Raw genomic sequence first — 252,617 nt, 5'->3', positions numbered from 1 at the left:
CACATCTTGGTATACCTTTGCCATACCACCCACTGGCTGATATACCACCCCGCAACACCACCATACTCCTTGGGGAATTACCACATCACCAATTACACCACCGTACCACAGCCACGCTGCCACACCCCTAACACACCTCCACACCACCACATCCAAAGTACGCCATCAAACCACCCCAATCCTAACCACACCAGTACACCCCAGTAACAGCGCCAAACTATCTGCCACACCATCACGCCCCCTTCCAACATGCCTTATCCATATCGCTATGATGGCGTATTAAGTTGTTTTTATGTTGTTACCGCCAGATGATAGTATTCACTTTGGAGACATTCTTCGACCTGGAGCAGTTAGAGATTGTCTTCATGAACTTCTCTCGTAGGATGCTTGCTTATGATGTGTTTGATAGCAACAGAATCTCTCAGCAGACAAAGCTATTGGTCCAGATGAAACTCCTTCAATAGTACTTAAAAATTGCTCCTTAGTGTTGGCTCCTGTCTTGGCAACATTTTTCCGCTTATGAATCCGTACTTCAAGTTTTCCAGCCTCTTGGAAAGAAGCAAATATCCATCCTGTTCCTAAAAATGGGGCAACGTCTGATCCACCAAACTATAGACCAATTGCAGTAACTTCCATTCTCGGTAAAGTTTTTGAGACACTAATTAACAACACATAATCAAGCATCTAGAAATCAATAAATTAATCAATGATCGGCAGTATGCATTTAGACAGGAACGTTCAGCTGTAGATATTCTTTGCCTTCTTACCCATCAGATTAACAAAACAATAGACCAACATGGTGAAACACACACAATAGCACTTGACATATCAAAAGCATTTGACAGAGTATGGCACCAGGCCTTATTGTCTAAGATGTCACGCTATGGCCTTGGATCACTGGTTCCTCAAATTTCTTCTTACCTTCATAGTAGAGAAATACGGGTCTTGGTAGATGGAATTTATTCTCAGTTTCATTCCATAAATGCTGGCGTACCTCAGGGATCAGTTTTGGCGCCAACCTTCTTTCACATTCATATAAATGACCTCCTATGTGTCACGCACAACCCAATACACTCTTATGCTGATGACTCGACCCTTCATAGTTCTTTCACATTTAGTACCTCCTTTACACAATTTGGTGTTATAAATTCCCAAATAAACATAGCAATTTCTCTGAACCAGGACCATTCTTAAATTAATCAATGGGGACAAACAAATTTGGTCTCATTTAAATACATTAATTTCTCCAACAGAAAGAATCCCTCAGACTCTTACATAATTTTAAATGATATCAATATCCCCATATCCACTACTGATATCCTAGGTGTTACTCTAAACCTCAACCTAAGCTGAACAGGTTATGTTAAATCCCTTGCTAAAAATGCTTCCATAAAATTGGGACATGTACAGAGTTTGTGAGTTCTTCACTGACGAGCAGATGGCCACAATATACAAAAGTCATGTGTGTTCTCAGATCGAATACTGTTCACCACTGTGGAGTGGATGTGGAGCGGTTGCACTGAGGCAGCTGGACAAAATTCAGAATAAAGCCATTAGATTAATCAATAATCCTGCCATTACGCAGGACCTTCCTCCATTACCAGTATGTAGAGATGTTGCTTCTTTAGCACTATTTTATTGATATTTTTACTGTAAGTGCTCTAACGAACTGGCTTCAATTGTGACCCCTTCACATTTTCTCCCGAAATACTCGGGCAGCTGGGAGCGCCCATGAACTCACACTCTCTCCCCCGCAATGCATAACCTCTGCTTATCAAAATTCATTTATCCCCAGAACTACATCTCTCTGGAATTCACTTCCTGGGAGTTGTTTCCCACAGACATTTAATCCACTTCAATTTAAATCCAGTTGTTATAAATATTTTATGAATGAAGGATGCCTTTAGGCACATGAACTTATTTTTTTTCCTTTGTTTTTCCTTCCTCCATTCATTATATAAAATAAAAAAAACATATAAAGAAAACATCCACTGTGTAATGTGGTTACCAAATTACTCAGTCTGATGTGAATTACAACATGTGAATTATCTAGGGATATTATTCAGGGGATATAAGACAGTTAAATATATATATATATATATATATATATATATATATATATATATATGTATATATATATATATATATATATATATATATATATATATATATATATATATATATATATATGTATATATATATATATATATATATATATATATATATATATATATATATATATATATATATATATTATTAGAAAGAATTATGTGATTACCAGATTAAATAAAGCCAAATTCAAGTAAACAAGGTGCTTCTTAACCCTAAATGGCAGCCGTGCATAAGCCTATCAATACGATAGCTATAATTTTCATTTTACTGGGACTATCAAGAGACGAATTTACTCTCTCTCTCTCTGTGTGTGTATATATATATATATATATATATATATATATATATATATATATATATATATATATATATATATATATATATATATATATATATACCTATCTATAATATGTGTATGTATGTATGTATGTATCTATCTATCTATCTATCTATCTACCTATCTATATCTATCTATCTATCTATATCTATCTATCTATCTATCTATCTATCTATCTATCTATCTATCTATCTATATATATATATATATATATATATATATATATATATATATGGTGAGTGTAGCCTATACACTGTATATACACTGTATATGGCTAGTGAGGGAGTGATCGCCCTCTACCTACACAGATCAAAAGCCCTCGGGAGCAGGGGGGTGGTTGCTTTCTCAGGCAGAGGAACTCCTTGAGAGTGAAATGGCTGGGAAGCATGCCGGCACGTGACTGGCTACAGCATAGTTGGGTCTTTCGGGTGTGGGCAATCAGGCAAGTTAGCTGCCTACTGCGACTGCAACACAATGGCGAGGTGTTCAGGAAGTTAGCCAAAGAAACCTTGATGGACTCTGAAAGAACAATAATGGCCCCCCGTCCCGTGCAGCCCTTAAGTGGGCAGGGGGTGCTAGGAATCTCACGGTTGCCTCAATTACAATCTAATTTCTTTGTTAATGCAAAAAATACAATTAAAATTGGTAACTGGAATGTGAGAACGCTAAATCATGACGGTAAAATCGATGAGTTAGTGAAGGTTTTTCAAAATTACGGACTTGATATTTGTGCTCTGACAGAAACTAGATTAACTGGAGTCGATAAGTTGGATTTGGAGGATGGTATACGTTTATTGATATCTGGCCGACAGGATGGAATGCATTATCAGGGAGTAGGATTGTTGCTGGGTTGTAAGGCAAATAAGGCTTTATGTGAGTGGGATCCTATAGATGAGCGATTGTTATACGCACGGTTTAAATCAAATCATGGCAACATCAGTCTGTTTGTGTGTTATGCACCTACTAATGATGCACTCGATGAAAGGAAAGACACATTTTATGAAAAGTTGCAAGAAGGAGTAGGAAGAGTACCTAGGCATGATGTTTTGATCTGCGTTGGAGACTTTAATGCAGTAATGGGCTGTTCAAATGAGGGATTTGAGGCATGTATGGGTAAGATGGGAGTTGGTAGTAGGATGATTGAAAACGGAGTGAGGTTTGGAAGCTTCTGTCTAGCAAATGACTTAGTCATCGGGGGCACACTCTTTCAGCATTGCAATATACACAAGACAACTTGGGTGTCGCCGTGTGGAAAATATAAAAATCAGATTGATCACATCGCTATCAGTAGGAGGCATAGAAGTTCTCTGCTAGATGTTCATGTTAAACGGGGAGCGGATATTGGTAGTGACCATCAACTCAGCATTGCAAAAATAAGGTTTAAACTTAAAAATCAGAAGAAGGAAAAATCTGGTGTTGGTAGATACGATATTGTTAAGCTTAGAAGGGAAGGAGAAGAAAAGGAGGAATTCAGATTAGAATGCAGAAATAGGTTTTTGGTGTTGGAAACGTTGGAAGAGGGGAGAGAAGTGTAGATGAGATGTGGGAGGATGTGAACAAAGTTTTGCATGAGACTGCTGAATGTACGATTGGAAGGAGACATAGATTCAGGAGAAAGAAATGGATATCAGAGGAAACGTGGGATATGATAAAAAAGAGAGGTGAGGCTAAATTGAGGAGTGAGATGCAATGCGTTGATGAACGAGAGATTGAATTAGTAAGAGCTGCGTACTGGAGTTTGAATTCAGAAGTAAGAAGGTTAGCTAGGAGAGATAAAAGAAGATGTGTGGATGAAAAGGTTGCAGAGACTGAAATCTTAATAAACAAAAATGATGGACAGAGTCAAAGAATAGCATATGAATCGATTAGAGAACTGAGTGGTAATGCAGGTAAACGCAAGGAAATACCAGTTAGAGACAGGGAAGGAAGTTTATTGACCAAAGATGGAGATATTAAAAATAGATGGAAAGAGCATTTTGAGACAGTTCTTAATAGACCAATACCACCAGAAGAGGATATACCGTCTGCTCAGGAAGATTTAAATATAGAAACAGGAGACTTGAGGCTTGCAGAAGTGGGGAAAGCAGTAAAACAGTTAAAGAATAATAAGGCACCAGGGGAGGATGGTTTATTTCCGGAAATGTTTAAAGTGGAGGGGGATAGATTAATAATGATCTTGACCAAGCTATTCAATAAGATATGGGTGACGGGGTTACTACCATCAGTTTGGAAGAATGGTGTAATTGTTAAAGTTCCGAAGAAGGGAGACCTGAGTGAATGTGGTAATTGGAGGGGAATCTCTTTGTCACCGATAGCTTTGAAAGTTTTCAGTAGAGTGTTGTTAAATAGGTTGGACCCGGTGGTTGAGGGTATTCTGAGGGATGAACAGGCTGGTTTTAGAAAGGGACGTGGTTGCAATGATCAGATCTTTATAGTTAGGCATTTGATGCAGCAAGTTAATGAAATGAGAGTACCGTTAAGTCTTTGTTTTGTTGATTTTGAAAAGGCTTTTGATAGTGTTTCGAGAGAGGCTATGGGGAAGATCATGAGACATTATGGAATACCAGAGGAGTTTGTGAGGGTCATTATGAACATGCATGAGGACACATTTTGTAAAGTGATGGTTGATGGTTGTCTGAGTGATTCGTTTGAAGTCAAGTCCGGAGTAATTCAAGGTGGTGTTCTATCGCCTTTACTATTTATATTGGTCATTGATTACATTATGAAATGCGTTGGAACAGAAACCGGTGCAGGTATACTTTGGGGAGAGAACAGGAAACTTTTGGATTTAGATTATGCAGATGATATAGTTTTGATTTATGATGGGCCAGAAGAGATGCAGAGAGTGTTGGACTGTTTGGTGAGTGAAGGTCGCAAGGTGGGTTTGGTTATTAATTGTGGAAAAACTGAAATAATCAATATGAATATGGAAAATGCGCAGGAATGTGTAATTGGAGGTATGGTTGTAAAGCAAGTTGATAGGTTGAAATATTTAGGTACTTATTTAGCCAAGGATGGTTCTTTGAACTTTGAATTCGAGGAAAGGTTAAAGAAGGCTAATCAGGCAATGGGAATGCTTAAAAATATTTGGAATAATAACAATTTTTCTTTGCATACAAAAATCAAACTTTATAAGGTAATGGTTAGGAGTATCTTAATTTATGGACACGAGTCTTGGTACAGCACAGTGACTATGGAAAATAAATTCTTGGTGTTTGAAAACAAAGCACTTAGAAGAATATTAGGAGTTAAGTGGTGGGAAAGGATACCAAATAGTAGAATTAGAGAAATAACGGGAGTGCAGCCGGTCGATGAATATGTTAGGTTCTCACGATGGAAGTGGCTAGGACATGTGTATAGGAGACAGGGAATAGTACGAGGTACACCAGGGTGGGTGGCACTTGGTAGGAGAGGTAGAGGAAGGCCAAAAGAGACGTGGGTGAGGACAATGAGACGGGAAGCTGGAGATGAGTGTTGGGAGATCTTGAGGAGTTAGCACAAGATAGGATGTGGTGGTGTGAGTTCATCGAGGCCCTATGCATCGCCGAGGGTGCCACAGGAAATGATTGATTGATATATATATATATATATATATATATATATATATATATATATATATATATATATATATATATATGTGTGTGTGTGTGTGTGTGTGTGTGTGTGTGTGTGTGTGTGTGTGTGTGTGTGTACACCTTCCTTATTATTCTTTCTCCACAGTGACTTGGTCGAAAGTTACTTTCCATCTTCAGTACTGAGTTGTACCGTAACGCAAGAATACAGTTCAGACGGTTCTCTGAAAATGTCGTTAGTCATGGAGAAGTTTTATGGAATGGATGTAATGTCGCATTGATATGTTATTCTGACAACGGAAAATAAAGCTGGAAAATGGGAAAAATCTGGAAAATCGAGGTGTGACCTCATCTTGGGGATTTTTTTTTCTTTTTTTACTGCCTGCAGACAAAAATAATAATGCATACGCTGCCTAAATAATAAGGCTGCATTCATGCCGAATTTTTGCTGGGCAACGTTTGTTTTGCAGCACACTAATCCACACGAGTGTGTGTCGGTGAAAACTTAGTGATGCAGAACCCCCGCCTGCAACCGTCTGCAACAGGAAGCACTTACTGTCGATGCTCCATTAGGTTTGGATGATCATTGGCTAAAATGTCATTATTATTGCCTGCCTTTAGCAAGGCGGAGCGATAATGTTTTTGTCTTCGTCTCTGTGTGTCTGAGTGTGTGTATCTGTTCCCATCATATCTCGAAAAGTTGTGGACAAATTTTCACCAAACCTTAGAGAAACAGCAACTATGTGGATGTGCAGAAGCCAATTACCTTTGACGTGGATTTGATAAATGATGGCTGAATACCAGCCGCCTCATGTTTTTTTTTAATATGGACTCACATTTTACGATGCACGTGACTGAATTCCTTAGAGTTTTGCAAATTTTCTTCAAGAATTCATTTTTTAGGTATTTTGTACCATAACCAGACATATTTTGGGAAGTGATTACCATTCTGCTGCCGAATGCTTTTGCTTTTTATTTATCATTATGAAAGTGATTTAGTATTCATGTCTTGTTAGGTACCGGCTGCAGGACTTTCCTTCACGCAATACCACCAGCAGCACGGGATAGGGATCGTTTGGCGGAAGTTATTGCTGAGGTTGCAGGCCCAAGCTCATTTTGATGTGAACCCGGTGGACTACAGGTTGAAACTGACTTTCTCCTTCTGTCATTCAACTTCCTTTCATGGGATAGGGAGGAAGGTGTGGGATGCTGGTATAAGCGGGCAACTCCACTTGCCGATTTTATCGGTGACACCACATGGAAATATTCCTCTGCCACACCTTTGACTGTAGTCAGAGTAATATACAGCAATGTTCCTCTTGGTGAAGGATTAAACCTCTTCAAACCAATGGCGTTCTTCCTGCTTCATTCTTGTTGCCTTTACACGACTTTATTCTGTCTAATATCTACTGCAGGAATTCAAAACAGCCTTAGCTAACACTGTCACGATTAACCCTTTCAGATGTAAGGCGTCTTATATCTTCTTGCTACTGCTAGAGGCTTAAGCCCGCTTGGGGAAGACTAAGAAATAGCGGATGATTTGACTCCAGTAACCTCTCTGAACTGCAGCACATGATGAGTTATTAATATATTTCATGGGATTGATGGGTCAAGGGCCTTTCCATGTTAAATAACATCGTCTGTGGGTAGCAAGAATGAAAGAAACAAATGCTTCTTTGTAGTCATAGGTTAACACTAACTGTGCTGAAGTCACTGGTAGCTGATGGTGAGAGTACCAGATAATGTGACCCTTAGCTCCCTTATCTGCACACCCGGGTACACTTATGTAAGGCGACGAAAATATTTGTGTACCAGATACTACTACTACTACTGCTACTACTACTACTACTACTACTACTACTACTACTACACTGCTACTACTACTACTACTACTACTACTTTTTAATATCACCTCCATCCATTGGGGAATTATATTGTGAAGATCAAAACCAACCTTCCTAATACAGTTCACCATTTGGAGTTGCAATGTGAAGGTTAACACTAACCCTCATATTACAATCCGTTGGCCCCAAGCACGCCAACTACTACTACTACTACTACTACTACTACTACTACTACTACTAATAATAATAATAATAATAATAATAATAATAATAATAATAAAAGATGATGATGGTGATATGACGATGATGATGATGAGGATAATAATAATAAGGGTAATAATAATAATAATAATATTAATAATAATAATAATAATAAAAATGATAATAAAAATAATAATAATAATAATAATAATAATAATAATGATAATGATGATGATGATGATTATTACTATTATTATAAAAAACAAATAAAAATAGCAATAATAATGATAACAGTAATAAAGATGAAAGAAAACCATTTGGGATCCGAATACTAATCGCCTGCCAGGTCCAAGATTTAGGCGATATCTTGATACCCTGAAGGTTTCATGTTGATAGCTCAAGCTGTTCGTGAGACATAATGGTGCTAAAGGCTAGCGATAAAAAAACTAGTTGACCTTTTGCAGCTATTTTGGTGACCTTCACCATGACCCCGAGTATCTATTTTCGAACTCGGCCAAGATTTTGGCCATATCTTGATACCCTGAAAGTTTCATGTTGATAGCTCGAGCCGTTCATGAGATATAATGGGAACACACACACACACACACACACACACACACACACACACACACACACACACACACACACACACACACACACACACACACACACACCATGTCATGACAAGTATATAAACAAGATGATAAAGTTCTATCTATCTATCTATCTATTGCCAGACGCCTCAATCCCGTTTGGGGTGGCCACAAACAAATCGCCTCCAAGTCGCCCTGTCCCCCACCATTTCACTACCCTGCTCCCAACTCACACCCCCCTCTCTCATATACCTCTCCACCCCATCCCTCCATCTCATCCTCGGCCTCCCCCTCCCTCTTCCCCCCTCCACCTCACTCACATACACTCTCTTCGTCAGTCTTTCACCCTCCATCCTCTCCACATGGCCAAACCACCTCAGTGTGTGTTCCTCACAACGCTTCCTATCACATCCACATCAACACCACAACGTTCCTTTATATCCTCATTCGTCAGCCTATCTCTCCATGTGACTCCACAGGCTCCTCTTAAAAAACTCATTTCCACTGCTCTCACTCTTGACTTGTGTCCTTCCAACAACGTCCAAGCTTCACTTCCGTACGTTAGAGTTGGTATCACAATACCGTCATGTAGTAACTTTTTCACTTCCATGCGCACTTCCCTGTTTCTTATCACTGCTTTCAAAGAACCAGCAACCTTTCTTCCCAGCTGTACCCTTTCAAGCACTTCACCCTCCAAACCTCCATCCTTACTCATCACACTACCCAAGTACTTAAACGTACTCACATTTTCCAATTCCTCACCATCCAACCTCGCTGTACATTCACTGACTTCACCTCTCTCAAAGACCATCACTTTACTCTTCCCTACATTCACCTTCAGATTCCGTTTCTTACACACTCTCCCAAACTCAAGTTGATGTACTCAAATGTGGATGGAATGGTATCTAAATTACTAGAGATGAATGATTATGTCAGAGAAAATGAACCACAAATAATATGCCTAACTGAAACAAAATTAACACAAAGGATATCCAATGACATACTAAACTTAGAGGAATACAATATATGGAGAAGAGACAGAAATTTAGAAAAAGGAGGAGGAATTATAATATTAACTAAGAAAAATCTAAAAGTCAAGGAAATAAAACTAGATATACCATCACAAGCAGAACTGATTGTAATAGAGATCGACACATCTGAAGGTAAAGTAATTGTAGCCAATTTGTACATGCCACCCAGATCAAACACATGGGAAAGAGACGAATATGAGGACCTGGTAGAGAGTACAATTCAGAGTATAAGATCATTGCTACATAAAATGGAAGAGAAATCGGAAAGAATTATACTAACTGGGGACTTCAATACAAATATAAATTGGAATACTCTAGATATAAATAGCCAAGAAAGCTGTTGGGACCAAAAGCTCCTGGATCTCGTACAAGAGTTTTTCTTAACGCAACATGTGAGGGAAACCACCAGAAAAAGAGGACTTGATGTACCTTCAGTGCTAGATCTAATATTTACTAGGCAAGAAAATGATATTGACAGTTTAATATATCACCCTCCACTCGGCAAAAGCGATCATGCAGTACTAAATTATAACTTCAGGATAGCATATGACATAGTAAACAACAATGACAGTTTCAAAAAGAGCCTAAACTATAAAAAGGGAAATTATCAAGACCTAAAGAAGTATTTCTTAGAAGTTGATTGGGAAAATGAGCTTAGAGGACAAGATTTAAATGCTGTATATAAAAATTTTTGTGAATTTTATGAAATAGGAGTCCAGAAGTACATCCCACAGCACAAAGAAGAAGATAAGAAAATACAGAAATGGTTCAATACAGAATGTAAAAAATCAAAAGAAAGAAGAGATTTGTTGTGGAATAGATACAGAAGACACAATAGTGAAAGGGCGTATAATAATTACAAACAGGCAAGAAACGACTATACAAGAATAAGGAGGGAAGCCCAAAAACAGTTTGAGGATATAATAAATAAAAGTAGTGATCAACCAAAGCTGTTTTACAGCTATATCAGAAGCAAAACCAAAGTAAACGATATAATACAATCCATTACGGACGAGGGAATCACTTATACACAAGAGAAAGATATTTGTGAAGCACTAAATAAGAATTTCCAATTAGTTTTTACTGAAGAAAAAATTTTTGAGAGGGACAATGTGGAACACCCACATACTACCAGATATACAAATAGCAGAAAAAGTAATACAGGAGGAGTTAAGTAGATTAGACAGAGGAAAAGCAAGTGGTCCTGATGAAATTTCATGTTGGGTATTACGAGAATGTGCAAAGGAGTTAAGCAAACCATTATTTTTAATTTTCAAGAAATCCTTGCGTCAAGGTAAACTACCTGATATTTGGAAAAAAGCAAATATTGTCCCCTTATTCAAGAAAGGAAATAGACAAAATCCACTCAACTACTGACCAGTATCACTGACCAGTATTGTAAGCAAGGTATAAGAAAAACTTATAAGAAAAGCTTGGGTAAATCATCTAGAAGAACACAGTATGATAACAGAAAGACAGTTTGGTTTCAGAAAAGGAAAATCATGTGTTACTAATCTGTTGAGCTACTATGACAGAGTAACAAACACAATACAGGAAAGGGAAGGATGGGTGGACAGTATCTATTTAGATTTCAAGAAAGCTTTTGACACTACCACACCAAAGACTTTTATGGAAACTGTACCATCAAGGAGGAATTCGAGGCAAACTGTTTTGTTGGATGCAAGACTTTCTCATAAAAAGATAAATGAGGACAGTACTAAGAGGAAACTACTCGTCATGGAAAGAAGTGATTAGTGGAGTACCACAGGGTTCAGTGCTGGCACCAATCATGTTTTTAGTGCATATAAATGATATAAACAGTAACACTGGAAATGAGAGCTATCTGAATATGTTTGCAGATGATGCAAAAATACAAAGGAGAATTACTAACACAGACTCTTGTAAAGAGCTACAAGAAGAATTAAATAAACTTCATGAATGGAGTAGTACATGGCAAATGGAATTCAATGTGGACAAGTGTCATGTAATCAAGTTTGGTAAAAGTGGAAAAAGACCTGATTGGGATTATAAGTTAGGAAATAAAACCCTATACACATCAGAAAGAGAGAAAGACCTAGGTGTGATTATCAATATCAGACTATCTCCGGCTGACCACATCAGCGAGAAGGTACGGAACATGTATACACTGCTTGCAAATATGAGAATAACATTCACATACATAAATGAAGACATGCTAAGAAGGATAATAACATCATTCATTAGACCAACCCTGGAATATGCATCAGTAGTCTGGAGTCCTCATCTCAAAAAGCATATAGACAAGATTGAAAAAGTTCAAAGGGCCGCTACAAGATGGATACCAAGCTTAAGGGACCTAAGCTACGAAGAAAGACTAAATTAACTGAATCCACCAACACTACAGGAGAGAAGGAAAAGAGGTGACATGATAATGCTATATAAGTGCATATCAGGAAAGGAGAAAATAGACATAAATGATTACTTAACATATGGAGAAGCATCAGCAAGAGGACACTGCAAAAAACTGCATAAGAAGAGAGGTGATAAAGACGTAAGGAAATTCAGTTTCCCAAACAGAGCAATTGATCAATGGATTGCACTACCGAATGAAATAGTGTGTGCCAAAACAATTCACAAATTTAAGGATATGTATGATAAATATGGTTTAAGACACGGGACAGTACGAGCTTGACTCATTCCTGTAAAGATACAATTAGGTAAGAACAATTAGGTAAGGTAAGAACAGAGGCAGGCAAAAACATTATAGCTCCGCCATCTAAAGGCGGCCGAAAATAAAGCATAAATTCCCGACGGACATTGTATATGAGAAAAAAAAATCTAGAAACATTTTCTACGGACCAGTATTCGAATGTCATGAAATCGTTTTGGTTACTGAACAATAAACAGCTGCAAGTTGACGATCCAGAATGAGCTTCTCCAACCAAGAATGTGTGTTTTTTTTTCTTCTTGCAGTCAGATTATTATTATTATTATTATTATTATTATTAATATTATTATTATTATCACGTAGTTTAGCACAGCACCGTATATGTGAAGGAACTCAGTGAAGTGAACAGAAGAGTCCGTAGGTGATAAAAATAAAATAAGATAAAAGGATGTCAAGGCGGTGAAAGTGTTAACCCTCACGTGGTCAGATATCTGTTTCAGGTTGCGTCAAAGCAAATATTTCCCTGAGTGAACATAGTTACCCGAAAACGTTGACACGGGTACAATTAACCCTCTCTTAGTAGGGGCAGCTCTAGAACATTCCATCTATCGTCAAATGATTTGATTTTGCGAAGAGTACGTCACACAAGCCTGCAAATATCAATTTTAAACATATTTCGAATCTTCAAAATGTAAACTGGGTTTAATGGCTGGGGTTTTATTTTTTCTGTCGTCTGTTTTAACCCCTGACGAAGTTCATATCTTATTCTCACTACAGCTAAAACATTTCCTCGGCTTAAGTGAGGCCTCTTGTAGTACTGAGGTAAATGAAGACTAAACACTAATAAGAAGAGTCACACGCAATCTGAATAAGTTCATCAGAGTATAGCGAGGGGAATTAAAAAAAAAAAAAGTCTTCATATTAGTTAAATAAAAAGAAACATTACTAAACTAGAAGGGCACTCAATAGAGCGCATACCTCCGCCATCAACACCCATGCAATATTCACTGAAAAATTTACGAAAATGTCGAAAAGCGCCCTATATCGCAATGTTAAAGAGAACGAAAAAAAAAAAAAAATCCTGGATCCGCACCTTTATCCGGACCGGCAACAAAATTTAATGGAGTGTATTCTGGGCAAAAACCCATTCTTCTACTAAGTCTCATGGAAATCCGTCCAGTAGTTTTTGTACAATCTTGCTCACAAACTAACCAACAAACAAACGGACAGGGGTGAAAACATAACCTCCTTGGCGGAGGTAATTAGATTTTTTTTTTTTTGTTCGGTCCAAAACAAGATAGACAGATTTTTTCAAAATTTTCTCAAGCACATGGAACGAGGTCCCTAACAATATCGTGATCAGTAGGAATTCGAAATCGTGAAGAATGTGGTGCAGAGACTGATATTGTGGGGATGATAAAAATAAACACTTTGTGGTGGTTCCAACATGTGGAACGGATGTCAAATAAGAGGTTGACTATTCTCCGTCCATTTTAAATTGGGCCAAAATTGTCATCTCTACATTTGTAACTGTAAGTTGTAAGAGATTTTCTCTAGAATACGTATATTGCTAATCACGAGGAGGAGCTATGGACAGGATGTAGAGCCCATGATCTACGTAGGGGTAGAGCCATAATACCGTCTTACTCCGTCAATGAACCATGGGAAGTTAGCCGTAAAGAGGCGAAAATTCCCCCTAACCCCCGCTCTCTCTCTCTCTCTCTCTCTCTCTCTCATATATATATATTTAAATAACAGAACGGAGGAAGGAAAAACAAATGGGTAAAAAAAAATAATCCATACACCAGATTACTGGTGTCCTCTGTTCATAAAATATCTGTAACAGTTAGACTTGAACAGTTGTGGGTTGAAATTTGGAGGAAAACAACTCTGGGGAAGCGAGTTCCAGAGAGATGCAGTTCGGGGAATGAAAGAATTCTGATAGGCAGAAGTTCTGCAATATGGTTGAGTGACATTCCAATCATGATCGCTACCAGATGCCCGTGTAGCACAAGGGAAGGCATGGAGAGGTGGCACCATGGACGCAACTTCGTCTGAGCATTTGCCAAAAAAATATCTGTAAAATAATGCAAGGGAGGCAACATTCCTTCTTACTTGCAGGGGAGGTAGTTTATATGTAATGGCAGGGTTGTTAATGATTCTAACAGCTTTATTCTGAATTTTGTCTAGTTGTCTTAATGCAACCTCTCCACAACCATTCCACAAGGGTGAGCAATATTCAAGCTGAGAGCGCACATGACTCTTATAAATTATAGCCAACTGCTCATCGGTGAAGAAGTTACGGACTCTGTACAATAATCCAAGTTTCTTTGAGGCGGTTTTAGCAAGTGATCTGACATGAGAGGTCCAGCTGAGGGCACTGTTAAGTGAGACACCAAGAATTTCAATACTTTTGAAGATGGGAATATTAGTAGCACTGAAGGTAATGTACGAATCTGGCAATATCTGTCCATTAGTAAACTGTATATATTTAGTTTTACTAGCATTAAAAGAGACAAGGTTATTTTGTCCCCATTCACTGATTGTAGATAGATCTTGATTTATGGAGATGGCTGTACTGAGTTGAGAGGTAGAGATATTAGACTTTGTAAATGGATGTCTGAGTGTGAATGAACTATGTAGTGTTGAGTCATCTGCATATGAGTGAATGGGATTGTGAGTGACAGATAAGAGATCATTAATATGAACCAGAAATAGGGTTGGCGCCAGAACTGATCCCTGCGGCACGCCGGCGTTAATTGAGTGGAAATTCGAATATACGTCATCTACTTTTACTCTTATTTTCCTGCCACTAAGATAAGAAGAACTCAAAGGAACAAAAGACGTTAGTCCATAGCATGGGAGTTTGGACAGCAGGGAACGGTGCCATACACTGTCGAAAGCTTTAGAGATATCAAGAGCTACTGCATGAGTTTCTCCAAAAAGATCAATTGATTGATGGATGGTATGAGTTAAAAGATTGAGTATGTCAATGATTGATCTTTCGTGGCGAAAACCGTATTGTCTATCACTAATTAAGTTGTTGGATTCAAGATGTTTAACAATATGCTTATTAATTAAAGTTTCAAATACCTTACCAAGAGAAGATGTGACAGCTATTGGTCTGTAATTGGAGGGGTCAGACGAACTCCCTTTCTTCGGAACTGGGTGGATATTGGCTTCTTTCCATATATATATATATATATATATATATATATATATATATATATATATATATATATATATATATATATATATATATATATATATATATATATATATATATATATATATATATATATATACATATATATATATATATATATATATATATATATATATATATATATATATATATATATATAAAACCAGTGATTTCATGAAACCCCAGGGAATTCGTGAAATCAATTAAAACCAGGAAGGGTTAATTAAGATTAGGTTAATTTTGGCTGCAGTTAGGTTAGATTGGGAAAATCTAGGTTAAGATTAGGTTAAGTTAGGCTTGGTTAGTTAGGTTAGGTTAGGTGCGGTTAATATAGATGAACGCCTAACATAACTTAGCATTCATATAAATTAACTTAACCTAGCCTAACCTACTTAACCTAGCCAAACCTAACCTAAACATAACATGAATTATCCCAGAGTATCATAACCGCAGCCTGACTTAGCCTAATGTTAATTAACTCATCCTAATTTAAACTCGTTACGAATTCCCAAGTGAATTCATGATATCAGTGGTTCCATAAATTACCTGTAAAATATATATATATATCATCATCAGCCGTTTGAGTATCCACTGCAGGACCGGCCTATTCCGACCGAAGTCGGGATAATACAGCCAATGTATCTCTACCAAGTGGCTTAGGCTGTCTAGTAGAGATTTATGTAGGGTGAGAAGTGCTTGTTAGTGTAACTGTCGTGTTGGAGTGGCTTTGGATGTGTGTGTAGTCTGTGAACCAAGTGTAATCGGCTCGTGCAAGCCGACTGGGTGCATGCATACTTTATAATAAGCGACACTGGTTCAACCACAGCACCCTGGTGTCCGCCAATGCAGTACGTGGCCGGGTGAACACTCCCAAAGTTTATTACTCTGGCGGGGCGCGAACCCTGGCTCACCCGTGTACGAAACGCACACTCTACCACTGTACCACAGAGGCTCCATATATATATATATATATATATATATATATATATATATATATATATATATATATATATATAATTTCCTGTGGCACCCCACGGGATGCATAGGGTCTCAATGAACTCTCTCCACAAATATCTGTCTCTTGCCATCTCCTTCAGATCCCACCAACACTCCTCTCCTGCTTCTTTTTTCATTGTCCTCAACCAGGTTTCCCTCGGCCTACCTCTACCTCTTCTTCTTCTAGCAATCCACTCTGGCACATCCTGTATTAAACAACCTTCTTTTCTGTATATGTACCCCAGCCACTTCCAGCGAGACAGTCTCACATATTCATTAACTGGTTCCACTCTCGTAATATCCCTTACTCTTTCATTTGTAACTCTGTCTTGCCACTTTACCCCAAGAATCCTTCTCAGTATTTTATTCTCAAATCCTAATACTTTCTGATCTGTTGCAATTTTACTGTACCATGACTCATGCCCGTAAATTAAAATTGGTCTAACCATGGACTTGTAAATTTTCACTTTAGTATGTACCGAAAGCATATTATTATTCCAAACAGATTTCAACATTCCAACAGCTCGCCAAGCCTGTCTAATCCTCTCCTCAATTTCATTGTTTAATGATCCATTAGATGATACAATCGTTCCCAGATATTTAAAGTCTACTACATTCTTCACCACATTATTTCCAATTACACAATCGATTTGGTTCTCCACGTTCATATTAATAATTTCAGTCTTTCCACAATTTATTACCAATCCCACTTTTTCTCCTTCCTCCACCAGACAATCGAGCACCCTCTGCATCCCGTAAATACTTCCGCAAATCAGTACAATATCATCAGCATAGTCCAAATCCATCAGCTTCTTATTTTCTTTCCAGTTAATTCCTGCACCTGTTCTCCTTACAACCTTTTTCATAACATAATCCATAACCAAAACAAACAACAATGGCGAAAGAACTCCTCCTTGAATCACTCCTGACCTAACTTGAAATGGATCACTCAAAGAACCACCCACCATTACCTTACAAAAAGTACCTTCATGCAGGCTTCTAATAATATTTACAAACTTTTCTGGTATACCATAGAATCTCATAATTTTCAACATAGCTCCACGTGAAACACTATCAAACGCCTTTTCAAAATCCACAAAACACATGTTAAGTGGCATTTTCATCTCATTAGCTTGTTGCATCAGATGCCTTACAATAAAAATCTGATCATTACAACCTCGACCCATTCTAAATCCCGCTTGTTCTTCTCTTAAAATTTTATCAATTACTGGCTCTATTCTGTTCAACAAGATTTTGGAAAAGACTTTTGCAACTACAGGTGTCAAAGTTATCCCCCTCCAATTGCCACACACACTTAAATCTCCCTTTTTTGGTATTTTTATAATCACTCCATTTTTCCACTCTTCTGGAATTCCACCATTATCCCAAGCCACATTAAAAAGTTTCAAAAGCGCATTCATCAACTCGTCATTTTCCACCTTAAGCATTTCAGGGAATATTCCATCCTCACCTGGAGCCTTAAAATTCTTTAACTCCTTTATAGATTTTGCTACCTCTTCCAAAGTTATATCCCCTGTTTCTATTTGCAAATCTCTCTCGGCTGGCAAAATGTCCTCTTCAGCTGGGATTGGTCTATTTAGAACAGATTCAAAGTGCTCTTTCCATCTTCCTTTTATATCCAAATCTTTAGTCATCAAATTACCATTTCTATCTCGTACAGGTATTTCCTTCCTTCTCTTTTCAGTCCCAGTTAACTCCTTTATGGCCTGATACGCTGCTCTTGTGCTCTGACCGTCATTTTTACTTAATTTAATTTCTGTCTCTGTCGCCTTTTCATCATATAGTCTCCTCTTATCACGTCTAACGAGTCTTTTTACTTCAGAATGTAAACTCCAGTACTTTGCTCTAAGTACTTCAACTACCTGGCCATGAACATGTTGTTCTTCACTTCTTAACTTAGCCTCTTTCCTTTTCTGAATTGCATTCCATGTTTCATCTGACATCCACTTTTTCCTTCTCGCTTTTCCCTTTTTCTTAATAGTAACCTTAGCATATATATATATATATATATATATATATATATATATATATATATATATATATATATATATATATATATATATATATATATATATATATATATATATATATATATATTATACAGTACCATCATCATCATCATCAACCATTACAAGTCCACTGCTGAACAAAGGCCTCCCCCAACCTCCACCACTAATTCCTTGATTGAGACAATCTTTGCCACGTTTTCGCTGCAAATTTCTCTATCCCATCTCTCCACCTCCTGTGTGGCCTTTTTCTGGTGCGATTACAGTCTCTTTGTGATCAGGCAGTCAGCCTCTTGCTCCATCGGTTAACCCTTATTCTTGCTACATGGCCCATGGCCTACCAACCTCCATTTCTGCTCTTTTATTTAACTTCCATAACATCTCTGACTTTAGTCTGCTTTCTCACCGAAGTTGAACTTTTCCAGTGTCTTGAAGATATTCGTAACATTAACCTTTCCATTGTCCTCTGAGAGCGGATAACTTTATTTTCCATCGATAATGTCAGTTTCCAGGTTTCGCAGCCATACACCATACCTGGAATTATACATTCATTATTCACTTTTCGTTTCATACAAACTGGCAAGCTACTTTTCATAATGTCTCTATGTTTACCGAAAGCATTCCATCCAATTGTGTCTTTTTATTTCGCTATCATGGTCTTTCGTTAATTTTAGTATTTGCCCCAAGTAATTGTACTCCTCGTTTTCTTCAAGAATTTTTTCGCTTATTCTGATGACACTCTTTGGTGTTTATGGATTAAACATTAGTTTTACTCCTATTCATCTTCAGCCCTACTTTGAAAGTTTCTCTGGTCAGGTTATTTAGCATTTCATTCAATGTCTCTGCTGTTTCTGAGATTAGCCGAATGTTATCTGCAAATCATAAATGGCTTAGCTTTTCTCCATCTATGTTCGCTCTTTAGTTTTACAAACTTAGCTTTCTGAAAATACTTTCTAGGTATGCTGTAAATAATTTTGGTGAAATTGTATCTCCCTGACGCAAACCCTTCTCATTCTTATTTTTTTTTTTCCCGAGTCCTTATGTAATTTAACAAGAGCAGTTCTATATACAGTATATGTTTTCGAGCAGTTTTACAGTTCCCATTCACTCCTTGTTCTCGCAGTGAATTTATAATTGCTATGTGCTCCATTGAGTCGAAAGCCTTCTCGTAATCAACAAAACCCAAGCACAATGGTTTCTTACATTATGCAGTTTTCTCATTTAGCTGACACTGTGTGTAGATGATCAGTAGTCGAATACCCGCTTCGGAATCCTGCCTGCTCACGAGATTGGTATTCCTCCAAATTTGTTGTTGTTCTGTTCGTAAGGACTTTAGAGAAGAGTTTGTAAATAACTGATAATACGCTAATGGGTCGATAGTTACTAAGATCTTTTGAGGCACCTTTTTTGTAAAGTAAAATAACTATTGCATTACACCATGTTTTGGGAATTTTATTCTTTCTTATACATTGAGTAAATGAGTGTGGAAGCCTGTTTTGTACTTCTACTCCTGCATCCAACAGTAAATCTGTTACTATTCCGTCTTCTCCCGGAGCCTTCCCGTTTTTCATATTTTTAAGAGAAATATTTACTTCGTCTGGTGTTACCTCAGGTATTTCACTTGTGTCAGCTGAAAAGTTAGCTATTGGTACGACTGTCTTTGATGCATACAGTTCTTTGTAAAATTCAACTCTCTGCACCATCTCATCTCTGCATTTAATGGCTTCACAGTTTTGGTCTTCAAGTGATGTAATTTGTTGCTTTCCAAGTGCCATTTTACTTCGGACCTGTTTCAGACTTTTACTTTTCTGATTGTTTATATCTGGTACAAGTTTCTCTTTTTCTCTTCTCTTTGTCACTTGCTGAGAAGCGTATTTAATTCCGCTCATTCAATTTCATCTTTCTTTTTTATTTTCATTTCATTTATTTTCTCATAAGCTCGAATGTCTTTTCTGAATATTTCTTGGCTTTGATTGTAATAGGTTTTCTTGCTACCTCTACTTATTAGCACTTTTGTTAGTTGTCATTCAGCTCATCAATGCCACATTCAGCATTACTTAGAGCCTGAAATCTGTTCTTTATTTCCAACTGAAAGGTCTCTTTGTTTTCGTTTACTTTTCTTGGACATATATTTTTATCTTTAATCGTCTTCTTTCTTTCACTTCTGAAGTTGAATCTGGCTGTGCAACCCACAATTCTGTGGTCACTCCCTATATTTACTTTGTTGAAGACTGTAACATTTGTGACTGTGTTTTTCTTACTTGATATATATATATATATATATATATATATATATATATATATATATATATATATATATATATATATATATATATATATATATATATATATATATATATATATATATATATATATATATATATATATATATATATATATATATATATATATATATATATATATATATATATATATATATATATATATATATATATATATAGATATATATATCTATATATCTATATATATATCTATATATATATATATATATATATATATAGAGAGAGAGAGAGAGAGAGAGAGAGAGAGAGACAAGGGGTGCTGTGGTTGAACCAGTGTCGAATACTAATATGCTTGCACCCAACCGGCTTAAGGCGGGCCGATTACACTTGATTCACACACTACACACACATTCAAACCCACTACAACACTACAATTACACTTACAAGCACTTCTCACCCTACATACAGTCTCTACTAGACAGCCTAATCCACTGGGTAGAGATACATTGGCTGTATCGTCCCTGCCTCGGTAGGGATAGGCCGGTCCTGCAGTGGACCTCAGCGGCTGATGATACATACATATATATATATAGTTTACGTGTCCGACTCTGGGCAAAGGCTCCAGGGTTTATTTCTCGGGGGCAGTGACCTATCCCAAGGCCCAGTAGTCCTCCTACACCTTCACATGTCACCACTTCGGCGCTAACACCAACCATCCATATTAAATACATGCTAGGGCTGTCTCATACAGGACTGGTGTATTGGTATTAGCGGAGGTATTTTTACAACATGTCGGCGGGTCATCTGGTAGATCAGGAAAGTCTGCTTTTAGGAAATTCAAATCCTTAAACTGTTCCCTGCCCCAGCCGGGATTCGATCCTGGGTCCATCAGGACCACAAGTATATATATATATATATATATATATATATATAGTTGTAGGTGGAGGCGCCCATCATACACCCACTTCTAGTGGGTGAACATGCTAGGGGTTTCGTTCACTCGGGATTTATCTTGGAAAGATCGTATTACATCTCTGGTAAAATCTGCTTCCAAGAGATTAGGTGTGCTAAGCTAACTCCGTACCTACTTTAACCCAGCACAGTTGTTGACTTTATACACGGGATTTATTCGTCCTTGTATGGAGTACAACTCTCATGTGTGGGGAGGCTCCCCACATACAGCTCTTCTTAATAGGGTGGAGTCAAAGGCATTTCGTCTAATTAACTCTGCTCCTCTTACTGGCTCCCTTCAACCTCTGTCTCATCTCCGCACTGTTGCCTCTTTATCTCTTTTCTATCGCTACTTCCATGGCCATTGCTCCTCTGAACTATCTGCTTTCATCCCTCCACCTCTACGACGGGTGAGTAGCACCCTTCTCGCAATAAACTCTCATCCTTTTTCTGTCCAACTCTCTAATGCAAGAGTTAACCGATACTCTCAATCCTTCATTTATGCAACAGGTCAACTCTGGAACTGTCTCTCTGTATTTCCTACTTCCTATGATCTCCAGCCTTTCAAACGCAGTGTGTCCAGGCATCTTGAAATGAACAGATCTTGAATTTGGCTCTCTTCTGTATTGTTTTTGTTTATTTTTCTTAGAAGAAACTGTTTTGCCGGCTTGTAGCCTTTGGTGTTTTCTTCCTCGCATAAAAAAAAAGTGGTACTCTGTTTTTTTTAGGGTAGCTCTATGCCGAGTGGCAAGCCAAATGATTTCCTGTGAACCGGGAAATCATTTACAACGCTGGGTGGTTACCTTATAACCAAGTGACTCGTGTTCCCTACGTGAAAGCAAGTGGGCTGGCGGGGGGCTAGTGCCCCTCCCCGGAAAACAACTAACTAAAAATACGAACAAGAAGCCTCGAACCAGGACTGGCCAAAAGATGACGACTAAGGACCGAACAAAGGATATGATATGGATGGCGACGTGGAATGTAAGGGGTACAAATGATAAGGTGAAAGTGAGAGAGATTGTCCTGGTGCTTGAGGGTGCGAAAGTGGATATATGTGGATTAAGTGAAATTAAATGGAGAGGTGAGACTGTGAGGGAATGGGAGTATGGATGGGGTATATGTGCAGGAGTAGGTGAGAATGAGAGGGCAAAAGAAGGAGAGTGTATTGTTGTGAGTAACAGATGGAAGGAGAATATAAGAGAGTATGGATCAGTTGGCTCAAAGATTGTGTGGGTAAGACTGAAAGTTGGGGTACAAATGTGGGCGATTGTGTGCGTGTATGCGCCAACTCAAGAACGTGCAAGCAGAGTGAGAGAAGAGTTCTGGACAAGTGTGGAAGTGTGCATGAAAAGTTTGAAAGGAATGGGAGAGTGTTTTTGATTGGTGATATGAATGGTAAAGTAGGGAATGTGAGGGTGGATGGAGTAGTTGGTGAGTGGGGTGTGCCTGCTGAGATAGATGAGAATGGTAGTGCTTTAGTGGAAATTTGTGCTGGGAGGGGGTTGGTGATAGCCAATACCCTTTCCAGGCACAAAATGATCCACAGGTATACATGGCGAGTGATGAGAAGGGTGGATGGTGAACTGAATGAAAGGAAGGCAATGATAGATTATGTGTGTGTGGATGAAAGGATGCGAAGATGTGTAATGGATGCAAGAGCATATAGAGACTGGGGGAGTGGACTTTCTGATCACCACTTGGTGGTGGTCAGAATCAAGGTCCAAATAAAATGGAGAAATAGAAGAAGAGAAGGGCGGGAGGAAGGAGTAGATGCAAGGCGAATGGAAAGGTTACAAGAGGATCAGAGAAAGGCAGAATATAAGAGAGAATTGAAGGAACTATCGGGTAAATGTGAATTGGAGCAGATGGGGGACGTGGAAGGTGTGTACAAGATATTCACAAAAGAAATATGTGCATCATGTGAGGTGGTGTGTGGGGGTGAAGAGAAGACGAAAGGGGGAGCAAGGAACAGCTTGGTGGAATGAAGAGGTGAGACAGGTTGTGGCACAAAACAAAAAAGAATATAATGAATGGATGAGAAATAAGGGCGTGGAAGAAGTTGAGAGACGGAAGACAGAGTTATATGTAGAAAGGAAGAGAGAGGTGAAAAGATTAGTAAGAGAAAGTAAGAAGAGAGTGGATGAGGAATTTGGAAGGAATTTGAGTGTCAAGTGGAGGGAATGTAAGAAAATGTTCTGGAAAGAGGTAAAGAGAGTCAGACAGGGTGGCAATGAAGTTAGCAGAGAAGTGAAAGATAAAAATGGTAGATGATTAGTTGAGAAGGGAGAAAAAGTGAGGAGATGGAGAGAACATTTTAATGAATTGCTGAACATGGAGAATGTAAATAATGTGAGTATAAGTGGCTGGGGAATGGCTGGGAGAAGTAGGGAGGTGAGAAGACAGGAAGAAATCAGTAGGATGGAAGTTGTGGAAGCAACGAAGAAAGTCAAAATAGGGGAAGCCCCAGGAATTGATGGAGTGTGTGGTGAAATGCTGAAGCATGGGGGGGAGACAGAAGTAGAATGGATGTGGAAGATGTGCAGATTGGCCTTTCAGAAAGGTAGAGTCCCAGAGGATTGGAAGTCAGGTACAATTATTCTCTTATACATAGGAAAAGGGGAAAAAGAAGTGTGTGGTAACCATGGGGGCATTTGTCTTCTTAGTGTAATAGGAAAAGTATGCGGTAGGATATTTATTGAAAGAGTTAGGGAAATAACAGAAGAATTAGTTGGAGAAGAACAGGGAGGCTTTAGGAAGGGAAGAGGTTGTGTAGATCATATATTCATTCTTAGATCTTTAGTGGAAAAGTCTCTAGAGAAAGGAAAGAAGTTGTATGTCGCCTTCATGGATTTGGAGAAACCATATGACAGGGTGGATAGACAAGGATTGTGGAAAGTATTAAGAATATATGGAGTAGATGGGAAGTTGTTGAATGCTGTGAAGAGTATGTATGAGAGTGCTAAGGCTGCAGTGCGTGTGGATGGTGAACTGAGTGAGTTTTTCTATTTGAAGGTTGGGTTGAAACAGGGATGTGATATGTCTCCATGGTTGTTCAATCTGTATATGGATGGGGTTATAAAAGAGATATAAGGTAGGGCAGTGGATGTTGGAGTGGCCCTAGTGAAAGAGGGCAATGTTTGGAAACTCTCTGAACCGTTGTTTGCAGATGATACTGTGTTGTTAAGTGAAGACGAAGGGGAACTGCAGGGCTTGGTGGATGAGTTTGGGAGAGTGTGTAAGAAACAGAATCTAATGGTGAGTGTAGGGGTGAGTAAAGTTGTGGTCTTCGAGAGAGGTGAAGTCAGTGAATGTACAGTGAGGCTGGATGATGAGGAAATGGATAATGTGAGTACGTTTAAGTACTTGGGTAGTATGATGAGCAATGATGGAAGTTTGGAGGGTGAAGTGCTTGATAGGGTACAATAAGGAAGAAAGGTTGCTGGTTCCTTGAAGGCAGTGATAAGAAACAGGGAAGTGAATATGGAAGTGGAAAAGTTACTACATGACAGTAGTATGATACCAACTCTAACGTATGGAAGTGAAGCTTGGACGTTGTTGTGGGACTCAAGTCAAGAGTGGCAGTAGAAATGAGTAATTTTAGAGGAGCCTGTGGAGTCACATGGAGAGACAGACTGAGGAATGAGGATGTGAAGGCGTGTTGTGGTGTGGATGTGGATGTAATAGGAAGTGCTAGGAGAAACACACTGAGGTGGTTTGGCCATGTGAAGGGGATGGAGAGTGAGAGACTTACGAGGGGAGTGTATGTGAGTGAGGTGGAGGGGGAGAGAGGGAGGGGAAGGCCAAGGATGAGATGGAGGGATGGAGTGGAGAGGTATATGAGAGAGGGATGTGTGAACTGGGAGCAGGGCGGTGAAATGGCGGGGACAGGGTGACGTGGAGGCGATTTGTTTGTGGCCACCTCGTATAAGGGATTAAGGCGTCTGGCAAAAATATATATATATATATATATATATGCATGCGCATAAATATGGATGAACCGAAGTCTATAAAAGAATGAGCTGATTTAGGGCAGAAGAAGAAAGAGACCAGGAACGAGGCGGAAAAATATGGTGCCTCATGGGATAAGAGGGTTATTAGCGAGTAGGAACAAACGCAACTAGAGACCATCACAGGACCTCTCATAGGATGGTGGCCGAGGTAAAAGGGCGTAACTCTTTGACACTGTATCCTGCCCTCGGCTTTCATCCAATTGTCTTCAAAGTTTTGGGGGGTCCATTACCTGATTCCTCGTTTCTTGCTTAAAGGTTCATAAGTTTGTGGTTCTGGCCCAGCGATATTTTGCCAATCCGATTTGGATTAATTTAGATTAATTCCAAATAATTTTGAAGTGAACAAATCGAAACTTTGGTGAGAAGGGGAGGAAAAAGTGAGGAAGGGAGGAGAAAAGAAGGAGAGGAGTGAGACTTAAAGCCTCCTCCACCGTACGTGGGCAAAGGCATCATAATAATAGTAATAGCTACTACTACTACTACTACTACTACTACTACTTCTACTGCTACTACTACTACTACTACAACTAACAACAACAAGAAGGACGATGACGACAACAGCAGTAACAAGAACAATATGATTCTTTGAATAAACTCATGGATCCTTTTGTCATTTTCTTTTCACGCAGCTCAGTGGATGTAAAAGACAATGCAATGGCTCTACATACGCTCGAGTGCACTTCTTTCGGTCCAACACTCTAGTGTTTACTAAAATCGAATACCTCCTGCATTGTGTCCATCAGTCTTGTCTTCATTTCACAGAGCTCTGAACTATTGATATGAATAATGTCCAGATTGTGAAAGTGCAGTTAAAGCAAGAATATCTTATATTCAAAATACACACAGCTTCTGTATTTTTTTTCGTTTACAATGGCTCCAACATTGTTGTATGCATCGACATTGGTCACCTAATGGCGGCTCTTCATGCTGCCCAATCCCTGGCAGCCTTCCTATTCAGTCCTATATTCCTAAGGTCACACACTGTGGCCTCGTCCCAGGTCTTTTACGGTCTGTCTCTCGCAACCCCACCCCCGAGAATCACATTACTCACTTTCCACACCCTTCATCCTCCATCCTGTTCACATGCCCAGAACATCTCAATTTACCCATCCTCATCACAACACCAACACACTCCAGCCCCATCCTTCCTCTTAACTCTTTATTCCTAACCCTAGTCCAACCGAGCTTAGCATTCAAGGACACACTACACATCCACCTAATCATTGTTATTACTGTACGTTAGAGCCTACGAATACCGTCTTCCTTTACTGCCCAGGTCTCACTACCATACAGCATTACACTCCTGACACAAGCCGCATACAAAGATCCCTTACCATGGAGGGAGAGCCCTTTCAATGTCAGGAGAAGCAAACACTCCCTGAACTTCCTCCAACCACTCCTTACCATAGCCACCTCCAGCCCTACCTCCAGTGATGTCCCAGAAATAAGGAAACTCTTCCACACACTCAAGAAACTCACCAGTAAATCAATCTTTTCACGTATGACAATCGCTACACTCTCTCCGTGACACACTGCACACACAAAAACAGCACCATCTCGCAGTCTACCTCTCATACCACTACATACTTTATGCACCCATTTATCACAAATATTGAACGAGATGGAGTTACTTCCCACACCCTTGTGGCAAACTACACATGGCCACACTCCCTTTGCTTTGACAGCACCACCACCAGCCTTAGACGCCATCACTTTATCCCCATTTTCTCCCAGACCCTTATGCCAATTTAGTCTCTCCATTTCTTAAATCTTATTGCCGCCTCCCTTTAATTCTCTGCAGTTAACACCAAGTCATCAGCATACATCTCCCATGGGAGTCCATTTCTGAAGTCACGTGAGAGAGCTTCAAGCACCATGACGAATAATACGGGGCTCAAGACTTATTGTGCACGGTCACATTCACGGAAAACTCGGCACGCAAATCTCCATTTACCCTCACCTGGGTGCAAGCACCCACATACATAGTCATTACCACTCATAACCAGCCACACCTCGATCTCAAACTTCTCATTACCCACTTCGCCAACTCCCTAGAGACTTCGTCAAAAGCCTTCTCCAAGTCAGTAAAAAAGAAACAAAGCTCCCTTTTCTTTCATACATATTTTTCATGAAGCTGTCGGAGAATGGATATTGCATCAGTGGTTCGTTTGACTGACATAAACGCAAACTGTATTACATCAGTATTCACTCTTTAACAAATCATACCTTCTAGGACTCCGTCACCTTCATTATTTGCTCCAAAAGTTTTATATCTCTATAAAATCCTCTTTTCAGAGAATCACCCTTCCGCTTGTACACATTTACAGTCATACTCTTCAGCCAGTCATCTGGGACAACACACTCATATACAATCTAATTTATCATATCAGTAGCCAAACCCACTCCTATATCTCGTGAGATGTTTAACATTTCAGCAGTCAACCCAGACACATCATTCTCCTTCCCCAGCTGCATCCTGTTTGTTGTCTTGCTTACAGATGCAGCATCAACCAAAAGGCCAATGGCCAAACATTGGATCTGCTAACTACAAACCTTCCCTGTTCCTGTCAAATTCCTTATTAAACAACCGATTTTAATGCTCTCTCCGGATGTCATTAATATCTTCGTTGTCCACTACCACCTTTCATTCATCATTCTTCACACATTACTCACCTATGGTATCATTGTTTTCCTTCCTTATACGATTTGCCACCTTAAAAACCATCTTCTTCCTTTCGACAGTTTTTAGGTTATCCAGTAAAAGTATCAGATTTTACCCTGTATGTGGAGGTAATTTTTCTCTGTATGTTTACCAAGACTTTTTTCACATGGACATATTATCTCAGTGCCTGCATGTAGTGCCTGCATGTATAATTGATTAAACACATTTTACTTACTAGCTTACTAAAGCCAAAAACATTTATTTACAAACAGCATCAAATCGCTGTGTCAACTAGCTATGACCTATGTTTACAGGAAGGAGAGGTCACAACCTTTGGAGAACTTTTTTTTCCTGCAAAAATCAATCGGGGCTGAAAGATGACACCAATTGCATGGTATTTTGTATAAATCTCAGCCCTGCTTATTTTTACCACATAATTTCATAGAAAGGTTAGTAATTTGCACGTAGTAGTCCGTGCACTGGATAACAGGAAAAGCAGATGACAGAATGGTAACAGCGTGACCAAACTATAATTAGCAGATGATACATTAACACATTTTGATAATTATCACTTCCTAAGGAATGAATACCTTTCCATTTTATTATGATAATCCCGATATGATTTGAACCACTGAAAAAAAAAAAAAATCTAATCTCTTCATTGTGAGGGGTACCATTTTGGTTAAATAAGATAATTTGCAGTAGCAAGAATATGCCTTTTTAAAAATTTTGTGCACTAAACTTAATTTTCATTCATTCATTGCCAGACGCCATGTATCCCAAACAGGGTGGCCAAGGGCTTAGAGTTAATTGTTTTACAGGGAGGGGCACTAATCCTCCACCAACCCCACTTGACACGTAGGGATGCCAACAGCATCTGGTGTTCCCAGGCGGTCACCCATCCAAGTACTAACCAGACCCAACGTTGCTTTAAAATAAGGAATATTTAGTAACTTTTTAAATCCTGAAAAAACGACTTGGCGTCGACTAAGTGTACTGGAGACATCAGTCTTAAATTCTGAAAAATGTCAAGAGAAAGAACCCAATTGTTATCAACAAATGCAGGTAAACATACAAATATCTTTTAAATAACAGTACTTAATAAGCTGTGTAACAGAGAGTTTTATGTAATCGTACTAGAATATCTGTCAGATCCTGTCGCTAATCTCAAGGAGGCAAATGTCTTTGTCACGAATTTGCGCAAGCGTATTTATAAATTCGTGACATAGTACCTAAGTGGGAAAACCACGAACTCTACTGGAATTCCCACTGGGCATCACTCAGTTCAACCGTCCTCGTATTTACTCCGATCGGATGGTTTTCAGAACATTTTTCACTGTTTCACAAATGATCATTCTTATGCACGACATTAGTGCCTTCACTGAGTGATTTATTGTGAGCGTATATCGCTCACTTTCTCTCCGTTCACCGTTGAAGCTAGGCCACGCCCTACTTCCGGCAAACACGGCCAACCCCTGCCTCTTTCATACAGTAGTTTGAAGTAAGTCAGGTTTGGATTGTCGCGAGAGTAAGATCGGTTGTGCCCAGTGTAAGGCAGTGCCGCCGTTGTACAGCAAGTTCCTGAAATCTCCACCTAGACGGTGAATTGGCGAAGAGGGTTTAGTAATTGCAGCATCTGATGTCCTGCACAGGTGCCCAGTTCATTTCGCTCAGCTCCCCTCCATTGACCAGTATTTCTTTTCGTTTTATTTCTAGGTTTAAGTGTTTAGCTTTTGAATGAGGAAGTGAGTGTTTTCTCCTTGTTATTTGAATTCATTTTTGAGACTCATGTAACGTAAATTTATTTCATTGTAATTAATAAATTTACAGTTCTTCTTCTTTGAGCTTAACGTAGTTAAACTCTTGTTTTATTTCTCCAACTTAAGCTTATTTTAGCTGCCGCTCCTAGCTTGCACAAACGCTTTACATTATTCATAACTGGTACTTAGGCCACTTCTTTTGTATCAACCTTAAATCCGTTGTGCCAGCCAGGAGTTAATGGATCAGCAAGAACCTGTTTATTATTATTAGCATTAGTTATTGATTGTCAGGGATGGAGTCACTTTCTCGAGAGGCTAACAGTACTAACAAAGAGCACACGTGAGTAATTTGTTTCTGCTGTGTACTGTTGAGAAAGTATATAAATTCTCGTCCTTAGAGAATCAGCGAAGTAAGCCGGCATAAAGTAAAACTTACTGCTTGATTTTCACAAGTCAATTCCTTGTCTCTATTTTCAAGCAACATCTAAGTTATTATTAATTCTTAAATTCACATCCCGTGACAGTCTTGGTTTGTCTTTTGACACTTGGCCTTCGTATGGAAAGTCTTGTGGATGACCATCTTTCTTTGCACAGAGTTGCAGAATTGTCAGAAGTTTGAGATTCTCTGGTTATTCCACTCAATATTACTCTTCACCTTGTAGACTATTCTCTAATATTATATTCTAGATAATGTTAAATGATTCTGTTACGTTATTAGTCCGTCATGGAAACCTGAGAGTATTAAACAGTTGTGCTGAATGCAAAACGATGGCTCAGACGTTTTATGCGTATTTGTTCAATCTGTACATGGATGGGGTAATAAAAAAGGTACAAGGTAGGGTAGTGGATGTTGGAGTGGCCCTGGTGAGAGAGGATAGTGTTTGGAAACTCCCTGTACTGTTGTTTGCAGATGATACTGTGTTGTTGAGTGAAGACGAAGGGGAGCTGCAAGGCTTGGTGGATTAGTTTGAGAGAGTGTGTAAGAAACGGAATCTAAAGGTGAATGTAGGGAAAAGTAAAGTGATGGTCTTTGAGAGAGGTGAAGTCAGTGAATGTACAGCGAGGTTGGATGGTGAGGAATTGGAAAATGCGTGTACGTTTAAGTACTTGGGTAGTGTGATGAGTAAGGATGGAGGTTTGGAGGGTGAAGTGCTTGAAAGGGTGCAGCAGGGAAGAAAGGTTGCTGGTTCTTTGAAAGCAGTGATAAGAAACAGGGAAGTGAGCATGGAAGTGAAAAAGTTACTACATGACAGTATTGTGATACCAACTCTAACGTACGGAAGTGAAGCTTGGACGTTGTTGTAAGGACACAAGTCAAGAGTGAGAGCAGTGGAAACGAGTTGTTTAAGAGAAGCCTGTAGAGTAACATGGAGAGACAGGCTGACGAATGAGGATATAAAGGAGCGTTGTGGTGTTGATGTGGATGTGATAGGATGCGTTGTGAGGAACACACTGAGGTGGTTTGGCCATGTGGAGAGGATGGAGGGTGAAAGACTGACGAAGAGAGTGTATGTGAGTGAGGTGGAGGGGGGAAAGAGGGAGGGGGAGGCCAAGGATGAGATGGAGGGATGGGGTGGAGATGTATATGAGAGAGGGGGGTGTGAGTTGGGAGCAGAACAGTGAAACGGCGGGGGACAGGTCGACTTGGAGGCGATTTGTTTGTGGCCACCCCAAGCGGGATTGAGGCGTCTGGCAATGGATAGTTAGATAGAAATATACTGAATATAAGTGCCTGGTATAAAAAGGAGCACGGTGTCTGACAGTGTCCTGATAGGCACATAAGGTTTAAGGAGGGAAGGTTCTGGAGCGGCACTGATATTTGTAAAAGGTTAAAGGAGGGAAGGTTCAGGAGCGGCACTGATTTTTATATATGGTTTAAGGAGGGCAGGTTCTGGAGCGGCACTGATATTTATATAAGGTTTAAGGAGAGAAGGTACTGGAGCGGCACTGATATTTATATAAGGTTTAAAGATGAAAGGTTCTGGAGTGCCACTGATATTAATATAAGGTTTAAGGAGGGAAGGTTTGGAGCCTCTCCCTATCATCCCTTGATATTCCTCTTTGCAGCTTATAGAGACACTGGAAAAACATATGAATGCATATGTTTGTACAATAATATAAAATATAAAGACAGTGCCTGGAAAAAAGTTAATGAATAGACAGAAGGTAACTTGAACGGCTTTTCCTTCCGTAATAAACGTGTGGAAAAATTTGAACACAAGAAAGAGGAAATTAAGGCATACAATATTAGTACATTGTGACTTACATCTATCCAATTATCCATCTATCTATCTATTCTGTCTTTCCGTTCATCTATCTGTCACTCACTTTGAATATATACCGGTATATATATATATATATATATATATATATATATATATATATATATATATATATATATATATATATATATATATATATATATATGGAATGTAAAAGGTGTGAATGAGGAGAGCAAGAGGGTGGAAGTGGTGAATGCGTTCAAGAGTACAAGATATGCTGTGATGGCATTGTGTGAAACAAAGATGAAAGGGTGTGAAGTGGAGGAGTGGGAGGGTGTGAAATGTTTAAGATCGGGCATGAATGGGCGAGGAACATGCAAGGAAGGAGTTGCTTTGTTGATGAATGAGGTGTGGCAGAGTGGAATGAGAGACTACAAATGTGTCAGTTAGAACATGTATGTCAGTTTCATGTTTGAGATGCTGAAAATGGCAGTGATTGTAGCGTATGCACCGTGTGAGGACAGAAGTGAGAGACAGAAAAGTTTTGGGATGAGCTGTATAAAGTAGTGGAAGAAATGCCCAGGAGCTATGAAGTGATCGTAATGGGCGATATGAATGGAAGAGTAGGCACTGCTCCTGAGGATAACATAATGGGTTGTAATGGATACCAGGAGAAAATGATAATGGGAAGCGACTAAAGGAGATGTGTCAGGAAAGGAGGTTGTGCATTTGTAACTCGTATTTCAAACACAAAGATGCACATAAATATACGGCATAGAGAGAACAGGGATCGTGTGGAGAGGAGCTTGATTGATTACGTGCTCGTAGAGAGGTCGACACTGGAAACGGTTGCTGATACGAGGGCCGTGAGAGGACGATGTGAAGGTCTGTCAGATCATATGACTGGTATGCAAGATCAAACTGAGAAGAGTGAGGTGGACCAGGAGAGAGAGAAGCAGTCAGGGAGAAAGACTGAAAGTCGAGAAGCTGAGGATCAAAGAAATGGCAGATGAATACAGGACCAAAGTAGGGGAGGAGTTAGAATCAGTGAATTGGAGTGGAATGCATCTGGACAGCCTGTGGAATGCATATAGGGATTGCTTAGTTAGAAATGCTAAAGCAGTGTGTGGTGTGGCAAGAATAACAACAAAGAAGAAAGGTAGGGCATGGTAGGATGAAGAGGGTAAGACAGCAGTGGAGGAAAAGAGGAAATGGCTAGAGTGATTACAGGACAGCAGTTCATTTGAAATAAGAACTGAATATATTGAATGCAAGAAGCACGTAAAGCGACTTGTGAAGAGGAAAAAGAAGGAGGTTAATGATGATCTAGGAAGAAAAATGAATACAAACTACTTTTATAATAGGAAGTTATTCTGGAAAGAGGTGCGGAAATGCAGAAGTGAAAGAGGAAAGAAATGTTAATTTGTGAAGGATGTAAGTGGCAGATTATCAACCCACGGGGATGAAGTAAGGACTAGATGGAAAGAATATTTTGAAAGCCTGATGAATAGGAGTAGTGACAGCAAAGCCATTGTAAACATGACTGGTTCTTGGGGTGTGCAGAGAAGGAATGCAGTGCCATGAAACGTGACACTCCCAAAAGTGAAGAACGCTGTGAAACGGATGAAAAATGGGAAAACAGCTGGGGTTGATGAGGTGTATGCAGAGATGATTAAGTGTCGTGGAGAGAGTGGAATGAAGTGCTTGTTGGAGATATGTAAGAAGGCATAGTTGAATGAAACTGTGCCAGCAGAGAGGGAAAAGGCTGTGATTGTACCCTTGTACAAAAATAAAGGTGAGCAAAGTGACAGCAAGAATTACTGTAGGATAAGTTTATTAAGTGTAGTAGGAAAGGTATATAAAAGAATTATTATAGAGAAAGTAAGAGAGATATCATAAGTCCTAGTGAGTGATGAATAGGGTGGCTTTAAGATTGGCAGAGGGTGTGTGGATCAAATATTTGCAGTGAGACAGATAGTGGAGAAGGCTTGTGAGAATTACTAAAAGGTGTTTAGGGCATTCATGGATCTGGAAAAAGCATACGTCAAAGTGGACAAAGAAGGCTTGTGGAAGGTTTTGCGCAAGTACGGAGTAGATGGTAAACTGCTAGGTGCTGTCAAGAGTTTTTATGCTGTTAGTGAAGCATGAGTAATGGTTAATGGATATTTAAGTGAATGGTTCCCAGTTGGTGTGGGCGTCTGACAAGGTTAGGTGATGTCCCCATGGTTGTTCCATATATACATGGATGACGTGATGAGAGAAGTAAAAACACGAGCACTGGAGAGAGGGATTGCGTTGGTAATGAATGGTGATGGATGGAATATCTCAAATTTGTTGTATGGTGATGATGTAGCACTACTTGCAAATGCCGGACAACAACTTGGTAGACCAGTGCAGTGTTTTGCTGAGATCTGTGAGCGTCGTGCCTTGAGAGTAAGTGTAGAAAAGGGTAAAGTGAAGGTTATTGAGAGAGAAGGTGACTCCAAGTGTGATGTTACAGTGAATGGAGAGAGACTGGAACTAATGAGTGTTTAAATACCTGGGTATAGTGATGCAAATGAGAGGAAATGTGCAAAAAAAGTGGAAAGTAGAGTGACACAAGGAAGGAAAGTAGCTGGTGCAATGAAGGCCTTGGTAAGAAACAGAGGCTTGAGTGTTGCAGTTGCACGAGGCTTACATGAAGGAGTGTTAGTGCCAACTTTAACATGTGGATGTGAGACTATGGTGTGGCACGAAAATGAATAGTCAAGAGTAAGAGCAGTGGAAATGGGACTGCTAAGGAGTGAAGAAGTCTGTGGACACCGGAACTGAAGAGAGTATACTGAAATTGTATGGTCATTTGGAGAGAATGGATAACAACAGAGTGGTGAAAAGAGTATATCTGAGCGAATTTTAAGGAGGGAGGAGGCGAGGTAGACCAAGGAGAAGGTGGAGAGATATGGTGGATGAGTGTGTGAGGAAGAGAGGTTTGAAAGTCGGTGAGGCTGGGGAACTGATAAGCGATTGAGCTGGCTGGACAAATATTATGAGGAGAAGTGCATGATCATGGATTTGGCACCCCGTTTTAACGTGGCAGCATCCGGCCTGACTCTATCGGATACGTTTTTGTGAAGCTACAGAACGTGGAGAATGTCTTTGGCATATCCGACAGAGGCAGGATTCCGGGGGCTTGAATGATGAGTGAATGAAAGCATGGCTGATTGGATTCAGCAAATTTTGGGTGTCTGAACATTGTTACTCCTCACCCTTCCCTAGGTGGGAAAGGAGGTCTGGATGATAATATATATATATATATATATATATATATATATATATATATATATATATATATATATATATATATATATATATATATATATATATATGTATATATATATATATATATATATATATATATATATATATATATATATATATATATATATATATATATATATATATATATATATATATATATATATATATATATATATATGGAGCCTCTGTGTTACGGGGGTGAAGTTTGCATTTTCAGACATGGACGAACGAGAGTTCGCTCCCCACCATGGTAATAAACACTGGGGGCGTTCTTCCTGCCACGTACTGCTTTGGCGGACATAAGGGGTGCTGTGGTTGAACCAGTGTCGCTTACTATAAGGTATGCTTGCACCCAGTCGGCTTGCGTGGCCCAATTACATTCGGTTCACATACTACACACACATCCAAAGCCACTATAACAATACAATTACACAAACAAGCACTTCTCACCCTGCATACAATCTCTGCCAGACAGTCTAAGCCACTTGGTAGAGATACATAGGCTGTAATGTCAGAATTTTGGTCGGGATAGGCCGGTCCTGCAGTGGACACTCAAACGGCTGATGATGAATATATTTATTATTTACTTCATATTTAGCCTGTTTCATTCCACTGAAGGACATATACCTCTCCCAAACCTTTAGCATTACTTTATTTAGAAGGAAAACAGCCACAATTACCCATCCGGTATGGTTTTATGACTCAAGTGAGGTGACTGTTTTAGTTTGAATGCTGTTAAAAGGCTTTTCTACCATGGCTGCACCCACGTAGTCTGGCCCTACTAGGTCGAAGCAGTACTCACGTCTGCTTCCCATTGTATTGTAGTATTCCACGAACAGGCTCATCTCCAACCCCGAAGAGGGATGGAGTATGGGGTGGCCTGGCAGACCTCTGTGCCCTTCCCGTCCCTACCCTCAAAAGGCCATCAGCACTTTTTCCTGCTGGGATTTGGCTCAAAAGAGTCTCAGGAGAGGTAGAGGTTGATGTGACCTCCACCCTCCTCAGTGCCCTCCATGTCCCTACTGTCGATGGGCCACCACTGACATGGGGCTCTGGCTGACGAGGGTCTGAGAGAATGTACAAAGGAGTATTGTACAAAGGAAAGCACAATAAATAGGAACACACCTGCTGATGTTTTCGTGGCTGTTTGATACAGGGAAGATTATAACAAAAACAACAATTTTATCAGCTAGAGTCAAGGACAAAAAAGCAGGAGGATTTGGAGAATAAAGTGACCTTGCCACCCTCCTCCGTGCTCTCCTCGACCCTATCCCAGAAGGTCAACAGGTGAAGGGGGGGGAGTAAGCAGCCAATACACCCATCCTGGCTGACCTGCAACTCAGATGGGGGGGAAGGGTGCTTTTACTCTGCCGCTAGTGGGCCCTTCTAGCATGGTTGCATCAATCTAGTCATATGTGGTCTTATATATATATATATATATATATATATATATTTACACATATATATACACATCTATCTATCTATCTACATATATATACACTATATATATATATATATATATATATATATATATATATATATATATGGAGCCTCCGTGGTACAGTGGTAGAGTGTGTGTTTCGCATGCTTGTGGACGTGGGTTCGTCTCCCGCCAGAGTTGTAAAAACTTTGGGAATCATTCACCAAGCCACTTGCTACTTTGGCGGACATAAGGGGTGCTGTGGTTGAACCAGTGTCGCATACTAGTATGCTTGCATCCAGTCGGCTTAAGGCGGGCCGATTACACCTGGTTCACAGACTACACACATATCCAAAGCCAGTACAACACTACAATTACACTTACAAGCACTTCTTACCCTACATACAGTCTCTACCAGACAGCCTAAGCCACTGGGTAGAGATACATTGGCTGTATCGCCCCTGGTTCGGTAGGGATAGGCCGGTCCTGCAGTGGACCTCAACGGCTGATTATATATATATATATAAACTGTAGGTTTAGTTGGTGCTGTAATGTTTAATATATGAATGAGCTTACTGAAACTGTAAGTGTATACAGATAACATTATACATACCGTACTTAGTACTGATTGTGTGTGTGTGTGTGTGTGTGTGTGTGTGTGTGTGTGTGTGTGTGTGTGTGTGTGCATTCATTCCATCTATGTGTTCTGTTTACCCGTCCCCGCCCCGAAGGAGCTCAGAGACCCATATTGTTTTCACTCTAATCGTCTGTTTGTTTATTTGTTTGTCTGTCTGTTTGTTATTACGCGAGAAGTTCTGGTGCGATTTTGATTAAGATTACAGGGGTGATGGGCTATGACCTTCTGATCACCTGATTAAATCTGGGGCCAAATTGGGCCAAGGCCCAGGCTGTAATGTAAAAAAAAACTGGAACGGATAAAATAGTTTTTTTCGTCATAATTCCTTTCATATTCGTCATATTGACATGAAACCAAAACGCAAAGGTGCATCTTTCAAATCTGCATCCTGTAACATGCCTCATTACATCAGGGTTGTCACCCCACACTTAGTGGGAGGAGGGCCAGTGTCAGGTGGATCGGGCCTAAAATTTCAAATGGGCGTAAAATCGTCATTTTTCACCCGATTTACTCCAAACTTTAAATGCTCCATCTTTGCTAGATATTCCGTTGTGTTTATACGTCAGCACTAAAATGACTGCCGGGGACGAGTTTGCTGTGCCTTGGCACCGCTTCTTGTTGCATTATGTTTTCCCACATGATTTCAGATTTACCCATTACTGGGATATAAAAACTAACACCTGTATATGAAACTGATGAGTTCTGCTTACAGCAAAGAGGGTAGTATCATGTGAGTGGACCGGTGGTACCAGGGGATGATATAATGACGTAAAATAGATAACTGTTGTATTGACACATGACAATCAAAGAAGAAAGCGAGCTGATAGCTGGAAGCCGTTCACCTGATCCCGTGACATCATGAGAGTGAGAACTGTAGCTATCTAGGTGGCCTTGGACCAACTTGCTGCCAGTCCCAAGCCCGGATAAACTGGGAGGATTACGTCAGGAAGGGCATCCGGGGAAAGAAAAAAAAAAAAAAAACTCAGGACGACGCTGTATGACGAAGACTGGTCAAACACATCGACCCTGTACAGAAGTCAGAGTAGATGGACGCTAAGAAGATTGTGTGGAACAGTGAATGAAGGCCAAGCAGGAATGGGTATAATGTGGGAGATAAGTGTAAGTTATCACCACCGGGCGAAAAACAAAACGCCCATTGGCACAGTTGAGGATAATGACCAACGACTTTACACTATCTGATCCTGAAAGCCTAACATATCATGCTGACAAGGAAGGACGTACTTGTGGATGAGGATATTGGTGTTTGCCATAATTTACCATCCAACATCTCAGGCTCGCATAGAGTACTCCGATTTCTATTTCGTTATCCCCTCCGTGACGCAAGTCATGTTTCTTTGCTCTATGTTAGAGGTTGTCAGAGCTTTTCTTGTTTTCTTTATTTTGTCCCCTTAAATTCTGATGACGTATTTGATATTATATATTTGCTTCCAGACAATTTCGTTCAACCTCTGAATGATCTCCCTTTGTGTAAGTTAGTAGTTTATCAAAGCGTGTATGAATTCTCTAATGAGCAAATTCTCTGCTAATCAAAATAAAATCATATGGGCCCCTACTCTCACCCTCTCACTCTTTTCCGCCAGTCGCCCCCATTTTCTTTTTTTCCTGTTATATCATTTGCACAAATTTTAGCAGCCCCCCAACAGTATCCACTTTTAAAATCAGCCAATGGCCAAGTATAGATTGGAGGATCAATTTGTTAACAAAAAAGAAAAAAAAATCATCGTACTTCATAAATAAACTCACTAGTCATGTAAACACAATTTAGAATTCAGTTTGTGGGAGCGGCCAAGTTCTTCCAGATGCAAATAGGCTACAGCACACCCATAATCACAGGCTCAGTGCTTCCCACCATCCCAGCCCATGCCGCCCACTCTAAACTCACCCCACCTATTTCTGCTCTGACATCTTGAACTACTATCTTAGCCCATCTCAATAACTCCTCTCAACCCACACTACATATATTTTCTCTGATCTCGTGAATGTAATAAATCTGATTGCCTCTACTACCTGTTAACCTACAATATCCACAGCACAGGGTGTTCTCCTGACATACTGCATCGCCTACCGTCATTCTAGCTCACTGTGTCTTTACAGATATCTATATATCTCTGAAAGTACTTAGCTGATTTTTTTTAAGGGGGGGGGGTATAGCCTAGGCCTTCGTTTTTACAAACACACACACACACACACACACACACACAAAGAAAAGTATTATGATTATCACTTAAGCCGCGTTTTTGTCGTTCAAGCTGACGGATCGGATTCGAAGCCATCTTCGGTGAAATCAAGCTGCGCCGTTTTTGTCTGCCAAAGTGATACGAATCCGTCCCAAGCATTTGTCATCGAAACCAAGACCATCTCCGCATCTCACCCAAGCGTGGTCGAGAGCAGTCTTCGTGCAGCTTGGTGAGAATGGCCAGCAAGGAGAAGTACAGTAAGTGATAAATATCATCAAATTAGAACGATGTGCATAAAATTAGGGTCCAGATGACTAATATTAACGACATAAAGAGCCAGTTCACCACAAATTAGGGCTACGTGTAAATTGCATATTCATCATATGATCTTCTTCGGCGAACCCTGTTTATGTTGCTGTCGGCAAGTGTAGTTTTTCGGTTCTACGCATTCCGGACTGTTTTTGTGGACAGAACCCAAGCGCCCCAAGAAGCTCTTCGAATCCCAAGCTCCTGCTTGGAAAACAAACACGCGGCTTTATATACATACACATAATCACACATGTTCATCCCTAAGAACGTCTCTACTGCATCTCATCACTTTAAAAACTGATTCATGCCAGTATTTCATGTTCCTGATTTGTGGTATTGATCTTCAGTAAGGCATGAAAAGCATAGTTTACTAAGCTGATCATGATCCGCATGATCATAATCATAACTATTATAGGGTTCATTAAGCTTTTGCCTGATGTACTTTGTATTAGACGTGGTAATCCTGAATTTTTTTCTTAGGTTAGGAAATACTTTTCGTACCAAGAGTGTTCGATATACCTTTCACTGACCCTTCCACGACCGTAGGTCTCCCCTAAGATTAATAAAATCGTCTGTGGGCAGCACAAGTAAACCAATGCAACACCTTACCTGATTCATGGGGTTACTTTGTGGAAAGTCACTGGCTCGTATGCTGAAACCTGTCACTTAGATGACGGACATTTATACGTGGTGATTCACTACTGTGGGATCGCAGAATAATTTCAGTATCATTGCTAGAAAAAAATAAATAAATAAACCACGAGAAACAAATTGTCGCGGTTAGCTACCCAGTACGGCATGTGTGATCACTGTATCAGTCCAGTAGAGTAACTGGTCCCCACTCAGCACCACGCAGGTGAAAATATTTCAGGTCTGGCATATGTCTCTTTTATTAGAAACATCGGAGAATTTCTCAGATGCAGCGTATGATTGCCACAGACTGAATAGATTATGTATGAGTTTCATAAAAAATAATCCATTAACAAAGGCGTTCCTGATGTCATTCAGGGTTCTCAGAGTAGAGAATCAGCCTGTATTTTATTCTTGCTATCTCCAAGCAAAGTATTCAGCTTCGGAATGTTGTCGTCCAGTCAAGAGGCTGATGAAGATTCTATCTAACCCTTTCAGTTGGAAAAATGTCCCGAGCAGATTGAAATAGTTTTGTGGAAGCAAAAATAAAAGATAATACGTCATCAGCCTGAAAGTGTTAGTTACTATAATAGGAAGAGGAATACCAGCCCCCATTTTTAGACGATAATTTCTGAGGCAGGTGACGAAGACCGAGTGTGCTTGCCTTCCTCTGTGATTACTGACTACAGTTACTAATGTGAAATGCAGACTGACCATATTACGGCTGTCAAAAATTAGGTCCTTGCATCCCACTTTGCAGTATAAAGTTTATGCATACAGCCCATAGTGACATAAATATCTTTTGACTAACTAATCATCTCTGTCCCTTTACTACCATGACGGATTATACAAATTAGTCGGACCATTTCCAGACGATTTTATTAAACTTGGGAAGGATTCCTGAATATAATAGGGTCACTGAAGGTTATATCATTCCTCTCAAGTTCAGTAGGTCCCACTTCGGGTGAATATAATCGCCTGGCAGCAAAGGTAATATTGGGAGCAGAGGTTATGAGGCTTTTGATTGCGCTGCTTAACTCCTTAACTTGGGCTTTTTGCTTTTTAGTGGGTTATTCACTTACTGTTCTGTGACAGAAGACCACTGTATCACTCAGACCATTACAGTTACCTACTCCATTCTGGTTAACGCTAGGTACGTAGTTTACTTCCCAACCCCTAAAGAATGAATGGACACCTGAGTCGAGTCGAATGGGTCAGGCTGCCCGCACCAGGAATTAGGTACTAATGAGTCGGCAGCTTCATAGCTAGCAATATTATCCACGCCATCGTAGTAGTTGTTGTTCTCGTTGTTGTGACCCCATGCTCATCTGGACGTAAGTCCGATGGAAAACAAGATGAAATTATCCTTTTCCTGCAGTCCACCAAACTGTTTTCCGATAGTAATTGGAGAAGTGAGAGGCGTTTGTATAACTATTGAGCGGGGTTGTCCGGGTATCTCGTTGCCACCAACAGAAAGACCCTTGTATAATCATGTATAACCACGATATCGCAGTAAAGGGGATTAACACTGACGGTTAAAAACATTTGGTAAGACATACCTCCTTTGGTTACTTAAGCCAGATATGATTATTGAATTACCTGCACTCCTTTGAGTGTAACGTTGGAATATGAACTGTGGTAATATTTTCTCCCTGCAAGGACTTTTCGTAACAAGAGGGTTCGATATACCTTTCACTGACCCTTCCACGACCGTAGGTCTCCCCTAAGATTAATAAAATCGTCTGTGGGCAGCACAAGTAAACCAATGCATCACCTCACCTGATTCAGGGGGTTACTTTGTGGAAAGTCACTGGCTCGTATGCTAAAACCTGTCACTCAGATGACGGACATTTATACGTGGTGATTCACTACTGTGGGATCGCAGAATAATTTCAGTATCTTAGCCAGCGGTTAGTTATCCAGTACGATATGATTAATCACTGTACCTGTGCAGTAAAGCAACTGATCCCCACTCAGCACCACGCAGGTGAAAATATTTCAAGTTCGGCATGTGTACCGGGTATCTTTTATTTTATTTGAGGAATTTCTCGGATGCTGCGTATGATTGCCATAAACTGAATAGATTATGTATATATGGGTTATATTTAATTTAATTCATTAATAAAGGCCATACTGATGTTATTCAGGGTTCTCAGAGTAGTGAATCAGCTTGTATTTTATTCTTGCTATCTCCAAGCAAATTATTTAGCTTCGGAATGTTTTGTAGTCAAGAGGCTGATGATTTTATGTAATCCTTTCAGCTGGAAAAATATCCCAGCCAGATTGAAATCGTCTAGTGGAAGAAAAATAAAAGAAAGTATGGCTTCGAAATGGAAGTATTAGTTATTAAAATACGAAGTGGAATACAAGTTCCTAATTTTTTACGATAATTTCTGAAGCAGATGACGAAGACAGAGTGTGCTTCCCCTCCTCTGGCTCCTGACTGCAGTCTGTAATGTTAAATGCAGACCCATCATATCACGCCCGCTAAATATTAGGTCTTTGCATTCCACTTTGCGATATAAAGTTTATGCTTATGGCCCACAGTGACATTAAATATCTTTTGACTAGCTAATCATCTCAACCCGTTTACTACCATGAGGGATTATTTAAACTTACCGGGACCATTTCCAGTCGATTTTAGTAACCTGGGAAGGATTTCTGAATATAGAAGGGTCATTGAAGTTCAGTAGGTCCCTCTTCGAGTGAATATAATCGCCTGGTAGCAAAGGTAATGGTGGGAGCAAAGGTTATGAGGCTTTTGATTGCGCTGCTTAAAGGCCGTTTCACACCGGCTGCGATGCTACGCGAGCCACGTTATGCTGGCGATGCCGAGCCACGTGACTTTCAATCGCTTGCTTTGTTTTAAATGAGGCAGTTCACACCGGATGCGAAGCTACGCAAGCGATGCCTGCGACACCGCTCTCATAGCTTTCCTGATTGCCGGGCCGGCGATTTTTCCCGGCATAGCTTTGCTCACGCATGTGCACTTGGTCACTTTGGGACTCGAGCCAGCAGCCCCGAGCTCCCCCTTCCCAGTCCCCAGATGTCAGTCTGCTGTCTGTCACATGCACTTGAACAAGACGTATCGTCAGAGGGTCCATATGCAGATTGGAGCAACTGATAGAGGAGGTACAGAAATATCCGTGCTTATATGATATGACCTCGGAAATATTGTCTAAATTTCTCTTCATCCATTTCCAGCTCTTGAACAAGATGATGATATTCACCACATTCTAGTCTTTTCATATTTGTTTCATGTGCCCACTTCTTTTTTCTCTTATTGCTCATGGCTAAAGTTAACATTAATAACTCCTCTTCCTCCTCCTCCTCCACGTCAGGGGACCACAGAGTACCATCTCCCATCGCTGCAGCCAAGAAACTGAGTGTGTGTTAGCAGACATAGCTTCTGGTGTGAACACTCGCATAGCAAACATCGCGAGCGTGCGTCCGCAGCAAAGCGTGGCTCGCGTAGCATCGCAGCCGGTGTGAAACGGCCTTAACTCCTTAACTTGGGCTTTTCGCCATTTAGTGGGTTATTCACTCATTGTTTTGTGACAAAAGGCCGCTGCATCATCCAGATCATCACAGTTACCTACTCCTTGCAGGTTAACGCAAGGTACCGGTATGTAGTTTACCCATCCAATTCCCATAGAATGAATGGACACCTGAGTTGAGTCGTATGGCTCAGGCTGCAAGCACCAGGAATTACATTTTGGTGCTACTGGGTCGGCAGCTTCATAGCTAGCAATGTTATCCACGCCATCGTGGTAGTTGTTCTTATTGTTGTGACCCCATGCTCATCTGGACGCAAGTCCGATGGAAAGGAAGATGAAATTATCATTTTCCTGCAGTCCACCAAACTCTTTTCCGATAGTAATTCGAGACGTGAGAGGCGTTTGTATAACCATTGAGTGGGGTTGTCTGGGTATCTCTTTGCCACCAACAGAAAGACCCTTGTATGATCACGAGATCGCAGTAAAGGTGATTAACATAGACGGTTAAACCACATTTGGTAAGACATATTTCGCTTGGTTGGCAGATATGATTATTGAAAATTAACTACATTCCTCTGTGTGCAATGTTGGAATATGGACTGTCATAATATTTTCTCCCTGTAAGGACGTGGTTTTCTGTTTTCATTTTAGGTGATGTTGTGTCATCATCAGTTGCTTTGCCCCGTCACGTCGATGTCTCTCTGTAGACCATTCTTGCGGTTACCAAAGTGGTTTATTTACGTTATTAAAGTCAACTTGTGGGAAGGATATCTATGTGATATTTGTTTTTTCTCTCTCCTGATCGAAAATTATATTAAAAAATAAATATATCTGAATGTAGCATGCATAAAATGTCACTCGGTACATGGAATGAAATCATTAATGGTATTCTCATTGATTTTTATATGAAAACCAGTTTTTCAAAACAAAAAGGACAGGATTCAACTACAAACAAGCATATATATATATATATATATATATATATATATATATATATATATATATATATATATATATATATATATATATATATATATATACACACACACACAGATACAAATATCATTGAAGACCAAGACGTTGCCATTGTTCACTACTTTTCTGTTTAACTTTTCGAGTTCTCGTACACACTGTTTGACACTATGATTCAGTTTGTAGATAATATGTCCCAGATCCATGTCATCACTAACTATATATATATATATATATATATATATATATATATATATATATATATATATATATATATATATATATATATATATGTATATATATATTGGCTGTATCATCCCGACTTCGTTCGTGATAGGCCGGTCCTGCAGTGGATACTCAAACGGCTGATGATGATATATATATATATATATATATATATATATAGGAAGATTGTTGGATGTGAGAGTTCTGAGAGGGGAGGGTGGAGGTATGTCTGACCACTACCTGGTGTAGGGAAAGTTAAGAGTAGGTAAGAGATGGGTGAGAGCTAGGAGGGTTAGGTGTGGCAGGGAGGTTTTGAAAGTGAGTGAGTTGGATAAAAGAGAGAGAAAGATAGAGTATCAGGAGAAATTGAAAGATGAGTGGAACGCAGTGAAAGATCGGGAAAATGGCAGTGTGGAGGAGGAATGGCAGTTGTTTAAGAGTGCTGTGGTGGGGCATGCAGAAGAGGTGTGTGGTGTGAGACGTGTGGGTGGTGGTGTAAGAAAAGGAAGTGAATGGTGGTGCGAGGAAGTAAGTATGGCTGTGGCCGAGAAGAGACGTGCATATGAAGTGTGGCTGCAGAGGAAGGATGAGATGTCATATGAAAGGTATAAGGAAAAGAGGAATAGAGCGAGAAGGGCTGTGCGTGATGCTAAAGTGGCAGCAGATGAGAGGTGGGGTAGGCGGCTGACAGAGAATTTTCAACAGAATAAGAAAATGTTTTGGAAGGAGGTGAAAAGGGTGCGAAAGGGAGAGTCTGGGAAGGAAGAACGAGTAAAAGCAGAGGATGGAAGGATGTTAATTGAGATGGATGCAGTAAGGAAGAGATGGGCAGAGTATTTTGAAAGATTGTTAAATGTAGAGGAGGAATGGGTGGCTGAGATTGTGGTGGATGGAAGGGTGCAAGGAATAAATGTGTTGGGAGAGTTGAATGATTCTTTGATCACGAAGGAGGAAGTGAAGGCAGTAAAGGAGATGAAAACAGGGAAAGCTGCAGGTATGGATGGGTGTGCTGTGGAATGCCTGAAGGGTGGTGGAGTGACTATTGTTGACTGGTTAGTAAGATTGTTGAATGTGTGCTTTGAGAAAGGTATGGTGCCAATTGACTGGGCAAGTGCTTGTGTGGTCCCGTTGTATAAAGGCAAGGGTGATAAGTATGAATGTACTAGCTTTAGGGGTATAAGTCTGTTGAGTGTTGTAGGTAAGGTGTATGGTAGAGTGTTAATTATGAGAGTTAGAGAGGGTACAGAGGGAGTGATTAGTGATGAGCAGTGTGGCTTTAGGAGAGGGAGGGGATGCGTTGATCAGGTGTTTGCTGTGAGACAAGTGTGTGAAAAGTATTTAGCGAAAGGCAAGGATGTGTTTTGGGCATTTATGGATTTAGAGAAAGCGTGATAGAATTGATAGGGAGGCTTTGTGGACTGTTTTAAGATTGTATGGACTTGATGGTAGGTTACTAAAAGGGGTGAAAAGTTTTTATGTAAATAGTAGAGCATGTGTAAGAGTGGGAAATGCTGTGAGTGATTGGTTTCCCGTGAGAGTGGGGCTGCGACAGGGATGTGTGATGTCGCCTTGGTTGTTTAATATTTACATGGATGGTGTTGTAAGGGAGGTGAATGCAAGAGTTTTAGGTGGTCTGAGTCTGGTAAATGTTGATGGTGGAGATTGGAATCTGAAGCAGCTGCTGTTTGCAGATGATACTGCACTGGTGACTGATTCAGAGGAGAGATTGAGGCAGTTGGTAGAGGAGTTTGGAAGGGTGTGTGAAAGGAGGAATTTGAAAGTAAATGAGAATAAGAGTAAAGTGATGAAGTGTACGAGGTTGTTAGATGGTAGGGGGATGAATATAGTTTTGAATGGCGAGTTGTTGAGGAGGTAGAGTGTTTTAAATATCTAGGGTCACATGTTGCTGTGGATGGAAGAATAGATGCAGAAGTGAAGTTTAGAATAAATGAAGTAGGAAAGGTGCTGGGAGGAATGAAAAAAGTGTTTAAATGTCGTTCGCTTAGAATGGATGTAAAGAGAAGGCTGTATGAGGGTGTTGTGGTACCGACTGCGTTATATGGGGCTGAAACATGGAATATGGGTGTAGCAGAGAGGAAAAGTTTGAATGTAATGGAGATGAGGTGTCTGAGGAGTATGTGTGGAGTGACGCGTATGGATCGGGTGCGAAATGATGAAGTGCGAAGGAGAACTGGAGTTGTTCGGGAGATGGCTGGTTGAGTTGAGCAGAGGGTGTTGCGATGGTTTGGGCATATGGAGAGAATGGATAATGAGCGATTGGTGAAAAAGATAACTAGATCTGATGTGAGAGGTGTAAGGCTGAGAGGAAGACCACGAATAGGATGGATGGACAGAGTGAAGAGAGCGCTGGATGCGAGAGGGATGTCTGTTGAGCAAGGAAGAGTGGCTGTGCGTGACAGAAATAAATGGAGAGAAATTGTGAATAAATAAGTGATGACGCAGCCCTGAGGGGATATTCTCCCGCATTTGGTCTGATCAGCTAGTCAGGTCAGGTGCGGGTAAGGGGATGGGTCTGTTATGATGTGGCAGGGGTAAACCAGTTCTGCTGTCGGGCCCTGCTGCGGATGTCACTGATTGCATTGCGCAGTTGACCCTTGTGCGGTGTGGTGCGGTGAGGATCTGTCCGTTCTCCCCTTTGGGGCTAAGATGTGAATGAATGTGTTTGAATGGATGAGTAAATGGAGAGTGTGTCGTCCTGTCTCGGCTACCTCCCTTTCCTTGGGGGAAGCAGCCTAGGTATATATATATATATATATATATATATATATATATATATATATATATATATATATATATATATATATATATAAAATACACTATTATATATATTATATATATTTTATAAAATACATATATTATATATATATATATATTATATATATATTTTATATATTTTATATATATTATATATAATATATATTATCTCTATGTCTATTTATCTATCTATCTATCTATCTATCTATCTATTTTCTGCTTAGGAGGCCTGTCTTTGGCATGGAGTTGGAATCGACGCCTTTTATTCCCCAGTACGATAGAGTCACATAGTGCACTGTTTTTTACTTCCAGGACAAACGATGATATTTAACTTGGACCTACCCCTGTGTAGGGTTTAGTAACATTCAATTACCCCACCAGGAAAATTTCGACTTTTTAATATTTTTTATACATTTTAGGCTACTCACGCGCTCTAATGACGAGTATCAAATGAGTATATAAAAGTTGTACCGGTAACTATAGTCAGTTTGCCTCCCTCTGGCGGAACTTGGCCACTCCAACAGTCTGAATATTTAAGTCGTAGCTGCATGAAACTTTAAGAGACTTAGTTTTGAAACAAAAGTGAGTGTCCTTGATTACAGTACTAGCCAAATTTTCTCTCCAATCTGACTACACGTGGCTATCAACTAAGCTGAAAATGGAATACGGATCTTTTTCAGATCAGAACAAACGCGCAATATCCCTCCAACTCGAACAGTCTCTCCCAAACTGAATATAATCGCCTGAGAATGAAAAAAAAAAAATAAATAAAAGATACCAATTATAGTGAAGAGGTTAACTCTTCAGTATGATTTCGTATTTAATTTGCCTCAATCTCCTTTATCCGATTTTACGCAGCTGAAGAGAAACTGCCCTTTGTGAGGAGGCTGGAAATATTGTGACTTTATGATTTCAACTGCCTGACTGTCTCCTTTATCTGTTTACTATTTCCGTTCTCCCTTTCTTATCCTTAGTATCCCTTTCTTACCACCATTATTACTACGTTTTATCTTTATTTCCTAAACTATTTTCACTATTCTTTATCATCATCATCATCATGCCTTTATCATCTTCATTATTCCCTTGTTATTTATTTTTTCATGTGTTACGTTCACTACTTTTTTACCATCTCATTTATCCGTGTATTGTCTTCTTAATCACGTATTAGTTCCATAATTCTTGTACCTCCTTTTTGACTTTTCTAGATCCATTCATTACTGATCATCTTCGTTCTTTCTCAGCAGTTTCTATCGCCCTTGGTCCTGTTTTGTTATAACAATTACATTTCCTTATCAACTCGAGTTTCTCTTTCGGTAGGATAGGTCTTCCGTATTTTGCTCTTTGCTGGCACCAGAGATAAACAGAGATATAGTTATAAATAGACTGACTGATATAGAGTGACTGACTGATTGATACAAACGATTAGATAAATAAATGAATTAACAGATAGTTTGAGATAAATATAGATGAATAAAATGACATAACACAGATACCATGAGCTATACACGGATCCACATAAAGATCACCATTACTAAAACTGCTTATTAATCAATTACTTTTACATCACACAGTACTGTTAAGAAGTGAGATTTGCCAGCTAGGTGCTCGAGAAGTTTCTCGGCGTTTCGTGTACTGTACAGTAGTTCCGGTATCGGGACAAGTCAGAGTTGCCAGTTTGCCTGGTGTTTGTGAGCCTAGTTGTTTCGGAAGTTATGCATTATTTTTCTGCCCGTGTTCTTTAAAATGTTTTATTTAAGTGATTGTAAAATTATGTAATTTAAGTTCGTTTGGTAAACGATTTAGGGTGTTATACAATGGAGGAAAACTGTAGCATGTGTTCATGTCTCCTAATTGATAACTGTTGTTAGGGGCAAGTACAACCAGCACGTCCGAGAATGTTTGAGAAGTAGGTCTTTCTAGAATAATGCAAGTTTATATAAGGATGGATAAGAGACTAGAACGAGTTCAGTCAGTTTTCAGCAGGGGTGTGCATTGATGGAAATTCTACTGCTAAACGGATACAGACGTCATCCTATGGATGTGACGTCACTGACGAAAAGTTTTCCGTATTTAATTTTATGTACGTGAAACAAGCACAGACATACATAAATATAACAAATGAATATATATATATATATATATATATATATATATATATATATATATATATATATATATATATATATATATATAATTTTAATTTTCATTATAAATGCAGTATATAGTGTTAATCGTTACTGAAATATTTTGAAGCATAAATAGGTGACTTGCATTCCTGCTATCCATACGGAAATCCAGGCAGTGGTTAGTCTGTCGCCAGCCTGTAGACTTAACACAGGGTAAGTGGGGTCGGAAATTATCCTTTCCAGTGGGCACACCATGTGAATATCACATGTTTTACACGTGGAAATCTGGTGGAATCTCAGGTACGCGTGTATTCACCAGATTTCCACGTCTATTCCAAGTGAATAACTGGTCACTAAATTCACGTGCATAACGGGATGAAGAAATCATGTGAATTCTCATTGAAGATTATGCATACGTATAACTGGTGGACGAAATTTTGTAGAAGACATTAGTTTTAATCATTAATATGACAATTTGACTAAAATTTTAAAATGAATGTGTAATCGACATACCATTATATTCATTAATAATTAATATTTATTGAGTAATAAGAAATACTATCTAACTGAATTTTTCAGGTTAATTTTTCCACTCACTGTGCACTTTCTTTTTTAACTTATATACCTTCATTTAATGCTATATATTCTACATTCCTATTTCAATCGAATTACACTCTGCCCGAGAGAATATGGCTCATCGATATCTCAGAATCCAGAGTTCCCGCCGTTAACACTGCTCTCAGAATCATAGTCCTACCACCCCTTCATCTCCAAGTACAAGATCATTCGTCATTACAAGTAATTCGATTCCATATTTTTTTTGTGCTCCATGAGTGTAGTTTAATAGCCTTTTTGATTTGCAAAACCACAGAACACTGAATGTATACACGTATAAGATGATTATTAAAATAAATATGAAGTTTCAGTTACGAATACGAAATCTCCCAAGCGGCCAAGCTTTCAAATTGGCTAATTGGCGCAAAGTTGGCAGTTGACTGGTAGAGGACGAGTGAGATCTGCTTAAAATATTGTCTGGAGTAGTGTACTTCTACCAGAAAGGTATTCATCAGAGTTATTCAGGTAAGCGTTTATTTTTGATCCGTATACTAGCGGGTTAATTTGCACAGTAATCTAGTGTTTTGGTGGCTAACAATAGTCCACTACCTTAGGCTAGGCTACAGTAAAGGTAAAAGCCTGTGGTGGATATGTTTAAGTACATTTCCCCTACCCCGGGACACAGGGCCTCTGTGTCATCCAAGTTCCCACAGTTTACCTTCCTTAGGTTTCTCCAGGTACCCATGCTAGCCACATAGCTATGGCTATGGCTATATTCATGATAAGCTTTTTGGTAAATTTTTACAAGTACACAGCCACCTTTTTTTTTTTTTTTTTCAAAATTTTCAGAAACCTATGCAAAATAGTGTGTTTTAATCAGTTCTGACCCTCATTTTTAAAGAAAACTTTTGGAATTTTGAGTCAGATTTCCAAAAGTTGGTTTTTCCTTCAAACATGATCAAAAGTAAATAATGCACTATTTTGCATTATACTAATCCTAACTTAATCTGACCAAGGCATAACTAGGACCTATACCATGGCATAACTAGGGCCTAACCATAGAATAATTATACCAGAGACAAACAGTGGCAGACGCTATGGTGGGGCTTCTCGAGCAGCTAAACATTACGCACTAAATGATAACCCAAAAGAATTCCTTCCCCCAAATGATACTATACTTAAAAGGTAAGTCTTTGTTAGAATAGTTGAGGGAGGCATTATAAAGAATATCGGTGAGGCTGTGCACTTGTAATACCAAACTTTTTTTGTTTGTTTTGGTAAAGGTAACATCTCTTAGATAGGATGGAATTTTTTTGTATCTAGTCTAGCTAATTATGTTAGGCTTATCATTGTATGTAATTTGGCTAGCCTAGACTAAGCAGGCTCAGTGGCAAATGAAGGGGCTGAGCTTGAGCCTAACCAATCTAAACGTTGTCATGAGGCTTTAGGTGGTCACAGCGTTTGTTAAAAAAGTTTTTCAGTAATTTGTTAGGTTGTATTGTCTGTAAACTAATATATTGTGTTGCCTTAAAACTAATATTATTCTATGTTTTTTCTTTCAGATATACTAACAATTTCATCTTCTCTTACTGTAGCTACTCACTTTTTCTCATTCTGTGTAAGGAACACTCAAAATGTCAAAGGAATATCAGAGAAGACGTAGACAAATACATCGCGAGCTAAAAAAAACTAATTGCCTGTAGTGAAGAGGAGGAGGATTGGTCTCACCAGAGCAATCAAATTCCTAAAATTAGCTATCACAACAACAATGAGTTATCTGCAAGTTTGTCTGGCCAACAAACTTATAGAAAAACCGACTCAAACCCCACATTTATTTCTTCAGACATCTCATTTACAAACTGTGAAGGTTATGACCATGCAGATTCAGTCCCCATATTAAGTTCATCAGAAGAATCAAGCATTGATGATGATAGACATGAAGGGAAAGTTACAACTACAGCTGTTGAGATACTTTTGAAAGAATTACCTAGGTGGGCTTCTAAAAACGCCATTACTCGTCAGGCATTCAATGAACTGCTAGAATTACTAAGAGAAAGTGGACATAACCAACCTAAAGATTCACGCACTGTAATGCAGACTCCCAGATGTGTTGAAGTTTTAGAAAAGTATGGAGGAGAATATCTATATTTTGGGATTGAGTCACGTTTGCAGCCTATATTGAAAGCTCATCCAGATTTCCTAAAAGAAAATGAATCTATTAAACTTAATGTTATCATTGATGGTATACCGCTATATAAATCATCTTGTGAACAGCTTTGGCCAATATTAATATAGTTCAGCCACTTTAGGCCAGCATTAGTTGCCATATATTGTGGTAATCAAAAACCAAATTCAGCCGACTGTTTCCTGCAAGATTTTCTTTAAGAATACAGGCAACTTTCAACCAATGGATTAAGTTGTCTAGGAAAAAGACTGGATGTGGAAATCGTTGCATTCATTTGCGATGCACCTGCCGGATCATTCATCAAATGTATCAAAGGGCATACTGGATATTATGCTTGTGAAAGGTGTGACATTAAAGGAACGTGGGAATCTCACATTCTTGTACTAAACTCTTCACAGCCCTATAATGAAAGATCTGATGAAAAATTTAATCAGGTTCTGTATAAGGATTAACATCAGTGAGGAAAAAGCCCTCTTATTGACTCTGGTATATTATGCATTAAAGGATTTCCGTTAGATTATATGCACCTAGTCTGCCTTGGAGTCACGAGGAGAATGTTGCTTTTTCTCATGAAAGCCCAAAGCAATGTAAGCTGTCACAGCAACTAGTACATCTGATTTCTGCCTCATTAGAAGGAATGTCTATAAAGGTCCCAAGTGAATTCTCAAGACAGCCACGTTCACTATCCTTAATTGATCGATGGAAGGCCACTGAATTTAGACAGTACATATTATACACCAGTATTGTTGTCTTAAGAGATGTTGTTTCTGAAGACGTGTACAAACAGTCCTGTCCTTACTGTAGCCTTATCAATACTATTAAATTCCAGTGACTCAGTAAGAAATTCATATCTGCCATACGCACGAGAGCTACTTAAATGCTTTGTAGATCAGTGTCATTATGTATATGGACGGAATTTTGTTGTATGCAACATACACAGTGTCATTCATCTAGCTGATGATGTAGAGCATTTTCAGTGTTCCCTTAATGGGATTAATGCTTTTCCTTTTGAGAATGAACTACATAAAATTAAGAAATTGGTTCGGTCATCAACCAATCCAATCTCTCAAGTTTTCAAAAGGCTTTCAGAAGAGGCAAGTACTCAGGAATTCAGAGAAGAAGGTAGTCACAGAGTATATATATCCACAAAAGATAATTGTTTCCTGTTGGAAAATCTAGATTATGTGTTCCTTACTGACAAATTGGATGGCGGTCACTACCAATGTGATGTTCTCAGCCAAAGCCAAGCCAAAAGTTTCTTTACTGAACCATGTGATTCAAAATTAATAAATATCATTTATATGAAGAACGTGAAAACAAAACAAAAGCCATTCACTCAAAGAAGTTATATAGGAAGGTGATGAAATTGCCATACAACGATGGCCTGGTTTTAATACCACTTACATGATATCTAAATCTTAGCTACCATATTACTGTATCTACTATCTACTATGCCTTCAATCTCTTCTCTTAAACTTCCATGTCTTTTGACTTCTGTGAAGACTGCATTATGCAGCGTGCCTTCAATCTCTTCACTTAAACTTCCAAGTGTTGTGCCTTCTGTGAAGACTGCAAACCCTCAGTCTCTTCACTTAAAGTTCCATGTGTTGTAACTTCTGTGAAGACTGCTGTTGGTTTATGCAAAGGAGTATGCCAGGGTGAGAAATTATTGTTACTGGTACTTTCTGTAGCTAAACTGCTTAAACTGCCGATATGTTTTTATTATTATTATTATTATTATACCGTATTTTAATTAGTCAAATTGCCAATTTGTATACAGTATTACAAAGGCTTAGTTGTGACCTGTATTGTCTACTTCAACCCTACATTACATATTTTACTACTGTACACTTGTTACAAATAAAATTGGACATTTTACCCATTATTGCTCAAAACTTAATATTTTCTCTGTGGCATTATAATGTGTTCTACCATATAATTTTAAAATCTCTATCTTATACTTTTTACTTCCAGTAGGCTACAGGATGTGGAAACGAGCAGTATGCCTGGAAGGAAAAAAGGAGGAGGAGGGTGTGGTGCCATCCAGCTGGGTGGACGAGGAGTCACGAACTTTATTTTGGCCACAAGGGGTTAGTGCTGAAGTTGCCCATAAGAATCAACAAGAACCAGACCAAAAAACATGGAGGATGTTTGCACTGGAAAAAGTAAAGATCACTTCTGGTAAGTGTTATAATTCAAACCTTTTAGTGCCTTAATATATCATACTCCTTATTTGTACAATTTCTTAATAACAAGAAATTAAGTACTATTAGTCCCTGGAATAATTAAAGGTCAACATTAAAGACTTCAGGTAACAGGCTACTAATTCAGTCTATAAGAGAGATACATATTAATACTGGCCTTTGTCCTTAGCTCCTTCAAGGTAGAATACCTTGTAGAGTGGGGGAAGACATCCTCTCCTTCCCATAGAAGGGGAGGCCTCTACCACATCTCTTTTCCCTTTGTAGATAGGGATAGTGTAACTATCACCCCACTCTGGTGGCATCTCCTCTCTGTCCTGCACTTGCCTGAAAACCTGGGTTAGTACATCCACTCCAATGTTACCAGCTGCCCTCACTGTATCACTCGACAGCCCTGATGTTCGTGGTGTAGATAAATGACCATTGCTCTTTGTTATTTCAGACAGTTTGGGAGAATGTGAGAATTACCTGTTGACCTCTTCAGTAGAAAGTTCAGAGAGTTCCAGTGATGATGAAGGTCTACCATTACGAGGGAAGAGAAAGAGGTTAAGAAGAATCTGCCTGAGGACTTCATTTGCAATCAGACAATGAAGGGTAATCCATGCTAGGTTAATCCATGTTACTCTACCTTACAGGTATCAGGAAGAAGTGATGGAGGCATTGCTGAGTAGGGGCCTGGATAATTATAAAGGAGGGTGAAAGATGTTTACAAGATAGTGAAATGGAGTCGTTTGGTATTGGTTGGGTTGAAGGAGGTTACATTAGTGAGCAGCTTGTAAAACTTATGTGGCTTGTGCTTTTGTTGCTGAATTTTTAGATGGTGCATTGTGTAGAATATGTTACTTTGTTTATTTCTAGCTGCAGGGGTGTTGGGTGGAGCACTTGGCCTTTTTGCATTTGTGTGCATCACCTTGCCTCCCACCCAAAGGCACGGTGATGCATACCAGAAGGAAGTCCCTTCGTAATTCCACAGGAACACACATCATCCTCATTATTGAAAAGTAAGAACCCCAAATGCTCAAACCAACACAATTTATCCTACACATGGGCACTGTCTAAACACCCAGAAATAAAAGCCCAGGCCACAAGGCTGTTACAAGCTGCTCACTAATGTAACCTCCTTCCACCTTCAATACCAACTGCCTCCAATTCACTCTATCTTGTGCACATACAGTGTGTAACCCTCATGTCTGTCCAGGCCTCTGCTCAACAATGCCTTCCTCACTCCATCTTTCCATCTCGTCCTGAGTCGACTTCTCCCTCTCAATCCCTCCACGCCTGCTTTATACACCTTCACCATTCTCCCTTCATCCATCCGTTTTAAGTGCCCAGAACATATTAACAGTCCTTGTTCTTTTCTCTCATTCAGACTCCTCCTGCAGCCACACGTCTCTCACTCTATCAATTTGCAATCGACCAAACCGTCTTACACCACAAACACGTCAACTCTTAACACTTCCATTCCATTTCCATTTGGTATGGTAATACTAACGTGTATTAATTTTGGTACAGGAATGGATGACGTGATGTCAGTCTCAGAAGTCTCCAAGTCCACAAGTCTCCATGAAAAGACCTCACCTACACCTTCAAAGCGACTATTATTTCCACCGCCTCCCACTAAGATGAATCCACAACCCAAGGCTATAGAATCCAACAAGAGTTCTGGATCATTTGATTCCAATTGGCATGATGTTCTTCCTTTTGCTTTGTACTAATTCGTTATTCAGTTTTGTTATTCCCTTCTGCCAACAGTGTCTGTTGGTCTTTCTTTAGTGGACACAAAAAATGGGTACATGTAGTAAGGATTCATATATCATCAAGCATGTTTGCCCTCCATCAGACTTGACACACACAAACAAAGCCAGTCCAACACCTATATCATGCATAGTCTTCCCATACACTAATGCCTGGTGTATTCACCTTGACACACCATGGTGTATCTGGGTGCAGTCAGGCCATGTCTATGTGCCAAAGGGAGCACTCACTGGCCCTAAGGGCTCCTCTAGGGTAGGCCTATCCCACTGTGGTGGGAGCTGTACACAGAAAAATGTGTCTGGCTGCAATATGCAACCATCCATCATCCACAAACTGCATCATATTGCATTACTTGAAAATTACATTAACAGTTTTAGTTTGGTGGTGGGTGGGGGCGCCCATCATCCACTCACTCAGTGTAGAGGTGCCATAATTATGATCTCTACACTGAGTGACAAGCCTAATGGTTTCCTGTATCCAGGAAACCATTTACTACGCTGGCTGGTAACTATATAACAGGGGTTTCTGGCAGGGTTAATTGTTCCCCAGATTCTCCTATCCAAAATCACTTAATCATGGCAGTCGTTTCAGAGCGCCACAGAGGGCCCAATACCTGCCCAGGGCCCCAACCAAATGGGCAGTTTCGCATGGCCATGTGGAATGTGAGATGTGAATGAGGAAAGCAAGAGGGCGGAAGTGCTGAATGTGTTCAAGAGTGCGAGATATACTGTGATGGCATTTTGTGAAACGAAGATGAAAAAGTGCGAAGTTGAGGAGTGGGAGGGTGTGAAATGTGTAAGATCAGGAATGAATGGGAGAGGAAGATGCAAGGAAGGAGTTGCTTTGTTGATGAACGAGGTGTGGCAGAGTGGAATGAGAGACTACAAATGTGTCAGCTCGAGGTGTATGTATGTCAAGTTCAAGTGTGAGAAAGCAAAAGTGGCAGTAATTGTAGCATATGCCCAGTGTGAGGACAGGACTTAGAGAGAGAAAGACAGGTTTTGGGATGTGCTGGGTGAAGTAGTGGGAGAAATGACCAGGAGCTGTAAAGTGATTGTAACAGGGGATATGAATGGAAGAGTAGGCACTGGTCCTGAGGATGACATAATGGGTTATAATGGAATACCAGAAGAAAATGATAATGGGAAGAGACTAAAGGCTATGTATCAGGAGAGGAGGTTGTGCATTTGTAACTCGTATTTCAAACACAGAGATGGACATAAATATACATGGTATAGAGGGAACAGGGATCGTGTTGAAAGAAGCCTGATTGATTACATGCTCGTAGAGAGGTCGATGATGGGAATGGTTGCTGATACGAGGGCCATGAGAGGACGATGTGAAGGTCTGTCAGATCATATGATTGTGATATGCAAGATCAAGCTGAGAGGAGAGAGAGGAGCAGTCAGGGAGAAATACTGAAAGTTGAGAAGCTGAGGATCAAAGAAATGGCAGATGATTTCAGGACCAAAGTAGAGGAGGAGTTTGAATCAGCGAACTGGAATGAAATGGATCAGGACAGCCTGTGGAATGCATATAGGGATTGCTTAGTTAGGAATGCTAAAGCGGTGTGTGGTGTGGCAAGAGTAACAGCAAAGAAGAAAGGTACGGCATGGTGGGATGAAGAGGTAAAGAGAGTGGTGGAGGAAAAGAGTAAGAAGTGGCTAAAGTGGCTACAGAACAGGGGTTCAGTTGAAATAAGAACTGAATATGTTGAGAGCAAGAAGCACGTAAAGAGACTAGTGAAGAGGAAAAGGGAGGTAAATGAGGATCTAGGAAGAAAAATAAATGCAAACTACTCTGAAATTAGAAAGTTATTCTGGAAAGAGGTGTGGAAATGTAGACGTGAAAGCAAAAAGAAATGTGATGGTGTGAAGGATGTAGGTGGTAGATTATTAATCCGTGGGGATGAAGTAAGGACCAGATAGAAAGAATATTTTGAAAGCCTGATGAATGGGGATAGAGAGAGCAGAGTAGCTGTAAACATGATTGGTTTTGAGGGTGTGCAGAGAAGGAATGCAGTACCAGGAGACGTGACACCCACTCAAGTGAAGCGTGCTGTGAAGCGGCTGAAAAATGGAAAAGCAGCTGGGGTTAATGAGGTGTATGCAGCGATGCTTAAGTGTAGTGGAGAGAGTGCAATGAAGTGCTTGTTGGAGATATGTAAGAAGGCATGGAGGAGTGAAACTGTGCCTGCAGAGTGGAAGAAGGCTGTGATTGTACCCCTGTACAAAACTAAAAGTGAGCGAACGTGCAAGAATTATCGTGGCTTAAGTTTATTAAGTGTGGTAGGGAAGGTATATGGAAGACTTACCCAGTATTATAGATAAAGTAAGAGAGATATCAGAAGTCCTAGTGAGTGATGAACAGGGTGGCTTTCAGGGTTGGCAAAAAACCAACTTTTATTTTTTAAGGCCGCTTTCACACGAGGCCACCGGTGGCCGCAGTTAGTTGCCTCCCATAGTTTTCAATGGAGCCTTTTATACGAGGCCACTGCGGTTGCCCGGCCGGCAACCACCTCCTGGCGGTGGCTTGCTGGCGCAACTAGTGTCCGCTACTGGCGGTTGCTGCCACTCACTGTAAAGCATTTTTTCAAATCGGAGCTTTCATACGGCTACACTAGTTGCCGGCCCCTTCACACTGGGCCACCAGTGGCGGCCACTTGTGGCCTCGTGTGAAAGCGGCCTGAAGACCAACCCACCTGTTTTTCTTATATTTGTTTTTCCCACAAAATGCCCCCCAAACCCGGGCCAAAGTGGGTTTTTATGATGGTAGTGAAGCATGTGTAAGAGTTAATGGGCATCTGAATGGTTCACGATCAGTATGTGCGTACGATAAGGTTGTGTGATGTCCCCACGGTTGTTCAATATATGTATGGATGGGGTGATGAGAGAAGTGAAAACACAAGTAATGGAGAGAGGGATGACGTTGGTAATGAATGGTGATGGATGGAATATCTCAAATTTGTTGTATGCTGATGATGCAGTACTGCTTGCAAGTACTGGACAAGAACTTGGTAGGCTAGTGCAGAGTTTTGCTGATGTCTGTAAGCATCGTGCCTTGAGAGTAAATGTAGAAAAGAGTAGAGTGATGGTTATTGAGAAAGAAGGTGACTACCAGTGCAATGTAACAGTGAATGGTGAGAGACTGGAATTGGTGAGAGAGTTCAAATACCTGGGTATTATGGGAAAAAAAAGTCAAATCTGAAATGCTTAGTTTCTTGGATATGAACTAGATTTTGTACATTCAAAGAAGGAAGTACTGGGGTCCACACCAGCGCTCGTCGCGGTCCGGATTTGGACCATGGTCACCCATTTGAGTACCACCACTGCTATAGATAGATAGATAATAGACCAATACAATAAATAGTACTGATGCATATGCTGTAGAGAATATGCAATATTTTTGTAAAATGATTAATAAAAATGAAATAACTAATGATGTATTATACTCCTTTTTTTATTTTAGTCAATGTCCAGTACTTGAAGACTATAAATATCACGTATGGCATGATATTTATAGGATTACTGCACAATACTGGAAATTATAGTATAGAGAGTAGGCGAATAATGCTTGAGTAATGCATAAGTACTTATGCACGGGAATTATTCTTCCAGATATATATGTGTAATACACGTGAATTTGAACACGTATTTTAGATAAGCAGAAATTCACGTAGAATGAATTTTTCATTTTACACCAAATATACACGTCTATTACACGTATGCAATTCACGGATATTAGACGTAATTTACACCACGAATTGCCCGCTGGGTTGAGGTTCTCTAGCGGCTGTTTATGCATATATCGTACCATATTAGTACGTGAGTATCCCAGAAACGTAATGGTTTTTATTTTAAATAACATTGCACCAGTCAGCCCGCAAAAGAGCATGTTTGTTCTCTATATTCTTTTTCTGTATACAGAAAACGTTCTTGCTTACATCATTGACTAAGGAAAACTGGTCTTCTTATACATGTATACATTAAAAGCATTAAATTCGTACTTGTACTATGTAGGATCCTTACCGATTTTGTTTACTTGTAAGGAGAATGAGAATGACATAGCCGTCATGCGCGTATGCAGAGCCGAGTAAATTTCTGATTACTTATGGTTATTTTAGGTATGTGTCATGGTTCCTTGACAATCATTTCAAGAGAAATGGCTTTCTGATGAGCTTTTTAAATCTTGTCTGGCGAGAGTGCCCGATACACCTACAAAGGCATACTGTCAAGTGTGTCACAAACAGCTTACTGCAGAGATATCTTCTCTGAAACGCCATCGTCTATCAAGACAGCATATATCTCTTGAAGAGAGGCGCCGAGCGACCGCAGAAACCGGTAGAGGCACAGATGATGGAGACAATTCCAGGACCAACCAGGGTGGGGGTGTTGCGGACGCAGTAGCATATGCAACTGTACTTTTCATAGTCTTCCTAGCAGAACATAACTTGCCATTCAGGTGATGTATTTCGCATGTGTTTTAAGGTGTTTTGTATCGGCATGTCATGACATAATTACGATAGTTTTTCTGTTTCCAAAATGACAGAGTAAGAAAAGCCTTTCATGGTAAAGTACATAAGATGTTTGTACCTTTAATTGCGTGTGTGTCCTAATATAAGTCTCATGATACCAGCCTGTGTGACGACATCATGGAGTTATTTAGGAAGATGTTCCCGAATTCACATTAGCAGCACATATGACACTGAAACGTAAAACATGCACATCATTTGCTCAAGTCTTGGGAGATCACGTTGCTAAGAAGCTGACATTAAAACTGCGGAAGAATAAATTCAGCCTCATCATTGACGAATCCACCGATGGTTCTGTTGACAAAACATGCGCTTTGATAGTAAAATATTTAGATATGGACGAAAACAAGATGAAGACCTCCATGTTAGATATAGTAAATATTTGTGAAGGTAATCAGGAATCGTCAGGAGAGTCATTATACAATATCATTATAAGTTGTTTGAATACCCTACAGATACCCCTCTATAATATGATTGGTTTTGCAGCTGATGGGGCTTCAAATGTTATCGGAAGTACGAATAGTGTAACAAGGAGACTTAGACACCAAATGCCAGGTATTTCCATATTCAAGTGTGTGGCGCACAGTATCCACCTTTGTGCTAGTGATGCAGCAAAAACCCTTCCTCGAAGCTGTGAAGAACTTGTGAGAAGCATATACAGTTTTTTTGCTCATAGTGCTAAAAGAAAATATGAATTTAAAGAATTCCAAACATTTTGCCAAATAAGCCGCATAAACTCCTACATCCCAGTGCTACCAGGTGGCTATCTCTCCATCAAGCTGTAAGTCGAGTACTAGAGCAGTGGCAACCCCTTAAACGTATATCAGTAGCATTAAGACTGAAAAAAGATTACCAACGGTTGATAAAATTCATGAGGCACTTGCAGACCCTGCTATTTACTGTTATTTGACTTTTCTAAATTACATCCTGCCACATCTAAATAACGTTAATCTAATATTTCAGTCAATCCCCTACTCTCCATTTATTTCATAAAAAAGTAACCACCTTGTACAGACTAGTGCTAAACAATTTTTGTTACCCACATGTGGTAGGGAAATTACAGCTTCATGAAATTGATCCTGCAGATACTTCATTTCATGTACCACTGAATCAGATATACCTTGGAGCACAGCTACATGATTTATTTCAAAAGCCCGAATACCAGAGAAAAGACATGGTAAACAATATTAAGGCAAGGTGTAGAACATTTTTTATTGTGGCATGCCAACAAAGAAACGCTTCGATCTCAATAACAAATTGTGGATATTTGCCTAATACATCCAAAATCAGTTTTAAATCGTTCGTTAAGAACAGAAATGCCCTCACTGACAGATTTAGCTAAAGAATTGCCACGTATTAATAACTATGACAGACAGGCACTTGATGGTCAATGGCGGAATATTCCATGGCACCCTTTCCATGATGAGATGAGGTCTCCAGAATGTGATGTGGAGACATTCTACAAATATATAATGACAATAGAATATGGTTTAGGAATTCCCAATTATTTATGCCTTGGGAAATTTGCTCTTGGAGTACTATCCCTTCCTACATCGAATGCTGATGCAGAGCGTCTTTTCTCCAAAATTAATTTAATTAAAAGGAAAGAAAGAAACTGCTTAATGACAGGGACAGAGATCACTCATTCATTTGAGTGAATGTGCTTTGGATAATAGCTGTGACAATCCATTTGAACCGGAGAATGAAATGGTATAATGCATACAAAAGTAAATGATGGTAAACCATTCCTACTATTTCCTTACTATGTAGCCTATTACGTATTTTGCCCGTGACTGTTTTTGATGTGATTGTTTATCTTTACAGTTTTATGTCTTACTCTGTAATGTGTTTGTATATGTTGCTCAGTAGGTTTTGTATAGTTGTATATGAGCTAAGTATATGTTGTTGTATTTTGTTGAATATATACTTATGTATAAAATTGTTTCATATGTGTTTTATCTTATACCCTGTTTGTTGTGTAATTCTTTAATTTCACAGTTATGTGTACGGAATTTTGTAATGTTATTACATGTGTTATATATTTTTAACTGTGTTCGTTTAACTGCTATTCTTTTTTTGTTAATATGATATTTATATATACCAAATAAACGCTCAGTGCTCTCGACAAACCTAATGAATTGCGCAGGGGTCGTAAATAAACATATTACATAGGTATCCCTTAATATGACGCCATTTTCTGTTTCTTATAGTAAAGAGAACGGCGGAAATGGACAACGGACGTTTGTCCAGCCCTGGTTTTCAGTTCAGTTTGAGTGAAGTTCAGTCGGGTTTCAGTTCAGTTTGAGTGAAGTGCAGTCGGTTTTGGTTCAGTTTGAGTGTAGTGTGGTATCAGTGCAGTGCTGTTAGTGAAGTTTGTGAAGAGTTGCTGGCAAGCATTAAGCGTAATTACTGTCAGTGAAGACTATTTTCGGTACTTGTGTAAAAAGTGAAGTGTTGGCTAGCATTAACGAACAGAGAGGTGTTGTTAAGCATTAAGTGTAACAGCAGTTAGTAAAATGTGTATAACTTCAGTGCTTGTGGGAACAGTGAAGTTGAAAAGCATTAAGTGGATTTATTTGAAAAATACAATGAACTTTAAGGCGCCCGTGTTTATTTTCGCCTCAGCTGATCTTGTGTACTGCACACCTGAAGGTTGACAATAAAAGAACAACTCGCTGGGCAACGTCCTTCCTATAATGGACTACTGTTGTTGGAGCCGCCTGTGGCAGTGTGGGGTGATGACGTAACACTGGTGTCAGGAGTGAGGATTATTTCGGGCTGCAGTGAGTCTAATCTTCGACGTTGAGCAAGACGGTGTCCAGACAAGAAGCTAAGCTAGGCAGGAAGAGGCATTCGCTGGGTGGAATTACGAAACTATTACAAGCACATATGCAGACACAGAACGAAGGACAGAAACAACTTCTAGCACACTTACAGGCCCAAAGTGAAGAGCTCAGGAACGAATTTAAAGAACAGTTACAAGCACAAAGTGCCAATACTACAGGCACAGAATGATGGACTGAAAGAATAACTACTGGCACGGAGTGAGCAACTAGAGGCAAAAATAAAGAGCTCAGAAACGAAATCAAAGAACAAGCACAGAACGAAGGACAGAAAAAGCTCGAAGAACAATTACAGGCACAGATGAAAGAACTCAAAGAACAATTGCAGGCACAGATGAAAGAACTCAAAGAACAATTGCAGGCACAGAACGAAGAAAAGAAAGAACGATATGAACTGCTTCAGGAGACACTACATCAGCAACGGAGGGAATTACAGCTGAGAATGCAAGGACAGCTAGATGCTTTCATGAGGGAAATGAAGGAAGAACAGCAACAAATGAAGGAGGAGGTATATGCTGAGCTACAGCAGCAGAAGTATGAGGTAAGCAATAATGTGACTGAGTGCAAACAACATGTAGACGACATGTTGAAGACAATTAGTGAAGAAATAGAGACGGAGTGCAAACAGCATGTGGACAACCAGCTGAAGATTAGTGATGGATTGCAGACAGCATGTAGATAACCAGATGAAGCATGTATTAATTGACCATATTAAGATAATTAGTCAGAAAACTGAGACTGTAGAGAAATATTGCACTGCTGAGCCTCAGGTTAGTGTACAGGGAGCATAGGAAAGGAATGGACAGTGTATGGTGAATCTTGACGGATCCCAAGCATGTAAATGTACCATTGCAGGGTTGGATAATCAGAATGTAGGAGATTTAAGTCCTGGACTTATGATGCCCCAGTTTTTAGGCCCGAAACCAGTGAAGTGCATGGCTATTATGGGGGTCCAGTTAAAAAGAAACCTCAGGAATTTGATGGTAGAGTATCTTGGGAAGCTTATCGGCACAGTTTGAGTTACTTGCGGATCAGAATGGTTGGGATGATAAGAAGAAGGCTGCAAAAGACCCACCACGTAAGAAATGCAGGAGAACCTTGATGAAAAGCGTGCGAGAAGACAGAAGAACAGACAGCAATGAGTGTAGTCGGAATGGGAGTCATAGGACGAAATGCCACTGTACTGTTGTGACAGGTCCAGCATCAGATGAAGACCTGAAGAGGATGCAGATAAAGGATGCAGATTTACAACCAGTGCTAGAGTGGCTGCAGCAGAGTACAGTATGACCATCTTGAGAAGAAGTTTCCAGGTCAAGCCCTGCAACCAAGAACTACTGGACTCAGTGGGACCTTCTTCACTTGAACAACGAACTGCTGGAACGTCAGTGGGAGACAGCCAATGGCCTCAACAAGTATTGGCAACTGGTGGTTATGAAGAAGATGAGGTCCGAGATCTTGGATGATTCCCATTACCAGATCACTAATGGACACCTGGGAGTGAAGAAAGCTTTAAGCTGGCTGCGACAGAGGTTCTACTGGATTGGCATGCGTCAGGATGTTGAAGAGTGGTGTCGGGCCTGTGATGTGTGCTGTGCCAAGAAGGGACCCAAGAAACGTGGTTGCGCCCCTCTCCAGCTGTACCAAGTGGGTGCACCAATGGAAAGAGTCACGGTGGACATTACTAGACCTTTGTCACTCAGAGAGGAAACTGGTATATATGTGTTGCCATGGACTACTTCACAAAGTGGCCAGAAGCCTATGCTATCCCTGATCATGAGGCTGCAACTGTTGCTCAGGTGTTGGTTGATAAGTTTTTCTGTCGTTTTGGGATGCTACAAGAGCTACATTCAGACCAGGGTAGAAACTACGAGTCTGCTGTGTTCCGTGAGTGCTACAAGTTATTAGGGATCAAGAAGACCAGGACGACCCCACTAAGGCCACAGTCAGATGGGATGGTGGAGAAATTCAACTGGATCCTGGGACTAGAACTAGCCTAGTACTGTATAGAGGGACACACAGAATGGGACCAGAAATAACCTGCGTTGCTGATGGCATATCAGTCTGCATTCCATGAGTCTAGTGGCTTCACTTCTGCAAAATTGATGTTGGGCCACGAGTTATGCTTACCTGTTGACTTGTTAATGGGGAGACCACCTGGTGAAGAGCTGCCTACGGACACCACCAGTTATGTGAAGCACCTTCAGGGAAGGATGGCTGAGGTACGTCATCAAGTGCGAGGAGCCCTGAAGTTTTCAGGAGAGTTGATGAAGTGCAAGTATGATGCCTAGGCAAGTGAGGTTAGTTTGAAGGATGGTGACCAAGTTTCATTATACAATCCTCAGCGAAAGAAGGGACAGTCACCGAAGCAGCAGAGTCCATGAGACAGGCCTTACACTGTGTTGGACCACCTATCAGATGTAACATATCGGATTCGAGGAGGCAGGAAGTCTCGCCCAAAGTTGGTACACGTGAACCATCTGTAGCAGTACCATGGGCCAGGACAGTACAGCTGGGATGTCTCCTAGGAACTGCGCTCACCCCCAGCCAAGAATGTTGAGGACGACCAAGGAGCTGAAGTGCAAGAGGATGGTGACAGTTCCCCAAGACAAGATGTGAATCACGAAGAGGACCAAGACCTTCCAGGAGGAGTGGACTGTGTGGAGGAGCAAGGACATCGTTGGAAGCAGCATAGAAGAATACCAGAGAAATTGAAGGATTATTATGTCTATGGTTGGATGTTTCATGAGGATTAAGGTTTATGTTTGTTCAGGATGTACTGTGTAATTTTGTCGGGACAACAAAAAACTAGGGAGGGGGTAATGATAAGAAGTGAGATTTGCCAACTACTGTAAGTGCTCGAGAAGTTTCTCGGCGTTTCGTGTACAGTACTGTAGTTCCGGTATCGGGACGAGTCAGAGTTGCCAGTTTGCCTGGTGTTTGTGAGCGTAATTGTTTCGGAAGTTATGCATTTTTCTGCTCTTTTTCTTTAAAATGTTTTATTTAAGTGATTGCTTGTTAAACTATGTAATTTAAGCTCGTAAGGTAAATGATTTAGGGTGTTATATAATGGAGGAAAACTGTAGCATGTGTTCATGTCCCTAATTGATAACTGTTGTTAGGGGCAAGTACAACCAGCACGTCCGAGAATGTTTGAGAAGTAGGTCTTTCTAGAATAATGCAAGTTTATATAAGGATGGATAAGAGACTAGAACGAGTTCAGTCAGTTTTCAGTTCAGTTTGAGTGACGTTCAGTCGGGTTTCGGTTCAGTTTGAGTGACGTGCAGTCGGTTTTGGTTCAGTTTGAGTGTAGTGTGGTATCAGTGCAGTGCTGTTAGTGAAGTTTGTGAAGAGTTGCTGGCAAGCATTAAGTGTAATTACTGTCAGTGAAGACTATATTCGGTACTTGTGTAAAAAGTGAAGTGTTGGCAAGCATTAAGTGTACTAACAGTGAAGTGTTGTTAAGTATTAAGTGTAATAGCAGTTAGTAAAGCATGTATATCTCCAGTGCTTGTGAGAACAGTGAATTTGAAAAGCATTAAGTGGAATTATTTGGAAAATAAAGACAGTGAACTTTAAGGAGCCAGTGTTTATTTTGTGCCTCAGCTGATCTTGTGTACTGTACACCCAAGGCTGACCATAGGAAGAACAACTCACTGGGCAACGTCCTGTACTGCACTACTGCTGTTTGAGCCTGTGGCAGTGTGGGGTGGGGACGTAACAGTACTGATCTGCAACGCTTTCATATCAGCATTATTATCCACAACTCGTTTGACAGCTGCCTCCATGGCGTCTGTCTGTTTTCCATTGGTAATTCCAGATATGGTTTAAGTGATATATGAAAATACTGGGGCGATTTCTTATAGTTATTCTCGAAGAGGATAAACTGATACCATAACATATCACTCATAACAACACCCCCCAACACTGGATTCTGGACACTTGGGCATTTTATGTCTACAAAAATGACATCATCGCCATAAGCCTTTGCCAATGTCATAATGTTTTTACATATATGGTACCACGATTCGAGTGACGCAGCTGCATCAACAGGGGACACAGATTTATAAAAAGAACTTTGAACATAGACAAAATTTTTGACAGTTTAAAAATTGCTCACGTAATGCCACTCAGGAATATGTGAGGCTGGTCACTCTTATCTTAAATGTCAGGGTCAACTTGCCTTTCCCCGGGCTCCAACGCTCCTCATAGGGTGATGATAATGATGAAAAATATATGTTTTTCCTTAGCTCATGATTATTCAGGCAAAGCCTTCGAGTTGCCACTTCAGGTTCCATCTTTACTTAGAAGCTGCATAACATGGCCAGGACCACTGTAAGCGAGCTGATGTTTGTTGCTTATACGTGGTAAATCTACGGGCCCACATGGCACACCACTCCAACATCTATTTCATTATGGAGATACTGAGGGTGTAACAACTTGGCCATGAAAACACTACACCCTGCCTCCCCTACAACTATAATCACTAACACCATCATCACTACCACTACCATCAAAAGCACTATTACCACCGCTATCAGTACGCACTGTCACTGATGCCTGTGTCATCAGTATGAAGGATGGAACTGTGAAGGACAGATATACTCTCCATTACTTACACTTACATTATCTCGTTCCCCATCTTCCCATTTTCCCGGCAAGATCATCCATCCCATTCTTTCATAATGCTATTTTATTTTATTTTTTAAAGAAACTGATATAAGATACAGTGCAGACATCAGCAGATGTAGGAAATTATGTGAGGAATATCCAGTGTATATTCAAGAAGAAATGTATTACTACTAGTGACGATTAAAAAAAAAATGACCTAAATATTCACATGGTCAAGTCTGTGCAATATAATTAAATTCCTAATGACAAATGAAATCTTTTCAATTTTAGAATTGCAACTTGCAAATAAGCTCTTTCATCCTACGAGTGGCCTTTTCTCGTATATGATATTGCATTTTAGTCATTTTTTTTCAGGTTTGTATTAAACTTTGAATACCTTGGGGGTACAGTGGGTGGTGGCCCCTTGGGCTTCCAGGCAGCATAAAACCTGGTCAGGGTGGTGAATGAAATGTTATCTTTCCTAACGACACACACACACACACACACACACACACTTTATAATATTCTAGTCCTCCTTACCTCTCCAACATTCTAGAACGTGCTGGTACCTAGTCCTAGCAACGACACTTACCAAATCGGAGACATCCAAAACATGCCAGAGTTTTCTTACATTACATAAGACTCTGAATGCTTTAACATATAAACTAAAATACACTTACATATTTTAACAATCACGTAAATAAAACATTATAAAGAAACAGAGCACAACAATTTAATGCATAACTTTACAAAATACCTCCTCTCACAGATAGGAGGCTAATTGGCAACTCTGACACGTTATGGAAAAAAACGAGACTCGTCAGGCATACTGCAGCATTACCTAACTAGCAAATCACACTTCTCGACACTACCACCTCCCTAAGCTTTTTGTCATCCCGACAAAACTACACAATGCATACAAACATAACCATTAATCCAAACTAAACATATTTTAATGATACACAAAATAGTCTTGCAACATATCAGGTCTTCTCCTATGTAGCTTCCGTCGACATCCTTGCTCCTCAACACAGTCCACTCCTTCTGGAATGACTTGGTCCTCTTCCTGATTCACTTCTTCCCTCGGGAAACTGTCACCATCCACTTGTACTTCAGCTCTGTGGTCCTCCTCAACATCCTTAGCTGTGGGTGAGCACAATTCCTCAGGGGCGTCCCAGCTGTACTGTCCTGGCCCTTTGTACTGCCACAGACGATTCACGGGTACCATCAATGGGCGAGTCTTCCTGCCTTCTGGAATCTGGTACGTTACATCTGATACACGATCAAAAACAGTGTAAGGCCCATCCCAAGAGCTATGCAGCTTCTGTGACTGTCCCTTCTTCCGCTGAGGACTGTATAACCAGGTTTTGTCATCCTTGAAGCTCGCCTCACTTGCCTTGGCATCATACTTTCACATCATCACTTCACCTGAAAACTTTAGAGCTTCTTGCACTTGATGATGTGCCTCAGCCAGTCTTTCCTGAAGATGCTTCACATAGGTGGAAGTGTCTGTAGGTAGTTCACCATGTGATCCTCCCATTAACAAGTCAATGTATAAACGTAACTCATGGCCCAGCATCAGTTTTGCAGGGGTGTAGCCATTAGACTCATGGGATGCAGACACATCCCATCAGGAATCCAGGTAGTTTCTGGTTCCATTCCGTTTGTCTCTCAATGCAGTACTTGACCACTTCATGTCCCAGGGTCCAGTTGCATTTCTCCAACATTCCATCTGACTGTAGCTTTAGTGGGGTCATCCTAGTCTTCTTGATCCCCAGTAACTTGCAGCATGCATAGAACAGAGCAGACTCGAAATTTCTACCCTGGTCTGAATGTAGCTCTTGTGGCATCCCAAAACTACAAAAAAACTGGTCTACCAACACCTGAGCAACAGTCACAGCCTCTTGTTCAGGGATGGCATAGGGTTCTGGCCACTTTGTGAAGTAGTCCACGGCAACACATACTTTATATACCATTTTCCACTTTCAGTGAATGGCAGAGGTCCAGCAATGTCCACTGTTACTCGATCGGTGCACCCACTTGGTACCACTGGAGAGGGGCGCAACCACATTTCTAGGGTCTCTTCTTGGCACAGCATACATCACAGACTCGACACCACTCTTCAATGTCCTGCCGCATGCAAATCCAGTAGAATTTCTGTCGCAGCTGACTTAGAGATTTCTTCACTCCTAGGCGCCCACTAGTGATCTAGTTATGGGACTCATGCAAGGTATCAGAACTCATTTTCTTTGGAACCACCAGTTGCCAATTCTTACTGAGGCCGTCGGGTGACTCCCTCTGTCGCTCCAGTAGTCCGTTGTTAACGAAGAAGGTCCAGCTGACTCCAGTAGCTCTTAGTCACAGGGCTGAATCTCGAAACCTCTTCCAAAGATGGTCACACTGTACCCTACTGCAGCCACTCTAGCACTGGCTGCAATTCTGTATCCTCTTAAGGTCTTCTTCAACTGACAGTTGCCCTGTCACTACAGTGCAGTGGCATTTCTTGCTAAGATCTCATTCCTACTACACTGCTTGCCATCTGTCCTTCCGTCTCTCGCACATTATCCATCTTCTCGCACAGTAAAAAAAAAAAAAAAAAGATACTAAATGCCTTTTTTGTTTGTAGAAACACAGCAAATGACAAAAATCCAAACTAAGCCCAACTATTCTGCAACATAACTTTGACTCCCCTGATTCGGACTGTCAAGATGTAATTTTATTTCTCACACGTGATGAGATTTTAATAAAAGATATTTTATGAAAGATCAATACCCCCCCAATATATATATACTGTATATATATATATATATATATATATATATATATATATATATATATATATATATATATATATATATATATATATATATATATATATATATATATATATATATATATATATATATATATATATATATATACGATTTTTTTTTTCGACTTTATCAGAGAACGAGTCCCATAACCCTTCTTCTGGTCCCTACTCCCCCAACGGGTGTGGATATCCCCCACTCATGGAGTTATTTGGCTCTACATGTATGCATCTGCATAAAGGAAAGTATACAATGTAACTCGTTATATGTTATGAGACCTGATATTTTAGAAATTATAAAAAAGTATATTTTGAGGGTAGGCCTATCTACCGTTTGCCACATTATATGCATAATATAATAAACTTTGACACAGAGAGGAAAACATATAATACATGGTATGGAAAATATTAAATGTAGACATAATGAAGTATGAGGAGATCCAGGACAATGGTGGTCTTATGGGTGTGTCAGTGATGGGGTTGGGCAATTGGTGGGGATACAACGGTAAAAGAACTGCATAGTTTGCAACAGAAGCAAAGAAATAGTTTATAGCCTTTAATATTAGTAGTTGAAGAGATATTTATATGGGTTCCTTGCTTGCTTCACTGGGTGAAAAATTATTAGTTTGACCACATGTGCCTGGAAGGATAACAAAATTATATTATAATGGGTGTTATGACAAAGACACTAATTTTTACAGGTTTTAGCAATTGGTAGCTCTGTGTTCAGTGACAGGCCAATTGGCTTCCTCTAACACAGGAGAACACTGATTACGTTAAATGATCACTAGTCGAACCGGGCGGTACTTATGAGGTGCATGTATGGCTCACGAGAGGGAAAGCTAGAGCTCCAGCTTTTTGAGCGCTAAGGACCTGTTTCTTACCATGACCCTTTGATGAATATTTTTAGTGTTTTCATTAACACCAAGAGTTGGCCAGCATACTCTCATAAACTTCTGACTCCAGCTGTGTGTATCAAACTACATACCCATTAGGCATCACATTTTGTGTTCCATCCACTGTTAACAATGGTTATCGCAGAATTATGAGAAAATGCGGTGGTATCTCAGACTACCAGCAATGGTAGGGTAGAGCAGGCGGCACAGAGCTCTCCTGGTTGTCGTCAAGCGACTGTGCCAGTACTCGTTATTTCAACAACAAATTATGATCGTCAGTGAAGAAGTACGAGTTTTGCCTTATATACTACCAACATCCGTGGTCTTAGTACCAGTCTGATTTCTGTGCACTTAATCCTTGATTTCATGTCCATTCTGGCCCTTTTCCTTACAGAAAAACAAATATCACTCTCAACCGACTATTCCTAAAACAGTTTGCCTTGTTACCATTTTCTCACTAACTTTCCTAACAAGGGTGGCACTTGTTGCTCAATTAAATCTGCACAAGCAGTTGACACTATTGTGAACTTCACCCTTTCCAATTTTTATTTCCTATTATACAAGCTAAATAACCTTAATATAAACAAATATTTCTGAATAGTTTATCGTTTCCCCAGGGCCTCAACAGAACCAAGCGTATGAGTATTTGACTCCATATCCATGCACTAGAGCAATTTTAACCCGCCCCGTGCCACTGCTGTTTTAAAACGGCGTTACACAACTGCGTGCTCAGTGCCAGTACAGTTTTAAAAAGTCGTTTTTTTCCAAAAATTATGGAGAGCGCAATTTTCAAACTATGCACACAAAAATTGGTGGGGATGTACGTCTACTCTTCCACCACCTTGCCCCAGGCACTCAGGCCTATACACCCATGTGCTGAGTCATCGCCCTCGCTCTGCCTCACTCTGCTTGTACCACTCGTACAGTACAGTCATATCTCGCCGCGGTCTCTCTTACGAAAAGTTTCAAGAGCTCCTGAAGTTGCCCTACTCTGGCAAGTGACGTTGATGACGACGTGCAAGATAAGGATTATGTGCAGCCGGAAGATGAAAGTACTAATGAGGAGGAAACACCCACACCAAGAAAATCCAGGTATGTGGGGTATGCTAGTACCAGAGGGATGAGGTCATCAGCATGTTGTCGCCCAGCCCCACGTGACAAGGAGGAGGATTCAGAGGAGGAAGGTGAGGTTTCTAGTATTCCTGGGTGGCTGGGGAAGCTGAGGATTTCCCCACATGGGGTTGGAAGTGTTAAGAGAAAGAGGGGGAGATTTGGGAATATTCCAATGGCAGAGGACGCAGGTGAGTCATCTCGCCTGCGCTATCCCTCGCACCCACGTGACCCAGCCCGCCCTAGCACCTCAGGACAAAGTGTTCCCCCATTCCCAGCACCCAGCACATCCACAGAAAGTGTGCCCCCAATTCCCTGCACCCAGCACATCTCGTGAAACTGTTCCTTCTTTTGCTTCATTTCCCAGCACATGGAGGGAAAGTGTTCCTCTATCCCCCACACTTCCCAGCACCTCCAGTGAGACTTTTCCCTCCTTCCCCACACTTCTCCATGGCCCGGGGATGAGGGAGGTGATGATGGTGATGAGGAGGGATTGACGTGGGAGTGGGAGGATGGGAGTGACTTTGTTCCAGAAATACACCCATTCACATACAAGCATGTTGCTGGGTGTACTGTAACTGAACTAACCCCAACTTCAAGTAGGCTGGATTACTTCAGAAATTACTTTACTGGAGACTTTGTATTAAGAATTGTTGCCCTAACTAACGCCTTTGCTGCCTTTCAGCGAGCAGGGGCAACACAGACACCACATAGCTGGTTGTTTGAGGTGGACGTGAGCTTAAACGAGATGTATGTGTTCCTAGGCCTGGTACTTTTGATGGGGATTTTGAAAAAGAACCAGCTCCTCTCCTACTGGACCGTAGATCCACTAATGGAAACACCTATGTTTGGGAATGTAATGGGGAAGAATCGGTTCCAATACATCCTGAGCCGACTGCATTTCTTTGACCAACTTGACCTTGTAAATGCAAACAACATGGACAGGATGAGGAGGATACGTGTGGTTTTCAATCACCTACATGAGAAATGTCAACGTCCTTTTCTCCCTACAGAGACCTCGTCATAGACGAGAGTCTTGTGCTATGGAGAGGTAATATTGCCTTCAGGAAATACTGTATATCCCCAGCAAAAGGTACAGGTTTGGTTTCAAAATCTTCATGATGTGCGACTGTAAGACTGGGTATGTACACAGGTGTTCAGACAGACATCGTCGAAGATCGAACCCTGGGACTGTCTGGGGCTGTGGTGAAGACAATGATCGATGAGTACCTTCATCGGGGGCTGTCCTGTACGTGGACAACTGGTACACAAGTCCCCGTCTGGCCAGGTACCTTCACCTTCAGGAGACAGGTCTGTGTGGCACTGTGAAAAAGAGCTGCAAGCACATGGTGAAGGTGGGGAGGAAGCTGCAAAAGAACGAAGTTGTATTTTACAAGTCCAATGACATCCTTGCAACAGACTGGCATCACAACACAGAAGTCTTCCTCCTCTTGTCTCTACACATGCCACTCATACCCTGCACCGACAGCACTGACTACAGGACAGAAGGGCGGCTCTATGTCTGGAAACCAGAACCTGTCCTAGCCTACAATGTGAATATGTGACAGGTAGATCAGTCGACGCAATGATTTCCAGCGTGGATTGTTCCAGGCCTACGATGAAGTAGTTTCAAGAAACTATTCTTCCATCTCCTTGACATCACAGTCCTAAATGCTCACCTGCTCCATGCTCAGGTAATCAGCATAAGGGGGACCTTTGAGGGCTATATTCGTGAGCTGGTGGGGGAAATACTGGGGGAATACACAGAGGAAAGGACTGCCGCTTGCCACCGCCACACCGATGCAACACCTATCCGCCTCACCTATTGCCACTTCCCCACGATCATCCATCCCACTGAGACTCGTCAGAATCTGCAGTGAAGGTGTCATGTGTGCGCAAATAGCACAGCAAGGCCGTCTACTCAGCGGAAGGACTCTAGGTATATGTGTCCACAATGCAACCTTGGTCTGTGCATCTATCCTTGCTTTGAAAAGTACCACACTCTTCAAAACTATTGAGTATGACAGTGAAAGACTCTTGTAAATATTTTCTCGTAAGTGTAAGGACTGTACATAGTGAAGTCATGTTGTTATCGTAAGTGTAAGACGATATATTCACATTGAGGCACTCAGAAATACTCTTACAGTGTCTGTGTATACTGAAGGCATGTTGTAAATAATTTACCGTAAGTGTAAGTGCAGTACATAGTGAAGTAAAGTTGTTCATAAGTTACCATAAATATAAGACGAAGGATGCACAGTGAGAGAGATACGTGACAGGTGACAGGTGTTGCAGGACTAAGTGATTTATATGGGGAAAAAAAAATGTTTTCTGTATGAAATCCAATGAAAAAAAAATATGAGTATGAAGTGAACTGAAAAGTGTAAAAAACATTCCTAGACCTTCCCTGGGTAACGCTGGCCAGAATACCTGAGTTTACCTTCATAGAAAATGAGGTTTTGTCTCACCTTTGCTGCGGTTCTTCTGGGAAACCACACTTGAGGGGCGGACCAGGGACTTCCAGAAAACGCACTTCTAGCCTTTGGTGAATCTTTTAATGGTCATATTCGTTTTTTTCACAACAAAATCTATCATTTTCGCCTAAGGAAAAAAAAAAAAAAAATATTGGGTGGTACTGGCGTGCCATTTCATATCTGGGGTGTCTGGCATGCGGCGGGTTAACCTCACTGAAGTTAATGTGCTGGGTGATTTTAAGGTCCAGAATGTAGGTAGAACGGTTATTACATTCTGCTAGGGCAGATGATACTAGTCTAGAATGTGAGCTGTCCGCAGAATCATTTAAACTGATGCAACTAGTAAAACAACCAACCAGATTACCAGATAATTATGTCCACAGTGCCTGTCTCTTGAACCTGTTCTGAAAAATAACTCAAATCAGTAAAGGATGGAAGTACTATCACTACTTGGATACTCCGACCACAATCTCATCAAAGCCTCACTCGTCAGTTGCCCCACACCTCCCCGTTGTGAACCAGTCATGGTGCCCAGATGGCATTTTGATGAGCAGATTGGGTTCGATTTAGAAAATATATTGCTATGGTAGTGATTCCTCTTCACAGATATCAGCTGTTGTATCCAGTCCAATACAAGTATTAATGACTTATACAAGTTGGCATGAAACTGTTAATTGCCTAGTTCGACTGCAATATTGACAGGGCAACAACCAAAATATCCTTATCATACTGTATAACAATTACTTTGAGTAAAAAAAACTGCCAAATCCCTTAATTACTTTAAAATTGCTAAAAACCACACAAAGTCAGTATTGTTAAGAAGCGAGATTTGGTAGTTAGGTAGTCTCGTAGCTTTTTAAAATTTCTCGATGTTTACGGTACCTGATACGAGTCAGAGTTGCCAGTTTGCCAGCTATTTGTGAGCGTAGTTATGTCGTAAGTTATGGATTAATTTTTGTGCTCTTTTTCTTTATAATGTTTGTGATTACTTGTAATTATGCAATTTAAGTCAGTATGCTAAATAATTTACAGTGTTATGTAATGTAAGAAAACTCTGGCATGTTTTGATGTCTCGTAGTTGGTTTGGTAACTGTTGTTGCCAGGGGCTGATGCAACACCAGCACGTCCTAGAATGTTGGAGAAGTAGATCATTTTAGTACAATGCAAGCTTAAGGATCGATAAGAGACTAGAACAAGTTTAGTTGGCTTTCAGTTCAGTTTGAGTGTAGTGCAGTGTCAGTGCAGAATTAGTGAAGATTAGTTTCGGTACTTGTGAAAACAGTGAAATGTTGTCAAGCATTAAGTGTAACAGCAGTTAGTAAAGTTTGTATAGCTTCAGTGCTTGCAAGAACAGCGAAGTGAGGTTGGGAAGCATTAAGTGGAATTATTTGGAAAATAAAGACAGCGAACTTTAAGACACCAGTGTTTATTTTCGCCTGAGCTGATCTTATGTACAGTACACCTAATAGCTGACCATAGGAAGAACAACTCACTGGACAACGTCCTTCCTATACTGGACTACTGCTATTGAAGCCTGTGGCAGTTTGTGGTGGGGATGTAACACTGGTGTCAGGGGTGAGATATTTCAAGTGCTGCAGTAAGTTTGATCTTCGACATGGAAGCAGGAAGTGTGTGGACAAGATCCCAAGCAGGGCAGGAGGATGAGGTGTCATTGGCGGTAATCATCAAGCTCTTACAGGAACTCAATGAAGGACAGAAGAAACTTAAAGAACTAGTACAGGAACGAGGTGCACTATAGAAGGCAAATAGGGAACTACTAGAGGCACAACATGAAGAACAAAAGAACGATATGAGGAACTTCAAGAGGCATCAGAGAAGCAACAGAGGGAATTACTACCGAGGATGCACGGACAGATAGATGCTTTCATGGGGGAAATTAAGAACAGCAGCAGCTTAAGGAGGAAGTAGATGCCAAGCTAGAACAGCAGAATTATGAGAGGGCAATGCAGCTTGCTACAAACCAGAAATGTGCTGCAGTGGCAATTCTGGGCCAGATGTTAGTAGAGGAGAGGATGCAGATGGAGGATGCTGATTTACAGCCACTGCTGGAGTGGCTGCAGCGGAGTACAGTGCGACCATCTTGGGAAGAAGTTTCCAGGTTAAGGCCTGCAACAAAGAGTTGCTGGAGTCAGTGGGACCTTCATTTGAACAACGGACTACTAGAGCATCAGTGGGAGACACCCGATGGCCCCAGCAAGTATTGGCAACTGGTGGTTCTGAAGAATATGAGATCCGAGATCTTGGATGAGTCCCATAATCAGATCTCTAGTGGGCACCTGGGAGTGAAGAAAACTCTAAGCTGGCTGCGACAGAGATTCTACTGAATTGGCATGCGTCAGGATGTTGAAAAGTGGTGCCGGGCCTGTGATGTGTGCTGTGCCAAGAAGGGACCCAAAAAACGTGGTTGTGCCATTCTCCAGCTGTACCAAGTGGGTGCACTGATGGAAAGAGTCACAGTGGACATTGCTGGATCTTTGCCACTCACTGAAAGAGGAAACCGGTATATATGTGTTGCCATGGACTACTTCACAAAGTGGCCAGAAGCCTATGCTATCCCTGATCAAGAGGCTGCGACTGTTGCTCAGTGTTGGTTGACCAGTTTTTCTGTCGTTTTGGGATGCCACAAGAGCTACATTCAGACCAGGGTAGAAACTACGAGTCTGCTGTGTTCCGTGAGTGCTGCATGTTATTGGGGATCAAGAAGACCAGGACGACCCCACTAAGGCCACAGTCAGATGGGATGGTGGAGAAATTCAGCTGGACCATGGGACAAGAACTGGCCAAGTACTGCATAGAGGGACAAACAGAATGGGACCAGAAATTACCTGCGTTGTTGATGGCATATCGGTCTCATACCATGAGTCTACCGGCTTCACACCTGCAAAACTGATGTTGGGCCATGAGTTACACTTACCTGTTGACTTGTTAATGAGAAGACCACTTGGTGAAGAGCTGCCTACAGACACCACTGGCCATGCGAAGCACCTTCAGGAAAGGCTGTCTGAAATACATCATGAAGTGTGAGGAGCCCTGAAGTTTTCAGGAGAGGTGATGAAGTGCAAGTATGATGCCAAGGCAAGTGAGGTGAGCTTTAAGGATGGTGACCAAGTTTGGTTATACAATCCTCAGCGAAAGAAGGGACAGTCACCGAAGCTGCAGAGCCTGTGGGATGGGCCTTACACTGTGCTGGACCGCCTATTAGACGTAACATATCGGATTCGGGGAGGCAGGAAATCTCGCCCAAAGGTGGTACACGTGAACTGTCTGTGGCAGTACCATGGGCCAGGACAGTACAGCTTGGACGTCTCCGAGGAATTGTGCTCTCCAGCAGTCAAGGATGTTGAGGAGGACCAAGGAGCTGAAGTGCAAGAGGATGGTGACAGTTTCTCAAGAGAAGAGGTGAATCAAGAAGAGGACTAAGACCTTCCAGGAGTGGACTGTGTGGAGGAGTAAGGACATCGTCAGAAGCAGCACGGACGAAGACCTGATAAGTTGGATTATTTTGTGTATAGGTGGATGTTTCATGAGGATTAAGGTTTATGTTTGTACAGGATATACTGTGTAGTTTTGTAAGGACGACAAAGGAATAAGGAGAGGGTAGTGTTAAGAAGCGAGATTTGGTAGTTAGGTAGTTTCGTAGCTTTTTGATGTTTCTCGATGTTTACGGTAGCTGGTACGAGTCAGAGTTGCCAGTTTGCCAGCTGTTTGTGAGCGTAGTTATGTCGTAGTTATGCATTAATATTTTTGCTCTTTTTCTTTATAATGTTTGTGATTACTTGTTAATTATGCAATTTAATTTCAGTCCGTATGCTAAATAATTTACAGTGTTATGTAATGTAGGAAAACTCTGGCATGTTTTGATGTCTCGTAGTTGGTACGGTAACTGTTGTTGTTAGGGGCTAATGCAAGACCAGCACGTCCTAGAATGTTGGAGAAGTAGATCATTCTAGTATAATGCAAGCTTGTATAAGGATCGATGAGAGACTAGAACAAGTTTAGTTGGATTTCAGTTCAGATTGAGTGTAGTGCAGTGTCAGTGCATAGTTACTGAAGATTAGTTTCGGTACTTGTGAAAACAGTGAAGTGTTGTCAAGCATTAAGTGTAACAGTATCTAGTAAAATTTGTATAGCTCCAGTGATTGCGAGAACAATAAAGTGAGGTTGGAAAGCATTAAGTGGAATCATTTGAAAATTAAAGTCAGTGAACTTTAAGAAGCCAGTGTTTTTTTTCGTCTGAGCTAATCGTGTGTACTGTACATCTAAAGGCTGACCATAGGAAGAATAACTCACTGGGCAACGTCCTTCTTGTACTGGACTACTGCTACTGGGGCCTGTGGCAGTGTGGGGTGGAAACGTAACAGTATAAGCTCTCGCCAGATATAATGTTCTCAATCAAGCATCCAGACTATTAGATAATCCCAGTGGCAATAAAATACCGTATTAAATTCTCAGTTCGTTTGATAGTAACTCTGCAAGTCATCACCCATTCCCAAACTAAAATCTTCAGATGGAAACACTGTAAATTATCCTCGTGGAAAAGTTAAAATCCTTGCCAGTATGTTTCCTAGAAATTCTACTTTAGAGGATGTCAGTCAGAACGTTTCGGTACTATAACTTTACTTTCCTGACATCGCTCCACTAAAGATATAGACTCGATACGTAAAATCAATCCTAGACAATTTAATAACCAACTCTCCAGATGCAGATTCAATTCCTCCAATAGTTTTTAAAAAGTGCACGGAACTTGCTAAATTATTCAGTCTATTCATGGATACATTTTCGTTCCCTAGTTCATGGAAAGAAGCCAACCTCCACCCAATCACAAAAGAAGAAAGTTCCTCTGATCCATATGATTGGTAACATATTTGAGATTGTCATTAAATAATTACAGAATTAAACATCGTGAATCCAACAAATTAACTAGAGAGAGACACTGGTTTTCGTTACGCAACATCCACTGTTGATATACTCGATATCTTTACTGATACCATCCATCAATCAATTGACCAACATGGAGAAACCCAAGAAGTAGCCCTTGCTATTTCTAAGACCTTAGACGTGTGTGCCACCGTTCTATTTTTTTTTTTTTTTCCGGAACTCTTTTGCTATGGCCTACCATCTGTTCCACTGATTTTTTTCGTATTTCAGCAACAGAAGGGTAAAAGTAATGGTTGATGATGTATATTCCAATTTCCACCCGATACCGGCGTTCAAGGATCATTCCTGACTCCCACCCTCTTCCTCGCTCATAATACTGATCTCTCGTCTGTCACTCTAATAATTCCATTCATTCATATTCGGATGACTCAGCACTTCACAGTTCCTACACACTTTAACACCCATTAAAAATTTTTGCTATCTCCAGCTCCCAGTGGAGGACAGCAATATCAGTATATCATGACTAATCTGTAAGATCACTGAGTGGCGACAAAATAACATTGCCTTATTTTTCTTTTGCGAGGAAAAGGAAATATATCCAGTTGACTAATATACAGACCTTGCCTAATTCCTATATAATCTTTAATTAAACCAATATTTCTATCTCTAAAAGTATTGAAAATCTCTGTGTTTCGCTTAAGAATATCCTCAGTTGAATCTTTCACGGTAGATAACTTGCTAAACCGGGTCAAAGAAGCTTGGATTATCGTGGAGAGTCCCTAAGATCTTCACTGACGAGCATTTAGCTATAATTTACGTCATATGTGCTCTCAGCGCAAATATTTTCATTGTGGAATGTATGTGGAGAGGTTGCATTAAAACAACCGACAAAATTCAGAACAAAACTGTAAGAATCAATAATTCCCTCGCAGTTACAAATGAACTACCTCTCCTACAAGTATGGCAGAATGTTGCCTCCCTTGAATTATTTTACATATGTATACAGTACTTTTGCGGACAGCGGTCTGATGAACTTTCATCCATTGTGCCACCTCTCCACGCCCTCCCCCGTGCTTCAGGAACATCTGGTAGTGCTCATGAGTGGACTGTTACACTGTCATATTCCAGAACTTTGGTCTATCAAAATTCAGTTATTTCCCTAATTGTTTCCCTTTGTATCTTTCCCTTTGTTCTGCCTTCAACCCTTCTACCAACGATGATCTAAATTCGATCAGACATGTTTTTAAGTTGATCCAGCCTTGAGTCCATGCTATTTAACCTATTGTTAAAAAAATAAGTGAACAACTGCTCTGCTAATCTTTAACTATTTGCCTCCAAGGACCTATATGCCTCATGAACATATCTGCCGTGACCCTATTGTCCACCATGAACCTATGTTTCATCATGAACCCATTTCCCTTTTCTACCTCTTTTACACCATAAACTTATTTTCTCTATAGACCTGTTATCCTCATGGACCTATATTCCCTCTTGGACCTATAATCCCCAGATATCATTTCTTCAAATTACCTATTTTTCCTCATGATATTTTCTTACCATGGAGAATTACCAAATCCACACATGACCTTGTTCTACCCATGAACCTACAATATGCTATTTCTGATACTTACGTATCTCCACAAACTTTCCATTATAACACATACCATTCATTGTGGGTAACCCTACATTGCTGACTGTGTCTGCAGTAAAAGTGATGGATATGACTGAAATACCATGGGGATTGTTGCAATGCTGTTTTAGATGGGGGTATATGAAAAACTGTAAATCGCATTAAGGTAGTCTATTTCGTACTGCCTGCCAAGCGAAGAAGTATAATTCATGACACAGTTATTCTATATACCTTTGCAACCTATCTATCAATTTTATTTGTCGTATTAGGAGCATAGTGTCCATGCGCTGGGCTACTCAGTCCTGACAGTTTTGGGAGGGTAACCCATCATTCTCATTGAGTGGCTTTAGGTCAGCAAACAACCCCAAACACCCACTGGACGTAAACCTTTTGGGGCCACATGCGACTGGAGTGTTGAACTCGTTAGACGATGAAAAATCTCTGGTTATAATTATGGCTACCATTCAGCGTAATCACCGTCTCCTGTGTCAGAGGAAATGATTTGGCTTGTCACACAGTAGAGAGCCACCTGAAGTTAAAACCAGTAAAACACCTTTGTCGGTGAGGTACGAGAGAGGCCGTTTAAATCCGAAAGCATAGAAATGTCACCTTACACCCCGGGGATGCCTAGAGTATATTGATGGATATTTACCTACAAAGTTTCATGCCTTTACGACAAACTGTCTGGCCTGTGGCCCTCTTTTGAAGATTTTCGACATGTCGCACTTGGCGCGTGTCACGTGCCACATGCACTGCCAGGTTGTGATGAAACCTGTCAAAAACAAATCTTGTAGAATGGGACTATCATATGGTGCAAACCACGTAGTGATCAGCCTGGTGGTTGCTGAGATATAAGCTTCTCAAAAGCTTAATGGTCTAGCCGGGTCGGGCTGGGCCGAGTTGGGCCGGGCCTGGTTGAGCTGCTCATATGTGAGAAAATCCCACTCCTTGACGAGAGACTCATGAGGGCTTTGCCCTCGCTCGTAAGTACGTCGAGTAACTGGATGATGGCCGCACGCCCCTGTCTACCACTGCTGCTAATATCTGCAAATAATAGTGTCCTTATCATACCATCCGTTATCATTTCGTTTTGTTATGCTTGGAAACACTGAACATTAATCTACTAATTTTTCATAAAGTGAAGCAAACACAGCACCCCTATGAATATCTGTTCAGCTGCTAATATAAAAGGCCATAAAATTTCTTCTGTTACAAAATACGTGATAGCTTTACCGTCCTGCCTGAACCATTTCCCCTACGGCATCGCCGATACACCCATAAACTTATTTTCTCTATAGACCTGTTATCCTCATGGACCTATATTCCCTCTTGGACCTATAATCCCCAGATATCATTTCTTCAAATTACCTATTTTTCCTCATGATATTTTCTTACCATGGAGAATTACCAAATCCACACATGACCTTGTTCTACCCATGAACCTACAATATGCTATTTCTGATACTTACGTATCTCCACAAACTTTCCATTATAACACATACCATTCATTGTGGGTAACCCTACATTGCTGACTGTGTCTGCAGTAAAAGTGATGGATATGACTGAAATACCATGGGGATTGTTGCAATGCTGTTTTAGATGGGGGTATATGAAAAACTGTAAATCGCATTAAGGTAGTCTATTTCGTACTGCCTGCCAAGCGAAGAAGTATAATTCATGACACAGTTATTCTATATACCTTTGCAACCTATCTATCAATTTTATTTGTCGTATTAGGAGCATAGTGTCCATGCGCTGGGCTACTCAGTCCTGACAGTTTTGGGAGGGTAACCCATCATTCTCATTGAGTGGCTTTAGGTCAGCAAACAACCCCAAACACCCACTGGACGTAAACCTTTTGGGGCCACATGCGACTGGAGTGTTGAACTCGTTAGACGATGAAAAATCTCTGGTTATAATTATGGCTACCATTCAGCGTAATCACCGGTCTCCTGTGTCAGAGGAAATGATTTGGCTTGTCACACAGTAGAGAGCCACCTGAAGTTAAAACCAGTAAAACACCTTTGTCGGTGAGGTACGAGAGAGGCCGTTTAAATCCGAAAGCATAGAAATGTCACCTTACACCCCGGGGATGCCTAGAGTATATTGATGGATATTTACCTACAAAGTTTCATGCCTTTACGACAAACTGTCTGGCCTGTGGCCCTCTTTTGAAGATTTTCGACATGTCGCACTTGGCGCGTGTCACGTGCCACATGCACTGCCAGGTTGTGATGAAACCTGTCAAAAACAAATCTTGTAGAATGGGACTATCATATGGTGCAAACCACGTAGTGATCAGCCTGGTGGTTGCTGAGATATAAGCTTCTCAAAAGCTTAATGGTCTAGCCGGGTCGGGCTGGGCCGAGTTGGGCCGGGCCTGGTTGAGCTGCTCATATGTGAGAAAATCCCACTCCTTGACGAGAGACTCATGAGGGCTTTGCCCTCGCTCGTAAGTACGTCGAGTAACTGGATGATGGCCGCACGCCCCTGTCTACCACTGCTGCTAATATCTGCAAATAATAGTGTCCTTATCATACCATCCGTTATCATTTCGTTTTGTTATGCTTGGAAACACTGAACATTAATCTACTAATTTTTCATAAAGTGAAGCAAACACAGCACCCCTATGAATATCTGTTCAGCTGCTAATATAAAAGGCCATAAAATTTCTTCTGTTACAAAATACGTGATAGCTTTACCGTCCTGCCTGAACCATTTCCCCTACGGCATCGCCGATACACCCATAAGACCACTAATAGGTGTTTTCATACTTCATGATATCCATATTTTATATTATCCACACCATTCATTATATGATTTTATTGTTGTGTCCGTGCATATAACATTATGCATACAACACAGTGTACAAATTTGGGAGCTATTTGTGGCTTGAAAACATTATATAATGATACAGTTTGAGTATCTTTGTAACGTTTTCATATTTTGACACATAATAATTGCACAGAACGAAAATATGCGAGATGAAGACGTAATGATACAGATACTGAATGCAGGGACGAGGCGGGAAGTGACCCACGTGAGATGTTGTGTGGGCAACACTGTTGTGATGTTTAGTTTTGACTTTCACCATGTGCTAGTGAGACACATGAGTGGTTGCCTTAGTTTTTATAATGCTAGGTGAAAAAGGCTCGACTTCTCGGTCCTAGAACACCTAACGTGTAGCGGGGTCCTCTTTCGAGACCGGGGCTTAGTGCAATGAAGAGAGGCAGGACACAAAAACTCCAGGCAATAATCTTTACACGTATATTACCATAGTCAGACACAGGACAAAGACAGCAGATATTACAACACAATATATAGCAAAGAAATAAAACCTTAACTAGGATATTAGTATCTCGCAGGATACTAACTTAACTGATACTGATGCCAAAACAATTGATTCTAGTGCACAGGTGTACAGAGAATACAGGCACGCTCGGAGCGCGGGGAGTGAGACTCACAGGGAGGGGGGGGGAGGGCGAGGGAAGTGACTCGCAGCGGGTCAGAACAGAGTTATAGTAATACTGGGGAAGAGTAAGTATCATTAATTTGAACTTAATATTTCCTGATAGCAAAAGGGTTTTGGCAATTGATTCTATTTCTTGTTTACGTTCACGCTAGTTACTGGGGAGAGGGAATGACATTGGGAATTCACTGGTAATACAAGTGGGGAAATATTATTAACACTTTCTCTATTATTTTCTTAGAGCCGAAGATGTTGGAGTATCTTACTACAGAGGATTTCTCGGGAGAAATAGCGAAGGGGCCCACTGTCTCTTGGCCAGGCGCAGGGGCGTGGCCTTCAGGACTGGGGCCAAACAGATCCAGAAATCTCTGGCTCAGGTCTCGGCCAGAGGTGGAAGTCTTACGCCGCCTCGTGGGTGTGGGGAGATCATGCCCGGGCATCCTGGGAAGGGTCTGGAGTGACTGAGGACTGCAGTCCCCAGAGTCGAGGGGCACCGTCAGGGAGGGGCTGTGGCACTGACCTGAACTAGGGTCCGTCAGGTGAGTCTTCTCCAGAACCAGGTGTAGGGAGCGGAGGCCAGGGGAGACCGTAAGGCCTGGCTGGGGCGCTCCAGTATGGGAGGTCCGGGCTCTTGTCTCCTGCTGGGGCGATGACTCACTCAACACTTCCATTTGGCCGTGGGGCCCGGCAATTGGCAGTGGCTGCCCAGGGGCGTAACTATCAGGCGCCAAGGCCCAGCAATTGGCCGTGGCCTGAGTGGGGGTTCAGCTCTCCTCTGTGCACCTTCAGAGCGGCAATTGGCTGTCTGACAAAGGTGGGAGCGGCAGTAGGCCGTCTCCTTCTGCCAGAGGGAGGAGCGGCAATAGGCCAACTCAGGGGCAGCACCTTCGGAGCGGCAACAGGCCGTCTGGCAAAGGTGGGAGTGACAGTAAGCTGTCTCCTTTTGCCGGAGGGAGGAGCGGCAATAGGCCGAGTCTGGAGAGGCACCTTCGGAGTGGCAATAGACCATCTGGAGAGGGCAGGAGTGGCAGTAGGCCGTCTCCTGCAGGGCGCTGTCTGGAGCTATGTGAGCAGCTCCACCCCTAGCTGATCCAGCAATCCCACTCCCCGAAGGTAGTGTCCTTCTCCTGCTATGGTGACGGTGCAACGGCTGAGTGTTATAGGGGCGCACGGCCCGGGCTGACATATGCCTGACATATGCCATTGTTGCATGGTATCCCGTCGTCTGGTTGCAGCTACTGCATGGGATCTGGGTGGGGGAGTCGGTGCATTCCCGGGGGTGCTGGGCTGTATGCCACTCGTCTCATTTTTGGGAGCACTATGCTGTTCCTCACTTGCTTCCTTTTCAGGGGCAATACGTTGTATGCCACGCATTTCACCACTCTCCCCTTGGAAAAAGTCACGTCCCCGTGGCTGGAGGTGGTATACGTGAGTATCGTGCCTGGCGTATACGGGCTGGAGGCGTTTTAGTAGGGTCTGCCAAGCAGCAGTGTAATGATTTTCTTCCTGCTCCGCGTCGCAGGTGAGGAAGAGCGTGGAGGTGGTGAGGGCAGAACAGAGGAGGGTCAGCAGTTGGTGTGGACCATGAAGCCGGCGGTTCCTACCGAGGGTCGGCACCCATAAGGCCCTTTGCACTTTGATTTTGCCTGGTGTTGCTGCTGGTGTGGTGTTGTGCTGTATATCTGATACTTTGACGAAGGCAGATGGTCGGGAGAGGCGGGCAGAGCCTGTGATGGTTGTTTTGAGGGTGGGTGTGGGTGGTGACATGGGTGTGCGGGGTTGATGTGGGTGTGTGGTGCGTGAGGCGTGCAAGGGCGGCCATGAGGTGGCAGGGGTGTGGGCGGCACGGCATGGGGAGCGGGGTAAGGGGTGAGTGGGTAGTGGTGTCGTGGGGTTGTGAGTGGGGCAGGTAGGGGTGGGGGTGTGTGCAGACGGTGGGCTGGGAGTTGCGGTGGCGGTGGTGGGTGACGGCTGGGACGAGGGCGTGGTGGGTGGACGTGGCATGGGGGTATGGGCGGAACACGTGGTGCTGGGCGTGGGAGAGGAGGTGGCGGGTGGTGAGGAGGTGGAGGAGCGGCCGGGTGTTGGTGGTGCAGGTGAGCTGTCAGGTGAGGTGTGAGGCTTTGTGGCGGCGGCAGTGGTGCTCCAGGGCGGGGTAGTATTGGGCAGAACTCCAATGGTGGGCGTGGGGGAGGAGGTGGGGCTTGAGGTGGGTGGTGTGTGGGGGTGTGAGGGTGATCTGGCACTGGAGGTCGGTAGTGGTGGTGAGGTGGCAGGCAAGGTGGCTTGAAGTGTAGGTGGCGAGGAGGGGGTGTGGTCTTGTGGTGCCATCCCGGTGTTTGGTGGTGGGGTGGTTTGAGCGGTAGCAGGGTTCTGTGTTCGTGATGTGGGATGGGCGGTGGGTGCAAAGCCAGGGGGTGATGCGGGTGTGGGGGTGGTGGCGGACGGTGTACGGTGCTGGAACCTTGGTGGCTTGGCAGGGGCTGTGGAGTGGAGTGTGGCGGGTGGTGTGTGTCATCTGGGGCGAGGAAAGGTGGGGTGAGGTGTGGGGGGAGAAAGAGCCGGTGGTGGTGAGGAGGTGCGGCCTCGCGGTGTTGTCTGAATGTTCAGGGATGGGGCGGTGCAGGTGGTGACAGGGGGCTGAGCTCGTGAGAGAGTGATGGGTGGTGAGGTGAGGGGTGTGTTGGGCAGCGAGGCATCTGGTGACGTTATTGGGGACGAGCTCGTGGTCCGTGGGGATGGTGAGGTTGAAAGTGGGTTATGGGAGGTGAGCGAGGAAAAAAAAGATGGGTGAGGATGAGGATGAGGAGGGTGTGATAGGGAAGGTGAATGAGTTGACCATGTTGCCGGGGAAAGCGAGTGGTGGTGAAGGTGGTGGTGAAGTGGTGGAGGTGGGTGGTGTGGGGTGGTAGGTGGAAGGCAGTAGACAGGGGGAGGTGGTTTTGGGAAGTAGGTTAGGGGAAGATGAGGTAAGGGTCCTATGAGGCCTGTGAAGGGGGAGGCAGGCTTTGTGTTGAGGGGGTATAGTGGTGTGTGTGGTGGGAAAGTTAGGAATAGGGACAGGAATAGTGGAAGGTAGAAGAGTGAAAGGAGAGGAAAAGGAAAGATGACGTTTCCCCCTGTCGTAGACTGGGGGAGATGTGAGGTGGCCCCTGTCATTACGGTGGGATGCGGGGGCAGTGGGGGGGCGCTTTTTGTGTTTTCTCCTTTGCATTTTCTTCACCTGAGGCTTGGGGAACTTTGCGTATGGCGGGGAGGTTTGTAAGCGCCCTCGTGTCATTTGGCTGCGCTGGGCAGCTTCTAGCTGCTCACGGATGTTGTGGATTGGGCATCCGTGGCGGCACGGAGAAAATTCTCACGGGTTGACGGTGATGAGATCAATGGGGAATTGATTTATTTCACTGATGCGTTGAGGGGGTGGCATGGACGGCTAGTAGGCGCCTCATTAAATTGATATCTTTATCCAGGTCTCCTGTCGGGTCATGTATTATGAAATGTTCTTTAACCCTTTAACCGCGGGCATTGTTTTGACCTGACTGACCCCCCGCCCGTGGGGGTTCCAGCCAAAATGTAAACAAATTTTAAATCTTTATAACTCTGCACAGAATAAATCTAGAGCGAAAAATAAGGTACCATTAGAAAGTACTAACCTTCAGCTCTGCAATGATGAAGGTTTCATGGTTTCATTGACTATCACTGGACAGGCAGTGCCATTAGAAGTGAGCGATCTAAAATCACTATTTTTCGCCCCACACACTATTACCAAATGCCAACCTTACTCTGATAATAATACTATAAACATATATGAACACTGCACATACGATAAACACCCACTCTGTGTTCACTGAGGCAGGTAAAAGGCACTGTAATTGCCCGGACTTCACTGCCACATCAGCGCCATTGTCACTCACAAAGCTGGACAGATACTGATGCATGTTTGGGCAGGGGTGGGTTGGGGGCCCGGGGGTTGGGAGGTGGGGGGCTGGGGGGTGGGAGGAGGGAGGTGGGGGTCGGCTGGAGTGAAAGAACTTAATAGCTACTCTCCCTTGAAACAACTGGCTCGCAGAAAAAAACGCGCGGTATTCAAAATATTCACAAACATTCCAGAATGACACTCATGGTTTGGTCCAGTTTTTGCAATGTCATTCTGGAATGACACCCGCGGTTAAGGGGTTAATGAAACGGGGAGAATCCAGAGGAGTGTGTGAAACATTAGTTGTTCCCGGGTTTTTTCGTCTGCCTCTGGGTAAGCAGTGGTGACCAGGTGTGTTGCCTGAACTAGGGTATTATTTAAATCCCCATCAAATGAACAACTATCCAGTTGGGATAGAGCCACCACTCTATCTAATGATGGCGTGATGGCTTGAACAGTGAACTTTGTAAAGTTCTGGCAGGTGAGCTCCAGGACGATTTTCGGTGCTATGTTTGCCGCCGCTTTGCCCAATAGTGATAGTGTGACTGCAATTTTCTGCTGGTCATTTTCAAAGCCAATATCCAGTAAAGGTTTAATTATTGCCAGATACGTGTGTATATCGTACTGGTCGGGGACAAACTTGGGTAACTGAACGTGCAGTTTAGTTGCCATGTTGCCAAATATTTCCTCACTACTTCTCTTCTATGCCCAGGTCAAGAACCACCACTGGCCACCGGTGTAATGCTATGGTTCGTCTATTTTATGAAGAGTGTTTGGGCGTTGTCCCTCTTGGGGAGTCCCCGTCCCACAGTGTTGCCATACTTTATATTGGGCAACTTAATAGGATTAGAATAAAGGCGCTAATGACAACTCTCCCTCCCAGCACACCACTCTCCTCTCTCTCTCTCTCTCTCTGCATATAGAAATTACATTTTTTATAGATTTATTTCTATAAAAAGTCTATACACTTTTATGAATTTTTAGAATTGGATGAAAAGCCTCCAGACTGACTGTATGTCTGTCTTGTTGCGCTCTTATTCATTCCCTTTCTCCATGACCTTTTCCCCTATTCTCTGTTTCTGTCTGTCTGTCTGTCTGTCTGTCTCTAACATTATTTTTTATTATGACTGTGATATTCTTCTTAAAGTGTGATGTTTATTTGTGGTTTATAACAGCTTTTGAGGGATCAATTATAGGTCCTCTGTTTGCTTTCTCTTCTAAAAAAGACTTATTTACGTTGTAAATAAGTTCTTTTTCTCTACTGTGGAGCACACGAGAGCGAGTAGCAGGAGTAAGAGCATCCATCTCAGGTGGCGTCCAGAGTGGAAATGACCTGGATTAACACGGTCATTTTACTCTTACAAGCGTGGCAATGTTGGAAAGCAATGTTGCCAAGTGATGCGGTATTTATAAAAAGTAATTGTTATTAAAAGAATAAAAGAGGCATTTGTAACACTATATAGCCTTATTAAAGAATTAAATATATATATATATTGTAAATAAACTTCATTTAGAAGTAGTAAATAGCTGACATGAGACAGGGAGATGTACAGGTTTGGCAGAGAGGCGGCCTAGGAAATTCCCAAGAGGGACAACGCCCAAACGCTCTTCATAAAATAGATGGAAAATAGGTGAAAAAGGCTTGACTTCTCGGTCCTAGAACACCTAACGTGTAGCGGGGTCCTCTTTCGAGACCGGGGTTTAGTGCAATGAAGAGAGGCAGGACACTAAAACTCCAGGCAATAACCTTTACACTTATATTACCATAGTCAGACACAGGACAAAGACAGCAGATATTACAACACGATATAGCAAAGAAATCAAACCTTAACTAGGATATTAGTATCTTGCAGGATACTGGCTTAACTGATACTGATGCCTAAACAATTAATTCTAGTGCACAGGTGTACAGAGAATACAGGCGCGCACGGGGCGTGGGGAGTGAGACTCACAGGGAGGGGGGGGAGGGCAAGGGGAGTGATTCACAGCGGGTCAGAACAGAGTTATAGTAATACTGGGGAAGAGTAAGTATTATTAATTTGAACATAATATTTCCTGATAGCAAAAGGGTTTTGACAATTGATTCTATTCCTTGTTTACGTTCACGCTAGTTACTGGGGAGAGGGAATGACATTGGGAATTCACCAGTAATACAAGTGAGGAAATATTTTTAACACTTTCTCTATTATTTTCTTAGAGCCTAAGATGTTGGAGTATCTTACTACAGAGGATTTCTCGGGAGGAATAGTCTTACTGGTTTTCTGCAAGGGCGTCACTCGTGAGTCTGATTTACTGGAACTAAGTTTATACACTCTTCCTTTACTCATCCACCGTGATTTCACTTTCCCCGATATTCAACACGTATTAAGTCACTGTACCATTGTTACATTAGTTTGGGCAACATCACACTTAACCTAAAACAGTTCACTATTTCTGGGGCAACACCACACTTATCATGAGTCACTTATCGTGGGGGCGGCGGGGAGACACGCTGGCGGCAACTTGGCCAGGATAGGGGCACCGCCAAGGAGGGGCATGCCAAGAGGGCACGGGACAACTCTCAGGGGCGTCCTCTCACGTCCAGGGCTGCAGGTGGCGAAGGGGCCCACGGTCTCCGGGCTAGGCGCAGGGGTGTGGCCCTCAGGACTGGGGCCGAACAGATCCAGAAATCTCTGGCTCAGGTCTCGGCCGGAGGTGGAAGTCTTACGCCGCCTCGTGGGCATGGGGAGATCACGCCCAGGCATCCTGGGAAGGGTCTGGAGTGACTGAGGACTGTGGTCCCCAGAGTCGAGGGGCGCCGTCAGGGACGGGCTGCGGCACCGACCTGAACTAGGGTCTGTCTGGTGAGTCTTCTCCAGAGCCAGGCGTAGGGAGCAGAGGCCAGGGGAGACCGTAAGGCCTGGCTGGGGCGCTCTGGTATGGGAGATCCGGGCTCTTGTCTCCTGCTGGGGCGATGACTCACTCAACACCTCCTTTTGGCCGTGGGGCCCGGCAATTGGCCGTGGCTGCCCAGGGGCGTAACTATCAGGCGCCAAGGCCTGGCAATTGCCTGTGGCCTGAGTGAGGGAGTCAGCGCCTCTGTGCACCTTCGGAGCGGCAATTGGCCGTCTGACCAAGGTAGGAGCGGCAGTAGGCAGTCTCCTTCTGCAGAAGGGAGGAGTGGCAGTAGGCCGTCTCTGGGGCAACACCTTCGGAATGGCAATTGGCCGTCTGATGAAGGTGGGAGCGGCAGTAGGCCGTCTCCTTCTGCCGGAGGGAGGAGCGGCAATAGGCCGACTCTGGAGAGGCACCTTCAGAGCGGCAATAGGCTGTCTAGTGAAGGCGGGAGCGGCAATAGGCCATCTGGCGAAGGCGGAAGTGGCAGTAGGCCATCTCCTTCTGCAGGAGGGAGGAGTGGCAATAGGCCGACTCTGGAGAGGCACCTTCGGAGCAGCAATAGGCCGTCTGGCGAGGGTGGGAGCGGCAGTAGGCCGTCTCCTGAGGGGCGCTGTCTGGAGCTATGTGAGCAGCTCCACCCTTAGCTGATCCAGCAATCCCACTCCCTGAAGGTAGTGTCCTTCTCCTGCTATGGTGACAGTGCGATGGCTGAGTGTTATAGGGGCGCACAGCCCGGGCTGACATATGCTGTTGTTGCGCGGTATCCCATCGTCTGGTTGCGGCTACTCCGTGGGGTCTGGGTGGGGATGTCGGTATGTTCCCGGGGGCGCTGGGCTGTACGCCACTTGTCTCATTTTGGGGGGCACTGTGCTGTTCCTCACTTGCTTCCTTTTGGGGGGCACTACGTTGTATGCCACGCATTTCAGTTTTCATTGCGTGGCTCCTTACAAAATATGAGATCTCTCGTAGTGGAGCTACCATTTGTATCATCGGCAAATGAAACTTGGACCGCACGATTCGTTGATGGTTGATTCTGAGTAAATTTCTCCACATAATTTTTAGCCCTATATGCAGTGAGTGTTAATTTGGTGTCATCTTCACTGCTAGCCACATAGTGATATCCATTGTAGCCTATAATGTAGTTTAGCTTTGGCAGTGGTTAGCATTGCTTGGATGGGCGACACCACTTTCATAAAATTATCCATATGATGTAGCATGCAGACGGTACAGTAAACAGTGCCCCCTCCAGAATATACCATTTCAGCGTTTCTAAGCTAAACGACCAGTGACACATGACAAGAAACATTTGGTCTAATTTTATTACAGTATGTGTTGCTTGTAGATCAGGTATCTCCTATAGCTGTCTGTGTATGTGTGTGTGTGTGTGTGTGTGTGTGTGTGTGTGTGTGTGTGTGTGTGTGTGTGTAAAAAACATAAGCTGCATCTCTAGTAACCAGTTAGTCAGGTATAAGCTCAACCGACTCATTTTAATTATGAATGTTAGTTAAATACTATCTATCTATCTATCTATCTATTGCCAGACGCCTCAATCCCGTTTGGGGTGGCCACAAACAAATGCCTCCAAGTTGCCCTGTCCCCTGCCATTTCACTGCCCTGCCCCCAACTCACACACCCCTCTCTCATATACCTCTCCACCCCATCCCTCCATCTCATCCTCGGCCTCCCCCTCCCTCTTCCCCCCTCCACCTCACTCACATACACTCTCTTCGTCAGTCTTTCTCTCTCTCCATCCTCTCCGCATGGCCAAACCACCTCAGTGTGTTCCTCATAACGCTCCCTATCACATCCACATCAACACCACAACGTTCCTTTATATCCTCATTCATCAGCCTATCTCTCCATGTGACTCCACAGGCTCCTCTTAAATAACTCATTTCCACTGCTCTCACTCTTGACTTGTGTCCTTCCAACAACGTCCAAGCTTCACTTCCGTACGTTAGAGTTGGTATCACAATACTGTCATGAGGTAACTTTTTCACTTCCATGCTCACTTCCCTGTTTTTTATCACTGCTTTCAAAGAACCAGCAACCTTTCTTCCCTGCTGTACCCTTTCAAGCACTTCACCCTCCAAACCTCCATCCTTATTCATCACACTACCCAAGTACTTAAACGTACTCACATTTTCCAATTCCTCACCATCCAACCTCGCTGTACATTCACTGACTTCACCTCTCTCAAAGACCATCACTTTACTCTTCCCTACATTCACCTTCAGATTCCGTTTCTTACACACTCTCCCAAACTCATCCACCAAGCCTTGCAGCTCCCCTTCGTCTTCACTCAACAACACAGTATCATCTGCAAACAACAGTACAGGGAGTTTGCAAACACTATCCTCTCTCACCAGGGCCACTCCAACATCCACTACCCTACCTTGTACCTCTTTTATTACCCCATCCATGTACAGATTGAACAACCACGGAGACATGACACATCCCTGTTTCAACCCAACTTTCAAAGAGAAAAATTCACTTAGTTCACCATCCACACGTACTGCAGCCTTCGCACCATCGTACATACTCTTCACAGCATTCAACAACTTCCCATCTACTCCATATATTCTTAACACTTTCCACAATCCTTGTCTATCCACCCTGTCATATGCTTTCTCCAAATCCATGAAAGCCGCATACAACTTCTTTCCCTTCTCTAGAAACTTTTCCACTAAAGATCTAAGAAGGAATATCTGATCTACACAACCTCTTCCCTTCCTAAAACCTCCCTCTTCTTCTCCAACTAATTTCTCTGTTCTTTCTCTAACTCTGTCAATAAGTATCCTACCATACACTTTTCCTATTATACTAAGAAGACAAATGCCCCTGTGATTACCACACACTTCTTTTTCCCCTTTTCCTTTGTACAAGGGAATAATTATACCTGACTTCCAATCCTCCGGGACTCTACCTTCCTCACAGGCTAATCTGCACATCTTCCACATCCATTCTACTACTATCTCTCCCCCATGCTTCAGCATTTCACCACACACTCCATCAATTCCTGGGGCTTTCCCCGATTTAACTTTCTTCATTGCTTCCACAACTTCTATCCTACTGATTTCTTCCTGTCTTCTCACCTCCCTCCTTCTTCCAGCCATTCCCCAGCCACTTATACTCGCATTACTTCCATCCTCTACGTTCAACAATTCCTTAAAGTGTTCTCTCCATCTGCTCACTTTTTCTCCCTTCTCCACTAGTAATCTACCATTTTTATCTTTCACTCCCCTGCTAACTTCACTTCCACCCTGTCTTACTCTTTTCACCTCTTTCCAGAACATTTTCTTACAGTCCCTCCACTTTACACTCAAATTCCTTCCAAATTCCTCATCCACTCTCTTCTTACTCTCTCTTACTAATCTTTTCACCTCTCTCTTTCTTTCTACATATAACTCTCTCTTCCGCCTCTCAACTTCTTCCACGCCGCTATTTCTCATCCATTCATTGTATGCTTTCTTCTTTTGTGCCACAGCCTGTTTCACCTCTTCAGTCCACCACGCTGTTCCTTGCACCCCCCCTCCATCTTCCATTCCTTCCACACACCACATCACATGCTGCACATATTTCTTCTGTAAATATGCTACACACACCTTCCACGTCTCCCATCTGCTCCAGTTCATATTTGACCAATCGTTCCTCCACTTCTCTCTTATACTCTGCCTTTTTCTCATCCTCTTGTAACCTTTCCACTCTCCTTGCAACTACTTCTTCCTCTCGTCTTTCCCTTCTTCTATTTCTCCATTCTAATTGGACCTTGATTCTGACCACCACCAAGTAGTGGTCAGAAAGTCCACTCCCCCAACCTCTATAAACTTTTGTATTAGTTAAATCCTTGATAACTCGCTTGGATCTCTAGAATGACTCTGAAAATCTTTCTCTTTTTATTCGACTTTTGATTGTGACCCTGTTAAATAAATACCAGGAGCATTCCACATTGTGGTAGTGGAATTCCAGACATAGAGAGAGAGAGAGAGAGAGAGAGAGAGAGAGAGAGAGAGAGAGAAAGTAAATAAAGATATGAGAGAAGTGAACATGAAGGGAAGTTGAAGACTGTGAGTTCATTTCAAGAAAGGGAAGTTATGGAGGACCTAGGTATAAGGAGGTAAAAGGTACAGGTGGGATCAGGTGCCATGAGGCGCTTAGCTGCGGTGCTCAGTTCCGTAACCTAAGACTTTGAGCCTGCGAAGGATTATTCATCCAATACCTGAGATACACGGCCATGGCAGCATCCAGGTTACCACAGTTACCACTCTGAAGTGTTACCCTAGTTACTCATTTTGCTTACAACCCACAGAGGGTGGATAGACACCTGAGTCAAGTGATGTCAGCTGTCCGCATCAGGGCTAACGGGCCGGCAGCTTCACAGTCGTCAGTTGTGGCCGCCCAGCCACCGCAGCTACGTGTGGAAGGGGGGAGTAGATTGCATACGATGATGCAACCTGTTTTGGGTATTCAGTACTCCTGTCCCATCATCCAGAACTCACAGGCTTGAGACAGCAGATGTACTATTGAGGCAAAGAGTAGTGATCCACCCTTCTCCAACCAACCTGGGAATGTGACAGCGACCCAGTCGTGGTCACCACTGCTGCTAGCAATATATTGTGTGTTATAACCCTTTATTTCAAGATCCTTAAACTGTATTAATGAAACAATATCTATACAGTAGATATGGATCGAATTTAATAAAGTAATTATATATAATATAAACATAAAAATGCATTGTTTTGCTTTTATTACACAGTCAGCCAGCGAAGAGACATAAAAACATAGAATTGGCTCCAATCACTGATTTCCGCCAGATCTGAATCCTTCGGACACGCTGAGTGAGGTGAGTCGAAGGATTCAATTGTTACCTGAAGTGACAGGAAGAGCGAGTGGCCGAGTACCACTGTATATTGAAGACACAAAGTGTTGGGATAGTGCAGGGCCAAGACGCTTTGTATTACTAAATGTTTGATACACACACACACACACACACACACACACACACACACACACACACACACACACACACACACGATCAATAAAAAAAAAAAAAATAACCCTCATTGTGTCAAAGAGGTGACTGGCTGCCTGGTTCAGAGAATACTTTTGGGCTGCCTTTAGTCGTCAGGCATAATAATGACTGCCACAGGCTTCAAATTATGGCACTTATGTCAGTCTGCGTACACACATCACTCGGAGTGCTCAGAACACCTCCCGCCATGTTTATATACACGTCATCAGAGGCTTAAGAGTTAAGCTACATTGAATAGCCAGATAAATCTATTGTTCTAACTCATGAAGGTTCGGGCTAAGTACGAATGTGACTCCCTTTTTGTAAAGTTTGACCATGAAATATAATGCCAACCGTAAGGCATTATTTTTCTTACGTCACCGTAGTCACTGGACTATGGCGATGTCATTTTACCATTTTTCTTACCATCTGTAAACAAGTATATACACTCTGGAGCAACTGTTGAACTTCAGAGCTCTCATTAATCACTTCATTATTAGTGTGCTGTCATAATCTGTATAAAATCGTTTGGCAGCACATTAATGGAACCAATATCAGTTCAAAGTAGATTCTACCTCTTAAATGTTAATAATTCCATTAAGTTTATGTAGCAATAATAAACAGATTTCTTTTTACCACATGCAAACACACCTTGCACGTTTAACTTTCAATTCGCTTAAAATGGTTTATATATTTAATTGCACTGATGTTCTAATAATCATTGTTCTTATGAGAAAAAAATATGAAATGCATCAGATTTAATGCCGTCTATTAAAAGAAATTATCAAATTCTATTGAACTCATCAGTGGGGATGAAGGAAAAGCAAATTTTACAGAGCTTTTATTAATTTCAAAAGTACAGTCCTCTCCTTTCCTACTTCATCTCTTCTCTTCACTAGTGTGACGTCTTTTTTAATTTCTAGCCACCTGAAGGCGTTTTTATTCAGCATCGGAAAGGCTTCAGACTGGAAGGGTATGTGGCCTTCACTAACCCATTTATTTCTCAACCCTACAACCCTCTTCCGTTCACAGGCCAGAGTGCTTGTCTTTTTCCGGTACGGTGTTTTTCCGCAGTTTCTCATTCATCCCTTTCTCGCTCACAGGTCAGAGTCCTGGTGTCTCTCTCTCTCTCTCTCTCTCTCTCTCTCTCTCTCTCTCTCTCTCTCTCTCTCTCTCTCACCTTTACACCCCGTATGCTCATCTATATCTACCTCCCCACACTTGTCTACCATTCATAAGTCATCATGCTGGTGCTTCAGTGGCCTGGTGTGGTGGTGGTGTGGTGTCTTTCCTCCCTTGCTAGTCTGCTGGTGTTGGTCTGGGGAGAGGGGAACCACCTTGTCTGGGGCCAGCATCTTATTCTGAAGCAGCGGCAGCGACTCCCAGAACTTCATTTCCTGCCAAAATTAAGCCTTTGAGATTGACGTAGTGGAGAAATGCAAAGTGGAAGAATGAGACTCTCAATCTAATTATCTTTCCCCGAACATCTTACTCTTGTACGGGGTGGCCTCAAATGAGTAGCCCCAAGTCACCCTCTCCTCAGCCATCTGCCTACTCTACCGGTCCTTCACCCCATTCTCTCAGATGCCTCTCATCTTCGCCCTTCCATCTCATCTTCGGTCTCCCCCCTCCCCTCCGTCTCATTAACTCAGTTCTCTCGGTGCATAGTCACCTAAGGAAGAAATACGTCACACTACATCAGCTCAGTGAATTATGGATGCCATTGATTGACTGTTGATTGTAGAGAACAAATGCAATGCTAATGTGTGTGGCTGGGGAACGGTAGTGACGCGGGAAGGCGAGAGGGAAATCAGGAGAATGCAAGCGTATGCGCGGCCAAGAAAAAAAAAAAAAGTAAGGATGGAGAAAGCATCAGATTTTGATGGAGAGTGTGGCGAAATGTTGAAATACAAAGGGGAGAGACACTGATTGAATAGATATGAAAAATGCTCACATTGGCCAGCGAGGATGGTAAAGTATCTGAGGATAAAAGTCGGGTATAGTAGTTAATAGTTCCCTTCTTCAAGGGGAAAGGGGAAGGAGAAGTGAGGCAGTCTTAGGAACATTTGTCTTCCTAGTGCGGCGAGAAAGATAAAAAGTAAGATATTTGCCAGCACAGTTAAAAAGATATCAGAGGAAACTGATGAAAATGAGCGAGGGAGTTAAAAAGGGGAGAGGATAAATAAACCAGATATTATCTCAAAGGTTTACAATAACAGAAAAAAAAAAAAAAGAATGGAAAGATGCTGTGTGTTGCATTCATGAATTTGAAGAAAGCATGCAGCAGAGGTGAGAGAGAAGGGTTGTGAATACGGATGGGAACATATTAGAGTGCAAGGGGGGTACTGCGTGTGAAAAATGAGCTTCGTTAGCACTTTGATAGGAATATTGGACTGAAGCCCCCCCAATACCAAGCCCGTTGTAGTCGTGGGGGGGCTCAGGGGTCTGGGGCTGGGTCCTGATGGTGGGGGCGGTGTCCCTATGCCCTGCTTCCCCCGCCCTTGGGTCCCAGTCCTTGACCCTACTAATTTTGCTTGGTCCTTTTTTCTTCCCTTCTCTTCTTTTATCTTCTTTTCTTCTCACCTTCCTAAGGTGTGAGAGCCGTGCTGATGGGATGCAAGGCTGTCTCTTTTGTGTCAGTCACAAACGGCCTCAGGGAACCATGGGTACGATAGCCCTTGTATCTTTTGCCCTTACTCCTGACTCAGGCTCTCAGGAGTGGACCAGTTTAATTACCGTTTTTTATAAGTAGGCTCAGCATGGCCGACAATGAATCTTTATTAATTATTCAAGGAGCAACGGGAGATGCTCCTCCAAAACCTGCTCCCAGTCAGGCGGATCCCCCCTCCTCTACTTTTCCACCTCTTTCCTCCTCTTCCTATCCCTCTGTTTCTTCTCCTACCCCCCCCCTCTCCTTCCTCCACCCCTCTTTTCAAATCCTCCATCAGTGACATCAATTTTCGGTGGCCAGACGTGTCCCAAATATTTTAACATCCAAGCAACGACGAACAACCTCACTCTCCATCTCTCTCTCCTCCGACAAATAGGTCCCGACGTCTCATTCACGTCACGTCCCAATGGAGATCACTTGTTGACTGTACAAACTGCTGTGCAGGCTGAGAAGGCATTATCACTTATTGATCCCTCTGGTCTCCCTATCTCGGCAGTTCCAGATATCCAGCTAAACTCTACCACCAGAACTGTTCTGATCCCATCATACATAATCATAGGAGACCGCAACTTCTCTGAATGTTCAATCCAAATAAAAGCAATCTTGTCTGGCCAACATCTTCCAGTACTTTCGGTCCAGTGCTACATGCTTCCCCCTCAGGGGCATCGCAAGTACTCAGCGAACATCAATAAAATTATCTTCAAGGACTGCGATCTTCCCACCTCTGTAATTATTGGTGGCACACGACTCCAGGTCAAAGAATGCATGCCTCGCCCTCGACAATGCTCTTCTTGTTGGCATTAAGGACTCCCAGCCAAATACTGTAGGTCAGAGGCAGTGTGCCCTACCTGCGCACAACCCAGCCACACCTCCTCAGCCTGCATAGCAAGGATCAGAGTCTTCCCAAACTGCCAAGGCTCTCATGCTGCCTCATCCCGGAATTGCCCTGTATATATTTTCGAATATTAAGTCTCCAGAATTCGCTGGAAAGAAGGTCTTTCCCTCGGTGCAGCCCGTCAACGTGCCCGTGGCCTAGGATTCTCTCCCCGTCTCACTTATGCTCGAGTGGCCCGTTCTGTCTCTACCTCTGCCGACACACCTGCCCCTTGGTATCGCCAGTCTCTGGCTTCTCTACTGTCTCGACCGTTTTTCCTGTCTCTGCTCATACCTCCTCACCTACCCCTCCAACTGTCACTGTTGTCTCTACATCTATCTCTGCTCTCCCCTCTTCCACCTTTCCTTCTTCCATTTCTTGTTCTACTTCCTACTCTCAGGCCCCTCCAGTCTCTCTTTCCAACTCTTTCTCTGTTCTAGACTCTTCCACTCCTACCTCCTCCCTGTCTCCCTTACTGTCCACTCCTCTCTCTTCCCTTCATCGCTCTTCCTATTCTGTTGCTCCCCCTCGCTCTTCCTCTTCTGTCCATCAACGATCACTCCCTCTGCCACAACGAGGTGCCCGCCGTCCTCCTCCCTCTGGCAAACGTGGACTATGACCCCCACTATAACGGATGCCAAAGGTTCCACAAAACCCACACATTCTCCCCCAACTCTCAAAATGCGTATCGCTCGTCCCTCGCTCTCCACAGCACCTACCTCAACAAAGATCCCTGGACCCAGCCCTATCCCAACTTCGCAAGTCACTCCGCAACCGCCTTCTAATCCCCTATCAACATCACAAGCAACACTCCCAACAGGTGCTGAAAGCGAAACTCTCACTGATATTATGGAGTTTCTTGTGACTCCTTTACAGGAACCATTGAGTCCCCCCAAAATACTCCATACGGCAGAAGTCCATTCGGCTCCTTCTGATCTCCTTCCCACTCCCATCCCTCCTTCCCCTTCTGCCCCCCCTCTCTTCTTGTTCTAATCCCTCTCCTTTATCCCTCCCTATGCCACCGGGCTATAGTGACCACCCTGCTCATTCGCCTCTTCCACCCTCTGCTCCTATTCCTACTATGAGACCAAATCGATGATGTGTGACACCCGTCCACCATAAATTTGTTTTTATTTAAAGTTTTAGTATGTCCATTTTTTATACTGGAACATACAGTGTTTTATGGCCCATCGAAAACTTCCCAAACCAGACCTCGATCTTCCTAATTGTTATTAGTTTTATTTTACGCCATGGCTTCCATCATACAATGGAATATCTGCGATTTTACCACACATCGACCAGACCTCTGGTTTTTAATTTCTCAATAATCCTACCGATTCTTTTCCTACAAGAGACACGCCTCACCACCCCCCTCCCCCCATTCTGTCTTATTCATATTTGAGTCTACCCCATTCCCAGTATGATAACTGTCTCCTGATACATGTTGACATTCCTTTTCAAACCCTTTCGGTTACAACCACTATTAAATGTACCTTCGCCAGAGTGTTTCTATATGAGTGGGTTACAGTGGTTTCACTGTATCTTTCCCCTTCAGCACCTATCAATTTTAATGATCTTGATCGACTTTTATCTACCCTTCCCCCTCCTATTCTGCTTTTAGGTGATTTTAACTGTCGGAACCCCCTCTGGGGTGACTCTGTTTTAACTGCACATGGGTGCTCCTTGGAGGATTTCCTCCTTGCCCATGATTTTTACATTTTTAACTCTGATTCCCCAACCCATTTTGACAGCTGTACTCGAACTTTCTCTGCCATTGACCTGTCCGTCTGCACCCCAAAGATTTCCTTGGACTTCACTTGGTCGGTCCTGAATGACTATTGGGCCACGGACCATTTCCCAATCCTCCTGACCCCCACGTCTTACTATCCGGTCCCCGGCCCTCCTCGATGGTGCTTCAATAGGGCAGACTGGGTGACTTTTATATCTCAGGTTGTTCCTCCCACTCCTCTGTCACTCTCCCATGATCCAACTGCTTTGCTTTCCTGTTTCCGAGCCTTTCTCCTTACGGCTGCCCGAGCCTCTATTCTGCGTACCTCCCGACCTGTGTCATCGAAATGTGTGCCATGGTGGAATGACCAATGCAATTCAGCCCTCCGGGTCAAGAGGGCCAGGTGGAAGAGCTTCCACAGAAAAAGGGGCACTGTGTTGGAAGTCCAAGCTTTTATACTTTTTCAACAAGCTAATGCTCTCCTTCACCACACAATCTGTCTAGCAAAAAAGAACAGCTGGATGTCTTATGTCTTTACTATCATCTCAGACACACCCATTCCCGCATCAGGAAAATAGCAGCTAAACGGTCACCTACCCTGACTCCAGTCCTCACCATCAATGATGGAGCTATAGGCGATGCTTTTCAGGTTGCCAATATACTGGGTCACCATTTTAGCCAGATTAGCAGTGGGTCCCATCTTCCCCCTACTTTTTTAACAACCAAAAGACTTTCACAACAGACGCCCTTACAGTTCACACTGTCCTCAGATGCGGCGTATAATGTCCCTTTCTCCAGCTCGGAACTCAAAGCAGCTCTAACAGCTTGCGATTCTACCTTTGGGGGACCCGATGGTGTACACTACAACATGATAAAACATCTGTCCCAGACAGCCCTTCATTTTCTGCTTAGAATATATAATATTATATGGTCCAATGGGAACTTTCCTAATGAATGGAGACAGGCCTACCTCCTACCATTCCTTAAACCTGACAAAGCTGGGAAGTCACATGGAGATTATTGCCCTATTGCTCTTGTTAGCTGTCAATGCATACTGATGGAACGTATGGTAAACTCTCGGCTAAGGTGGCATTTAGAATCACGTGGTGCAATCTCGCCCTTACAATATGGTTACCGCAAGGGGTGGAGTACCCTAGATCCCCTGATGAGGCTAGCAACCCTCGTCCGACAAGCCTTCACTAACTCAAAGGAGGTCATAGCAGTGTTTTTTGTTTTAAATCTCGAAAAGGCTTATAATACAGTCTGGAGGTATAATATTCTTCGTGTCCTTCAACACTCTGGAATTAATGGCAATATGGGTGTCTTCTTACTGAACCTCCTTTGTAACCGGACCTTCCATGTACACCTTCAGAATGTCTTATCCCGGTCCTATGTACAGCATGAGGGTGTCCCACAGGGATGTGTGCTTAATACTACTCTTTTTATCCTTGCAATAAATGATATTGTTTCATCTCTCCCGCTTGGTGTTCGTGCTTCATTGTACGTAGATGATTTTGCTATATATGGAGCTGGAACGGATGTCTTGGCCTTACGAGCCCTACTTCAATCAGCTATAGATGCCGCTGCAGGGTGGGCCATGGATCATGGCTTTAAATTCTCCCCCACGAAATCATGTGCTATAACTTTTACTAGCCATCATTCAATCCCTCAGCCCCCTCTTACACTATGTGGTACCCCCCTGCCATACTGATTATCAGCCCTTTTCCTTGGCCTTGTCTTTGATTCGTGACTGACTTGGTCCCCGCATCTCACTTCCCTTAATACCTCTGCTTCCCTCAGACTTCGGTTATTACAAACTCTCAGTCATATGTCCTGGGGTGCAGACCGTACAACTCTGCTCCGGCTCCATACTGTCTTAGTTTTGTCGAAGATTGATTATTGCTGTCAGGTTTATGCATCGGCCTCATCTTCCTCTCTTCGGCGCCTAGATTCTGTTCACCATCGTGGTTTACGTTGGGTGCTTTTCACTCCACCCCGGTTACGAGCCTGTATGTTGAGTCGGGTATGCCCGCTTTCTCCTCCAGACTTGACAAGTTAACTCTCCGTTATCACATTCGCCTTCTTCAACACTCATCTGCAGGTTTCCCCTGCTCTGTCATGCACCTCTCCCCTTATTTTTTGCCCTCGTTAGCTTCATCTTTTCCTTGTTGGGTCTCCAATTTACTTGCATCCCTTTCTTTCCCTGCTTTTTCAGTTCTCCCTCCGCGAGATTCTATGTTCCTGCCTTGGCTTCTTCCTCGCCCAACTGTCTGTGATGCCCTGCTCTCTCATCCAAAGTCCTCTTCCACCCCACAGGAATTCTATCATCTTTTTATGGATCATATGCGTTGTCACTCCTCAGCAACCCCAGTGTACACGGACGGCTCTAAATCTTCTGTGGGCACTGGTTTTGCTGTTTTTTTTCCCAGACCATACCTATCAGATCCACCTTCCACCAGTCGCCAGCATTTGCACTGCTGAGCTGCTGGCCATTTTATTGGCCTTTCGTGTTATATACCGATCAAGGTTACACACCTTTGTTATTTTCACAGATTGACTTAGTGCACTACATGGTATTCAGTCTATCCCGGCCAGCAACCCACTAGTGTTGGAGATACAGGAATGGTTATTCCGTATTAACACCAGACTGAAGTCTGTCTCCTTCTGTTGGGTCCCAAACCATGTTGGGATACTGGGTAATGAGAGGGTTGACTACCTGGCACGTACAACTGTCACCTCTTGCTGTGTCACACCCCATCCTATCCCAGCAACTGATTATCTCTCGATTGTTACCCGTCTCCTTGGCCAGTGGTGGCAAGCAGAATGGACATCTACAACTGATAACAAACTCCGCTCCATCAAACATACCACCACCCCTTGGCAGTCGTCCTCCCATCGCGACAGGCGTTGGGAAACAGCCCTAGCCCCTCTGCGCCTTGGTCACACACGGATCACACATGGCTTTCTAATGTCAGGAGGCACTCCTCCGATCTGTCAGTGTAGTCAGTTCCCACTCACAGTCCACCATCTTTTGCTTGACTGCCCTCGGTTCCATGCCGTGCACAGACGGACTCTCCCGTTCCTTAACTCCTTTGGACGTCCCCCTACCTTAGCTGATCTCCTTGGTGAATCCCCCATGTTTTCCATCACACCTCTCATGCACTTCCTATCTCAAACCCGTGTCTTGCTTCACATTTAGTATCGTCCACGCCTTCCCCTCTACCTTTATTCCGCCATAGCATACCCATCATTTTTATGCAGCGGTTTTAGTGCCATATAGTCCTCCTGGGCTTGGTGCTAGTCCTTATTATTACTTACTTGGACTGAAGCAAGATATATCATGTCTCCATGGTCTGTGTGTGTGTGTGTGCGTGTGTGTGTGTGCATGTGTGTGTGTGTGTGTGTGTGTGTGTGTGTGTGTGTGTGTGTGTGTGCGTGTGTGTGTCCAGACACACAGATAGATAGACAGATAGATCAATAGGTAAACAAACAGATTGGAGGGATAGAGACAGATATAATGATCTCAAAGACATGCAAGATAGAGTAGTGGCTATTTTAATGTCCATTGTGGGAGGGTAGGATTTGGAAATTGCCTGCACTACTGCCTACTAATGATACTGGAAAGTGAAAGTGAATGAGAGGCAAGGTTTGGTGAATGTGCAAGAAACGAAACTGGCATGGTAATGGTGCAATGTTTTATTTATTAATTTCATTTGTTTATATTAGGGATGTTAACTTACGGAGTGCATAGTGAGACTGAATGGATACGAAATGGAGTACTTGACTGCATTCAGATATTTGGGTATTATGATAAACAAGGAAGAAAGTAACAGGAGAATACAATTGGGAAGAAAGGTAGTTACACTGAGGACACTATCGGCTTGCAGTCAATCGCTCTTCGCGACCACATCTCCACCACTGTTCCCGGCGGGACCAGCTCTCCGCAGCGCCGTACCAGCCGAGGGGGTCGGGCCTGTCCTCTCCATTCTGAGGGAGTGCCCTGGTCTGCCCACCAGGAGGTCGAGGCTCCTCCACCTTTCTACCACGGCCGACGACCCCCCCTCCACCATCACCTAGGTCGGGATTGTGCCCTCGTGACGACCGGGACTGGGTCTCCCCGTCTTGCTTCCACCTGCTGCTGTTGGGGAGCTGGGCGAGTTTTCCATTGCCCTATTCCTCCATGGGCTAGGGGGTTGACGGCAGCATCAGGGCGTTTTCCACCTGCATGCGTCGTCGGCGCCCCCTCCATCAGTGTCGTGCCATCAATCCAGCTCTGCACGTCCCCCTCTGGCCTCCTCAACCATTGATCTGCGTGCTTGCCAGCCCTCACCATCACACCTTCCCCTGCCTTTGCTGCCTTTCCTCGTCTACCATTGCCAGCCCCGCTATGCTATCCTTGGAGAGCCTTTTTCTGCAGCTACCCTGACGGGCTCTTTTGTTTGACCGAGCCCCACCAAGTGTGGGGCAAATATTTCACGACAACAACACAAGAACTGATTTTATTAAGTAAGGAAGTGAGCATGGAAGTGAAGAATTCGTTGCACGAGTGTATTCTAATGTCACCTCTAACGTAAAAAAGTGGAGCTTAAGTCTTGATGAAATGAGAGAAGTCAACAGTGAGATGAGTAGAAATGAAATATCTGAGACGAGCATGTGTAGCTACGATGAAAAAGAATCAGGCAAATATGAAGTTTGAGAACGTTGTAGTGTTATGGGGATGTGCTGTAAAGTGCTAGAAGTACCCTAAAATTGTTTGGCCTTGTGAAGAGAATGAATAATGAGACACAGAGTATGTGGATGAAGTGGAGGAAAAGCAGGGATGGAGAGTGCGAGGATGAAGTAGTGGGATGCAATCGAGATTTGCATAGATGATGGTCGTGAGTTGGAGAAAGGGAAGCTTGATTGCGAACAGGGTGACATGAAAGTGAACATGTGGCAGCCAACCCTTCCAGAAAGAAGCTGTCTGTCTATAGACACATACACAGACAGATGTCTTGCGGAATAAACACTAAGAAAGAGGTGATAGGTTATATAACTACTCTGGAAGGAGTACAATGCTAAATATGACACCAAGGAAGGGATGCGGCAATAAATTAACAAGAAAGAGATGCTCAGCCAAAACTATAATAATAATATTATTATTAATAAATAATAATAATAATAATAATAATAATAATAATAATAAGCCAGGGGTGTTGAAGTTATTCTTGCTCTCGTCAGATTGTTTCATTTAGCTAAAGATGAGTCCATATGTAGTGTTGGTGTTAATGATGGCTACAGGCAACTCCACTATTTGAAGAAGTTCTAAGATGAAGAAGACAAATTGGGGCCAGCAAGAATAATATGGAAAAAGGAGATATGCGAAATAAATTCTTAAGGAAAAATTCTTGACTGATAAAAGTCCGAGAAGGAAACGGTTAACCCCAAGACTAGCACAAGGTCTCTTATTATACCAGTGAGTGCAAGAAGGGGTTATGTGTTTGGTCTGCTTTGTTTGTCTGCCCCTCTGTCCTTGTGCCTGTTTGTCTATTTGTAAGCAAGATTATGGATGACTATTGATAAGTGCACAAAATATGAAATAAAATAGGTTATGGTCAAGGGCAAAAGAGCACTTTCAACTAAGCCAGTGTTGATCTGATTTAAACCAGACTTGATGGAATGCTTGTGGTTCACGAAAGACTTTTATGGTACAGTACAACTTTGTGAAAAAGCAGTAAAAAGTTTAGATCATAAGGCAAGGTTAATGTTAGGCACTTTTAACTGCAATAGTTATGTTTCGATCAGGACCAAAAATGGAGGAAGGGTTAAAAGTAAATTAAAGATGAAGTGATATTATTTTGAGACCATGTCAAAGTGTATGGTCGTTTTTAACAAATGTGATCCAGTTTTACCCAGACTTGCAGGGAGGATTAAGTATCAGTGAAGGATAAACAATATCGAGTCTGACAACAAACGTTCAAAAATCAACGCTGAAGAGCTAAGTCAATATTTGGCATTAGATCGACTTCAAGGTGCGATTGTTGGACTTAAAGTGCTCCGCCTCGTCTTATTTTCGGCCACCAAACAATTTTATTCAGCTAAGGAGTCTTCATTAGGAAGGAAAGAGTTAACGAAAGCTATAGATAATCCTAATAGTTCGAAAAGTCTCAAGTACGCCGAATGAAATCGTCTGAAAGTGGAAAGTAGTACAGTAAAGAACAAAGTACCGTACTGAAGTTTAACTCCTTCGTTAGGATGAAGTATGTTTTTACAATATTCTTCCTAAGATTAGAAAAAAAATCGTATTAGATTTTTGAAATGATCGGTTACATATAGCTTTCATTAACCCATTCATTACGAACGGACTCTTCTAAGCTGAATACAATAGTTTGGAAGTTGCACAAGTACAATGGACGTCCTTAGGGTGAAGTTAACGAAAGCTGTATTAAACATCTCAGTTCGACAGATCTCCACAGAGTTTAATAAAATCATCTGAAGGTACACTGCCCATCAGATGCTGTAGCCAGAATAAGAATCTCTATAAAATGAGGTTAGAACAACGCAGCTTCGGTTCGAGGGAGTTTGAAATGTTGTCAACTGTTGCAGTCTAATGACTCGTTCATTTTGACCAAGGTATTTCCAGGTGATTTTTTTTAGCTGAGATGAGACTGTCTAAACGGAGGGATTGAATCTAAATTTCATTAACCCCATCACTACGAGAGATCTTACCATGAGCTGAATAATTTTATTCGTGGTGTCATATTTCAACATAGAGTTTATAAAAAGGTCCAATATACTTGCATAAGTCGGCCTTGGTCACCTAATGGCGGTTTTCCATGCTGCTCGATCTCGGGTAGCCTTCCTATTCAGTCCTTCATCCCTGAGGTCACACTGAATGACCTCGTCCCAGGTCTTATTTAGGTCTGCCTCTCGCAGTCATACCCCCGAAGTTCACACTTCTCACTTTTCGCATCCAATGTTCATCCACTATCCTTTCAACATACCCAGACCATCTCTAGCTACACCACCTCATCACAGCACCAATGCGCTCCGGTCCAATCCTTCTTCTCAAATCTTGAGTTGTAAACTTAGCCACCTCCAGCCCCCAAGGACCTCGAGTTCAAGGACGCACTAGATAGCCACCTAATCATTGTCGTTTCTATACACTTGGCCCTATGAATACCCTCTTTCTTTAATGCCCAGGTATCACTACCATACAGAATTACACTCCTAACACATGCCACATACAACGATCCCATAGCACTGAGGGAGAGCCCTCTCAATGTCAGGACAGGCAACAACTCTCTGAAATTCCTTCAACCATTCCTTACCCTAGCCGTAGAGCTAGCTCCATCCCCACCTCCAGCACATAACATATTCCCTAAATAGCAAAATCCTTCCACACACTCAAGAGAATCACCAGCAAGATTAATGGTTTCACATCCGACAATCTCTACATTCTCCAACACACCAAACACACAAAATCAGCATTATCTTGCAATGTATTTCTTACACATCCACTTGCCACATATACAGTACTGCATAAGATGGAGTTGCTTTCCACACCATTGTGGCAAATTGCACATGGCCACTTTCCCATTGCTTTGACATTACTGCTTCCAGCCGTAGATATCATCACTTATATTCAAATTTACTCTTGAACTTTTGTGTCATATTCTGTCTCTCCACTTCCCAAATCTTTCCTCCGCCTCCCTTACATTCTCTGCAATCAACATCAAGTCATCAGCATACAACCCCTTCCATGGGAGTCCATTTCTGAAGTCACATGAGAGAGCATCAAGCACCATAACAAACAATAAGGGGCTCAAGACTGACCTGTGATGCATGACAACGTTCACGGAATGTTCATCATTCTAATCTCCATTCACTCCCTCTTGGGTGAGAGCACCCACATAAGTAGCCATAACCACTTTAAAATAGCCACTCCACGAGCTCAAGCTTTCTCATTCCCCACTTCAACACCTCTCTAGGGACTCTGCCAAACCCATCCAAATCAACTAAAACAAAGTACAACTCCCGTTTCTTTCCTATATATTTTTTCTGAAGCTGTCAGATAATGAATATGGAATCAGTGGTCTTTTTGCCTGATATCAACCCAAACCGCATCTTGTCAATATTTACTCCTTCCCTAACCATACCTTCTAGGACTCTCTCCAGTACAATTATTATCTGGTCTAAAAGTGTTATGCCTCTATAATTTCCTCTTTCCAGGGCATCACTCCTTCCCTAACCATTCCTTCTACTACTCTCCCAAGTACAATTATTATCTGGTCTAAAAGTGTTATACCTCTCTAAATTCTTCTTTCCAGGGCATCACCCTTTGCTCTGTACCCATTTACAATCACACTCATCAGCCAGTAATTTGGGCAACACACGTATATAAAATCGTATATATCATATCAGTAACTAAACTCACTTACATATCTCCTTCATATCAGTAACTAAACTCACTTACATATCTCCTGAGGCCTTCAGCATTTCAGCAGTCAACCCAGACACACCTGCCACCTTCCCCAACTGCATTCTGCCTATTGCCTTCCTCACAGTATAAACGTCAGTCAGAGTCCACGGGCCAAACCCTGGATCCACTGACTCCAAACCTTCCTTGTTCCAGTCAGATTCCTCATTCAGCAACCAGATCTAAAGCTCTCTCTAGGCGTCTTATATATCCTCACTGTCTGTCACTACCTTTCCTTCATCATTCTTCACTCACGCTTCACCTTTGATATCCTTGTTCTTCCTCTTCATCTGATTTGCCACCTTAAATGCCATATTCATCCTTTCAGTGCTATTTAAGTCTTCTAGTAAAGTATCTGAGACTCAGATTTTGTCCTATATGCCTCCCTTCTAGTCCTACACTTGGCACAATTTTTCTATTCCCGGAAAAGCTTTCCATTCTCCTTAATTGCAGCTTTTGCATTCTCATCCCAACACCATGATACCGTATGTCTTGGTGGGCTTCCTGTCCATCCACACGCTGAATGTGTAACTCTCTGGAGATTGTTCCTGAGAGCTCTGTAATGTTCATTAAGACTGGTACCAACAGCTCGCTGTTCAATCACAACTCTGCTCATCTCGGTATGGAAGGCAACCCTTACTGCTTGATTTTTACCCTTCCATATTTTCCTCCTTGGTGCATCGGTCCCCTTGTTCACCACCCGTTCATTGTGCACCACGTCACATATAGGCCATCGGTGTTGTTACACATCCTCTTCACTCCCGATACCTTTAACTTCCCTCAGTCATCGCTTATCGGCCCTCCTTCCCAGGAAATTGTCTATCTGGCTTTTGTTTCCCCCAGACTAATTTGTAATCAACGTACTCTCCCTTTACTTGAAATGTGTGTTGCACACAATCATGTTCATTGCTCCCCCTCTCCCCCCAGATTCGAGTATCCTTTCCCTTCCACATTCCCCATACCAAACGCATATCCCTCTGTACTCCTTCATATCCTTAAGCTGCTTCACCCACATGACCATATAATTTCCATCCCAAAACTGCAGCTTCTTCATTGTCCATACCACTTTACACACGTATCAAGTCATCCCAGAATCCATATTTTTCAACATTATCCAAGCCAGCCTGTGAAGCATAAACTGATATACAGTATATGAAATAATGAGTTTACTGAACATTATTTTCACTGCTATAATTCTTTCGTTCACTTTCAGGTTCATGATGCATTTCACCCCTTTTTCCTCAACCAGCTAACCCATGCCACCATATCCGCTTACACTTCCCTGCCAAACTAGCTAATACCTTCGGACCCTTCCGAAAATTATTCTGGCTGATCCTCCCCTACATCTAACTTCCTGTACACAACCAAAATACACCCGCCTCCTACTCAGTGTCTCAGCTACTTTCCCCGCTCCACCCTTCATACTAATGCCACTCTGAACCTCCTGGGCGATTTAATTTCCTCAGGCTTGTTTTTATACCATTTTCTCATTATTTCATTAGTCGGTAAAATAGAGGAATAGAAAGACCACAGCCCCTCCCCCCCACACACACAGCCCCACGGTCAGTCATGGGTCCTGGGACACATAGCCCACCAGCCATGGCCAGTGGCTGTGGCAATGGCCTCGGGGCACCCCGCCAGGACAGCTACAGGGACACCCTCCAAGCACACAGTGGGACTGTAGCGCCCCACCATTATACAGTCACCCACTGATAAAGCATCTTTCTGGAGTGCTGCTTCCAGGTTCAGGCCCCTCTATATCGGGTGGAAGCAGCAGCCTGTGAATCGCAGTGCCCTATACCCTCTGACACAGATCCGAGCCGGATCCCATCCCGGATGCAAAAAATACGCTGCCGGAGTCGGTGCCCCGCCTCCCCTTAGGTCCGCCACCAGGTAGCAGGGGCAAATTTTTCTAACTGCATACCCTTGCTGGCATCAACCCCAGTGACGTAGTGTGGTATGGTGTGTGACATACAGAGCGCATGTAGAGTACTGCATGAGAGAGAGAGAGAGAGAGAGAGAGAAATGTTTAGGAAAGTATCCTGGCCTACTCTCCGTGTTAGTGTCACCGTGAAAGGTCAGCAAAGGGAGATGGTCTGGATATCCAAATGGCTAGTGAAAGCAGAGCTCCAACTTTTCCTATCACCAGCATTCTCATCCTCCTCGGGAGTACCGCCCTGATTGGCTGGTGCTACAGCCTAATTCCTACGTCCCAGCAGCAAGAGCTTGAACCGTTCCCCAAACACACACACACACACACACACACACACACACACACACACACACACACACACACACACACACACACACACACACACACACACACACACACACACACACACACACACACACACACACACACACACACACACACACACACACACACACACACACACACACACACACAAAATAATAATAAAAGAAAGAAAGAAAATGAATATCCCAGGCTTGGATCGCAATAATCGAAACACTATCTAGCCCATCAAGCAGGCAAATACAACCTATTCACTTTACTTCGGCTAACGTCAAACAATTCTCTTAAATTAATGAGAAATTTAGATCACGCACTATGTAAAAAAAAAAGTGTTGGCCAAGATGATGCAACTTTGGATTTAATTCCGCTTATGTTGGACTACCCTATTCACATCGTAGAAACTCAAGTCTGGGATATTTATTTCACAGAGTAACCAAGAACGACAAAAAAGATTGCATTTATTATACCTTGCACGGGATGGTACTGTTCACCTAACGAGAAATAAAAGCAGACTGGAATACTCTCCTCATAGAACCATCTACAACCAAGAATAAAGAACATTGTGCTCATATTAAATTCCTGCTGAAGACAGATTACCCTTATTGCTACAACGCTCACCGTAGTCCGGAATGTAGAACTTCGTATTTAATTGCCGCTTACAATGACCGATACAAGAAACTCACACCAGAATAAGATTTCCGTATTTACTTCCCGCTTATGATGGACAGAGCCGCAGACTAGAATACAGGACTTCGTATTTTCTTCTTGCTTACCACAGACTCTTGTTATTCACGTCTCATGAACTCAGTGGCACCAAAGAATAATGGGACTCACCTCCTGTCGCTGGTAGGGCATCATTGAAGGGCTGAGGGTGAGGTTGAGGTGGCGCAAGGTGGCTGGGTCCGTCGCCTCCCATGCGAACCCCAGCGAGGCATCAGGAGTCGGGTTCCTGAGGGTCACATCAATGTCATCTAGATCAGTGTAATCATCATCATTATCATCATCATCGTCATCATCATCGTCATCATCATCATCGTCATCATCATCGTCATCATCATCGTCATCATCATCATCATCATCATCGTCATCATCATCATCATCTTTATCATTTATTTCGTCAGCGTCATCATTATCATCAATATTTTCATCAACATCATTATCAACACCAATCACATCATCATCAATCACATAATAAATGTAATCTATCAATCCATCTATTTATAGCCAGACTCTTTAATACTGTTAGAGGTGGCCACAAACAAATCCCCCCCATGTCGCCATGTTCTCTACTAATTCGCTGTCCTTGCTCCAACCTACACCCCTCTCTCACACATATCTCTCTACTCCATCTCTCCATCTCATCCTCGGTCTCCCCTGCCCTCTACCCGACTTCACTAACATATGATCTCCTTCACTCGATGTAGTGCTGCCCTCGGGTGACTGACCTTTCCTCCATTCCTTCCTTCCTTCCTCTTCTGTCTTTACTTCATTCTTTCCTTTTCCTTCTGCCTACGGGTGACTTTACACTCTCTCTTCTGTCTTTTTCCTTCATTCTCTCAACTTCTTCTGCCTATGAGTGACTCTACACGCCAAATAGTTTCCTGTACACTAGGAAACCATTTACTATGCCGGGTGGTAACCATATAACCAAATTACGGCGCATGGTGGTTTAGTGGGCAATTAAGGCGCTCCAATCGGATTGAGCCTGTGCAGTTTCTTCCCAAAGGGTGTTTGGGGTATATTGCTCACGTAATGTCACTCAGTGATGAGTGAGGCAGGTCACTCTCATCTTGAATGTCAGAACCAACCCCGGGATCCTGCGCTTCTTATGGACAACACAGGATGAGATGATGATTAGTTTCTCACTCTCCATCCTCTTCAAACCACCTCACTGTATTTTCCTAACGCTTTCCATCACACGCACTTCCACACCATAACGCTCTTTCACTTCGTTATTTGTCAGTCTGTCTCTCCATGTAACTCCACATGCTTCTTTCAGATAACTCATTTTCATTGCTCTCACTATTGACTTGTGCCCTTCGAACAACTTCGAAGCTTCGCTTCCATACATTAGACTGGGGATCACAGTACCATCATGAAACGACATTTTTACTTCCATACTCACTTCCTTATTTCTTAACTGCCATCAATGAACCAGCACGCTTTCTGCCCTGTGTACGCTTTCAAGCACTTCGTCCTGTAGTGTTCCAGCGGTCCCCAACCTTTTGATGGCTTTGGGCCATATTTACCAATGTTAATGTAGTGGAGGGCGCCAAGAAAAAAATCAAATTCAGATACACACACACATACGCATGTAGGCATATATATATATATATATATATATATATATATATATATATATATATATATATATATATATATATATATATAATCTACTTATTTTTTCATATATCTCTGAGAACGGGAAATAAATACAGCATATAAGTTTCCAAGGCACCCCGCGGGCTCCATAATAAGGCTCCCAGGGCGGCCCGGCGCCCGCGGTCTATAGGTTGGGGGCCAGACTTTCCCTACTCCTCACACTACCTAATTACTTATATGCACTTCCATTTTCCATTTTCTTACTATCAAGCCCCGTTGTCCATTCAGTGACTTCATTTCTCTCGAAGTCCACAACTGTACTCTTCCGTACATCCACCTTTACATTCCATTTTTTACATACTCTCTCAAACTCGTTCAGTAAGTCATGCAGTTCCCCCTCGTTTTCACTTAACAAGACAGTAGCATCTGCAGACAAAACTGGAGTTCAAAAGCTGCCGTCTCTCATTTTGGCCTCTCAGTCATCCACTGCCTACCTTGTATCACTTTTGTAACTCCATCCATATACAAATACAATAACAACAACAACACAACAACAACAACAACAACAACAACAACAACAACAACAACAACAACAATAATAATAATAATAAAAATAATAATAATAATAATAATAATAATAATAATAATAATAATAATAAAAATAATAATAATAATAATAATAATCATAATAATATATATTATAATCGTTCGTTTCGTTTTGTTTGTAAAGGCTCCAACATGCTTGCATGCCTCGGCCTTGGTCATAGGGGCTCTCCAAAGTTGGTCGATCTCTGGCAGTCTGCCTATTCAATATATAACTTATCCCTGAGGTCACACTTAGTGACTTCGTTCCAGGTCTTTTTCGGTCTTCCTCTTGCAGTCCTATCCCTAACGTTAACACTTCTCACTCTCTGCACCCACTTGTCATCCCCCATCCTCTCCATATGCTCAAACTATCTCAATTTACCTCTCCTCATCTTAAAACCAATACACTCCAGTCCCATCCTCCCTCTCAACTCTTCCACCGTAAACCTAGCCTCCCCAGGCCCTGCATTCAAGGACGCACTGCACGCTCATCTAATGACTGTCATTTCTGTACGTTTGAGCCTGCGAATATGCTCTTCCTTTACTGCACAGGTAATCACCATCTTCTCCCATGGCCAATGTCGTACTTGGGGCTCAAACAATGTCGTGTGCTGTCATACTTCACAGCCATACATACATTTGTGTCCGCTCTGTGTGTTGTCTGGGAAGATCACTGAATGGATGTACATACTTATTGCTGTCATACCCACATTGTATACACAGCACATATGTGTGGTTATCATCCGGTAGGGGACTTAGTACTGCATAGCAATACTTGGAAGGGACTTGTTACTCTGAGCGAGCACATTGTCAACAGGTTCAATCTACAGACTAATAAGGTGACCGTTGATCACATCAAGGCTTTACTCTCATTTCAAGCTGATAAAGACCTGAAGCTTGCACCAAGACTGTGAAATTAAGTGAAAATCCGTCGTATTATCAAAAATTGCTAGTTTCTGGAGCTCTAAACATCTTTAGTCACTCACTGTGTTCAGGAATTGGCTTATTTAAGTGCCAAGGACTCGATGTTGCATACCTCAGAACGGCTTGTGCTGAACGAACGATGGTTTAATCTAATTTCCAGTAGACATGCTGGGCTGGCACTCAGCAATAATAATCCTTCAGCATATGATGAGGCAACTGCTCATCTTTAACTGGCTATTCAAGGATTTATTGATCTATCAACAGGCACGAGGAAACAATGGAAACCTGTTCAAATTGGTGTAATATTAGCACAAACTCTGTCAAGGGCATCCACGTAGAACTGTCTCGAGGATACTGATACTTCCTACATCAGGATACACACAGGATTGTCTTGAAAATTTGTTCGAGTGTATCAGAATGAAAAACCCTGTGTCAATAGCAGATTTCAGGAATGCTCTGAAGACCATAATTGTTGCACAATTCAAGTGTCTAGCTAAGGCAAACAATCAGGATGATGACGGAGATTACTTGGTAGAGTTCTTTGCAAATCAACAGGACCCATCACTGACCATAACCAACGAAGAAATTGACGAGAACGATGATGATATACTGTATCTAATATCGTATCCCAAAATGTTCCATTAGAAATTGATCCCTGCAGCACAGAAAGGACTAGTCACCATTGCGTGGCTGGCTATTGTATAAACAAGGTAACAGGAGGAAAACGTAACTGTTCTTCATGCTCTGAGGCTATTTTGAAGCACATGGAGAAAGATGATGGCATGCATAATAGACTCATCCACATCAAAGAGTACAGGTCTGAATGGCTAGTGAAGTGTAGCCACGACTGCATGCTCTTGTTTATGCGGGAAGAAATCTTATTTCGGGATAGAAACAGCCATCTGCTAAGTAAAAACAATTTGTCACCTTAGTACAGCAGGGCATAGTGTGTACTCATGAGATCAATCTTCCTCAGTGATATTCAGTAAAATGGAGTTGCTACATAAGTTTTATACAGTAAGGCTGTACATTCTCCGACAACTACAGCAAAACAGTAGAAAAGCTGAGTCAAACCAGTCACGTATTTATGGCCTTAGGAGAGAAAGTATGACAATGCGGGAAGTTGTTGCTAGGCTTAAGTAGTAGCCTGATGTGATAATCTTATGAGATTCATGTGTATTTCACCGGCCTGCACAGAATTTAACGTAAAAAATATTCTCTATAGGTGGCTTTTGTGTGCTCTAAAGTTTTACCACATTAATATTCATATTTAGTTAATTCTACATCATGGATACAGCACTGTCTATCTGTCTATCTCTATCTCTGTCTATCAGTCTATTAAACAAATAATCTCTGTGTGATCTTTTCCAGTGAAATCAGGTTCCTTCAATCCAACTCATATCACCCTCACTTTGATCCTCTCTTCTTCCCTCAGCCTTCGCTACTGCTGCTGCCTTCTCCCCCTCCTCCCCATCCCCTTCTCTGCCTCTAATACACCCTCACAGTTAGTCTGTCATCGTGGTTTGATTGATTGCAATGTGGATTAATAATAAAACTATTTGATAGTTACATCCTGCCTAACCATTGTCTCATAAACGATTTAGGCAGTCATGAGTAAGAATTAAAACAAATATGATGGAAATAATAACAGCAGGCAGTGCAGAACGGTTGAGCGAGCACTGGCAGTGGGTGGGAGACAATGAATCGCCAAGTCGCCAGTTGTCACAACTCTCTATAGAAGGCGTTGCTTAGGAGGAGTTTGATACAACCTTCATTAGCCCCTTCATCACCAGGAGTCTCTCTTACGCTAAATAATAATAATAATAAAAAAAAAAAGACGCCACCCTTATTCACCACAGCTACTATACTCAACAGACCACCAGGCCTGCGGCTGCATTGCCTAAACTCATTAGACCACCAGGTATCCGGTTCAAAATAGACCATCTAGCGTCCGGTTCGGAGTGGCTTAGCCCGCTAAACCATTAGGCATCCCAGTGAACCACAAAGCATCCAGTTATAAAGAATCTATCATTCATCACTGAATCCATTGTTAAACCATCAAGAGCATAAGGTACGGGGCTGGGCTACTTAGTCCCAGCTTTTAAGAGAACAGTAACCAAATGGTTGGCCGTACGTTTGCCACCAATTCATATTATTCCTAGGTTATTATCTACGTCCGATTGAAGCGCCTTGTCCCATTAGACCATCAGTCATCCTGTGAGGGTGACATGACTCAATCGACTACCAGGTGCTCGGTTAGATGGCCTTAACACACTAGGCCATCAGGCGTCGTGATCAATAAATAGAGCCAATGATAATAAAATTAATAGAGCAACAACAACATCAACAACAACAACAACAACAACAACAATAATAATAATAATAATAATAATAATAATAATAATAATAGTAAAGTCTACCCTGTTTCAGCGAAGTTCATCCACATTTGGGTGATGATATCCCTGAGGCGCAGGTCTTCCTCCCTCTCCAGCGGCCTCCACAGCGTGTTCTCGCCCGTGAACAGGTAGAACAGGTCGTCCACGTGACACACCCCTGAATGTAGATGTCGTACTCAGTCACTGGGCCTTATCATTAAAAGTTCACCTAATATTTCACCTCTTCTGGTTCTTAGTTTGCTCTGATAGCTAATGTTCCCAAGTTGATTTAGCTTTGGTATGTTTAGTTACTCATAGGCGATTCCCTGTACAGTACAATAATAAGTAGAGTAGGAAAGTGACGGACGCGATAAAGTAAGAAATAGATTCAGGGGAATAATAGAGGAACTTTTAACCCTCTTCCTTAGCGATTTGTTTGCATATGACACTGGGCAATTCTCTCAGCTTGCCATTAATTCCATTGTAATATCGTCGGAGATGCATGAATAACATAGGAGAAAATATTAAGGCGCCTTATGCAGAAATACTTTGGTAAGGAAGAGATGTTAGAAAGTATTCCAGGTTGGCAATCATATGGACCTTGTCTTCAACAATTGTGGTTTTGTGATACTTTTTCCCTTTACAGGCTTACCCACTTAATAATTACTTCAGCCCAATGACGTCATTTGATAGGCTATCTCTTCTATCTCCAGACGATTTATTTCGGCACAAAAGAGAGGCTTTTCAGACTGAATGGGTAAGTTACAGCCTTAACTGACACCCATTTGTAACTTGAAGAAGATCCTCCAGTAATAGTTTAAACACGTCACTGTACTGAAGGGGATAACATTCTCGTACTCCTTTATTTGTTGTTCGGCATTTTGTTATCGGCCACTGCCATAGAGGGCAAGATTATGACGAAAAGTTTCTTAATCGTTTTACCAACAGAATGCAAAAAATATATTTAGTATATTCTGCTACATTATTTAGGTCTTATTGACAGCTGCATAAACCAAGGCCAACGATACAATGCACGTGTCCCAGATGTGACAAACGGAACAGTCTCGAATGTATAGTCGTTGTGAAGACAATAAATTGAACAAAATGAACTACGGAAAGCAAGAATTTAATAGAACATGGATGTCAGAAAGCTTTATTAAAGATTGCTCAGCACCCTCTGAACGAAGGATGTTTCCCAAGTTGAAGAAAATAATATAGCGGGAACAACAAAGGAAAAAGTTTTTATTTCGGTGCTTTTATTTTATTTTTTTAGTTTATTCTTGTCGTCTTCAGACGAATATATCTGGCATAAGTAACATTTCGAACTGAAAGAGTTAGATATAGCCTTCTATGATTTCTTCTATTTTGAGATTTCATTCGTACACTGGATAAAGATGTCCGCAGATAACAAGATAAAACCAAAAAAGGTCAGCGTTCTGAAGATGAGATCGGGTAGCCCCTTAATAACGAAACTTTCCAATACTTGAATAAAATTTATTGGGGACGGCATGATGAAACCAGTCAACCTAGTGAAACTATTAACACTTGTAGTGAAATGGTAGGTAGAAAATGAAATGTAAGTGGTCCATGATCAAGTAGAGGGTAAATAGCAGGAGACTTTGTAAACTTCTTCCATACCATATTTCACCCTAATGTTCTATGTATGCCGCTTATATGTTTCACTATCAACATGGTTTTTATCAGTTTGCATACACGAATATATAGAACCCTATGATCAGTTGATGCATTATTAAATGCTGGAGCATCTCGAGGGGCCGCCTGGTTAGTCAGCCACGCCTAAGGATTTTTTTTTTTTTTTCACACAAGATGCTTCACTCTGGTGAATTTCCATATGGCGCATCACTTGTCTTCATCAGGAATGTGGTTCACTGGAGCGCAGACCCATACAGTGCTTCACTTAAGCCATGCGCTATCGGATTCGTTGTCTATGTAGTATTTGTTTGTTTATATTTTGGTCTACCACCGGACATGGTTAGTCAGCCTACGAACGCTTACTATCAGAGAAGGTGATGATGGAGGCTATAATTATTTCACTGTTCAGTTGGCGATGTCTATAGAAGTTAACAAACTTCTCTGGAAACAAAGTTTGAATTAATAACAAGAAACAGTACCCAGCAAGTGCAACACCCCTGCTCTACAGTTAGTCTGAAGGATGAATATACGATTTTATTACTGTGTATGGGTTTGACATTCATTAGAATGTTTTCAAAATTGCAGTACGCCTCCAACAGTTTTGACTCAGATCGGATTAAAATTGTTTGAACTGACCTTGCACTTCGATAATAACATTTGACTCACTGTTCCCAAAATCTATTCAATGAATCTTCTATTGACCCTCAATATTTCCATCAAGTTTGGTCTATGTCAAGTAAAACCTGTTTGAATTCACTACCCCCTAAACCTTTCCACTAAATTTGGCTCAAATCAGAATAAAACTGTTTAAACTGGCAGTGCCACTGAAGCCTCAATCGGCACTTTATTAAAAAAAATTTAATAAAAAAAAATCAGTTTGTCCACTCATTGGCTGACCCTTAACGCTAGAACACAAACCCTTCTTTCTAGTAACACTATCACAAACCCCGGGTGTTTTTCACCCGAAATTGGAAAATTGGAAAAAAATACTAAATACAGAGCTTTGATAAAATAAATGTACAAGAAGGAACTTTAGGCTTTGCACTTTAAGTTAACATTACACAAGATTGAGAATCACATCACTTTGTTATGGAAACTGAGTAATAAAAATAGTGACTAAAACTAGGGAAATTTTGGCTTGTTTCACAAAAAAATCACCCCCCCAAAAAAAATTCAGCATATGCCTTTGGAAAACCTCCCATGTCCTCCCAGGTCCATTGGGACACCACTGAAGGGGTTGCCATGCCCCTGCTGCTGTGGTAGAAACCTGATGTTCACTTTGATTTCCAGCCTTTACACCTACAAACCAAGGCCTATAGCAGAGACCCACATGCAGACAGTGATGGTGTATCCTTCTGCTACCATAACTGGCTGCCAAATGAAGCTACTGGAGGACTAGTAACCCTGTGAGCACGGGAACCATACACAATGATAATGGCGTCATGTGGGTCGGGTGGAATTTACCTGAATCAGATAAAGAAAAAAAAATATTTTAGCTATTTTATCCACACACACACACACACACACACACACACACACACACACAGGTTGAATTGAACCTTAGCCTTTGTTGTTCCCAAAATCGAATCTCTTTATCCATGGCTTCCTCGCTGCCATTCCACCAAGTCTGGTCTACATCTAATCAAAACTCCCTATGTTGCCCTTGCCATGTGATTCTGTCACACACAGACCGTACTTTGGAGTTGCCCAGTGACCTTGATTTTTGACCGATTTTAATTGTTCTTAATATCAAATCCCACTCAGTCCTTATTCCAAGTTTAATATAAATCAAATGAATAATATTTTAAAGTTGACCTCACCATGTATCCATGACCTTTGACCTACTTTATACAAACAAAGTGCTGTTATCTCTTGCCTGATCCTCAGCATTTAAACCATGTTTGCTTATAATCGGATAAAAATGTTGAATTATTCTGGTTGCAGCCACACAAAAATAGACAGAGATAGACAGGCAGACACAGACACACAGACAGAGAGAGGGACAGAGACAGAAAAACAGAGGCAGAAAGACAGATAGACAGACACAAAGACAGACAAACAGACTGACGGACAGACAGAAAGACAGACAGACAGACAGACAGAAAGACAGTCAGAGCCAGACAGACAGACATAAAGACAAACAGACAAATGGACAGACAATGACAGACAGACAGACAGACAGGCAAACAGACAGACAAACAGACAGACAGAGACAGACAGACTGACAGACAGACAAAGTGAGACAGATAGACATAAAGGCAGACAGAAGACAGGAACAGACAGACCGAGACAGAAAGACAGACAGACAGACAGAAACAGACAAAGAAAGACAGACGGAGACAGACAGACAAACGGAGACGGACAGGAAGAGACAAACTGGGGCAGACAGACAGACAGACAGACCGTGACAGGCAGACAGATCGAGACACACAGACAGACATATAGACACACAGACAGACACCACACAGCCACACAGACAGAGACAGACACACAAACAGAAACACACACACACACACACACACATGCCGAACAAAACATAACACCCACCTCACCACATGCACGCGTGTGTAATGACGGCACCTGGCTGTACAAGATAACTCTGCCATGGTCTGGACAAGTGGTACTTTGTTCCGTAAACGCTAAGTGACACTGCCTTGCTGAGCGTGAGCACAGCAGTCTAACTCTTTCATGGTTGGGACAACCCTCTTAATATATATATATTGCAGCTAACGCCAGATTATTTTCCTGAACTGAAAGTGAGTCACACGAGCCTGTGAGAGTTAAGATGAAACAGACAACAAATAAATGCATAAATAATAAATAAAACAATAAAAAAATCGTTGAGGCAGGAGTGAGGTGAAATCTCCGAAAATACATCCCCAAGAGACGCATACTAAAATCTTAATCGAGGAAGGGAAGGCAACCACCCAGTATATAATGGTCATATTTTGGATATCTGACTAGTTAACTTGATAAGTGTGCACTAAGCATCACAGAGTGTACCCAGGTAAGAAAAAAACCATGTTCCGTCTTTGCCTGGTACTTTTGTAAGTTGTCGGACTGGAGGCTTGCGTTCTCTCTCGTCATATGTACACGGCCCTATTGACAGTATTCAACGCGCCATAGGAAGTCTCGCGGCATCTCACCCTTATCGATATGGTCCTATAGAGCATCTTAATCTCCATTTGCATGTTAATTATATCCTTCTAATATCTACACGGTTTCCATCACCAAAAAAGAAGATACTGAGGAGTACTCTGCAAACTAACCTGGCCAAGGAAGAGATGTTGCTAAATCACCAAACCCACTTGAAAGACGACCCTGATGGCCGCATAGTTAAACTTTCAATCGCCAAGTGAAATGCAAGCTCCCAGTTTCTGATATTTTATGAAGTATATAACCTAAAAAAAAGTTCCTTAAAAGCTCATCAGAGATTTCAGGGCTTGCTTTCCACTTTACAATTTAAGGTTCAGAATAGAGTTCGATCCGATGTCTTACAGTGTTTGCCGACTTGTGTGGGGTAGTAGTCGCTGAAGGAGCGTTGGCCGCGGTGGGTGAGGGTGTAGAGGTAGACTCTGCCTCCCGTTGCGTTCACGTTGCGGGCGTGTAGGCGGGACACCAGGTCGTGGCCGATGTTGAAGTGGCGGTCACCGAACAGCTGACGGGACAGTATGAGAGTAGCGAGACATAAAAGGGTAACATCAGTACACACACACACACACACACATACGCATGTACGCGCTCGCGTCACTCAACGAAAACAATACGATATATACTGTACACGCACTAGAATAATAATATTATCGGCACCCCTTGCTTCGATATCCTTTGCAACTATCACTGTCACAGAAGCCGTGAATAGCCTCCGTGGTATGTGCTGGTACACTTGATCCTCCCTCCTTCAATTTCACCGTCCCCCCCTCTCATCTCTCTCTCTCTCTCTCTCTCTCTCTCTCTCTCTCTCTCTCTCTCTCTCTCTCTCTCTCTCTCTCTCTCTCTCTCTCTCCTAATATATTATAACTCCCGTAGCTCCATGTCGTGTATAACGAATAATTCAAAACAATGGACATAAGAGCCGAAGTAAGGTCTGAAAACAGCAAAGCATCATCCACTAAATAATACAGAAAACAAACTGCTATTTGTCTGCTTGGCACCCATTGTATCCGAGGTTACCACCTCAGGACTTTCTTACACGCTGTGATACAATGACAATCACCATTAGCATTTTAAGAATGGGCTGATGGCGAACTTTATAGGCCTAACAGTTTAGTATACACGACAGCTCATGAACAATGCATGTAAAGTGTATACAGTATGTATCGTAGTATTGCAACAGTATTATTATTAGTGGCACGTGAATATAATAATGCAATGATTATGAAACTGAGAATGGTATATCACCAGTTTGAGGAAGATGATGATAACATCGTGGAGGGGGGGATCAGTAGGCATATTTTAGGATATTCTACCTCAGAGAGTTCTCGATTTGCATATAATGTTAGGAAATAACGTACGGAATGTGTTGCCTACGAAACTGCTTCAGCTTGGACTATTTGAGCATCAAATGAGCAGTGCTTAAATTCAAAGTGGCTTCGGGTTCTTTCGTAACACATCTTAGTGATTTACTCTGCACTGTAGGCCACACATCAAATTACCATTTCTTTGAAAATTATGTTGATACTCAAACACTCTGTTTAACATGAAGGGCAATAATATTTAATGAACCAAAACAAACTGCTTACTAAGCGATGGTGCGAAGCCTTTGGTGCCACTATGAACACGGACCCAAGGCTCTGCTGATCGGGATACCAACCAGGCACGTTAACTCAGTTTATTTTCAGATCTGTCGTCCTGTGTGTCACATTTTATCACGCTAAAAGAGTGCCGATATATATATATATATATATATATATATATATATATATATATATATATATATATATATATATATATATATATATATATATATATATATATATTGTGGGTGTACAACACAACACAAAATATCCAAAACACACACAACACAGACACTTGGACTATACATACACTTCGTAATGAAGTGGATCATTATTTATTTTCATTACGAATATGGTTAAACTAGAGGGGCACTCAGCGGAGTGCACCTCTCCAACAAGGGCAAAGTAATTTCCAAACCAGTCTTCATAATGGGTTAGGGTTTCTTATCATTGATTAGGATGTCACAAAAAGTGTTTTTCGGATCCACAATCTGTAATATGATCCGGATCGGTCCCAGAAGTTAATCGATTGTTTTCTTGGACATGGCCTATCTACTCACCAAATTTGGTACAAATCTCTCTTTTAGTTTTTTAGTAATCCTGCTAACAGATAAACAAACAAAAAAGTTAATCGACTTTTCCCTGGTACATAGACTGCGTATCCACCAAATTTGGTCCAAATCTCACTTGTAGTTTTTGAGTAATATTAGTAACTGACAAACAAATAAATAAACAAATAGGGGTGAAAACATACTCTCCTTGTCGGAAAGAATAATACATTTCTAAAATTTCATGTCTTTTACAGTACAAAGAGTGGTGGTCACAAATGCGGAACCACATACAATACATGCTGGTATTCAGTTTTGACTTGCTCTCAATATACCTCTCAGGGGAAGACATTTTAAAATATTACTTTATTCCATCCTATCCTATGAAACTTTAAAGACAGTCTTTCAGTGCTGCATGATAGTAATTATCCTTAATACTTACTGGTTTCGGCTAGAGGCTTTGACGGGTGGGCTAGCCTTCATGATTTGTTGTTCTTGTCTTCGGCTCAGAATAATAATGTTAGTGATAACCTATACAATAACGTAAAGCCTCGAAAGCATCTAGGTCTGTTGATGTTTGCATACCTTTGTAATCTTTTGATACACCTTGGGACGTTGCCGATTCTCTCTCCGAAATTTACCGAGTCACATTTATGCCTCACGTATTTGTATATCCTATAGTAGAGGTTTACTACCACAGTTATTCATAGCTTTATATCTCCATAGGCAGTAGCGCATTTAATTGCCACCAGTTATTACGAGCGAGTGAGCGACGTTTACCCTCAGTTAAGTTTGGAAATGAGTGACCCGGGGTGATATAGAAATCTGACCCCATGGAAATCTGACCCCATGGAAATCTGACCCCCAGATCACTTTTCTATTATAGAAAACTGACTCACCCTATAGAAAATAGACCCCTTATGTGAAATTTAAGTTAGGTTAGGTTAGGTTAGGTTAGCTTGTTAGGTTAGGCTGTGGGTCACTTTTCCATAAGGGGGGTCAGAATTCTATAATAGAAAAGTGACCCCTTGGTCAGTTTTCCATGGGGGTCAATATTCTATGTGACACCGGCCCAACCCAACCGTTACGCTGAGCAGAAGCTCATAACTTTAATCCTATGTGAAGTAGAGTTGAAATTCTTTCTGCACGTGATACAATCAGTCAATAAATTGTATCAGCAAAAAATCCACCCATAAAGGCGTAGGAACACTTTAGAGTCTTGAGTTTTCCATGGGAGTGTCCGGCTCTAATCTGCGAACACCTCAATTACGAAATCAAAATTACAGAGATTTTCCGTTGTAACACTGTGTTTTTTGGTGTCAGCTCTAGCAATTAAATATTGAGATTCCGCCTGTACTCACACATAAACGTTTTTGCTGTTTTGATGGTGAAATCACGAAGGGAAAATATCCCATTTCTGGTTAGTCATCTAATCAGTAACCAAGTCTTTATACTGTGAGTTTCGACGACATGGCAGTTTGGCAGAGGAATTTGTGGAATTTAGCACTGCACGTGTGATGAATGCTATGGCGCCATGATTTACACCAGCACTCGTGTACCGTTGGAACTTATGTTGCCAAAACAGACCCTGAGCTATATTATCACTTTCACTTTCACGTGTGTGTGTGTGTGTGTGTGTGTGTGTGTGTGTGTGTGTGAGAGAGAGAGAGAGAGAGAGAGAGAGAGAGAGAGAGAGAATGCCTTTCGTTCCAAGATAGTTTTAATTGTTCAGCCACCATCATTAAGAAACAATTATCAAAGGGAAATTGTGATAACATGGCACTCGCTCACTCGTCACGCACTCACGAGGTGCACGTTACTGGTTACGGTGAGTGGCAGTGGCGCAGTCATCTGGCTAAGAAATCGCCTCAGCACCTACATACGCTCTTAGTTTTAATCTGTTGATTTATTTTGTTTATTTTTATTTACTTATCTCTAAGTCTAGTTTTCCATGTAAAATATTAGATCTGGTGAGAGATGTGCATGAGGAAATTCTGCATTAGACTAGACAACATAATTGCAATAAATACAAAAGTTAATGCATAAAACATGACAGAATAATAGTTATGTATATATCGCATGAGAACTATTCCACCTACTCTCGTAACGATGTTAACGATGTTATCCAATTTGCAGGTACTGTACTTAACATTTGCCATTTCTGTCACTTATGGACATGTTTCCTGCATTAACTCTTGTTTGGTACATTGCAACTGCAGAAGAAAATATGGCCAACAATACGTATAAATAAGAATTAGTGATTTTACGACAGCTGGCATAATACCAGCAGGGTCTTCTGTCATGGTAAAAACATATCTTTATCTCGCTTATTGTGTAGTTTGCTGCAACTTTTGGGGGATGCCTATCTTAATTCTCAAAGCAATTTATTTACCGTAGGTAGAATACACACACATATATATATATATATATATATATATATATATATATATATATATATATATATATATATATATATATATATATAAGCATTTTTAAATGGTTCTTTGTCCTATGCCTGATGTATCTCAAGGCTGGGGCCATTGTTAATGTTTGAAAATGCAGTTCTATTCTAATGTTGTTGCAATGGCCAGTAGCTTAAATTGAAATTAATTATATGTAACACCAAAATTACTGAGAAAAGACGATGAACGTGAGTCTACAACTAGGAAAGGCCAAATGACAACAGGTCGGAGGGAGACAGTTCCACTCTCCCACCGCCAGCCAAAACAGAGATAGAGATAGAAGTCTTCTCTTGGAATCAGAGGTCTGTGCAGAGTGAATTTACTATAGCATTTATGTCGTGCTACATCTCACCTCTCATGACAGAGAGATGGCAATTATATGTCAAATTAAAGTGGACAGATCATAGTCTAACCGCAAATGGCGTGAGTACTGAGTGTTGTGTTCAGATACCGACCTGACACATTTGGTCTGCGTGGGCCTGGTCACTGGTCACCGCCCCAACGTAGTGCTGGAATATCTTGGCTGCCAAACGCTGTGGTTGGTCATCCCCGCGACTCAGGTCCAAGGAAGCGGGACCGATCACTGGGAAGTTGTTCACCAGGCCCGACATCATGTGTTCGTCTGAATATAGTGCTGCCAAGAGGGAGGAGAGATGGAACAGAATGGTAACCATGGGCCACATTAATACAAGATCTTAACCTTTTACGATGAACAAGTTTCCATACCAGTTAATTGTTATCGAAAATTCTGAGTAGTCATATTTTTAAACTTCAGTTTTCTCTCTCATTGTGCTAGATGGTGTTAAGTAACTAGGTGAGTGCAGACGAAGGTTTAAGCAAAAATTTCCTATATAAACAACTTAGACTTAAGAAAGTTTATATGGTCTGAATCGTAGTTCATGAGGCCTGTTTTAGGTTCATGAGGCCTATTCCTGTCAGTTTGTCCTTTACATTTAAAGGGTTCCAAAAGAGAAATGAGAACTATTGTCAATTACCTCCTGAGCATCCCATTTGACTGCAACATACGCCATGTTTTCTATTATTATTATTATTATTATTATTACTATTAAAATTTATCACATGCCTGTGTGAGATTTTCTTGTTTTTGTCAACATTATTGTTATTAATATTACTGTTACGTTTCCGTCCCACACTGCCTCAGGCTCCAAAAGCACTAGTCCAGTATAGGAAGGACTTTGCCCAGTAAGTTGTTCTTCCTATGGTCAGCCTTTCGTTGTACAGCACACAAAATCATCTCAGACATTGTAAATAAACACTGACTTCGTTCGTTCGTTCGTTTACAGCTTTCCTGCACCTATAGTGCAGGCCGGGTCATACATTGGCCCGGTCAGTGGGGTGTGGGCTAACCTAAAAAAGTAGTAAGGGGGAAGACAGGGCCTGGGAACTGCCCAGCCCACATGCCTTGTCTTCTGGCTGGCTTTGTGGTGTGTGTGCTCTGGCTTCATAAGTTTGCTGTCTTTATTTTCCAAAGCTTTACACTTAATGCTTGCCAACTTTGCTTCACTGTTTTCACAAGTACCGGAGCTATACAATCTTCACTAACTGCACTGACACTGAACTATACTCAAACTGAACTGAAACGAAACTGACTGCCCAAGGCTCTTCTACCTCCTTAAATAGCCTTCCCTACTTCTCCAGAATTCTAGCACACTCCTGAAAGGGCAACAGTTGCCAACTCGGAGACATCCAAAATACTCCGGAGTTTTTTTTTTACACTGCATAACACTATAAATTATTTAGCATACAAACTGACATAAAATTACATAAGTTAACAATCACATAAAAAAAAAAAATACAGAGAAAAAGAGAGAGAAAAAGTTATGTATAACTTTACAAAATAACTCCCCTCACAACAGCAGGCTAATTGGCAACCTAACACGTAACAGGAAAATACGAGAGGTACTGAGAAGATCCAGTATTTCCTAACTGCCAAATCCAGCTTCTTAACATTACATACTTTAATACAGCAATATTTCGAAGGCAAGGGGCCTAGACCTTTCAAACTTGGTCAGCTTAGTCGGAAAACTATTCTCATCCTTTGGCTAAATATGGTAGCAATCTTTCAACTGGATCACTGGATATTATCAAGGACACAGGAAAGTGTGTCGGCCAAACTATCTCAAGAACCGCTTAAGCTTGGAAGCTGAAATTTTCCTGCAATATTGCCTTAAGGTGGGCGTGGGGCAGGAGGGAGTATGGTTACACTCGGTTGATTTTTCTCTAAGATCGCATGGGGTAAGACTTGGGGCTTTTCCGGATATTTCAAATGTTACCTAATTTTCCATGAAGAATTAAATCCAAGCCACCAAACTTGGTGGACATACAGAATGTGATGACCTAGGTGATATGCACAAGATCAGTGACCTTGACCAAAATTTCCCTTTATATCTCAGCTTCTAGTGGGCAATGGCTGTGGGAAGTTTTTCCTATCAAAACTGTCTTTGCACAATTTTATGATAATGATGATGATAATGATCATGATGATGATTAGTATTATTATCTTCAATCTTGCAAAGCACAAAGGATTCAGCCTGTGTGTGTGTGTGTGTGTGTGTGTGTGTGTGTGTGTGTGTGTGTTCCCCCCCACGGGAACCATCTTTTCATGGTGAGGGGCTTGCATACCCCCTAATTCAGGTGGGCCATATCAGAGGTGGGAGATCCCCCCTGGACTCAGCAGGAAAACAGGGTTACCCATGCTGGAGGAGCCATCAACAAGGGGTCAGACTAAGTACTCTCAGGTCCACTGCCTTATACGTTACTACTGGATAGATTAAAGCTATGGGAGTAAACCCTGAACGAAAAATTCGTGAGCGGGATCCCACGCAAGATGTGGCTCAATAGACAGAGCTCCCAGCAGATTCCTGCAACCCTGATCAGTAGATGATCATCATGACTCTTCATTCTACCAACACAGGTTGAGAAAATCCAAGTCATGTGTTGGCAAGGACTGTACATCCTCACCCTCACACCAAATCCATTCATTGCACAAGCCCAGCGCTATACTTACCTCCCATTTCACCCTTTCATCACATTTCAAAGACCAGTGGTGAAAGAATAGTGTTACAGTGGTAGGTCATGGATGTGGCTGGAAGTTGCCAGTTTAAGTTCTGCACAGTGGTGTCACTGGCCCAGTGGTTGCTGGCATGATGGCATAGTAGAAGGCCATGTCTTCAGCAACATCCAGTATGAATAAGCTGTTGGAAATGACACCCAACTGCTTACCTCCAATGGGAAGGGGTTTAGAAAAGGTAACCTAAACATTTGCTGCTCCACACTACCTGGGCAGATAACCATGTCTGTCAAGGCATCCCACACTGCAGTCAAAAATCCCTCTGGCTTTGCTACCCAGAATATAAAAACCGTGCTTGATAAAACACGACCATTCAATAGAACTGCCCTTATTGCCCATGAACTGAAAGGATGTACTGTATAAATGACACTGCTGCCTTGTCTGAGACTGGCCTCTCAAGAGAAGGCAACCTAATATAGGTAGAAGGGTATACCTATTACTGGAGTCTAAGGAGACTCTATGGTATTTGCTTTGCAGGTTGAAGCAACCTACTACAGAAGATAAAAGAATCAACTGTGGGTAAGTCAGAGAGACTGATGTCCTGGCACAGACCACTCACTACAGGCCAATATGCAACACTTCTCAGTGCCTATGTCCCAATGCTTGACCCTGAAGACACCCTTATACCTCTGTGGCTGCAAAACATTTGCTCAGTACCACCAAATGACAAACTTATCCTGCTTGGAGATGTTAATGCTAGAGTAAGAAAAGATAATCACCACTGGCAAGGCATTATAGGCTACTACGGTTTGGGGAACATGAGCAACAATGGCCTTAAATTGCTTTCCGTATGCTCAGAAACAGTCTGGTCATCACCAACATTATTAACTTAATAATAAACACAACACCACATGGAAGTACATCTCCGGACAGAAATTCGTGATACAGGGTAATCTGCCACCAGAGGTCAAGTTAATCGCACATTTCAACCCCCTAACTCCGACTCCTTACCCCCACCGAAACAAAGATTTGTTAGGTGGATGGATCGGAGATATGAAGATTCGCTCACTCTGACGCCTTGCCGCACGTAATGTTACTTTCATTTATCTTACTATTAAGTGTATTATCATGTGCATAGATTCATCTTCAGTTCCATGAGAAGTGATTATATTGCAGTTTTAGCAGATTACAGTACAATCATCCTAATTTATAGAGTTTGGCTTCCAAATATTTTCCAACGTTTTCTAAGCGATAGAGTAAAATCCGAGTAACAGTTAAAAGTTATTTGGCAACATAAGTCCCTCTCCTGCCTTATCATCAGGACAGCCACATGTGCACCCACCTACTTATCCACCTACCCACTCCACCCGTCCAATACAACTCACCGACCTCATCTCGGCCACCCACCCAGCCCACCGATCCCTGCTATCCACCCTGCTAACCCACGAATGCCATACACGAAGCTCACCCAACAATGCCACTCAACACATTCACTCATTCATTTCTCCACCCTAAACCCATCCAGCCACCCAACCCAACTACCCACTTAGATCATCCCGGCCACGTAATCGTCTCAGCCACCCTGGCTACCAACGGTGCCTACTCACCCTGGCGACTCACTGTCCACACATCCCAACAACCTATCTTGCCCAGCAACCTCTACCACCCACCCTCTCCACTCACGAATTCCACCCACCCTGCTCACCCAACAATGCCATCCATCTCCTCCATCCACACAACCCTCCCACCTCTCCCTGAACACTTCCCACCCACCTCACCCTGCCCATCCACCCATCCTGTCCACCCACTCCTCCCACCGTCCCCCCGCCCATCCACATGCCCAACCATCCTTCTTACCCAACCCCATTCACTCCGCCACCCCATTCACCCATTTGAACCCGACTTATCCATCAAACTCATTCAAACCTAACTTACCGACCCCTCCCCGACCACCCACATATCCAGCCACCTACCCACCCAGCACACCAAACGCATCCACTCACTAACCCATTTACCCCTACAACCCACCCAAAACCACTCCTGCACCACACTCAACAACTGTCCCCCCCCCCTCCACCATTCCCACTGTCCACCCACCCCGGCGATGCACCGAACTACCACACCCACCAACTCAACCTCATCAACTCCACCCACCAAACCAACTGACTCACACACACACACACACACACACACACACACACACACACACACAGACAGAGACAGACAAGCAGACAGACAGACAGAGACAGAAACAAAACACGCATAAACAAACAGACAGAAACACACACACACACACACACACACACACACACACACACACTGGCGCATACAGAGAGAGAGAGAGAGAGAGAGAGAGAGAGACTGACTCAGTAATACACACACACACACACACACACACACACACACACACACACACACACACACACGGAAGGGTGGGAAAGGAGGGAGGGAGGATTTGGGGACGGTGAAGGGGACCGATGAGATGTGGAAGTGACTAGTGCTGTTCTAATAGCAGCTTGCACAGTACATTGTCACGTATCTCCGATATAAACCCTTTAATTCAGCTATATTATGGATGTATTTCCATTAGGATTCCATTACATGCCATCCAATAGGCAATAGTTTTAAGCGAATACTTTGGTAAAATATTAAATATCATAACGATGCCAGTTTCAATATTATATGCTGTTCATATTGTTCAATGATTATACAGTCAACCATCAAACATTAACCCGTACAGCGTCGCGGTGGTATATATACCACCTGAGCTCCCAGTGACTAGAGCGTCGCGGTGGTATATATACCATCTCATATTCGCGCACTTGTAGTAAGTCTTTACATGTCGTGACAGTGTGAACGCGACCTTCTATGAACACCATTGTTTCATTCCACTGTCTCACTGTACAACCTGACCCCTCCAGGCCTCCCTTACCCCCTCCTTGGCCTACCTAGGCCATCACTCTGAGTTGAGCTTTTACGCTGTCAAGATGTCTCAAGCTCGTCGTTCCGGTCTCTCCCAAGAAGAAATAGACAAAGCTCTAGACGATACTGTATCGTCTAAGATGAGTGAAAGTGTGGTATATGCTGATAGCGATGCATCATTAGTGGATAGTGATAGTGAGGATGAGTATTTACCTCCTAATAACGAAAGTGAAACATCAGAATCTAGTGATACTGGCAAACGAGTAGAACTGATGAAAGATGAAATAACTTTACCAACAGTAACAGGGGTTGTTTATGTAAGCATTGAATACGAAAATGTAAGCCTAGAATTGTCATAACTGCATTTTTATTTTCCCCCACCAAATATACGTAAAATCTCTGAAGTCTACGGGATGGGAATGAAAAGTAAGCATTCTTATATACGAAAAAAAAAAGTATTTCCTTGTGGATTTGAGTGACTTGATCTGTGAAACTCATTTTTTTTTTTTTTTTTTACCTATTTATTAGTATTCCTTTTTTCCAAATACCTTACTTTTCTGTTACAGTAACTTTTCTCTAATTTCTATACCTTTCATCTGCATTTTATGTTACATTTTTATGCCTACAATATATAATATATCAAGATATGTATATTTTGTGAATAGTTTAGTCTATTGTAAGTATTTTGGTATCTTAGACATGTGTAGTAAATGGATAAGGCTTACGAAAATCGTTGTTGACTAGCCGCGACCGAATTACGTAAGGGCTGTAAAACTCTATGGGGGAAAAACGTAATTTTCGGCAATGCCCGACGTGGAAAAAAAAAACAATCTTCGAGTTGAAAACGAACGTTTTCATTAATGAAACTCATGTTTTTTCAGAATTTCTGACCCATCTAGACAATAAAAATTTTTTCCATAGTCCCGACGCTGGGCGTGTACATATAAGCCAAATCGGCCGACGCAGTACGGGTTAATTCGTAAGACGTGGGGCCAATCTTCCTTGGGGATAAACAACCACTTGGGATGATTAGTGAGTGAAATTGTTGTGAACTACTCTCTCCCTGTGTGTGTGTGTGTGTGTGTGTGTTTTGTTTGTCTTAGGTCGAGTCCACACGTGCTCTCGAACATACATTGGCAACACGGCAGGCAATATGTTCGGGAACATGTTTGCAGCAGTATTTGGACGGATGTATGCAAACATGTTTCAGTGTAGCTTCGAACACTTGCAGGAGAGGCGATGGGATAAGTGTATCCATACCAGGCAGTTGAGACTTCATCATGATATTGCCAACATGATCTGGACGCTGCTGCTCCCAACATGTTTGCAGCGTGTTCGATACTGTGTTGCTTACATGTTGCCAGCACTTGCTCGAGCACACGTGTGGACGCGCACTTAATGTGTCAGTCTCTCTCTCTCTCTCTCTCTCTATCTGTGTGTGTGTGTGTGTGTGTGTGTGTGTGTGTGTGTGTGTGTGTGTGTGTGTGTGTGTGTGTGTGTGTGTGTGAGTCAGTTGGTTTGGTGGGTGGAGTTGATGAGGTTGAGTTGGTGGGTGTGATAGTTCGGTGCATCGCCGGGATGGGTGGACAGTGGGAATGGTGGAGGGGGGGGGACAGTTGTTGAGTGTGGTGCATGGAGTGGTTTTGGGTGGGTTGTAGGGGTAAATGGGTTAGTGAGTGGATGCGTTTGGTGTGCTGGGTGGGTAGGTGGCTGGATATGTGGGTGGTCGGGGAGGGGTCGGTAAGTTAGGTTTGAATGAGTTTGATGGATAAGTCGGGTTCAAATGGGTGAATGGGGTGGCGGAGTGAATGGGGTTGGGTAAGAAGGGTGGTTGGGCATGTGGATGGGCGGGTTGGACGGTGGGAGGAGTGGGTAGACAGGATGGGTGGATGGGCAGGGTGAGGTGGGTGGGAAGTGTTCAGGGAGAGGTGGGAGGGTTGTGTGGATGGAGGAGATGGATGGCATTGTTGGGTGAGCAGGGTGGGTGGAATTCGTGAATGGAGAGGGTGGGTGGTAGGGGTTGCTGGGCAAGATAGGTTGTTGGGATGTGTCGACAGTGAGTCGCCAGGGTGAGTAGGCACCTCTGGTAGCCAGGGTGGCTGAGACGATTGCGTGGCCGGGATGATCTAAGTGGGTAGTTGGGTTGGGTGGCTGGATGGGTTTAGGGTGGAGAAGTGAATGAGTGAATGTGTTGAGTGGCATTGTTGGGTGAGCTTCGTGTATGGCATTCGTGGGTTAGCAGGTTGGATAGCAGGGATCGGTGGGCTGGGTGGGTGGTCGGAATGAGGTTGGTGGGTTGTGTTGGATAGGTAGAGGGGGTAGGTGGATAAGTAGGTGGGTGCACATGTGACTGTCCTGATGACAAGGCAGTAGTGGGACTTATATGGCCAAACAACTTTCAGCTGTTACTTGTATTTTTGTCTGTCGCTTAGAACATGTTGGATAACTATTTCGAAACCAGACTCTATACATTAAGGTCATTGTATGGAAATTTGCTAAAACTTCGATATAATTACTTCTCATGGAAATGAAAACGTGGAAGTGTGCATGGAAAAGTTTGGAAGGAATGAGAGAGTGTTTTCAATTGGGGATGTGAATGGTAAAGTAGGAAATATGAAGGCGGATGGAATAGTTGGTGAGTGGGGTGTGCCTGCTGAGATAGATGAGAATGGCAATGCGTTAGTGGACATTTGTGCCGGGAGGGGGTTGGTAATAGCCAATACCCTCTTCTGGCACAAAATAATCCCCAAGTATACATGGCGAGTGATGAAAAGGGTGGGTGGTGAACTGAATGAAAGGAAGGCAATGATTGATTATGCGTGTGTGGATGAAAGGATGCGAAGATGTGCAATGGGTGCAAGAGCTTATAGAGGTTGGGGGAATGGACTTTCTGACCATTACTTGGTGGTGGCCAGAATCAAGATCCAAGTAAAATGGAGAAATAGAAGAAGGGAAGGACGGAAGGAAGGAGTAGTTGCAAGGAGACTGGAAAGGTTACAAGAGGATGAGAAAAAGGCAGAATATAAGAGAGAGTGGAGGAACGATTGGGTAAATATGAGTTGGAGCAGATAGGGGTCGTGGAAGGTGTGTGCAAGATATTCACAGAAAAAACATGTGCAGCATGTAATGTGGTGTAGAGACGATGGAAGGGGGTGCAAGGAACAGCGTGGTGGACTGAAGAGGTGAAACAGGCTGTGGCACAAAAGAAGAAAGCATACAATGAATGGATGAGAAATAGGGTCGTGCAAGAAGTTGAGAGCCAGAAGAGAGAGTTATATGTGGAAAGGAAGAGAAAGGTGAAAAGATTAGTAAGAGAGAGTAAGAAGAGAGTGGATGAGGAATTTGGAAGGAATTTGAGTGTAAAATGGAGGGACTGTAAGAAAATGTTCTGGAAAGAATTGAAGAGAGTAAGACAGGGTAAGACAGGTGGATGAGGAATTCGGAAGAAATTTGAGTGTAAAGTGGAGGGACTGTAAGAAAATGTTCTGGAAAGAGGTGAAGTGAGTAAGACAGGGTGGCAGTGAAGTTAGTAGGGGAGTGAAAGATAAAAATGGTAGATTACTTGTGGAGAATGGAGAAAAAGTGAGCAGATGGAGAGAACACTTTAAGGAATTGTTGAACATACAAAATGGAAGTAATGCGAGTATAAGTGGCTACAGAACGGCTGGGAGAAGGAGGGAGGTGAGAAGACAGGAAAAAATCAGTTGGATGGAAGTTGTGGAAGCAATGAAGAAAGTCAAATTGGGGAAAGCCCCAGGAATTGATGGAGTGTGTGGTGAAATGCTGAAGCATGGGGGAGAGATAGTAGTAGAATGGATGTGGAAGATGTCCAGATTGGCCTGGGGGGAAGGTAAAATCCCGGAGGATTGGAAATCAGGTATAAGTATTCCCGTGTACAAAGGAAAAGGGGAAGAAGAAGTGTGTGGTAATCATAGGGGCATTTGTCTTGTTAGTGTAATAGGAAAAGTGTATGGCAGGATACTTATCGACAGAGTTATTGAACTAACAGAGGAATTAGTTGAAGAAGAACAGGGAGGCTTTAGGAAGGGGAGAGGTTGTGTAGATCAGATATTTATTCTTAGATCTTTAGTGGAAAGTTTCTAGAGAAGGGAAAGAAGTTGTATGCGGCCTTCATGGATTTGGAGAAAGCATTTGACATGGCGGATAGACAAGGATTGTGGAAAGTAGTAAAAATATATGGACTAGAGGGGAAGTTGTTGAATGCTGTGAAGAGTATGTATGATGGTGCTAACGCTGCAGTGCGTGTGGATGAACTGAGTGAATTTTTCTCTTTGAAGGTTGGGTTGAAACAGGGATGTGTCATGTCTCCATGGTTGTTCAATCCGTACAGTTGCTCAAAAAAGTATCCTCCCACCGCATGAACGCAGGACTTCACAATGTGTCAAGCGACTGAAGCAGTGTCGGTATTGTTGGCAGGCCTGGCTCTCTCAAATATCAGGATAGATTCGGTACCTCATATCTAGATCCGAAGTTTGACTCGAGGAGTTCAGATATCTGATACAGAGTCGATTTACGATAACCAAATAGCGTATGGTCAGTAAGTATGGAAACCTCCCAGGAGACACGTGGTGCTACTGTTGCTCTGCATGTGGAAGAACATTCATATAGAGAAATCGAGAGACGAACAGGTGTTTCAAAGAATACTGTGGCAGTATGGGTGAAGAGATACGTGGAAACAGGCAACACTGACAACCAACCCAGGTCCGGCCACCATTAGGTGCACAACGCGGGATGGAGATGAGGTATGAAATAACATCGGTTATAAAATAGATAACTAAGATGAAGACATAATACCAGATCTTTTGTGATATATGTTTTCCTAACATTATCTCAACGCCTCTTCCAGGCGATAGCTGAGGTCATAGAACACCAGCTAGTAATAATAATCAGCTTCAGCTGGAATGCACAGAGGAAACAATACGGAACAGGCACCGGGATAGGGGCTTACGAGAAAGGCGACCAGCTATAATGCCACGCCTAACTGAGAGGCATATGGAGGACAGAATGGCTTATGCACTAGAATACTATGACAAGGAGGACACATTCTGGGGAAAGGTTGTGTTTTGCGACGAGAAAACGTTCACCATTGCTGGTATTGGTGCTTCCTATGTCTAGCGTCCTATAAACACAAGGTGTGTAGTAATCTGTCAGACTGTATACGTTTGCGTCTGCCTGCCACCATGGCGCTTCTGTTAATTTCACATTCCATACCAGTGATACATATTCTATAGAAGAAATACTAATCTTCCATTGATCTGCACAGGTATAGCACACAGAACGTGGTCGGCAGCAGGAGAAGTGAGCGTGTCTGCACCGGATTATTTGGGTGGATACATGCAGGTGGGGTTGGTGAGCTGGTAGATGTTGGACCTGGAAGACTGACTGGTGCAAAATATGTAGAAATTTTGGAGGAGGTTGTGCTGCCGACAGTGAGGGCAATGCTTGTTCCGGTGCCAGATTCATTTTACCTCCTGCATGATAATAGTCCCATTCACTCATCCCGGCCAGTGATACGGTGGCTTCAGGAACACCTGGCAATCAACATGTTGCCACATCCAGCCAGATCCCCGGACCTCAATCCAATAGAAAACGTGTGGGCAGCCATGACGCGTAAAATGCCACATTTTGGCAACCCCACCAGGGAGGACGTGGTCACCGCTGCTATCCAGGCGTGGGAAGGCCTGAGGAATGTGGCAGGCCAACAGCTGGTGTATAATGTTGTATCATCTATGCCTCGACGGCTTGATGCCGTCCTCTCAGAGGGCGGTGCATATATAAAGTATATATTAAATAATGGCAATATCCTACTTGTATTTTGTTTACCCTTATGTCAGACACACAGAGCTCATTTGGAATATATGACAGAGGGTATCTCCTTCTCCTTCATTTATTTCTATTACCTGCAATAAATGATAACACCTGACATCCTATCTACCTCCCTCTGCGTCTGTAGGTTGTTGATTGCTGTGCTCTGTATTGTTCTGTTCTACTCACACAGGCTATGCATCGGAAATACATGAATAATTGCATTTCATATATCTGAGATAATTCCCTTATTGCATTTCACAAGAGCATAAGGTTTCCATATGACACTTAGGCTATGTCCACACTGCCGAATAATCCGTAACTTTGTGTTACGGAACAAGGTTACAGTAACGTTATGGTATGTTTCAAAATAGTTCCGGAACATTTATGGAGTTCTGTAACCAGGCCACAGCTCCCACTGAGTGAGCGATAATGTTCCTGACTGTTCCTGAACGTGCAGTAACTTCGTGCTACCTTGTTACTGTAACATGTTACTGTTACATAGGTTATGTAACCTTGGTGTGGACGTACCCCTAACTCGTACGCCGCTGCGCCGTATGTAAACCAGGGCTACCAAGAGATCTCACTCTCACTTAATATTTTCCATATTTCTTCGTCCGTTGTGTCAGATTGACTCACGGCACCTTTGGGAGGATACTTTTTTGAGCGACTGTACATGGATGGAGTAATAAAGGAGATACAAGGTAGGGCAGTGGATGATGGAGTGGCCCTAGTGAGACAGGGTAGTGTTTCGAAACTCCCTATACTGTTGTTTGCAGGTGATACAGTGTTGTTAAGTGAAGACGAAGGGGAGCTGCAAGGCTTGGTGGATGAGTTTGGGAGAGTGTGTAAGAAACGGAATCTAAAGGTGAATGTAGGGAAGAGTAAATGACGGTCTTTGAGAGATGTGAAGTCAGTGAATGCACTGTGAGGCTGGATGGTGAGGAAATGGAAAATGTGAGTACGTTTAAGGGTACTTGGAGAGTGTGATGAGTAAGGATGGAAGTTTGGAGGGTGAAGTGCTTGAAAGGGTACAACAAGGAAGAAAGGTTGCTGGTTCCTTGAATGCAGTGATAAGAAACAGGGAAGTAAGCATGGAAGTGAAAAAGTTATTACATGACAGTATTGTGATACCAACTCTAACGTATGGAAGTGAAGCTTGGACGTTGTTGGAAGGACACAAGTCAAGAGTGACAGCAGTGGAAATAAGTTATTTGACAGGAGCCTGTGGAGTCACATGGAAAGACAGACTGACAAATGAAGATATAAAGAAGCGTTGTGGTGTTGATGTGGATGTGATAGGAAGCTTTAGGAGGAACATACTGAAGTGGTTTGGCCATGTGGAAAGGCTGGAGGATGAGAGACTGACGAGGAGAGTGTGTGTGAGTGAGGTGGAGGGGGAGAGAGGTAGGGGGAGGCCGAGGATGAGATGGAGGGATGGAGTGGAGACGTATATGAGAGAGGGGGATGTGAGTTGGAAGCAGGGCAGTGAAATGGCAGGGGATAGGGCGACGCGGACGCGATTTGTTTGTGGCCATCCCGTGCGGGATTAAGGAGTCTGGCAACAGTCAGATAGATTGGAGCTGAAAATGGATCTATGCACTTGATAATACACCTAATAGTAAAATAAATAGAAGTAACATTACATGCGGCAAGACGTGAGAATGAGCGAAGCTTTATATCTCCGATCCATCCGCCTAACAAATCAGTGTTTTGGTGGGGGTAAGGAGTAGGAGATAGGGGGTAGAGGTGTACGATTTGCGATTAACCTGACCTCTGGCGACAGATTACCCTGTATCACGAGTTTCTGTCCTAAGTTGTGCACACGATCTAGACGCTGGACATAATTATGTCATTGTAAAGCAGCAAAATTCAATATAAGTTCGTATAACCCGAACCATGAGATAAGGTGAGTGCTCAACAGATCATAACTGTACTCCCCAAACTGCAACTAGCCATACACTCACTAATGAGCTGCAGACCATCCTCCAAAAAACTAAATTGTTGTATTATAAAGGAATCAGCAGCTTCTAACAGTACCATCACAGAGAACTGTTATAGACAACCTCCCTCAATGCCCACCACTTGACCCAAACAACAATGCAACAAACCTAGATGCAGAGTGGCTGAATCTTAAGACATTCCTTCAAAGCACTGCAGAAGAAGCCCAAATCTCCACTCACCACCATAAAGATTAGTTTACTCTTCTTGGAATGAAGAGTAGTGCACATAACAAAGGGTTGGCTTACCCAGGCTACTTAAGTATAAAAACTATATTCCAAAATCTCTTAAGTGAAACCAAGAGAAAACTGCATGACATGGAGAACAAATGGTGAACTGAGCTAACAAAAGAGCTGCACAGACTGGCTGATATTAATGACCAACGTGGATTCTACAAGTCCATAAAAATCAACCATGGGCTATCCTAACACAACAAAACTCCTAAACGATCAGCTTGAGAGCTTCTGAAAGACAGGCAAGCAATCCTAGGAAGATGGGTACAACACTTCAATACATTACTGAACTGAAGAAACCTGCTGGAGCACAAAATCCTTGGTCACTTCCCAAATGCTCCTCAAGCAGCAGATTTCGATGTCGCATCAACACTTGCAGAAACTATTCAGGGATTCCAGTCTCTAAAAAATAACAAAAGTACTTGCTCTGATGGCATACCATCTGAGCTTATCAAAGAGGAGGGCCAGCTACTCCACCAGCACCTTCATAATCCCAAACTGGAACCAAGAATGAATCCCATGTGAATGGCCTACTTCTGATATTTCATCCATCTACAAGAAAGTGGACCACTCAAATTGTAACAACAGCAGAGGTATCTCCCTCCATGTGAATGGCAGCAAAGTACTAGCAATGATAAAGATATCCAAAGTGACAAAACATCTGACTGAGTAAACATTTTCTGAAACACGGTGTGGACTTCGGAAGGAACAAAGTACTTATGACAATTTATGGCCTTTGTTGCCCGACAAATACAAGAGAAATGCTATGAGTAGAGCAGTGGCTTATATACTGCAGTCATCAATCTTGCAAAAGAATTTGACACTCTCAACAAAGAACGTACGGTATATGGAATGCTCTTTCAAAATTTGGAGTTCCAAACAAATATCTTACCATCCTGAAGAGTCAGCATGACAACTTGACTGCTTATGTGTCCGTAAATGAGAGCAAATCCGAGCCTTTCAATGTGGACGTGGGAGTAAGGCAAGGATGTGTCATGGCTAGAGTCATTTCCAAAATCTATCTCATTGCAGTCACCATTTTTAAGTCACCAAGAAATGAACCCTGATCATGAAAAAAAAAAAAAAATCCACTTCTGTCTAGACGGCATCTTATTTAATCTCACACGTCTTCAAGCACAAGTGAAGAATGAAAAGGCTAATTTCCTTGAAGTACAATATACTGATGACTATGCTTTCCTTGCACATACCCTAGAAGCCTCACAACAGAGTCTCACCATCATTTTCGTGATATACCACGCAATGGGGCTCGGAAGAAATGCCAATAAAACAGAAACAATGTCTCAGAGAAATAACCTATCAGTCTCCAGCATTTCAGATCAATGGCAAAAGTGTAAAACAAGTAGAGGATTTTACGTAAAGTCAGCCAAGAAAGTGTGGGACCACTGGGGTTCCATGATTGTAAAAATGACCGAGTTCTGCAGACACACATGAATCTATTATGCTATTGCCTAAAAAATTATAGCACCTAAAACGTGAAGTTTTATGCAGTTGTCAGTCGTAATAAATACTAAGAACGGTATCTGTACTTATTCTCAGAGGGTGGCCCGTATATCTCATTTTTTCGCCCATGTTTCAGGTTGATACATATGGTTGACAGTACCTAAGAACATAACATAGATGCAGAAGTACTTGCATGAATCAGCCACACCTCAGCCTCTTTTGGATGTCTCAGATCCAGAGTCTTTGGAAACACCAATTTGACAATCGAGATGAAGGTATCACTATATACGGCTGTATGCCTCTCCATCCCTTACATGTTGCTGAATCTTGGATTACTTACCAGTGTCACATCAAAGAGCCTGGGTTGTGTCACATCTGATGTTCACAGCGCATCCTAGAACTCACATGGGAGGATAAAGTTCCTGACTCCAGTGGGCAAAGTCAACCAGCTAGAAAAAAAAAAAAAAAAAAAAAAAAATGGATCGGACAAGTGTTCCACATGCGTGAACACCGCCTTCTCTGCCAGGTTTTGTATGGCCAACTTACTGCAGCACGTCACAACCCAGGGGTACAGAAGATGAGATATAGATATCAAAAAAGGAAAACTTTGAAGAAATGCAATGTCATACCAAAAGATCATGAAATCAATGCCTCTGAGAGAAAACAGTGGTGAGCCCTCTGCAGCAAAGGAACCATTCATCTCGAAGAAGCTCTAACCCTGGGCAGAGAAGAGTGTAGACAACCGAGGCACAGATAAAACAGAGTTCTCCCAACAAACCCAGACTTGACATGACGACTGTGTGGCAATGTTTGCGGCTCCTGGATTGTTCTACACAGTCATGCACGTTGGCACCAACGACAATTATACTGAATATAGTAGCCGTCGTTTTCTGTACAAGATGGGCAGCTTTAAGTGTGTGTGTGTGTGTGTGTGTGTGTGTGTGTGTGTGTGTGTGTGTGTGTGTGTGCCTTAACTCCTCCTTGGCTATGTGATGAATGAAACTTCCCAGCATATTCTTGTTACTCTGAATGCCGCACTATGTACTATACAACTTTCCAATTATGTTTCTGAGGGTGAGCCAGCCACCCTTACCAAATTAAACATTCTCAGAAATAGTAAAAGTAGGGCAGTTATAGCTTTAATATCTTAGTACAAGTTGTACAATGTATTCCCATCTGTAACACTGAAATTTGGGGCTGACCCCCCAGTAATTCTCTGGGGGGTCAGCCCCATCCATAAAAATAAAAACTCAGCAATTTTGAAAGGAGGGCAGATATGGCTTTAATATCTTAGTAAACATAATACTGTTACGTCCCTGTCCCCACACTACCACAGGCTCCAACAGCAATATTACAGTACTGGAAGGACGTTGCCCAGTGTGTTCTTCTTCCTATGGTCAGCCTTAAGGTGTATAGTACACAAGACCAGCTGAGACGAAAATAAACACTTGCTCCTTAAAGTTCACTGTATTTTCCGAGTAAATCCACTTAATGCCTTCCAACTTCACTGTTCTCACAAGCACTGGAGCTATACACACTTTACCAACTGCTATTACACTTAATGCTCGACAACACTATACTGTTAGTACACTTAATGCTTGCTAACACTTCACTTATTACACAAGTACTGAATATAATCTTCACTGACAGTATTAACACTTAATGCTTGACACTTCACTGTTTTCTCAAGTTCCAATGATATACAAACTTCACTAACCCGTCACTGTTTGCCACTGTTTTCACAAGTACCTAAAACATACAATCTTCACTGACACTGACACTGCACTACACTCAAACCAAAACCGACTGCACTTCACTCAAACTGACTTGACACCCGACTAAACTTGTAAGCTACCCCATCTTTTATAAGCTTGCATTATTCGAGAAACGTCTACATTTTACAAGTCTACTCTCGACGGGCAACAGTTGCCAACTTGGAAACAGCCCAAAACATGCCAGTGTTGTCTCACGTTACATAACACTCTAAATCATTAACCATACAAACTTTAATTACATAATTTAACAAGCAATCACTTAAATAAAATATTATAGAGGAAAAAAACACAAAAATTAATGCATAACTTACGAAATAACTACGCTCACCAACAGCAGGCTAACTGGCAACTCTGACTCATACCGAAACTAGCTACCGTAAATATCAGGAAACGTTGAGAAAGATCTCGGCTACCTAACTGGCAAATCTCCTTTCATGACACTACCCCTTCCCTAGTTCTTTGTCGTCCCGACAAAACTACGAAAGTATACACAAACAAAAACATTAATCCTAACGAAACATTTAACTATACACAAAATAGTCTTTCAACTTATCAGGTCTTCTTCTATGCCGCTTCCAACGATGTCCTTGTTCCTCCACACAGTCCACTCCTCCAGGAAGGTCTTGGTACTCTTCTGGGTTCACTTCTTCTCTTGGGGAACTGTCACCATCCTCTTGCACTTCAGCTCCTTGGTCTTCCTCAGCATCCTTGGCTGTGGATGGGCACAATTCCTCGGAGATGTCCCAGCTGAACTGTCCTGGCCCATGGTACTGCCACAGACGGTTCACGTGTACCACCTTTGGGCGAGACTTTCTGCCTCCCCGAATCCGATATGTTACGTCTGATAGGCAGTCCAACACAATGTAAGGCCCATCCAATGGGCTCTGCAGCTTCGGTGATTGTCCCTTCTTTCGCTGAGGATTGTAAAACCAAACTTTGTCACCATCTTTGAAGCTCACTTCACTTGCCTTGGCATCATACTTGCACTTCATCACCAGTTATTGTACTTCAACTGAAACCAGTTATTGTAGAACTTATCTGTGCTTTTAAATCTTACTTTCCTGACATATGAGAGATCTGTACAGCTGGTTTGGGTTAGAAATCCATTCCTCCTATCAGAAAATAGTATAAAGAAGCTTCCCATTTGCCTTCAGGAAACACTGTTAGAAATGTGTTCAGACCAACTTGATGGCTCCTCGCACTTGATGATGTGCCTCAGCCAGCCTTTCCTGAAGGTGCTTCGCATAGCTGGAGGTGTCCGTAGGCAGCTCTTCACCAGGTGGTCTTCCTATTAACAAGTCAACAGGTAAGCATAACTCGTGGCCCAACATCAGTTTTGCAGGAGTGTAGCCAGGAGACTCATGGGTTGCAGACCGATATGCCATTAGCAACGCGGGTAATTTCTGGCCCCAATCCATTTGTCCATCTATGCAGTACTTGGCCAGTTCTTGTCCCAGCATCCAGCTGAATTTCTCCACCATCCCATCTGACTGTGGCCTTAGTGGCGTCGTCCTGGTCTTCTTGATCCCCAATAACTTGCAGTACTCACGGAACACAGCAGACTTGAAGTTTCTACCCTGGTCTGAATGTAGGTCTTGTGGCATCCCAAAACGACAGAAAAACTGACCATCCAACACCTGAGCAACAGTCGCAGCCTCTTGATCAGGAATGGCATAGGCTTCTGGCCACTTTTTGAAGTAGTCCATGGCGACACATATATACTGGTTTCCTCTCTCAGTGAGTGGCAAAGGTCCAGCAATGTCCACTGTGACTCTTTCCATCGGTGCACCCACTTGGTACAGCTGGAGAGGGGCGCAACCACGTTTCTTGGGTCCCTTTATGGCACAGCACACATCACAGGCCTGGCACCACTCTTCAACATCCTGACGCATGCCAATCCAGTAGAACCTCTGTCGCAGCCAGCTTAAAGTTTTCTTCACTCCCAGGTACCCACTAATGATCTGGTTATGTGACTCATCCAAGATCTCAGACCTCATCTTCTTCGGAATCACCAGTTGCCAATACTTGTTGAGGCCATTGGCTGTCTCACACTGATGCTCCAGTAGTCTGTTGTTCAAGCGAAGAAGGTCCCAGTGACTCCAGTAGCTTTTGGTCACAGGGCTTAACCTGAAAACTTCTTCTCAAGATGGTCGCACTGTACTCTGCTGCAGTCACTCTAGCTCTGGCTGTAAATCTGCATCCTCCATCTGCATCCTCTTCAGGTCTTCATCTGATGCTGGTCCTGTCATTGTAGAACGGCTGCATTTCTTACTGTGATCTTCTTTTTTACTACACTGCCGGGACTCTGAATCACAAGGCCGACGACTCAGGCTGTCAGCATTGCCATGTACCCGCCCAGGACGGTGTTGCACCTCATACTTGTGCCGGTCTAGCTTCCTGAGTTAGCGTGCCAGAGTTCCTTCCGGATTCTTCAGTGTTTTCAGCCACTTGAGTGCCGCATGGTCCGTCCTGATGGTGAAGTTTGACCCATACTGATAGGGATGGAAGAAATCAAGGCTCTTCATCGCTGCCAAGAGCTCTTTACAGGTCACACAGTAGTTCTGCTCTGGTGGGCTGAGCTTCTTGCTGTAATAAGCAACCTCATACTCCTTGTCATTCTTCTTCTGTGACAGGACTCCACCAATACCATGGTCACTAGCATCACAGTCCAAGATAAATGGCTGATTCTGGCCTGGGTACAGCAATACTGGAGAGCTTGCCAATGCATACTTCAGTTCGTTGAAGGCTTCCTGAGTCTCTGCTGTCCATGCGAACTTCTACCTTTTTCCCAACAGCTTGTTAAGGAGTGCAGCTATCGTTGCAAAGTCTTTGACAAAGCGCTGATAATAGGTACACAAGCCCAGAAAACTCCGTAGCTCTCTCACACAAGTTGGAACTGGCCAGTTTTCCACAGCTGCCACCTTCTCTGGGTCAGTACGGACGCCACTTTCACCTACAATGTGTCCGAGGTACTTTACTTCCTTCTGAAACAAGTAACATTTCTTGGGATTCAGCTTGAGGTGCACTGCATGGATCCTGTTCAACACCTCTGACAATCTCTCCTCTCTAGTTCCTGGTTGAAAGTCCTTCCAAACACAATTACATCGTCCAGATAGATCAAAGCCGTCTACCAGTGCAGGCCTTCGAGTACGCGGTTCATGAGCATTCAAAAGTAGCTAGGGCATTGCATAGGCCAAATGGCATCATTTTAAACTGCCATAAACCTTCCAATATGAAAAGGCTGTCTTCTCTTTGTCCTTCTTTGCAACCTTGACCTGGTGGTATCCTGCCTTCATGTCTAGTTTGGAGAACCACTTTGCACCTGACAGAGCATCCAGGATGTCATCAATTCTTGGCAAGGGGTATGCATCCTTCACTGTCACTTAATTCAGGGCTCAATAGTCTATACAGCACCTTACTGAGCCATCCTTTTTCCTCACCAGAACCACTGCTGATGCCCAAGGACTACTGGACTTTTCTATGACTCCTTGACTATGGAGATTCTCCATCACCTTTTCCATTTCTTGCTGTTGGGCTGGCACCATCCTCCGTGCTGGCTGTTTAATTGGGCAGTGAGCCCCGGTGTCTATACTATGCTCCACCAGATCAGTGCACCCCAGGTCTAGGTTTCCCGTGGAAGAGACATCAGTATATTCTGTCAGCAGCTGCCTCAACTTTAGCACATGTGAACCACCCAGGCATTGACAACTCCTTGAGAAGAGGTCCTGTAGGTGATCTGGCACATACCCATCTTCCTTGACTATGCTCCTTTTACAGGCCTTCCTCCGATGCCACTCAGGGTCCACAACCTGGCACAGTCCCACAATTTCTCCTTCGTTGATCTGGGGCTCACAGGAGAAATTGGCCACCACAATCGGCAATTCATCTGTGCCTGTTTCCACCAGCGTTCTCCCCATCATCACCCTGGCCTTCGTCTTGCACAGTACATCAGGCTCCACTACCCCAATACAGCTGTCAAAAGAGCCACTCACCTTACACTGGAGCAACAGTTCTGATTTTGGGGGTATCACTGTAGCAAGAAGCACCATCATCTCGCCACCAGAACCGGAATGTTTCACTGCTGTGACGGGAACCGACCTTCCCCAAACATTCATCTTCATGGAGCAGAAGTCCAGCTCACATCCCATGGGCATAAGGTAGTCCAGACCCAGAAGGCGGGGATCCTCCATGTCGGCCACGTAGACTGGTAGAGTAGCCTCTTGCCCCGCCACTTCAATCCGGACATCCAGGGGTCCCTTCAGTTCCGCACAGTGCCCAGTTACGCCACACAGTTGTTCTGATGACTCAGGCAGATGCCGATGATGTAACACATCAGGCCTCACAAAAGTCTGCTCTGAGGCTGAATCAATCATCAGGGAACACTTCTTTCCATCTATCCTTCCGTCTATTTGCACACTATCGATTGCCATCCTCTTGCATTTTCTCAGTGGTGGGGCTACTTGGGAAGAGCTGGCTGGTGGTTGCCCCATCACACCAGCCTCCACTAGTTTCCTGCTTCTTTCTAGTCTTCTGCAACCTTCTTCTTATCATCCTTTTTCTTCTTCAGACACTCGGAACTGAAGTGTCCCACCTCACTACATGTCCAACACGCTTTTGTTAGAGCTGAAGATTTCCTTACACTGCTCTGTTCTTTTTCTTTCTTCCATTTGTGACAATTTTTCTTCTTATTCTCTGACTTCCCGCAGAACCAGCAGCCTCCTCCGGTCTTCTCCTGTTCCCTCTTCCACTTGTAGAAGTCCTCTTTTCTGTGTCCTGGCTTTTCACAGTACCAGCAACTTCCCTCAAATTTTTCCTTTTCACATACCCGCCCCTTTCTTGCCTTGAATCCTGCACTACGACCTGCCTGAAAGGTGGATGTACTGGACCTGACATAGGACTCAAATTCTGGAGCCTAGGCTAGTGCTTCTTGCATGCTTCCTGGTTGTGCCTTCTTCACTTGCACATTCAACTCTGCACTGTCAAGAGCATCGATAAACTGGTCCTCAGTAGAATAGCCAACAGGTTAGGTGCTGCTCCAGGGTATGCCTAATATGTCATACTCTCCAGGTCATGAGCAAGCTGTTATAGGGATTCACCTCGAGGCCGTACACGACTCCAAAATCTTGCCCTATAAACCTCAGTATGGTACATGGTTCCCTATCTGTGCTCCAGCACTTCTACAAGGGACTGATAACTGTTTCTCTCTATCACTGACATCTGGCCCAGAATTTCCATTGCGGCACCCTTAAGGCTAGCAGCAAGCTGCGCTGCCCTCTGCCTATCATCCCAGCCATTCTGATCCACAAGTAACTCGAACTGTGCCTGGTAAGCTTCCCAAGATACTCTACCATCAGATTCTTGAGGTTTCTTTTTTATTGGATCCCCATTATAGCCATGCACTTCACTGGTTTGAGGCCTATAAACTGAGGCATAATAAGTAAGTCCAGGACTTACAACTTCTGCACTCTGATTATTCAGTCCTGTAATGCTACCTTTAGATCCCTGCAATCTGTCAAGATTCACCATACACTGTCCATTCCTTTCATATGCTCCCTGTACACTAACCTGAGGCTCAGCAGTGCAATATTTCTCTACAGCCTCAATTTTCTCACTAATTATCTTAACATGGTCGACTACATGCTTCAACTGGCTATCTACATGCTGTCTGCACTCTATCACAATTCCCTGGTTAATCTTCAGCTGGTTGTTCACATGCTGTTTGCACTCCGTCACTATTTCCTCAGTAATCTTCAGCTGGTTGTCTACATGCTTCACCTGGTCGTCTAGATGCTGTCTGAACTCCATCACGTTATTGCTTACCTCACACTTCTACTGCTGTACCTCAGCATATACTTCCTCCTTTAACTGCTGCTGCTCTTCCTTCATTTCCCCCATGAAAGCATCCAGCTGTCCTTGCATCCCAAATGTAATTCCCTCTGTTGCTCCTGTAATGCCTCCTGAAGCTGTTCATATCGTTCCTTCTGTTCTTCATTCTGTGCCTGTAATTTTTCCTGGAGTTTTTCTGTCCTTCGTTCTGTGTCTATATATGTGCTTGTAATAGTTTCATAATTCCTCCTAGCGATGCCTCTTCCTGCCTAGCCTGGCCTCTTGTCTGGACACCTTCTTGCCACATGTCGAAGGTTAGACTCACTGCAGCCCCGAATAATCCCACACTCCTGACCTCACACTGCCACAGGCTCCAACAGCAGTAGTACAGTACTGGAAGGACGTTGCCCAGTGTGTTCTTCTTCCTATGGTCAGCCTTAAGGTGTACAGTACACAAGACCAGCTGAGACGAAAATAAACACTTGCTCCTTAAAGTTCACTGTATTTTCCGAGTAAATCCACTTAATGCCTTCCAACTTCACTGTTCTCACAAGCACTGGAGCTATACACACTTTACCAACTGCTATTACACTTATTGCTCGACAGCACTATACTGTTAGTACACTTAATGCTTGCCAACACTTCACTTATTACACAAGTACTGAGTAACACTTAATGCTTGACACTTCACTGTTTTCTCAAGTTCCAATGATATACAAACTTCAATAACCCGTCACTGTTTGCCACTGTTTTCACAAGTACCAAAAAATATACAATCTTCACTGACACTGACACTGCACTACACTCAAACCAAAACCGACTGCACTTCACTCAAACTGACTTGACACCCGACTAAACTTGTAATAATCTCTATCCCATCTTATATAAGCTTGCATTATTCGAGAAACGTCTACATTTTACAAGTATGCTCTCGACGGGCAACAGTTGCCAACTCAGAAACAGCCCAAAACATGCCAGTGTTGTCTCACGTTACGTAACACTCTAAATCATTGACCATACGAACTTAAATTACATAATTTAACAAGCAATCACTTAAATAAAACATTATAGAGAAAAAGAACACAAAAATTAATGCATAACTTACGAAATAACTACGCTCACCAACAGCAGGCTAACTGGCAACTCTGACTCATACCGGAACTAGCTACCGTAAATATCAGGAAACGTCAAGAAAGATCTCGGCTACCTAACTTGCAAATCCCCTTTCATGACAATACGATACCGGTATATATTTGGGGAGCGTGACCCCCCCAGTGATTCTTTAGGGTTCAGCAACCTCACATCAATAAAAACGATCAGAAATGAGGGAAAGTGAGCTCACGGATTTCAACAAAGCTTCTCATGTAAGTTCTTCTGGGTCCCTGTTAATGTCTTTCACAGCGAAAAAAATTTTCACCATTATTTTTAGCAGGAGTCAGACCCCCTGCAAAACTTAGACCAAGAGCCTGGGGCGATTTAATTGCCGGAAGTGACTAGGTGTTTGGTTGTTATTTTTAGAAAGAGTATAATTTGGGCATTTCCACAATCACTTCCGCAAATCGCGAATTCCGCAATTACAGAAGTGTGATTTCATTTGCAGATTTGTGTTTGCGACAAATTCTATGTGAATTAGTGGTTTTGTGCTTGCGGAAGCTCTTCTGCAAATGCAAATCTGTCCACAAACATCTAAGTGGCCTAGCCCAGCAGCATATTTCCGTTCTGTATGCGTATTCCTCTCACCATCTGGAGCCCTCAACCAGGAATGACGCTCGCCCCATCGTTTCAAAACTAACCATAGGTTCTTCTCGAAAATATGCTCAATATGTTTCCCAGGCAAAATTACCTCTTTTTTAAACTAACCTAACCAAACATAACCTATCCCACTAGGGCTGCTTGGCTGAGGTGGCTGGCCGTGGCATTGAGATGAATACCCATACAGAATGGAAATATGTAGCCCGGCTGGCAGCGTCTGGGTGAGTACAGGCTCGCCGGCGTCGCCCACCACTCCTGCACTGTGCCATTTGTACGATAAATACTGTATATATGCGATAAATTCACCATCAGGGTGATGCACAGAATCATTTTACATCATCGTACATTTTGTACGATAATTTTACGATTCCATCAAAAAGAAATGTCTCTCTCTCTCTCTCTCTCTTTATATATATATATATATCTATATATATATATATATATATATATATATATATATATATATTTATAAATATATATACAGTATATATATATATATATATATGGCTTCATAGCAAGCTCACAGGAAAGGAATTAAGTGGGTATAAGCCAAGAGGGGGCAACGTTCATACCCTTGATTAAATAATAAAGCATAACATCGTCATAGCAAGTAGTATTCTACTTTTCATTTGAGGGTTCCTCACTACATAATCTTAATGACATACTCTGTGCTTTTTGGGTGGAGGGTAAGAAATAAGTCTAAGGATAAAAGCCCTTAGTTATAAATAAATAAAAATATAAAGCCTAATTTAAGATCAATTTATTTTCCGTATTCAAATATGTTATAATGTATGCTACTGATGTAAACTACATTGATACTAGAAAGACTTTTAGTATACAAGCCAATAACAAGGTGAAAAGAGCAAAGATGTGCTACGACGTCTTCCAGTCCACCCAGAAAATGACCTTTAGTCTAAATTTCAAATTGTCAGACTCATACCATTGCCAGTGCCAGTATTTCAATCTCAACAAAAATCATTAGGTAGATAAATAATAGATTAGACAAGAAACATACGAAATGCAACTGAACACAATTTTATCATTTTTCTTACCAATCACCTATCCCCATGCGGTATCAATACAGATAGATAGATGGACAGATGGATAGTCTGCATGTTTGTGTTGTCTCAGTTGTTGGAGGAGTCTGACTCTGACTGTGACTAAGGAGTGAGGACTGAGGAGGCTAGAGCCAAGGAACAGAGGTGGACTGCTGTGCCAACTTGTTATGTGTGAGCTGTGAAGTGTAATAATTTAATTAATTTCTATAAAATAGTGAAGGATTTACCCCTGTCTTGTAGTGAAAAGTCTAATATACGACTACTACTAATAACTGAAGTATTTATTTCAGTTTTACTGTAATTACAGTTTTATATAAAAATCATTTGTGTTTCTGTTTTGCATTTGTGGAGCTGCAACTTTAAAGAATTTTGCGGATTTGCGGTTCCAGAAAGCAGTCTGTGGATTTGCATTGCAGAATTGAATTTTCGATTGCGATGTCCACGTCTGCTTTGGGCTACCAGAAAAGTCATTCCCAGTACACATCAGTGGAGAAAGTCATGAGGTCAGGTCAAAGGTCAAATAACCGCGAAAAAATTTGTCAATTTTATTCTAATAAACACTACTCCCTAATAAATAAAAATATTGAAATGGTGTTTGTCGCATTATAAAGCATGGTGATATTTCTTTCTTTGATACAAAGTAAGTAAAATACGTAGGAACAGTGATTCTATTCGAAATATTTATATGAATGTCAGAAAGAGTCAGTATTATTATGAACGTAAAGATATAATAGACTAATTTTCTTTCTTTTCATCCTAAATGTGTGTAATTTTGTCAGTGAATAGAGAGTTTAGTTATATACACACTGATTTTTTTCAGCAATGGGATCATGTAACCTGTGTGTGTGTGACAGCACAAACAGGGAGGAAGCGTGTGGTGCGCGGCTGCGTGTGGTGGATGCTTTCGAGTCGCCAGCAATTGCATTTGTAGACCGATAACCTTTTTAATTCAATTTTTTTCTATATTCATATTTTTATAGAATAACCATCCACTATTATGTATAAATAGAAATAAGTGTAACGTTTGATTCACCTTTACAGATTAGTGGGATATTGCAATAGGGAAGATGCATGATGATTTTTGCTTTGTCTCTACCTGACGATTTTGGTGCATGATTCTTCTTGTTGCCTCACCTACTTATTATAGGGTGAGTGTTTGCTACTAATTAAACTATAAAAGTTTTCATGTGCATGTATTGTTTGAATTACAACAAGAAACCATTGCGCATTGCCTAAACGTTTTTCAAAATATTTGGTAAGATTATTCATCACACAAACTGACTGATGCTTGAAATACAGACTTGAAGTATAGATGGAAAATACAGACACATCACCAACCAGACTAGATGTTGTGCAAGATAAGGTACATATCTATTGCTCATAAAGCGGCACAAGTATGTGGTGACTGATATGCCATTCTCCATTATTATCTAGCGGTTATTTTTTACGCTAGGAAGAAGGAACCAAGGCCTGGAGCCAGCAAATTGTTTCCTACAAGAAAAAACAGAAACAAGAAAATTGAGATCCAAACTCAAAATCCGTTCATTTCGAGATACCTGGACACGATGCATTTGAAAGAGTGGAGATCAAAGGCAGTAGGAAATAGAAACAGGGGGAGACAGTTCCACAGTTGATCTGTTGCATACATGAAGGACTGGGATTAACGGTTAACTCTTGCATTAGAGAACTGGAGAGAAAAAAGGTGAGAGTTTGTTGATAGACGGGCGCTACGTGCCCATCATACTGTAGAGGTGGAAGGGTGCAAGTATAGAGTTCAGAGGAGCAGTGCCCATTGAAGTAGCGACAGAAAAAAGATAAAGATGCAGAAGTGAGGCAAAGAGACAGAGGTTTAAGGGGGCCAGTAAAGGAAGAGAGTTAATGTGATGAAAAGCATTTAACTCCACCTTGTTGGGAAGAGCTGTATGTGGGGAGCCTCTCAACACATGAGACTTGTAGTTTACACAGGGGCGAATAAAACCCGTGTATAAAGTCAACAACTGTGCAAAGGTAAGGAAGGCACGGAGTCGGCTTAGCACACCTAATCTCTTGGAAGCAGATTTTACAAGAGAGATAGTATGATCTTTCCAAGATAAAACCCGAGAGAATGAAACCCCCAGTAATGTTAAGGATTATGCAGGACTGGGCTGGATATTATTAAGCATTAGCAGGTATTCCTGTGGAAGATTTTGTCAGGTTGATAGGTGTAAGAACTGAGTCTTTGATGCATTAAAAACAACATGATTAATTTTACCCCAGTCAGAGATACAAGCCAAGTCAGACATTAGGTAGGCGATAGCCTCATCCCTTGTTTGGTGAAGTAACTGCCGAGATGGATGCTGCAAGTACCAAATAGAAAGGTTAACGGTGGAGTCATCAGCGTATGAGTGGATAGGGTTAGATGTACAGCTTAGGTCATTGATGAATAAAAGGAAGAGAGTTGGTGATAGGACAGATCCCCGAGGAACATCACTATTGATAGCTCTAGAAGAAGAATGATGGCCGTCTACAACAGCAGCTACAGAACAACCAGAAAGGAAGCTAGAGATGAAGGCACAGATACAAGGATAGAAACCGTAGGAGGGCAGTTTGGAAATTAAAGATTTGTGCCAGACTTGATCGAAAGCCTTTGAGATGTCAAGTGCAATGGCAAAGCTTTTGCCAAAGTTCCGAAAGAAGGCTGACCAGGAGTCTGAAAGGCAGGTGAGAGCCAGTGGAGCATCTCTGACGGAACCCATACTGACGATCAGAAAGAAGGTTGTGATAGGAAAAATGCTTTAAAATTTTTCTGTTAAGAGTAGACTCGAAAACTTTTCAGGCACAGGATGTTAAAGGAATTGGGCAATAGTTAGAGAGTTGGGAATGGTCACCCTTCTTTGGAACTGGCTGAATGAGAGCAAACTTCCAGCAAGAAGGAAAGGTACAAGTTGATAAACAAAGGAGAAAGAGTTTACCTAGGCAGGGTGTAAGCACAGAAGCACTGTTCTCGAGGATAGCAAGAGGAACCCCATCGGGCCCATGTGCCTTGTTAGTACTGAGGCCAGTGATGGCAGTAAATACATCAATTAAAGAACTTTTTATGTCAACCATGAGGAAGGCAGAGGGGGGATGTGATGGACGAACAGCACCGAACTCGTCTAAGGTGGAACTGGAGGAGATAGTCTGATCGAGGGGATATGCTTCATCCGTAGAAGAAAAAGGTACAGAGCCATCACAGTAGAAAATAGGAGGGAAAGGCGATGAGGTTAAGTTGTAAGAAAGATCTTTGACAAGGTGCCAGAGCTTTGTGGTGACGAAGTGGATGTGGTAGAAAGCGTTAGGAGAAATACAGTTAGGTGGTTTGGCCATGTGGAGAAGATGGAGAGTGAAAGACTAATGAGGAAAGCGCCTGTGCCTGAGGTGGAGGGTGAGGGTGAGGGAGGGAGACACCGAAGAAGAGATGAAGGGATGGAATAGAGGTATATGAGAGATGGGGATAAAAGTTAGTGGGGGGGCAGCCAAATGGCAGGGGACAGGGCGCCATGCGAGGAAGAAGGAACCAAAGGTCGCGAGCCGGCAATTGTTGTTCCTTCCAAGAGAAAAACAAAATGCAAGAGAGAGCCAAATTCAAGATCCGATCATTTCGAGATGCCTGGACACAATGCATTTGAAAGACTGGAGATCATGGGAAGCAGGAAATACAGACAGAGGGAGACAGTTCCAGAGTTGACCTGTTGCATAAATGAAGGACCGGGAGTAACGGTTAACTCTTGCATTAGAGAGTTGGACAGAAAAGGGATGAGAGCTTGCTGCTAGACGGGTGCTACGCGCCCGTCGTAGAGGTAGAGAAATGCAAGCAGACAGTTCAGAGGAGCAGTGACCATTGAAGTAGCGATAGAAAATAGATAAAGATGGAACAGTGCGACGAAGAGACAGAGGTTGAAGGGAGTCAGTAAGAGGAGGAGAGTTAATGAGACGAAAAGCCTTTCACTCCATGGATGCAAATACCGGTATATTCAGGTGGTTTGGACATGTTGGGAGGATGGAGAGTGAGAGACTAATAAGGAGAGTGTATGTGCCTGAGGTGAAAGTGGGGAGAGGATTAGATGGAGGGGAGGAGTACAAAGGTAGCGAGATGACGGGGAACAGGGCACCATGGGTTCAATTTATTTGTGCCCACCTGTTACAGGATTAAGGAGTCTGTCTATAAATAAATGGCAAGTGTTCTGGAATGCAGGAAAAGATGATTAAGGGTCAATACTGTATTGCTGAACGGGTATTAAAGAAATATATTGAAACAACATGAATAATGCAATGGTTTGCTTGGACAGAATGGCAAATTATTGTTTTATGGAGACTGGGAGGAAAACGAAGCACTATATTTATGACGATGACGAGGAGAAAACATAATATTAATGCCATCTGACTTCACAGGATCATTAACGCAGACAGTTAATTTTTCTAAGTCCCAGTGCTCTCTTAGAATACGGCGAAATACATTCCCAGATATAACCAGGTTCCTCTTTGTTGTATGGGTGAAGAGGGACAGGGGGAAGGGGGACCAAACTGCCTAAGAGATTGACCTTCCCGAGAATCCAACTCTAGTTATTGTTGAGAAGAATATCGTAACAGTTTTTGTTGTTGTTGTTGTTGTTGTTGGATAAGACTCAAATGAACGTGAACCCTGTTGACTGCAGGCTGAAAGTGCCATTATGAACTTCATCATATTCTTTCTGGGGGATAAAGAGGAAGCTGAGGTACGCTTCTATAACCAAGCTAATCCACTGCCAGTTGATAACGATTCAAGTATGTCTGGAGACACATTAAAATAATTAAAACTGATGTGCAGTTTCTTTCTGTGCAGACAGAAACAACATAGAAATTGCATACCCAATACTGGGGGAGGCGGTGGCTGAATCGGTAGGGAGGCGGCCTGCAGTCCTAATAGACCCAGGATCGAATCCCGGCTGGGGCAGGGAACAGTTTAAGGATTTGAATTTCCTAAAAAGCAGACTTTCCTGATCTACCAGATGACCCGCCGACATGTCGTAAAAATACCCCCGCTAATACCAATACACCAGTCCTGAATTAGACAGCCTTAGCATGTACTCAATATGGAAGGTGGGTGTTAGCGCCGAATTGGCGACATGTGGAGTTGTAGGAGGACTATTGGACCATGGGATAGGTCACTGCCTCCGAGAAATAGGCCCTGAAGCCTTTGCCCAGAGTCGGACACGTAAAAAAAAAAATATGTATGGCACGTTTGTTGAAAACCATGTGCACACTTTATCATTGACGGAGGGGGCTTCAGGCTTCCCAGATATCGCATTACAGATGAGTTATATGTCCATCCATCCATCCATCATCCAATCCTATGTCGCCCCAAGAGGAGCGGAGTCCGGGGCTAGGCAAGTTGGTCCTGACATTTAAGATGAGAGTGACAAGCGTCACTCATCCCTGAGTGGCATTACGAGAGCAATAAACCCCAACCACTCCTTGGATAAAAACCTACACAGGCTCAATCCGATTGGAGCGCCTTAATTACCCACTAAACCACCAGGCGCCGTATTTTGGTTAGATGGTTACCACCCAGCATAGTAAATGGTTTCCTGGTGTACAGGAAACCACTTGGCTTGTCACTCAGTGTAGAGGAAGTAGGCAGAAGGAAGAGGAAAGAAAGAAGGAAGGAAAGAAAGACACAAGAGAGAAAGAAGGAAAGAAAGACACAAGAGGGAGTGTAAAGTCACACGTGGGCAGAGGAAAGAAGAAAGAATGAAGGAAAGAAAGAAGAGGAAGGAAAGAAGAGGGGAAAAGGCAAACACCCTAAGCAGCACAACATCGAGTGAGTGGATGGTGACCGTCCCCACCTAGCACATGAGATATTTGTACAACAGGTAATAAAATATAAAAACCATATCTGCCCTCCTGTCAGTGATAGACTGACCCCCCCTAAAAATCATGAATGGAAATTTGTATAATAAGTGGACGACTTTCCCAGTAACCAGATGAACACACCTGGGATGTTTCATATATACTCATCATATAGCCTCGGTGGAGTTGAAGCAGAACACAGAAGGATACGCTGAAAATCTCGCAACTGTATAGGGCTAGGTGCTGAAAATGATACCATCCTATTTTGCAAGATTGACGAGTCAATAAATAAAGAAATAAAGAATATGAAAGTCATTATATTAAAGGGGTTAGAGGAACTCCACCATTACGTCACTCACGAAGGGCGAAGAGTGCGCCCTCGTGCTCAGTGATGCCGGAGATGATGTCGGCAGCCTTGTGGCGAGCCTGAGCCATGAGGACCTCGGGGCGCTCTGGGAGGTAGTCTCCGTCCACTCGAGGAGCCACCAGTGCGGGGTTGAAGTTGAAGGACTGGTGGGGGCGATGCGGAGAGGCCACACAAGAACAAAAAAAAAAAAAAAAAAAAATGGTTAGATTACTGGCTTCACTTACTTCACGGGGGTTATTAAGGCAGACTTACCTTCTGTTACGCCCCACTCTTCCCCTAGAGTGCAATCCGTAGTAGTCGATCCAGGTCCTCAAACTGTACTGCTGGGTGAACACGGATAAGAGGAAACTAAACCCTGTGTAAAAGTCTAGGTGGTTAGAAACAGTCATCCAGTGGTAGGTGGACGTGGTAGCCCATGCACAATTGGCTACCTGCCAGGTTGGGATGCATGTTAATCTTACCCCTTGCCCCTTCGTTATGTTAATCCTTTGTTTTCTGGATTCTTCACAAAAAAATATATATATATATATCAGTGGGCGTTAGCCTAAATCAACTTAACTGAGACAAAGGTTCGAAGACAGTGTTCGAAGCCTTTGACAACCAGGAATCCCACATACTGAAAAAAATCTTCTGGTGATTGCATGAATGAACAGTCAAAGTATAATAACCGTAACAAAAGGGATAATCAGTTCAAAGAAATCCTATCAGTAACGAGCTAACAGCGGTAAATTATTTTGAACCTTTGACTGACAGGAACAACGTCCTCTTAACAACAACGTCTCTTATTAGCTTGAATATATTATCTTGTTACGTCCATCACAGAGGAAACGTTAACCCTTTCGTTTCTGTTTGTGCGCTTTTACATTATTCCAAGTTAAAATATATGTATCTTTAATTATTGTATTCCTAGCACTCACGGGTTTCAGAACTTGTCTCGTGTAGGTAAACACCAGACGACTTTGTTCAGTTAAGGGAAATACTACATTCAAAGGGTTAACAAAGACGATAACACGTGGTGGAAGGCAAGACAGGGAGGTTAATGAGATTATTTGGACAAGTGAACTCCTGTCAAAAACAAAAGAACGCAGGGTTTTTTCATTTACCGGAAAACACGAACGAGAGCGTGGAGATTTTGAAAAAGTGGGAAGGCGGGCTGGGGATTCGAGCAAAAGGAATGCGGAGTTATAACAGAGGTTAGTGAAAAATGAGCAGTGCTGTTAGCAAATACCCGTCATGACCGTAATTCTCAGGTTTCCTGTACTTGGCGAAGAAAGGAAGATGAAGGAGTATGTATGGATTACTTAGAAAAAGATGTGGACGAATAATCAGGCAAAGGAGATCCAGATAATTTTTCGGTACGATAAATAATACGAATCAGCAAAGTAAAGGTGTTTTGATTCATACGTTAAAGATAAATTATGACCGAAATTTATGAGTGTGATGAAGTGGCAAATGAATTTAGTAATTTTCATCATCCTCCCACTGAAACCAGGCACAGATGAGTGTGAACTGCATAGATCAGTCATTTTAATGAGGCACATTACTAAAACTGTATTTAAAAATCATCATAATGTGAACACTTAGCATAATTTGACGAGAAATAGGGAATGAACCATACGGTTGTGTTGAAGACACTTGAGTGCGAAATGCAATTTTCATAGAGGCATAAAAGAAACGGCAACAGGTAAGTAAAAAAAAAATGTGTTTCATTTACTGTACGAAAGCTTTTGATGAGTTAAGACACGAGAACTTATAAAACTTTATAAACTTAGACCTCCAATGAAAAGACATTTGTCTATTAGGAACTAGTATTGGGAGCAAACAGAATGTATGGGAATGAAAAATTAAATAAGTCAGTTCACAAAGATCCAGATAGGGAGTGCGTCAGGGTTGGGTGTTTTTGCCTGATCTGTTTACCTCGTACAGAACCAGAGGACATACAGGGATTCATTACTGGAGGCCAAAACATAAAAAATCTGCGTGATGTACATAACACAGTCATGATTTCTGAATCGCAGGAGGAACTGCAAGAACTGCTGAACAAAGTAGTAGATGAAAATAAAATGAAAGTGCCGCCTATCAGCTGTAAAGAGACTGAATGAATGGTTGTAAGCAAAAGAGAAATTTCAAGTGTATGCTCAAGGAAGGTGATATTATCATCCAACAGGTAAGCAAAATCATTTGCATAGTATAATTACAAGGAATAGGGAGCACAAAAAAGAGTGCAATACCCGAGCTTATCAGTTGTTCTAAGGGTTGAATGTATATTTTCACCCTGTGTTATAAACTCCAACAGATTAGGCCCTATTCTCCAAATCGAATCAATCTACTTTTGCTTGATCCCTAATCCTTCTACCACGTTTGGTCCAAATCAGATCAAAACTATTTGTATTGATCATCCATCGTGACCGGTATATTTTTCTTTCTTGTGATTTTTAAGTGTAGTGCAGAGAATGGAATGAAGTGCTTGTTGGAGATATGTAAGAAGGCATGGATGTGTGAAACTGTGCCTGCAGAGTGGAAAAAGGCTGTGACTGTACCCCTGTACGAAAATAAAGGTGAGCGAAGTGAGTGCAAGAAATATCTTGGCATAAATTTATTGAGTGTGGTAAGGAAGGTACATGGAAGAAATATTATAAAGTAAGAGTCCTAGTGAGTGATGAACAGGGTGGCTTTAGGAGTGGCAGAGGATGTGTGGAACAAATATTTCGGTGAGACAGATAGCAGAGAAGGCTTGTGAGAAGGACCATAAGGTGTTTATGGCATTCATGGATCTGTAAAAAGCACACGACAAAGTGGACAGAGAAGGACTGTGGAAAGTTTTGCGCATGTAGTGTACGGTGTAGATGGTAGGCTGCTAGGTGCCGTCAAGAGTTTTTATGATGGTAGTGAAGTATGTGTAAGGGATGATGGGTAACTAAGTGAATGGTTCACGATCGGTGTGAGCATGCGACAAGGTTGTGTGATATGCCCATGGCTGTTCAATATATATATGGATGGGATGATGAGAGAAGTAAAAACACGAATAAAGGAGAGAGGGATGGTGTTGGTAATGAATGGTGATGGATGGAATATCTCAAATTTGTTGTATGCTGATGATGCAGTACTGCTTGTAAGTACAGGACAAGAACTTGGTAGGCTAGTGCAGAGTTTTGCTGATGTCTGTGAGCGTCGTACCTTGAGAGAAAACGTAGAAAAGAGTAAAGTGATGCTTACTGAGAGAGATGGTGACTCCCAGTGTGATGTAACGGTGAATGGAGACTGGAATTGGTGAGAGATTTCAAATACCTGGGTACAGTGACAGAAAAGAGGAAAATGTGCAAAAGAAGTTGAAAGTAGAGTGACACAAAGAAGAAAAGTAGCTGGTGCAATGAAGGCCTTGATGAGAAACAGAGGCTTGAGTGTTGCAGCTGCACGAGGCTTACATGAAGGAGCGTTAGTCCCAACTTTAACATGCGGATGTGAGATTATGGTGTGGCATGAAAATTAAAAGTCAAGAGTAAGAGCAATGGAGTTGGGACTGCTGAGGAATGTAAGTGGAGTAAAGAGGGTGGATAGGATACGAAATAATATGATTCGTGAAAGATGTGGAGTGAGGAAGGTGGACACCAGAATCGAAGAAAGTGTACTGAGATTGTATGGTCATGTGGAGAGAATGAATAACAATAAAGCAGTGAAAAAGGTATATCTGAACGAATTTGAAGTAGAGAGGAGGCGAGGTAGGCCAAGGAGAAAGTGGAGAGATATGTTAGATAAGCGTGTGAGGAAGAGAGGTTTGGAGGTCGATGTGACTAGGGAACTGACAAGGGATCAAGCTGGCTGGAAGAATGTTGTGAGAAGTACATGATTAGGGATTTGGCACCCCTTTTTAACATGGCAGTGTCCGGATGGACTCAATTGAATATGTATATGTGAAGCTACAGAACGTGGTGAATGTTTTTGGTATATCCGATGGAGCCAGGATTCCGAGGGCTTGAATAATGAGTGAATGGAAGCGTGGCCCTTTGGATTGGGCAAATTTGAGCTGTCTGAACATTGCTACTCCTCATCCTGCCCTGGTGTGGGAAAGGAGATCCGGATGATGATGATGAATGTTCTCAAAACTGAATGCCTGTAATCTTGCCATACCGTGAACATTTTCACAAACTGATACAAATTGGATACAAAATATATTAGCTGACCTTGCCATGTGCCCTTGCCTTTGACTTATTGTTTAGAAATTAATAACCTTGACTGATCTTCATCCATTCCAGGAAGTTTGGTCCTAATCAGATTAAAGAAGTTTTAGGTATTTTGCCCACACACAGATGCACAGACTGAACCTTGTCTCTGCCCTATGACACTGACCAACTGATTGCCTTAATATCAGCTCTTAATCACATTAATCCGTTTAACCCTTACACCGCGGGCATTTTTCCCAGTGTTTTGCATGTCCTGCGGGGTTATTCAGGCTCTGACAGACTATCAAAAAATATTTGCCAAAAATCACTTATTAGTCCTAGAATATTAAAATTAGATATACTTATGGCACATACCTTCAGCTTTTTCCTGGGATGTTTTTTGAGCCTTCGTCGATTACCGTAGGACTTGTGGAGACCTCTGAAGTTGGGTAACGAAGTCTCCACTTCACACTTCTTGACAACCCGTAATATGATTACCACAGCCGGATATTAACACTATAAACACTACTCTATGATTATCAAGTAGTTTGGGATCCATACTCCAAAAAAAACCCACTGTGAAAGCAATGAAAATTACGAGTGCGTATGACCTTCCCACTTGCGCTAGTTCGCTGTTGGCATTCTGTCATTTATTATTCATGAAACCCCTCACACTTTATATTTCTATTACTATATAACACTTATATATATCTGGAGTCTTTATCCATAAGTTTCCTTCAGTAGTATTAGTTTATTGTCACTGAAGTAATTCAATTTTTCATTCAGTCAAATACGTAGAGAGCCATGGATTCACTTTCACTGTTATAACATCATGTATTTGTACTCATATTCTTATATTACTAATTATTTACATTACTATTTACATTTTCTATTGTATTTTCAATATTTACACTTCTATTTTACTTACACTATTTTATTCACTGTCACTTTCAGTAAGATAAAACTATATTACACTGTTCAATCATATGTACTGAAAATCCGTTGCTTTCACTTGCTATTTACACATTATTTACACATTATTTACATATTATTTACATATTATTTTCACATTACTTTCCTTTCCCACTTGCACGTTTAGAACTGCTTCTGGCTGTGGTAATCAAAGAAGCAGGTAACACAGAGGGGAACCTGGCACTCAGCGCACTGCCAAGAGGTGCGTTTGTGCTCAGGTGTGCGTCGGGTGGTATGTGCACACACCTGGCACCTGCGGATCGCAGCCTTCCTCTTGCCTGTGGCAGGCATTTGCACCAGACTGTGCCGATCCATATACGCCCTCTGCTCAAGTCTGTCGGGAAGTGTTACTGGATGGCGCCTTGGAGTTGCTGCTGTCACCCTACCATATCTTTCCTGCAGCTGCTGAACACAAGTCCTGGCGAACAACCTCAGGGAGAAGGACTTGGGTGGCTTGACCTTCATCTTGTACAGGATGAAGGCGTTCCGCATCGTCATGTCTATGAGATGCAGAAAACCTTTCCTGTACCACCTAGTATTCTTCCTGAGGCAGTCGATCTCACCAATCATCATTTCGAACTTGTCCACCAGCCGCATGTTGATATTATAGTCCAACACAGCATCAGGTTTCATCACAGGTTCGCCTGTCCTTCGGTCGACCTTCCCACTGTCTGTCATTTCCCCCTTATGTATGGTGGTGAGCATGTGCACGACCCTCTTGTCATGCCACCGTATTGCCAGCATCTTCTCAGACTTGCGTAGGTGCACGTCTCCTCGCTGCGAGGTTCCTGCCTCTGGGAATTTAGGGAAGTGGGCACGATTACTCTTGACAGTGCTGCAGGAGCCGATGCCGTGCTCTGAAAGGTATTTGGCAAGTTTCGGTGCTGTATAATAGTTGTCTGTATACAGCACATGATTCCCACCAAAATACTTTTCAAGGAGAACTTTCACTACACAGCCTGAGAAGCCAAGGGGGTGTGTTTTATCCAGATCGACAGTGCTGGCTGAATAGATGACGATGTCAAGGATGTACCCCATCTTACAGTCGCACAGTACAAAGAACTTGATTCCAAAGCGATGGCGTTTGCTTGGAATGTACAGCACAAACCTAAGACGTCCTCTGAACAAAACTAAGGATTCGTCAATGACAACCTTCTGAAAGGGGTGGAAGAATGACGTAAACTTATCCTTCATTCTGCTCAGAATCTCCCGGATCTTCCAGAGTGGGTCGGTTTGGGAAGGTACATCGTTGTCGGCAAAGTGCAGGTTTCCCATGATGTTCCGGAAGCGATCTCTGGCCATGTACTTATTGAAGATGGGTGAGGGTAGTAAGGGGTCCATGGACCAGTATTCTTCCAACTCATGCTTCTTTGAGTGTGGCATGAGAAGCATGAGGGCGAAGAACACATACAGCTCCTGCACTCCCAGCATGGATCACTGTTGCATCTTGGCTGCACCTGTACCACTTGCAGGACGTTGTGATTCATACATGTTGGTCTCATCACATATGTGCTGCATGACTTCGTCATCTAGGAAGGCCAAAATGAAGTCCACACACCCAGCATCCTCGTCAAGAGTGAAGGCAGGCTGTACTCCTGAGGAACTCTCATCAAAATCTAGATGTTGTGGGACAAAATCGGACCCTTCCGTCCACGCGAAGGCGTCCAGGATTCCCTGTCGTGGCGGTGTAGGGTGGGTGAGGGTGGTGGGTGGCTGTGAGGGAGATTTACCATGTTCAAGGTCACTCGCACTGACCCTGGGTTGCCGTACAGCACTAGTAGCCCTTACTCTACTAGCAACTCTACTTTTACAGGTCAGGGATTTACCTCTTCCTCTACGGCCTGCTTTCACTGTTGATGCTGGTGGTGACTCCGACGAGAAAGACTCTGGAGATAATTCAGCAGAAGAAGAGGAAGAAATGAGTGAACTGGGGCTTGGGGAACGGGGAGGTGAATCAACTCGGGACTCATGGCAGGCTGGGTCACGTGGGGCCATTGTTCCGGGGCTAACACGCCGCTTTTTCACTCCCTTCCCAAATTCCTCCCCTTGCTGCACTAATGGCTGCTTTCCCTTGGAGCTAGGGATAACTATGGACACTGAAGCACTTGTACTAGTACTTTCTGGCACGATTTCCTCACCCCGCTCATCACACGAATTCCCCGAAGGGTCGAAATCACTATCTATCATCACCATTGATAATTCTGCTAGTTTACGTTCCATGGCAGAGTCACTTAGTACTTTCCTGCGGCAGAAATGGCGGGGCGTGAGTGAGACATGTTTTGACCACAGCGAAGGACAAGGAACTAAATGCCGCGGCTTATCTGAGAAGGCAAGGGTTGACAGTGACAATGGGGATGACAGCTGCTAACTTACTTGCTAATAAATTATTGGTAGAAAATCTCGGCAATACATAAAGAAATAGGTAGTTCCAGGTGAATGTAAATGTCATTTAGGCTTCTCCCTTCCTTTCTGATATATATTTTTATTACAGAAATAGATTACAAGGCATAATTCAAAGGGGAAATTACCGTGGTAATGTAGCGAATGAATGCATGTGAGGTGTTGTCAGGTGATAATTAGCCAATTTCTGGTGTATACCACTATCACTTACCTTATTTTTTTTTGGTATATATTATTTTGTATAAGTATAGGCATTGGGCTTATTTCAATGGATGAAATCTGTGAAAAAATCCGGGGGAGACTTGCTTAGCGCAGCGCGGCTGGGGAGGTGAGAGGATAGGGTAATGGAGGGGAGGTAGGGAGGGTAGTCAGGAATGGTGGAAAATCGCTAAACTGTCAACAATGGATGGGAGTACAGATGAGATTTGGAGTGCTGACTAGTGTTGGACATTGGCAGTACTGATAGATGATACAAGCCACCACTTGAAAGCCCGGGATAATTCAAAATAACACAGAATCACAAAAGTGACACCCCGCGGTATGATCCATTGCGCCCGAGCATCACAAAAGTGACGCCCCGCGGTTAAGGGGTTAAGATGACCTTGCTATATAACACTAAACTTTGACCCATTGTTAACCTGCCGTGTCCAGGACACACCAGACATAAAATGGCACGCGAGTGCCGGCCAATTTTCAATTTTTTTAATTTAAGGCTAAAATGATAGATTTTGATGAGAAAAAAAAATATATAACCATTAAAAGACTCAGCAGAGGCTACATGTGCATTTTCTGGAAGTCCCTGGTCAGCCCCTCAGGTGTGGTTTCACTGAAGAACTGCAGCGAAGGTGAGAGAGAAACTCGTTTCCTATGAAGGTTAACTCAGATATTCTGGCCAAAGTTACTCTGGGAATGTCAAGAAATGAATTTTACACTTTTCAGTTCACTTCATATGCATACAAATTTTATTTTCATTGGATTTCATACAGAAAACATCTTTTTTTCCCATATAAATCACTTAGTACTGCGATGCCTGTCACTTGTCATGTATCTCTCTCACTGTGCATCCTTCATCTTACATTTACGGTAACTTATGTACAACTTTGCTTCACTATGTACCGCACTTACACTTACGGTTAATTACTTACAACATGCCTTCATTATACACAGACACAGTAAGGGTATTTTTGAGTGTCTCACTGTGAATACATCGTCTTACACTTACGATAACAACATTATTTCACTACATACAGTCCTTACACATATGAGAAAATATTTATGAGACTCTTTCACTGTCTTACTCAATAGTTTTGAAGAGTGTGGTACTCCTGAAAGCAAGGATAGATGCACAGTCCAAGGTTGCATTGTGCACACATATACCTAGAGTCCTTCCGCTGAGTAGACGGCCTTGCTGTGCTATTTGCGCACACATGACACCGCTGCGGATTCTGACGAGTCTCAGTGGAAGGGATGATCGTGGGGAAGTGGCGACCGGTGAGGCGGATAGGTGTTGCAGTGGTGTGGCGGTGGCGAGCGGCAGTCCTTTCCTCTGAGTATTCCTCAAGTATTTCCTGCACCAGCTCACGAATATAGCCCTCAAAGGTCTCCTTTACGCTGGTGGAGCAGGTGAGCAATTAGGACTGTGATGTCGAGGAGGTGGAAGAATAGTTTCTTGTACCACTTCACCGTAGGCCTGGCACAATCCACGCTGGAAATCATTGCATCTGACTGATCTACCTGTCACATATTCACATTGTAGGCCAGGACAGGTTCTGGTTTCCAGATGTGGCGCCGCCCTTCTGTCCTGTAGTCGATGCTATCAGTGTGGTGTATGAGTGGAGTGTACAGACGAGAGGAGGAAGACTTCTCTGTTGTGATACCACGCTGTTGCAAGGATGTTATTTGCCTTGTAAAATACAACTTCGTTCTTTTGCAGCTTCCTCCCCACCTTCACCATGTGCTTGCGGCTCTTTTTCACAGTGTCACACAGACCTGTCTCCTGAAGGTGAAGGTACCTGGCCAGAAGGGGGCTTGTGTACCAGTTGTCCAGGTACAGAACGTGCCCACGATGAAGGTACTCATCAATCATCGTCTTCACCACAGCCCCAGACAGTCCCAAGGTTCGATCTTTGACGATGTCCGTCTGAACACCTGTTACAGGACTATGTCCTGCACATAACCAGTCTTACAGTCGCACATCATGAAAATTTTGAAGCCAAACCTATGCATTTTGCTGGGGATATATTGCCTGAAGGCAGTATTACCTCTCCATAGCACAAGACTCTCGTCTATGACGAGGTCTCTGTAGGGAAAAAAGGAGGTACAAATTTCTCACATAGGTGATCGAAAACCACACGTATCCTCCTCATCCTGCCCATGTTGTTTGCGTTTGCAGAGTCAAGTTGGTCAAAGAAATGCAGTCAGCTCAGGATGTATTGGAACCGATTCCTCCCCGTTACTTTCCCAAAGATTGGTGTTTCCATTAGTGGATCTGTGGTCCAGTAGGAGGGGAGCTGGTTCTTTTTCAAAATCCCCATCAAAAATATCAGGCCTAGGAGCACATACATTTCGTTTAAGCTCACGTCCACCTCAAACAACCAGCTATGTGGCGTCTGTGTTGCCCCTGCACGCTCAAAGGCAGCAAAGGAGTTTGTTAGGGCTACAATTCTCAATACAAAGTCCACAGTAAAGAAATTTCTAAAGAAATTCAGCCTATTTGAAGTTGGGGTTAGTTCAGGTACAGTACACCCACCAACATGCTCGTATGTGAATGGGAGTATTTCTAGAACAAAGTCACTCCCATCCTCCCACAGCCACGTCAGTTTCTCATCATCATCATCATCACCTCCCTCATCCCCGGGCCGTGGGGAAGCGTGGGGAAGTGTGGGGATGGAGGTGCAAGTCTCACTGGAGGTGCTGGGAAGTGTGAGGGATAGGGGAACACTTTCACTCGATGTTCTGGGAAATGTTGCAAAAGGAGGAACACTTTCACGAGATGTGTTGGGTGTGGGGAATTGGGGAACACTTTCTGTGGATGTGCTGGGTGAGGGGAATGGGGGAACACTTTGTCTTGAGGTGCTAGAGCGGGCTGAGTCACGTGGGTGCGAGGGATAGCGTGGGCGAGATGATTCACCCACATCCCCACCCAGTGGAATATTCCCAAATCTCCCTCTCTTCCTCCTACACTTCCAACCCCATGGGGAAATCCTCGGCTTCCCCAGCCACCCAGGAATACTAGAAGCCTCACGTTCCTCCTCTGAATCCTCCTCCTCATCATGTAGGGTTAGGCGATGATGTGCTGATGGCCTCATCCCTCGGGTACTAGCATACCCCACATACCTGGATATCCTTGGTGTGGGTGTTTCCTCCTCAGTAGTACTTTCCTCTTCTGGTTGCACATAATCCTTATCTTGCAGGTTGTCGTCAACGTCTCTTTCGCCAGTGTAGGGCACCTTCAGGAGCTCCTGAATCTCATCGTCTGAGAGACCGTGGTGAGACATGACTGTATAGTATGAGTGGTACCAGCAGAGTGAGGCTGAGCAAAGGTGATGACTCAGCGCTTGTGTGTATAGGCCTGAGCACCTGAGGCAAGGTAGTGGAAGAGTTGACTTACATCCTCACCAATTTTTGCACGCCTAGTTTGAAAATTGCGCTCTCCATGTTCTTTTGAAAAAAATTACATTTTAAAATGGCACTGGCACTGACCGTGCAGTTGCGTATTGTCGTTTTAAAATGGCACTGGGACAGGGCAGGTTAAATAAAGATCAACCTATAGCCTGGTCCTCTACAAAGTTTGGCTAAAATTGGATAAAAGGTTTTTTATTTTCACACACACACACACACACACACACACACACACACACACACACATACTATAACCTCCGCCTTGTTTCGCGACGGTGGATGTAAATAACTATGGTATATTAATATGAGAGTGAAATTAGGCAAATTTTTTAACCCACAAATAATTGAATGTAAGGGATGTAAATGATGAGGTGAAAGACTGAGAGATTGTCCAGGTGCTTGAGGGTGCAAAAGTGGACATACGTGGATTGACTTAGACTAAATGGAGAGGTGAGAGTGCAGCTGTATGGATGGGGTATATGTGCAGAAGTAGGTGAGAATGGGATGGCAAAAGAGGGTGTATGTATTGTTGTGTGCAAGAGATGGAATGAGAAAATATAAAAGTATGGATCAGTTGGGAAAAGGATTATGTGGGTAAGCTTGAAAGCAGGAATACACACGTGGGCGATTTTGTATGTGTGTGTGCCAACACCAGATCGTGCAAGCAGAGTGAAAGAAGAGTTCTGGGCAAATGTGGAAGCATGCATGAAAAAGTCTGAGAGGTGACAGAGCATATTTGATTGGAGATATGAATCGAAAAGTAGGGAACGTGAAGGTGAATGGAGTAGTTGGTGAGTGAGATGAGGACAGCCAAAACCCTCATCAGGCACAAATTATCCACAAGTATATGTGGCGAGTGATGAAAAGGGTGGGTGGTGAACTGAATGAATGAAAGGCAATGATTGATTATCTGTGTGTGGATGAAAGAATGAGAAGAAATGTAATGGATGCAAGAACATACAGAAGATGGGGGTCTGGACTTTCTGACCTCCAGATGATGGTGGTAAAGTCAAGGTTCAAGTGCAATGGATGAAAATAAGGAGGGTCAGACATGAGGAAGTAGTTCATACATGGAGGGTAGAAAGGTTACAAGAGGATGAAAAATTGGCAGAAAAAAGACAGAAGTGGAGGAGCGACTGGGTAGATATAAGTTAGAGTAGAAGGGGGAAGTGGAAAATGTGTGCAAGATATTCATAGAAGAAATCTGTGCAGTATGAAAAGTGGTGCGTCGGGTGAAGAGAAAACGAAAGGGGATGCAAGGAACAGCATGGTGGAATGAAAAGGTGAGACAAACTGTGGCGCAAAAGAAGAAACCATATAGTATGGGATGCAGCGGCATGGAGGAAGTTGAGAGATGGAAAAGAGAGTTATTTGTAAAGAGGAACAGGGAAGTGAAAAGATTAGTAACAGAGAGTAGGAAGAGAACTAATGAAGAATCTGGAAGAAAATTGAGTGTAAAATGGAGGGAATGTAAGAAAATGTTCTGGAAAGAGGTAAAGAGAGTTATACAGGGTGATAAAGATGTTAGTAGGGGAGTGAAAGATAAGAATGGTACATAGATAGTGGAAAAGGTAGAAAAAGTGGGCAGATGGAGAGAACACTTTAAGGAGCTGTGAAACATACAGAATGAAAGTAATACGAATATAAGTGGGTGGGAGAAGGAGAGAGGTGAGATCAGAGAAAGAAATCACTAGGATGAAAGTGGAAGTAATGAAGAATGTCAAAATGGGGAAAGCCCCAGGAATTGATGAAGTGTGTAATGAAATGCTGAAGCATGGTGGAGAGATAGTAGAAGAATGGATGCGAAAGATGTGCAGATTAGCCTGGGAGGAAGGTAGAGTGAAAGTCGGGTATAATTATTCCCCTGTACAATGGAAATGGGGAAAAAGAAGTTTGTGGTAATCACAGGGGCATTTGTCTTCATAGTTTAATAACAAAAGTATATGGTAGGATACTTATTGACAGAATAAGAGAAATATCAGAAGAATTACTTGGAGAAGAACAGGGGGGTTTTAGGAAGTGAAGAGTGTGTGTAGATCAAATATTCATTCTTAGGTCTTCTGTGGAAAAGTTTCTAGAGAAATAAAAAAATTTTATGCAGCCTTCATGGATTTGGAGAAAGCATATGAGAGAACGGATACACAAGAAATATTGAGAAGATTAAGAATATCTATATATTATTTTTTTTATGCGAGGAAGAAGGAACCAAAGGCTACGAGCCCGCAAAAGTTCCTTCTAAGAAAAACAAAAACAAAAGAGAGCCAAATTCAAGCTCTGTTCATTTCGAGATGCTTGGACACACTGTGTTTGAAAGACTGGAGATCATAGGAAGTAGGAAATACAGAGGGAGACAGTTCCAGAGTTGACCTGTTGCATAAATGAAGCACTGGGAGTAACGGTTAACTCTTGCATTAGAGAGTTGGACAGAAAAGGGATGAGAGTTTATTGCTAGATGGGTGTATAGGTGGAGGGATGCAAACAGACAGATCAGAGGAGCAATGACCATGGAAGTAGCGATAGAGAAGAGATAAGGAAGTAACAGTGCGGCGAAGAGACAGAGGTTGATGGGAGCCAGTAAGAGGAGCAGAGTTAATGAGACAATATACCTTTTACTCCGCCCTGTTAAGAAGAGCTGTATGTGGGGAGCCTCCCAACACATGAGAGTTGTACTCCATACAGGGGCGAATAAATCCCGTGTGTGAAGTCAACAACTGTGCAGGGATAAAGAAGGTATGGAGTCGGCTTAGCACACCTAATCTCATGGAAGCAGATTTTACCAGAGATGTAATATGATCTATCCAAGATAAATCTCGAGTGAATGAAATCCTAAACATGTTCAAGGATGATGCTGGTTTGAGCTGGATATTAAATTTTAGTGGGTACTCTTGTGGAAGATTCTGTCGGGTTGATAGGTGTAAAACCTGAGTCTTAGATGCATTAAAAACAACGAGATTATTATTACCCCAGTCAGAGATACGAGCCAGGTCAGACATTAGGAGTGCCATAGCCTCATCCCTTGTTTGTTGAAGTAATTGCTGGGATGGACGTTCTGGGAACCGAATGGAAAGGTGAAGGGTGGAATCATCAGCATACGAGTGGATAGGGTTAGATGTACAGCTTAGAAGATCATTGATGAATAACAGGAAGAGAGTTGGTGATAGGACAGAGCCCTGAGGAACACCACTGTTAATAGATCTAGGAGAAGAACGAAGGCCGTCTACAACAGCGGCTATAGACTGACAAGACAGGATGTTGTTGATGAAGGCACAGATAGAAGGATAGAAACCGTAAGAGGGCAATTTGGAAATTAAAGATTTATGCCAGACTCGATCGAAAGCCTTTGAGATGTCAAGTGCAATGGGAAAGCTTTCGCCAAAGTCCCGAAAGGAGGATGACCAGGAGTCTGATAGGTAGGTGAGATGATCGCCAGTGGAGCATCCCTGACGGAACCAATACTGACGATGAGAAAGAAGGTTGTGATAGGAAAGATGCTTTAAAAATGTTCTGTTAAGAGTAGACTCAAAAACTTTTGAGACACAGGATGTTAAAGCAATTGGACGATAGTTAGAGGGTTGGGAATGGTCACCCTTCTTTGGGACTGGCTGAATGAGAGCAAACTTCCAGCAAGAAGGAAAAGTACAAGTTGACAGACAATGGCGAAAGAGTTTATCTAGGCAGGGTGTAAGCACAGAAGCACAGTTCTTGAGGATAACAGGAGGGACTCCATCAGGCCCATATGCCTTGTTAGTACTGAGGCCAGTGATGGCAGAGTATACATTAGCTGAAGAAATTTTAATGTCAGCCATGAGGAAGTCAGAGGGGGGAAATGATGGAGGAACAGTACCGGAATCGTCTAAGGTGGAATTGGAGGAGAAAGTCTAAGCAAAGAGATCTGCTTTATCAGTAGAAGAAATTGCTACAGAGCCATCAGAGTAGAAAAGAGGAGGGAAGGATGATGAGGTAAAGTTGTTAGAAAAGTTTTTGGCAAGTTGCTAGAAGGAGCGGGAAGAGTTCGAGTTGGAGAGTTGAGAGCATTTAGTGTGGATGAAATTATTTTTAGCAGAGCGAAGAACAGACTTAGGATTAGTTGTAAGGAAGAGGTCAAGTATGTTGGAGCTCTCTCCAAGGCGGTCAGTAACTGAGAAGTTGTTGAATGCCGTGAAGAGCATGTATGAGCGTGCTACAGCTGCAGTGCATGTGGATAGTGAACTGAGGTAATTTTTGAATCTGAATATTGGATTGAGTCAGGGATATATCATGTTTCAATTGTTGTTCAGTCTGTTTATGGATGAGGTTATAACAAAAAATTGAAGGTAGTGCAGTGGATGTTGGAGTGGTCCTGATGAGGGAGGGCAACGATTGGAAACATCCTGATCTCTTGTCTGCAGATGATACTGTATTGTTAAGTGATGACGAAAGGGAACTGGAAGGCTTGGTGAATGCATTTGGGAGAGTGTGTAGGAAATGGAATCGAAAGGTAAATGTAGGGAAGGGTAAAGATATGGTCGAGAGAGAAATGAAGTCACTGAATGTACAGTCGTGGCCACAAATAATCACCAGCCTCCTGTACTCCGTTCCTCAGGTTGGCTCCTTTATGCGCGGCAAGTCACATAGGAGTAAGAGGGGCTGAGAGGGAGGGGCCAGATAGAGAAGGGAAGGTGGATGGGGGGACAAGCGATGGTGCGTGGGTGGAGTGAGGGAGGGAAGGGAGGGTAGGTAGGGGAGGGAGATTAATATGCGAAGTTGTGGCCACATAACTTGTCTATTTTCTTTCATTCAGGGCATCATATAAAGAAGTTACTATTCGGTAGATAACGCTGCATTACACCTTGTATAGTGGCGTCAGATAACAAGCTTTAGATAGGTGGTGATATCAAGGAGCGGCTCTTGAGAGAAGTATATTGACGTGACAGATCAAATATTAATGCAGAGCCATTGAGATTGTGTGGACCCAGATTATCAACGTGTGGAAGCCAGAGAACGAGAGGACACGGGCCCGCCTCCTCCAGCACACCAAGGACGAGTGAGAGCTGTTCAGACGAAACCAGCAAACCATCAACAACATTGTTTCCTCGGTGCCGCGAAGCCTGCATGAGGATATTAAGGCATGAGGCCACTGGACTAAGGCGTTCCTGGTTGCTCTGACTTGACCAATGTCTGCAAATACTGACATAGATATATTTTGGGAGTTTAGGTAGGATTTTGTTTCAATTTCCCTTTAACAGACTATGAGAGATGCCGTTATCATATCCACCCATGAGGACAGACATCAAATTTATTTACCTCTTCTGCACACTTATTTTAAACAGCCTTCTTAAACAGGGGTGTCATTAAATAATTATTGAACTGACATGACGGTGATTGTATAGATGGAATGTATACAGCGAGGGTGATCATATTTACTGTGGACACAGCCATGTCAAAGGTTGCATATAACATTTAGTTCCAGAAATTAATTACATGTAAGGGAAGTGGGCGTTTCTTACACAAACATTACGTAAGTCAAAGCCATCAGATTCCGTTCTGCGTCTGAAGTCAAAACACACGGATAAACACAAATATCTGGCTCCGCGCTAATGTTTGATCTGTCACGTCAGCGTATTTCTCTCACGAGCCAGACTTTGATATCACCACCTATCTAAAGCTTGTTATCTGACGCCGCTATACAAGGTGTAATGCAGTTTTATCTACTGAATAGTATCTCCTTTATATAATGCCCTGAATGAAAGAAAATAGACAATTATGTGGCCTCAACTTCGTATTTCATTCTCCCTCACCTCCCTCCCCACCTCTCACTCTACCCCAACACCATAGCTCGTCCCCCCACCCACATTCCCTCCTCTCTGGCCCCTCCCTCTCAGCCCCTCTTACCCCAGTGTGACTTGCCGCGCATAAAGGAGCCAGTCTGAGGCATGGGGTACAGAAGGATAAGTGATTATTTGTGGCCACGACTGTACAGTGAGGCTGGATGATAAGGAAATGGAAAATGTGAGTGCCTTTAAGTACTTGGGTAGCGTGATGAGTAAGGATGGAAGTCTGGAGGATGAAGTGATTGAGAGAGTACAGCAAGGAAGAAAGGTTGCTATTTCTTTGAAAGCAGTGATAAGAAACAGAGAAGTGAGCAAGGAAGTAAAAATGTTGCTGCATGATAGTACTGTGATTCTAACTCGAACATATGGAAGTGAAGCTTGGATCTTGTTGAAAGGACACAAGTCAAGAGCGAGAACAATGGAAATGAGTTATTTGAGAGGAGCATGTGGAGTTACACGGAGAGACAGACTGATAAATGAGGGAGTGAAGGAGCGTTGTGGTGTGGATATGGATGTGAAAGAATGCGTTAGGAGATTATACACTGAAGTGGTTTGGCCACGTGGATAGGATAGAGAACGAGAGACTAGCGAGGAGAGTGTAGCCTATGTGAGATGGAGTGGGGGAGGAAGGAGGAGGCCGAGGATGAGAAGGAGAGGTGGAATGGAGAGATATTTAAGAGAAGGGGGTGTGAAGTGGTGGGAGGGCAGTGAAATGGCGGGTGACTCAGCGTCATGAGGGCGGTTTGTTTGTGGCCACCCTTTGCGGGATCAAGGCTTCTGGTAACAGTTAGATAGATAGACAACGTATATTCAATGAAATTCTGATTTTACGGAGTGAATAATATTCGGAGAATAAATAATATTGGTATAGTCAATGTACCATCACGTGGAGCAGATTTTCACCATTTGTAGTTCAGTGATACAAAAAAAAAAAAAAAATGGCTCTACATCCTGTCAATTCCACATCTTCGTGACTAGCACCATATTTATTAATATTAATCTTTTGTTACATCTCACCACAGAAGTGATGGATTAGTAATATTAAGTTACATTAAAGGAAACTGAGTATAACACCATATTGTTGGGACACTCTTTTGTTGCTTCTCACCCTTCAAGACAGAGGGTTAGCAGTTTTATGCCAAGATAAAAGGGACATACCGTAGAATATAATTATCGCCTACCTTTAGAAGGCGGAGCGATAATGTTTTTGCATGCCTGTGTGTGTGTGTGTGTGTGTGTGTGTGTGTGTGTGTGTGTGTGTGTGTGTGTGTGTGTGTGTGTGTGTGTGTGTGTGTGTGTGTGTTCCCATTATATCTTATGAACGGCCTAGGCTATCAACATGAAACCTTCCTGGTATCAAGATATGGCCAAGGTCTTGGACGCTTTCGAAAATGGGTAATTGGGGAATGGGTACTTGGGGTCAAGGTCAAGGTCATCAAAAGGGCTGCTAAAGGTCAACTAGTTTTTATCTCCCGCCTTTAGCACCATTATATCTCACGAACTGCTTGAGCTACCAGCATGAAACCTTCAAGGTATCAAGATATGGCCTGAATCTTGGACTTGGCCAACAGCATATTCTGGCGGGCGATTACCACTTTGCTCCAGAATGCTTTTTCATCATAATCTAGTTTTAATCACTACAAGATTGCCCTTAAGATGGAGAAATGATTGTTTCAGGGTATTCTAAACCTACAGACTGTAGCATCATATTCTAGCGCTGATCTCTTGTTATCTCCCGCCTTTAGAAGGTGGAGCGATAATGTTTTTGCCTGCCTCTGTGTGTGGATGTGTGTGTGTATGTGTGTGTGTGTGTGTGTGTGTGTGTGTGTGTGTGTGTATGTGTGTGTGTGTGTGTGTGTGTGTGTGTGTGTGTGTGTGTGTGTGTGTGTGTGTGTATCTATTTCCATTATGTCTCACGAACAGCTTCAGCTATCAACATGAAACCTTCAGGGTATCAAGATATGGCCTATATCTTAGACTTGGCCAACAGCATATTCTGGCGGGCGATTTGCATTCGGCTCCCGAATGCTTTTCTTTCATTACTGCCAGCATTCAAAATGGGGAGATGGTGCATCTATGCTAAGTTACTACTAACAAAGCCAGTAGACCTGCTATAACCTTCAAGTTGAAACAATACTAACTATAAGTCGTGTAAGGGACTGCGTGAGTTTCTGCACATCAACCTTCTGCAGACAATGGAGCAGCATCTCACTGGCCTGGTGAAAAAAAGAAAAATAATAAAACCTTTGTATTAATAGCTCTTGACTTCATAATGGGCATTATGAAAGGATCTATACTATGTTCATTCCCTAGCGATACATTAACAAAGATCGTAACCATTTCTGTGACAAGAGTTGTACTTATAAAGCTCTTAACTACTATTCTGTCACCTTAACTTGACCAGATTTTCGTCTTTTTGCTGCTTATTTCACGTAGCTCAGTGGAAGAAAGAAACAATGCTATGGCTTTACATCCTTTCCATACCAGCTCTTCTTGACTAGCGTAATATTCTGTTGTTAATCCAATGCACAAGTCCACATTCAAGATGGAAGGAATATAATTTTAGACCAAATTAAAGGCAGTATGAAAAAAAAAATATTTTCACGTATACTGATTGTGAAGCATTGAATAGGTATACGAATGAAGCTAGATAAATGTTCATGCAATTTTCTATACGACTTTACATTCCCTCTAAGTGTGAAGTACTTGGTAGCGGTGTGGGTTTCGAAAGAGGCCTAAACAACCAATCTTAAATATACAGGATAAGCTTATGATGGTTTATAAATACCTGGTCACTACACAGCCCTGTAGTGTCCCTGCACCCAAACAGTCGCCCTATGTACTCTGCCACCTCCCTAAACGCCGCACCCATCGCCCACGGACTGAACAGTGTGCCAGACTGCATGATCCCTCTTGCGAACAATCCTGAGATGGTAGTCAAGTTGTTAGAGAAGCAGTGATACGAAATTCTTTAAACCAGACTTCACTAATAACACATCAGCTCATACGTATGTCATAAAACGCCTCCGTTATTAAAGTAAGTCGTTGTTAGGTGTATGGAATGTGTTCCAAAATGTCATTAACTGTTACTCTGAAGTGGAGGAAATTGGTAAATTAGTTTTGCAGGCAGCAAGGAATCTTAAATAAGCAATCTCTCCGCAATTTTCTGATTTTTTAATTTCAGATAATAATATATAAAACTGCAACATATAATGAGTAATACGTTATACCATCACACTAATTACAACGAGACAGCCATAGCATATATATATTCAACATGTCATGCACCCAAACACTCGCCCTACTGTATGTACTAAGCCACCTCCCTCCATCTCGCACCCATCACCCACGAATCGAACAGTGTGCCTGGCTGCGTGATCTCTCTAGCAGTCCTGGCCAAGTAAACTCACAGTAGAAATCTACTATTAAACGATAACCTTAATCAGCTTCTGAGAGACAATTCGAATCTGGCATGTCGGGGGTGATCAGGTGGTAATTGAAGAGATATACTTGTACTGTACGAAAGGAAGCTATTTCGATCCCAAGCAGAGGTAAGGAACAATAAGACCGGGCAGACTTTACTGATCATCCACAAACCCACAGGTGTCATACAGAAGCCAGTGCTGATACCATTACACCAGTCGTGAATAAGACATCCTTAGCATGATCCCTCAGGCGAACAATCCCAATCAATCTATGGGTAGAAGATCTGGGGGAACAGCATAGGAACTCCCCTGAATGACGTCATCTGGCTTCAGGGTTTAAGTTCCACATTTTCTAGAGTTTCAAACAACACAGCCCATCATCAGAGACACTGCAGAAATGTTTTACTTTATGCTTATCAACTATACGAGAGTTATTAACATAGATAGTCACTGTCTCATCTGTTCCCCTTGTATTTGACCAGTGGTAATCGATTTTCATCCGGGTATAGAGAAGAATGCTGACAATTAATAGCTATTGACTACACAAGGGCCAATAATGCAAATCTACATTTGCTGTCTCATTCTTTCCAAGAATACGGCCTGAAGTAGTCAGTCCATATCCAGTCAAGAGGACACACATTAATAAGAGGTCTGTTCAGAAAGTATCCGACCCTAGTCTCTAAAAAATAAATAATTAACGGTTGAACTAGGACACTAATCACCCTCAAAGTAGGCCCCCCTCTGACTTGGCACACACAGCCCAGCGTTCTTTCTACTCCCTGAAACATTTGTTGAGGTTGGTTTTCGGTATCTCCTACAGATCCTTCATCGCATTCGTCATGATCTCTTCTCTTGTCTCAAATCGGGAACCCGTCAGCAGAGATCTGAGCTTCGGGAATAACCAAAAGTCACCAGGAGCCATGTCTGGTAAACAGAGAGCTTGCTAGCCTGCAGGATGTTGTGCTTGGCAAAAAATTCTGAATCAGTTGAGAAAACTGGGCAGGGGCATTATCATGGTGCAGCTTCCAACTTGCCGCTTTCCAAAGGTATGGTCTCTTATGCCAATATGTGTCACGAGGATGACGGATAACGTTGACGTTGTAGCGTTTGTTGACCTTCTGGTGCGTATTTGTGATGAACACCACAATAATTGAAAAACTCTGTCAAAATGCGAGTGCATTTCACTTTGCTACGGACCTGTCGTGCTATTTTTGGATGAGGCGACCCAGCTTGTTTCCACTGGGATGACTGCGCCTTGGTTTCTGGGTCATGCCCGTACACCCAAGTCTCATCTCCAGTGATCATACTAAAGGTGATCCAGGAGGCTTCGTACCACCTGCTCTCAAAATTGAGTTACTTCTCTCTTTCATGGCCCTTAATCTTTCCCAGAAGTTTAGCCCAGAGCAGATAAAAAATGTTCGATCTGACCTTTTCCTCTGACCGTGACCTCTTACCAATTGTTCTCAAAATCAAATTTCCCGCCCTTCAGTCTTTCCATGAAGTTTAGTCTAAACTCCATACAAATTACTTGAGTTATAGCACAGAGCATATAAATTTGCCCCGTGACCTTGACCTTTGAGGAATTATTCTAAAAGATAATGGGTCACCCCGTGGCCAACACTCAGCTCTTTCACCAAATTTGGTTCCAACCACATCAGAACTGATTCAGCTATTTTGCATGCATGCAAACAAAACTGGGTCGAACTTCGACTCCTGATACCCTTAACCATTGATTAATTGTTCTTAGATTGAAAATCCACTGTTTTTGCATTACCATAAATTCTTCCGCCAAGATTGCTCCAAATCAGATTAAAGATACATAAGCTGACTTTGTCATGAGACATTGATCTTGGCCATTCTGTCATCCTGACCTATGAGAGAATGTTCTTAAAATTGATCAGATGTATCCTTGGCTTTCTTTAATTCGTTCCTCAGAGTTTGAACTAAATCAAACAAAAACTTATTAAGTTAACGATGCTATGTGACCTTGGCCTTTGACCTATTGTTCTGAAAAACAAGTCAGTCACTTGACTGATTCGCAATTCTTTCACTGACATTAGGTCAAATCAACTCAAACCTGTTTTTGTTATTATAGTCACAGACTCAGGGGTCGATCTTTGACCTTGATTTGGATCTTGACCTTTGACACTGTTTTCAAAATCAAATTCCTTCTTTCTTACCTTCATCTGAACCCTTGCACCAAGTTAGCTCCAAATTATTTATTTTTTTTCAGAGTAGTTTGATAGGTCAAGTTTTATCATAACCACGGAACCCTAGCCTGTGACCTATTAACCTAAAAAATAATAGGTCATCTCCGAGGACGATCCTTACTTCTTTCAATAGGTTTGGTCAAAATCTGATCAACAGAGTTATTTTAATTATTGCACACGCATGCACAATAGAACGCTTTCGCATGCACGCACACACACAGACACTGACACACACACACACACACACACACACACACACACACACACACACACACACACACACACACACACACACACACACACACACATAATAAGCCAAGAAAGCTGTTGGGACCAAAAGCTCCTGGATCTCGTGCAGGAGTTTTTCCTAACACAACATGTAAGGGAAAGCACCAGAAAAAGAGGACTCGATGTACCCTCAATGCTAGATCTCATATTTACTAGGCAAGAAAATGATATTGACAATTTAATATACCACCCTCCATTCGGCAAAAGCGACCATGCAGTACAAAATTGTAACTTCAGGATTGCATATGACATAGATAACAGCAATGAAAGTTACAAAAACAGCCTAAACTATAAAAAGGGACTCTATCATGACCTAAAGAAGTGCTTCTTAGAAATTGATTGGGGAAAGGAGCTTAGAGGACAAGATTTAAATGCTGTATATAAAAAATTCTGTGAACTTAATGAAATAGGAGTCCAGAAGTACATCCCAAAGCACAAAGAAGCAGAAAAGAAAATTAAGAAATGGTTCAATACAGAATGTAAAAAATCAAAAGAAAGAAGAGATTTGTTGTGGAATAGATACAGAAGACACAATAGTGAAAGGGCATATATTAATTACAAACAGGCAAGAAACGATTATACAAGAATAAGGAGGGAAGCCCAAAAACAGTTTGAGGAGGATATCATAAATAAAAGTAGTGATCAATCGAAGCTATTTTACAGCTACATCAGAAGCAAAACCAAAGTAAAAGATAAAATACAATCCATTACGGACGAGGGAATCACCTATACACAAGAGAAGGATATTTGCGAAGCACTAAACAAGAAATTCAAATCAGTTTTTACAGAGGAAAAAAATGTTGAGAGGGATTATGTGAAACATGCATGCCCACACATACTACCAGATTTACAAATATCAGAAAAAGTAATACAGGAGGAGCTACGTAAATTAGACAAAGGAAAAGCAAATGGTCCTGATGAAATTTCATGTTGGGTACTACGTGAATGTGCAAAGGAGTTAAGTAAACCATTATTTTTAATTTTCAAGAAATCCTTGAGTCAAGGTAAACTACCTGATATTTGGAAGAAAGCAAATATTGTTCCCTTATTCAAGAAAGGGAATAGACAAAATCCACTCAACTACCGACCAGTATCACTAACCGGTGTTGTAAGCAAGGTATTAGAAAAGCTTATAAGAAAAGCTTGGGTAAATCATCTAGAAGAATACAATATGATAACAGAAAGACAGTTTGGTTTCAGAAAAGGAATATCATGTGTTACTAATCTGTTGTGCTACTATGACAGAGTAACAGACACATTTCAGGAAAGAGAAGGTTGGGTGGACAGTATCTATTTAGATTTCAAGAAAGCATTTGACACAGTACCACACCAAAGACTTTTATGGAAACTGTACCATCAAGGAGGAATTCGAGGGAAACTGTTTTGTTGGATGCAAGATTTTCTCATAAGACGAGAAATGAGAACAGTACCAAGGGGAAATTACTCATCATGGAAAGAAGTGACTAGTGGAGTACCACAGGGCTCAGTGCTGGCACCAATCATGTTTTTAGTGTATATAAATGATATAGACAATAACGCTGGAAATTAAAGCTATTTAAATATGTTTGCAGATGATGCAAAAATACAAATGAGAATTACTAACATAGACTCTTGTAAAGAGCTACAAGAAGACTTAAATAAACTTCATGAATGGAGTAATACATGGCAAATGGAATCAATATAGACAAGTGTCATGTAATCAAGTTTGGTAAAAGTGGAAAAAGACCTGATTGGGACTATACGTTATGAAATAAAACCTTGCAAACATCATAAAGACAGAAGGACCTAGGTGTGATTATCAATAGCAGACTATCTCCGGCAGACCACATCAGTGAGAAGATACGGAACATGCATACAGTGCTTGCAAATATGAGAATAGCATTCACATACATAAATGAAGACATGCTAAGAAACGTACTAACATCATTCATCATGCAGACCACATCAGTGAGAAGATACGGAACATGCATACAGTGCTTGCAAATATGAGAATAGCATTCACATACATAAATGAAGACATGCTAAGAAACGTACTAACATCATTCATCATACCAACCCTGGAGTATGCATCAGTAGTCTGGAGTCCTCATCTCAAAAAACACATAGACAAGATTGAAAAAGTTCAAAGGGCCGCTACAAGATGGGTACCAAGCTTAAGGGATCTAAGCTACGAAGGAAGACTAAATAAACTGAATCTACCAACACTACAGGAGAGGAGGAAAAGAGGTGACATGATTATGCTATATAAATTCATATCAGGGACGGAGAAAATAGACATAAATGATTACTTAACCTATGGGGTAGCATCAGCAAGAAGACACTGCAAAAAACTGCATAAGAAGAGAGGTGATTAAGACGTAAGGAAATTTAGTTTCCCAAATAGAGGAATTGATCAGTGGAATGCACTACCGAATGAAATAGTGCGTGCCAAAACAATTCACAATTTTAAGGATATGTACGATAAATATGGTTTAAGACACGGGACAGTACGAGCTTGACTCATTCCTGTAAAGATACAATTAGGTAAGAACAATTAGGTAAGAACACACACGCACACGCACACGCACACACACATGCACACACACACACACACACACACACACACACACACACACACACACACACACACACACACACACACACACACACACACACACACACACACACACACACACACACACACACACACACACACACACACACACACACACACACACACACACACACACATACACACACACACACTTCGATTCTTAGTAGTCTGTTATTGAACCACAGATATTGTCCCAAACATCGCACAGGAGGACATTCTTCCTGGCTGGTAGCTGTGCTGCTTGCTCCAGTAGTTGACGTTCATGTGCCTGTCTTTTTTGCCTGGAATCTTGATAACGCTCTTTGACAATGCTATTTGCTCCTTGGCAAATGCTGTGTGCCCGGCCATGTGATCTGTGGCAAGTTGATCCCAGCTGTTGATGTCAATGCTCCAGTTTTTTTTAGTGTCTCTTACAGTGGGTCTTTGAAACTTTTACGTTGCTCACCCTGCTTTTGTGCGCTAGTGTCTCGCTTGGCATATGGGATTTGCTTTGACAGACGGTTATCAGGCATGCGTATGATGTGCCCGGTCCATCTCAGTCTTCCCTGTGGGAACACTGCCTCGATACTAATGGTGTTGGCTCGTGTTAAGACTTCTTGGTTGGCGAACCTGTCTTGCCAGCAGATGCGGAGGAGGGATCTCAGTTTCTTTTAGTGGAACTATTCCAGAGGGGGATGGTGATTCCTGTAGGTTGTCCAAGTCTCACAGTATACAGAAGTGAAGTATGGACGATAGCATGATATACATCTAGTTTTGTTCTGATCAAAATGTCTCTATGAAAAAAACGCTTCCTCTTACTTTGCCATATGGAGCATTATCTTTCTTGAGCCTATTTTCTATCTCTTTATCGAATGTTGCATCGTTTGAGATAGTACTACCTATGTATATAAAATAAGGGATAACTTTCAGTTGCTGCACATTGATGGTGATATGTGGAAGAGGAAGATGACAATTAGGCAGATGTTGGAGCATAACTTTTGTCTTGTTGACGCTGATATTTAGAAAATATGCAATGGTGCTTGTGAAAAACATTCAGTAAGGGATTGCAGGTCTTGTTCTGAGTGATTGCATTTGAGACACGTGTGCGTGCTTTTAGGCTTTGTGGGTTAAAAAGTTTCCCATCAGTCCTCAAGGAAATTACAGTGCCGTCAGTGGAGTTTTTAAATCTCTCTGTCATCATTACTGTAAAAATGAAAAGTACAGAGTTAGTGCAAGCATGCAGCCTTGTTTGTTTCCATTGTCAATGGCAAATATGTGTGAGTAATTACGTTGCCCCTCAGGTCTTGGTGGAGGAATCTTTTGACAAATATTGGTGGACAGCCATAGTTGCCAAGAATAGCCTACACAACACTGCATCTCAAGTTAGTCTTAAATGCATTCGTTATGTCGACAAAGACAGTGCAAAGTTGTATCTGCTGCTCCCAATATTTCTCTTGTGTTTGTTCGATTGCAAGTATCACGTTTACAGTACTTCACCGAAGTCGAAAACCACAAGGGGGTTCAGAGAGGACGTCGTCTGTAATATGCCCTTTTAGTCGATTAAGGGGGATTAGAGATAGTACTTTTCCTCTTACAGCTAGAAAAGTTAATCCTCTGTAGTTCCCACATACAGAGCAACTACCTTTCTGTTGTGGATCAAGACTATGCCTACGTCCTTTAAGCCTTGAAGAATGTCATCCTCACCCAAATTCTGCTGAAAAGAGTGACAAAAGAGGGGAGAAATCTGGACTTCCAAACTTTAGAATCTCGGCACATATGTCATTTGGTCCAGCTGCTTTGTTGTTACAAAGCAGCTTTAATGTATGAGAGTTTGGCTTCTGTTGATAAACGTGCCCTGTCGTCTCTATACCCATTTCAAAGCCAAAGGTGGCTGTTGTGTATATGTACGCAACAACTTATCTTGCTCTCGTGTTCCTGAACGTCTATCTATCTATCTATTGCCAGACGCCTCAATCCCATTTGGGGTGGCCACAAACAAATCGCCTCCAAGTCGCCCTGTCCCCCGCCATTTCACTGCCCTGCTCCCAACTCACACCCCCCTCTCATATACCTCTCCACCCCATCCCTCCATCTCATCCTCGGCCTCCCCCTCCCTCTTTCCCCCTCCACCTCACTCACATACACTCTCTTCGTCAGTCTCTCACCCTCCATCCTCTCCACATGGCCAAACCACCTCAGTGTGTTCCTCATAACGCTTCCTATCACATCCACATCCACACCACAACGCTCCTTTATATCCTCATTCGTCAGCCTGTCTCTCCACGTGACTCCACAGGCTCCTCTTAAATAACTCATTTCCACTGCTCTCACTCTTGACTTGTGTCCTTCCAACAATGTCCAAGCTTCACTTCCGTACGTTAGAGTTGGTATCACAATACTGTCATGTAGTAACTTTTTCACTTCCATGCTCACTTCCCTGTTTCTTATCACTGCTTTCAAGCAACCAGCAACCTTTCTTCCCTGCTGTACCCTTTCAAGCACTTCACCCTCCAAACCTCCATCCTTACTCATCACACTACCCAAATACTTAAACGTACTCACATTTTCCAATTCCTCACCATCTAACCTCGCTGTACCTTCACTAACTTCACCTCTCTCAAAGACCATCACTTTACTCTTCCCTACATTCACCTTTAGGTTCCGTTTCTTACACACTCTTCCAAACTCATCCACCAAGCCTTGCAGCTCCCCTTCGTCTTCACTCAACAACACAGTATCATCTGCAAACAACATTACAGGGAGTTTCCAAACACTATCCTCTCTCACCAGGGCCACTCCAACATCCACTACCCTACCTTGTACCTCTTTTATTACCCCATCCATGTACAGATTGAACAACCATGGAGACATGACACATCCCTGTTTCAAACCAACTTTCAAAGAGAAAAATTCACTTAGTTCACCATCCACATGAACGTGATTTTTCTTATTTCTCCACTCTCTGGCTTCGGCTTTCCTGTCATTCTCTGACTAAATATATCTGTGCTGTTTACTTATCCCCTGATTCTACTATGAAAAATTCTTCAATTATCTTACTTCTACGATGGAACACATCCTGTCCATTTCTCCCTTCTCTGAAAGCTCCATTCTAGGAGATTTCAATGTTCACCACCACCTTTGGCTCTCCTCTCCTTTCACTGATCCACCAGGAGAACAAGCCTACATCTTTTCTCTCCTTAATGACCTTGTGCAGCTTGTACAGCACCCTACCTGTATCCCTGACTGCTTTGGAGATAGTTCCAAAATACTTGACCTCTTCCTTACAACTAATCCTTCTGCTTACACTATTAATCTTTCCTCTCTGTTGGGCTCCTCCAATCACAACCTTATTACCTTAACTTGTCCTATCACTCCAGTACGGCCTGTGAACCCTCCAAAGAAACGTCGGTTGAGGCACTTTGGAGCTGCTGCTTGGGAGGCCCTCAGACAGTACTTCTTTGATTTTCTCTGGAATATTTATTGCTTCCATGGCCATGAGCCATCGGAGTGTGCCTCACGCATTATGGAGGTTAATCTCTAGGGCATGGAAGCATACATTCTTTTCTCATATCTTTTGACTAATGCAAGAAAGCCTTGGTTTAATTACGATTGTTCCAATGGTGTCCACAACAAGAAGAGGGCCTATAAAAGGTACCAGAGCCAACCCATCCATGGATCACATCTTTTTTATGTTTCTGCCTGGAATCGTGCTAAGTCTGTTCTTCGTTCTGCTAAAAATAATTTCATCTGTACTAAATGCTCTGAACTCCCCAACTCGAATTCTTCCAACTCCTGGCACCTTGCCAAAACCTTTCTAACAACGTTACCTCATCATCCTTTCCTCCTCTTTTCTACTCTGATGGCTCTGTAGCTATTTCTTCTACTGATAAAGCAGATCTCCTTGCTCAGACTTTCTCCTCCAATTCCACCTTAGATGATTCTGGTACTGTTCCTCCATCACTTCCCCCTTCTGATTTCCTCATGGCTGACAATGAAATTTCTGCAGCTAATGTATTCTCTGCCATCACTGGTCTCAGTACTAACAAGGCATATGGGCTTGATGGGGTCCCTCCTGTTATGCTCCAGAACTGTGTTTCTGTGCTTACACCCTGCCTAGGTAAGCTCTCTCGCCTTTGTCTGTTAACTTGCACCTTTCCTTCTTGCTGGAAGTTTGCTCTCATTCAGCCATTCCTAAAGATGGGTGACCATTATCTGCCCTCTAACTATCCCCCAATTGGTATAACTTCCTGTGTCTCAAAAATTTTCGAGTCTACCCTTAACAGAAAAATTTTAAAGCATCTTTTCTGTCACAACCTACTTTCTGATCGTCAGTATTGGTTCCATCAGGGACGCTCCACTGGCGATCTTCTCACGTACCTTTCAGACTCCTGGCCATCCTCCTTTCAGGACTTTGGCGAAAGCTTTGCCATTTTCCTTGACATCTCAAAGGCTTTTGATCGAGTCTGACAAATTTTTAATTTCCAGACTACCCTCTTGCTGTTTCTATCCTTCTGTCTGTGCCTTCATCTATAGCTTCCTTTGTGGTCGTTCTATAGCTGCTGTTCTAGACAACCACCGTTCTTCTCCTTGATCTGTCAACAGTGGTGTTCCTCAGGGCCCTGTCCTATCACCAGTTTTCTTCCCTTTATTCAACAATGACCTTCTATGCTGTACATCTAACCCTATCCACTCATATGCTGATGACTCCACCCTTCACCTTTCCATTCGGTTCCCGCAACGTCCATCTCAGCAGCTACTTCAACAAACAAGGGATAAGGCTATGGCATACCTAATGTCTGACTTGGCTCGTATCTCTGACTGGGGTAAAAATAATCTTGTTGTTTTTAATGCATCAAAGACTCAGTTCTTACACCTATCAACCTGAGAAAATCTTCCACAGGATTACTCAATATCCAGCTCAGTCTTGCATCATCCATAAGCATACTGGGGGAATCATTCTCTCGGGACTTATCTTGGAAAGATCATATTACATCTCTTGTAAAATCTGCTTCAAAGAGATTAGGTGTGCTAAGCCGACTTCGTACCTTCTTTACCCCTGCACAGATGTTGACTTTATACACGGGTTTTATTCACCCCTGTGTAGAGTACAACTCTTATGTGTGGGGAGGCTCCCCACATACAGCTCTCAATAGGGTGGAATCAAAGGTTTTTCATCTCATAAACTCTCCTCCTCTTACTGACTCCCTTGAACCTCTGTCTCCTCGCCGCATTGTTGCATATTTCTCTCTCTTCAGTCGCTACTTTAATGGTCAGTGCTTCTCTGAACTGTTTGCTTGCATCCCTCCACCTCTACAAAGGGCACGTAGCACCCGTCTAGCAACAAACTCCCACCCTTTTTCTGTCCAACTCTGTAATGTAATTGTTAACCGTTACTCCCAGTCCTTCATTTATGCAACAGGTCAACTCTGGAACTGTCTCCCTCTGTATGTATTTCTTACTACCTATGATCTCCAGTCTCTCAAACTCAGTGTGTCCAGGCTTCTCGAAATGAACGGATCTTGAATTGAACTCATTTTATTTATTTTTTTTTTCTTGGAAAGAACGGTTTGTGGTCTCCTGGCCTTTGGTTCCTTCTTCCTTGCATGTAAAGAAAAAAATCACGGGGTTTTGTGAGACTGCAGCCAGAGCGTTTGGATTGACCGTGGGTGCCCGTAGAGAAGTGGACTTTCCACCATGACAAGATTCTCTCACTGTTGTTTATTATAAGGTGATCTGACTGGAACTAATGGGTTTGGGTTGAGACCATAAACGGCTTTTAGATTTGCTTATAGTCTGGTGGCAGAATGGTCATTTTCGGGTGAACCTCGTTCCGAGACATATACAAAGTTTCATTGCATTTTCTGATGCTTTGGGATGTCATCCCAAAGCATCAGAAAATGCAATCAAAATAATAAAATGCACCCAGCTGGCATGCTTGAGGATTTCAAAATGGAGGCGAAATCCAATATGGCCGCCTGCATGAATGATGATGCTAATTAAACATGTTTAGCGTTTTCATTTTGTAATTTTCTTCATACAGTAATAATATTAACTTTTCCTATCAGAACATGCACTAAACAAAATGCTAGTGGTTATGCCAGTTATGCAAGGTATGCCTTGTATTATTTTCATTCTATAAGCAAACTGCCTGATGAAGTGGTTCAAGACTTCATGGACGGAGGTCATGTATTGTGACCTCAATCAGGCATCTGGAATGGCATCTGGTCTGACCAGCACATTGACAAAACTTTCATGCGTTGTGGCCATAGTCCAGGAGAAATTATAAGAATAACCCATCAAACAGCAGCATTGAAAAGATGGGCTCTTGGACTACATATCTGCGCTCTGCTGAAAAAAGATGTTGTATCCATGCTTGATGGAAACGCACAATCCACAGTCATGACCCATAAGGAAGAAGGTCCTTCAAGGATACAAAGTGATGAAGTAGACAGAGCAAAAATTCGGGAGAAGCTTCAAAGCTGCATAGATCCACTGAAAAGAGAGTGCCATCCACCTGGACTTATTAATGTGGTTACAGGTAGGATATGTGCAGAGCATGTCAGTGTTGACAGGGCTGTTGAATTGGGAGCAGCTATGATGAAAACATTTGAGGAAGGATGGCCACAGAGTTTTCACAAGCCACTCACAAGACCAGTTGTGCTCATGTCAACTTCAAGAGAAAAAACTAAAGTGGACAATATACCTGCGTATGATACCACATTGATCTATTCAAGAGTGCTTTGTCTTCAAACCTCTTGGAACATCAACATGAGATGTTCTCTCTTATGACTTGGCTGCATTTCCACCCTCAGTATTCGAGGAAAAGACAGGTGATATGAGGCTGTCACCTTCAAAAGCCACCGTGAAAGCCAAAATCCAAGTGGAAGTATCTGATCGCAGAACGGTCCAAGCTGATGCTGTAATACTTGATGGGTGTGCAATTCTCTGGGTTGTCAAATGGCCAAGCAAAGGTTTGTGCAGTACAACCCTAATGACAATAGAATATTCTGGTCAACTCTTAATTCTTTCAATAATAACTTTAACAAGTCATCTTCCATTCCCCCACTAAAATCTTCAGATGGCAATATTACAAATGACCCACGTGGGAAAGCAGATATCTTTGCTAGTACCTTTGCCAGAAACTCTACCATAGATGATACCAGCCAGAATGTCTCAGTACTGGAACTTGATTCTCCCGAAATTGCCCCTCTTAAAATACAGACAAGATATGTAAAATCCATCCTAGACAATTTACCTACCAACAAAGCTCCAGGCCCAGATGGAATTCCGCCAATTGTTTTGAAAAAGTGTTCCCCTGAACTTGCCTCTGTTCTAGCTAAATTATTCAGACTATGCATACGTACTTCTTTATTCCCAAATTCATGGAAAGAAGCCAATATCACCCAGTTCCGAAGAAAGGAAGTTCGTCTAACCTCTCCAATTACAGACCAATAGCTGTCACATCTTCTCTTGGTAAGGTATTTGAAACTTTAATTAATAAGCATATTGTTAAACATCTTGAATCCAACAACTTAATTAGTGATAGACAATACGGTTTTCGCCACGAAAGATCCACCATTGACATATTCATTCTCTTAACTCATACCATCCATCAATCAATTGATCTTTTTGGAGAAACTCATGCAGTAGCTCTTGATATCTCTAAAGCTTTCGACAGAGTATGGCACCGTTCCCTGCTGTCCAAACTCCCTTGCTATGGACTAACGTCTTTTGTTCCTTTGATTTCTTCTTATCTTAGTGACAGGAAAATAAGAGTAAAAGTAGATGATGTATATTCGAATTTCCACTCAATTAACGCCGGCGTGCCGCAGGGATCAGTTCTGGCGCCAACCCTATTTCTGGTTCATATTAATGATCTCTTATCTGTCACTCACAATTCCATTCACTCATATGCAGATGACTCAACACTACATAGTTCATTCACACTGAGACATCTATTTACAAAGTCTAATATCTCTACCTCTCAACTCAGTACAGCCATCTCCATAAATCAAGATCTATCTACAATCAGTGAATGGGGACAAAACAACCTTGTCTCTTTTAATGCTAGTAAAACTAAATATATACAATTTACTAATAGACAGATATTGCCAGATTCGTACATTACCTTCAGTGCTACTAATATTTCCATCTCCAAAAGTATTGAAATTCTTGGTGTCTCACTTAACAGTGCCCTCAGCTGAACCTCTCATGTCAGATCACTTGCTAAAACCGCCTCAAAGAAACTTGGATTATTGTACAGAGTCCGTAACTTCTTCGCCGATGAGCAGTTAGCTATAATTTATAAGTGTCATGTGCGCTCTCAGCTTGAATATTGCTCACCCTTGTGGAATGGTTGTGGAGAAGTTGCATTAAGACAACTAGACAAAATTCAGAATAAAGCTGTTAGAATCATTAACAACCCTGCCATTACAAATAAACTACCTCCCATGCAAGTAAGAAGGAATGTTGCCTCCCTTGCATTATTTTACAGATATTTTTTTGGCAAATGCTCAGACGAAGTTGCGTCCATGGTGCCACCTCTCTATGCCTTCCCTCGTGCTACACGGGCATCTGGTAGCGCTCATGACTGGAATGTCACTCAACCATATTGCAGAACTTCTGCCTATCAGAATTCTTTCATTCCCCGAACTGCATCTCTCTGGAACTCGCTTCCCCAGAGTTGTTTTCCTCCAAATTTCAACCCACAACTGTTCAAGTCTAATTGTTACAGATATGTTATGAACAGAGGACACCAGTAATCTGGTGTATGGATTATTTTTTTTTTACCCATTTGTTTTTCCTTCCTCCGTTCTGTTATTTATAAAAAAAAAAAAATAACATATGTCATTGTCATTTAGCAGCAAACACACATCTGGTCTTTGACAGATGTCACAGTGGGAGCATAAAAGAGGCAACACGAGCAACTAGAGCTGGGACGGAAGCAAGTAGATGCCACAGACTGTCACTGGCAACACCTCTGCCACCACAGAAGGTCTGCTTATCTGTTACACACAATAAATCCCAGGTGCTTAATCTCATTTGTGAGTATCTGTGTGAGCACACTGATTTACTGCCACACAGTGACAAACACCTTGTGATTACAGGTAAGGAACCAATACCAGTAGAGCTTTGTAATGGAATCAGAAAAAGCAGGCCTGACTAGCACATTACACATGAGGAAGCTGATGTTATTGTGGTGCAGCAAGCTGTCCATTTGGCAAGGTCAAGAAGACTCAGCATTAGAACTGTTGCTGATGACAAAGACATATTTGTCCTGCTATGCCACTTCTATAAGCAAGAAAATCTTGCCTGCAATATAGTAATGGTTAGAACAAGCCCATCACGATCAAATGCAGATATCAAAACAACAGTTGTGCAAAATCAAGATGTTCTCAACAGTCTGTTACCTGCCCATGTTCTTAAGGGATGTAACAGTGTTTCATATTTATGGGGTATTGGTAAAGGACCAATGTTCAAAGCAATAAAGGGTGGAAAGACACTTACTAGATTAGGGTGGCAACAAGAAGAGCCGACTGATGATACTGCTGAAGCCACAAATTTCATTGTAGCATGTTATGGCTTTCCAAATGAAAACAACATGATATCTTTAAGATATACTGTGTGGCAATCAAAAGATGGGCAATCTTCGGCTCACCACAGCACCAGAGCTAAAAGCTTTGCCACCAACAACAGAAACATTTGAACAATATGTTTCCAGAGCCCATTTACAGGTAGCAATTTGGAGAAGCTCTCTTGATCTAGTCACCAGAAATGAACCCTCTTCATTATGGGTGGACCAAGGATCCTGATTCAAACATGTAGGATCCAACTGGCTTGCTACCTGACGTTTCTCCTGCACCACTTGGTATCCTAAAACTGATCAAGTGTGGGTGTGAATCCCGCACCCTATGTTCAACTGCCCGTGTAACAGCACAACTTTCTTGCTCAATGTTTTGTGCTTGCCATGGAACTGACTGCCACAATCCTCAAAGTAAATCAAGAGTGTCAGTCGAAGAGGAGGAAAGTATGGAGGAAAGTATGGACATGGAAATGACAGACACTTAATATATTAAATGTAAATGCGTTTAGTTTATCATAGTTTTTTTATTTATAAGCAACATATATTTTTTATGCAAAGCATTTTGATCAATTTTGAAGGGCGTAATTGGTCTAACATTCTGATATAAGGGAAATGAACATTTTAGTTGTGAAAAAGATTATGGTTTAAATATGTTTGTTTCAATAGACATGTTGAGTATTTAAAATGTTTACTGACAGAAAGACCTAATTCTCCATCCTTTCCCTGTTTAGTTTGTTAAGAAAATGAAATATTGTGGTAATACCTGGTGATAGTCTAACAGGGTACGGTAATCACATTTGGTGCATTTTATAAGCAATAATAACTAACTGAGTAACTTTTCTTTTCACAGTTTACACATACATAATATACTGTGTTATGCATATAATTTCTTGAAATAATTCTATATTTAAATAATATAATATTAGTAAAACTAGCGACAGTAGTAATCAAATAGTGGAATTTTTCTTTTTTTCGGGAGGCCATTTTGGATTTCTGCCCATATAGCAAAATGCTCAAGTGTATCATCTGGGTGTAATATTCATTAGTAGGGTCCAATGTATCAAAAAATGCGATAAAACTTTGTATATGTCTCGGAACTAGGTTCAGTGAAATTCCTCCAGACTAGTAGAGGTTTCTGCTGTTATGGTAGCGCGCGCGCACACACACACACACACACACACACACACACACACACACACACACACACACACACACACACACACACACACACACACACACACACACACACACACACACACACACACACACACACACACACACACACACACACACACACACACACACACACACACACAAGAGGGTAGCAGCCTTGCCCTTGGATCGGACTGTATGAGCTCTCAGCTCCCTTCCGGGAGGGTGGAAGCTGACGATCACGACCATCAAGTGATCCTGACCGACCCAGCGAATTACACACAAGTATTAATGGCAATCTGACCTTCAGAATGAGGGGATAGGTAATGGAAGTGGACGGAGGCCCCTCCAGCACTCTCCCCAAACAGCGTCACTTTCGCTGGATCGCCACCAAAATTGATAATGTTCTTCTGGATCCATCGTAGTGCCATCGTCTGGTCCTTCAGCCCGAAGTTGCCCGGCATAACGGAGTCCTCCGTCGACAGAAAGCCTGGTGGTGACAGGCTGTGTTAGATATATACTGAGATGTATTCTTAGTGGCTGGAACACTTGTAAAAACTACTTTATTAACCCCTTTTTTCATATTACACATTAAGCTGGTGGTGAAGAAGGACGTTTCATTTGAAGGCACTGCTGTCAGAGGACAGTTCAACTGGCTGGTTATGCGAGTCCCTCAACTACTTCCTTATCCCACACCAGAAGGACAGTGGACTGCAAGAGAAGGGCAACGTAAGCCAACAGTCCATCGGGTTCAAGTTTTAATTCAGCCTGAGATAACAACAACAGCAGCAGCAACAACAACCTCTTCAACCTGATATAGCACTTTTTGATTCATTCTATCTTCCTCCAAACAATATTACTCAGCATAGGAAAAAAATATTATACTGCAAGTGTTATTGAAGGAGAAATTTAACTTTTCAAACTCGAAAAAAGTTTCCAAAGCTGAATATAATCCTCTGAATAAAGCAAGAATAAACTCGTCGAATACGTCATCACAGTGAAGGAGTCTGCACTCTCTTAAATGTTAAATGTATCTATTTCACTTTAGTAGCATGCAAGAGTATATTAAGGTCCTATATACTGTAAAATAATACGCTTAACGAGAGGTGTTATGCAGTCTCCTGATAGAGAAAGGTCCAGCCCGACACTACTAATCGTACTTTACCTGAGGCTTGCAACTGGAGCCTAACGTAGGTGCTTATCACTGCAGCTGACTGGATATCGGTCTGAATGGCATTCGAACCTACGAGATGTCTCCACTGTCTTTCCATTTTTTTTTCTTTTTTTTCCAGTTACAAAAGAATCTGGCACCTGTTCTCGGTTCTATGATCTCATAATTCCGGGTCATACAGACGACCGACGTGTCGGGAGATATAATTTAAGATATATGCTTTACCAATGTGTTTCCTTCGCTAATAATCTCTTTTATGGCTTCGTTTATCAGTGCAGATCAGCACTGTCATTCATGTGATCTGCAACTGAAAAACTAAGAAATGCAAAGATAGTGAAGACATTCCGCAGGTGTAAATGCCACTCATTCCGGCAGCCAGTCAGAGGCAGCGATAAGCACCTGGGGAAGGCTCCATATGCAAACTTCAAGTAAACGCAGTATAGCTAACGTTCCACCATAATTTAGGTTAGCTGGCTGTTCAACTGCCTCACGATTTGAATGAAAACATTTTAAAGAACTGTGCAACACAGCTTGGGTCATCTTGAGGTACTTCATGATGTCATTTTCATTAAAGAGTAAAGTTCATAAAACCTAAATGAGAAAGAATACTCAATGAATAAATTTAGAAAAATAATAAGTAAATATATAAATAAATAAATAAATAAAAATTGTGCATACAAGAAATGCCAGCTTATGGCGTGACATTAATTTTGAGCGGATGATTACCCATTATAAATGGTTCTATGTTTAATGCAGCTGCCTGCAAAGTTATGTTTTATTCCAATCCATCCATAACTTACTAGTAGAACATATTAGTTTTGTGAGTTAAAACCAACAGTTAGTTAAAAGTAACTGTTAATCTAACCAAACAGATTATAGTGTTTACATGTAAATTTATCCAAAATAATCTGGTTATGGGTTACTGAAGGTCAGCAGGAGGAACAGAACTTTTGCAGGGGACTGTACATGACATGCAAATTAATAACTGCATTTTAGGCTGTTTTATTTGATTTTGGTGACAAGAAAGATAAGTATACAAGTAGACGTACCTTACACCTCCACGTGTGTCTGAACTTGTATATCCTATCAAATGCCCATTACAGGTCACACCAACTAATGATGCAAATGGTACAGTTCTGCAGTAAAATTATAAGAGATAAACAACAGAGCCCCTTATGTTTCGTTCCACGGATTTGATAGCAGCATGATATATAGAGCCGAATGAAGGGAAAAAAATAGGATCATTCTCAATCGATTAACAAATTCACCTTTATGGCATATTCAGAATTATGATCCATTTCAATCCGCCAGCTTTTTTTACTTAAGACTCAGTTTATCCTTTGGTCACATTCATGGTCCTTATCGTCCCTCAGTCTTTCACATTTCTCTCGGTAACCAACTGAATGATTTCTACCAAACTAGATGGAGCGCACTGTATGCGTGTGTGTGTGTGTGTGTGTGTGTGTGTGTGTGTGTGTGTGTGTGTGAAACATTGGGCCTATGATGTCCTGCTAAAAGTTTCAAGACCTTGAATGGCCAGAACACTGATGTCTGTCCCATTTTGAGAAACCTTTTAATGGGTGTACGTTCTGCTCTCCTCCTTCTTTATCTGGTTCCCCCACCCCCCACCTCACCTATTAGTGTAAAACAAGATTGGGATTACTGATGGATTTATTTGCTGTCAAAACTTAGTTATAACTCGGAGACACCGAACACCATCACTTTCACTCAGCCCTACCTATAACTCGTTCATTTTCCATCCATCCCTCTAGGAAACTTAGGATATCTGATACCTCCCTACAGTATTTGCATATTATTTCTGTCCATGTATCACGCCGTTAAATTAAGACACAAACTAAATATGGTATATGCCTTAAAAAAAAAAAATGAAACCCTTCACGGTACTTACAACACACCTATTACTTTCCTATATCGTAATATTTTCTTAATTGCAATACACAGTACTATGCCCTCCATAACCAACACAGCAATACGCATTACGCAACACCCAACATCGTTCATGTCACAAAACACCTCACCCACCATCAGATAACATTAGTGTACCATAATATCACACATCACATCGCATACACAGCCTGTACAGTGCAACGAGGCTGTATCTACACACTTCAGGCATTGGTCGAGAACAAGCTGACGTTTGCTCCAGCAAATTCCACCACCACACCTATCTGCAGCAATTAGGAGAACAGGTACTTCCCCAACATGACACTTAACAATGCACTTGCTCCCCCTCTCCCCCTCTAAGATCCTTGGAGTGACACATGACTCAGTGCCCGCTTTCAAGGGTCATATACAAGACATTAAGTGGCGCCTCACCCCCAAATCCAACTTACTTTCATGGTCAGGTTTTGGGCAACAAACGTTACATTCTCCCTACTCTATAAAATCAGTATAATGGATCAGTGATGTCCTATGCTTCCCCGACATGGCACTTATCCTATCTGACACCCACTACAACACCTTGCACACCATACGAAAAAGTCTGTATGCAACATTGCTAGCTTCGTCAAAACCACTCCCACAGCCCACTTACCCTTGAAACTAAAGTCCTCTCAGTTTGAGGATATCTTGATATGAAAGGCACACATTCTGTGTAGCAGTCTTTGCTAACACGCAACACCCATCATTACATAATAGAGCCACACAACACAGCCAGACACAAAAATACATTCACCAATCAGTACAGAGGTTGCCTTCAGTTTTACTAGGCCAAGGTTCGAATCCCCGGTGGGGCAGGGAACATTTTAGGAAGCTGAATTTCACTGATGCAGACCTCACCGATCTACCAGGATACCCACCTACATGTGGAAAAATTATCCCTAGAATATCAATACACCAGTCCTGTATGAGGCAGCCATAGCATGTACTTTATATGGGCGGTGGGTGTTATCGCCGATGTAGTGACATGTGAAGGTGTATGGAATGTAGGAGGACCACTGGTCCTTGAGAACAGCCTGTGAAGCCTATGCCCAGAGGCCGACAAAAAGAAAAAAAAATCCACATTCAGACATTCCAGTACACTTATCTCATGGGCAGAGTAGTACAATACTTAGATGGGAATCTATGTTACAAGTTCCCTCTCCCCCTATCCCGACATCCACCCATCAGATGCATCCTTTCAGAGCTGACTGAGTTAAACTACCTAGGCTTAGATCAGGGCATCATCCAGCCCTCCATAGTTACAAGACCATCAGGTGTAAGTATCATGAGGGGATTAGAACAAAACCGCAGGAAGCATGGGAAGCTGCAGAGAAGACTCAGAGGTGGAGGGAGATGCGGAAGGTCGCAGAGGAAGAAGAAATGAAGATTGATAATAGGAGACAGAAAACATGTGACAGTAGGGTACTTGATGCATGCCAGACTCTTGTTTCATTCTCCATGGAGTACCAATGATCCATTATGGGGTATGAGGTGAGAAAAGGAGGTTATGACAAGAGTGTTAGTAAGTGTAACATTAATTTTAGTAGAATATAATGAGAGGGAGCACTAATGGGTGCATCTTTAATTTTAAGTATCAGTGACGCAGGTACGGGGCAAGACAGTGATCAAGGAAGTGTATACAAGGACAGACATTAAGGGTGACCAGATCAGAAGAGAAACAGAACCTGATCAGAGGGGACAGACGAGAGCAGTGTCCGAGAGACAGCATTTCTGTTGTGGGAGGCAATCACAGCCATGGATAGCGCAGTGCTGGTGAGTAAAAGTCAGTGAGATCAGGGGAGACTTGTGGTTATACAAGGCATGAAAACTTCACATGCTCTAAGCATCGTTCAACTAAATGCCAGTTAACTTCTGCTCAAGGAATTAAGCAATTCTATAAGAGTAATTATAGTCACACTTGTCCCTGATCGTAGGGAGAGTTAAGAGTGATTATTCTTGCAGTAAGTAAGAGTTCCAGGGAATATACAATACTCTACAAAGGAGTCATTATGTTAACTGAGTTACATTTAATGTGTTTGATATTTATGTAATTGAGTTAAATTTCCATCTATTGAGTGACTTCTTCCATTGGTCGCGCTAACCTAACGTAACTGTCTTGTCCAGTTAGTAAGAGTAAGGGAGAAAGTGTATTTGTGTTTTGGAACCTCAATGTGTGGAGCAACTTTCCCTTGTAGTCCGGGAGGAAATTGGGACAGGTTTACAATGTCATGTTGTTCTAACTTTAAAGTTGCATATTCTCTCTGGACGTGTCTCATTATTCGCTACTGCTTTTATTCTCACGCTGCCAGTCCCTATTAATAGCAGTTAGTTATTGTGCTCATTAAGATGAGTGCTCAGCATGTAAATGGATACTGGGTAGTGTAGGACACAATATGTGCCCCACTTGTAGAATTATGAGCCACGTCACAGACGCAACATCATGAGCAGAAGGAACCCAAGGGACTACTCCGGTTGTCGGCAGGTCAGCAGGGCCAGGCTGACTGGGGCTGAGCAACAACTTCAGCAACCGCACATGTTGTACTAAAACGATCAACTCCCAAATTACACTTTTGTATACACTGCACTACACTACACCCACCATTACGGTTAATAATGTAGTGTAGTGTAGTGTGGCTGTTGATCTAAACACGTGTGATTGATAGTGGGTGTATTATCTTGTAGCGTGGAAAATGATGCTCCGCTTGTAGAATAGGTCCACACAGCATAACCCACACTGTGGATGGAACACTGCACTACACATACTAGACAAAGACGCAGACTCAACATCAGCGATGTAGAGAACCACTGGGACTATCTCAAAGGAGCAGTTGCTTACCTAATTCGACGGGTGTGCTGGGTCAAACAGACTGGGGTAGAGGAACAACAACTACATCAAGTATATCCACATCACGCACAGTAAACTACACCCATCACCACGCACAGTAAACTACACTCACTATCACTCGCACTGTGCTACACTCCACTAAACATAACTCTTAGTACATGTATCATCCACGCAATCATCACCCACACTACACTATACAACACCCACGATGACTCCCAGTACCGTCCACTACATCCACATAAAACACCAATGGACTGCAATATTTTCCACTTACTAATACCGACAACCCACTACAGTACATCTACTTTCATAAGCACAGTTTTAAACTACTCTACACTACAGTCATCACCCACACTACACTACACCTATGATCAACACTACTGCACTATCTCCAACATCACCCACATAACACTACACCCACCATCACTCATATTACACTACACCCACCATCACCCATATTACACTACACCCACCATCACCCATATTACACTACACCCACCATCACCCATATTACACTACACCCACCATCACCCATATTACACTACACCCACCATCACCCATATTACACTACACCCACCATCACCCACATTACACTAAACCATTACTACCTACACTACACTACACTCCAACCACCCTCACCCACAGTGCAATCACCAACACCCACACTACACCACGATCAAGCAAGGATTTAGGGGTTTGGGGAGGTGGGAGGCGTATGCTCCCTTATTTTTTGGCAAATCAGTAATTACTTAAAGTAAATGAACAGTGTTATTTACCAAAGTTTGCAATAAATATCTCCTATTGCGTTTGCCCACATTACCGTACGTCTGTGATAATAACAAACGAGATAAGGAATTAAATTTTGAATTTTTAAATGCATCAAGTTGTATTCTGCTAAGAGCCACACCCTTTGTTCCCAGTGTACTGGATCCGGCCCTGCTACTAGTTGGGTTCAGTAGTTGCCATATGTTGCTGTGCCAGTGACAATTAAATTCCATGTTTGCCAAATTTTTCAGCTAATTTCCAAAATATTAAAGCTTAGCACCTTTAAGAGTACTCATGGTTATAGCTCAGCTTCAAAAACCAGTCTCCCCCTTTTGAAATCCCCTTGAATTCTGGTGGTCATATATATTCTATTCCTAAGGCTACCGGTCGACAATATTCAACTTTGGAATGGCCCCCCGCACTGAAGTGGGTAAATAATGCTGTATCTAACCACTCTATAGCTCATGCAGTCTGTTTCAAAAAACGAATGCTGACTGGTGACACCAGAATTTATTTGTAAATGCGTCACCTGACAGAATGAATTAGACACTGCGCTAGTCTATTCGTTATGAACAGAAACCCGCACCTACAAGGTATTATTTCAATGTTAGAGTAGAATTGGCTGAGGTTAGTATTAAATAAGGTTGGTTAAGACTGCTTGGTTAGGTTATTATAAATATAATGGGTTAAAATTTTGTGACCTGTCCTGGTAGACTCAGTAGGATTCTCGCACTGAAAGAAGTTTTAGCAAAGTAGCCTTATTATGCACCCAAAGAAAGTATACTTCAAGCTCAGAACACTCTCAGGCCATTATGACTGTCAGGTGAATAAAATCGTCACATGTTAGCTGCAGCAGAATACTCGATTTTATCAAACAGGAGAGGGTTAATGACACCAGTACACTACTTCCCTGTGACTCAACCGAATAAAATCATCAGGATATAACTAACAGAACAATGGAGTTGTATTGAGTGAGAGTCAGGCTGATCATGTCCTACCCCACCTAAGATGCCCAGGCGGTACTGGAGGACGACCAGGACGACGTCGCGATCGAGGATGACATCAGGAGAGTATCGAATGGCTCCTCCGGCGAAGAAAGCACCGCCGTGGATGAACACCAGCACTGGCAGACCTGCACCGCCATCACCAGGCTGCGTTGGCATGGTAGTATAATAGATCAAATGTCATGAACCAAAATTTCTACTCACTCTTTACCCTTATCCATGGCTGGAGGGAAATTGTAGTTTAGGTTTCATCCTGTGCGAAGACGTGATGGTAGTTAGAAGCTTTGAATGACTGCACGAGGAACATTTGGAGTTGAGTGATACTCGTGCAGTGACAGAAGCTTCGAATTACCAAACACGGGTCTTCCTGTGTGCAACGCAGGCTATAACTTCATACCAGTTAGTTCAGGAGAAATTATTACTTAAGACTATTACCTACAACAAACGTTGTTACCTCTCTCTCTCTCTCTCTCTCTCTCTCTCTCTCTCTCTCTCATGTATATACATATAAATATGTATTGTCATCATTACCATCAGCCATTGCAAGCCCACTGCTGAACAAATGCCTCCAACCTTCTCCACGAATTCCTTGACTGAACCAATCTCTGCCAGATTTTAACTACAAACTTCTCTATCTCATCTCTCCACCTCCTGCTGGCCTTTTCTGCTAGGCTTGTAATCTCTTGGAGTCCAGTCAGTCAGCCCCTTGCTCCATCGGTTATTCCTTATTCTTGCTACATGACCTACCCATCTCCATTTCTGTTCTTTTATAACATCTATAATGTCTTTGACTTTAGTCTGATCTCTCGCCCAAGTTTGTCGCTTCCTGTGTCTCAGAGATATTCTAACACCGACCTTCCCATTGCTCTTTGGGAACAGATTAATTTGTTTTCCATTGATTTAGTTAGTTTCAAGGTTTCACAATCGTGCGTCATAGCTGAGATTTTACATTCGTCAATTCCTTTATTTTATACATACTGGTATACAGTTCATGATGTCTTTATGTTTACCGAAAGCTTTCCGTCACACTATAATGCGTTTTTTTTTTTTTTTTCGTTTGCCATGAAATTGATTAAACGCAGTTAGAAAACCCTTGAGGTGCATAATGCCAGTATCGTATCAAATCCCCCAAAATTTTCAGTTACATCTGAAGCGAAAAGGTAATAACTACAAAAACCGACCCCTAATCAGAGATATTGGAGAGCATACTGATGATGAAACTAAAAGGGCGATAATTTTCAATACCGATACTTTCATCACTTCGGTATTTATAATAGAAAATATCCATTGGATTCATGCAATTTCCCCAGTTCCCATAGAAAACTGCAACAAATCGATGACATTACAGTTAGTGAAGGCGATGTTCTACTTGCAATCAGCAAATAAATGGAAAAAATAAAACACCGGAACAGGATAAAATATCTCCAAACATATTAAAGAAAATGCAGAATGAAATATCAAAGCCGTTATCTGAACTTTCCAACTTATCACTAAAGAACAATAAGGTGCCATACCAATGGATGCTTTCCAACGTAACCCCGATATTCAAAAAGGAAGGAAAGCACAACCAGAAATTTACTGCCCAATTAGTTAAACATCCGTGGTTTGCAAATTCCTTGAAACTATTATCAGAGACAAGTTTGAGAAACAGTAACAAACTATCTCATTAAAGATTTGCAGCATGGTTTTCGGAATAATCACTACTGTATCACGAATCTGCTGGACTTTTATAACGATGCACTGAACATGTAAAACGAGATTAAATATGTCGAAGTTGCCTATCTCGATTTTGAAAAGCCTTGTGACGAAGTTCCACACAAAAAGCTTTAGACTCTTTCAAAAGCTACAGGCACATGGTTTCAGTGGCAGTGTCCTCAGGTGGATCGAAGAGTGGCTCAAGACGAAAGAAGTGAGTTGTAATAAATGCAAAAGAATCAGACTGAAAAGACGTTACAAGTGGAATACCACAGGGATCAGTATTAGGTCTTATTCTTTATATATATATATATATATATATATATATATATATATATATATATATATATATATATATATATATAAAATAGATAATGAATGGAGGAAGGAAAACAAAAGAAAATAAAAGTCCATGTGCCTAAAGGCATCCTCCATTCAAATAATATTTATAACAATTGGATTTAGCCTAAATTGAAGTGGATTTAATGTTTCTGGGAAGCAACTCCCAGGAAGTGAATTCCAGAGAGTAGTAGTTCTGGGGATAATTGAATTTTGATAAGCAAAGGTTCCGCATTGTGAGGGAAAGAGTGTGAGTTCATGGGCACTCCCAGCTGCCCGAGTATTTCGGGAGAAAATGTGAAGGGGAGGCACAATTGAAACCAGTTCATCAGAACACTAACGGTAAAAATATCGATGAATGAGAAAGAGGGTAGGCGCCAAAACTGATCCCTGAGGTACGCCAGCATTTATGGAATGAACTGAGACTAATTTTCATCTACCATGACCCGTATTTTTCTATTATAAAGGTAAGAAGAAATCAGAGGAACCAGTGATGCAAGGCCATTGTATGACATCTTAGACAATAAGGCCCGGTGCCATACTGTGTCAAATACTTTTGAATTATCAAGTGCTATTGTGTGTGTTTTACCATGTTGGTCTTTTGTTTTGTTAATCTGATGGGTAAGAAGGCAAAGAATGTCTACAGTTGAACGTTCTTGTCTAAATCCATACTGCCGATCATTGATTAATTTATTGATTTCTAGGTGCTTGGCTATGTGTTTGTTAATCAGTGTCTCAAAAACTTTACCGAGAATGGAAGTTATTACGATTGGTCTATAGTTTGATGGATCAGTAGTTGCTCCTTTTTTAGGAGGAGGATGGATATTTGCTTATTTCCAAGAGGCTGGAAAACTTGAGGTACGGATGCATAAGCAGAAAAATTTTGCCAATACAGGAGCCAACACTGAGGAGCAATTTATATGTACTATTGAAGCATTTTCATCTGGACCAGCAGCTTTGTCTGCTGAGAGATTCTGTAATACAGCTTGTACGTATCTGGTGTGAATCATGAAAGGGGGTATTTGAGAGGAATCAAAATCAAATACACGAATATTGTGATTTTCTGAATTTAGGGTTGAGTTTGTTAAAAAAAATTCAACAAGAAGGTTGGCTTTTCCACGTGGGTCACTTACTAGATTTCCACTGGGGGACTGTAACGGTGGAATGCAAAAGGTGGTAGTGAAATTAGTTTTGAATGAATTAAGGGTTGACCAGAATATTTTGTTATCATTTGGGTTGTTTAGTAGTTTGTTAGCTTGTCTATGTAGAAAGTTTGATTTAGGTAGACTGCTAATAGTTTTGGCATGGCTTCTGATATTTATATAATAGTTAAAGGCTTCTTTGGTTTTGGTCCTTGTATAAGTGTTATAGGCTATTGTTTTATGTTCTGTCCATTTAGGAGAATTACATCTTTTTCTGTAACTATGATGCGGAATGAATGTTTCCATGCCGACTTTAATGAAATCCTGTATGTGGCTCAATGTGGAGTTTGCATCTTGGGAGAAAAAGGAGGTCCAAGGAACAACCATGAATTTTGGAGTCCCTCCCAGTCTGCCCTGTCATAGTGCCATTTAGTCACCACGACAGGTTCAGAGCAGGAAGGTGTTGTAGGTGTTAAACTGGTGGCTTGAATCAGACAATAATCCGAGGATCCGAGGGGGGACTTCACTTCGACATTATAATTATCTGAATTGGTTGTTAGAAACAAGTCCAATAGGTGGGGATTTTGATCGGGGTTGTCTGGTACACGGGTGGGTTGACTGACTAACTGGGTGAGATTAAATGAGTCTGCAAATAGCTCACATTCAAGACCAGAGTCATCAGTTCTGGGTGAATAAGTGAGCCATTCAACATTATGGACATTAAAATCACCCAGAATAGTAATTTCTGATGCAGTATTAATGTTGAGGACACTTAGTTGTGAAGACAGAGAGTCAAATAAACTCAGCTTTAGTGGGGCATTCGGGGAACGATAAACACAACAGAAATACTTAATTTTACCAAAAGAATTTAAATTGCATATGGAATAGTAGAAAAAAAGGACAATTAAATTTAGTAATCTCCTCCATGGCAATTTCTGATTGAGCAAGGCAACATACGCCTCCTTTGGGTCTGAAATTTTGAATCAAGATATAACCAGGGAAATTAAATCTAGCTAAATCAGAGGTGGAGCTTACTTGTGTCTCTGTCAAAAATAGCAGATCAGGGGATTCAAACTGGAGGAAATTCTGAACAGAGTTGATGTTGGAGTGAAGTCCTCGAATATTGCAAAAGAAAATTTTACTGCACTGACGAGCAGCTTTAAGGCGCCACAACACTAGAGGTGGCACAGTCGCTTGATGACGACCAGGAGGGCCCTGTGCAGACAACACAGCCTTGCCGGTGGTGGTCACCCGAGAAACCACCGCACTGATTCCCAGTATAGCAGCAGCCATGGTTCTTTTTATGGGGGGGAGAGAAGGGATGTGTTGTGGAATGGGTATGATATGTAATGACAAGATCGGTGTTTTTTGGAGAGAGGACGGCTGGTTTAAGGCAATGTCATATAATGTGGATATGTGTATTGTGTAAAGAGGGCAGCCTGATGCCCTCTGATGTCTGAGGCAGAAAGATGTGTAACCAGCTACCAAGGCCAAGGATAGAAAATGGAATCCAGGCTATTCCTTGAGTTTCCTGTTACCTTGGTGGTAGTACTTCCCTGGGCGGGGCTGCCTACCCCTACTACCCATGTAGACAATTCAAAAAGATTTTAATCAACTGACTAATTGGGCTATACATGGCAAATGGATGTCAATATTAATAAATGTAAACTACTAAATAGGCAGGAAAAGCGTATGGGGCTATTATACCACGAATAATGTCCAATTTGATAGGGTAAATCACGAAAAAGACTTAGGATTTATAGTAAATGATTTGAGACCAGAGAAACATTGCACGAAAATGTTTAAAAAGGCCAGTATTTTTTTTTTTTTTTTTTTTATTGATAGAGCATTCGAATATTAATCCAGAAATATTTCCCGCACTTTGTATAATCTTTTAGTACGTCCATATGTGGAGTACTGCGCTCAGTTCTGGTCAGCATATTATCAAAATGATATGAAGAAACTTGAAAGAGAACAGCGAAAGATGACAAAGATGACACTTAAATTGAGAAGTGAATCATACGAGAAGCGTTTGGAATCCATGAAAATCTATACCTTAACTAAACGCAGGTCATGAGGAGATTTAATTCAAGTATTCAAAATATTAAAAGGACACAATAATATGGCTATCGATGAATTCTTCACAGTTGATCGCGCCAATTATACTAGAGTAATGGGCATATATTATCGGCAAACTATTTCAGTCAAGTGAAGCTGAGCATTTCTTCTTTAACAGAGTTGTAAATATATGGAACAAAGTACCCTCCAGTGCAGTGAACTGTGATATAGTACTAAACTTTAAGAATCACTTCGATAAGTATATATCATCTGACTCCCAGCTACGCATGTCAACTCTTAAATAACACATTTCTCTGGTACACAAGTTTTTCCCCTTTTTCAAAGTTTCGACGATAAGACGGAAGAACAATATCATTAAATATCGTTGACTCAATGTTACATTTCTTTCCAGGTAGATAGTGGAAAATGAGGTTTCATCTCCCTCTTTCCGATGAGATTTCTATGAAAGTTTTTCTGTGCTGCATATCGATCCTTCTTTCTGTTTTCTGCCGGGCTTCGGCTAGAGTTTGGCGGAGGGAGGGGGGGGTTAGCCTTCCTGCTTTTCCATCCTTGTCTTTAACTGATATAATAGTTTTTGTTACTTACAACCTTCCCTGCACCAAACAGCCACGAAAGGAGCAACAACTCTGTTACTCTTTACTTTCTTTTGTGCTCCTTTGTGACTGTACTCAAAGAATTCTTCAAGACTTTTTCCACTTATTTTGATGACGCTCTTTCGTGTATTTCGATTAAACATTAGTTTTACTCCGGTTAAATTTAATCCTGCATTGTGACTTTCTCTGTTTAGGACATTTAACATTTCTTCCAATGTCTCTGTTGTTTCTGAGATTATGACAATGTCATCTGCAAATCGTAGATAGTTTAAATATTCTAAGACTTTCTTAATTTGGGGGGTCTTTATGTACTACCTTAACCATAGCGGTTCCTATTTTGTATATGTTTTCGAGTAGTTTTACAATGTTCTCATTTACTCCTTGTACTCGCAATGAATTTATAATTGCTATGTACTCCACTGAGTCGAAAGCCTTTTCGTAATTGACAGAACATAAGTACAGTGGTTTATTATATTCTGTAGTTTACTCAACTAGCTGATTTATTTTGTGTAGAAGATCAGTAGTCGAATTACCGTTTCGAAATCCTGTCGGCTCATGAGGGTGGTTTCTTGCAAATTTGCTGTTTGTGAGGACTTTAGTGAAAAGTCTGAAAATAACTGATAATAAACTAACAGGTCGATAGTGTCAAGGATTTTTTTCAGTTGCATTTCTTGTAAAGCAAAATAACTATTGCATTACACCATGTTTTTTTTTTTAATTTTCTTCTTTATACACTGAATAAATAAGTGGGCTTGTCGGTTTTGAACTTCTGCTCCAGCATCTGTCAGCAAATCTGCTACATTTCCATCTTCTCCTGGGGCTTCTCCTATCATCGTGCTTTCAAGAAAGAAATTTACTACATCTGGTGTTACCTCTGGCATTTCACTTGTGTCAACTGAAACTTTACGGTACCTATTTCTACTCTTGTCTTTGACGCATACATTTCTTTGTAAAACTCTTCAGCTCTCATCATCTTCTATCTGTCTATCTATCAGTTGCCACACGCCTTAATCCCGCAAGGGGTAGCCACAAACAAATCGCCTACATGTCTCCATGTTACCCGCCATTTCACAGCCCTCCTCCAAGCTGAAACCCATGTCCCTCATATACAGCTCCACTCATCCCTTCATCTCATCCTTGGTCTCCCCCTCCCTCTCTCCCTCTCCAACTCACTCACATACATTTTCCTCGTTAGTCTCTCACTCTTCATCCTCCCCACATGGTCAAACTACCTAAATGTATTCTTCCTAACACTTTCGATCATATCCAGATCCACACCACAATGCTCCTTCACTTTCTCAGTTGTCAGTCTGTCACTTCATGTAACTCCACATGCACCTCTCAAAATGACTCATTTCCACTGCTCTCACTCTTGACTTGTGTCCTTCCAACAAGGTGCAAGCTTAACTTCCATACGCTAGAGTTGTAATCACAATACTATCATGCAGCGACGTTTTTTTACTTCCATGCTCAATATTCTTATTTCTTATCGCTGCTTTCAAAGAACCAGCAACCTTTGTTCCTTGTTGCACCCTTTCAAGCACTTCGTCCTCCAAGCTTCCGTCCTTACTCATCACACTACCCACTCACATTTTCCATTTCTTTATCAGGCAACCTCACTGAACATTCAGTGACTTCATTTCTCTCGAAGATCATGACTTTACTCTTCCCTACATTCACCTTTAGATTCCATTTCTTACGTTCTCTCCCAAACTCATTCACCTAACCTTGCAGTTACCCTTCGTTCTCACTTAACAACACAGTATCATCTGCAAACAACAGTACGGGAAGCTTCCAAATGCCCTCCCTCAATAGGGCTACTCCAACATCCACTGTTCTATCTTGCATCTCTTATATAACCCCATCCATATACAGATTGAACTACAATGGGGACATGACAGATCCCTATTTCAATCCAACATTCAGAAAGATAGATTCACTCAGGTCACTCTCTACATGCACTGCAGCCGTTGCACGCCCATACATACTCTTTACGACATTCAACAACGTCCCATTTCTATACTCCATATATTCTTAATCTTTTCCACATTCATTGTCGCACCACTCTGTCATATGGTTTCTCTAAATCTATGTAGGCCACATACAGCTTCTTTCCATTCTCTAGAAAATTTTCCACAAAAGACCTTAGAATGAATATCTGATCTCCACAACCTCTTCCCTTCCTATAACCTCTGTACTTCTCCAAATAACTCCTCTGTTATTTCCCTGACTCTGTCAATAAATATCTTACCATATACTTTTCCTACTACACTAAGAAGACAAACGTCCCTATGATTAACACACACTTCTTTTTCCCCTCTTCCTTTGTACAGGGGAACAGTTATATCTGACTCCCAGTCCTCTGCACCACCTTCCTCCCTGGCCAATCTGCACAACTTCCATATCCATTCTGCTACTGTCTTCCACATGCTTCGGCATTTCACCACACACTTCATCAGTTCCTGGGGCTTCTCTGTTTTGACTTTCTTCATTACTTCCACTGCTTCCATCCTACTGATCTCTTCTTCCTTTCTCATCTCCCTCCTTCTCCCAGCCATTCCCCAGCCTCTAATACTCGCATTACTTTCATTCTCTATGCTTAATAGTTCCTTAAAGTGTTCTCTCAATCTGCTTACTTTTTCTAGGCTCTTCACTAGCAGTCTACTAGTTTTATCTTTCACTTCCCTACTAGCTTCTTTACCACCCCGTCCAACTCTCTTCACCTCTTTCTAGAACATTTTCGTACATTCCCTTCACTTTATACTCGAATTTCTTCCAAATTCCTCATCCACGCTCTTCTTACTCTCTCATACTAATCTTTTCTCTCTATATAACTGTCTCCTCCGTCTGTCAACTTCCTCCATGCCTCTGTTTCCCATCCACTAACTATATGCTTTCTTCATTTGTGCCACAGTTTGTCTAACTTCTTCCTTCCACCATGCTGTTCCTTCCACCCCCTTTCGTCTTCTCTTCATCCCACACGCCGCCGCACATGCTGCACAGATTTTTTCTGTGAATATCTTGCACACACTTTCCTCCTCCCCCATCTGCTCTACATCATAATTATTTACCCAGTCACTCCTCCACAACTCTCATATATTATGCCTTTTTTCCATCCTCGTGCAACTTTTCAACATTCCTTGCATGGACTATAGCTTCCTTTCCTTCCCTCCTACCCCTTCATTGTACCTGAACCTTGACTGTCAGCACCACCAAGTGGTGCTCAGAAAGTCCACCCCCCTAAACTCTGTATGTTCTTGCATCCATTACATACTTTCACATTTTGTCATCCACACACACATAATGTATCACTGCTCTCCGTTTAATCAGTTCACCACCCACCCTTGTCATTACTCGCCACGTATAATTGTCGATCATTTTGTTCCTAAAGAAGGTACTGGCTATCATCAACCCCCTCTCCTCAAAAATGTCCACTAGAGCATTTCCATTCTCATCCACTTCTGCAGGCACACCCCACTCACCAACTGTTCCATCCACTTTCACATTCCTTACCTTTCCATTCATATCTCTAATCAAAAACACTCTCATATCCCTCTCAAACTTTTCCATGCATGCTTCCACATTTGCCCATAACTCTTCTTTCACTCTGCATGTACGATCTTGCGTTGGCGCATACACACACACAATTATCCATATTTGCAATCCTACTTTACATTTTACCCACACAATCCTTGAACAAACTGATCCATACTCTCTTATGTTCTAATTCCATGTCTTGCACACAACAATACAAGCTCTCTCTTTTTTCCTCTCATTCTCACCTACTGCTGCGTATCAACCCCATCCATACTCTCACTTTCTCACACTCTCACCTCTCCATTCAACCTCAGTCAGTCTACATATGTCTTCTTTTGCACCCTCAAGCACGTGGATAATCTCTCTCACCTCATCACTCACACCCCTTATATATGATGTTGCAATCCTTACCATGTCCTTTGTTTGGTCCTTAGTCGGCACCTGTTGGTCAGTCCTGGTCCAAGGCTTCTTGTCTGTATTTTTAGTTAGTTATGGCAGTTATCTTGAAGTTAGCCATCTTTGGAGCTATTATAACGACATTCTACACGTTTTGGAGTATTTCCATTAAATTCCTTAAACCAAACAACTCAGAAAAGAGCTTACCATGTTCTTGTCTCCCACTGATTTCGTAAGTATTGGCACCGCTAAGGTAAAACAACATAATGTCGTGAGGCACACATGGAATCAGTACATGTGGAATGTCTAAAAACCACTGCATGGCTTATTCAACTCCGAAATGGTTTGCCTTGACTTGTTTACCTAAGACTGCTCATAACTAAGAAAAACAAGAGCTCAGAGTAGTGAAAGAGAATATAACCAACCTGTGGAGTGAAGACATTGAGGTAGAGACAGTCCTCTTGGCCCCTGTACGATAACTGCCTGGATACCACAGCCAGGAATGGGACTTGTGAACATTCAGGGGGCGGCACAGATCCGTCCCTTACGCCATCCCACCCAGAGCCTGCCACCGGGTCCTAGGAACAGCAAAGTGGTTAGAAATTGAGCAGGTGTCTGAAAGAACGCAAGTTCGATCCCATTTCCCCCGATTGTGTGTTTATTAATATTACACTCCTCCCTCCCTCTTCGATGACTTTCCGTTAGTTGAGGAGACTGTGACGCGACGGTTAATGAAGAGGGTTTTCGTGGTCGGCCATATTCCAAGCAACTGAGCAGCGAACAAAGGCATTGCTGTAGTACCTCTCTGTGTAATCTTAAAATGGTGACTCGCTGCCACGGCTGTCATACCTGTCAGAATCGAGAGTAACATTTACAATTCAGTAGGTTTACGAAGACGGTCTGAAATTAAAAAAAGAAAAAAAAAGAAAAAAAAGAGTAGAGAAAATGTCTATGTCGTGCTTGGCTGAACCAATATCATGAAGGAAAAACCTGGACAATATCAGATTGATCCAAGTGCGGCCTGATATTCCCACTGCCACAGATGTGATACCCAGTAACAGAAACACAGTTAAAAAACAAAACAAAAGGTAGCACACAAATCGGAACATTAATACCATTTTGTTGGGAAGGGAACAGGAGACATGTTATCACTGGACATATATTGCAATGGAATCACCAAAATTCAGTAGCTCCTCCATCCTCCCCTCAAATTCAAATTGCAGTCCATCAAATTTCTTAGTGCTTTGAACTCAGACATTTTCTCCGAAATAATTTTGTGTATAAAGATGTATATAAGTCCGAGGGTATTGGCAAGGCTAAGTTGTGCATATAATCAAGCTCGCAGATTCACAAGCAAATTTTCAACCAGCTTCCTTTATGACATGCGTTCATTGCTTTAGGATGACCAAAACACGTAGGGTGATTCGACATTTCCTTTTCCTACACATTTCTGCGAAGCAAAATAGCATATATTTTTCTCTCTCGATACTCGGTTTGATATTTCCAGAAAAACAAACGACACAGAAATATTTTTACATTTTCCTTTCCTGGTTATAATCCTTCAAAACAAAATATCGATAATTTTCTCCTGCGACTGTGATTTGTATTTTTAAGAAAAAGAAAAGAAATGAACATTTTACATTTCATAGTCCTAAATGGAAATTAATTTATTACGTGAATGAAGCAAAAATTGTCATAAGTTTGTTTGAATTTTTGGTCATGCGGCTTCATTCCACTTATCAAGATCAAAAGTTTGCCGGCATCTCCCTGCCTGCTGTGGTGAGCATTGTGTTACCTGAAATATAGAACAATAAGCACATAACAAAACAGTAGGAGACAGAAGCATAGCCTCTCGCGTTCTGGGAGGAAGGAGAAATGTTGAAGCCAGAGTACATGGCTTATTAGTAGACTGACGGTGAACTGCACCACGTGACGGGGGAGGAGGGGGGGGGGATGCTTGGATCTCTCATATGGTTAATCGTGAAGTGTCATTTACTCCTACACTATCATGACTTAAATTTTATTGTTCCTTACATCAGATGATTATCTTCAGCTCTGGGTAGACCATTTACAGTGACGGATCTACATATTCTCCAATGGCCCCTTCACAACGCGATTTCTCTCCCAGTGCTGAAGAAAATTGGCTGTATGAAGCACTGATAAATCTAATAGAGATTATTGTACTCAGGAAGGTAAATCCTTCAGTGTCATGACGTTCATATGATACCACTTGTGCTACAGCCGAACTATTGTGTTCAGAGTAGGTAACCACTCCAGACATGGAGTTACCTCTCCAGTTCGACCAAGATCTCGTTATTTGAATAGCAAACTCTGGGAAGAGAAGAAATATAATTCAAGGCCTTATCCTCTCTTAAAGTTAAGGGTTTACTTGGTTGCTAATTCCAAGCAAACCTTGATACAATGGCCAAAGCTGTCAGTAACTTGCAAATGATGTATGTAGCAGTAAATACATTGACTAATATATCATGAACATAAGATCACTATCGTACAACATCATATCACGAACATAGTCCTTTAATGTTTTTAACCCCATTTGTACAACGATGCCTCACTTTTGCTCTGCATATTGCAGGACGAATTTATTTCGCTGAAGAACGGTGTCTGTTAGTAAAGGCATGAGAAACAAATTCCGCTCGAGAGGCAACATTTCGAACAAATGCATTGACATATCCAGAACTTTGGATTCTGATGCATAATGCATATATTTACTTTGAATAGTAGCTGGTAAGAAACCAACGTATCAGGGCAAACGGGTCAGAGTGTCCTCTCCTGTCGAATTCACTCCATAACATTACTAATTTTGAAGCCGAATAGAACACATGCCAGTGCTTGGAAAGTTTTTTTGGTGTCTGATGATTTTGCATTCTATTTGGTGGTTATTCACCTGCCTCTTTACAGCTTAATAACAAGATCTTAATAACAAAATCTTAAAAAGTATTTTCGAGATTCCCAAGTACATTTTGCTACATTTCCAGCTTCACCTTCGAGGAGTCAAAATAGGATATTTCAATAAATCCTTTGTGTGATAAGTAATGTAATACTGAAAAGCTAATGGTATATCTGTTCTTAATGTCTTGAACCTCTACATGGTAGTATTAAGATGTGTAGCCTCGACACAATCTGGTTTCCTGCTTGGTCTTTGTCATGAATGGAAAGGGAATACCGAATACAAAAATTGTAGGCTAAGGAAACAGTACAGAGTAGTCTAAGTGTTGCTCCTGTAATGTACTGTAAGCAGTGGAAATTTATTTCTCAGCTTGGCGTAAACAGTCACGATATCAACATCAGACACCACGTCACAACAGCAGTTAATGAGAGGAACATAACTCGAGCAACTGAATATTTTGCCATAGATATTTACTATCAAATTTAGGAAACAAGATCATATATTATTAAACTACATGGATATTACTACACAGTATCAATTGCTATAAAGACTGAGAATATTGTGTTTTTACCCAAATGGTATTTAATTTATTATGGCAATTTTCATTACATATCGAAGGCAATGTGCATCCATGTGGGTGACTATAAAAAAGTCTTATACACTTAGTGTATATATAACAGATTGTGATTTGCTGTAAAAGCACATGATTGCTGCTGCAATTGATTTAAAAGAAATATCTGCCACGCGGTCCCCTATGATATGCACTCACACCGTGGACCTATTCTGACATACAGGACATTTCTATGCGAAATTTCAGCTAATTCTACCCAGTGGTATGACCTGTAGAAGGTTCCCAATGTTTGGCGAAATAGTGGGGACAAAAGTGCCCGTGGCTAGCTGTCACGAATTCGTGCGATTGTGTATTTATACAAATTAGTGACATTGTACTTTGGTGAGAAAACCACGAACTCTGGTGGAATTCCCACTGGGCATCACTCAGTTCAATCGTCCTCATATGCACTTCGATCGGGATGGTTTTCAGAACATTTGTCACTGTTTCATAAGTGACCATTCTTATGCACGACATTAGTGCTTTCACTGAGTAATTTTATTGCGTGTGTATATCGTTCGTCCTCTCACCGTTGACCGTTGAAGTTAGGCCACGCCTACTTCCTGTGAACATGGTCATCTCTCACCCCTTTCTCAGTTTGAACTCAGTCAGCTTTGGACCGCCTCAAGAATAGGATCGTTTGTGCCCAGCGTAGAGAGCAGCATCTCTGTTGTACAGCAATTTCCTGAATCTCCACCTAGATGGTGATCGGTGAAGTGAGCTTAGCAGCAAATAGCAGCGGTTGGTGTTCGACACGCAGACGCCCAGTCTTTCGCAGTTTCAGCTCCATCCCTCCACTGACCAGTATTTCTGTTCGTTTTTTTTAGGCTTAAGTTTCATTAGCTTTGAATGAGCAAGTGAGTGTATTTCCTTTGTTATTTGAATTCATGAGTCCCTCTGTGACTGTGAATTCCCCTCTTGAATTCATTTTGAGATTCATATATCGTAAATTTATTTTACTGTAATCAATAAATTTACAGTTCTTTTCTTTGAGTTTAATGTAATTAGAATCGTGTTTTATTTCTCCACATTAAGTTTACTTCGGTTTGCCACTCCTTGTTTGCACAAACTCCTTACATTATTCACAACTGGTATTTAGGCCAGTTCTTTTGTATCAAACTTAAATCCATTGTGCCAGCCAGGAGTTAAGCACCGGCAAGAACCTGTCCATTATTAGTAGTATTAGTTATTGATTGTCAGGGGTGGAGCCACTTTCTCATGGGGCTAACAGTACTTACAATCAGTGCTCGTGAGTAATTAGTCTCTGCTGTGTACTGTTGAGGAAGTTTATAAATTCTCGCCCTTAGAGAATCGGCGAGGTAAGCTAGCATAAAGTAAAACTCACTACTTGATTTTCACAAGTCAGTTCCTTGTCTCTACTTTCAATTAATATCGAGCATTTTTTATTCTTAAATTTACATCTCCTTGTGACATCTGGCGACCTCATTCCAGGTTATTAACTCCTAGCTCTAAAGTTATTAACGAAATAATACTCACTCACTCACAGCTAGGTATTTGTTATCATTAAAGTCTATAGGCACTATCTTACTGGTGGTTACTAGTTCATCTTTATTAATTTTACGTAATAGTTTTCCCAGTCTGTTGCATTTTCTTTCTTATTTTCTTTATCAGTTTAACTAGATAAAACTGGTCACCACCAACCTGTGCCTATATTTTTTATTTTTTATTATTAGTATTTCTCAGCAAAACAGCAGTCAGTACTTAGTCTTTAGTCTACTTAGCCTTAACTGAGTTAGCATCATGGCTACTAATATATATGTACAGGAAGCCAATGATATGGGGCTTACCGATCCCCAAGAAATTAAAGAATATATGCTCTCACGGTTTAGTTATGAACAGCAACGTGAGAGTGATGCCCGTGAAGAGCGTAGAATTCAATGTGAACATCAGAGAGAACAGCGCGAGGAACGGGAGAGAGAACGTGAACACGAGCGAAAACAATGCAAACAACGCAAGAGAGAATGTGAACACGAGCGAGAACAGCGCGAATACGAGCGAGAACAACTCAAGAGAGAGCACGAATATGAGCGAGAACAACGAGAGAGAGAATGAGAACATGAACGTGCTGAGTGGAGGGCACGTGAAAAACATGAACTTGAGATGTTGAAGCTCAAGCAAGACTCCTTGGCTTCAGGCACATCTGGTGCAGCCGACCCAAGCTCCACGAGCACTCTCCCTGCACATGTTCTGGCAACCCTGCGCCTCAAGCTTCCTTCGTACAAGGAAGACAAGCAAATCGAGCAGTTCATAGCTCATTTTGAAGACATGGCGTAGCTGTACCAGCTGGATGAGGCAGCTAAGCAGCTCCAGTTTCTTAGCTTGTTTGAGGGCCCTGCCCTCGATATTCTCCACAAAATTCGTGGAGACAATCTCACGTATGAGATGATGAAGGCCGCTCTCATCAAAGCATACGGTCTCACAGTTGACAACACCAGGAGTCAGTTTATGAGGGCACGTCTACAAGAAAAGGAGACTGCTGTTCAGTTCCTTGATCGGCTTACTGTTTACTTAGATGAGTGGATGGAGAAAGATGAAACCCCTCCCATGCGAGAGGGGATAATTGACCTTATGCTGCGCACACAAATAAAAAAGTCGTCACCTGCTGAGCTTATGGCTCAGCTTAAGATCTGCCAGGTAAGGGATGCCAGCCAAATGGTGGAGAAGGCTGATGCATTCTTCACTGCATACAGGTACCAAACTCGTAAGCAACACACCTGGAACAGGAAAGCTGACAAATCTGGGAAACCATCTCAGACTGAACCCCAGCATCAAGGCCATTCTCAGAATAATGGCCAAGGTCCAAACAAACCGCAGAAGGACCAGGGGCAAAATACACAGAAACCTGCTTGGAAGCAGTACTAGTACCCTAACCAGCAGTAGTATCAGCCATGCAATCAACAGACCAGACAATCCTTTTCAGCACCAGCCCCAGTGTATCAGAGGCAGGAGGCGAACGCTGCCTTCATTCCTCAACAGCATTATGGTGGTGTTGTCCCTAGCAGCACAGGTACTTCTCCTCAGTTCACTAGTCCCCCAGTGACACTGAACCCTCCTCTTCAGGTGGTCAACGCTCCATCTCCCCAGACGGTGAGTACAACCCCTCAGGCATATAGTTCTCAGGGCTCAGTGTTTGCTGCATCATTCATTCAGCAGCCTTATTAATGGCTGGCTGCTTCCTTCACAGGCCCTCCAACAGGTAACAGTGCCTTCCTTCTTCAGCCAGGGTTTGTGGGAGGTGTTCCTGTAAAGGTCCTGAGAGACAATGGTTCCTTAGGTTGCTCTCTCAGGCAGAGTCTAGTTCAGCGTGAGGAGTACACAGGTCGACAGATCCAAGCTCAGCTTATTGATGGATCAGTGAGATTGTTCCCTGTGGCACGTATCCAGGTGGCATCTCCATTTTACACCGGTACAACAGTTGCAGTTGTCATGCCAGAACCTTTGTTTGACCTAATAATAGGCACTATACCAGGTGCAATGTATAGTTGCACCATAGATGACACGTCTCAGACTTCAGCTGCAGTAACAAGAGCCATGGCCAAGGCTCCAAACTGTGTCACCCTGTGACCACTGCATCGCTGCAGGATCTGATTTATGGTCAAGATGTTGTCCAAGAACAACAGTCTGACCCGACACTTGCTGCCATGCAGAAGAAACAAAAGGGTAGAGTGATTAAGTATTCACAGGGAGGTCAAGCCAGGTTCCTTCATAAACAAGGACGGCTCTGTCATGAGTCACAAACATCCCAGGGTGAGGTCTGACTGCAGTTTGTCGTTCCCGCTAAGTATCGCCGAGCAGTGTTAGAATGGGGTCATTGTTCAGCCTCAGGATGTCATATGGGCAAAAGGAAAACACAGGGCCGTATCCGTGCTGACTTTTTCTGGCCAGGAATGGGACAGGAAAAAGATAGCTTTGTGCGTTCCTGCAATGTGTGTCAATGTACCACCAATCAGGGACATGTCCTTCCTGTGTCATTTGAATCCACACCAAAATCTCTGAGTCAGTTGAGAGAGAGGGCAGTGGTAATGTGGGTGCAGATCTGATGTCTTGCCCATTGGCCCCACAGGACACATTATGTCCAGGGCCTGTACATACATAGGTACCGTAGGTTAAGGGGAAAGTTCGAGACAACCACAGAGGCAATCCGAGTCTGTGTCTGATTTACTTTGTGGAGCATCTCGAGCTGTGGGCCTCTATGGATTCCCGGAGAATGCACATTATCCACATGAGTATTCACACCCACATTGGGTGTTAAAATGTGACCTGCCCGAGATTGCATGGGGATTCTCAGCTTGCCGATGTTAATTGTAAGAGCAGAGTTAGGCTTAACCATTAAACTGCCCATTCTGAGAGATGTGAGCAATCCAAGGACTATGTTTCCTGGTTAAAATTGTATCCATTAAGAAAATAATAGTGCACTTTTTGTAGCATATGTACTGACTACCAGGCAGAGAGAGAGATTGTAATTTAATAAAAATTGTTTGTCGCACTGACACTTTTAATGCTTCACCTTCATTGAATTTGCAGGTACAGCTGGCAGGTGTAGCAGTTTTGTCATGCAGATCAGCTTATCGTCTCTGCCGCATGCTGCCGCCTCTTCTCTTCTGCCTCATCGTCCCCATTTACTGTTAATTTGTCTCATATCACTTTACACATAGGTACAGTTACACTACAACTGTCACAACTACACTGTGTATTACATACACCACACTATATAATAATTAGTTGTTAATGTCAATGTAGCAAACTTTTCACTCAGTTTGACCTGAGTACATGATTTTTCATCGTTGTCACGGAGTTTTTCCTCAAGCTTGCTTCTGTTAAGGTATATACGAGTTTTTTTTGCTCATTGGCGACTGTGATTTTCTCCTGTAACAGGATAGTACACACACCACAGTGTGAATCTTGTGTGACTGAGTTAAGATTTGTATGTATGTATATAATGTAAAATTTTTCCCAAGAAAAATTTGATTTTCATGGGGCGTAATGTCACAAATTCACGCGATTGTGTATTTATACAAATTCTTGACACTGTACTTTGGTGAGAAAACCATGAACTCTAGTGGAATTCCCACTGGGAATCCTCTGGTTCAATTGTCCTCGTATGCACTTCGATCGGGATGGTTTTCAGAACATTTGTCACTGTTTTATAAGTGACCATTCTTATGCACGACATTAGTGCTCTCACAGAGTTATTTTATTGTGTGCGTATATCATTTGCCCTCTCTCTGTTGACCGTTGAAGTTAGGCCATGCCTTCTTCCTATGAACATGGTCATCTCTCACCCCTTTCTCAGTTTGAACTCAGTCAGCTTTGGACCGCCTCGAGAATAGGATCGTTTGTGCCCAGCAAAGAGAGCAGCGTCTCCATTGTACAGTGATTTTCTATATCTCCACCTAGATGGTGATCGGTGAAGTGAGCTTAGCAGTGCATGGTGCGCTTGGTGTTTTACACGCAGACGCCCAGTCTTTCGTTGTTTCGGCTCCATCCCTCCACTGACCAGTATTTCTGTTCGTTTTTCTAGGCTTAAGTTCGATTAGGAATGAGCAAGTGAATGTATTTCCTTTGTTATTTGAATTCATGAGTCCCTCTGTGACTGTGAATTCCCCTCTTGAATGCATTTTGAGATTCATATAACGTAAACTTATTTTATTGTAATCAATAAATTTACAGTCCTTTTCTTTGAGCTTTATGTAATTAGAATTGTGTTTGCCACTCCTAGTTTGCACAAACTCCTTACATTATTCACAACTGGTACTTATGCCAGTTCTTTTGTATCAAACTTAAATCCGTGGTGCCAGCCAGGAGCTAAGCACCGGCAAGAACCTGTCCATTATTAGTAGTATTAGTTATTGATTGTCACGGATGGAGTCACTTTCCAAAGAGGCTAACAGTACTAACAATGAGCACTCGTGAGTAATTAGTCTCTGTTGTGTACTGTTGAGAAAGTTTATAAATTCTCGTCCTTAGAAAATCGGCTAGGTAAGCCACATAAATAAAACTCACTACTTGATTTTCACAAGTCAGTTACTTGTCTCTACTTTCAAGTAATATTGAGCATTTTTAATTCTTAAATTTACATCCCCCTGTGACACTAGCACACAATTGACAACACTCAGTTATAATTTATACTATCATTGTCAGATCGTTGTTTCCCGTTTTTTTATGTATGACACGTCAAAATCAGACTGGGTAAAATGTGGACAAAAACACAGACAATGCATATTTGTATAGTATTGTTGATATTACTTTTCATGTAAAGCATTAATATGAAAACACACACACACAAACACACACACACACACACACACACACACACACACACACACACACACATAGCCGAGTGTGCTGTATTTTTCCTTTCATGCTGTTAGGGGTTAATGGTACAACTGTTGTCATGAACACTGCATGTGCATAGCTACTCAGGTCAACCGCCATATAAATGAAGTTGTAGCCTAGGAGGATGAGAGCTGCTATGGAGGACAAAGATGAGAATAACGACACCAAAGAGAAACCTAGAAAAATTGCATTATACTTTCGAGATGTGCTCTCACATGAAGAAAATAACTCTGCAGTTGTGAAAAAAAAAAAAAAAAGGTATATTATCACACTGAATGGGTAAAGTTAAATGTACATATCTGGTATAGTCATTGTGAAATGAGTTATTTTTTTTTTTTATCATTCAGTGCGTCAGATGTTGAGAATAATACTTTAACCTGAGGCATCCCATTGACATATGGGTACGTTGCAACGTTTTGTCACACCTAGACCCGTTGACGTACTGGTATGTCGCACAATTGCAAGGTTCATAATTTGCACAATTTTCAATTTTTGCGCATGATTTTTGGTACGTATACACGGGACACCTTCCTCTATTTGTCTACAAGATGCCAGGCAGGGACAATGCCTTACACCACATGACCTCCACCCCCCCCGCACGCCATTGTCTTGGCAATTCACCTGTTACCAGTGACCTGGCCAAAAAAGACATTCAGGGCCAGAGTGATTCCCCAATTGATGACAATGTGGAGGACAAAGTTTACATAGCATTAGAGGAAGAAGCAGTGAGAAATGATGATCAGGTAATGTCGCCAAAAAAGGTCAGGTATGTTGATGTGTTAGTGAGTGAAACAATGCTTATATTGCCTATATTACTGTGTGAAAACCAATATACTCTCGTACTACATATAAATTCATACAAAATAAATAAATAAATACCGTTTATGAGTGGTGTGGAATAGTTACCCTCCCATAGAACTTGTTTTCTTTGGAGCCAGCCTGATAGAAAACCCAGTAAGGTAAGGAGTACTGCTATCTGTATCGAGTGTTTTAAACCTCAGGTGAGCGATTTCTCTATGAATTTTTTATGTTTCTCACCAAAAATGGAGGTTTGAGCCAAAAAATTTTTTTTTCCAAAATTGGTCAGGACTGGGGGGAGTCAGTGAAGGAAAATCGGTCAGGACGTGACAGATTAAGAAAATAAAAAAAATATGAAAAAAAAGTTACATTCTTCTTTTTCTTAGTTTTGTGTAAGTGCTTACCATAGTTCTAGTTGCTTGTAATAAGATAAATAGCCGCAAAATAAGGAGAAGGAAGTACTTTCACAGTACACCCACCAGATGTCGCAATACACTGATGTTAGTTTTAAATCTAAGCGTATGAGCTCAGGAGTTCGAAGCATTCACTATAGTCGCAGCACGCGACTCTGAGGTTGGTATTATCGTGCTCTGGCAACCTATCCCTCAACAGTGCATCTGACACATGTGATTCATGTATAATATGTTCGTGTATAACAATATTCGTGTACAATATACTCGCACATAATAATACGCTTCGTGTATAATATGATACAAAATCGGACTCACTTTTGACTGGTAGGTTGCCAGAGTACAATAATGACAACCTTAGAGTCATGCACTGCAACTACAGTTCCTCAGACAAAGGCAACTGATGCAAACAAAGAAAACTTGGGAGTAATGCCTATCAACTGGCTTTGAGTCATAATGGCAGGCTAATCAAGCTAAGTCCAAGTCGTCTCTTACAGTTGTTGACTTTATACAGGGGTTTATTCGCCCCTGTGTAGGGTACAACTCTCATGTGTAGGGAGGCTCCTAGCATACAGCTCTTCTCAGTAGGGTGGAATCAAAGGCTGTCCTCCTCTTACTGGCACCCTTTAACCTCGGTCTCTTTGCTGCACTGTTGCATCTTTATCTCTTTTCTATCGTTACTTCAATGGTCGCTTTTCCTCTGAACTGTCTGCTTGCATCCCTCCACCTCTACAACGGGTGCATACCAACAAACTCTCATCCCTTTTCTGTCCAACTCTCTGATGCAAGAGTTAACCGTTACTCCCAGTCCTTCATTTATGCAACAGGTCAACTCTGGAACTGTCTTCCTCTGTTTATATACTCCCAGTTCTTCATCTATGCAACAGGTCAAGTCTAGAACTGTCTCCCTCTGTCTCTATTTCCTACTTCCTATGATCTCCAGTCTTTCAAACACTGTGTGTCCAGGCATCTTGAAGAGAACGGATCCTGAATTTGGCTCTTTTTATTGTTTTTTGTTTTCTTGGAATGAATGGTTTGTGGGCTTCTGGCCTTTGGTTTCTTCTTCCTTACATAAAAAAAAGTACAACCCACAATAGCCGATACTACAACCACGAACCCGTAGGTACTGCTAGGTGATCAGGAGAAGGGGGAAGCTAACTTTGTCCATTAGTTTAACCAACCCGGGAATCGGATTTTGCCACCAGAGGGCCGGACATAAACAAATCATTGCTGTGTACGGTTCATATATCCTGATTTTCCACCTGGTCCTTGCCTTCCAACATCATTCTGTCATTGCAGGGAGCAACATATAGGTCTAGTGCTTACTTCACCGTTGGTTGTGTTTTTCTGGTATTTGGGCTTAGTCTGTAGTTTGTGGGGAGAATTCAGTATGGCAGACAGGGGCCCCCTGGTCGGGTATTCTTGTTTCTGCAAATGCACAGTACGAGCTGTGTGACATCATGGACGAGTCACTCCACTTCCTCTGCTACCATTGGTCTGTTCTGTTATACTGGTGAAGCTGACGCCCCGCTCACTCTGCTACCTGGTTAGGTGTGCAGCATGGCTTACTCGGGCCCTGCCCCTCTCGAGGACCTTGAAGCTGACCTGATGCTGAGTGATAAGGAAATGACTCAGAGTGACTGACCACAGCTACCACAAAGTAGTAGCAGTGTCTCACTAGTTGGGGAAGTAGCTACGAAACCAGCACTATCTCTACCTGCCGCACCTCACCTCGTTGGGCAGGCATCTTCCTCTGCTAAGCACCCCGTGCATAACACCTCGGAGAGCAACAGTGAGTCTTCATCACCTGCTACCAAATCCTCCAAGCGGCATGAGACTTCTGATCCTCTGCAGAGGGCAGCCACCCTTGGATTCAACACTCCTCGCCTCCCACAGCTTGTTCAATCCCTCCAGGTTTTGCTGTTGCTTCCTGCCTCTACACCTCCGGCATTTGCACCCAGGGCTGACTACATCCAGCTCTTATTCAAAGACAACCCAACTGTGGACATCAAACTTCGATGGTTGTCTGAGGTAAACCGTGCTTTTCACCTTGACAGCACCCAAGCGGAGGTCAAGATGTCTGCAATCACTTCCCGTTTTGTCTACATCTCTAGACATCGCAGGGGCATTGTAGATAGCGTAAGTAAAGGAGTGTTCCTATCCCTTTCTTTAGAAATTCAAGACTCACCTAAGAGGTCCTGCAAGTTTCCTGCTTACCACCTTACATGTTATCCTGTCTGCACTGATCCCAACTTGGCCAAGGAGCTGCCAGGTATCTTCTCAGCCCGACATTTCCACCAGAATGGCACTCTTATCAACCAGGTGGTAGTCACCTGGAGCCTTCCTCATCTGCCACCACCAATTGTCACCTTCAGCTTCCTTCCCTACCTCCCATCTTGTGAGTTTTGCAAGATGAAGGATGAGCAACTGTGGTGCTTTTGATGCTGGGGCATTGGTCACATCTCCCGGTATTGTTCTGCGCCAGAACGATGTGTATGGTGCTCTGACCAACACAACTCTCGGACGTGTCCTCACCGACCCCCTCCACCTGTTTCTGATACAGCCTCGATGCCACTGAACCCTCCACCTTCAAATGCCTTGCATTGGAAATGTCCCCGAAGTCATCAAGAAGGCGTTAGCGTTTGGCATGGCTGCATTAGACACCGAGCTAACCCTGCCCCCGTTGCTAAGGGTGGGTCTCCACTAGCGTCACCACCACCACCATTCCGCGCTGCAGCTGCCCCTGCCTCCACTGTCAGTTTGGACTCAGCCGCAGTCACTGAACTTCACAATGCTGTTGCCACTCTCAGAACTCAGATTAGCTCACTTACGGCATGTTTCAATGCAATAAAAGCCCTCATTGATGGCTTGGTTAGCAAGCAAGCCACACTTGAGACAATATTAAATTCACTGATTGAATCACAACAAGTCATCATTATGACTGTCACCACCCTTACGGAGAAGCTGGACTCCATTGTCACTCCCACTGGACGACTGAATGCTCCCCCACGGAGTCTTCCCCTTGTGGCACGCCATGTACCACTTCTCATGCCACCACCACTTCCTCATCTGGCCCTTGCAAACATCATGGCAAAGTTCGGTAACATGGAACAACTGCATGTCATCTCTTGGAACGTCTGTGGTGTTACTAACTGGTCTAAACTTACTGCACTCAAAGGATATGTATACAGTCACCACCTGGATATCATTTTCATTCAGAAATCCATTGTTGGTCGTGCACTACTCGGGGTAGAGGCACCCACTCTCAGTGGTTATGTTTCTTATGTCCATTGAGTTAGGAATGGCCTTGTCACACATGTCCACTCCTCTGTCCAGCACCGTTTCCTCCAAAGTTCTGTAGACAACGAGACAACCTTCCAGCTTCTTGAGGTTATCATTGGAAGCAGCACAATTCGGTTGTGCAACGTGTACTCTGCACCAGGCAGGTTGAATACAGCTGCTCTCCCAGCTCCCACCATCCATGGCATGACATACATGGGGAATTATAATGCCCGACACCCTGCTTTGGGGGACCTTTCTGCCACCGTTATCCATAACGGGACTAAACTTCTTGAGTACATTCATCGAAATCAGCTCATCCCCTGGGACACCGGTGGGGCCACACACTCTCAAGGAGGTACACTAGATCACGTCCTTACATTCGGCCTCATGGCATCCTGGGTCAGGTGTTCATCTATCCCTGCTGTCTTCTCTGATCACGTTGCTCTCAGCCTTCATTATTCCCTCCCTGCTGCACCTTTTTCTGTACACAGATACACTCGCATTGCAATCCCACCCAAGTACTGGCCTACATACATCTCCTATATGACCAACCTCCTTCCCACGTTCGACCTTCATTGTCCCGAAAAGTTGTATTCATCACTTGTCAGCTCCACGCATGACTTCTACACCCCTAATGTCAGCAGGCCACACATTATGCACCGTCATGATGTCCACACCTGGACACTAGATAATCGCATCGCTCAGGCAGAGAGGAAGGTGGTGAAAGACGGTTTTATCTTTCAAAGACGACCTTCCTCTGAAAGTCTCCATCGGTATCGATTGTCGAGGGATGATCTAGTTGCTCTCCATCACTGCATTCATACCGATTCGTGGCATAAACTTACCAACAGCATCAACCATCAAACGACTGTTGGTTCCATGTGGCGCCTTATCAACAAGGTTGTCAAGAAGAGGACCCCTAGTGTCTACCACAATCCAGTACAGTAAGCACAGGATCTTGTAGATGCCTGGTCTGCACAGTCACGGGCTTGCGCCCTTCCTGCACACATATAGGACGTGCTCTCCACCCAGAAAAACTTTCGTGCACTCCGTCTCACCGCCACTTTACTGAGAACAGACGATGAGGATGGTGTGGCTATAATTGACGATGAATTGCGACGGGCCCTCACCAGGGGTAGGGTAACGGCTCCAGGTGATGATGGCATCACTGTTTCTGTCCTCCATGTCCTCCTGAAAGTTCCCGGTAAACCCCTTCTCCAGCTGTTCAACCTTTACATCCCTCTGGGATACGTGCCACAAGCCTGGACCTGCAGTACAATCATGCCTATTCCTAAACTGGCACTGATAAATTCCAACCTGTTTCGCTCACCTCCTGCTTCAGTAAAGTACTGGAACGCATCCTCCTTACAAGACTCTTGTTTAGGCTGCAGGACAAGCTTTTGCCCCAACTACGGCTTTTACCACAGCGAAGGACACATCACTGCCTCATGGAGCTATACACCCTCCTATCCCCCACCATTGTAGTGGCCTTCATTGATTTACAGAGTGCATTTGATGTTGCCAACAGAGACATTATCCTCAACCAGCTAGTGGATTTTGGAGTTAAGGGAAACCTGCTGCTTTGGATACGTGGTTACTTGTCTAATAGGTCCTCTCATGTTCTTTTTAAGGGTGCATACAGCACTGCTAAAGATTTTGAGCTTGGTACTCCACAAGGTGGTGTCCTTAGTCCTTTTTTGTTTAATATCCTCATACATTGTCTCCTCACCCTCCTTCCTGACATCCCTGGAACCAATATTACTCTCTACGCTGATGACATCTGCGTTTACTCAAATTCCCCAGCAGATCTGCAACGTTTCCTTCACTTGTTTCACAAGTCGGCTTCCAAATGCGGACTCATTATCTCTCCAGAAAAGAGTAGAATCTTCACTTCCCGTCCAGCAAGAACACTGCCTGTATTCTCTGTTGGGGATTGTGTTATCCCTCTGTGCACTCAGTACCTTTATCTGGGGGCTCCTGTACGGATTTCTCCCTCCATTCCTGCAAGACAACGCGTGCATCCGATTGTTCAGGATCTGGTGACCTGGCTACAGCGGCGCCTAAAATCTCTCAAGTGGCTCACTAATCATGCTGCTGGGGTGTCTATTCCTGTTGCATGAACCATATACATAGTATTCATTCGATCATTTGTTGAGTGTCTCTCCCCTGCTCTTTGTCAACTTTCCAGAACAGCCTTACAACTTCTTCAGAAGTTCCAAAACGCAGTAATGTGACTCAACTTGGGCTGCCCTGGCTCAACCAGCATTGTCAACATGCAACTTGAACTCAACCTTCCACCACTTGTCGAGAGAATATACTCCATGGTTACATACTTAGCGTTAAGTGCCTGCATTCTCCTCATCTTTCTCCCCACTACTCTCACATCATTCGGATTTTCCTTGATCCCACTGCATCAAGGCCTCTGCTTTGCAGTGGTGGCCGCACACTAGTTAATACTCTTTGTTCAAACATCTGACGGCTAAACATACCAGTGCTTGCTGAGGAGGTTGATTATGGCATTCCACCTTGGTAGACCCCTGTGCCTGCTATCTCATACACTCCGGCATCCAAGACTGACCTGCCTCAGCTGCAGAAACAGCTAGCTTTGGAGACCATCGCCAGGCTGTCATCTTCCCTCCCTTCGGCCCACCACATCTACACTGATGGCTCCCTGCAAGAGGATGGTAGTTCTGGCTGTGCTGTATTTTCTCCAAGTCTGGACCCACCTCAAGGGGGGTGGTTGGGCTGTCGACTGCCAACCTCGTCGAGCTCTACTTATTGCTAACTACATGGACTCCTGGATGCAGTTACTTCATTAATATGGATGAACAACAGTGGCTTGATCATCTGTGACTCACAGCCGGCCCTCCATGCCCTCTCCTCTCCCAGGCCTGCATATCAACACCTCGTTACACAGATACTCTGTCAATTGGCCACTGCCTGTGATCGTTTGCTGGTGGTGCACTTTCTGTGGATTCCCTGTCATATTGGTCTCACAGCCAACAACACCACTGACCTCCTTGCAAGGACTGCCTGTGGACTGGATCCGCCCGCTGTGGATGCTACTAATGCCTCCGCCATTTGCTACAAGCAGATAATATGCAGAACAGCCCACTTCCTATTCTCCACCGTAGAAATGCTGAGAGGGCTCACAGTGCATCCATCCAACATTATGACCATTTTCTCTCTCGTCCCCATAGATATCGTCGCAGTGGTCTTATGGTTCGTCAACATAACGTGGAGTGTGCCCGCCTCAGACTGGGCTACCGACCTGTGTGGCAGGTGGCTAGGGTGGGCAATGCACCTCATTTCTCCTCTTGTAAGCTATGTGACACACCCAGTGCCAACACCCTTGACCATTATTGCCTGCAATGTCCATTTGTCTCTGATTTAATAGCACACGAACTCACATTAGTGGACACTTGTAAATATTTGTTGGAAGATGATAACCTAGATATTATTCTCATGCATCATCCACACTTTGGTGGGTGTTGATTTGTTATAGCTCGACAGCGTGTCCTGCGTGGCACAAGTTCCCTTGTCCTCACCTCACATATGGCCACATGGCACTGTACTAGGTTTGTCACCTTCGGGCGTAATAAATCAATCAAATCAAATCAAACCCAGGAATCGAACTAGGGTACTTCTACATGTAAGCTTGACATGCTAACCTGTGCACCACCAGAGCAGACGTAGGAGGGATGATGGAGACTGGCAACAAAGGTAATTTGTTCCCGTACCAAATAAATAAATATATGAATATGTGTATCATATTTTCAGATACAGTCACCAATTACAGCACACCAATCTCCAAGTTGTGCCCATAGAAGAAAAAAAAAAAGGAGGAAAGGGGGGGAGGAAGATAAATTACTGCAGCTGTGGTCTGTATACTGGGTGCAAAGTGTAGGTTGTATCTGAGTTATTGTCTATAATGAGACCGATGCAACTACTGGACCTAAATTATGACCACAGACCACACATTTGAAGAAATAAACACCAGATAATAAACTCTAAAAACTACGAAAATGCCATCCAGTGCTCTCATAGAGTTACCTACCTGTCCTTTTCCTAAGTTTTACGTTTTGTATGCCTGTACATGCGTAACGAATGTTGATTCCTGTACAGAGGCCAGCTACTTCAAATGTGTTGAGCGTGACAACCTAAAGAAACATCATTTTAAGTACGAGTACGAGGGAGATTATACTTGACAAGTTCTCTCGATATCTCCTCTGGATAGAATTTTAACATTAAAGTCATTATAATCAGATACATATCTAGAAGAAGTGGGTATGTACTGTCGTCTACGGGTAACAATACGAGTAACATTCTTCGCTGCCTTGGTGAATGTTTTGTGATTAGGAGTATATGGATAAACTACATCAGTGTGCCAGACACAACAAACTAAAATTCCTATGGCTCTTTCGAAAACATGCTACACCTCTTAGTTGTCAAACCCTATTGAGGGTCTAGACTAGTCCCTCCAGGGAAATCATCTCTCCATTGTGAAGAGCCAACCTTACAAGGAAGTTACTACTTTTGTTTTTAATGGCTATCTACCATTTGGTCTGAGGCCACGGTCATTAAGCCACATTATTTATACATACATACGGTATATACATATACATACATACTGTATACATATGGATAGACATAAGTATTCAGACATATACATTCACATACACATACATATATACATACATATACTCGTGCATAAATTTCTTATATTTCTGTGTTTTTCTGAACAAAATCTAACAAAATATCGCCAATTCCTAAAGACAAACAGCAAAACCTAAGTAAATATTTCATTTGCTTATACTTATGGATAAAATACCTCGATCAACAAAGCACCATCGACAGCAAATGTATAATGCATAACATTACACTCCTACGTTCGTCACCTGCTGACTATCAGTCGAGGCATATGTATTAATGTAGGGGGACATCATCATATGAAAGAGAACCATAGCAGTCAGGAACTAGTCCATATACGTCACCTGTCAGACCTAATTAAGAGAACTTATACAAGTAGTTGTAAAGAATTTATATACTTATATACAACAGGTGAAATTCCTCGCCCAACAGAACATCATCGACTGCAAATGCCCAATACCCCTCTATATTGCACACTTGCACTCATCAACTAATGACTGTCAGGCGAGGCAAGTGGTTTAAAATAGGGGGCATCAATATAAAAAACACGTCAGTCAGGAAAAGGAACTATTTCAAATATGTCAACTGTCAGCAACAGTGAAATAATATAAAATATACATATTTACAGTCGATAGCCACACAGTAAAAAAAAAAAAAAGGAAAAAAAAAAACCTTGCTCCACTGATCAACCTGGTCTCCCTCAAGAAAGCATCAATTTATCAGTCCTAACAGTATCCCCATCACCGAGGATGGTGAGATGGATGAAGGGAGCGTCTGCTGTGCTGCAGTAATTTATAAGTGAAGCACGCTCACGAATAAGTCGCTGATAGTGCAGGGTGATATGACCAATGGGTAACACTACACCACAGATGTTGCAGTGCATTGGAAGTCGTCTCTCAATATATGGTTTCATCTGTGTTATGGCAGTAGGCTACAGCTTCTACGAATCCGTGCCAACACTCTTCCTTCAAGGGGACTGGGACGGTTGGCAGTATCCCAGTCACCGAGGAGTGGTTTGCACGTTGAAATATTTAGTCTGTTATTCTTTGCGAAGAAGAAACTCGACCACAGATCGCGAAGAATGTCCCAAATACATACCTCTCATGTTTCATAAAATGTATTAACTATGGCTTCACTCTAGAAGGCTGAATGATAATAGGGCTTGCCTTACAGGAACCCCCACCCACCCACCTACCCAGCGGGAGAGAGAGAGAGAGAGAGAGAGAGAGAGAGAGAAACCAACATTAAATAATATCACTTTAGCCATCATATGAGATCTTGTTTCGAATAAAAGCTTTTTCGACCGAAAGTTAACCGTACCAGCTCAAATAATGTTCTAGAAGGAATGCTCTGACGAAAAATCAGTTACTGCATCTATGCTGTGTGGATTGAGCAATTCCATTTCCTGGGTTTAGCACCAGGGCTTAAGTTCTTGCTTTGAAGTCTGGTCCAGTATGTGAGTGTTCTCCGGTTAATAAGCATACAGTTTTACTTGAAGTATGTTAGTTATTGGGCCGAATCAAATGTGTTTATGACTGAGTAATGGCTGTCCGGACCAAGGGACAAAGAATCATGATCATCTATATTTGTTTCGTTATTACAGTCGTGGTGACGGGGCGCGAACAGATAACAGCAGACTCATGGTTCGGTAAAATAACTGAACATCTGACTTGTGTTTACCTTTAGTCTGAGCTTTCCCACAGGAGGCTGAGCATACGGAATGGACATGAAGGAGTAGAAGTGCCGGCCTTTCGTGGAAGTTGTCCTGATCCCTGATATCTGTCCGTCCCCGGTGGTTACCACCACTCTCTCGGGGGTGGAACTGCATGCCAGGTGTGCCACCGTCACCACTACCATCGCTTGTATTACACAGGACCAAGACATGCTGGGGAAATGGAGAAGCCCATTATGGTACAGTAAATTTATAAAAGGGAATGCAAAATAATCACACGTCATTGAGTCCTCCCGTGAAGCATTTCTTTATGATCCCTTTGAACATCCTAAAAGGTGCAGAAAATTGCATTTCAGTATTCTAAGTTCTTTGCATCATCCAAATTCTGTTTCCTTAACTAAACAAAGGATGGGACAAGAGGAAATCTAGTGGGTTTGTTATATATCATTTTATGTAACATTTCAGAGAAACTAATTAAATGGAAATTTATACAAATTACTAAACATATTAACTAAAGCTTTTGTTGACCACGTAAATAGAGGTAAGCTAGTGTGGGGGTGCATGAACTGGTGGGGTGGGAAAAAGCTCTATGGGCTGTGGGGCTGGGAAAGCGAAGTATATCCTGTAAAAATGGGTACTGAAGGATTAGTTGCTACGTTACAGTGAAAAATTATTTCATAGGTGTCTCCCACAAAACCTAGATAAGCCCGCGTTGCTCCGTCATCACGCCACTTAAAGATAATAACGAAATGGACCAATATCAACAAGGAAACGAACTATGAAAACCAACTGTTCATGAATTTAGCTTCTTTTTAAAGAACAATTTTGCAGGTTTCTAGCCTTTGGTTCCTTCTCCCACGCATAAGAAAAGTACCAGTTGGCAACAACATACGAGTAAAACAATAACAGAACAAAAATATCATGATGCTGTTAATGCTGGGATGAGTGTTATTGTTTTCTTAAATAACACTAGTTGTATATCAGTTCAAGAAAAATAAACTTGGTATTTTAAACTCTCTCTCTCTCTCTCTCTCTCTCTCTCTCTCTCTCTCTCTCTCTGTTCCAAATTCTATTTGTATCAAACAACTGTGCATTCATATAAGAGTTTTGCAACACCATTTTCAAAGTTGACCCTAATAATTTTGCTTAACCGTTTGTTGGAATTCCATTTCCATCATTTATTTTTCTCGATAAAACTTCACAGCAAACCATGTGTGCATCTGTGTCCTTTCCCATCATGGTAATTACAGCCATGTCCTTCCCTTGCTGGCCAACACCATCTCTGTAATGAATATTGTTTATATTTATGGGGGACATTTATAATGTTAACATGAACACATTATCAACATTATTATGTCTATATTGATGACACCACAATATACGTAAAACAATGGAAGTCGTATGTGCATATACGTTCCCGCATGAGTGCTGAGTCATCAGTTATCTGGTACACTTGGCTACAGTTCCAGTGTTGCTCACTAGCAGCAAGAAAGGCTATATACAGTATATGGCAACACAGCGACTTGTGTGTGCGCATGTGTGTGTGTGTGTGTGTGTGTGTGTGTGTGTGTGTGTGTGTGTGTGTGTGTGTGTGTGTGTGTGTGTGTGTGTGTGTGTGTGCCCGCCCGACGAGCATCTGACTCGCGAGTCGGAGGATGAACAGTACTGTGGTGCCTTATCAATGATTAGTTTAGTATTTATAGATGTTTTATGTGAAACCGTTTGACAGAACTTCTCATAAATCATGCTGTATAATCCATAACATGGCAGCTATATATTTATTAAGTGGCACCACTGCGATCTGGTTACCTGCTGTCTTTTGTGATATATATATATATATATATATATATATATATATATATATATATATCAGACTGAACATCTGAAAAACCTGTAGCCTTGAAAAAATGCACACATTAAGTAGGTACTTTCGGAATATACTGCACAGCAGTGGATTATTAGCCCCTAAACCGCGGGGTTGTTTTGGCTCGACTTGCGTGTCCCGCGGAGATATTCGCGCTCCGACAGACTCTCTAAAAATAGTTGCCAAAAATAAGTTATTACTCCTAGAATATTATATTTATATATGCATATGGCACATACCATCAGCTTCCTCCTAGCATGTTTATTGAGCCTTCGTCGAGTACCATAGGACTTGTGGAGACCTCTGAAGTTGGGTAACGAAGTCTCCACTTTACACTTCCCGACAACCCGTAATATGATTACCACAGCCTGATATTATCACTAGAAACACTATTCTATGATTTTCAAATAGTTTGGAATCCATACTCCAAAAAAAAAAAAAAACTGTGAAAGCAATGAAAATTACGAGCGCGTATGACCTTCCCACTTGTGCTCATTTGCCACTGGTATTTTGTCATTTATTATTCATAAAAACACTCACACTTTATATTCCTATTACTATAAAACACATATATATCTCTCCAGTCTTTATCCATGTTTCCTTCAGTAATAGTAGTTTATTGTCACTGTAGGCATTCAATATCTCTTTCAGTAAAATACGTAGAGAGCCACGGTTTCACTTTCACTGTCATAACTTCAAGTATTTGTACTCATATTCTTCTATTACTAATTATTTACATTTCTATTTACATTTTCTATTGCATTTTCAATATTTACACTTCTATTTTACTTACACTATGTAATGCACTGTCACTTGCAGTAACTTATAAAACTATAATACACTATTCCATCATATTTACATCCATTACTTTCACTTGCTATTTACACATTATTCACATTTTCCACTTGCACTTTTGGAGCTGCTTCAGGCTGTGGTAATCAAAGAAGCAGGTAGCACAGAGGGGAACCTGGCACTCAGCGCACTGCCAAGAGCTGCGTTTGTGCTCAGGTGTGCGTCGGGTGGTATGTGCACACACCTGGCACCTGCAGATCGCAGCCTTCCTCTTGGTTGTGGCAGGCATTTGCACCAGTCTGTGCCGATCCATTTAAGCCCTCTGCTCAAGTCTGTTGGGAAGTCTTACTGCATGGCCTCTTGGAGTTGCTGCTGTTACCCTACCATATCTCTCAAGCAGCTGCTGAACACAAGTCCTGGCAAACAACCTCAGGGAGAAGGACTTGGGTGGGTTTACCTTCTTCTTGTACAGGATGAAGGCGTTCAGCATCGTCATGTCTATGACATGCAGAAAAACTTTCCTGTACCACCTAGTATTCTTTCTGAGGCAGCCGATCTCTCCAATCATCATGTCGGACATGTCCACCAGCCGCATGTTGATATTATAGTCTATGACAGCAACAGGTTTCCTCACAGGTTTGCCTGTCCCGCGGTCGACCTTCCCACTGTCTTTCATTTCCCCCTTGTGTACAGTGGTGAGCATGTGCGCGACCCTCTTGTCATGCCACCGTATTACTAGCATCATCTTAGACTTGCATAGGTGCACGTCTCCTCGCTGCGAGTTTCCTGCCTCTGGGAATTTGGGGAAGTGGGCACGATTGCTCTTCACAGTGCCACAGGAGCCGATGCTGTGCTCTGAAAGATATTTAGCAAGTTTCGGTGATGTATAATAATTGTCAGTGTACAGCACATGATTCCCACCAAAGTACCTTTCAAGGAGCACTTTCACTACACAGCCTGAGAAGCCAAGGGGGTGTGTTTTGTCCAGATCGACAGTGCTGGCTGAATAGATGACGAAGTCAAGGATGTACCCCGTCTTATAGTCGCACAGTACAAAGAACTTGATTCCAAAGCGATGGCGTTTGCTTGGAATGTACTGTACGAACCTAAGACGTCCTCTGAACAAAACCAAGGATTCGTCTATGACAACCTTCTGAAAGGGGTGGAAGAATGACATAAAGTTATCCTTCATTCTGCTCAGAATCTCCCGGATCTTCCAAAGTGGGTCGGTTTGGGAAGGTACATCGTTGTTGGCAAAGTGTAGGTTTCCCATGATGTTCTGGAAGCGATCTCTGGCCATGTACTTATTGAAGGTGGGTGAGAGTAGTAAGGGGTCCATGGACCAGTATTCTTTCAACTCACGCTTCTTTGAGTGTGGCGTGAGAAGCATGAGGGCGAAGAACACATACAGCTCCTGCACTCCAAGCACGGTCCACTGTTGCATCTTCGCTGCACCTGCACCACTTGCAGCACGTTGTGATTCGTACCTGTTTGTCTCATCACATATGTGCTGCATGACTTTGTCATCGAGGAAGGCCAAAAGGAAGTCCACACACTCAGGATCCTAGTCAAGAGTGAAGGCAGGTTGTATCCCTGAGGAACTTTCATCAAAATTAAGATTTCCAAGGACAAAATTGGAACCTTCCGTCCACACAAAGGCGTCCAGGATTCCCCGTCGTGGCGGTGTAGGGTGGGTGAGGGCAGAGGGTGGCTGTGAGGCAGACTGGGCTGTTTCAAGGTCACTCTCACTGGCCCTAGGTTGCCATGTAACACTAGCAGCCCTTACTGTACTTGCTACTCTACATTTATGATGAGTCAGGGATTTACCTCTTCCCCTATGGCCTGCCTTCACTGTAGATGCTGGTGCAGACTCCGACGACAAAGACTCATGGGAAAATTCTGCTGAAGATGAGGAAGAAATTAGTGAAGTGGGGCTGGGGGAGCAGGGAGGTGATTCACCTCGGGACTCATGGCTGGCTGGGTCACGCGGGGCAATTATTTCGGGGCTAACCCGCCGCCTTTTCACTCCCTTCCCAAATTCCTTCCCTTGCTGCACTAAGGCCTCCTTTCCCTTGTAGCTAGGTATAACTTGGGACACTGAAACACTCGTACTAGGAGTTTCTGTAACGATTTCCTCCACAAGCTCATCACACGATTCACTCAAAGGATCAAAGTCACTATCCATCATTATCATAGATAATTCTGCCAGTTCACGTTCCACTGCCGAGTCACTAAGTCCTTTACTGCTTCCCACACGAGTTTTCCTAGGAGTACAGGTCACATTGCCCTCTGCAATGGGCGCAGAAGCGCCGGAAATGGCGGGACGCGAGTGCAACATGGTTTCACCTCAGAGGATGACAAGGGACTGATTCCCGTGGCGTATACGGCAGGCAAGGGTTGACAAGGTCAATAGGGTGACAGCTGCTAATTTACATGCTATGAAATGATTGGTAGGAAATCTCGACAATACATAAAAAAAATTGGTAGTTCCAGGTGAATGTAAATATCACTTAGGCTTCTCCCTTCCTTTTATATACAGTATATATTTCTATTACGAGAATAGATTATACGGCATATTTCAAGGGGAAATTACCGGGGGAAATTAGCGAACGAGTACACGTAAGGTGTTGTCAGGTGATAATTAGCCAATACCAGGTGTATGGCACTATCACTTACCTTTTTTCTTTTTTGTATATATTATTTTGTATAAGAAAAGGGCATAGGGCTTATTTCAATGGATGAAATCAGTGGAAAATTCCAGGGAAGATTTGCTTAGCACAGCACGGCTGGGCAGGGGAGAGGAAAGGGAAATGGAGGGGTGGTAAGGAGGGGAGTATGGAACGGGGAAAAATGGCTGAATTGTCAACAATGGATGGGAGTACAGATGAGATTAGGAGTGCTGACTATTGTTGGACATTGGCAGTACTGATAGATGATACAAGCCACCACTTGTAAGCCCGGGAGAATTCAAAATGACACAGAATCACAAAACTGACACCCCTCAGTATGATCCATTGCGCCCGTGCGTCATGAAAGTGGCACCCCGCCGTTAAGGGGTTAATACTCTGCTAGTCCTGGTTTTGAAAAAAGACGTAATTCTTATTACGCGTCAAATGGGTTGTCTACCCATACGGTCATTTGCAAATCTATCGGATAAATTTCTATGTGTATACGTACAGTCTCTCATAAAAGTCCGTGTGGATTCGGCTGCGTGTGGGCCTGTGCAGTCCTCATCCCTTTCTGGTCGGCGAGTCTGTATAACGACCTGACTACTCACAAACCCATCACTGCAGAACTGTGACGTTGATGTAACAGAGTAAGAATGGATTATGTTTGTCAATCATGTGTTTTTGGTTGTCATAATCAATTACATATTTAATGTGTATGATATGAATGTTAAAGGCCCTTCAGTGTCTAAGTTTTCATTAAGGAAGTGGGCAGTGACAACGGTAGTGCAGGCCGATAAGGATTTGAATCGTTTTGAAAATTTGCTTCGTATCCACATGACTAATACTGTAAACCATTAAGAGCTAAAAGCACACAGTATCTACCATTAACGTTGTTTAGCTTATATATATTTGTCATACCATATATTCCTCCAAATATCCAAAGAAAACCAAATATGAATATCATGCATTCATTCATCATCCAATCCTACGTTGCCCCATGAGGAGCGTAGAAGCCCGGGGCTAGGCAAGTTGGTCCTGACATTTAAGATGAGAGTGACCAGCCTCACTCATCCCCGAGTGGCATTACGTGAGCACTACAACCCCCACCCATACCCTTGGATATAAACCTTCACCCGCTTAATCCGACTGGAATGCCGTTATTACCGACTAAACCATCAGGCGCCATAATTTGGTTATATGGTTACCACCTAGCGTAGTAAATGTTTTCCTGGTGTACAGGAAACCATTTGGCTTGTCACTCTGTGCAGAGTCACCCATAGGCAGAAGGAAGAGGAAAGAATGAAGGAAAGATAGATAGAAGAGGGAGTGTAATGTCACCCGTAATCAGAAGGACGAGGAAAGAATGAAGAACGACAGAAGAGGAAGGAAAGAAAGAAGGAAGGAGGAAAGGAATGGAGAAACACCAGAGAGCAGCACTACATCTAGTGAGTGGATGGTGAGTGCCCCCACCTATGAATATTAGGTAATTAAACATTGTAAGTAGACCAAGACTCGAAACAATGAGCAGTGAAGCAATCTGAGTTGGCCAAAGTCGTAATGGAACAGCCCCGAGTCTAAGGCTACAGTACTGAAGGAAAACACGAAGCAGGTAAGAAACTATTCATGTAATGACTACAGGAAACAACTGACTTACTTCAACATTTTACTGTAGTTATTTCGTGAATAGTTTCTTGCCTGCTTCGTGTTTTTTATCTTCAATAGTGTTGCCTTTGACTCAGGGCTGTTCCATTACGACTTTTGCCAACTCAGATTGCTTCACTGTTCATTGTTTCGAGTCTTGGTCTACTTAGAATGTTTTATTTCATATTATCCAGCTTTGGTTTTCATTGAATATTTGGAGGAATATACGGTATGAGAAAGATATGCTAAACAACGTTAATGGTAGATACAGTGTGCGTTTAGCTCTTAATGGTTTACACTAATTTTCATGTGGATACGAAGCAAATTTTCAAAAAGATTCAAAGGCATCTCGGCCGCACTACCGTCGTCACTGTCCACTTTCGTTATAAAAACTTAGACATTGAAGGGGCTCTAACCTTCATATCATACAACACTGCATATGTAATTGATTATGACTACCGATAACACATGATTGACAAACATAATTCTTTCATACTTTATTACATCAACGTCACAGTTCTGCCGTGTGTATGTGTGTGTGCGTTGTCACGTCGTTATCCAGACTCGCGGTCCAGAAAGGGGTGGGGACTGCACAGACCCACACACAAACGGACCCCCACGAACTTTTATGAGTGATTGTACCATATATTTGTTAAATGATGCATATGATCGGCCCTGTGCTCCTCTCGTCCTTCATTATCAATGAATACACACACACACACACACACACACACACACACACACACACACACACACACACACACACACACACACACACACACACACACACACACACACACACACACACACACTTAAAGCTGTCCTTCCGCTACAGAAGAAGATAAGTGTTATACTGAGAGAACTGATTTTGTTTCTCATTGTCTTTCGTGCCAACGTGTGTGACTGTGCCGAACAGTCCTGGATCCGTTTAAACACTGTCAAACAGTCGGCATGTCAAGTCCAGGTTTGGTGGGAGCACGCTGTTTTGGTTGTGCCTCTGCTGTCCTCACTCTTTTCTGGCCAGGTTCGAAACTTCTTCGAGATGAATGGTTCCATCGTTGAAGAGATCTTACCATTGTTTTCCGTCAGAGACATTGGTTTTTAGATCTTTTCGTATGATGTTGCACTTCTTCAGAGTTGTCCGTAAGTTATCTTCAAAACTCTTCTTCTGTCCCCTTGGGTTGCACATGCTGCAGGGAGTTGGCCATACAGAATCTGGCAGGTAAGGCATGAAGAACACGTGTTCAACCCATTTCAGCTCCATTTTGGCTACCATGGCTTTTATGCTGGTTGACTTTGTTTGCTGGAGAATTTGTGAGTGTGGGACTTTATCTACCCATGTGAGTCCTATAATGCACTGTAAGCATCGAAAGTAAAACGACTCAAGCTGTTCAAAATGACGCTGCTAGGTAGTCCAGGATTCTGCACCATATAAGGGGGTGGAGACTTACACAAAACAGCCATATATACTGATACTTTCATCTGAAATCTCAAGTTGTGTTCGAGGACACTGGATTTCAGACGTCCAAAAGAATCTGAACAACGGTAGATTCGTGCAAGGGCTTTTCCATCAATGTTATGTTTGTCTGTAAGCTCCCTTTCAAGGTAGATAAAATTCTCCACCAGTTTTACATTATCGTCATTCTTCAGAAATGCAAAGACACTGCTAGGTTCCTTCTCTGAGACACTATTTCTGTTTCATCGATATTTATTTGGAGCCTCATTGCATGGTATATCTTGGAGGCAATGGTGAGACTCCATTGTAGGGTTTCTGGGGTATGTGCAAGTACAACAGTCGTCAGTATATTGCAGCTCTAGGAAATGAGCTATTTCAGTCTTTAATTGTGATGGAAAGCATCATCTGATATTATATAAGTTTGTCTAGACAGTACTGGATTATTATTTCATCAGGGTACATTTGCCAGTGACTTGAGAGGGTGACTGCAGTGAGATAGATGTTGATAATGAAAGGATCCAGAACACATCCTTGCTTCACTCCCAGGTTTGGATTTGCTCCCACCTATGAGCACACGAGCATTCATGTTGTCATGCACACACTTCAGGATGGCAAAAAATTTATTTTGAACTCCAAACATTGAAAGAGCATTCTACAAAGTTCTCTGTTGACAGAGTCAAATGGTTTACAGGATTGATGAATGTTATGTATCGTCTGTCGGACAACGAAGGTCATTATCATAGGTTCTTCGCTGTTTCTGAAATCCACATTGTGTTTCAGGAAGTGTAGACTTAGATGTTTTGTCAGTCTGAATAAGACTATCTTGGGTACGACCTTGTTGGCATTCACGAGGAGGGAGATCCCTCTGCTGTTTTCACAATTTGAGCAGTCCCTTTTCTTCTTGTAGAAGGTTATATCAAAAGTAAGCCACTGGGAGGGAATTTGTTCTTGGTTCCATATACTATAGTATGAGGTAATCGGGGTGCTGGTGGAGTAATTGGCCACCCTCTTTGATCAGATCAGATGGTATGCCATCAGGGCCAAGGCTTTCATTTTTTCTGAGAGATCAGATGGCTTGAAGAGTCTCTGCAAGTGTAGATGGAATATCGAGATCTGCCACCTAAAGAGCATTTCGGATGTTATCAATGATTTGTGCTCCACCGGGTTTATTTAATTTAGTAAGATACTAAGGTGTGCTCATCTTTCTCAGACTGCTTGCTCGTTCTTTAAGAGCTATCCTTGGGCTGATCCAGTATTGGTTATGTTGTGCTTGGTTGGCCCATAAATAGTTTTTATGGAGTTTTAGAAACGATGTTGGTCATTAATATCAACCAGACTTTCAAGGGCTTTTGCTCACTCTGTCCACCATATTTTGTTATCTCAGTCACTCAGTTTTCTGTGGGTTTCACTTCTGAGATTCTGGAATTCAGTTTATAGGGTTTAGGAGGTCGGATGAGAGAACTAGTTGTTATGTGCTCTATTTTTCATTGTAAGTAGGTCATGCATGATCTTAGCAATTTCATCAAACCAGTTTTTATGGCAGCAAAGGGAGAAGCTTAGGGTTTTTTTGTGTAGTGCTTTGAAGCAGTGTCTTAATATTCAGTCACACAGTGTCTAAGTCTGTTGCACTGTTGTCTGGGGCAAGTGTTTGGTACTCAGAAAGCTGCTGTGGAAGGTGTTACAAGTTGCTACTTTCTTTAAAAAACTTCAGTTTAGTTTCTTGGAGGATGGTCTGTAGCGTATATGGGGCGTATGACTATACTCCGTTTTATTTTTTTTATTGAGGCGAAGATGCACTCGACAGGTTGTTGATGATTGGCTGAATGCAACATGTCCAAAAAAAAATGTACTAACTCCAATTTCCCTCTCAGATAATTGTTGTCAGTTAATGCTAGATTATGAAGTAATGTTGCATTCAGCCAGTAATCACTAATCTGTCAAGTGCATCTTCGCCTTGATAAAAAAAAAAACTGAGTATAGTTCCGTTTTGGTGATTAGAAGGTTATGGTCTTTTGAACACTCAGCACCTCTCATAGCTCAGGTTATACGAAATTTTCTTTGGCCTCATTGTCTTACAATGTTATAGTCAATTGGGTGCCAATATCTAGATCATGGGTACACCCATGTGGTCTTGTGTTTATTCTTACTTGGAAAATGGGGTTGGTGATGACCAGACTGCATTCTAAGCAAAAGGAAAGCAGTCTAAGGTCATTGTTGTTTACGTTACCAACACCATGGCATCCTATAATGCCTGGCCAAAGGTGATTAACTTTTCCTACTCTGGCATTAAAATCTCCAAGCAGAATGAGTTTGTCAATAGGTGGTACTGAAGAAATGGTAGCATCCAAACAATGATCAAAGGAATCTTTGAGGTTTCCCTAGACTCAAGCATCAGAACATAGGCTCTGATTTTTTTTTTTTTATGCAACGAAGAAGGAACCAAAAGCCAAGGGTCTGCAAATTGCTCCCTCCAAAAAAAAAAAAAAAGGTAACAGAGAGCCAGATTTAAGATCCATTCGTTTTGAGATGCCTAGACACATTACTTTTGAAAGACTGGAGATCGTAGGTAGTAGGAAAAACAGACAAACGGAGACAGTTCCAGAGTTGACCTGTTGCATACTTGAAGGACTGGGAGTAGAGGTTAACTCTTGCATTAGAGAGTTGGACAGAAAAGGGATGACAGTTTGTTGCTAGACAGGTGCTACGTGCTCGCCGTTGAGGTGGAGGGATGCCAGCAGACAGTTCAAAGAAGCAGTCATCACTGAAGTAGTGATAGAAATGAGCTAAAGATGTAACACTGCGACGAAGAGACAGGTTGAAGGGAGCCAGTACGGGAAGGAGAGTTAACCCGTGGATTTGTGCAATTACCTTTTTTTTTCCCCACCCTGTGGTGCACAAAAAGTGAAGAAAATTTTTTTTGTTCTTGTTTATTATAAGCTTGAAGATAAATATCTAGGGCATCATCAGGTGAAAAAAAAAATTCTCTCTCTCTCTCTTTCTCTCTCTCTCTCTCTCTCTCTCTCTCTTTGCGTAGGGCGATGCATAAGTTTAAGTGGGGGAGTAGTGAAAAAATGATAAAACAAAAGCATTTTTTTGTTTATTATAAACTTGAAGATAAATATCCAGGACATTATCTGGTGAAAAGAAAATAATCTTTCTCTCTCTTCGTCTTTGCATAGAGCCATGCGTAAGTTTGCGTAGGAGTGGAGTGGTTAACGGTGATGCATGGCTAGCACATCCTGAACTGTGGCTCGCAATCCACGGGTTAATGAGATGAAAAGCCTTTGACTCCACCCTATTGAGAAGAGCTGTGTGTGGGAAGCCTCCCCACACATGAGAGCTGTACTCTACACAAGGGCGAATAAAACCCGTATACAAAGTCAAAGTCAACAAGTGTGCAAGGGTAAAGAAGGGAAGCTAGAGATGAAGGCACAGATAGAAGGATGAAAACCATTAGAGGGCAGTTTGGAAATGAAAGAATTATGCCAGATTTGATCGAAAGCCTTTGAGATGTCAAGTGTAATGGCAAAGCTTTCGTCAAAGTCCCGAAAGGAGGATGACCAGGAGTCTGAAAATACATAAGAAGATCACCAGTGGAGCATCCCTGGTAGAGCCCATTCTGACGATCAGAAAGAAGGTACTGATAGGAAAGATGCTTTATTTTTATCTTTTTTTTTTTTTTTTGTGGGGGGGTTAAGAACAGACTCGAAAACTTTTGAAATAGAGGATGTTAAAGCAACTGGGCGATAGTTAGAGGCCTGGTAATGATCACCCTACTTTGGGACAGGCTGAAATATAGCAAACTTCCAGCAAGTAGAAAAGGTGCAAGTTGAAAGACAAAGATGAAAGAGTTTACTTGGCAGGGTGTAAGGACAGAAGCACAATTCTTGAGGACAACAGGAGGGATCCCATCAGGCCTATATGCCTTATTAGTGAGGTCAGTGAGGGCAGAAAATACTTCAATTGAAGAAACTTTGTTGTCAGCCATGAGGATGTCAGAGGGGGGAAGAGATGCAGGGACAGCACTGGAATCGGCTAAGGTGGAATAGGAGGGGAAGCCAGAGCGAAGAATTCTGCTTTATTAGTGGAAGAAATAGCTACAGAGCCATCAGAGTGGAAATGTCGAGGGAAGGATGAGGAGGTAAAGTTGTTAGAAAGGTTTTTGGCAAGGTGCTAAAGGGAGCGGAAAGAATTCATTTTGGAGAGTTCAGAACATTTAGTATGGGTGAAATTATTTTTAGCAGAGCAAAGAACAGGCTTAGCATGATTCCGGGCAGAAACATAAAAAAAATAAGATTCAGTGGTGAGTTGGCTCTGGTACGTTTTGTAGGCCTTCTTGTTGTGAACAGCATTAGAACAAGCGTGATTAAACCAATTTCTTTTTTTCATCATTCAGAGGATATGAGAAAGAGATGTATGCTTCCATGCCCGAGAGAATACCTCCATATCACGCATGGCACATTCAGATGGCTTGCGGTCACAGAAGCAATAATCATTCCAGGGAAAATCAAAGAAGTACTGGCTGAGGGCTTCCCAATTTACAGTTCCAAAGTGCCACAACCGACGTTTCTTTGGAGGGTCCACAGGGCATACTTGAGCAATAGGACAGGTTAAGGTGATAAGGCTATGATCGGAGGAGTCTAACGGACAGGAACGATTTACAGCATAAGCTGAAGGATTAATTGTAAGGAAGAGGTCGTAAGCTGAAGGATTAATTGTAAGGAAGAGGTCAAGTATGATGGAACTCTCTCCGATGAGGTCAGGGATACGGGTAGGGTGCTGTAAATGCTGATCTAGGTCATTAAGGATAGAAAAGATGTAGGTTTGTTCACCAGAGGGATCAGTGAAAGGAGAGAAGAGCCAAAGGTGGTGGTGAACATTGAAATGATAAATCGTTGCGTACATATACACAATAGCCACCTTTGGCTTTGCAATGAGTGTATAGAAAATAAAAGAATACAGAGAAGGATTTACTGTCAATTGCTTTGGATAGCCGAGTCTCATTTAGGAACAGAAGGGGAGGTTTAGAAGGGGAGAGGTGGTACTCAACAGAGAAAAAAGTTAGAGGAAAGGCCTCGAATATTGCAAACGAAGAAGAAATGAGTCAGACAGTGATTCCAGACATCTTGCTGGTAAGTCACAAGGGGAGAAGCCGATGGTGGGGGCATTTATGGTCCTACCTGGGGACTCAGGGGCTTGGTTAAAATACCTTTTTTGGACAATATTGAATAGGAAGTGTAGTGTGTAATGTGCATGTAGTTTGGTGTTGGCAGTTAGAGAAACTTGTATTAGGGGGTATGCTGGCCTACTCTCTGTGTTACTGAAACACTGAAAAAGTTCAACAAAGGAGGATGGTCAGGAAGTAGTTCTGGGGGCTGATAAAACGGAAGCTCCAGCTCTCCCTATCACCAACTTTCCATCCACCTTGGGAGTACCACCTTGCTTGAATTGGTATGGGACAAGACTGATATGCTTCTTGAATCTTCTGCAGTAGTTTACTTCGGGCAGGAAAGCCAGTACCATGGTTTTTTCTTACACTGTCTGGGTATCCTCTCCGGAAACAGCTATACCCTTCTCCTGCTCCTATAAAGTTGCCTTTTCCTGAGAGGTGAGTCTCAGACAAGGCAGCAGTGTTAGTTTTATATCTTTTCAATTCAAGGGCAATAAGAGCAGTTCTTTGGCGTGGCCGTGTGTCCTTGTCAGTATCCTGCAAGGTTCGTATATTCCAGGTAGCAAGGTTCAGAAGGATTCATGGTGTTTTTCGACTGCAATGTGGGATGCCTTGACAGATGCAGTTATCTGCCCAGGTGATGCGGAGTAGCAAGTATTTAGGATGTCATTTCTAAACCTTTCCCCATCAGGGGTAACCAGTTGAGCATCCTTTTCCTGCAGGTTAGCTGCACTGGATGCCATCAAAGGCAGGACCTGCTCCTATGCCATCATGCCAGCTACCACTGAGCAAGTGCTCACCATGTGCAAGACTTGAGCCAGTGACTTCCAACCACATCTATGACCTGTCACTGTCACCCACTCTTCTCGCCGCAGGTCGTGATTTTGGTGAAATGATGAACTAAGCAGTGAACATAGTAGTGGGCACTCACAATGAATGGATATGCTGTGGTGGTAAAGGAGAGCTGCCCTTACCACCACATGACTTGGCCCTTCTCAGGGTGTGGTGATGGCATGAAGATTCACAACGACCTTCTATTGACCAGTTGTAGAAATTTGCCGAAAGCTGTCTGTCGAGCCCCGCCTTTCGTGAGACTACACTCACTGAACCTTCGTTTGGGGTCTACTACTGTAGCCTCAAACTATCCAAGAAAAACCCACAAGGCAGTGGGGATGGGGACACAAAGTCTGACCTCTCACTGATGGCCCCTCCATCATGGGTAACACTGTCCTATTGCTGATCGAGGGTAGATCTCTTCCTGCTGGTTCATCCAACCAAATTCACGATGTAAGCAAGCTGCCCACCAGGACGAGGTGATTCCCATGGGGGGGTCTCACACACACAGACACAGACACACACACACACACACACACACACACACACACACACACACACACACACACACACACACACACACACACACACACACACACACACACACACACACACACACACTCATGCATACAGGCATCACCGGCCTGTCTATATACACTTAGGTATTAAATAACATATCTATGACTGCTGTGCAAATCAGAGCATATTCCAGATGGATGCAAAATTTGTCATAAAGTAAATATTAAGGTGAGCTCAGAGTGCAACATACATCAGCACCACACTGTCTATGGTTGTAACTTTTGACCCTACCCTGTAACCTTTACCCTCGACCCAGAATCGTTAAACCCAGTACTATATGTATGTCTGACCCCTCAACCATTAGACGAATATTGGTTCAAACTTGATTAAAGATGTTTAACTTGACCCTGTCTTGTGACAATGACTTTTTAGTTATTGTCACCGAAAGAGAATCACTTCATACTTGCCTATCTTAATCTCTCCCACACATCTTTTTCCAAATCGAATGGCTGGCTGAGACAAATGACTAAATCGTTTGTACTGTCCTGTGTCTCTTACCTTTGTCCAGTAGCCCTAAAATATTATTCACTTATTCTGTGCTGACCCTCAACTTTATTACCACATCGGTCTATATCTGGTTTAAAAAAAAAAAAAAAAAGTTAATTGACCATGCCCTTCAGCTTTGATCTTGTTCGGCCATAATTCAATACCTGTTTCACTTAGTGTTTAATATATTTCCAATTGATGATAAACTGTTCAGTAGGATGTCCATAATATTACCACAATTGCAAGGACTGACAGGTACACCAAATGAACCAAGCACATACCCACTTGTGTAACACTCACGGACGTGCCAACATGACAGATAACATTTGCTCTATTTTCCCAGTAACAGATATGATGCCCAAAACATTCGACGGACCACGTAGTGGGCAGGTCACGTGTAACGTGTGGGGATGGATTATCTCTCTCTCACTGACGGATGCCTCACAGAAGCAAAGTACTGTATCTTGACATTCTTGGAGAGGAATTTCTACCATCACTCCATTAGTGGGACCACCCTTTCCCTGGCGGATACTGTTTGTCCATGACAAATGCCCAGTACACAAAACCCACATCGTCCAGAGATGGTTTGACGAACACCCCAACTTGAGAACTCTTGAGTGGCCAAGTTGGAGGTGTTATACAAAACCCATCAAAAGATGTGGGACAACATGGGAAATAAATGGGAGGAAGAAGGGGAATGGATAACACAGCAACTGCGGCAGCATGTGGACCAGGACTGGGAGGTATTTAGGGGAAGATCTGATATGGTGAATTATCTCGTATC

At 42.2% G+C, this 252,617-nt stretch overlaps 1 protein-coding gene and 1 pseudogene across 1 annotated transcript; one reads left to right on the top strand and one right to left on the bottom strand.

Annotated features, from left to right (window-relative positions):
- Positions 1 to 55,224: 55,224 nt before the first annotated feature.
- On the top strand, positions 55,225 to 57,155 carry LOC145394483 (uncharacterized; annotated as a pseudogene).
- A 42,308-nt stretch (positions 57,156 to 99,463) lies between these two features.
- Positions 99,464 to 244,584, bottom strand: LOC145394482 (venom carboxylesterase-6-like). The gene is made up of 13 exons (XM_080268335.1): positions 244,382 to 244,584; positions 236,351 to 236,555; positions 216,081 to 216,233; positions 205,874 to 206,021; positions 198,453 to 198,638; positions 181,707 to 181,843; positions 181,060 to 181,134; positions 161,948 to 162,098; positions 130,312 to 130,490; positions 125,609 to 125,768; positions 120,503 to 120,635; positions 115,086 to 115,200; positions 99,464 to 99,662 (listed from the first exon to the last, which is right to left on the bottom strand). Exons 1-13 carry the CDS (start codon positions 244,582 to 244,584, stop codon positions 99,498 to 99,500), a joined length of 2,010 nt encoding a protein of 669 aa, XP_080124461.1. The 3' UTR covers positions 99,464 to 99,497.
- Positions 244,585 to 252,617: the final 8,033 nt, after the last annotated feature.

Source organism: Coenobita brevimanus, chromosome 27 (genome assembly GCF_032717465.1).
Source record: "Coenobita brevimanus isolate Jiangsu-jjx chromosome 27, ASM3271746v2, whole genome shotgun sequence".
Taxonomy (NCBI): domain Eukaryota; kingdom Metazoa; phylum Arthropoda; class Malacostraca; order Decapoda; family Coenobitidae; genus Coenobita; species Coenobita brevimanus.
This window is presented reverse-complemented; position numbering and strand designations above follow the sequence as displayed.

What these genes read in the sequence shown, in the direction of transcription:
- LOC145394482 (XM_080268335.1), bottom strand. Translation starts at nt 244,584, where the DNA reads ATGGTAGCCAAAATGGAGCTGAAATGGGTTGAACACGTGTTCTTCATG. An exon ending in AGTCCCTTACACGACTTATA is followed by an intron (nt 162,099 to 181,059) that starts GTTAGTATTGTT and finishes CGCCCCCACCAG; the next exon opens with TCCTTCAACTTCAACCCCGC. An exon ending in ACGCAGACCAAATGTGTCAG is followed by an intron (nt 125,769 to 130,311) that starts GTCGGTATCTGA and finishes CTGTCCCGTCAG; the next exon opens with CTGTTCGGTGACCGCCACTT.